We start from the raw sequence: 266,015 nt of genomic DNA, 5'->3' as shown, positions 1-266,015 counted from the left end.
GGTTTTTTTTGTTTTTTGTTCTTTTTGGACGTATGGTAGTTGCATGTGTGTGTGTGTGTCTTCAAAACATTCGAGTCGCTCAGTTTATTAAGGATATTTTTTTTGTGACAGCAGTGAATGTGAGAGAGACTAGATTTGTTTTGGCTCCCATCACAATTTAGTGCATAATAATTCTTGAGTTAATTCGGATCAAAATCTAAAACTGTTGTGGCTGCTATTAAAGAGAGACATTTATATTGCTTTCCTTTTATCTTAGACATACTGTATTTGTTTATTTCTTTCACAATTTCACAAACACAGACAGTTAAAGAAATCATCTGACATTTTGGGAGCTACACATATTCGCTTTCTTAAAGAGTTAGATGAGAAGATGGACACCACTCTGATATCTGTCCAGGCTAGTAGCCGGTTAGCTTAGCCTAGCATAAAGATTAGAAGCGGTCAGAAACAGCTAGCCTGGTATTGTTAGGTTTTTGGGGGGTTTTTTCTACCAGCACCTCACTAAGTATTCCAGGAAATGGCCAAGATATGATAAACACTTTTACACTTTCACTTTTACTTTTTTTGAAAGGGGAGGGGTTCTCAATTGGTTGCAATCTGCAACCTCACCACTAGATGCCACTAAATCCAACACACTGGTCCTTTAAGCGCACACACATAAGAGTGACACATCAATCTTCTCATTTACCTCTCAGCAAGAAAGCCAATACGCCTATTTCCCAAAATGTTGAACTATTCAATAGACTTTTTTGCTTTTTTTTTTCCTTCATGACTTTCTTGCCCACATTATTTTACCTCATAAAGACAAGAATGACTTTTAAGATGCTGTATGTGTGCTTGAATTTTTCTTAGTTTAGAACATTTCTGTTTACTTCATATCAGTAGGGGTGTAGGTTTTAACTCCTTAACTATGAAATGATTTTGATTCCACTTCCAAGCCTGTTTATTAACTTTATATTTACTGTATGCTGGCAGTTTTTAAGCAACCTTTCAGGCAGCATCAATGTCCTGAAGCTGAATCTGTCATTCTTTTAACACTCAGTTGCAGTTTGTAACCACTGGTGGTCGCTGTTTCCACATGTAATTCAATGTGTGTGTGTGTGCTCTACAAGCAGCCCTTCCATCTGTTCAGCCACCCAGGGGGCGTCCCTGTTGTGTAACCAGACATAAGAGTATGTCTGCATTGTTTGCAGCTGTTTTCGCTGTTGTTTATTGTTTACTTGAAAGTGCTCCTATGCAGCAGACCAGCATTGCTCTGCAGGGACAATCACTCCAGAGATAAAGCAATGGATACTGTAAGATTGTGCTTGTGACATTCATCAGTGCCTGACGTGAGGACAGGAAGCATGATGATAATTCAAACGTCCAAACGTACAATAGGAATCACTGGAGGAAGCATCAGCTGTAACTGGGTTATTTTAATCATCTGTAATACACCACACAAGCATGCCGTGCTGTCTTTATCTCTCACAGTCTCTCTCCCCTGACAAACACAGATCATCATCCTTCCATTATGTGAATGCTTTGCAGGCCGTATGTTTAACTGGTCTTTTGTCCATCCCAATGCTGCTACTGTGTGCTGTCCATAATGCTTCTTCTACCTGAAGACAACATTCCCATTGCCTCCTCCAGCTGGTGGTTTAATAAAGAAGTGAATGATTAACAGAAAGACCGTTGGTGGCTGAATGTTCTCAATCTAAAGCGTTGACTCTTGAGATCTGTTACTTCTTAACATTTTCTAATTAGAAAAGCTTTAGCAATAAAAACAGCAGGTTGAATTTCTTCTTAATTATATTTGCACATTTTTTTATCACACAAGAGTAGTGCAACAATAGCAGTTAAAGCAAGACTATGTGACTTTTGAATGGAAAAAAAGCTTCTCTATCTCTCTCTTACATGGTGTCTGGTATGACCAGTAGCTTATGGTGGCTTTAACTTCAAATAGAAATTGCTGTGTAACTGATATTACTCAGTCAGTTTGCTGACTTCATGACTCTTCACTGCTTGTGCTACTGATAATATAATTATCTAATTATATATCTAATTATCCCATAATTGTCACTTATGGCCACAGCAGCTGCTGTTGAGCTAAAGATGCTAAAGTGTAGTATTACTGTAAACCAACAGAAATGCAACAACCTTGCCCAGTTAGTCATGTCAAAAAAGAGGCAACTGATAGGTCAGGCAACATAGATTAAAAAAATATTGTGTGTTATTAATGAATATTCATTTATACATTCATACAATATAAAAATATATGAATATGTTCAGTGTTTGTTGGTCATCTGCAAATGCTGAGTCAAGAAATGCTGCTGCAGTACACACTGGCTCCTGATGTGTGAAGATGGCCTGTACTGTGACTGTGTGTGTGTGTGTGTGTTAAACCATTACATAATATTCAACTCTTACCGCAGTGAATTAATAGAACGGACGTGTAATTAAAGTTTTTGAGCCAAGGAGGTCGTTTACTTTCATTATGACTCGCTCCTAACACTCCCACCCACATATTGTGCCGCTCATGTTTTAATCACAACGATTTGTCACTGTTATCCTCGAATTCAGCATGAGATGCATCATTAGCATCAGTTATTACACAAGTCTTAGGACAATGAAAACATCAACTTTTACAAGTATCCACAGCCTCTTTGTCTTTCTGTTTGGTCAACATGATCCGTGGTTGCAGGGCCAGATTAACCTATAGGGGCCAGTGCGTATGTATTGGTTAGTAATTATCAATTTGTTTGGGTTAATGCAATTTAACATACTGCATATTTACATAGGAATGTTCATCATGTAAGCGCAATATAAAGTATATTTAGCTTTAGTATATACTTAGCCTAAAGTATAAAGCCTTAAAAAGAAATTATAACTCGGGGCCCTCTACAAAATGGGACTTTACGATTAGGCAATAATGCAGGTGAGGCCCCTATCATTTGTGTTTCATTATTAATAAACAAATTTGCAATTAATTGAATTACCACAAACTTACTGCCCCAAAGGTGAATCTTGAGGGTCAGGAGCCCTGCAGCAGCTGCACACTTTGGTCTTTCTCAATGAAAACAGGACAAGAAAAGTATGAAAAACTATCTTTATTCTACATTTTTATGTAATTTACCTCAATGTACAGTCTGTAGGATAAATTCTGGAAACAAATAAAACACTGTTCAGAAGAACACGAATTGATATGCATAACACAAAAGATTACCATAGTTTAGAAAATGAAAGGTGACTGGTTTTGGCACCTGTTGTTAGAGTGGATGCATTGTGGGCATCACGACAATTACAAAAAAAAAAAAAAAGAAAAGAAAAAAAAAAATCTTCTAAAGCACTGTAACCTGTTCACCAGACTTTAGTAAGTCCAACGTCTGAGTGACAGACCTCTGTGATACTGTAGAAAAGTTAACGAAAAAATGTTATTTGGAAAAAAAATATATAATAAGGAAAGGAAATGGAAAGGTCTATTTACAGTTGTGTAAACCAAGACCATTTAAAAACACTAGCTTAGAAAAATAAAAATAACCCCATGGTGTTGATTACAAGTAACATTTTAGTACTGAACATGCCATTCACATTTCCCTTCATTGTAAGTTTTCTTTTTTTTTTTTTTACAGGTTTACAGTTTTTTCTTCCTGTGTAAACTACAATGACAAAAGTCCAAAAAGCTTTTCCAAAAAAAAAAAAAAAAAAAAAAAAGATGCAGTCAACATAGAAGCAAAACCAATGCTACCATCACCACCTCAGCAGAACAGATATGCTTGTTATTTCCACATGCATACGCATATTATGCAAAGAAAAAAAAACAGTTGACCATTTCTTAGTAGCGATGCAGCTGCCTCATGTAGCAAATCCAGTCATCCTATGTTCAAGACACAAATCAAAATTGAGAATACAAATATTTCATTTGTAAAAAAAAAAAGAAAAAGAAAAAGATAATATGTTTCTAAATTTTCTTACTTGAATTGAGACATAAAGTGAAACACAACTTCCTCCACGTCACAACAAGCCAAACTGAAATGATGCTAAAAAAAAAAAAAAAGAGTTGACGGCATGTTCCTTCCCTTTTCTGGCCAACATCAAAGGGCCGATCCCACACGAACACGACTGATACAACATGTCATGACTAAATATAAGATGAAAGTAACATTTACGTACATGATACACAAGACGTTAAAAAAAAAAAAAGGAAAGAGTACAAAGATCAGGTCACATTGATTGAACTTGAGCTCCTGGCAGCTCTCTTGGAGAAGTTCTGACAAAGTTTGAAACAGTTTTGGTTATTTCACATGAAAGATTTCTGGTTTTTTCGCTGTGCTCTTCTCGCTGGTTTTAAAATGGGCGGGGCTCAGTAGGAAAAGAGGTCACGTACTTCTGTGATTCTGATTTAGTAACATCTGTATCAGAGTGTGATGACACTTGGTGGGTCGTTTGGTCACTTTCAATGAAATCAAACCAAACTTGAGAGTCATTAATATATAAAACTCAGAGATCTACTAGTAACAGCTACAGTAGAAGCAACACTATAATAAAAACGGTCAATTCACAGCGTTGAGGCGCCCGACAGACGAGTGTTGTACACATACGCCTCCTCCGCACAGCCTCGCGCACGATGTGATCGACCGGGATGAAGCAGACATCTCCTCAGCAGATGAAAACACAGAAGTGAAGGCAGCTAAGCTAATCACAGTTTGAAGCCAGTTAGACCGAACGAACTGAGCTTCACGCATCCTAAAAAAGCCTCATTTCCTTGCATACGGAGGCCACTTGCACACTGCTAGTACATGACAAAAATCACTTCACACATCTTGAGATCTCAAAGCAACTTGAACTGGACAAAGCTGTCTTGTATTGTATATCCCCTGTATCAAAACCAACCCCTCTTGAAATACAATAATCAAGTTTCTTGTTTAACCGAGTTGAAAAATACTGCATGTTAGCTGCTCGTGGCGTTAAACCATGAACCATGATGGCTATTTACAGAAGCACTACTTTAGGGTTGTCATAGAGACTATTGGCATGTAATACAGTTACAGTACTATGTCCTCATTGTTGCTTGGTAACCAAATATCAGTTCAACAAAGCCGTGTGCCACATGTTCTCTCAACCAAACTTCAAACAAAAAAAAAAAAAAAGAAGAAAAAAAAAGAAAAAGCATCTGGTTCTTGATCGGTTTAAACGCCGGCTTGTGCTTCAGTTTAGCTCACCGTCACTCAGGATGCTACTTGTCCGAGTGAGTCTACTTTGGCAGATACACACACACAGATTCACAAACACACACACACACACCCTTGCATACTTGGACAAGTTAGAACAAGTACCCCTCTATAATGACGAGACAAAATGAAACAAAACTAATCGAATGTTGTTCCCATGTTGCATTTAAAAAAAAAAAAAAAAAAAAAAGTCTGTTGTAATGTTTGCATCTTCTTTCGGCTCCGGAACTTAAAAAGTGTTTTTCGGGTCGGTCTTAAGTGAATACTGTGTCAGCAAGGCTAGTTTACAGTCTACAGTCAGTCCAAAACTAGGTCTTCAAAGACAGCTTATAAAAAAACATCATGAAATATAGTGTGTTTACTCGAGTGTGTGTTTGACTGGAAAAAAATAATACAGAAATCAAATCAATTACAAAACCATGAATGTTTCTTTCTTTTTTTTTCTATAAATGAAGCTAGGAAAAGTTGGGTTTTAGCAGACCAATCATGCATACAGTCTTCTGACAGTCATATGATCTGTCTCGCTACTGGTCCTTTATACTTTTCTCAGAAACCTCCAGTATATATGTATGTATGTGTATGTATGTGTATGTGTGTGTGTGGTTTACTTAAAGGTGCAGTGTGTAGAATTTAGTGGCATCTAGCTGGTTGGACTCGGCAGAAATGGAATATAATATTCAGAAGTATGTTTTGATTAGTTTATAATCACCTGAAAATAAGAATTGTGTTTTTGTTACCTTAGAATGAGCCCTTTATATCTACACAGGAAGCGGGTCCTCTTCAATGGAGCCCGCCATGTTGCACCACCATGTTTCTACGGTAGCCCAGAACAGACAAACCAAATGCTGGCTCTAGAGAGGGCCTTTTGTGTTTTTTGCGGCCACCGTAGGTTCTCCTACACGCTTGGAAGGGGAGGGTGAGGGCGAGGTATTCAGTTGGTTGCAGTCTGCAACCTCACTGCTAGATGCCACTAAATCCTACACACTGGTCCTTTAAATCACTTTTGGGGTATTTACATAGACTTACATTCATTTTCTGGAGACCTACCCTAACCTTAACCACTGACCCAAAAATCAGCGTTTTACCAACTGGGGACACAGCTTTTGTCCCCAGTTGCACAAACTGACACCAATTAACTGGTCTTAAGTCTGGTGTATGTCCCTGAAAGTGACTTACATCATACACACACACACACACACACACACACACACACACACACACACACAGAGGAGAGGTTTTTCCTCCCTGCCTCACTTTGAGAGAGATCACTACCCAACTCTACAGGGAAACATACAGTAAGGCGGCAGGAACAGGAGCGTGGCTCTCTTCTTTAAGCGTGCAGTTTATTACTCTTCTTCTTCCTCCTCCTCCTCTTCTTCCTCCTCCTCCTCCTCTTCTTCTTCCTCATCGTCGTCCTCGTCGTGGCAGTGAGTGATCTCCTGTGGAGTCTGGGGGAACAGGTTGGGAGGTTTGATCTCGCTGAAGGAGCGGGTCAACTGGTTGCGTTTGCACTCCAGGTCTTTGCAGTCGCTGCAGTGGGTGCGGTTGCGTGTGGCCAGCGGTGACTCGGTGTCGATGTCCACGTGGGTGTGCTCTACTGTTGACTCATGAGGCATCTGGGGAGGACAAGATGGGTGGCCAACCATTAGTACAGTTTATCTGACTGTCTGATGCTGATAAGTTGTACTTTGCTATCATCTAAGTTGATGGTGAGTTGAGGAGGGATGTTTGAGAATTTCTCATGTTTTCACAGAAAGAAACAGATGTTGAGAAGGATCTTGCAGCATAAAACTTTCTCCATAAAGAATATTTGAAATGAAACATTTGAAGAAGTCATTGTTTGGTTGATCGTGGCAAACTGTGGAGGCTAAATTAAAATCTAGACTTCTATTATTCCTGCAAAATGTCATTTGTAGTAATAAAAAAAACTAGTATATATTGGTTTCTGTCAGAGGTATAATACACAAATAAACTGTATGATGAGAACTGTTCTCTATAGAGCTTCTGCTGACTGGAATCTGCTCCCCACAGACATGAGACACACCAAAAAGTCACTAAAACAAAAATTGATGAATCTCACGTAGATGTTTCAATTATTGTGGTTTTGAAACCTTATTGATTATTTTTACTTTCCATCTTGACAATTTAGTTTTTGTTTTTATTGTCTACCTTTCCATATATATCACTTCTTTTCTGGTATTTGTTTCTCTTGTTTTATTGATCAATGCCATTTAAAAAATTGTTATTTGTTTTCTTGTAGCTCTTTTTATGTGGACCCCAGGAAAGCTAGTGACCACTTTCGGAAGCGAATGGGGATCCAAATAAAGAAGGAACTCATGTCCAAAAAAAAAAGCCATAACCTATGATGAGGAAGGGCCACACACCAAAAAAACCCCACAAATGAGTCTGGTTTACAGTCTTGGTATGAAACAAGACATTGAGATATTCACTCAGATGCTCACCAGCACGTGTGCGGCTCTGAAGAGGTAGCTGAATGGATAGTACAGCAGGTTGATGAAGGAGGCTGCGTACAGGTCGGCGTAGCGCATCACTTGGGAGGCAAACAGGGTCTGTCTGGAGCCGCTGCGGAAAAGGCTACCCATCATGCCGTAGCACATATCCATGTCGTGTGTTACTTTCTAAAAGGAAAGAAGGAAAAGAGGAAGACACCGGTGAGCCTGATGATGATGTTTGGAGCCAAAGGAATTCAGCTTGTCCTTGATTTTTGATTTCAAAATAATGCCAATAACAGTAGATATATCAAACTACTTCCACTAGTTACTAATCTAACTCTAAACAGTATAGTATCTAAAATTGGGGCGTTGGTGTGGTTATTCATTAATATGACAGCACTGAGGGAGAACAATCTTTCTATTGTTCTGTTCCGACATCAAACAGCGACTTTCCCTGCAGCCGTGTGGACAGGTCTCTTGTTGTCATAGCAATGGAGGTGATTAAGGCCGTACCTTGACTCTTCTCTGAATAGTGCTGATGTCTGGCCTCTCGTTACTGCTGCTGTCCAGATGTCTGAGGAAGGACAGGGAGAAAGACGGAGAAGACAAGAGAGTGTGTGGGGGAGGGTGAGGGTGGAGGGATATTGATATCACTCTGCTGAAAGGTAATGTGTCAAAAACGATGGTGCAACAGCGAGCTGCGCCAGGCTATAAATAACGTCAGTGCACCCGGTTATCAGCTCCTTTAGACTTTACCCTATTGAGCCTGTTCTCTCTCAAACACACGCTCACATGCATGCAAACAAAAAGCAAAGAATAGCTGAATTGGGGCAAGGGATGGTGATGAGGAGGGAGGTGGGATATAGTGAGGTGAGGGGGGAAAAAAAAGCAGCTTAAGGTCATAGTACTTACTTGTAGAGTTCTGCCAAGAAAATGTCCAGGCCTTGCAGTTCTTCGAATAATGCTGGAAAACACAAAAAGGAAGTGAATCTCTGTCTGCTCACTAATATTTATAGTACTTATACAGTGTTCTGGCTTTCGTTAGCCAGAATCATTCATGATTCTGTGAATGTGAGATGTGTGAGTGTAACTATCAAGTGTCAGTTTTGACTTTGCACTTACTGATTATACAGAATCATCTGTATCACATTTTGCTAATATGCGACTCATGCTTTTTCTCAAACTCGCAGGTTTGACATTGCAGCTGCTGTTCTAGGTCGGGTCCCTGTTGAGACTGTTTTCTAATGCCGGTGGGACTGCAGTACTTGGGATAGAATAAGGCTAACTGGCTGCACTAGTGTATGAGTGAATGCACTTCGAATTTATCACTATGTCACTGTGTTTGTGTATTTCCGTGCGTCTGCGTGTGCAGACTCACAGCTCTTGTCGGTCCACACGTGCAGCTCCTGGGCCAGCTCGGGTATGACCAGGAAGGTCCTCCAGCCTTGACGTTTCTTGGACTTGAGGATGTCTCCGAAGATATGGTCCCCGATGTACACGATGTCCTTCCCCTTGGCCCCCAGCAAGTCGCACACGATGTCTGAAGAACCTACGGGACAATGACTTGACATTACACATCGCGTGTAATGGAAAAATCTATTCAGTTCCACCAACAGACGACTAAACTATGAGATACAGGAAAAGAAACTGTATCAGTCTTACCTCCAGAGTAGACTATACCATGCTGCAGAGGTCCTGTGTAGGTTCCTATCTTTAGACGCCCTGTTGTCTGAAATGAAGAGAAAATACATGTAACATGGTACAAGAAGGCATGTAAAGCAATAATGGAAGCACTTTCCAATCTGACAGATGGTTATAAGTGATTTTGTTGCTAACCTGCATAAATACCAGTCTTTCACAACAGAGAATTTTTTTTTTTCAAATTTACATCATCTCCACTCTGGATTGGATCAGAAATCAGAAACAGCAGCATATTTAGAAAATCTATAGGACTGAACAGCTGCTGTGTACATAAACTGTATACATGCTTATAAATGCATAAATCAGAATAAAATAAGGACTGGCAGCAGTTTAAAATGCTGACATGCAATAGGGCTTCAATTCTGGATATGCCAGCGTTCAGATGCAGTGCAGTTATTAGTAACATGTTCTCTGTCCCAGCTGTGTGTCTGCTCACCGTGTCGACTTGTCTGAGCACCGTACCCTCAGCGAAAAACAGAGGCTTCCTGGCGTCCACCAGGATCAGATCAAAGTAGGACTGCCAGGGCCGGTGGGAGGTCCCGGGCTGTGGGGGATAGAAACACACACACATACACACACACACAATGCAAATATGAACATAAAAACACTTCTTTTATCTTCACAAGCATACAGTACTCGACGAATTTAGAGTGTGATCAAAGGGAAAGGAAAAATAATACCTATCTTACCTTGGGGCCATGGGGGAAGTCAAACAGGTAAGTCATGATTTTCTGTGAGAACACAACACACAGTCAAATGAAACTCAGCAGTGTTGTGACCTAATACATGTTAGTGCTGCCAACAGTCTTGCAGCAATTCCAAGAAATGCATGTGCATGTTTTTCCCCCCGAGGAGTTTATTCAAGAGATACTTATTTATTCATCATACCTGTATTACCACTTCAACTCTTAACTGCCCTAATTACGGTTTTCCCCTGAGAAGTGAAGCTTGCGAGCGCATTACTTACATCAGTGTATTTGTAGTCACTGTTGGTAGCCAAGAAAACCTTGGCTACTTCATTCATTCTGCTGAGGAGAAGAGGCAGCTTTCCCTGGTGGGAACAGAGAGGAAAAAAAAGAAAGAAAAAGACTGAAGCGCCGAGAATCTTTACAAATCAGTCTCTTCAGAGATTAAAACAAGAATGTGTGACACTAAGTGTGTGTGTGTGTGTGTGTGTGTGTGTGTTCTCTTTCACAGTGCACTTGTAGCATCCTTGATGAATACAAACTACTTACATCTTTCACCACATACTTATCCAAGTTCTCAACCGTCTTCTCCTTCAGAGTACCCTGAAATGTAAGACGAGGAGAAATCAATCCATTCAGTAACAATCAGTGAGCTGAGTCAAAGGCCCCGCATCTTCCTCTAAACACTACTTGTTTTGCCATGAAGGATTTCTCAGTGTATCATTGTCGAACATCGAATCAAAATGATGAGACTAAAAAGAAATCTTTGCTCTTCAGTTCAATGGATCTGACAGCAAAACCTGATGTCTATCAACAATGCTTTAGAAGGCTATTTTTTCTATATCAGTGTCTTGTTGTCTAACGTTGCCCAGAAAGATACAAACCAAACCACAAACTGGTAGCATAGAAAGAATGTACAGTGAGTTTTTGCCTCTAGGTAGGGCCTACAGATGACAAACGTAGGTCAGTCAGTCCATCTAACACCTGCTAGCCACCTTGGTTCACTTTAATTGAACTCTGGTATATTTTCCCGTTTAGTTCAGTTCATTGAGGCTTGTGTGAAAGATGTCGATCACACCCTGGTGTGGACTAAACATCTGGACTGAGACTGCCTGAAAAAGACTGCCTGTTTCTTGATGTGAAAGCAAAGCAGACAACCATGGTAATTTATTTTAAACATGTTAAAATAAAATATATTGGCAATGAAACAAAAACAGAAAATAACAGCAAAGCCACACAAATAATGACCTTTCAATGTTCCAAAAGGCCCTTTTTTTTAATTTTTTAAGTTTCTTTTTTACTTCATGTGGTAACATGTGTGAGTCACCATATGAGTGAAGGGATTTTCCTTGATACATCAGAAAGTGAAAATGAGTTAAACCAGTGGTGTACATGTGTCCTACTCCATATATTTTAGCAGTTCCCCAACAAAAAATTGAGAGAAAGGTGGCTAGTGACTATCAATAACTATCTCCATCATTCAACTGTCCCTTTCTCTGGTGTCGTCACTATTTGGTCCAGTGTGATCTATTAGATCCAGTTGCAGTCTTTACTAATTATGGTCAGTTATTTCCTCGTGAGAGGACACCAGAGAACATGAACAAACACACAAGAAGCAATAAAGTGCAGCATGACTTGCTGTCAGTCACTGGAATTAGATTTCCTCACGTGGGTCAGTGATCCCTGATGATGTAAGCATGACCCCTGCCACAACTGTCCAGTAAATGATTTACCTGTCAGTCTTTATGACCTCAAGCTTACAGCTCTTCATCATTTGTAAAAAGCCAGTGCAAACACAAACTGGGCTACCCTGAAAGTTTTCCACTTGTGCGAGGTGTATCAAAATCTAAAGGGCAGTTTGCCACAAGCTCTGAGCATATTATTATATACATGTCTAGGAGACGGGAGCACGAGCAGCACCTAGGTATAAGTGTGAACGGCTATATGTATATGAAGCACACACATAGTGTTAAAACCACAACCGTCAAAGACGTCTTACCTTGAAGTGGACCCAGTCGACGGCGTCGCGGACGTCCTGGAACATGCTCTTATAGGACATGAAGAGGTCGCCGTCCTTGAAGCCAGTTTCACAGCTGGGGGAGAGGAGCAGAGACACACACGTACACAGCCGTCGCACAGGCCACATCTTTACAGAACGTTTTCAAAAACATGACATTTGTTTTTTGTTTGCTTTTAAATGGGATAGCCTTCCCTTGTTGGAGGGGTCCCCAGCCAAACAGGAAAGCATTCTCCCCCTAAAAGACCAACAACCAGGTTTCAGAGGACAAAGGACATGCAGCCATTCCAGATTACATTCTCAACAAATTTACAGGCCATTGTATCTTCACCTTATAGTAACATTTAATAAATTACCTCATAGCTATATCAATATGTCATTCTCTAGAAATAGTTAGTAAAAAAACGTTTTTCATTTCTGTCTCATTCTGATAAGAATCCATGCTCTTGTATAATTAGTAGTGGCAGAGATTAATAAATCACTGTTACAGGAAAAGTAAAGTAGACGGATTCTTTGACTGAGCTGCCGTTTGATTTTTTCATTTTTACAAAATTAGCTGAGATTAGCAATTGAGGCACCTGGACCCTCCCATGCTGTAGGGCTTGTTCTTGACCCAGATTGGCTTGCAACTGTCTTTGTGTCACCATGCGGTGCCCAGAAACTTGTTGCATGACAGATAGTGTGACTAACAATTGCTTACCTTGTGTATCTGTCACAATTGGAGAAGAAATCCACTAGGCAGGCAAAGAGGTAGGTCTCTTTAAAGAAGACGGGAAAAAATGGAGAGCAGGAGTCAGTATTGAAGCAGCTTGATCAAACTTGTCTTCAACCTTTTAAGCCTCCCTCAGAGTAATAGCCAGCATTTAATCTGCTAAAAAGCCCTGCGTTACAGATTTAATTTCTCTTAAATTGTCCCACAGTATTCTCTTTCATCTTCAAAAAGACCTCACCTGGCAGGTTGAAGAGTGTGTTAAGGATATAAAAACGCTCTGTATCATCCCTCTGGATGAACTTGTTTGGGTACCGCTCTCGGATCTCAGGGCTGAGGAGACAGAGAACGCTTTCAGATGATCTTGGTGGTCTCTCTTTTGCTCACACACACGTGTAATAACAATTAAAAAACATGGCAAATTGTATTGTGTGAAATCTGTCTCGAAGATACATCAATAGCAGAAGAATGCTGGAAACACTCACCCTCTGAGGAAGTTGAATCCATGGACACACACCAGTATATTACCGTAGGCATCAACCTTCAACAGGTTTCCATACATGGTGTCAAACACAAGGCCCCTGAAAGTAGGAAGAAGAAGAATTAAAAAAACATTTCTAACTTATTTCATGATCATGATTTTCTTCATTTTAACTGCTAATCAGAATAGACCAAAAAATCAAATTTAGACTGGAGCTGAACTTTGAGCAGTTCCCTTATACTAGCTATATCCACTGAGGCTAAAAGGTTAAAGGGACTAAAATCAGAAGAGATGAGGTGATGGAAGCAGCAGTTGGCCTTTAACGTGATTGTCATCGTCACCATCATCATGTCTGTGTAGCGGGATGTGATTGGTCTGACCTGGTGGGAAAGGATGGATCGTAGACAAAGCTCAGCAGCTCCTGGGGGTAACCGATGGAAACCAGTCGTTCCACTGTGAGCTCAAAACCTAGTGACTCGTACTCTGGTGACTTGTACACTGGAAATGAAAAACACACACACACAAAATTAGTTTACCAAAATTTACCGACTGAACCGCAGCATTCCCCATCATAACAATCACACATACAGTATAATGCAAAAATCATGTTGGGCTCTGGAAACCTGAGATGAGAATTTGGAGTCTTTTTAAACATGATATGAAAAATGAAACAACAAATAAATGAACATTACACAACAGTTGCAGCGTGGGCTACTCAGCACTAAACACAAACAGATGAAAATGTGGGAATGTCATCATTTAGAAGGTATTGATCATAAACCAAAGTATTGGAAAAAAATTAAAGTTTTGACCTGAGGTTTGAACAAAGTTACTACAATTCAAATCAACAACTGACTGACATTTGGTCCTTCAAGTCAAAACCGTTATCATGGCTAAAAATTTAAGGTGAAATTTTAGTTATATACAGTTATAATGAATAGGTGCACAGATTCTCATCAATTATACTGGTATCTGTGTTTGTGTGGAGGTCGCAGAGCACATGGCAAACATGTCAAATTTACATAAACACTGTAGGATGTGTACACCTGAGGAGCGTGACCTGTGGGTGAAGCTGTAATTACACAGCAAACAAACTTTGATTAGAGGTGACACACACCCGGTGGACCTCACTCATGTTACACAACATGTACGTGTGACTTTTTCCAAGGCTACCTCATCCACTTAAGACTCTGTGGTGTTGTCTCAGTATTTTGATAACAACATGTTCTAACTCTCCTGTGAACCCTCTCCCTCCTCACACACACACAGACACACACACACACACACACACACACAGACACACACACACACACACGCCCCCACTGCCCTTCTCTTCCCTCAACAACGGCCTGGATGTTCCGCACGCAAATCCACAAAGAAACTGGATCAGGCGTGAAAATGAAAAATCACTCAACTTTCAGCAGCAGCTCTAATGAGCCCTGCTGAGACCAACGAGCCCGCACCCTGTCACCGCCAGAGCCGGATATTTACCCCCGGAGCCATACCAAAACCTAAGCGGGGGTGAGCTTTGAAAATAAGAACGCAGATTGATGCTAGGCTCCGAAACAACTGGCGGAGGATTAAAATGCTATCTGACACTGGGAAAAGAGTATGTCAGATGTTATAAATACAAAACGGAGAATGCACTTGTGTTGTTGCCTGCTTTCTACACTCCCAGTGGGGCTGTGTGAGGCCCCTGGAGGGGAAGAAATATTGGCTGATGTTGCTTGAATAGAGGACAGTTGGTGGGGGAACAGCACTGCAGGACAAACAGGAAAACATCTGTGTCCTACTCTGTTAAAGTGCAGCAAAAAGTGTGTGTGCTTTAGTGATACATTCTGCTTATACACAGAAGCATAATAAATATGCACATACATGTAAATCTTGAGTTCAGTAAAGACCTGTTGCTGAAACCGCTACTCCGTAAGCCTGAGCTTGTTTCTGCATTATAATCACGTAACCTCTTGCAGTTCAGCCCCTCCTCCCTCGCTCTCCTCCCCCCCCCCCCCCGTCGTGTTCTCCCAGCAAACTGAGGAGAGTTTGGGCCTTCTGCCCAGAGCAGTAGCGTACACCAACTAAATTGCCCCCCCCACCCCCTCTTCCCCTCCTCCTCCTCCTCCTCCTCGCTCACTTGTCATATTCCTCTTCCAGCTCTGAGGCGCTACAAAGAAACCTATTTTGAGAGCCGTTTCCCCTCCGTCACCTTTGCTATCATCACTCTCTCTTTCTTTCGTTCACTTTGAAGCTCTGTTCATGTGGTGACCTTAGGGCAGTGTGGGACGTCCCCCCCCCCACCCACACAAACACACACACAAACACACACACACACACACAACTTAGGACACATAAAAGCCCATCTTATTCTAGGTTATATAAAAAGGTGAGTTAGACTGCTTATTTAGGAACAGGAAGTTGTTTTGTGACATAATAAATATGGGAGATTATTGTCAGGCTTTATTGGCACAGTTAAGACACTAACACTACTAAAAAGTGTGGAATCAAACATCCTTAGTGAGTATTTATTAAGACTTTAACACTCAAAAACTGAGCTAATCTGCTTCACCAGGACTGTGCAGGTGAGGTTCAAGCTGAGTTGATTGACAGTGTTGGCGACAGAAGTTAACTAATTTGGATTCAAATAATACTAAATCCTGATTGGTGCACAGAAAATATGTGACATCACCTTTTTTTCCAACTGAGCCCCACCCACTTCAAACCAACAACAAAAGACACAAAATACAGAAAACTCTCATGTGAACCATCAAAACTGTTCAAAAAGTTTTAAGGTCATGAATCATCACGAATGACTTCACTGTTTCCTGTTTTTATTTTGTTCACAGAGGTGAGTTAAATGACATCACAACCACTTCATTATGAAAAACCTGAACAACAAGCCCTCCCTTTTAAAAACATCACTCAGACACATGACACGCTTGGCCTACAGTGTATGCTTTTCACTAGTAATGCTAGACACCTCTCACTATTTCAGATGTTAGACCGCTTGACAGTGGTCTGCGGAGTGACTTACAGATCTGTTCCGACATGAAAGCAACGCATGAGGTTACGGGTCATGGAAAGTTGCGTATTTTAGTAATAAATGTTGTCAACAGATGTCATTGAAAACTCGTGTTTACAGCGTTTCTGTGCAGAGCGGAAATTGTGTGATTGTTACTTAAAATGTCCTTGACTCCCTTGTGTTTCTGTTTTATGGGAGTCCTTGCTCTCCTGCTGTAAGCTCTTCCTCACATTTCTCACGCTGTCATAATGTCCATGTACACACACACATAACACACACGGCCATCTATTTAGAGCTGAGGCGAGAAATGGCCTTAGTTTCAGGGATCTGTTACCTTGTATCCCTGATGAGATTGTTGCCAGATAATTATACTCCCACCGCTCCGATTGCTGAGGTGTGTGTGTGTGTGTGGTGTCTCCACAGAGTTTATAGACCAGGTCACCTAAGGTCAACATGTAATGTACACCCCTCACACACAAGATAAACAACCACGCACACCCTTCTACTAATAGACTACCAAATCCAAATCATATTAAGCGTCCCACACAGAGACTCTATCTGAACCATGTCACATAGCTATCTATATTAGAGGCCAACATCTTAATCGTCTTAATTTATCTGTAGCCACTAATATGCAAATGTAGGTCTTTGTCACAGATTTGTGTGACATTAACAAACACGCTGTGGAAAAATGAGAAAACTTGAGCACAGCCTCGGGGACCTACATTCCAGCCAAAAGTCTGTTGGAAAACTGGGACAAAACTGTGTGTATCTCTCAGTGCAATCTGGTCCTAAATGTGTGTGTTTGAGCAAGATTTTCTGCAGGCTATTATGTGCTCCCTTTTGGAGCACAAAGAACAGATGAGGCAATACTGTCTCATGCAATGTTGATCTAGTTCACAAAATCTTACAAAATCTTATGTGACGTCTGTGATTGTGATAGTAGTGAATGCTCAGCATTAGAGACGTTCAATCAAGAAGCCTTTGGGTGATTTATAAAGATCAATAATTTTATCCTGAGTGCCTCACAGCATCATGAAACAACGGGAGTGAACTGACAGTGTCCAGGCAGTGCTCTATCCACTACGTCTTATCTTGTCCATTATACTATTAATGCTGAAGTTTTAGAGTTTTTTTGCAGCACCATTATAGTGTAATATGTGATATCAGTATGTGTCATTATTTAGTAAATGAAATCTTAAAATATATATTTGTTAATGGATAACAAGACAGAGTAATGTCTGTTCTTGACTAATGCAACTCAAGTTAAATACCCATAAATCATAGTACATCATCACGTTGCACAAAATGATTCATAACACTCAGATTTTAAAAGGCCATGAAAACATATTTTCTCTTTCAGTTTCTTCACTGGTTTGAAGTGAGGCGAAGCTCAGTTAGTTAGTGATGTCACTTTCTGCTGTAAACTAATCAGGATTTAGAAATATTTGAACCAGAATGTAAATCACAGTTGAGGGGTCGTTTGCTTCGGTTTTCAGCGCTGCCAATCAAACGTGACGGAACCACACGGTCAGGGTGAAGCGGGTTATCTGTTGCAGAGTGTGTTTTTTTTTTTTACCTGAACTTAAACTTTGATTTGAACTAATTTAGTCATAAATATTTAATGTTATGGAGAAAAACTTAAGATTTGAAACCAAGCTTTGAGGCGTTTTTTTAAAGGAGTAGTTACCCAACTGATGATAAAACGATTTTACAGTGTATATTGTAATATTACCCAACACAACCAAATGTTCAATATGCCTACATATACTGAGGGAGAATAATAGAAGAGGCACAACTATATCAAATATCTTCATGCTTGTACCATGACTTAGCAAAAGAAACAACAACAAAAAAACCAAGTCTTAACTTCTTTTAGCTAAAATGATACTTATTTTTGGTTAAAAATGTAGCAAATCGAACCCTTACATAAGTATGAACATAGTATCAAGTATTAATCATACAGTTTAGTATGGGCGAGGCTACCATGAGCATGGATTCAGAAGGGGGATTTAACTGTTGACAGGAAGTATGTTTAAGGGGTCCTGATAGACGACCTAAAAGGACTCCTGCCAGCCAATCAGAAATCCGACCTCACAAAACTTTTCGAAACACACATTTCCTGCTTGTGTTTTCTAGTACTTTCTATACTTAGTAACAGTGCTTTTACAGTGCATTTCATAATGACGTCATATTTTGTCCAGATAGTCCCAAGAAAAACTTTTATAGAAAAGCACATACTCTAAACACCATTAACACCTCATAAAAACAAATATGGCATTAGACCAACGCGCTGTGGTCAAGCAGCGTCCGTTCTACGAAACTAGCAGCTCTCTGGAGTTGATGAAGCGCCTCAGTGGTCAAAACCTGAACACCCTCCAAAGATACATGATAGCCACACTTCCAGCAAACATTAACACTTGGTTATGAGCGCCCATAAAGAGTCATGTCAACAGCTGAGCGTCCGTAAAAATCTCCTCTGCACTCTGGACGGGGATACGGCCCTCACGGACAGAGAGAGGGACTTCGAGTGATCCCGGTCCTCTAGGGAGCTGTCACTAGTGAACTCAACAAACAAACGTGACCCGCTTCTCAAAGTCACGAAGATTTATTTTTAGAGACGGAGACCAAAAACTGGAGCTGAGTCACAGAACAAAGTGGCATAAAAAAACATGAGGATAATTTTGGCCCAGTTACTGGTCAGTGGGAAAGAGAACGTCTCCATGAAACCAACTTTGTGTACCAGAGTAATGCTATGCTTAACATTTTGCTATTCTAGTGTTACAGTGTGCTCAATGTGTCACTGGCATTGACCTAAATAATATTTTGGTAGACAACAAGCTGCAGTTCAGAGGGGATGATAGTGACAAATACAGAGTTTCAAAAGAGGGGATACTGTAGATTTTAATATCTACACCAGACACATGAGGTCAAAGGACGTTCAGCAAATACAGATTTGTTTTTTTAACTCCAAAAGGTGAAAAATCACAAAATAAATTACATTTACAAAATCCTTTTTTTCCTGTTTCTGATCAGAAAACCCTTCCATGGATACATTTATACTTCTTATCTCTTTTCTTTTTTTCCAGTCTGGATTTAAGTGACATGTTTATTAGAACTAGTCTACATTATTAATATGGCAACAGAAAGGACAGTCAATTCAAGAATGTATTGTTTAGGATGTCAAACATTGTTAAAAGTTGCCAGAGCCCATAGTGATGTCATACAAGATATTCAATTAAGCAGCAGTTAGTATTTAAAAAGCATTTAAATACTAACATTTAAGCCACCTTAATCAGCAAATGTTTCATATTTCTCCTCAATCCCAATTTTCATATAATTTCTGTGGATCCAGGAATGATTAGTCAGCTGTTTTGTCTCAGCGACGGTGAATAGTTCAGTGAATGTGTACCGGACTCACCTGCTAAAGTGTAATCCATATCAAAGCCGAAGCACTTAATCTTCTCCATTGCCAAGCTTCTGTTGACGAACACTCTAGAGAAAACAAGATAAGTACATGTTTTAGTTGCAATACATACTTACAACAATAACATCAGCATTTATTCCGGCAGACTCAAGAGAAGACACTGTTCTCTGGTCAAAAAAAAATATTCACTTGCTTTTTCACAAACTGAATAGACCGACTATAAACCCAGAAAGTTGGATATAGTGGCTCCATTCAGTAGCAACAATGGGCTGATAATGTGAAAATGTACCAATAAGTGAATGACCAAAAGAGCGACACACGGACTGTTTCTGATTTTGAGTGTGCGACGCACAAATAAGGTTTACACAGGATTGAGCGATCTTGTTTTGCTGCCTATAGAATATTTGGCAAAAATGTGTGTTCACATGGAGGTTATAAGCAGTCATTTGCGTTTAACTTTGGGTATTACTGTTGACTTTAGGAGCCTTTATCAAGAATTCATCCGTGTCAGCAGGTCACTGCATGACTTCTAAAATTAAACAGTGGCCATCAAAGAAAGAGAGTCCAGTAAACTTTAGTACTACTGTTAATGAAAAGACACGAGGTACCGAGAAGAGTGAACACATAGTAGAAGGTTTCATTTAGCAAAGGATAGCCTTTGAAATCAACTGTGAAACGCTACACATTTTTCTGAAACTACTATTTCACAAGTAAACTTGGCATGTTGTTGAGTCTGCCCATTTCATTGGTAACTGGAAGTTACAGAGTGCTTGCTTATCTAGAAACTGACATTTTAGAACATTTCCTCTTCTTGCCAGCCTGGTTTTTAAAAAGAAAGATGTTTGGTTTGAGCTTTTGAATGGCTTGATAAATGAAATGATATATACTGTCAATTGTGAATATATCTTCATTCAGTATTTTTCATAGACCTCCCACGGGCGATAAAGTACTGATTATGATAATTAAGTGCTACCCTCTGTGAATTAGAATTGATATTTTAAACTAAATGTTTAATTTAGTGATATATCATTAATTAATTACAGATTACACAATTCTGCAGCCCTAGAATGAATTTAAGAAACATGAAGTTAAAACTAGATTTTCAGTCATTTAAAAGCGCAAAAGGTCTTCAGTCTGGTGATTGGTAACGTCACAGGAAGCTCTAAAGCTGGTGATGGTAAACCCGACAGACTTAGCCCTGATTGTGACAATCTTCCAGGAAACGGCTCCACTGTCCTGCCTCATAAATCAGTCAGGAGGCTGGAGGTCCACACCGGCCACAGTGATAGACATTGTTTACATAGCCTCGCTGACACGGCTTTCACAGAAAAGACAAGTCACACACTGCTAGCTTAACTTCGACTGCTGGCACAGACCTACAAAGCTTATCTTAACCATCTGTGACTGTGCTGAATGTGTAGCTGTGTTCCCTGATATTTCGACACAAATCAATATTTAGTTATGCTAGAAATAAGACCTAAATCAACTAAACGGTTATCAAAAAGGTCAGACTGAAATAAAAACCAAATTCGGGTCGACCCTTGACTAAACGCAGATGTCTCACAATGACACTCCAAGACAACTAATCCTGTCATTAATCTGTGACAATGACCGCTTCATCTTCACCAATCTCTAAAACATTTGTGAAATACCTTGCTGCAGATCCATAGTGGACGAGTTCCCATTTAGATCTTTGTCCAGAGGAGGACTGGCGATGCATTCTGTGCGAAATTAAACCTCAGTTTGACTCTCCGTTGGTCTGACCTGCTCCAGCAACACAGGGCAGCAGCTCTGGCCCACAAACAATACTCGCCCCCCCCCCCCCTCTCTCTCTTTGCTTTCTTGCCATTCAGAAATTTTCTGACTTGTTGCAAAAATGATTGTGGCTATTCCGCGTCATTCTCTGTTGTTGTGTGCTGTCAGTTAGGGTTGTTGTTGTGCAGCATGATGTTTGTGGGCCCTCAAAGACATCCAGAACAATCACAAGTCAGGTAGAATCAAGCAAGCCCCAGTCCTAAGCTATAGCTGCTTACATTACTGAGATATTACTGGTTGACAGTACAGCTCACAGGGGCAGCAAATTTGACCTTTTATTATACATAAATGTATCATGTGGAAGCAGAGGAAAGCAATTAAATACATGAGTGTGAATTTTAATCACTACAAAATACCCATTTGTTGGAATGTAAATTAGACTGAATTAATGGCATTTAATATTTAACTGTTTTAAGGTTCATAAATCAAGAAAATTCAAGTGTCCAACTTCCCCAAAAAATATATTAAAGATTTCTAGATATGGAAAAATGTTCAGATCTTAAAATTCAAGTCAAGTCGAATCAAGATAATTAAATTGCATTGGTTAACTAACTAACTTAAGGGTAACCAAAGCCTGAGATACATTCAAATAAGGGCCTTTAAACCTCAACACTTTTTTTTAATCTGTGTTTGTGAACTTGAAAAAGAAAAATCAAGTTTTTGAAAAGGAAAAACTTCACTGACAAAATATTTCATTGCTATCTGTTCAGTAGCATTTAATATTGAAGTATTGAGACTTTACGGTCAGGATTTCTCTGCATTTGGTGAGCCTAAGCCTTTACCAGTGAGAGAATTAAATCTAAATCTTTTCTATTTTGTTGACATGACATGTGTTGCTTGTGGGAGTGGATGTAAAGGACGGCCATAAATGATAACTTAAGTAAGCTGGTGCCTCTCCTATGGTCACCTGTATTGACAAAGGGTCGGGTGTAGGGGTGGGTGTAGGGGGTGGGGGTGACTCGATTACTGAATTCAGCCTCGACTTTGGTCCCGCTGACAACAGTATTGCCTAAAATAGCTCACATGGGACACACCACACCTACAAGAGAATCCCTTAACAACTTTTACTTCATCTGAGCGCAGCTGTGCAACAATCTGACAGATTTTTTCCACTGCTGTCTAATCTCATGTAGACAGTGATTCCACTCCATGTGATACAAAGTTTATCTGCGCCGGGCAAAGTCGTCACTCCTCTGCTATGTGATACACAGTTCTCGCTATCAGGCTGCATTGTTTCAGCTGGGCTCTTACCTTGAAGGAATGGTCTGTGTCTGTGAGATAAACAAAAGGTCATCTTTAATGGTCTCTTAAATTTAAAAAAAAAAAGATTAAAATGATCAAACAGCCTCTGTGAATTTAATTAAACAGAACTGCTGTCAAAAATGCACAAATGCATTGTTTCAGCAGGCCCTACACCAACTCTGTATCTGTGTGTGTGTGTGTGTGCAGCTCACAGATAAGTGACAGTTGCATAAACCCTGTGAACATGGCATGTTATATAATGGTATGGAACAACAGCAGAGCCCAGTGGACATACATGTCTTACGCTGAGTTAAACATTGAACAACGCACGTTTTATCTGGCTGCCAGCCAGCATGGCCACAGGGTGTTTCCAGTCAACAGGTAGAGACACAAGTGTGTCTGTATACGGCAAAGCCCCCCCAATCGTGCCATTTAATAAAGCAACTTAAGTGTCAAAACAGTGTAATCTCTATAAATGTGGAGAGCATCATCTCGCCTTTAAGGGGAATCCGAGCTAAACGTGCTTCAGATCCATGCACTCGCTCCTGGGATCTCAACAGTGTGGTGACATTTTGCCACGAGGCGGACAGGAATTTTGCATAACAGCCAGAGAACCACACCCAAGACAGAATGAACTGTCTGTGAAATCAAAGCTAGCAAAAACTGCTTTACAGTATATCATTGCTCAAACTCACTAAGTTAAATGACATGGCTGATTGGGTTTTTTGCAACAGTACATGAGAGGAAATGTGTAATACAGGATGGCAACTACATGAATAAATACATAGTACACAATAATAGGGACACTTAATAATGAATGATTATCAGGTACCTTGCCTTTAGAGCAGTGAGACAGTCTATAATGTTGGGTCAGTGCCAGGAGAGTAAATAATATAGTCTCAATAAGTGGTTGTGCAGTTAGTCAGTGGCATCTTCCTTTGTTAAAGCGAGGAAGGAAGTGAGACAATGTAGAAAATGCACCCACTAGATGTTGCGCAATCGGTGTGGCAGGGAATTCAGTAGGGAATGTGAAATTTGAAAGTTACAGATATTAGCTGAAATATTCTGGTCTTAATGGGAGCTTTTTGAATAAATTTGACTTTTCTGATTGAGTGAAAAAAATTCAGTGAATGCTTCTAATAGCACAGCCATTCATAGTCCATTTGACCCCATTTCTCAAACTGTTCAATGATTAAAGAAACCACAGAACGTATTGGATCAGACTCCATCCAGGCATTAATAACTGAGGTTTAACAGTTTTCTGATGACTAGTGTCTGCACCACAAAATGACCCTTTCTTTTTTGTGTGGTTACCCTACATACAGTCCCTATGCAAATGATTCATTAAAACTCCATTATGAATACAAATTCTGCTGAACAAACGGAAACAGTAATATTACAGTAGGAAATACCGAGGTTCATATTTTGTTATGCATTTTTTTTGTCTTGCCCTCGGGTAAAATCAATCTGTGGGTGGCTGTTGTATCATAAACACGTCTTTATGAAGTTTTGTTGAGACGGTGTTGCAGAGGAAAGGATTCACTCACATAGTTATCTTTGAAGCCACAGATGTTGAGCAAATACTTTGTTTAGAGTCTGTCAAACCTTATCAGTGACCCTTCAGCAAACCTTCTCACTGCTGATGCAGTTGATTCATGTTTGATATTCGCCATCTTAATTTAGGAAATTGCTGCACGTGTTTGTCATTGTTATGACTAATCCATCTGCAAGTTGGGAACCAGTTTAGGCAATGACTGGAATATTTTCATCATGTCGCTTTGACGCTAACAGAATAAAGAGGTGATTGTCAAACCTTTCAGAACATTAGGATTTTTAAATTCCTGCATAGTTACAATCTGGATGTTTTTGCTATTTAAACCACAGTTGTGTTTCACTGTGGAAAGGCTACATTTTTTGCCTCGCTGCACATTTCATATCATAAAATGTTCATGCATCCTATCTAAACATAGTTTCAGGTAATTAGAAAGGTGCCGTTCCTGCCCTCGGACCTCCACGTGTTTCTTACCTGTGATATGGCTCTCTCCTGTATTTTTTCATCGTCAAGCCGTCCATGTTGGCAGGCAAGTCTGCATAGTTCTGCAGTCTGTCACTCCATGAAGTGGTCATCTTTAAAATCTTTCAGTGTCTGCAGAGAAGGGAAGCAGCAAATATGGAGGGGGTTGACATTAAAATGACAGGTCACACAAAAACGGCAGCACAATGCTACAACTTAAAAAAATACTTTTACTTAATACAAAAAAAGACACTTTGATAAATAAATACAACACCAAAACTACCAGTTAAAATTAGAGTGGCAAACTGATTAATCGATTAGTTGATTGACAGAAAATTAATCAGCAACTATTTTGATAATCAATTAATCTTTGTAGTCATTTTTTTTAAGCAAAAATGCCAAAAGACTGAGGTTTTCAACTACTTAAATGTGATGATTTCATGCTTTGCTTTGTCCTACATCATCGTAAGCTGCATATCTTTGGGTTTTAGACTGTTGGTCAGACATAACAAGACATGTGAAGACGTCACCTTTGACTCTGAGAAATTGTAACGTTTTACTATTTTCTGCTATTTTATAGACCAAACAATTAATCAATGAAATAATTGACAGATGTTGCAGCCCTAGTTAAAATAGGGAGGGTACAGTAGTGTATTTTCACGTCATCTTTATTTACCATAGTGATAATTTGGGAAACAAGATAACCTGAATGACAAACACAGTTTCAATCTATCTAATCTGTAACCTTAAAGAAGTTACAACTGTTATTTAAATATATGTGCTGTGCTCAGCATTGCCAGTAAGAAGATAAAAACCGCTGATAAAAATCACAATAGATCCTAAAGGCTTAACTATCACCAGTCAGTTAGGGATTTTCCTGTGATGTTCTTAAACTGCAAATAGAAGTCATGCTGCAGCAGAGGAGGATGGGGCACTGGAGGCATATAAAAACGGTGAGGCCAGTGAGGTCAGTGGGGTTGTTTAAAAAAGACAGAGCAAATATCTGACACTCAACTCTAGTCTGTCTTATGAACAGTGTTACGCTAGTACAGCCTGGCACAAAACAACCCCTCTCCGTTAAATGGCAAAGTCAAAGAACAAAGCCATGAGCGAGACTGAATCAAAATCCCGTGAAAAGATTTAACACAGGGCCGTACTTGCAGTCTATATTTATGACAAGAAAATATAGTGAAGTACTTGTGTGGGTAATTCATCGGCTCAAACATACACGTTGTTCTGCCCTACAGGAATGTAAACCTAGTCTTCCGCTTGTCTTGTTAATGACTTAAGTTGTGTGTTTTTTCTTCCATGCTGATACTATCAGTCTCCTAATGTCACTGGAGAGGCTGGGCTGCAGGGAAGCAAAGACAGAGGTCAGCCTTCTGGCTATAAAGTGCCAACACAAATGCAAATGAGATTCACATGTTGAGACAGAGGAGAACTGTCAACAGGGCCAGAAACACTGCATCTGAGCAATAGATTTACAGGATTGTGAAAGGTATACGAAGACTTCAACATGTTAGATTTTTACATCCTGACGTCTAATGTACAACAGGAATATCTGCTAGAAGTGACACAGCTACCTGATTGCAGTCTTTTCACTGCATTATGTCTTTATAGTTAATTATAGTTTAGCTAATGTCTTTATGACACCTTGGCCCACAGTATGAACTTGGTCCTGTGGGGTCTGAGGGGAGCTCTGGGTCTGGGAAGATTCACAGCTAAGCAGTCAGCAAACCTGCAAACAACTGCGACTGTTAAAAAAAAAAAAAAAAAAAAAAAAAGCAAAACATAACTTGTAACAGGCTTTGTTGCCTCACGTCGACGTTTGCTGCAACAAGACTGCACGTACTGTTCACTCATGTTTAAGATGCTATCTTTGACTATACAGCTTAAATATCAAGAGTTTTAACGACACAGACGGTGAACGCAGAGAGGTTAGCTGAAGCTACTGTCAAAGTGTCTTTACAAGCTAACAGCAAAGAAAAAAAAAACCTTCTTCGCGCGGTGACCGAACAGTTATTTGCTCAACTGTAAAAGCTAGCTAATATCCCGCTAAAACAGCCTCTGTCCTGCTCTGGTTGTCTGACATTGTTGAGAAGGACAGCGCAAAAAGTGATCCGGACAAAGCTAACGGGGTAGCTGGCTTTGATGCAGAAAAAAACAAAAGCCACAAAGTGTCGGTGCAGATTTGACTGCGTTTAGCTGCTACTGGCGTTACTGTACTCACCTCTGAGTTCCTGAATAAAACCACTGCACCGTCAGTTAGTCTGAGCATGCGCCTTGAGCAGTGTGAAAGTCGGAGGAAAGCGCTAATGTGTACAGTAGTCTATATTTCTACAGAAAGCTGCAGTCAGAGCCGTGATGTCTTCACTGTAAAACCAGGCAGCAGATAAGTGTCCCTCCTCTCTCTTTCTCCCAGCTGTTGTTATGAGACATTCAGGGGGCGGTGTTTACTCCTGTCTGTCACGAGGAGGCGGGACTATCTGTAGTCGTGGCATAGACACGTGACCTCTTGCATCTGTTATCAGGAAGGTAACTATTTACTCAAGTACTGTGGCCTACTTAAGTACTATCTTCAGGTATTTGTACTTTACTTGAGTATTTCTGTGTTATGCTACTTTATATTTCCACTCCACTACATTTCAGAGGGAGATATTTTACTTTCTACTCCACTACATTTATTTGACAGCTTTTGTTACTTTTCAGATGAAGATTTGACACATTGGATAATATAACGTCTTACAAAAAGCAGTGTGTAGTCGGGGTCACGTTTCAGATGCTTATGAGTTGTTAACAGCTCCACCAAATAGTGATTTTTCCCTCTAAACGTCTCACATGGTTTCATTTCAATAAATGTTCAAATGATCCAAGATTTCATCAAAAAATCAAAGATTAGAGAAAAAGTCCCAAAACTGAAAACAAATTTAGGTTGGGAACCACTGGACTAAACTACCTAACTGTATATAAATTAGTTATAACTAGCTCCACCTCCATCAGCTACAACAGTAACATGCTGCTCTAACACTGATGCTTCAGTATTAATAATCTAATTATGACATATATAATAATATATCAGTCAGAGGGACCAAATCACTACTTTTACTGCAATAATTAATACGTATGTACTTTTACTTCAGCAGGACATGCAGGACTTTTACTTGTAATGGAATACTTTTACACTGATGTGGTACTTAAACTTAAGTAAGGATCTGAATATCTTCCACCACTAACTGAATCCATTTTTCTTGTTGCAAGAATTAATGTTTTTAGTAGACCTGCAGTATCTTTTCAGGTCAGTGCTATATCTCTGACATTACCTGAGGCCAAAAAATGCAAATCCAAAAAATCTTTCATTTAAAATGACTCAAAAGGCCAAAAGGACAATTTTGTTCATGTGCAAGTCCACAAAGTAAAGATTCATGTTTGCTGGCTGCATATTACATACTCACAACCGTCCATGTGCAGATCATATGACAAGATGTATTCTATTGATATTGTATGGTGACAGCCACTTGAGTGAGAGTATTTAGAGTAATTGGATAATGACACATTCTTTGTTGTGGTTCTGAAATGAAAGAATAACTCTGAGGTTAAAGTGGTGACTTTTGAGGCTGTTTGCATCCTCATTCAGTAAACAGCGTAGAAATTGTCACTGTCATGCAGAACTGCTCTGAAAAAAGAGGCTATGACTGTTAATGGATTTAAACAACCTCAAACACCTTAAAGCTAAAAGTGAGTATACTCACTTATTGTTTTATTTTAGATACATTCTGTTGGAGTACAGAGCCTAAATAAGACAAAATGTTTCACTGTCCAAATGCACTTTAAGTAAAACTAGGGATTTTGAAAAACACTCCAAAAACTAGTTCAAAGGTAACCCACATCTGAGAAGAATCATACAGTTTTACACAAAGTCAAAACTGCATTTCTCTTGATAAGTTTGGGAATAAAAGCTTTTCTATTAACAGTGACTTTATGTAATTTCATGCCTCCTCTGACACAACTTCCTCTCAATTCCTCTCACACATTTGACACACATCTTGATTTGGTCCATTAAGGCTCAGTTGTACTGAATATACTGCAGTGTTTTGATAGAGACAACAAATGAATTGTCTATGTTGCCCCATACAGCCTTATGTATGTACAGCTTGTATGATTAAAGTATCATACAGCAGCCTACAGGGCTGCATTCATTATTATAATTCCATGTACTTTGTATAATGTTGTTGTCTCAGCTGCAGCTGCTTACATTTGGTAGCATGACGCCAAGTGGTCCTCACCTTCCTTTTAAATAGTCATGTTTGCTTGCAGTGTGCTGCATTTTTACAACAGAGGGCAGCAAAGGTCTGTCACTGGGAAGCTCTTTTAGGGGTCTTGAATGAAACTTAATGTACACAGAAAAAGTAACAAACCACTAAAAGTAACTTTAAATATCATATAGGATGAATATAATATCATTTTCCTCTTTAGTCTTTAAAATTTTAATTCTTAAAGATCAACTTGACCATAAATAAAATGTTCTCATCAGATTTGGTACAAGAAGCAATTTTGTATACACATGTACAAATTCATCTTCAAATTGAAAGTCCTCATTTAATATTCTGTTGACTTTTGTCAGCACGTGCACAAATCTAAAAATGCATATATGAAGCTCGTGGCTCTCCCCTTTGCCTGTCAGCTGACATGGATATTTTCAGTGTCTATTTTCATAAGTGTTTTTGGTCTCAACCTCACTTTAAACCTTTGAGAAGAAGAGTACAAAACCTCCTGATCACATTATTTCGGAACAGTAAACTACTTATGGATAATATACAGTACAGTACTGTACAGTTGAGGAAATACAGGGGTCATATTTTTTATTTTTCACCAGAAAAATACTTATATAGCTGAAAATTGTTGAATTCAGTTGCAGACAAAGTTTTGTGGACCATGAACGTAAAGTCGTACGTAAATCAATATTCTTTAAAAAAACAAACAAACAAACAAAAACTACTGTTCACATATAGAGTTGATGTAAATTTGTATTTAGGTGGAATTCCTTTGGGAACTTTTAAGACTTTGAGTGAGCATATAGTATTTTTATTTAACTTGATGTCAGATGTTTAGAATTATCTTTGCTACATTTGGCTTTGCAATGTTTATTCTTAGGTATAAAGAAACATTTCAAAAGAGCAAAGGATGTCTTGATATTAATAACTCAAACATTTGCTATTAGAGAGATATTGCTATTTTTGTTTTGTTTGGTAAGTGCAACAAATATGCAACAAGCACTTAGACACTGACGCATAGCCACTGCGCCAAAAAAGGACAGTTCCATCTGCTGCACACAAAGAAAAGTGTCAACTGCGCACATCTGGACTAATGTCAGGATTAATGTAATCTAATTCTGACCAAAGGAATTTCATCTGTAGCAAAATATTTTGTGTGGATTTGCACATTCACTGGACTACCTGACACATCTGGAACGAATCAGTCCGGATGTTACCAGCGGGCATTAATTAGTGATTGGGCTGGTCCCCCTATAAAAAGGAGACGCACCCTCTGCTCTGCTCTGTCTCCATACCAGCCAAGATGAGCTACGGATCTGAAGTCTTTTCCGCCTCCTCCTACCGAAGGATTTTCGGGGAAAGTCCCCGTTATGCATCCTCTCCATCGCGGATCAACGTGTCTTCGCGGGGAGGTTATCGGTCCGCCTCTCTATCCCGAAGCAACATTTCATCCCTGGGTTCGTACAGCAGAAAGTCCGGGCGCTCCTTCTCGCCTATGCCGCTGGAGACCTTCGACCTGACACAGAGCAACGTCGTCAACAATGAGTTCAAAATTATTCGCACCAATGAAAAGGAACAAATGCAAGGTCTTAACGACCGTTTTGCAATGTTCATCGAGAAGGTGCGCAACTTGGAGCAGCATAACAAAGTGCTGGAGACGGAGTTGGTCGCTCTGCGCCAGAAGCAGGCCGAGCCGTCCCGCTTGGCTGAGCTTTACCAACAAGAGATCCGCGAACTGCGCTCCCAGCTCGATGAACTCAACGGGGAAAAGTCCCAGTTGATGATCGAGAGGGATAATGTTGAAGACGACCTCCAGAAACTCAGAGGAAAATACGAAGAGGAGTTCCGTGCCAGGGAGGAGGCGGAGGCCAGCCTCAAGGCTTTTAAGAAAGATGTGGACGACGCCACCATGGTGCGCCTGGACCTGGAGAAGAAGGTGGAATCTCTCCTGGACGAGATCAACTTCCTTAGGAAGGTGCACGAAGAGGAGGTGGTCGAGTTGACGGATATGATCCAGGCTGCCCAGGTGTCTGTGGAGATGGAGGTGGCCAAGCCGGATCTCACCTCCGCCCTCAAAGAGATTCGCGGCCAGTACGAGTCCATGGCGTCCAAGAACCTCCAGTCCGCCGAGGAGTGGTACAAGTCCAAGTTCGCCGATCTTTCCGAGCAAGCTACCCGGAGTAACGATGCCATCCGCGCCAGCAGGGAGGAAGTGAACGAGTTCAGGAGGCAGCTGCAGTCCAAGACCATCGAGATAGAGAGTCTGAGGGGCACAAACGAGTCTCTGGACAAGCAACTGCGGGAGATGGAGGACAGGCACAATATGGAGATTGGAAACTACCAGGTAATCACATATTTATGACGTGTTAACCGCTTAGCACAAGGAAAATAAGGACATGGAAAGTGTCTTAAAAGTTTATTTACATTTGAATGAATCCATTGAATAGTAAATGTCAGAGCAAAACTAAAAGCAGGAGCAGCTGCGGTCTGTCGGGCTCTGTCCGTGGTGCTGAAACTCATTCCCTTGGGACAGCGCGCCCAGCAGCTGCATCAGACAACGCCCACCGAGTCCTGCTGCTGTAAATGAATAATTTCATACACGTTTTTGATTCAGCACTCCCATGCTTACAGGACCAATATTTTGCTCATAATCTGCTCCAATTTCATTCGATTATAAAAAGCTCAGGTTAACAATAGGTCTTTGTATGTAGACAGAGAAATTATTCCTTTGCCAGCCGTGACCTCTAAATGCTACCTCTATTAATAAGATTTGGGAAAAACCCATCTGTTAGCAATCTGTTAACCTGTGATCTATTTTCCTTTTTTTTTTTTTTTTAGGAGAGCATGGCAGAGCTGGAGAATGACCTGAGGGCCACTAAGAGTGAGATGGCCCGTCACCTGAGGGAGTACCAGGATCTGCTGAATGTCAAGATGGCACTGGATATTGAAATTGCAGCTTACAGGTAGGTTCTTTTCTAAAAAGACAACTCACTTATTATCAATTACAATAATGTTAATGTGGAAGTGAAAGGGCACAATTTAAAACATCAAGATACACTTTTGGTGGAGGGAGAATTCTTGTTAATTTCCTCCTCCTTCATTTCCTTTCTCTACCTTATTGTCTTTTCTCTCTAAACCCTCCTCTGCATCATCCTCTCTGCAGGAAGCTGCTGGAAGGTGAGGAAACCCGCATAGGGACAGGGATCACCTATCCCAGCCCCTCCATAAGCACCGGTGGTGGGCAGAGCTACAACTACCAGACCCGCATGTACACCAGCTCCGGCAAGGTCTCCAAGAAGGAAGGCAAGGAGGAGGAGCAGCAGCAGAGCAAGGCTGGAGCCAAGGTCTCCCAGCGTGAAGTTTACGAGGAGACGGTCACCACCAAGAAGATGGAGAACCAGCAAGTCTCCGGCGATATTCCCACCAATCAGAAAAACTAAGAGCCTACTGTAAGCCTGTTCTTGACCCCCAAAAACCTCCCTTTATCCTGCAAACCCCTCTCCTCTGTCTTCATCTCTCATCCTAAAATGAACCCTGAGCCTTTACACTTAAAACACTTGTGGAGATCTAAGATGGTGCCTCTGGTTTGCCTTCTTAGAAACACAGTAAGATTGTTTTGTAACATCTGAAATATCATGTGTTGGATGTCCACAAGTGAGCAGAGTGAAGGATCTAGAGGTTTGTTTTATGTTGGCTTCCCCCTCTGTCCCCCACGGATGTTCCCCAAAGGAAATTGATTGTAACTCTACTGTAACAATCACTATTACAAACCACAGTTCTCTCTCGTTCTCCTTCACACACTCAACGTCTATAACAATAAAAGCACTTAGGTAGCACATCTTACAGAACTACGGTCTATCACAGTACAATAATCAACTGCTCTTTCACATTTTGAGCTAATGTTGCAACAATAATCAAAAAATCATACCAAAAGAAAAGATAATAACTCTGGTCATACACTAATACCACAAGCTGTGAGTTACTCTCAACACATTCCAAGGGAAGCATGTGTATGTGAGTGTTACTGTGCGCACTTAAAGGACAAAAGATTCAAAACACATCAGCTGGTGTGGGTTGCTTTTTTTGAATCCACTTATACAATACAAATTCAATTATTCCTGACATAATACCGACAGTCCAGTAAGGAAGCACACCGTTTACAATGGAAAGAAACCAGCTAGAATAATATGTGATAGCATTTTACTGAGCCGTTTACTAGAAATCGTGGCTAACACCGATACTGTTGAATATTTTCAGTCTCTTAAGTAAAAACAGAGTTGTTAAACTGCTTTAATCTCTTCTTGCACAATTTTCCCGATCACAGTCATAGCACCAGTTGTTCGACTGTGGTCTAATCAGCTCTGCATGACAACAGTTTGGATGAGGATGAACAACCTCAGTCGAGCACTGACCCTCGTTACGTCTCAGTGATGTCATTATCAAAAGTTGAGCATTGTAGCTATTTAAATTAGAGTAAGACTTGAAGCAAACAAGAAAACGAGTGTATTAATCAAACATAATTTGCATGGTGTATGTAGATATCATGCTTGCATGGAATCCATCAACTCCATCATTCAAATATAAAGGAAGGTCCACGCCTTCCTTTTCACCATTAGACCATGCTGAGCATCATCATGCACAACACTCATTTATGACTGTAATACAGATGTGCTTGTTAGCCTGTAGGCTAGATTTGAGACTACTGTTATAACTCGTAGGATGTGACTTAGATAGGCTGCAGATCTCTACTGTCGATGCTGTTAAGATAAGGAGGAAAGATTGTCTTTATGGCACTTATATAGGAATGTCAAAACTACCTAATTTGGTAACGATGAACAGTTTGCACAATGTGCTACAGAGGGATTCAGGGAAAAAGGATGGTTAAGCAAGAATGTTGTAGAGAAGGCAAAATGCAGCTAGAGATTTGTCTCTTGATACAGTTAGTCAGTTAGAGACTGTGTGTATCCCATGTGCCATCAACGACGCTTGAAGTGCATTTGAGTCCCAGAATCCACAACCATAGCACTCAGTGTGAAAAAAAAACATGCCGACAACACTCAAAAATACATCAGAAGTTCAGTCGAACCTACCACTTGACCTCTCTCTTCTTAAGTGTGGCCATGACTGAATAAAATGTCTGTTGTAGTATGACCTCACCACTAGAAATCCTTCTGTATGAGAGACTTGTAGCTACTTTCTCTGCTTGTGCACTGCCAGCTTTAACACAGCTATCTTATTCTTCTGCTGCTTGCCATGGTGACCCACGCCTTGACAAGCTGCGCTTACACTACGACTGAAAACAAACAAAAAAAAACCTACTGATTGTACGGCAGACTGTTTTGGATCGGGTTGTTTTACTTGAGGCTTGTGATAAGTATCTTAGTACTGTAGCAAGTGTGTTTGTATCTCTACACAGTGGCCTATCATAACTGGAATATTTTTGGGAGTGAGTCAGCAAATCTGACACTTGAGCAGGCATTTTTGGTTTATGGAGGCATCCAGTTTAAAGCAGAAGGAAAATAACAGATGCACAAATACGTATACATGTACGCATGCAGCATTTATACAGCTATAATAATGGATAAATGGTTCATGGTTGCAAAGGTCAGGCCTTTATCTTCACACTGTAAACCAAAAGAGTTTTCATGGGTGTCTGAAAAAAAAATGTCACTACTACAATTCCTTCTACAGCACTGCCAAACTTTTCTAAGTGCACATGCAACATCACTTCATGGACAAGATTTTTTTTCGACAATATGGTGCATCACAAATCCAAAAATCAACAATCAAGACTTAGCCATAGAGCAAATACTGTAGGATGTAAAATGCCTTAAAACACCAGCAGCTTCTTTTCTGGCCATGGCTGTGATGTGTATGATTCTGTTCAGTGGGGTGTTTAATCATTATTATATCTTTATTAGCGTTTAACTAGAGCTACCATGACTACAAAAGCTTAGGGATTGAATGTAGTTGACATGCTATTCTCTTTACTGTTATAACTATTTATGTATTGCTGTATGGCACCATATCAATAAAGACTTGACATTATCGAGGCTGCATATGATTTTACTGTGTTTATTTCTGTACACCTGGAACTGATTCTTATTATATTTGCTTGATTGGTAATAACTGATAATGAGACAGTATGATTTGTAATAGGATGAATAAGAGAGGATTCACAGACTTCTTTAGTAGTACATGACAATACATTATTATGACATGCTATTTTTCTGCTGCATGATCTATGATAACTGAAAGAGTTTCAGTATAGTAGATCTTTAAGTAGGGGGTCATCCTTTTACTGCATTCTTGCAAAGGTACAGAAAACAAAGGAATGTCTGTAGCTAAAGAAAAACAAATCCTGTGAGGTTCCTTGTTAAGTGTGAATATTGCAATATTTTAAAAATTCAACCGTATTTTCAGGCAGGAGAAAAATTATTTCATGATTACGCTGATTTGATTTATCTGTAAAAGTAAATATTGCTTTGGACCAAGAGCATGTCACCTTGACCTCCTTCTTGGAGAGATATATTTTTTTCTCTTGCTTCTCAGGGCCACACTGCAGATGTGTATGACAGAGATATGATGGATTACCTGCTGCTGAACTGTATTCTGACCTGCCGCTGCTCCCCACACTTACACACACACACACACTGAGTCTTAGACCGTGAGCCCTTGAGCTTCATGGACTGTCTGTGATTAGCGCATCACTTCTTGCTCACCAACTGGGTGGGACAGCCTCGGTGCTTGGTGTGCATGTGTGACGCAACTTGCAGTTCTTCAAAGATTTATACCCCTGCAATGCTGCTAAGTAGAAGGTGTGGTGCAGGCCATACAATGACATGCCACCATAAAAGCCCTGTTATGAAACAGCCCTCCCTCTTTTTCTTTTTTTGCTTCAAACTTGTAGAGTGCTTCAATTTTCTATTCTAAGTCTCACCTTAGCCTCCATGCCCCTTCTTCATAAGCATAGACAACACAAGTATATCAAGGCTATAAAAACATATGAGACATCGCCTCCTATAAGAAACTCTGTCCAATCTGGGATTCATTTGGGATTTACAGCAGCTAGCAGAGCATGTTTTGCCGTCAGTCCCAATGCAATCAACATATATTGCAGTTAGATGATTTCTCAGGTGCATCATTCTATAATTATTGCATGCATGCTTGTCTTAAAATACTTGTAAAAAGTGTTTGTCCTGCTAAAGTGAAGCCAGGGCTCAATGTTTTTTATGGCTGCACCATTCCATCAAATGGAAATATTATAGATGTACTGTGTATCATTTTTATAAACATTTCCCTAAAATGTAGCCAGTCATATTTGTTTGTTGTTCTAAAGTTTGAAACTTTAGAATTCAATATGAGGTATGTTTGAATGCACAGCATGAGTTTAATGACTGGCCATTCAGTGGAACTTTAGAGGTTAAGAAATATCATCCGCACATTCACATTCATACACACATCACTGACTGTGGTAATCTTTCCTTTGCAAATCTTAGCCTTTGCTATCTTCAGGGATAAATGAGACTGAGTTGAGGGAGAAGCATGTTTTATGTTCTGTCTGGTGATAAGTGCCTGTGCGGGGCTGTGATGGTGGTGGGGAATGAGACTGGGGCTATGGAGCGGGGAGCCTTGGTTGTAAATTTCTCCTGTTTGTCATCGTCTCTGGATCAAAGCCATTCCTCTTTGCTGGACTGAGGTGTCGACTCTGCAGACATATTAAAGAGTGAATATGTGTGACCTCACACGCGCGCGCGCACACACACACACACACACACACACACACACACACACACACACACACACACACACACACACACACACACAGGTAGTTTAAAGATCCCCCCCAGACATGTTTTAAGACGTATAAAAAATACTCTGTTCTGAATAATAATTTGTGTCTGATATGTTTTTTTTCCATACAATTTTTTAAAATGACTTAACTTGGTTAGAAATTTTTGAAATACTCCTCTCCCTCTCAAACACAGGTATCAGTGGGAAACAGCTAGCCTGTGCCAAAAGAGAAAAAAATACTCATTCCAACAACTTCAATTAATAATAATAATAATAATAATAATAATAATAATAATAATAATAATAATAAATTTAATTTGTTCCGCACTTTTCATCCATAATGAAACTCAAAGTGCTACAATATTAATAACATAGAACACACAACATAAAGAAAACAGTAATAAGAGTTAAGATGAAAAAGCCTTTCTGAATAGAAAGATTTTTAGGCCTCAGGGTCTGTGCTGCCCTCAGATGGTTAGGGAGGCTGTTCCACAAGCGTGGTGCAGCAGAGCCAAAGGCTCGACCCCCCATGGTGTGGAGCTTGGTACTGGGGGCCCGGAGGAGCACGCTGCTGGCAGATCTGAGGGTGCAGGTGGAGGTTTGTGGTTTGATCAGTTCCTGTAGGTAGGGAGGCGCGTGTCCTTTGATGGATTTGTATGTGAGTAGCAGGACTTCGTAGTAAATCCTGAAGGGGACAGGGAGCCAGTGCAATGAAAACTGAATTTGTGTTATTTGTTCATGTTTTCACACTCTCATCAGGATCCTGGCAGCGCTGTTCTGAATGTACTGGAGATTCTGGATGCTCCTGCCAGGGATCCCTGTGAAGAGCATATTGCAATAGTCCAGTCTTGAGGAGATAAAGACATGGACAAGTTTCTCTGCATCTGACAGGGTTAGAGAGGGGCAGGGTTTAGAAATGTTTTTGAGATGGTAGAAAAGGTTTTTGCATAGATGTCTTATATGGTCATCAAAAGTCAGCTGAGGGTCAAACCTAACACCCAGATTAGTGACTGAGGAGGAAAAAGGGATGTCCTGGCTGTCAAAGGTGAGATGAGGTATGGGGGATGACTGAATCTGGTGTGGAGTGCCAATAAGGAGAGCTTCAGTTTTGCTTATTCAATTGCCTTACTTACATGTTAAATAGCCACAAAACCATTCAATAATCACCTGGGTTTTTGTTTTAAAAGTTTAAAAGTGAGACAAATGTGCAATTTCACCTTGCGAACAGCACCTCTGAGGTGCTACACGCAGTCATGGGGCTCTGTTGTTGGTCAGTAAAAAATGTGTAGCTAACTGCTTGTTAAACACGTCTTGTTTTCCATGCTACAAAAGATACAGCTTATAAATATGACAGCTTTGGAGTTGTTGGCAGGCACTTTAAAAATAAGTCTGTGTGCTAAACTAGGCTGGACACTGCACTGACACTGATGTTGAACAAAATGTCAGAATATTTCTTTAAATACACATATAACAGCAGACATTTTGTCAATGTAATGCTTGTATGAATTATTCCACCATTTGACAGCAAGACAGGTGGTTATGCAAATCTCTGTGTTTTGTACCTGTAAACAAAGTGTTAATTTGGGAGTTGCTACCGTTGCCTTGGAATCTGTTGCTACCATCCTGCTTTGCCCTAGCAGCCATGGGGGATGACGGCTCTCAGAGAGACCGAGAGGTCTGAAGAGAGGCATGTACACAGAAACAGAAGCAAGGCAAAAAGATGAATGAGAGAGCAACAGAGGGATAAATAATTGAAGAGAGCAGTTTTTCATGTTATTTAAGATAATGGAACAAGCATGTTAACGTAAATAGTGTGAGCCTAAAATCTGTGGCAGCAACAACTAAGAATAGCTTGTTTTAAAACCACTTACTGTTCTGTTGGGGGAAAATTGCTCTTAATGGAGTTTGCATGAAATTACCTTGTCAAACTGTTTCCTTTGCCTGGTATAAAAGTGCTGAATCATTCTGAGGTAGGCCTTGTGACGCGGTGTTCACCCTGTTAACCAAGCCATCACTGTGTTTTTTTTCTCAGTGCTAATAATAGCAGAGACAAAGGCAGCAGAGCCAGACAGGCAGACAGACAAACTGGAGGAAGATGTTATCCCCTGAACAAAAGGGAAGGTCGCATCTCTATTCTTGACCTCCATCTTAGCTTCTCTGAGGATGGATGGAGTGATGTTGCAGGTATTCAACTAGAAAAATACAATTATATTAGAAAGTCCATCACACTAATCAGAAAATGGATCAGGCACGGTCACTGCTGTTCTTCAAATATGTCTAATATTGTGGAGAATTAGATTTAGGTGTGAAGATTCAATTTAGAGAGTGAAGGTTAACTGACTTAATAGAGATATATAGATGGATGTTTTTCTTTCTCTTTGTTCTCTTGTCCAAGAATCATTTGAACTAGATGTGACACTTGAGTAACATAAAATTCTATATTTCACATTTATATTTTGACAGATTCATGAAATTTTGGCTTCAATAGTAAATGCAAACTTTGTATTGTTGTATTGTTGTATTGTTGTATCTTGAAGAGGCTAAAGGCAGAGCCAAACCTTTGCATCTTTTAAGGGACAGTAGTGGGAAAGGAGTACTTACTTGTCAGTAGGTAAACAGATAATTATACGCCAAAACACAAGAGTACATCCATAAATTCCACATGTAAGGAATGTAAAGCTTTTTTTCAAACTTTACTGTCAGGTACCAATGCTGACATTAAGGGTGAGAGTCTTTGGGAATCTCACAATCCGATTTGATTCTGATTCTTGGGTGTCTGATTCAATTTAGAATCGATTCTCAATTTAAAACCAATTCTCAATTAAATGAATAGAGAAGGGGGCACACAGTATACAGTGTGCTTAGCCAATCCTCTGGTGTTCTTAGTCCACTGAAATACAATATGAAACATAACTGGCAGATAAGATAAATGGTCCACAGCTTTTTTTTATTTTTAAAAGCTAATTGCATTAATTAAGGAATCAAACCATTTGAAATAATAAATAATAATAATAAAGTTTATTTGTATAGCACTTATCAAAACCAGCGTTACAAAGTGCTTTATAATGAACACATAAAACACAACAATAAAATACACAGTCATGTATGAATAAACAGACAGGCATAAGGAATACAAGAAGAAAACTTAATAAAATAAAAGCAATGGATAATTAAAATCCACAAATAAAACAGCAAGGATAAAATATATGGGTGAATTAAAACTTAAAATAGAGCAGTGCAAGACTTAAGTGCAATGTCAAAAATAAATAGTTGCAAAAACAATAGTTGCAAGTAAAGATAAACATAAAATAAAAGAACATTTATAAGAAAGCATTTCGATAAAAATACGTTTTCAAAAGTGATTTAAAATAAGATACTGATGTGGCAAGCCAGAGTTCATCAGGCAGGTCGTTCCACAGCCGAGGAGAACTAACAGCAAACGCTCGGTCCCGGTTAGTCTTTAAGTGCAAACAGTCAGCAGGTTCCTGCCTTAGGATCTCACGTAAAATCTTAAAAGGAATCCTAAAATAAATGGATTGAAAGCATCTTACAGTCTCCTGCCTGTATGAGAATAACAAAATGAGGGGGAGGCGGAGTGCTCCGCTGTATTGTTATTAAAGGGGACCTATTATGCTTTTTCTTTTTTTTTCAAATAATGAGGTAAACATATGTAGAAATAATGCCTGTGAGCAAAAAGCACCGGCTTCAGACTGCTCTGAACACTCGGTTTCCAATGGTTTTTTCTATTTTCAGCTCGAGCTGACGTCAGCTTATGTGGATTTCTTTATATGGTCATTTGCTCTGCTCCGCTAACATTAGAGCATTTTGCCATTGTTTTGGGGGTAGTCACGCCGAGCCATGACTCCATTACACAGCACAGCAAAGTAAAATAAGTCGTTTACCTGTTGGAGATGTGCTGGTTGTCTGCAGCTCTTCATCAAATATCATCATTGCTGTGGCTGTTTCTGCTTGTACTGATCTGCTGAACAAAGAGCATCAAATATCTCCATATGTTGTTGTGTCGACCGATTCTTAGCACCACTAACAAAGCTACGCTAATTCAGTGAGGAGAGGAACATGTTTAATTTCTTCTCCTTCTTCTTCTCCTGTAAATTCTTCATAATAAATGTCTCCTGTTATTTAGTCATTTAAAAGCTTTTAATTTGATGCAGGAAAGCAGGAAATGTTGGGTTTGTATCAGCGGCAACTTAACACAACAACAGGAGGGGGGCCTTAAAGAGACAGGAGCTCAGACTGCCTGTTAGAGACAGAGGCTGAACTGAAGGGATGCATAAAGGGCAAGTATAAGATAAGGAGTTTTTGAACTGTGAATCATGAAAAGCTACTATACTGGTGCACATACTATATAGGTGCCCCTCAGCTCTGGCAAACGATTTATTGCTGGTTGATATAAAACACATCACTACTGGTGCGGCAGTGCAGGAGTATTGCCACAGAAACTCTGTAAATAGTCTGTATACTGTGAAATACAGAGAGATTTATCTGTCGATTATAGGCTTAATCTGCATTGTGTGAACTCATTTGGCAAGGGCTTGAATGTAGGGTCAGAGGGCTTTAACGTCATTTCTCCAGCAGTGGAGAGCAGCCTTTTGCTGCACCATTAGCTCTGGGGAAAGCCATCACTGTCCAAGATGCTGAGTGGGCGCAGGGTTTTTGAGGTGACAGACTGAGCATCGAGTTATTTTCTTCACCTGAGAGTTGGTTAAAGTTGTTTAATGCTGAAGTAGGTGTTCGTGCTGCTCTGCTCCCCTAATGTTAGTCTCTGGGTGATTGCATAGAAACTTCACAATATACTCCACGTTTGTCTTGGAAAGGTGATTATTTAGTCATTAAATCAAAAAATGCTTGCAAACACTGCCATTTTTGAAGATGAACTACAAGATAACTCTAGCATGTGCGTGCTGTTGACTGTCCAGGTGCTGCACTGCCTCACAGGAGAGTTCTACCTTTTTCATTCCATCAACATCACGTTGACTAACATTTAGAAAATCATTTAGTGACATTTGTGAATCGATTCAGAATCTATTTCACATCTGTAGCGCAATGCATCTCAGAATCAAGAAATTTCCACACCTCTAGCTGCTCAATAGCTCTAACTACAACATTGTTTCACTTCACAATTAGCAGACTGACAGTGATGTTATACATACTATATTTAAAACTCATCACCAGTAACTCCTTTTTGGGTGAAATCTCTTTCCTCTTTCCTCAGGTGTGAAAAAGTATAATTCATACTTCCACCAGTGATTAAGATGTGATTAAAAAAACACACTGCTATACATGGAGACATCTGATAAAATGTTAAAAGGTAGGTATTTATAGGTTTCAGCTGGGTGTATCAAAAGCTAGGGAAGTAGGAGGGTAGATAGAGACAGAGTGCTGTTTTTTGTCTGGAGTAGCAGAACTGAAACTCTGCGGCTGTGAGATGCTTCACTGGATGCACTGAAGGCACAAAGTGTTACTGTAGAGATATACCTAGTAAAATTTGCATGTCTTTCAGAAATTTTCAAACCACTTGGGAATATTTTGGAATATCTTTTTTGTTTGCTTCCTCAGGCCTTCTGTCAGAATTCAGATAAAACTAGAATTCTTCTTTTTTTTGCAGCTGTAATGTTTAGAAGATAACTCCTTCAACTCCTTTAACATCAGCAGTCCAACAATGTGCATTGTAATTCCCTGATATTAATTTATGTTGCTTATCAGTAATACATTAACTGTATGTCTGTCAAATTTTTGCAAAGGCGCAGTCACTGAATTAAAGAAGCTCTTCTGTCAGGTTCCTATTCAGATGGGACTCATTATTTTGGAGGAGGCCAGGGAGGGCGCAGGACTGCAGCATAACAACTTCAACCAACAGGGATGTGTCCTTAAGTTAACCTTGTGCCGCAGTGTGTTAGTGTTGACAGTATTCAAAGATTCATTTTGGTGTCACATTAAGATATTCATTTTGCTGATGACATTCTGGTTTATTAGTCTATAACAAGGCAATGACCTCATAAGCCCCCAGCTAATTTCAGAAATGTCATTCATATCAGCAGTGTCAGCTCGAGGTTGGTTTTTTGACATCTATATTCCGTAACAAGAAAAGGGCAGTAACTGAGTGGGGAAGATTGTATTGATTATTTGCATCTGCATCATCTCCTGTCATCTTTAGAGCATTCTTGATACATAGTAGAAGATAACATAAAAGTGCATTCAAAAAATCTGACAACTATTTTTAGTGTGTATCTAAGGAGAGGTGTGTGCTCTCACAGTGTACCATTGTGTCCTAAATCGTTCCTTCAGCCCTTTGGGGGAGGGAGAGGTGTGTGCTGTCGCTGCCTAATCCATAATAGAGCAGCTGAGCCCATCCAGTGCTTTCTATTCAACATCCAGCCTGCAGACTATGACACAGCATTATGAGACAGAGAAGAAAAGAAAACTGAAAGTATGAAAATTTAACAAAGCTGAACTCAATCTTCATGGCATCATGAGGGATTATGACCAGAAGTTAAGCATAGCAAGGACAGAAAAAGTATACGAATATGTCAAATGGAATAGTTAATGTTCAAAAGCTCAAAGCTTACAAAGAGTGGTGCCTCTGATCAGTTTTAGATGATTCTCTTTCAACGATTGGTGTTAAGAATTCCCTTTCTTAAACGTGTTATAGCCTTAATGACAGACATGGTCTGATCAGTTGAAAGATTAAAGATAAGCTTTTTGTCAAGAATTTATTCTGGGCTGCTTTTTCTTTGATAAAATGTGATGAAATATTAAAATGACTTCATCACTGTCTTGCTTTTAAATACCTGCTGCTGCCTTAGATTTGGTGCAGAGATTTGCAGTAAAGTTGTGATGATACACACAGTATCTTTTCTCTATGATGTTATCAAGTGATATATTGAATCCAATATTTTATTATTAGCTTCTGTTTAGCAAAATTAGGCCACATCATCGTGTCTATTAATTTCCTTTGCCTCTGAACAGGTGTGAAACTGGGCGAGGTCAGACAGAGTAAGCTTCTGTCATTAATCTTCAGGCCCTGTGGACATGGCTAAAGGCGATGCACCTTTACAAAATACACTAAAGAGTAAATTATGATGTTATATGTTTATTACATAGTGATGTCAATTTCTCAATGCAAAGTTAGCATTGTTGTGCGACTGGGTAAGTTAATGGTTAAGACATTTTTCTCTGGAGCCAAATACATGCATGTTAGAGATTATCAGTTAGCGTTTTTCTCCTTTTATTGAAGCAGAGGTGCAAGAGAAATGAACCCAGTGGCACACTACACTATACCGAGGCTAATAATAACCCTGTTTGGCCATGATGACTGATTTTCAAGATCATGGAGAGCCTGCACTTGCTCTTGCACAATATAGCAGGTGACCTTGGACAGATGACTGTAATGTTTGAGATGAAATCTTCTCACAGTTTGGCAGAATTTTAAACCTCCATGAATTATTTTTTTTTACCACTTGGGAGCAAACTGTAAACAAAACACTGACATATTAACACCTTAAAGGTTTTTATGAACATGTTGCTTTTACACATCCAGCCAGATACAGAGCAACATTAGCATTCATTTTGAGTCATGTTTCTGTCCACTTTGTGAATATAAGTCCAATATTCACTCTTCTTTTAGTTCTAATTTTGTATCCACTGACTCCTGAGAAAACTCCTGCAGTTTGGTGTTAGGCAGCGGGTTATTAGAGCTTTTTCCAAACAGGTTTTTCCATACAATTGCCTGCTATGTTAGGAAATGACAATGAGAATGGTAAAAGTGAAGCAAAACAGTAAAGTTTTGGGCTGAAAAACCAAAACAATAAGCTGAAAGATGCTGTAAAGCCCTGCAGAGCTGAGAAGAACTGCAGAGTTGTGTGATCATCACAACAAGCATCTCACTTTACAATATACATATCATGTCATTTGACATTCAACGAAATTGCATTCTCAGTTATGTTGCTTTGGCAAACATAATCGCTGCCTGGATTATGTTCACAGGGAACTTTTTTTTTTGAATGAATGGAGCGCTACAGTTATATATCGCTCTGAAGTCTCAGGGAGGAGGTCAGGGTGGATGGAGGGCACACAAGATGCAGGACCCTGACAACAGAGACCCGGGTTTGCATCCTGTGTCCTGCATTTTGGGATGAGGCAACAAAAGCACTTTGGTTAAGGTTAGTGAAAGATCCTGGTTTCACTTTGATGTTAATAAATATGTTGTGCTTCAAGTCACTGTGGATCTTAATCAACCTTAACCAAGTGTTGTCAGTGCCTAAACATAACCATAAAAAGTTTATGGTAGTCAATTAGTTTTTGTCTCTGACCATTTCACTCATACATTCAGGATCATTAATATTATTATTATTAGTCTTTATTAAACAAGTAGCAGGCATAACAAAAAAACATTCATCTCAAAATGAGAAGAGATGATTTATGCCAGATTTAGCTATTAGCTAATTTCCATTTGCAGTCCCTGGGCAGGTACACAGAACAATTACCAGATAATAAAAACATTAATTTACATGCAACACCATTACATAGTCTCTATCACACTAACGATCCTACAAACAAATCTAAAAGCACACATCAACATATAAAGACCAGCACATTCATCCAGTACAACTATACAATTCATTACAATTTAACATCTGAATCACTGTAAAATTAATGTTCACATGACTGGTTGCTCAATATCCATTTTATCAACATTTTTGCAACTTGACAAATAGGTTAATTAACAACATTTTCTCATTATGTTGAGAGAAAACGTAATTCTGCCAGCATTATGTTTCTAGCTAAACATATTTGCTGTTGGAATATAGTTGTATATGAACGTTATTTCTATGAGGCAGGGTTGCATTTGACAATATGAAAATATTGATTAGAGCAGTTTTACAGAAATCTTGTTTTGAGCAGAAGAGATGCTTGCCCTGGAAGTTCTCTTGTTATATTGTGCGTTACAAATGATGTAGGCGAGATTACTGCATGAGATATAAATTAATCCCTCCACTGCCTCAGTAGTCCCCTACCAATGTGCAGCAGAGGATGTAAAAAGTGGAAAAGGACACAGAGGGACACTCCCATCCCCACACAAAGCACTGCAGGCTGTCAGGCTGGAGGAATAAAGATTACCTGCCTCCAGAGGCCAACTTATTGACAAATCTCCCGTGCTCCACACACTATATAGACTTCAAACATCCAGACGTGTATAAGGCTGCAGGCTGGAGGAGGGAGGGGCTGATTGAAGGGGGAGGTGCTGTCCATACTCCCCTAATCCCCTCTGTGTTTCATCCATCCTGAGGTGCAGCAACAGTACTAACATACACCTAATGAGACATAAAGGTGGGATGTTGTTCTCTGCCGATGCATGCAAGTGTTTGACTGATTACCATTCAGCACTAATCCATCACTGGCAGTGATTGATTAACACGCTTACATGTACACAGATTTGTGGAATAATTTGGAGGAGACATGATGGTGACTCTGCAGCACTTCCCGTTGTGTAACTGCCCCACCTTCTCCCAATCCTTTTCTTTTTTTTGTCAACACCTTATTACCCACAGGTCATCTCTTCCTCTCTCCTCATTTGCTGAAAGGCTGTAACAACTAATGGAGAAACCCTGTATCAAGTCTGAGTCTGTTAGACTTTACAACATCTATCATTGCATGGGAAGTCCATCAAAATGCAAAGCACACTCTCAGCTGTTAAAAGGATGAAGGTCGTTCATGTTTGAACATGTCCTCTTCGTAAAGAAAATGACAAATAGAAAATTGCTTTAGAAGAAGTTGAAATATGTGTGTGTGAAGACAGTGCTGTACATATTGAATAAAGATTCAAGAAAACAAGTCACCTTATTAGAGAGGAAGAAATCATTGTGCATAAGGGTTTCTCAAAGGGAATGCAAATTACACTAAATAATTATAATAATAATTTTATTTGTATAGTACGAGGTATAGTTACAAAGTGCTTCGCCGAAAGCATTAATAAAATGTAGGATAAAATAAAAATGACCTGATTAAAAGCACTGGGCACAAGTTTAAACTCTCAGTTAAGAAATTATGTGGCTACATTCATTGTAAATTCACATTAATCATTTAAAGTGTGACAGTTTTACATCAAAGTCTGCAGAGATTCTAAATATAAAATAACCAGCAGCAGCCTCAATAAATGAAGTTTCATTTAGTGTCATGACTAATGCCTTTTGATGGTTAATACATCATTTATTAATCTTTTATAGATCTGTTAAAATCCCATTAAAAAGAACAACTTTTGCATTGCAACATTGTGAAAAATCCCTTTTGCTTCATTGATATGTTGTGTCTTTATTTGTCTTTTTATCTAACTTTTTAATTCACCAGTAAAACCTTCTAATGGGAAAGATCTGCAGAACCTCCATAAATCCATTTATCAAAAAGGTAGCCATTAATACAGCAATTTATTGCATCTTATATATGCTTAATAAGGTGTTCCTTGTTGGAAAGTGATATCATTTTTTGTCTGTTTAATTATTTTAAGGTTGGTTTAGCTGTGAAGTGGCTTGCAGGTTTTATATTGCCACTTGCTCTCTTTCAGCCTCCAACCACTGACTGTGTCTTTGTAGGTGATGTGTGGTGTGTGGGTAGTCAGGTAGGTGGGTAGTGCTAAAATATCAAACACTACCGTCATCACCTTGCCCCCCTGCGCCCACTTGAGTAGCAATATCTATTTCAACCTTGAAGCTTGGAGAAATGACATTAAGATTAGCGATGGACTGCTGCTGAGTGTTTCCCCTGGAAGTGAGTCATTCAGTCTAACCTGCTAGGCATGGGTGAGTGCAGAGTAATTACAAGGCATCATTCAAGCAAAGAATGACTTCATGATGTTATCATTTCATGGAGAAGAAATGGCTGGCTGAAGTTAACGGAGCGATTGTTCTCTAAATAACAACAGAGACAGCTATGAAAACATATCACTCTAATGATTTGATTAATAAAATGGTGTCATTGATCAAAGGCTTCACTGAGCACCGCTGAGTGAGAGAAGCCTTTGGGCAGATGTTACTAACATCATTGTTTGAATTTGTTATGGTGCACAGATGTGGTACACAGGCATGACAAAGTAAAAGACAATTGCGCTTGACAGGCCATGGGTGACAACAAACTTAAGCAACATTTTTTTATTGTGAGCGCTTTTATTGCACTTATCTCATGTGCCTTGTCACAAGCTTGACACCGTATATACATTATGTGTGATGGATGGGTTGAACATCTATCTCTGAGGTACCATGAGCATCTTTATCCTTTGTCCCCTCTCCGTCTCAACTGTGCTGCATTTTGAAGCCCAGATCCATCAGATAGATTTCAAATCTACTCTGCGTTGAGTGCCTGCAACCGTGGCTCCACCCTCTTTGCTGCACTACATCAGCGCGGCAAATACATGCAGTCCCAAGGTATCCCATCTCCAGGCCTACAGTTTGTGTGTGTGTGTGAGTGTGTTTGCCCCTCCCCTCTCCTCCCAGCCATCTCCCTAAGTGCTGACTCGAGTTATTCCCCACCTGCTGGCAGTCGGCCCAGAAGCTGATATACTGTGTCACTGTACACACATAAACAGCTATTGATCAGGTAGAAAACACCAAAAGCATTCCATTATCTCGATGTGACCATAATTGAGAATGTCAACAGATTTTTTTTTGGCCCGTGGGATGGAGGCCAAAGGCTCGTTTAGGCGACATCTCTGACTGGTAAACTGTTAAAATATTTACCTCCCCCAATGAAGTGGACACAGTAAAACGTCTGGCTGAGTGGTGTGGACGTATGCCTGTGTGTGTGTGTGTGTACGGTATTTGTGTGCAGATGCTTGTGTGTGGCTGCTTTCGTGGATGTGGCTGAGGGTGGGTATCACAAAGGCAGCTGATCTATAGTCAGCTAACGCCCCATAATTAGAGAGCGGATCGATGGAGCAGGATCAGCTATTAATTAAAAGGCAGTTTAAAGGCTTGTACGGTCAGCTTTTGTGCAGAGTGAGCGGTCATATATCACTCGTCCACATATCTGTGTAACTTAAAAGCTTGTCCACACATTAGTTTATCTGGTGTTCTGGTGATGTGTTAACTATAAAATGATAGATGGAGGTGATTTACAGCTTTTGTTTCAGTCATTATGATTCTATTTTTAGGAGTGCAGAGAGCTGTGAGAATGAGTTCTCTCAGCGTACTGTGAGGTTATAGGATCTGAAACCCAACAGATGTCTGGATGAGACTTTTATCTGATTGACTCTTCAACTGGTGTTCACTGTGCTTGTCCTTTTTCATCAAATAGCATAATTATAGGCCCTCAGATGGTGAAGACACTATTGCTCATGGGGATGGAAATGTCATGTTAATCACATAGAATAATTTACTTTCCAAATCTGAGCCCCCTCTCTCTCTCTCACACACACACATTGTGGTAAGGTTGCCTTTTGGGGGCATTTTATTGTTTGTTTGTTTTTTTGAGAGAGAGCCAAATCACTTATTTTGGGCTTGTTTCCATAGACCAGGTTGCTAGGGGCTAGACTCAGTAAATTGAGATTCCATTGGATATATATATGAATTAAACAACTAACTAGTTTCTCTGCTTCATACTCTAAGGGCAAATTAAGATATTGCTAAAAAAAAAAGTAACATTAATATTTAATTTTATCCCCTTTGGGAAATGATTTAATCATGAAATATGATAATCTAATCACCAAATTTCTTTTTCGAAGTCTTCCCAACAACTAAATTATATTTGCCGAAATGTGTATTTGTTTTTAGCTTAATACTTAATCTGCAAACAAGTCCACCTGTGGACCTAGTTAAAATGAAAATAAAAGATCACCACATTAAGTCATTTATATTCTTTAGCCTCTCCTCAGGTGTATCTTATAGTTAAAGGATAAGGCTGGAGATTTTCTATATTACTCTTATTCAACAAATCTCATGTACAGAGCCAAACCAAACAATAAACTCATCCTACTTACAAGTATCCTGTGTATCCAAAGCCTGATATACAGTACTGTGCAAAAGTTTTAGGCACCCTAGATGTTTAGATTCTTATCCATTATGCAATACCATCAGGGAGGTGTCTGATCGGTCCCAAATGTATTCATGACATGACAATGATCCCAAGCATACAGCTAGAGTCATAAGGAACTATTTTCAGCAACATAAAGAATGATGAGTCTTGCAACAGATGGTATGATTTGGCCCCCACAAAGCCCTGATCTCAACATCATGGAGTCGGCCTAAATAATAAATCCACAGAAGAACATTCTTTCTCCAGGATGGTTACAACAACCTACCTGCAAGTTACCATGAAAAACTGTGTTAAAGTGTACAGAGGAGAACTGGTGCTGTTTTAAAAGCAAAGCTGCTCACAGTAAATATTGATTTCATTTAGGTTTCTGCTGTTTACTCAACTTTGTAAGAGGTTAATTGATAAATTAAATCAATTTATAGCAATATTTTTGTAAGCATTCTCACTTTACTTTTAGTGCCTAAAACTTTTGCACAATACTACATCTTTTAAAGCTCTGTGCTGTAGACATCCGTTGTTGTCCAAAAACTTTTAAAACCAAGTCAATGAGCCACACTGTTGCACTGGCTCACATGTACCTTCACCCCAAAGGCAATGGTTATTGTAGTTTGTTAAGAAATGGCTCTAAAGACTAATAACAGCAATAAGATCGTAACAGCAGACACCACTGCGCATGTGTGGGAATGCTTTGCTAGCTTGTTATGCTACATATCACAACATCTTGACTTTATACTGAAGTTCTTTGAGAAATTTACAATTTAGCACAAAGTTAAGAGGTTGTGATTTGTAGCACAACAAACAAGAATAGCTCTATATATGGAACCGTTCACACTCATGCGCAGTGGCATCTGCCTTACACGGAACAATTCTCCAGAGACTGAAAACGTCATCACTTTTATTACTCTTTGGACCCGTTTCTAAACAAACTAACGTGACCATAGTAATTGTGGTGCAGCAGTGTGGCTCACTGCCATGTTTTTAATAGCTTTTGGACAACAACTGAGGAACGATATATCAGGTTTTGGATACACACACAATAAGTAGGATCAATTTATTGTTGGTTTGGCTCTGCACATAAGACTTGTTGACAATAAGAAAAATATAGAAAATCACCCACCATAGCCTATAAAGTGAAATACAGGGATTTTTAAGCCATTCTGAAGATGTGTTTTAATAGCTTAGCATGTCATAAGTCTGTTGTCTAAAATTGGGTGTGAAGGTTTGCATTTGTGTGTGAAATCTGTGTATTCCTATCTTTTCATATGTGTATACCACGCTGTCCATGTGCCATCACACGTCCATCTGTCATTGTGTGTACACAGGTCAGTCAGTCCCCAAGGACATTCCCAGCATCGTGTCCACCCTCCCCTCCTCTGGTGACATCAAAAGGTTGTAACAAAGGAAAACCTGGTCCACCCCCATCACTTATTTTGTGCATCTGTTATGAGGATATTATTGTAGCTAATTATTTGCAAATGTGTTTGGAGAGTTGTGTAACTGTATCTCAAACCATAGGTATTGAGACCATAAACTCATAAGGAAGCTGTTTAGTGAGGTAATAAATCAAGTGAGAAGCAAGGTCATTTTCTCATAGACTTCCATACAATTGGACTTCTTTTTGCAACTAGTGGAGTCGCCCCCCTGATGACCATTACAAAGAATGTAGGCTTCAGACAAATATGATTACACCCACATGATACAATTACACAACTCTCCACACACATTTGCAAACAATTTAGCTACAATAATATCCCCATACATCTGCCTGTTTGTTATGTCTGTCATATATGTTTTAATGCTAAAGAGAGACTGATTGGTTCCATTTTGGCCACGCAGTATCCCTTGTCCTTCACCTCCATGATGACAGGCAACTGAATGAAAATCAATGTATCCTTTCTAATGAATTAACTGATAACCAACAATGGAACAGTAGTCCTAAACTCTTTGGCATACAGAGCGGATAAGGATGTAATTCAGGTGCCATTGACAGATCTCAGGACTTTACCAAAGCTCTCTGTCTGCATGGAAGGGATCTTTATCAGCCAGTCTATTGTCCTCGATGTCCTACTAGAGGATTTCCTGCCAATGTGACACACGCTAGGTGGGAGAGGTGTGATATCCCTCGAGAAATGATTCAGATTTATGGAGGGATCCAGCACCTCGTCCATGGAGGAAGGTAATATGGATGGAAAGAAGTGATAACACAATCATTTCACTTATATCAAGTGTTTTTGTGTTATTCATTCATGTATCCAAAAAAACTGAATTGCCTTAATTGTAAAACATCAATTTCAAATGCGTATATAGATCAAATTATGTTAACTATTTGCGTCTAAAATGTTTATATTGCCATTGGTTGCAAATTGTAATTATTGATTGAAGATTTTCCTACAGACAGGTTTTAAGTACCGGGGCTCTGACCTTTAGCAAATTGGAGGCCAACCCTTTATCTTACCCTCTCAGAAGCTGTCAGTCAGTGTGTGTGTGTGTGTGTGTGTGTGTGCGCACATGCGCGTGTGTGATAATCTTTAGACATGCTCATCAGACCGCAGAGAAGGCTAATTTGGTGGGGAAGCTATCTGAAGAGGTTTGGATTGTAGGGAACAAAGGACATTCATGCAGTGGATTGTCTCTTGTACAAAGCTGCCTTCTGTAACAACACCATGTGGTTCAACAACAAGCAACAATGAATTATAATATGTAATATATGATATAGAGATACACAGTTTTGTGTTCATTAAATAATGAGTTGAATGAAAACGCTTCAATAGACTGCATGTTTCTCAGTGAGTTTGTCATGTTGCCTTACTGTGCCGAGCTGCCTTATTAGTTTTAGATGGGGCCTGCATTATTTATTGTGATAAAAAACTGTGGTGCACAACATTGTGTCGTGGAGGACCTGCAGTTGGGGGGCTGCCTAAGTGCCTCGTTAGATCTCTACTGACAGAAAGTGCGTGGGAGGGAACACAGAGAAACAGCAAGCAGAGAGGGCATGAGACGGGGGAGAGACTGTACTGAGAGCAAAAACAACTTCTTAATATAAAATGACAGTTTTAAAATAAGATCATTAAGATCATGTACACCACTCCATACATGTTTGGTAATAGACATATAAAGGAAGTCCCTATCAGATAATGAGATCTCCAGCACCAGCTGTGAGAATGTGACAAAATACATCCATCTATTTTTATGCAGTAATGTAATCTCTGCTTAACTCTTGCATTGCACATTCCCCCAGGGTTATAAACACACACACACACAACCTGATACACTGCAAAAAATATCCATCTTTGCAAGTTACACATTAAAGTATAATTTTGCTTCATATACAACTTCAGTGTTATTTAAAGTTGCAACAAACAAACAGGTTAGCCATTTTTTTGTAAGGATGGCAATGGCGCCGGCAAATGTTTGCATGCTAACAGATATGATGTTTACGCATGGTAAACATCATATCTGCTAAACATAGATATGTTAGCAACTTTTTAGTTCAGCTTTGACCTGCTGTACTTACTATAGCCGCACATACAGTTTTCCTGTGCAATGAGGAATTAATACCAATATTTTGGTATGCTCATCTTTGGTTTTACGTCCAATATACAGTAATCTGGCCAAACTACTGGCTTATTCACAACCTGTCTGATCTGAGTGCTCATGTTTCTTTCTCACTGACATCATTTTAGCAAATTGTTGGCAGATCTGAGCAATTAACATGGTAATAGACCCATTTCACGATAGACATTTTGACTCTTTGTCAAAGCAGGAAAAGCACAGGTGGAATTAAAAACATTAATAATGGCTGCAGTCTAATCAGTTGAGCCAGTCGGTCACATTGCCGTTTGACCAGACAGGCTTCACTAGATAAAACTTAAGTTTTTTGGGCCTGGTTGGGTTTCTGTTGGACTCTGTGTTGTGCTGGGTTCCAGTTGTTTGTTGATGTTAGCGGACTCCATTTCTAAGCTAACGTTAGCTAGTATTGCTGTAGGGGGGCAGGAGAGAGGCAAGGCACTTGAGAGCGTCCATAAACATCACAATCTGTGGATTTTCCTGCCAAAACTGTCCCAGGTCCTCTTCATAGAAATCATTTCACAGGCTGTTATAGGCAACCAAGCAATGTGGGGAAGTTCTCATTTTATTATTTCTTCACATTCTGTTGAAAATTTTTGTGAAAAACTGAAATTCTTACATAATTCTTACATATTGCACCTTTAATGGCACAAAGCTATCATTCATGTGATTGTTTACACCTGTGCTTTTCCTACTTACAAGTCAAAATGTCTGCCGTGAAAATTCTCTAGTACCATAACTGATAGAGATGAAGGCAGCTAAGCTAAGTTGGTTCACTTAGCTTGCTCTAGAGCTCACTGATTAACATCTTATATCTTGTTTGTATTATCTGTACAAAAACTAAGCTAACCAGCTGCTAGCAGTAGCTTCATATTTACCATATAGGCATAGCCTATGAGTGTGGTATTAACCTCCTCATCTAACTCTCTGCCAGAAAGCAATAAATACATAAATAGAATATTTTTTGTTTTAAGAAACTACCACAAGCTTGTATTGAGTATATAAGGATTAAATCCCTAGTTTATGGGCACTTTGACAAAGTAAAGAGCATATTTCATTTACTCACCCCAAAGTTTTCCCAGCCATTTAAACAAGCTTGCCTCTATCAGGCTTCCACCGGCCCTCCATAAGGCCAGCGGAGCAGACAACTGCGTGCAGGATCTAGCTCTCCAGTTAGGTCAGTATTGAATAATGCAGGCACCCCACATTTCACCCCCCAAAATGGAGATCTCTAGTGCCACTGCTCTGCCTTCACACCCATTATTCTGCTTGGATGGGCAAAAGGCTCTAAGATGCATTCATGCACGCACGCACACAAGTGCACGCACCATCGCTTACACTCACACCTCACATAAGCCAAAGACAGAGATTGACAGGATAAAAACTGACAAGAAATAACTTGAGAGGACTGAGTAGGTTACCGTAAGGTAAAGATTTCGGGGCAACTGGTTTTTGTGATATAACCGATGTTAAGTCAGGTACCAGCCTGTCATCAAAAACACTGCAGCTCTGTTTTGTTGCGTCACCTCAGTTTGTGATTAAACTGGATGAAGATGTGATTTCTCTTTGTTGCTGAAAAAAGAATTCTCATCTTTCCTTTTCCAATTTTCACTCACTTCTTACATCATTGTGAGAAATCTGCTTTACTGTCAGCTCTATTCATTTGCTGTTTTACGTCATCCTTCACATGTTTCACGTCTCCCTTTACACCTGCTTCTCACCGTTATATCACCTCTAACATTCACAGTGTCTTTCTAGCTTCCCCCCCCCCCCCCCCCCCCCCGCCTCTCTATCAACTATACATCCTCTGAGTTTAATGTACAATCCTCTCTGTCTTGTTACTGCTCCCCCTGTGCTGCCCCACCCCTCCTGTTCCCTGACCCACCCACCATGCAGCCTTCCCCCTCCACCCTCCTTTTCTCCTTTCTTTCCCTTCATCCTCCCTCTCTCCCTCCCTCTTTGCTTCTCTTAGGGCATTTTCTACTTCTTCTGAGAGTCACACCTCATGAATTATTTACTTGTGCATCTCAGTGGGGGATTTTTTGCTGCGTTTCCTGACCGTTTACTGCTCAAAGGCAGACAGGCAGTATTTTCCGGGAGGCACAAACTCATGTCTCCTCCAAATGTGCAGGTAAGCATAACAGAGCCTCTGCTTCACATGCTGACACTCTCTGGCCGGCTGCTGAGTACTCCTGCCTGGAAACAATAAGACCATCATAACAAACTGAGGAAGGACAAACATAGAAAGATGAGGAAGCTTCATCTGAGTGTTGAGAAGACATCCAAGGCTGAGTTGAATAAAAAAGAGTGAATCAAGTCATGTTCTCGACAATTTTTATGGCAATATGAATAAATGATAATATCTTCAATGATCTCTCAAAAGATGACATCATCATGAGGAAGGCGATTTGATTTAAAATGACCATTTTGCAGCATGCAGCAGACACAGCTCGACTGCATTATTTCTCAAAGCTGTTGAAAAGCCACCATACACATGCTTGCATTAGGAATCAAACATAACTGAAAGTGAAAGACTGCTACGCCCTACTCTGCTCTCCCAGGACTACATCTCTCTCTGCTGCCTTACACACAAACACACACATACACACTTTTTCTGCAAAGTAAATCTACTAACAATAGCTTTTGCCATTAATCTTTTCGTCAGACGGAGGTAAAAGTGATATCAAAGTCACATCAATTATTAGTACCTGCTCATTTTTTTTTTCTATCTTGGGTTGGTGCCACTGACACCAATTAGCACATCTGCTATAAAGCTTCCCTCCATCATCAGAGGACATTTTTATTAGCACATAAGCAGCTTGAGGGGACATCCATAGCAACACATCTCTTCCTGATTCACATTAACCATGTAAACACAGCAATAGCCTTTTAATTCAGACCGGTAGTGCATGTCAGTGTGTGGCATCAGCTGGACTCGAGTGTTTAATACAAAATGACTGACTGGTTTTATAACAAATGCAGAAAACTACAGCAATCAACATGACAGTATCATAAAGCATCAATAGTATGGTACGGCTCGGCGGCGATACTGATTTCAAGCATGTACAGTGTATGCGAAACAGTTTCTTTTTCTTTCAGCGCCTGTGTGCTTCTACAAAGCTGTCTCTGCTGGGTACAGCCACACCCTGCTGCCTCCTGACAGAGAGAGCAAGCAAGAGAGAGAGAGACATAGAGCGAGAGAGAGAGAGAGAGAGAGAGAGAGAGAGAGAGCAACATAGCAAAGTCATCACTGAGGTGTGAAAAGAAGATACGACTGAACATGCGTCTCTCCCCGCCTCACTCACCCATTTCATTATTTTTATGAAGAGCATGTGAGCAGCTTTACATAGAAAATATAAGACCGCTAGGTCAATCTGGGCCAGAAGAAGACAAAAGGTGAGAGAGCTGTGTGGTTTAATGGTTTAATTCCCACAAGCATCTGGGAAAGGTGAACAATCACAATAACAATGAATAACATTCTCTCTTTCCCAATAAGATATCTAAGGTTGAAGAGGAACACTTATCAGTGTGAATAAGGTGGAACTGAAAAAGCAAAACCCTCCTTTTGGACAATTAAGTCCCCAAAAAGGAAAACAAGAGCAGACATTTTGCTTGAGATATATTAATATGTAGTCTGGCCAAGCAGTAGAACTGTACTCAACTGAAAGCAGCAATATAACAATACAAAAATAAAACACAATTATAGTATGGTGCCTTATTAAGCAGTATTATAAAGTTAGGTGATCCAAGTGCATGGCACTGAATGCATCATATATTATGAGTTTATCTGCAAATGTAATTTGAATCAGTCATCAGATAAAAAAAGTACAATATTTCCCTTAGAAATGGAGTGAAGTAAAAATATAATGTAAAGTATAAAGTGTCAGTACCTCAAAATGTTTCTTGAGTCGTATTTAATGAAATCCTTGTGGTCTCTTCTCACTTACACAAATCAATCCAACTGTAGTTGACTGCTGCATGTAATCATGCAGTTTTATTTCAGATCAATGTCAACACTACTGTGCTGCCATGAACTGTTAAAGCAGCTGTGGAGGAGATCGCCTATAGTTTAATTTAAAAATAAAAACACTAGTAAATCTTAAATCAGTGACCTTCACTCCTGTTTTATCTGCATATCTACTAGGTAAGGAATACAACAAGAGATATGTCGACCATGCACAGTGCAGAATTGCTGATCTGAGTGTTTTATATATCACATACATTGTCAATGTCATACAGTGTGTAACACTTAAAGTAGGCATGTGTCTTCCATTCTTAAATAGCAGCTATACACTGATCTTGCACAGATGACATGTGTGTCTCCCACACCCACCAACCAACCAACCAACCAACCAACACAACCCCAACCCTCCTCCACACGGAGAAAAGCCTCTGCAATGTTATACAACGCCCTGCTGCTTCTGCTGTGAACTCCTCTTTTGTCCCACAGTCTGCAGGTTAAGCCTGCCGCAGAGTTATCACTGTCATGCTGTCCAGTGTGGAAGAGCTGCGACAGGACAGAGGATGAGCTGCTACAAGTGCAATTGTACTTGAAATAAGCTATAATTAATAATAAGCAAGTTTACTATGTATGAGGTTTAGAGGTCTAAAGAGGTTTTGTAAGAAAATACTTATATGGGTAAATAAAAAGTAATTACACCTAATTCTGCCATCTAATTTACATTCCAGTTATAAGGTTATGGTAAAGTAAGTACAGAGTGCTGTTTAGGGGGTACTTGCAACATTTGAAATTCAAGAGAAGCACTGCCAGACTGAGTAAAATATGGCTCCTGCACTATTTTAGAATAAAATTAAATACTATAAAGTTCTGATTTTCTGTTAACATTCTCCTACAGATGAAAACAGATGCTGTGCTGACCCAGAAGATGCACAGTCAGCAGTATTTGTGTGTCTCTGACAGGGAGTTCAGAGGAGAAGAAGGTGTGTTATTGTGTATAGGCAGAAATCCACCTTCAGCAGTATGCTAATTCTGTCTGTCATGTCAAGTTAATTTGTATATCTATATCTTTGCGTACACAACATTAAATTAAGTGATTAGTGAGACTATAAGGCTGAGCAGAACTGTAATTTGTGTTTAGTAAAACCTGCATGGATGGATGGATGGATCACAGCTGTAAGGTATATCTATTATATAGAGGGGAAGATGGTGCAAATGTCTGAAAATCATATTAGAATGTGGAAATTACAAATAGCTTCAGTAACATGAAGGAAGAAGAGCAAAGGAGGATGAACAAACCTCCTTGACTGAGTTGACAGGGTGGAAATATTCTCTTTCTTGTGGGTGTATCTGGCAGCATGCTCTTTATTGTTTCTTTTGCATTTGACTGATGACATCAGCAATGCATTGCCAAGGAAGGTCATCAGGGCAGGTGTTGTGTGTGTGACCAAACTGCCACCATCTGGTATAAAATGGTATCTAATCATAAATAAAAGCATCCAGTTATGAAATAGAGGGTAGAGGGCATAGATAAATGGGATATCCTACTTCTTAAAAAATTATAACTTCTGCACAAATTCATTTATTTTTTAAAAATTTTGTTTCTGGAAATGTATTTTATCTTATTCCCTTATTCAATTTGGGTAAATCTGTCTTTGTGTGGTTGGTTCTGGTTGTTTCTCTGTTGCATTTTCATTTTGTCCTTGTAAAACACTTTGTAATCTGTAGTTTTGATAAATGCTATATAAATAAACTTTATTATTATTTATTATTATGACTGAGTCTAAACAGAATGTATTTGATTTATTTAAGGATATGCAAAACATAATACTCTAAGGGGAAACATGGAGAAGTGAGAACAGTAACTTCCAACATGCTACCCGACATAAAACATGTAACATAAAAATTAAATGATATAACTTTAAAACCAAAACTACGTCAGAGCAAACTTAACCAAAAATACATATAAATACACCTAAACACAACAAAAAGAGATTACTAGTTTAAGTTAAATGTCATTTTTAACATGCTGTCTAACTCCATAAATAAGCTTCTGGCTTGACCTCTACAAGTCCGTCTTGTTTTTGTCCACTTGTTATTTAATTACAGGCTATTAAAAAGAGCTTTTGATTACATTATGTACTTGAGGCACTATACATGAACACACACTGGCCCTGGAGCTACAGCCAAGTTGAGTATGGAGCATTTCTATCTGCGAACACAAATACTCAGGAGCATGTCCAATCATAGCCTGATATTGAACATGATGCAGCTAATGTTGTTCTACTCTGAGTTGTACAGGCAGCAGTCCCACACTAAAAAAACATTAAAACTTCACATTCAGTCAGTAAATATCAAATAATGTTATTTTGGATCACCTGTAATTTGTTAAGATGTATATAAAGTGATCTACTTTGAATCATAATTTGTGTGTGATATGGTTTTTCCACAAAAAAGTTCAATTATCTTGTTAAAATCCTTAAAGTCTCCCTCCACTCAAAAATATGTTTTCTTCTTGTTCCTTCAGTTGGATGATTAAGCTTCTCTGTGCAGAGTGATGTATGTGCAGAGTTTGTTTTTACATTCATCTATTTCTCTGTACTCATTGAAAATCTGATTTTAAGGGTTGGGCCTACACAAGCATGATTTGTAACATCACAAATAGTTTGGAAGCCAATTCTGATCCGATATTCACCTTACACAAGTGTGAAGTGGAAACTTGAAGCCTCCAATGCACAAACACTGAGAATTAACTTAACAATGAAGTAAGAGACATCTTATGTCCCGCAGAAAACCATTAGAAATCAACAGTATTCACATATGCTTGATTTTTCAATGAAGGAGAAGGAGCAGAAGCCATTTTAAGGACTATAATGTGGTGATTATACTTTTTTTGGTGGAAAAAACATATAAGACACACATCATTGTTCCAAGCAGAGGATTTTCATATGTCTTAATACATTTCTGGTGGGGATCTTTAAAATTACATCTACTCCTTCCTCATTAAAAATGTCAGAATCTATGAATCTGCAAACATATTTCATTTCAGAGGTTTCACAGCTGGACACAAGATGTCTCCTACTTCACTGTGATATTGGACCAGAAGTGGCATCCTAATCAGTTGTGATGTCACAAATCATGCACATAGGCCCACCCCTTAAAATACTGGCCTGGTAGATATTACATATAGTTTACTTGTGGACTATGAGAGTCTAGTTGAGTTGAACCTGTTGGCCATGAAACAGTTAGATATAAATCCAGACTTTCCACCAGTTGAGTGGATGGTAAGGGACAGGAGGCGGGACCTCTCCTCTGACGTACGTCAGTAAGCACCAATCAAAGGACCTGATCTTGCACGGTAGACGGTTTGCTTTTGTTAAACCTCGCACATGCGCACTTCATTTCAAAAATGGCGGCCATACAAGGTGGTATGGTCGACGCAGATGAAGAAAAAGACATAAAAACAGAACCATCAAATGATGGCTTTGGAAACAACAATGCAAACGACGGACGAATCCTCTCTACGTCCCCCGGGTCCAGTGCTCCGGCTGCAGCTAACAAACCTGCGGCGGGAGCCCCGGAGGACCAGCAGACGCTGCTCGCAGTCTTGCAATTCCTCAGAAAGAACAAACTGACCGAATCTGTCGAAATTTTGCGTCGTGAAGCGGGATTACCGGAGGATTCATTGGATCTGAAGGGGGCTGATGCCCTCGGGGCAGGCTCGGGAGGTGCTGCGGGAGGTGTGGATGTAGAAGGCGGGGATGCGAGTTCTCTTCTCAGTCGAGTGACCGTCTCATCCTCCGCCGTAGTCCAGGCGCCAACGAAAGGTCCGACTCACACACGGCTGCTGTTGTTTTTATGTGTAAAACACTGTTGCAAATGTTTCCTGATAGTATTACACCACCTAAAAGTTAGACACAAGTTTCTACATTGATAACTTATTATCTGGTGTACAGTTTCTGTCGTGTTTACTCATTTTCCTATGGCCCATTCATATCGGCTGACAGAAAACATACCTATCTTAAGTTCAGAAAATACTTTTAACTTGGGGTCCACATACTTTCAAAGTGTTCGACCACATCTCACGGTCTTCATCAGCAGATGGAGTGAGCTAGGTTGACATAGAGTTGGCTTAGTTGTTATCAAGTGTTAAAGCATTATTCTGTAGCTAAACTGACAGTTGAGGTGATGTTTAAAAAGACCATTTTTCACCATCAGTAAAGACATCTGTTATAAGAATTAGATTGGACCAGTAGTGTTGTTATTAAAGCTGTTATTGGACTAAACCAATGGTACGCTGTTCTAACTGGACATCTCACTTGGATTTCTTTCTCAGTAGCACCTGGGGAGGACCAGCCAGATGTCAATGTGGTTCTGTCTGCTTACAGCCAGCAGGGAGACCCAGCTCTGTACCAGGTTTACTACAGCGGCTTGAAAAGGTTCATAGAAACAGTTTTGGACTGTCACCGAGCAGAGCTGTCCCAGGTTTTCTACCCACTGTTTGTACACATGTATCTGGAACTGGTGTACAACAACCATGAAAATGAGGCCAAGGCCTTTTTTGAAAAGTGAGTTCCCTTCACATGTTGTATGTTCTCCCAAATTTAAAACAGAGCTTACTGGACTTTTTTAATTCATAGCATTAAATCCCACCCCTCAATAACTCCACTTCTTCTGTTTCGTACTCTCTCAGGTTCAGCGGGGATCAAGAGTGCTATTATAAAGACGACCTCAACATTTTGTCCAGCCTGACAAAGAAGGAGCACATGAGAGGCAATGAGACACTGTTGGACTTCCGCACCAGCAAATTTGTCCTGCGCATCTCCCGCGACTCTTACCAGCTGCTGAAGAGGCACCTGCAGGAGCGTCAGAACAACCAGATCTGGAACATCATCCAGGAGCACCTCTACATTGACATCTTCGATGGCATGCCACGCAGCAAGAGTCAGATCGATGCCATGTCTGGCAGCTTGGCTGGAGAGGCCAAGAGAGAGGCCAATAAGGCTAAGGTTGGCATTATACACACACACACACACACACACACACACACACACACACACACACACACACACACACACAATGGGATCTGTTTTTCCTTTCTCCTCTTTGACAACCATGTTAAAATAATTACATGTCCTGGTTGCATTATCATTCGCTTTCCTGTAGGTTTACTATGGATTGCTGAAGGAACCGGAAATTGAACTGCCTCTTGATGATGAGGATGAGGAGGCGGAGAATGAGGAGGGTAAACCCAAGAAGAAGAAACCCAAAAAGGACAGTATGGGCTCCAAGAGCAAGAAGCAGGATCCTAATGCACCTTCACAGACCAGGTATGGATTTTTCACACAACAGTATTCTGAATAGCTCTGCTTTTGCACTATTGGTTCATATACTGTCGATTCTCATCTCTTACCTCTATCAACTGACTTAGCTACAGTATTGTGGTACATACTGTACCTGTTGACAACCCCAGTTCATTATCAGAACAACAAGTCTCAATTGGATCCTTACTCATCCTTTCAGCATCCCTCAGTTATTTACTTTTTCGGTTATTTACTTGATAACTTTTTTTTTTGAAAATTCTGTTTCTGAGCTCACTAGTCAGTGACTGATGGAAAAAAATGTGTGTGTCCTGTTATTCAGGATACCTCTTCCAGAACTGAAGGATTCAGACAAGCTGGACAAGATCATGTACATGAAAGAGTCCACCAAGAAGATCCGCCTGGGACCAGAAACTCTCCCCTCCATCTGCTTCTACTCTTTCCTCAATGCGTACCAGGTAAAACACAACTATTCATTGTGTCTTTAAAGGGACCCTGTGGAATTTTTGAACACTAATAGTACTGTTGGGCAATGTTTTATGAATGTATTTCTTGTTGTATCCTGCCTTTAGTTTCATGCTTTTTCTCTGATGGACAGTCGGTGGCGGTAAAGTGCCAAGAAACATAGCAATGCAACAATAAATGGAGGGAAGAAGACTTATAGCTAGCAAACATGTTTGTAAGCAATGCACCATTTAAAAATATAAAAAAATGGTGTTGAAAATGTTTTCTGTAGAAGGACATGCACTCACCATGTTTGTTAGACTTCAAGAATGCACACAATGTGTTCTGGTGAGAAATACTAAATATGGCAAAAAGTCCACAGGTCCCCTTTAACATGCGTTCACATTTAAGCAACTGGTAGACTGGACAGTTCATTGTAAACTACAGTGGAAGTCATTTCTAATTATTCCCATCTTTTGCCCCGCAGGGTCTGACTGCAGTCGACTTCACAGACGACTCCAGTCTGATCGCAGGAGGCTTCGCTGACTCTACTGTGCGGGTGTGGAGTGTCACACCCAAAAAGCTCCGTAAAGTCAAGTCTGCAGCAGGTACAGTGTATGACAGTGACTAACGATGAATGACTGCGACCGCCACCACTTTCTTATCCCGCAGTGTGCCATAACAATGAAGGTATCTACTTCTATTACAATTAGAAAATAATGAAGTCCTTTTCCATCTTTCCCCTTTTCTTTTACTCAAGACTTGAATATGATTGACAAAGAGTCAGACGACGTGCTGGAGAGGATCATGGATGAAAAGACGGCCAGCGAGTCTAAGATCCTCCATGGACACAGCGGCCCGGTGTATGGCATCAGCTTCAGCCCAGACAGGTGAGGGAAATAGAAAGATAGATATAGAAAAGGAAAAAAGCGATGGTGTGTAGGGAACAGACTCCCACAACCCATTTCCTATGTGAGTCCGAACAAAATTTCCTTTCAAGGTAATTATTGTTGACCTACTCTTCTTGCCTTCCAGAAACTACCTCTTGTCAAGCTCTGAAGATGGCACAGTCAGGCTGTGGAGTCTCCAAACGTTTACATGTCTTGTGGGCTACAAAGGCCACAACTACCCCGTATGGGACACCCAGTTTTCCCCCCACGGGTACTATTTTATTTCCGGGGGACATGACCGAGTCGCCCGGTAAGAAACTGCAGATGTCATTTGATGAACTTGTGAAACAATACTTTCACACACATTCTGTCCGATAACATATTACAGCAACTCTGTCTACTGGTGACTTTCAGTGGTGTGTGTTCTGCTTTCTCCAACAGTCTGTGGGCAACAGATCACTACCAGCCTCTACGAATGTTTGCCGGTCACCTAGCTGACATCACTTGCACCCGCTTCCACCCCAACTCCAATTATGTGGCCACTGGGTCATCTGATCGCACCATCCGCCTCTGGGACGTCCTGACCGGAAACTGCGTCCGCATCTTCACTGGTCATAAGGTCAGACGGGTCACCAGAGCTGTAACCTTCCAATTTGGCTAAAAAATCCATTAGGGCATTTTTTAATACACATTGTCAGTTGGGTCATATTATGATAGCCAAATCTGTTGTCTTATTGTATGTTTTCTGTACACCCCCACGTAAAGATACTTTAGACTCACACATTTTAGCACAGCTGGCAGAATTTAGTGCTGCAGAGACAAGCACAGAGCCAATTTTTTAAATTTATATCCTTCAGGGTCCTATCCATGCACTGGCTTTCTCTCCAAATGGGAAGTTCTTGGCTTCAGGAGCCACTGATGGCAGAGTTCTTCTGTGGGACATTGGTCATGGACTCATGTTTGGAGAGCTCAAAGGCCACACAGATACCATCTACTCCCTCAGGTTCAGCAGGGATGGCGAGATCCTTGCCTCCGGTGGGTGCTCCACAATGTCTCTTAATATTTTAGATCAGTTGAAGACATATTCACATCAACTGTTGAACTAAATGGATTTGTCATACTGAACTTATTTAACTCCATAGCCCTTAAGTTTCTTATCTGTTGATTTCATCGTATTCACCTGCAGATACTGGTTTTTCTGAAATCAAAGCTGCAGGGGACCATGTTTCCATCTAGTGGTCAAACATTTAAAGCATCTTGTGTCTTCTAGGCTCTATGGACAACACTGTTCGCCTGTGGGATGCCATGAAAGCATTTGATGATTTAGAGACTGATGACTTCACAGCAGCAACAGGACACATCCATTTACAAGAAAACTCACAGGAGCTTCTGCTGGGCACCTACATGACTAAATCCACACCTGTCATACACCTTCACTTCACCCGGAGGAACCTGCTGTTGGCCGCTGGGGCCTACAATCCATAAAACTGAATTATGAGAAAATAGTCTATGGAAGTTTAAAATGAAGCAAACCTCTGGTCCCTAAAGTCCACAAATGGGGCAGTGGGAATACAAGCAAAACTGTATTATCATCAGGTCACCTCTAGTGATCTAGCTGTGAATGAAAATTATTGGTTAGCCAACTCCTGGCCCTTGGTCTGACAGATGTAGGCCCCGCATCAAGCTGATCTATTGCAGATATCCTCCTCGCCAGAGAAAAGTGCCATTGTTGATCAAGAACTGTTTTGAAAATCACTGCCATGAGTACAGCTTTGCTCACTATGTGGCTGACATTTCTGTATCATAGTCTTTTATACTGGTGTAAATAAATAAAAAGTGTTTTCTATGTTTTGGGCATAAATGTTCTTTATTAACATAAGCAAACCAAACAGTCATATTTTATTACAAGCACGTCCAGCTGCTTTCTCCACTCCCAGCTGTTAGAAATGATGGTCAAAATGGACATCTGTAAAGACGAGATGTGGAACATAAATTAATATATCAATAATTTGCAATGGATGTGGAAATTAACGGGATGAAGAGGCTTCAATACACTTACATTATCACTTTGCTGTGACAGCGGCCTTCTTGGGCTTCAATTTGAAGAAGAGGAAGATGCCTGCTATAGTGGCATATGTGGCCAGAACGCACTGGGGGGGAAAAAAAGGGAGAAAAACATGAGGAATACATACATAGAGATGCTGCATGTATGCAAATGCAGTTTATAGGGAAGTTGCAGACAACTACTGCCAACTCACATTCCTCCTTCCTACGATTGTGTATGCGTTGAAGTACTTGGCGATCCCAGTGAACTGGTGCTGGGTTCCGGCGTCGTGTCCTCCCATGATGGATTGTTAATGGTCCTACCACAACAACAATAGCGAATAACTGATTAATTGTGCAGGATTATACATATTACATGTTCAGAGTTGTGACAGGAGCAATGGTGGGAAATCTTGCGCATATTGACTACATTTCATAAAAAGAAAAGGCGTTATTATAGCCTGCCGCACACACACTCTCATACTGTAACTATTACGTAAGAATCTGCAACTTAAAAGGTGGTTGGCTCGGCGTGTCACTTCGATAGACGACGCTGAAGTTTGCCTCCGATTCGTGGTTAAGGGAAAGGTTAAAAGAAACAAATAATGATGTTCAGCGGCTGATTCTCCGTTTTTTCCACCATCCAGACCACATTTGACCAGATCCAGATCAAAGAACACTATCCTTAGACTTGTCAAATCTTAGTAATAATAATCTAGTCCAGATTTAATAAATTTAGGTAAAGTGGTTTTAAATCTGGGCCTTGTTTAATGAGGTCTGGATGGAGGAAAAAAAGCAATGAATTCGCCCTTTTTCTCTGTTTTCACAAATGGCATTAAGGTTTAAACAAATCTGAAACTGTGTTCTAATGACTCTCTGGAGTTTCCTTGTTAATCTAGTCCAGATTTGATGAGTCTAAGTATAGTGGTTATTGACCTGGACCTGGTCTAATGTGGTCTGCATGGGGGGAAAAAAGCAGTGAAATCTGAATTTTTTTGCAGGTTTCATACGCAAATAAAGGTCTCACATATCTGAAGCTGTGTTTAAACAGAGTTAGGCTTTTGTTACGATGTCTAACACTTTTTCACAGACGTAAGTTGTGAAAAATGGAGAATTAGCAGCTAAATGTCATTATTTATATTTCGCTTAACCTTCCCCTTAACTGCGAGTCAGAAGCTAACTTCAGCGTCGTCTTCCACAGACTACTAATGTCAAGAGGCAGAAAACATGTTTTAGTAAAACACCCCAGGATAACGTTTTCACCCAATGTCTCCACACTTTTATTTAGTCACGTTACGCTGTGGGTGACAAGTTCATTAGCGCATATTTCATTCAGTCTGACTTTGACCGGTCGATAACTGCTGGTTAGCTCTCAGTATGTTAACGTTAGCTTGGTAAGCTAGCATGCTAGTCACTACATTTTTAAGCTGTTGGTAAAATGCTACACGGTTACAGAGACGTTTAAAAGATTAAATAGGTACCATTCACTATTGCTAAAACAAAAGCGTGCAGCCAGATATAGTTCACAAGGCATATTGTCTTACCTTTACCGCACGACCCCTTAGCAGACTGTTTGAGACAAGTGCCCTTCAGCAGAGGCCGTAAAGCTAAAATTGCTAGGAAATCCCGCCCAGTCGTAACAATTTAAGTGTGTCACTATTGGTCCAAAATAATGTCACTCAAAAGGAGGAATGAAACCGACCATTGAATGGCCGAGGGAAATGTCAATCACTCTTACTTCTTTGTGATTGGACAAAAAATGAAACGCCCGTGTGAGTTTTTCATCCGGGTCGCGATCATGGCGTGCTGAACAACATGTGAGTTTTGAGACCCACAAGCCGGAGATTTTAATGTAAGAAAACGTTCTATTATCAATACTAACAATATATTTTAATTTGTGTTTAATTAAAAATCGAGTTTGTTTCATTCTGAAGAGGCTCTTTGTCTACTGGCAAAACCAATATAGTGGTTAGCGTGAACGCTAAAATATGTTAAAGTTAGCTAACGTTACAGAATCTCATGCATGTTTTCAATGTTAACCTTATAGTCAGCAGCAGCAATAAAACTAACCCAAATAGATTTTGTGAGATTTTAACAGGTAGATGTGCATGAGAAAACAAAGCCCAAGTTCAGTTTTTGCCCCTCATGCAATCATTGTTTTCATATTTGAGATGTAACAGTCGAATATAACAGAAACAGCAGAAGTCTCAGATGTAAAAAACTACGATAAAGTTACATGAGAGGCACAAACTAGCACTTGGCTGCATCCAGAACCTAACTTTTTGTATCAGCAGCAGTTCAGAGGTTAGATAATGTCCGTTCATTGATTGTGACTTTGGTTTTGGTAGACATCTGAAACAACAGCAAACATGGCATCAGTGGAGGAGGACTTCCCTCGAGGGGGGACAACCAAGAAGCCCACTGAGAGTAAAATAGTGAGTCAGCGGACTGAAGTGGACAACCTGTTCCAGGTAGAGTTCAACTCTTTTCCCACATCCTGTATCCACACTACTACTAAGACTTAACCTTGTCTGGACACAGTACAGTTTGTAGTTAGTAGTGTTATATGACTATCCCCAGAAAGAAGATTATGCATTCTTCTGATTCACATCAACACATTGAGATTGTTCTTTCTCATCAGCTGTTCTCAATCTCCCTTCAAATTCATTTTCTGTCACACACTTTGTATCAAGTTTGAATTATGAATAGGGATACAACTAAAGATTATTTTCATTCTCAATTAATCTGCTGATTATTTTCTCAATGAATCGTTTAGTCTATAAAATGTTCAAAAATAGCGGGAACATGCCATATACAACTTCTCTAAGCTCACAATGACATCTTCAATATGCTTGTTTTATCTGACCAACAGTCTGAAACCTAAAGATACTGAACTTATTGTCATATAGGAGAAAGAAAAGCAGCAGCAGATCCTCACATTTGAGAATCTGATATCTGAATAGTTGCTGATTAATTTTCTATTGATCAATGAATCTATTAATCATTGCCGCCCCAATTATGAGCTGTATACTTAGTCTCACCCTAGATAGTATCAGTAAAATGCCCTCAATAGTTAACAATAGTTTGATTTTCTCTCTCAGTCAAACGAACAAGCAGAAACTAAGAAAAGGAAGGGGGCCAAAGATGACAGCAAGAAACTCAAGAAGCAAAAGACTGGTAAAGAGAAAGAAGATGGTCTGACTCTCAACGCGGCAGCCAAGTGTGTGGAAATTCTACATACCAAGGTAACAGATTTGCTGAAAACCAACACACATTTATAATTTTTTAAATGTGTTATGCGGATTTCTTTCCCGGGAATTAAAACATTATTCAGCACAGCATCTGACTCAATATTTGTTTTCTCTTCCCAGAATTTGAAGGAGGGTATGCTGATGCTGGGCTGTGTGAAGGAGGTAACAGACTTTGAGGTGACAGTCAGTCTGCCTTGTGGCCTGCAAGGCTTCCTCAGCATCAAGAACATCTGTGACTCGTACACCAAGCTGCTCAGCGAACAGCTGGATTCGGTGGACACAGAGGTAGGCCTGTGAAGTGCGGAAGGTGCCACTTTGGCTTTTACAGCCAGATTTTTGTGTTTTCTGTTTATTTATTAGATCTGTGGAGTCTAGTGGCTTATTCACACACATATTCCAGAATTTGTAATATCTAAGACATCAATCTCGTACCTTTTACTTCACAGGAGATCTACTCTCTGCCACACTTCTTCTACCCTGGCATGGTGTTCAGGTGTGTGATTGCCAAGCTGGATGTAGCCAAGGGAGGCTCCATCAGCATCCAGCTGTCAGTCAATCCAAAGCTGGTCAACAAGGCTCTCACTTCAAGCACTGTGAAAGCTGGCATGGTGAGACAAAAATGAGCATCAGTTAACCAAACATTCGGTTTAAAATTTTAAACATTCATCAAGAAAAAAAAAAGATTGAATTGTTGATACTGTGTGTTGATTCAGGTCTTGAGTGGATGTGTGGAGAGCGTAGAGGATCATGGATACATCGTTGACATCGGCATCAACGGAACCAAAGCCTTCCTCCCCAAGAAAACAGTAAAAGAGAGACAAAACAATCCTGAAGGTATGACAAAGCAAATCACATCACTATTCATTCCCTGAAGAAAATCAGTTTTGGAGAATGATCTCCATCTCTGAGCAGGGTTTTGCTCCATCTGGACCTTTTTCCAAACCTTATCAAACATATTACAAAAGTGATGCATTGTTGTGACGTGTCAGTATCTCTCAGGTGATTATTTCTTTGTTCTCATGTGTCCAGAGCTGAAAGTGGGTCAGTATGTGACTGCTCAAGTAGAGGAAGTGAAGAACGATGGACGTGTGGTCCGGCTTTCTTTCAGCCCCCCGACCGTCGCCCAGGCCTGCGCTGAATCCCAGCAGGGCTGGAACCTCACTAACCTTCTGCCTGGTCTTCAGGTCAAAGCTACGATCAAAAAGGTAGAGACAGCTTTTATCTTTGTAATGTCATTTATTTGTTTTTTTAAAACCATAATACTATCGAGTACATCTTCTGTTAATGTATATGAGGAGAATTCTGTAGTGGTCTCATATCCTGTTTTACTTTGTTGTGTTTGTATCACAGGTGACCAAACACGGCCTGTTCCTGGACTTCCTGTCCTCATTTAGTGGCCAGGTGGACTTTCTCCACATGGATCCAGAACAGACATCCAGCTACACTGAGGGAGGCGAGGTAAAGCTGATCTAACACAGGGATCCTTTTGCCGTGTACAACAGAGCATCCCTATTACTTTTAAATTTCTCATAACACAAAGTCACTCTCATTGATGTTCTTGATTGAAATGCACCTCATTAAAACTGCCTTTAAAGTATAACATGTTACCACTTAATGTTTTTGTGCCACATGCTGATATTAGAGTATAAACCTAACAGCCTAAACTTATTATCAATCTTTACAGGTACGAGCCTGCGTGCTGTATGTGGAGCCATCCACCCGTCTGGTGGGTTTGAGTCTGCGCAGCTACCTCGTTCAGCCCGGGATCAGAGTTGACCCCGCTCCTGCTGGCGGCGACCGCATCGGTGAGGTGGTGAAAGGCTGCAAGATGACCTCTATGCACCACATGTCTGGAGCCATGTTGGAACTGCCTGACAAAACAGTGGCCTTCGTACATGTGAGTCACAGTGATGTTTTGAATATTTTAAGAAGACTTTCTGTAGGCGTTCTGCCAGCTCAGCCTTGGGTTAATATCATTTTATTGTCCTTCTTGACAGAGGAACCACCTGAAGGAGTCTAGTGAGCCAGCTAATGAAAACAAAGTGCAGGCCATGCCCGAACACACCTGCAGGATCCTGGACTTCAGCGCCATCGACCAAGTTCATTTTGTTAGTCTGCGCAAGTATGTGGCTTGACATTTATGTTACTTATCTCATAGTGTTGAACTCAGCATTCCAGTTTGATATAATACAACTTTTTCTTGTTTTCTTGTTTCCAGGAGTGTGATAAACAAGCCTTTCTATAGATACCATGATATTCAGGCTGGTCAGGTTGTAGAGGTAAAACTCTGTCACAACTGTAACAAAATAAAAATCACTTGCATTCAACAAGACGAGATTAAATTTTGGGTTACATGCTGTCTTTTTTTTCTCATGTGTCTTTTCCTCTAAGGGGACAGTGTCAGTCCTGCTGAATCATGGGATGGTGGTGCATTTGTCTGGCCACATTAAAGGTCTGGTGCCCCGGACCCACCTGTCTGACATCGTCCTAAAGAACCCAGAGAAGAAGTACATGGAGGGCATGAAGGTCAAATGTCGGGTCAGTTCAGTCCTCCGCTTCGTTTTAAAGTCGTCACACTTAAAAATCTGACACATGAAGCATCAACTGTCCTGCAGATTCGATTGTCATCTTTCGTAAGTCTGTTTTATTTTATCTTGTGTGTGTGTGTGTTTCTTCAGGTGCTGTCAGTAGATCCGGAGAATAAGAAGCTGTACCTGACCAGAAAGAAGGCCCTGGTTGAAAGCTCCCTGCCGTTGTTTCTCAGCTATGCCGATGCCCGTCCCGGCCGCGTGTCCCACGGCTACATCGTCTGTGTCAAAGACTTTGGCTGCATTGTTCGTTTCTACAACAGCGTCAAGGGCCTGGTGCCGCTCAGCGAGCTCAGCTCTGAGCCAATCACCAGTCCCGAAGAAGTCTTTTATGTTGGTCAGGTGAGGAGATCAGAGAATCACGTCTGTTTTTAATGATGTGGTTGGAAGTGGCTGGCGTTTCAGTAAGTATTATAAGACTGCTGTTTTTGTTGATGGTGTAGGTGTTAAAGGCAAAGGTACTTCAGTGCGACACAGACAAGGCAAAGATGGTGCTGTCGTTTAAAGCTGCAGTGGGAGACACGGAGGAAGTTCCCAAGCCCCAGTTTGACTGTGAGGTGGGAAAGGTAAGATAAAAAGACCTGGTACTTCCAGTATATCAAGTTTCGACCTTAGAACCTTGCTCATCTTAATATCTGCTCTGTGTATGTAATGTAGAAGCTGGAGGCCAAGGTGCTAAAAAAGACACTTAACGGTCTGGAGGTGTCCATCCTTCCCGAAGAGATCCGTGCAGTACTACCCACCGTGCACCTCTCGGATCACATGTCCAACTGCCCTCTGCTGTGGGAGAGCTTGCGGGAGGGAGACACCATCTCCAACCTTGTCTGCTTGAACAAGAACAAACAGAGCATTGTATCCTATCTTTTAACAGTCTGTGGTTTTTATGTGAATATGATCCCGACTGAAAAGCTAACCTGAACCCTACTTTGATTGATTTTGATTTCTCAGAAAGTAAATTCACTCATCTCTTAAATATGAAAAGCAGAGTTGTCTTCGTTTTCCTTAGCTGTTCCTCTTTTAAAGACTCTCACCAAGAAACCTACAGTGAGATGGTCACTGGAGGAAGGAGTGGTTGCTAAGGATTTCTCAGAGATCACCGTTGGAATGCAGCTGATTGGCTGGATCAAGAACATCATGTCCTACGGCGTCTTTGTAGAGTTCCCATATGGCCTTGTTGGTCTCTCACCCAAGTCGGTGAGTAATGGGCCGTTACCTGCAGAGATTCTGTCTTTCCTACTTCTTCATACTTTAGCCAAAGCTCAACATCTTTCTCTATCTCTGTGTCCCAGGCCATGACCGACAAGTTCCTCAGTGATACAACAATCGCCTTCCAGATGGGCCAGACAGTCATCGCTAAGGTGACCAACCTGGATGAGGAGAAGAAGCGTTTCTTGGTCACACTGAAAATTTCAGAGGTCATAACCCCAGAGGGGGACGCCCAGACCAGACTCATTAATGGTCTGCAGGAGAGAAGAGCTGTGACTGAAATGTTGGCTATGAGAGGTATGTCTGTTAGTTTGTCTCTGTCTCCCTGAAGTAAATTTAGATTTAAAAATAAACAGTTTGAATAAAAAAAAATTGATGTTTTGATTTGTTAATTCTTCATTTGAAGTCTGGGTTTAGTTTCTAAAATCTTGTTATCTCCGTCATTACTCAGATAACAGTGATCTTCGCCAGCAGCTGACTGCTCTGACTGTTGGCCAGAAGCTGAAGCTGACTGTGGATAGTGTGAAGGACAGCGGTGCTGTCTTTAAGTCTGATGATTTGGTTGGTGCTACTATACAGGCCACCAAGCACCATGTCATGGGTATGTATTAAACCAGAATTATAGTAAATTCTTATAAAATGATGTAGTAATTAACGGTTTAGTTGTCAGATTATTTTAATCTGCCATTAAGGTGATGATAGTCTACCTGTTGGCATGGTATGTCTACATCAACCAAAGTATTGTGTTAATGATATAAATGTTGAAACATTGTTATCATTAAACTTTTGTGGCTTGGAATAAGTGTGCAGGCGTTGTCTTCTGATAGCCTTGCACCTACATGATGTGTGTATCATTACTCTCCTTCAGATGATACAGTGTCGACTTTGTTTACATAAAAGCTCCACAGGATAGCCAATTCAGTCATATTGACATAATCAAGCTTTTCACCAAATTAAAACCAATGTGTGCACTGATGAAAGCTCCAAATTGACTGCAGAAAAAAGAACAGTGGATTTAGTGTATCTCTGTTATCTGGCACATTTTGCATGCTGACCTTTAACATATTTAACTTTTCATTTTGGAAAATCCCATTTTGTAAGTGATTATTTCCTGTTGACTGTGTGTTTTTCAGGTGTTAGCTTGACCTCAGGACAGAAAGTAACTGCAGTTATCCTCCATGTTGACATCCTGTCCTCTTGTGTCCATGTGTCCATCCTTTCCAAGCTAGTGGTGAAAAAGAAATCTGTGAGTATTAAACTCCTAATACCGTTTGCGAACTTGTTTTATACTTTTATACATTAAATGATACAGCTGGCTAAGTCATTTCCTTTAACAGCTGAGGACTGTAGTTTTTAGCAAAAGTAACTCAAACAGGAGTAAATATTGCCTTTGAGGATTATTTTCAACTGTGGCTTTGGCTACACAATCAATACTAGGTAGTATAATCAATGAATTGTTTTCAGGGGATTTGTTGACGATAAAAAAAATACAGAATATTACCAGACTTGTTCTCTAACGCACAATTTGATCTTAATCAATGTGAATGTAAATATCCATTGTTGTGTTTTCATGTGTATTTTTACAGTTAACTGAAGAGTCAAAGTACACAGCGATAGTGCAGCACATTGACAAAGACTTTGCCATCATCTCACTGGATGACACAGCTCAGCTGACAGTGATCCAAACTAGCAGCCACCTGAACGAGGTATTCCTGTCCGAGTCAGAGAAGCTGAAGGCGGGGATGTGTTTGGCCACGGAGGTCATAGAACCCAGCTGTCAAGAACTGCAAGGGCTCCCCCTAGTGTCATGGCAGCGCACTGCACCAAAACGACAGCGCACCATTTCAGAAAACCAAACCAGCTCCAAGGGTCACTGCTTCGGTGAAATCCTGCAGGGTAAAGTGCGGACAGTGAAGCCCACCTGCGTTCAGGTCACACTAGAGGACGGAAGCATCGGTAGCGTGCATGTGTCCGAGGTGGTGGAGCCTGCAGAGGTGCGTGAGGGATCCTTCCCCACATCCTCGGTTAAAGTGGGCAGCGTGGTCACCGCCAGGGTCATCGGAGGACGAGAGGCCTCCAGTCACAGGTAAACATGGCTGTAGTGTCTCATTGTACATGGCGGTGCCTTTTCCAGACTAATGCTGCAGCTGTAGTTGACACACAAGCTCCTACTTTTTCATGTCTTTTTTTTTGTGTAGTTTCATGGAACTAAAAATGATCTCAACTCTTTCTTTTTCTAGATTCTTGCCCTTTTCCCATCCCAAGTTTACATACACCATTCCTGAGCTCACACTTATACCCAGGTAATTGTATGGTGAAATTAATTTCTTAGCACAACGATAATGGACAACTTTATCAATATAGACTGAAAAACTTGAATATTATTTTAATGCTACAGTAAAATTATTACTGATTGTAAACAAGTCATCTGGAGAAACCAGTTGTTATCCAGACATTGTTGTTTGCATAGTTTTTTTTGTAATAAAATATTGCACAGAGACTAAAAAAAGATCATTAGCATTATATATATATTTTTTAATGTTTCTCCTTGTGCTCTCCGCAGCAAACTGGACCAGAGTGTAGATTTCAAAACAGTTACAGCGAAAGAAAAACTGAGCAGCTATAAGGTCGGAGAAGATATTACATGCTTTGTATCAAAGGTAAGTCGAGGACATCATATTGCTTTATTTCTTCTTAGCAAGTCCATCAAAGTTTTCCTCTTGATCCAAAGTGGAAAAAATGGATAAAAACACATTTCAAATACAGAAAGTAGAAGTTTTAGGAACAGAAGCTTGAAATGTCAGTCTGTTCTGTAGTCGTTCAGTGTGTTTATATTTCTGTCCACAGTTTAATCCAGAGAGGAAGTGTTTGGAGGTCACCACTGATCCTTGTGTTACTGGAACAGTTGAACTTCTGGCCATGATCACTTACCCTAAAGTAAGTTTAAACTTGTTCCCACTTTCCGCTCATTTTCAGGGGCTGAAAATGAGCGGAGTCTAAGGTTAAGACTAGATTAGTTGAACCTTAAATTCACTGTAAATGTACAGTTAGCAAATGTTTAAAATGCATGTATTTTTTAGGATGCCAGCCACCCAGAGAAACTCTACAAGCTTGGCCAAGCTGTCCACGCCAAAGTGGTGGAAGTGACCTCCAAACCTCAGCGCCTTGCACTTTCAGTCACAGGTAAGAGGAGCTCAGACTGCTTTGATTTTATTGTTTACTCCTTTTCCTCATCAGTTTAAAAAGAAAACTGTTGTCTGTTCTACTTCGGTGATCTGTGCCTCTCTACATATCAATTCCTTTTGTTTTCCAGGTGCCTATAAACTGGAGAAAGGCGGTGTGACTTTGGGGATGGTGACAAATATTCAGCCACAAGTTGGCCTCCTGGTCAAGCTTCCCTTTGGTGGCATGGGGGCTGTTGCTGTCACTGACCTGGCTGACGCCTACAAGCCAAACCCCTTGGAGGTGTACAGCAAGGATCAACTGCTCAGGTCAGTAGATGCAGCAGCTGCCTCTGGCTTTGACGGCCCAGGACAGTCTCACTGATCGAACCGCTTTTGCCGACTTATGCTTTCAATGCGTGTCAGCAGCTACAGTCCAACAGAATACACTTGTTTATCCTCTCTCTGTTTTTTTTTTTTTTTTTTACCACAGGTGTTACCTTCTGGGAAATGAAAACGGCAAGTGGCAGTTGTCTCTACGTCCATCAAGGTATGAGACGATGTCATTTGTAAAAGTCAGAAAAACAAATCAGAGCTTTATAGAACAATTAATCTTATTGCATTGTATGATTGATTATTCTCCTCCAGGTTGAACCCAGAGCAGACCAAGCCGGTGAAGGACCCAGAAGTTTTGTCTGTAAAAAAACTGAAGACAGGCCAGATCATCAGAGGCTACGTCAAGTCTGTGGGAGAGCAAGGGGTCTTCATCAGGTACGCCAGTAATTCATCCTGCTCTGTGCTGAGATTAGTGCTAAAATAGAACCTTAGAACAAAAGCAGAAGAGATGACAGGAGGGTGATCAAGTGTTATATTCATCCTCCTTCCACATGTTTGTGTTCCAGGTTGTCAACAAGCATCACAGGAAGAGCCCAGCTTCAGCAGTCCACCCAGTACTTTGTTAACAACCACAAAGTTCTCTCTGAGCACCTGCCTCCAAACACCCTGCTCACTACAAAGATCCTCAGGTAAAAAAAAAAAAACAACATTTTAGACTTAATTGGCAATGAGATAAATGTCCAGAGCTGTATTGCATGCTTCAGGGCTAAAAAGCATAAGACACATAAATGTAGAGTGTTTTTGGATTTGAATCAATGGGAAGGTGTGGCTTTCTTTTTTGTATCAATATAACTTTTGCCTGGTGTAGCTTTATGTTACAGCCAGAATCAATTTTGTCATGTCATTTTTTTTGTTGTTGCCATTTTTAGTCTGTAGCTCTGTCTATGCTTGTCCTCAGTATCGACAAAAAAGAGGCGTTGGTCAACCTCTCCCTGCTCCCTGCGGACACCGGGAAGCCAGACATCCTCCCAGAATCTCTCGGTCTGCCATTGCGTCTGATCGGAGAGGAGAAGAAGAAACACGACTCCAAAAAGAAAAAGCGCACACTATCCGAGAGCGAGCAGGTAACAAAACAACCTACATCTTCTTTCTACTTCGCACCAAACTTTCTTTCCTGTTTCCCATTAAATAGTAAATAAAGTACAACCACCTCCACATAGATCAGTGTCCTCTTCATTTATCATTCATTCTTTATTATTATTATTATTATTATCATCGGGTAATAACTACTGCATCGATTTAGGCCTCAGTCTGTCTGCATACTCTGAAACTTCAAATGCATGTATATGTACGTATTGTGGTTTATTGTCCATTTGCCAGAAACAAGCAGAGTCCCCAGTCCCAAAGAAAAAGAAGAAGAAGAAAACAAAGACTGAGGACAATGACAGTGGAGTGGAGGTGTACTTCAGGGAAGAGGAGGATAAGGAGGATGAGGAAGAACCCAAACCTGATCCTGTAAAAGTGAGCAAATTCACTGCTGCTTTAATTTTCCATTCCTACAAATCTACATATATTTGGTACAGTGATATTATTATGCAGAACCTGAATAATAAATATTCCGCTGCTTTCTCTCAGCAGGTGACAGCAAGCTCAGCAGGTCCATCCAGACTGCAGGTGGCAGCAGGTTTCTCCTGGGACATGGGACTGAACTCCCTGAAGCCTGCTGCTGCAGCGAAGGATCCAGACTCCAGCGATGGAGAGGACCAAGAGGGAAGCAGCAAGGTGAGGCAACAAGGAGCGTGTGTAATGTTAGAATTATTTAGGGAATACTAAATTCTGTCATTGTGCTCTGTGTGCAGCTCAAATATCATCTAAGTCTTTGTATTTTCTATGTTTCTTCTGCTACATCTGACCATTTTCTGCCATTTATTTCACCACTTATCATCTTTACTTGTGCTGCACCAGCCCCAGAAAAAGTCTCGACACGAGCTGGAGCAGGAGAAAAAGGCAGCGGAGAAGGCCCTGGTGCAGCGGGAGACCGAGCTGATGGACCCCAACCTGAGGCCCCAGGACACTGCTGCCTTCGAGCGTCTGCTCCTGGCTTCGCCCAACAGCTCGCTCCTTTGGCTCCAGTACATGGCTCACCATCTGCAGGCCACCCAGATCGAGCAGGCCCGTGCTGTGGCCGAGAGGGCGCTTAAAACAATCTCCTTCAGGTGACTGGATTATAAATGTCCTTTTTTTTTTTGTTATTCATCAGGGATAGTCTTATTAAGATCATAAATTTATTTTCAAGAGAGAAGGCAGCAGGAAGGTAAACAAAAATGTAGACAGATTTTATTGACAGATGGTTGTATTGTTTGTAAAACGCCACTCTGTTCTGGTTCAGAGAGGAGCAGGAGAAGCTTAATGTGTGGGTGGCCCTGCTGAACCTGGAGAACATGTACGGCACAGAGGAGAGTCTCAAGAAGGTGTTTGAGCGGGCGCTGCAGTTCTGTGAGCCCATGCCCGTCTACCAGCAGCTGGCTGACATCTACGCCAAGTCTGACAAGACCAAGGTATTACCTACTGAGCGGTTTCACATTATATTCACCTGAGCAGAGATGAGAGCTCGGTTTTCTGAAGCTGATGCTCAAATATTTTTTCTGTAGCCACTAATGTCTGCATGTGTCTCTTTCTGTGTTGTGTGCTCTGTCTTGTGTTTGTATCCAGGACGCTGAGGGCCTGTACAAGACGATGGTGAAGCGTTTCCGTCAGAATAAGGCGGTGTGGCTGAGCTATGGCACCTTCCTGCTCCAGCAGGGTGAGAGTGACTCTGCTAGTGCTCTCCTGCAGAGGGCGCTGAAGAGTCTGCCCTCCAAAGAAAGTAAGATGGCCTGTCTAAACAGTGAAGATGTAACCTCACGAAAGTTAGATGTATATGTGTATATCTACCTGTACATGCATGAAAACATTTTTGGAAAATCCCTAGAGGTACAAGTTTGGTGAAAAGTACCTGCACTCAAAGCATTACAATATTTTACACAGTTTAGTGTCAGCGGATGGTAATTTTATGCTTCATTTATTAGATGTGAGTGAGTGCAGTTATGTCAGTGCACAGCGTGTGTAACCATTCAGATTCTGTTTCCCTGTCCCAGCTGTGTATCACTGCAGGTTTTAACCTTTATGCATTGTCATCCTCCGTCTCAGGTGTGGATGTGATCGCAAAGTTCGCCCAGCTGGAGTTCCGTTACGGCGATGCAGAGAAAGGTCGCACCATGTTTGACAAAGTCCTGACAAGCTACCCAAAACGCACAGACCTCTGGTCCGTCTTCATTGACCTCATGGTCAAACATGGATCACAGAAGGATGTCAGGTGAGGGCGAGCACTTTTGCCACTTTTTTATTTTTTGCATTCTGACTCCACTTTTCAAATTTATCACATTTTATTCCATTCCTTGTAGCCTTTCTGTTCATAAATCCCATATTAAGTAATCAATGGCTTATATGATTAAAAAGATGTTGTGGGCCTCTTTCTTCTGCAGGGCGCTCTTTGATCGTGTGATTCACCTCAGTGTTTCTGTAAAGAAGATCAAGTTCTTCTTCAAGCGCTACCTGGAGTATGAGAAGAAACATGGCACTCCACAGAGCATCCAGACAGTCAAAGAGAAGGCCATGGAGTTTGTGGAGGCCAAAGGCACCGAGGCTGCCAACTAAAGACCAAATACACACAACCGTTCACATATTCTGTATATGCGTGGACTGCAGTGGGTCTGCTCTATGTACCGTTGGAAACAAGTTTATGGCTGCAGATGTTCATACAGATTCCTGCTCAAAATTATCAACTTTTTTTTATTGTCATGGACTGGAGACTTTTGAACCCGAATATCAGGGTTTGATGCTGTAATGTCGCAGAACACAACAAACCTTCACAAAGGGGGTTGCAATCACCTATAAATGTTTGAAACTAATATTTAAAACTTCATCAACTTACAATTTTAATCAATTTTGTATGTGAGTGAGTCTGAGCTATGAGAGTATTGAATGTTTAGATTACTGCTTTTTTGAATGGATTTATAAAAAGGTTCCTTAACACATTTGTGGGAGCATTTCTACTACTCTTGATTGGTCAATAAATCCACCACCCTTACAATACATTACGTGACGTTTTATTTAAAAGCAACAAATACAAAATAACAATATATAGGGACACGTTTACATACAATACATACAGGCAAGACTAGTTTGCTATCAGTCTCTTTTTAAAAGGAAAGGTCCTGGGACACAATCTGTAACAATATTGTCTACTTAAGTCGTTATGGTTGTAATCCCGCTGGTCTTAGTTTCAGCCAGAGGTTGTGGCGACCTCTGATCGCTAGAGCATTTCACCTACATTGGCAGTATTGAAGATGCATGTGTGGCACAGGGTTATAGGGTGACTGACATGGTTTGTGCTGGCTGTATTGGTAACACCCCTGAGATATTAGAGGTATCCATACTGATCCTGTATTCTGATGTCCTGCTGAATGCCTGTAGTGTTATTTGTCTCTGGCAGTGCTGCATTAGTCGTCCAGTGACAGTGGCAATGATATCCTGCTCTCTAAGGTGGCTCCTTTTTCCTGTCATGTTTTTGGTGAACAGTGCAATATGGAAGTAGAACTAGGATGATTTTTTAAATTTTTTTATGAAAAGATCCTATTCATCCACCCCTCTCCCTGTCTGTCTGATCTGACCAAATCATTTTGGTGCTGTCATTATCCAATTCCCACCAAGGCATATTGCTCAAAGGTCAGCAGCAAGGCGGCCACTTGGGGATCATTATCAACATTTCCTGTGAGATGTCTTTAAGATGACCGCTGTCCATCATCCCTAGTGTATTTAATGTGTATGTTTTCTTTAAGGAGAGTCCGGTTTCCTCTTTCTCAGCTTCCTCACACTTCCTCAGGGTCCATTGGACCCTCCGCACCCTGGGGGGCGTCTGTGTGGAGCCGGAGGATGGGTTTGTTACACATTGGGCACACGCTGCGGATCTCCAGCCACTTAAGCAGGCACCTGTCAAGACAAAGACAGCAACTGTCAGCCTAAAACAATATTGATTCATGACAACAGAGTCTGGTTTACCGGGAGCATTTTAGATCTTTATCTTATCTGATCTTTTTCCTGTAATGCTGTTAATATTTTAACTCTATGCTTGGTTAGTTAACCCAGCAAAGGCTATAAATTATAAATAATAAAACAGAATCAGCACACTAACACCCTGATGCATGTGTTAGTACTTAATGCAGCACTAATAAAAAGGAAGTTATCCCTAATTTTATGGCAGTTTAGTCAAGAATAGTTTGACATTTTTGGGAAACACATTAATTAGGGCTGGGTATCGGTACTTGATACCTTTTTAAGGTATCAGCTGAAATAACCCAGTACCAAGAAGCATCGAAACTTCTCCAGTCAAACGAAGTCTGAATTCTTTCTTTTTTGTCCCCAGATCTAGAAAACAATGACTATTTGCTCGCAGCCAACCACAGCAGGCGTTCTTCGATTTAATACGACGTGTGATTGGTCCACTATACCACAACAACAACAACACAGTTTGTAGTGATAATACTTCATTGTACAGTTATTTGGTGAACGTTTCAATAATGTGAACACTTTCAAAATGTATTCGTGTAAAAATCATTTGGATGGGGAGGAATGGTGGCATTTTACGCAACTAAATGTTTCCATTCATATGATGGGTATCTAATGAAGTAGGAAAAAAGGTATTGAATGAAGTAAATTGATCAGTTGGTATCGGTATAACTTTAAGGGTACTGGTATTATTTTTTAAGATACCTAGCCCTAGCGGTTCGCTTTCTTGCTGAGAGTTAGATGAGTATTGAAACCACTCAGGTCTGAAAGCTAAATATGAAGCTACTGCAGTGCCAGCAGCTGCTCAGTTTAGTTTAGCATAAAGACCGGAAACATAAGGAAACAGCTTGCCTGGCTGTCTCCAAAGGTAAGAAAATCCATCCATCAGTACTTCTAAAACTGGCTAAATAACACCTTATTTGTCGTTTGTTTAATACTTACAAAAACCGAGGTTTTGTGATTTTACAGTGGTTATGTGCTGGATTATTTATTGATTGGAGCAGTGACTTCATGAAGTCTTGTCCTCATGTTAGGTTGCCAGGCAACAAGCATAGACTTTCCCCCGTTGTGCTAAGCTAAGCTAAGTAGCTCCTGGCATTAGCTTCATATTGAACAAACACAGGAGTATTATCAGTCTTCTCATCTGACTTTCGGCAAGAAAGCGAGTAAGCCCAACTGTTCTCTTAAATCTTTATCATTTCCAGTTTAATAACACTCACTTCTTGTGAAATGCATGTGAGCATGGGCACACTCCCAATTCATCTCTGGTCCTGAATTCTTCCAGACACACCGCACAGGTTTGCTGCAAGAACAAAAATAACATTGAGGTTAGTTTGTGTGTAATTAAATTTTTTTCTCCTCCGTCTCTATTCAACAACAGGCCTGTATCTCGCCACAGCCAAGAACATTGCATTTAGTACATTCGAGTGGTAAATTAATTTAATTTACCTAGATTTCATAACATAACACAAGTATAAGCTCAGTGTTTTAAAGCAGTGCTTTTATCTTAATTATGTTTTCAAATAACAAGAACATTGTAATCTCCTTGGCGCAAAAACATAGATTGGATATTGAAATGGCCCTTAACCACCACCACTGCCTTGGAAAATGGAAATAACTTAGAAAAGCAATCTTTATAGGAATCACAAGAGACCGAGAAGAGATCTTTTTATAATGCATTTTGAATGAGTGCAGTTATTCTTGGAGTCCTAAATTCTGCTGCAAGTGGAGAGCCAAGCAGGCACTCGGACTATTTTTCTTTTACTGGCTGCATTTGAGATACAAGATATTTTCAGGCTACCTCCAGTGTGTGTGCAGCATGCTAATCACATCTGAGAAGAGAAATTGAGTTAACTAATCGACCGCTCCTCATCCAAACCCTCCCAGCTCATGAATATCTATTATGATATATCTATCATGAGATGGCATGTAAATGGTGTTGATAACATGAAATTTGTGCAGCTGCAGTTTCTAACGTATATATGTTTGGCACAAGTGACATGTAAAAGGTTTTGCAGAAAGTGTGACTTACTCCTAGGAGGCTCAGTTTCTTGCTGGCTCCCTTCAGCACCACCTACAGTAGGAAAAGAGAGGGAGAGAAGCATTGTGTCATGTGAATAATGTGTCAGCACTATTATTATTGTGTAAAACAAACACTTAAGATGGGTTCAATGTCCCGATGATACTGACTTAAAAATATCCATAAGAGTGATGTGCACTCATTTGTTTGTTGTGTAGTTAATAAAAAATGATCAAATCCTGAATTCAGATGATAGGCAGTTGCAGCTGGAGTTCAACCTTCCCCGAGGCTGAATACATAGTCCCCAGCTGTCACTACACCTACCACACCACAGTGTGTCACACCCTGCTACCTGCACAATATATCAGGCCTGTTAACACTGCAGCTGGATTAACACATGGATGTAGTCAAGGTCATTTATAAAGGGTAGTGTTAGGTTTCACAGTTAATGATAACAGTGTGAAATGCTGTAGTAGTATTTATAACTTCCCTCAGAAGCTGGTGTTACATGTTCAACCACAGTGAGACACTGCAGTGACATACCTCATTGTAGCTGAACTGCTCCCTCGTTCCTTGTTGTTTCAACCTGAAAGAGACAGAGACATAACAACATCTGTACGGTAGAAATATCACAACTGAAACTTAGGTCATGCATCTTATTCATGCATTATCAGTCACATATATTTCCAGAATTGCCACAAAGCAGTATTGTTCATTAATTTGCATTAATGCCCCACCACAGCATAAACAGTATGCCTCAATCTGTGATGATAGAGAAATTTATATAATTTTACAGTATATATCATCATATCACCAAACCCAACTGTCACCAGTGTAGATTTATAGAAAAAACATGTTTTAAATGTATTATTACAATTATAATTAATTATATTTTTTTAATGATAATGATATCATTGTGTATCATCATCTTCATCGTTTATTTATTTCAAACCTCAGAGGCAATAGTGGCGAGGTACAGACATATAATAAATGCAGACACAACTAAATTTAAATACCAATAAAAGAAGAATACGTGGCTGTATCAATTAAAAACAAGGTAAAATTAACGATGCTAAAAAGTAGAAGTATAGGAATTGACAATGAGACAAATAAATAAATAAAACAATAATAATAAGAACATTTTTTTTTTTTTTAAATGAAAGCAGTGACAGTTACAATCAGTACAATTAGCAATTAAACCTTGGAATTGACTCAATGGTATTAATGAGGTCAACCTGAAGTTTTTTTTGAAGCATATCTCAAGTTTGTGGGGCACAGTAACAGAAAGCAGCTCTTCTTAACTCTGTTTCTGAATTTTTGGTATTTGCAGAGTGAGTCATGTCTGTGAGAAGGTACAAAATAAATAAATATAAAATAGCTTTATAAATAAATAAAAACAAATGCTGATCCCTCCTGACTAATAGAGCAGGCAGACCAGTTTTTTGATATAGTACACAAGGGTGTGTCCCACATCTCTAGTGATGAATCTGAATGTGGAGTGATATACTGCATATAAAGATCTGAGAGTGGAACTGGCCGCCCGCCCATAAATAACATCCTCGTAGTTCAATAAAGAGAGGAAAACTGCTACAACAATTCTTTTTCTCATAAATAAAGGAAACAAGATTTATTTCTAAAAAGAAAGCCCGATTTCAATCTCAGCTTTGATAACAACATGTCAATATGGACTTTTAAGTTTTTCATTGACCCAAATGCCTAGATATTTATAGTACTGCGCTCTCTCTATCATGGTGTTATTAAAAGAACAAATTTCAAAACTACCATAGTCAATATTTCTTGCATTGGAAAACTGAATCAATTTTGTCTTTGGACAGTTTAGAACCAGTTTCAAATTATGAAGTTGTTTTTGAAGGAGGTTAAATGATAGCTGTGGATTTTGAGTGGCAGACTGTGCCATCTGTATATAGATGGAAGTTACAAGTGTACAATGAAGAGGTAATACTGTTTATATAGATAGTGAATAAAACTGGTCCAAGGACAGAATGGGGAGAAAAGAGGACTGAATATTACCTATCTTGACACACAGCTAGCATTGTCAAAACCATTGTAAAAGCAGCCCATGTAGCTTATTTGTAATTTGGTATTGAAACCTGCATTAACACATTTTTGGCTATTTGAGGGCAGCACACCAAGCTCTTAACAACACTGACCCACCTTATAAAGTTGATATGGTGAACATGTTTGCAAACACTTCCCTATTTACACATCTAGTGAATACAGAGCAACATTAGCATTTTTTTGGAGTTGTTTTTCTGGCCACTTGAATGTATGTAAGTCTGCTATTTACTCTACCTTATCTCTGTTTTGTTCTCCACCAACTCCTCAGGTAAATATCTGGCTCTCTTGCTGCTAAGTGCACCACTATGTTTACCAGCTAGTCGCTAACTTTGCCTCTCTGCAGTTTAGTACAGTACAGTTTTTAGAACCTTTTCACTGAAAACAACTCTTGATTTATTTCACAGATAAGCCAGCGTATCTTCCGCCGTAAACCCCCTCCACCTACCTGAAAAGGTAGCAGCAGAAGATGAGGCTGAGCATGAAGACGAAGAGGCCGATGCCCAGCACAATGACATACACATTGAGTGGGAGGTGATAGATGTCAGACGTCATGCTGCAGTACTGTTCAGAGCGCTGAGAACCCAAACCACACAGGCATCCTGCCAGGAAGAGTTTGCACAAACAAAATACACATTTAAAAACATTATACCTACAATAGTAATTGTCACTGTACATAGGGTTAAGTGTCCAACAGGTTAGCTCAGGTAAGTTCAAGAAATCTTGTGTTTAGATGTTTTAAGAGAGTAATCATTCTGTTTTTGCACTATCTTGATAAGTAACCTCAAATCCTCTTTTATAGGTTCCTCTATTTTAAGTGTGTTTACAGCCTTAGTGTTTTTAAACTCCATTTCCCTCCTCAAATAGAGCTACTGAAAAAAAAGAAAATCCAGTCTTACAACTTCATTGTTTACCTTCCCATTATAATGACCTATCTTGAAAGGTTGTGTCAATATCTGTACAGAATACAGTTGTCAACTTTGACAGTGACTAAATTGGTTGCATAAACATTAGACGCTGCAATTTGAACAGGCAATTCCACTGTTACGAGTTTAGAGAGCAGTTAAGCTCTTGAGATCTGTGAGATCACTTGTATTTGTTAAGAAAAAAAGTGAGCCATGATTATTATTTGCTACTGTAAAAAACATATTTGAAATGGACAGAGAAAAGAAAGAGGAATCATAGAAGAAGTAGGAAATTGTTGATCATTAACTAGAATATGAACCTATACAACAACACCACAAGGCCTTGAGTCTCTGGATACTTTTAGATATTAAACTTGACTATATGTTTGCTTGACAATGGCTCTAGAGTATGTGGCACTTTGACTCATCTCCACAGTATTTTTAAAAGAGTTTTACTGACAGTATAAAATATTTAGTGAGGAGTTTATTCTAATGGCTGATGTTTTGAGGCAGGTGTTGTCCGGGGAGCTGCAACTGGCACTGTGGTGGCAACTGAGGCGCTCGTCAGGCTGCGTGTTAATTGGCTGTGAACAAAACAAACATGGAGGACAGACACCACTTCCGCCACACCACCATCTGTTCCACAGACTCTATAGAGGTGACTGGTAGAGTGTGTGTGCATGTGTGCGACAGCACCGGGGGATGGAAGGGTAGGAGTGTCTTAGTGTCTGTCTGCCTGTATTTCTAAGACAGAAACGCGTGTGTGTTGCAGGTGGCAGGGGGTGGGGGGTGGGGTATATTAAACAGAAAAAAACTCTGGGGACTAAAGGACCATTTGGTAAAACAATAGCAGAGGAAGCCCCACTTCCACAGGCCACATGTGTTCCTATTAATTTGCAGCAAGGATGCTCTTTGCCAGCCTCTAAATGTCCATGTGTCTCTCTTTAGAGTGAATGAATGGGTACAGCTTGCACACTGTGGGGGGTATGGGTTGGATAATTTGACATGGCTGGGGGTTGGGGGATTTACAAGGGGGGGCGGGGGGGGGTATATTGTAGGGAAGTCCAAGGGTAACATAATGAGAGATACAATGATGAACCAAGTGTTGATGCAAACAAACAAACAATAATATGGAATAAGGTGAAAGAATAACATAAATTCAGTTAGTTGTAGCACTCAAAATACAAACATGACCTTGAATGTGGCTTATTTTAAGTGCTCTGTCACCCTCCTTAAAACACAAACCCCAAATCTCTGTGATTTGCTGTTCCACAAACACATCCATTATACGGATCCCATTAGCTAGCAGCCTGCAACTAAGTAACTGGGTTATGAGATACAAGTGAGTACATGTGCTACCACCTCTTGTGTATTTAGCACAAAGCAAAGAAGTCCACTCACTTACCGTTACACCATTGGAATGGTTGCATGAAATTTGACTCCCAGAGCAGCAGCAGTAAATTTAGGCCCTGTCAGGAGAAGGCTGAGCCTGGATAAGAGCCAAACTCGTGGGCCGGAGCTCCTGGACACTGAATCTGTTTAGAGCCTGGAATCAGTCACCCTGCGCTGAGTTAGCTCCTCCAAAAACAACCATCAAGTTCCTCAGATTTGCTCAGATTCCATAAATCCTTGAGAGGTGCGGTTTTGTTGGCTCAGCAGTCTGTGCTGCCCAGCATTCCCAAATCTGGATTAACTGCTCCGTGTTAAGATTGGGAGATTTGGGACTGGGGTTTGGACTGGGACTGAAGACCTCATGTGTTCCTGGATCCCAGTGAGAATGATGTCATCATACGAGAGATAGAAGAAGAGACAAAGAAATCTATGTTGAGTAGATTTGATTGATTGTCAGTTGCCTTATAGCATGTGCTGTTCAGGAGTTGTTATTGTCAAAAGCTTAATCTCACTCAGTCACGTCATAAACACAGACTGCTTTGTAACAGGAAATACTTACATTTCCAGCGGAAAAGGCCCTCTTTGACTTCACTTTCGGCAGTATTGTCCCCACACCAGTTTCAATGACATCCGCTGTTCAAAATGACAGTCCTCGTCCAATGAAGGTAATTATCTGGCATTAGTCTGTGCTTTGTCTTCCCCCCAAAGCTGCTTTTTTAACAGAGGATTTTCACAAGTCTCATCCCCCTCTGCTCTCCTCTGTTGTCTCCTTCAATCCTCTGATCTTACAGGGGGTGTTCCTCCTCAGTATACAAGCCAGAGATGTGCTTCCCTCAAAGCCCAAACAAAGTGAGGACAGCTCCATGCAATCAACAACAGTCCTCGAGCTGGGTTCGGTATTTTGCTGGTGTGTGTGTGTGTTTGTCAGTCAGTGTGTGTGTTTGCGTAGGGGGGGGATCCTACTCTCCCTCTAACCATCTGTTCCTTCAATTGAGAAAAAAAAAAAATCAGAGACAAAGACGGTGTGTGTGCAAGAGTGTGTCTGCGTGTGTCGTATTCAGTCTCTCCCACCTCCAGCTGGCTTTGTCATGGCAGGCTTCCCTTCTTCCTATTTCAATCCATAATGGTGCTCAGAGAGAGCCTGCAATTCGCCTTTCCCTTCCTCTCCTTGCTCTGCTCTGCCTTGGGTTTGTAAACAGATCTCTGCTCATGTGACCAGCCGTTTTGCCTCGCAACTCTCCTCTCCCTCAGCCCTCCCTCGTTACCTCTGTCCTCCAATCTGTAGGCAGAAGGAAGGCAGAATGAGCCAGACACTGACGAATAGGGCGCCTGCAAGCATGCTGATGTGTGTGTGTCTGTGTGCGCACGCCCCTGTGCGTGTATATATGTGAGAGGGAGACAAGAGAGGCACTTGCAGCAAAGTCAAGGGAGGCCCTAGTCAGTAACATGCGCATGGCTGATGTCCTGACAACCAAAACAAAGCCATTTCTCTGAAGTGGAGGTCAACAAAGGCAGAGATGATGCAACCTCATTCACCCTTTCCCTTCCTTAACACGTACACACATTGTATTTTTAGAGCTAGAGCAAGCGCTGAGTACTTTTTAGATGTGCTTTGTTTGAGCTATATATAAACACCATGTCACTCTTTTGCAGCGGAACAACAAAGCAGTAAGAGCAGAGATGAGAGGAGGAGGTGTTTCTGCAGATAGAGGGAACACAGAAGGAAGTAAGATATGAAGGGAAATCATATCAAGAAAGAGAGAGGGACACACAGAGAGAAAAATCACAGCCTGGACAAAGACGTTGCATGCACGTCCACCCCCACACCAGCGGCCCCGGCTGCCAATTCGCTGAGGGAGAGAACAGCTGCTGGGCTACTGGGTGAGCTGTGAGAGAGTCAAGGGGAGTGCTGCTCCACCAATCCCCAGGGGGAGGGGAGGGATGGAGGGAGAGAAGCTTCAATGGGATCCATGCCATTTTCATTCACCCCCTCCTCCTCCTCTAGTAATGTCATTACTTCTGAATACTGAGGAACAGCTGGCTTGACTGCACAGATGCATGAGCATAAATATAGCCCTTAATACACTGCATGCATTGTCGTGTTTTTACACGTTTCAGAATCAAAGATAATGCGTGTTGTTATTGTTGGCATGTGAGGGATAGTGGTTTTGGTAACAGCACGCCCTCTTGTGATATTTGATGAAAAGACCATTGTATCAACAGCTTCCTGGAGAAGTATAGCATATGAACGTTTTCATCTGAACGAAGGTTTTTCAAACAAGAAGAAGAAGAATTCCCCAGTGTCTCATTGTGAAAGGCTTTTATTGGGGAGTGACTGACTAAACTGGGAATAGAGCAACATAATAAGGGAGCGAGAGAGATGCAAATGTTGACATTGTTTTCTCAGAGGCATGTAAATAGTTTAGGCTGTCACAACCTTTTGTTTTTGCATAAATCAAAGGTTTGCCTGATTGGAAATACACTAGCAGTGTAGGATTATCAGCTCATGCCAAGGTTTAAATGTGTTTAGTGTTAAAGTTAAAGTGTTAATGGCCAAGTTGAAATCTTTAAAGGACTGGTAACTTTGGATACTTGTTAACATGGCCCAGCGTAGAACCTAAAGATATTCAACAATGACTCCTAAAGTGTTTGTCTGAAAGTGTATCTCTAATAGCGTTTTTTCCCCATCTGTCATATGACCCATGTTATCAGCTTATGTTTCGTGCCCTGGGAGTATTTATGGCAGCTCTGCACTTGAGAGCAACACAAACATTTAGCATTATCAATGAGAACTCTCCAGTGTGTTGTAATAATGCTTTACTATCCGCCTGATACAACAGCTCTATTTCTGCAGCCTACAATATACAGAGACGTCAGATTATTGCCAAGATCAGTCCCTCAGAGAGCAGCAGCAGAATGTGAACAGTAATTAATGCCTTATAGATAAAACATAGCTGTGACAACAGTAAAAACAACATGTTTTGGACTACATCCAATACCAGACATCTTCTGAGTAAACTGAACTGTATGTGAACCAGAAATATGTTGACACTTTGTGGGTTTTATGCTCAAGTATTGTACCATAAGTCAAATTACATATTGCACCAAATATTCTATGCATTAAGTACAAATCTGATTCAACTGAACCATATTGTATTTCTAACATTTAAACAGATTCTAAAGATAAAGTTGTCCCCTGGTTGTAGAAATAAAATAATTCCTGTACCAATACAGTTATGTGAAAGCTAAAGACAACCCAGCTGTAGCATTACTTTTTCCTGTTTGAACTCTTCAGACCTTACTATAATACACCGCCCATTCCTTTTTCTCTATGTCATGGGTGTGCCCCTTTACAAACCCATTTACTGCTCCATTGGCTTCTCCATTCAGTCTGCCATTGTTTTCACCATTTATCTGGTCCTTTCTCAGAGCCAGAGCTGGTTTACAGGTGTGCCAATTCCACAAAACTTTATTCATATCATCCTGGGCCCTGATACCCAGAAGCCTGTCTTCATCGCTTCTCTTCTTGTCTTCGTCTTCATCGAAGCTGTCGTCCTTGCTGGAGTGATGGTGGTAGAAGTTCTCTCCGCTGATGTTCTCAAAGTACTGGTGGATGCAAACCTTGGCAAAGCTCTTGGCGTGCTCTTTACAGGTCTCATCAAACATCTTGCGCTCAATGTCAATGTAATGAGACCAGTATTTGGTCTTGAGGAAGGCGGCCTGGGTAAAGCATGGTCGAATAGCCCGGATCAGGAAGGCCGTGACGGTCATCATGAGCAGAAACATCCATCCGCATGCCTGTGATATATAAACATGTATTAACATATTGATATAGCAAGCTAAGCTAGAGCATCTAGCTCTTATGTTACTATTATAAATAGTCAAAAGGTGATGGAAAAAATCCATCAAGCAGCTCCCCAACTGTTTCATAGTTCATTAACAGAATCATTATCCCCTGTATATCAATAGACATTTTGGAGACATGTTACTTTAAAGCTTGTATAATTGCCCTTTGGCTGATCAAAGATCTTAATCATAGTGTGGGTGTTTTTGGGTGGATGGAAATCAGTCCCAGTTCCTTGAATAATAAATTTAGAGGCTTATCTATTCCTTTAATAAGCAATCAAGAAAGCCTCATTGAACTCAAAGGGAGCGAGAGTCGGGTGGGGAGACTTAAGTTAACTACAGTTTTTGAGAAATAAATCACATCTTGTGATGAAGTTGAAAAACTGCCTGCTGAAAGTGTTCCCAACTTTTGGCAAAAAACAAAGACCGTCTATTTAAATTGATTGACTGATCTAACAATCAGAGATTAAAATATTTATCTCCCCAAATGCTGGAAACACAAGAATTAATAGGTTACAACAATACTTCTTTTGTGCTGCTGCATAAGGTTTCACAGGTTTTATTTGATTAATAATGCATTGCTCTCATTGAATGATTACACATTCAATTGCTAAAAAGTATGTGGAAACAGTCTCAGTGGCTATTATTAACTGGCATTTGAGTTAAATGGAGTAATAAAATGTAAAAAAAAAAAAAAAAAAAAAGTTAAATGTTAAAAAGTAGTCAGGAGGAGGCTCAGAAATGACAATCAGACATGTATTATAGAGATATTAGAGATTGAGGTCATGGGTCCCTGCAGATGACTCCCTGACTTTTTAAAAATGTATTTTAATTTGATTTGATTTCCCAATGATTTCTATTATTTTTATTTTATTTGCCAACATGAATGTCTAGATACTCTTTCAAAGCCATTCCAAATATAGTAAATACTGGAATCACTCAACTACCATTGGTACATTTTAATTGTAGCTTTTAAATTCCTGCAGGTTGTTAAATCTACCAAATACAAAGGATATAACCTTAGTTTCCTCAATGGTAGCTATATAAAGTGCTCTGGCTATAGTTTAACCATGTTATTGCTGTTTGTTACTTAGCCTAAAGTTCCACACAGCCTTGTTAGCTAAACTATCAGCAGTAACCATTTCAATTTAGATTTATTTTGTTGACATTTTGACCACATTTCTTCCTGTGTTATTCTGTTTTTCATTTGGTTTTTGAACTTTTGTTCTAAAAAATTGTGTTGTTGTCTCCTTCCATTATTTCTGTTTACTCTACAGCTCTGCCTCTCCAAAAAGTTTCCACCTAATGACCTTTCAGAATAAAACTGTTCATAGCAATATGAAGTAAACAATCAACAGGCTACCTGTGATATACACTTGATGTATCGTGATGCTGCCACTCTTATTTCCTGATGCTCAAACAGGTCTTTGCATGGAATCTTTGCCAGAAGTTTTATCTTCTCCGTCTCTGACATCCCCTTTACCAGACTGTAATTCCCAAACTTTTCAATATCCAAGTTGACACTGAAAGCACACAAAAAGCTCTTCCCATCCATGAGAGTGACAGACACCCACACCGCAGGTGCTATCAAGGATCTCTGCGTGATTGAACAAAACATGTAGCGAAGGACTGAGGGATCCTTCCTCCGTCTCCCTGTGGGTCTCTTCCACTCCTCGGCAAGCACTGACACATTATTGTTCAATACAAAACCTAACATAAAGAACCATAGAGGGGGAATAATAAGCAATCCGATCCCATAGGTGTAGTTGTATTCTGGCATACAGGGGCAGCTGAACTCAAAGGCAGAGTACATCTGTGCGCTAGCTAGTGCCATGATACCACAGATCCCATTCATAAAAGATTCCTGGTTGGACTGGAGAAACTGGAACATCATACGAAACTTATCCATCTTGGGGGATGTGTTGGGTCAAAGTAATTAAATCTGTGAAAAGAAGTAAAGCAGGAAGTCAAGTTCCAGTACTTTTTAAATAAGTGGAAAAAAAATTAAACCTTTTTCCTATTGTGTTAATTGAAGGTTTAGAAGGAATGTGGTGCCACTTTCTGACAGGTCATCCTTTTAAAAGAATTTACAAGTTGTAACTAATGGCTTTATTAATAATTTCATAAATTAACTACTGTTTTAAAGATCAGTAATAGACCAGTAATAAAATTAACTTTTGGACTGCCAGGTTATGAAACATCTCTGGCTGCTGATTCATTAATAAAGTCAAGACAATAATAGTCATTAATAAAAGGTAATAAATGCCAAGTCTATAGTTATGAATGTTATTCAGTCATTAATAAAGTAATAAGCCTGCAGCAAAGTTTATCTCTAATTTCACTTAATAAACACTTAATAAAGGGTGCTTACAAAGTCTGCAGTGGTAAATGTTACTGAGTTGCTAATAAATACATTTTGGTCCATATGCTCTGCACCTCTTTTCCTGAAGATTGGAGGCTCAACAGCCAGAGAGATTTTTCACAACACATCAATCCAAACGTTGCTCTTAATGGTTTATAACTGTTCTATAAAGAAATAGTACATTATTTATTAACCAATAACTAAGCCATTAGTTAAAACATATAAATGCTCTATAAAGGGTCTCTTATTAGAAAGTGGTACCAGAATCTCATATGTTCTCAGTGAACCATGACTCCAACCATGACTTATTCTAAACCCTGTCTTATGTATAATAATACAAAGTCAGGCATCTATAGATATTGATCAGAAAGTAACAAGCCACACATAGACTTACCTGTTTTCTTAAGAGTGGATGAACAAAAGCAGAGGAAAAAATTCACACAGTAACAATGTCCATCATAAGTAAGCTGCTGTTCTTTATATGCCTATTAAACATTGTATCTCAGACTGACTGAAAAGTGTATCTCGAACTCTCTATGGTGATGTTCAAAGCCTACCACATCATCTGTCATCATGCCCCTCCCTTCACAGGCACCTGTGTTTAGTGTGATGTAACAAAAACGATTCTCATTCAACCCACTCTTTCGCAAAAGTCAACCTGTTATAAGCTTCAGAAAAAACACTTACGTAGTTTCCAGTCAGTCATTTCACAATTCACACATGAATGTTTTTTCCCACTTAGATGAATGCAGTATGTAGAAGTGTTAACTTATGGTACAGTACCTGAGCCTCAGGGATTCAGTGTTGTTCAGCTTTAGCCGTACCAATTGAGACATGCAAAAAAGGTCTTGAACCATTCAAATATCTCTGGCTTTGGCTGGAAAATTTGGTTGTTGTCTAAGAGGTGAAAGGTTAATATGTTTCCACTTGCTTGAACCAAACAGATCAAGAGACTATAGCTGCAATGCAAGATGTGATAGTTATTAAATCACCAAGGGATTTGTTAATTTATTTCACATTAGACCTTTGAACTCCCGCTGAATGAAGCAGAGCTCGACAAACCAGTTAGAAGCCCACAGGTGAATAAAAGGTAGAGGCTTACACACAAACCATTATCCACACGTAGTTTTTGTTTGTGTTATACTACGTGGCCTAATACTTTCATATCATAGTATACTATCCTGTCATCAAAACTGTTTGAGGTTAAGGTAGTGACTCAGACTTCAGACTCTTCTGCATGTGCTGTTAAACTTACAGGAAGTCTGTGCTGTCAGTTTTTTCAGTGTGTTGCACAGGAAAATGTCACAGCATAACACATGGGCAGGGTGTGCAGGAAATAAGTCACGAAAGACAACCTACATCTGAAAAATAGGAAGAGACTGTCGAGCTTGTGCCTGTGCAAGGTTAGTCTCCTGCTTCCTCCTTTGACCTATTTACACATTACCACAACGTTGCAAGATTAAGATAATCAATCATTATTTCTTGTGGTGCGTATTCTTTTTCTTCTCATATTATGTTATGTGCTGTAGTAAATAGTGTTTTATATCAAATGTAATCACAGAAATTAGTAAAGAGGATGCTTCTAGGCCATCAAGGAAGTACCTTCTTTCTCTCTGACTTTGCATCACCGTCAACTTTGGCAAGATGAACATTTCTCATAAAGTATTTTTATCTATCATTACCACAACTTTCATTCAATGCTTTGTTTTTACATGTTTAGACAAACTCATGCATTTTTCAAAAGTGCTGAAATATTTGTAACTATTTTTTATGCTGTTTGATCCATTCAGAGACAGTGCTGACAATGCAAGATACTCTGCTCCGAGTGTTTGTGGTCACTCTGAGTCTCATGCGTCTCTGGGATGACCCCGGGATTGAGGAGGGGGACAATATCATCTTGCAAAAGCAGGAAGAGTGGCTGCTGAGGGAAAGGGAGAAACTGGACCAGGAAATAGCACCTGTCAATCAGGAAATGACACACACTGATGATAAAGGGCCTCTGGATGATGTAATAAATGTCAACAAAGAACAAAATGAGGCTTCAGTCTCAAAAGAGTTTGACCAACGTGTTACTGAAAAAGATAAAATGCCAGATGTGACTGACACCAACCAAGATTCAGAGGAAGATGATGAACATTTTATGGATAACAACAATTCAAGTCTGCCAGAAAAGTCCAAAACTGACACTGATCAAAAAGATATTCTCCAAGTAGAGGGCAGTTTACAACTGGACATGAACAATGACGTGTTCAGCTCCAAGCAACAAGAAGCACCTCTGTCCCACCACACCAAGACGTCAGACAATGAAACTTCAGAGAATGCGCTTTCTGACTGGGAGAAGGATTACCTCTGGTACATATGGAACACACTTTCCATTATTTCCTTGATCCGCTTCTTCAGGAAATGCCTGAGGAGAAATCCTCAAATGAAACAAGAAGATGCCAGGAACTTCCCAGTGCCGCTACCAGACAGCAACACTCTACAGCGTTTCTATTCTAAATGTATTCAAGTCTCACTCGATGAGAAGTGCAGAGAGGGTGAATTTTTAGAGGGGTTTGTAGCAGACCTGCTGGAATCGATGAGGAGCATCTGTGATAGAAATGGCGGTATGCTGATGGAGGACTTTCAGATGGTGGATGTGTGTGATATCATTGTCACCTTCACCCCACCAGAGCCGTACAGCTTTCAGTGTCTGCTCAGTAACAACCAGGCTACTGACCTGCTGCCAGATAGGCAAGTCTGTGGCCAAATAAAGCTGGTGGAAAATAAAAAAATCCCAAATGGCTGCCCCTGTCAGTCTTCAGATGCAGACGATGATATGGTTTGCCTGCTGCACTGCGAGAATGAGAGGGTAAAGACAAAAATCATGGATGTTTGTGATGGTCCTCTTTGCATGAAGAACTCCCCATTCCTGTCAAAATCCCAGGTTACCAGATGGTTTCAGAGCACTATAAGACAAGCATGGACACTGATTTCACACAAGTATGAGTTTGAGCTCAACATTCGCTACATCGATGCTCCTGGCGCTCTGGTAGTTCGATTCAGATCTGGCAAGAGGATTTGCTTCAGTTTAAACCCTGTAGTTAAATTCAACTCTGATGCTCATTTTTATATTACCCCTTACCTCCCTTCCAGCTTGGATACATTCTGGACACTCTCTCTGACCATCTATGAAGATCGCTTCTTAGAACACATCTCTAAACGGCTTCCTGAAAACTCATGTCACATTCAAACTCTTGACATTGCACGTTTCCTTCACAAGAGACAAACAGCACTGTCAGGAAGTAGCTCTCTGAAGGATTTTCATTTCAAAACTGCACTAATGCACCTGCTTTTGACCAAGGACCCATCACACTGGAAACCAGATAATGTGGCTTGCACGCTACAAGACTTACTGGCCTTCATACAGAGAAGCCTTGAGAAAAGGCTGCTGCACCACGTTCTTATTGGGAACCCTTTAAATCAAAGGGTAATTCAACTCCCTACTGAGTTGACTCATGTAAAGCCAGTGAATCTCTTCCATCCCCTTGTGGTACACAACTGCATCTACAAAAATGCTGTAATGCATTTCCAGGAGACTCTTAGAAATGCAGACATGCTGATACATGATTATGTTAAGTGTATTGACAGGGCTAATTGTGCAATTTGATTTTTTTTTAAAGTTCAGTTTAAATGTTTTTCTCTTGAGTTATTCTTTATACCAGACAAAATTAATGAGTTTTGTCTGTTCATGGAGTAATGCAATATTGAACACAAAACTAAAATATTGATCAATTTTATTCAACATTGTGGTCACTTCCACATGACGAATTTCAGTAGTCATGGTCCCAGTAGTTTAGGAAGTCTTTGTGCTCTGCCATATCAGGGTCCTCCAAGCTGAATGTGTCTGTGTCAAGGGATTTCATCCGCGGGTAAAACTCCACAGGTCCATCCTTCCTGCTCAAGTCGACCGTCCAAGAGGGACCGGAAACCATATTTCTAGAAGCTGTTGGAATAGGATGCATTAAAACATTCAAGTAGCTGTTGTGAACTGTTCAAAGTTTCATTCCAGTGTGTTATTAAAGCTCATTGATGTGACAAAAGCTTGAGAAAGTAATCTTACAGCTTGTAAAACATAATGGTTTTGATTAAGTGTTTTTTTTCCCCTCTCATTGCCTATACATGACAGCAAGATACTTTGTGGCTGATGCTTGTGTTAAGCTCTGTGTTGAATCATTGCAGAGGTGCTATATTCTATACAGACAGGTTTGTAAAGAATCCTTTTCCATAATGTGCAAACAAATATGGAGACTTACCCCTAGGCTGTGATGATGAGCAGGATGATTCACAACAGGCGCACACAGAGTCATCACCGTATAGCTCCTTCCACCTGAAACCATTAACAGGGTTATATCAGGTCCCGAAAATGTAGAAGATTGACAAGCTTGGTGTTAAAACCGTTAAAAAAAAAAAAAAAAATCCACTACAAAACAAGCAGCAATACAACAGGGGTTTAATAAAAGTTTTAACTTCGGCTTAACAAGCAAAGCATCCTGCAAGACATTCAAAGCAAGTCAACCCCACCTGTGGGTGTTTCAACTCTTGCCAGAGTCAAAGTTAACTCACTTTTTGGTAGCTGGATCATAACTGCAAGCCTTCGAACTTGGAGTTGGAGTAAGTTTCCCCAAAGAGATGTCACAGTGCATGTAGAGTTGCTGAAAGAAGGATTTCAGAGTCAAAGATTACATATTTCTATTTGACAGTTTACATCTTTGTACCAGTTACTCTCGACATACCTGTGTTGAAGAGGAACTGGAAGCCGTGTCCTTGAAAATGAAGGCACCCACGCTGAACCTCTGGGTCATCTTTGAGGAACCAGTGAGGAACTTTGACTGCGCATTCAGCTTACCATCAATCATACAACTGCAATAAGAGAATATGCATGTTTACGTCTAACCATGAGTAATGTCCATCTTATTCTGAAGCATAATTTAAGTTTTACCCTTGATTATCAATGATTGCATATTTAGGACTGGAGTTGGGGTCTTGGGAGGCTGTCATGAAGCACTTGTTGATGTACATCCTTTGATCTCCAGAGCTTGCAGTGTTGTCAGGTCGCTTGGCCTCAAAGTACATCAGCTGTCCCAAGGTGTAGGTTTTAGCCCCAGTGATTTCATTCCCTGATGCTGAGGCAAAGTGAGGGAAGTCAGTCACTGGACAATTTTAGATACAAAATTAGGAGAGCTGTCATATATGTTGTGATTGGGTAACAAAAATCTTAAGCCTGCAAAGTGTTTGTGGGGAAATATTTGATCTGATCTTTTAGCGGTCCAAATATGCTGTGATGAATGCCTGAGAATATTTTTAGGACATGCTTCAGCATTGTGTACTTTAGTATATTTAGTGCACCTTCAGATCTGTAACATAGCTATTCCTGCAAGAAAATGCAAATAAAAAGTGTGAACTAAAGAGTTTGTCCAGCTGTGAGTTAATGTTGAATGCAACTCTTCAATTACACATGTGTTTAGTCTGTCTTTGTCAATTTCCTTTGTCACTGCCCAGGAGCTTTGAATGTTAAGGGGAATGCTTATGCATGTGAACAGGAATCAATTCACATTATAAAAAGGCAACATACCATCTTGAGAAGTGAGCATGAAACTACTTTTTGGTTGGAGTGCTTTGTAAACTGTGCCGCCTTTAAGTATGGGATAGAAGCCAACTTTATAGGAGTGAAACAACCTGCAGCAGTCAAGAGAAAACACAAGTTAATACAAAATTGGACAACTGAAAGTAGTCTTAACAGTGTGCTGTGTAGCCAAACTGTTTCTGGCATCCTCAATCCACAAAATTTAGAAATCATCAAATGCTACTAAGATGATAAAATCAGTTATGACCAAAACCTAAAATTCTTGCACAATATGGCACAGCATTGACTAACAGAACAGTGAGTTTATTTCACTAGCCACAGCTACTCTCAGCTCAGATTGAGTTAACTACTATACAAAATCTTACCTGGGATATTTACACTGCAGGGGAATGTTAAAGGGCATTTCTCTTAAAATGGGACCAGTTGGATTGTAGCGGAGAACATTGCTGATGGACAGATAATCTGCATTACTCTGGAACAGACAAACATTTGTGTTAGTGGTATTTGACAAAATGAAGCAGAAAACTTATATGGTGAAAATAGAGACAAAGAGTAAGAAAATGGCCTTTACCAACCTCTCTCTTGTATCCACAGTCATTTCTCAGAAGGTACAGAAGGTAGTAATGAGCTTTCGTACCTTGGTTCACAGGACAGGTGCCTAGTTTCAAATATTTGTATGCATCCGTGGTCTTAAAGACCTCCCTCCTGATTCTTACATACATTCTGTCGACATGGCACAAGATTTCAACCAACTTTCGTCGGGTTGTTTGTCCACCTTCAGTTTCAGGAGCAGCAGTCACAAGCAACATAGACTGGACTGAGTTAGGGAGGGGCCTGGAACCCTTTTCTGGCTTGAAAAGTGCTTTCTGGTCCTTTGAGGTTGAGACAATCCGGTACTGAGGAACCTTCTTGGCTTCAGGTAACGCATCTTTGAATTGGGCTCTGGGTGCAGGGGCTTGGGTTCTTTCTTCATCTATCACTGTCTCCATTCTCGCCCACTCTAATTCAGGATCTTGCACAAAGGGGCCATACCCAGCCCCACTGCTAAATGCATAGCGATAGGCAGAACAACACAGTAGGAATAAAAGCCCAGCATGTACCAGCCCCATTTTCTCTCTGGTGGCTACCGCCCACTGAAGCTGACCCCTCACCTAAACAGGTTGTGCATGAGAGAAGAGTTTTCACCTGGCTTTTATCTTCTGCAATCAGGAAGAATTTCCACAGCTGCTGCAAATGTCAATCAAGAACAACCAGTGCGATCTGAACAATGATAATCACCTTATATACCTTTCTCTTTATCTGTCAAACACCAGTGTGGGATAGAACAAAGGGGACAGAATCAATACATTACATCACTTTTATTAAACATGAAAAATACTCACTGTCAGTTCCAATGTTTTCTAAATGCATATTTAGAGGATCTGGATTTATGGTCATGGTTATATTTGCCATTTAAAATCAACAAGCCAACAATACTTTGTATTTTCTGGTTCATATTTTCATACATACACAGACGTTCATGGAATTCTTTTATTTTTTTAAAATCATATCGGAAATTACGTAACTCGTGATGTCAATACCAGGAAGTTCCAACACTGTCCACTTTAGTCGTTGTGCTCCGTAGCTGAAAAATCCGCATTGGCATTTTTCTCTTATAAACAAAGTGGAAAAAACTCCAACTGGTTTGGTAGGGTATCGACTTATGTATGAGTGAACAACCTCATTTCTACTTTATATCTTTTATTTGTGCTAGAATGCGTAATAATCGTTAGTTTTAGCTGGCTAGCTAGCAAGCTAACAGCTAGGGTTGTTTTGGTTATTTATGTGAACGTTAACGTTACATCGACAGCGTCTGGGCTCAGCTGCCCGGTGCTAAAACACTTGAACGTTTGTTTCAGTGGAGTCAGGAAATTATTTGATGTATTAGAAGAAGCTAAGAAGGAAAAGATGGTGTTCATGTAAATCGGACGTAGTGCACCAGTTAGCTGACTAGCTTACGTTAACGTCAAACGGCGGTCGCCCAGCTTTCGATTACCACCGCTGGGGACCGTCTGGCTCGTCCCTCGCCCCGAACAGAGGACGTCTGGTGAGCTCAAAAAAGCTCTTCGTGAACCGGATCCAATGCGTGGGATAATGGGGGCCCAGAGTAGTCCTGTCAAGAGTTACGATTATCTATTGAAATTTCTTTTGGTGGGAGACAGCGATGTTGGAAAGGGAGAAATCTTGGACAGTTTACAAGACGGATCAGTGGAGTCTCCCTATGCCTACAGCAGCGGTGAGTAGCAGTCTATGTCTTTGTTTAAGCTGGTTTGAAGTTACGTTCACAATAACTAACAATGACTCAATCTGGACCGTGTGAAATTTTAGGGATCGATTACAAGACGACCACAATCCTGCTGGATGGGAGACGAGTGAAATTAGAGTTATGGTAAGCATTTTTACACAGTTCGATATCAACAGAGGCCATAATAATCAAAGCTACAATATGTTGGTCTAATAATATATGTGTGTTTTCTACAGGGACACATCAGGGCAGGGGAGATTCTGCACCATCTTCAGGTCTTACTCCCGAGGGGCACAGGTGAGGACTATAGAGCAACTTTGGTGCCCCCCCTCCCTCCCAATTGTTTAAATCTCTAAATATGTCAACTTGTTTGGCTTTCATCCCAAAGGGCATCCTGCTTGTATATGACATCACTAACGGCTGGTCGTTTGATGGTATTGACCGCTGGATCCGGGAAATTGATGAGGTAAACACAATTTCTGGTTGACTTAGAAATATAGGAAACGCATGTAGACGGGGTAATATCGTGTGTTTGTATCTTTCCGGCCCTGAGAAAGACCATTTTCTGTCTGTCTGTGTTTAAGAGATACATTATAATTCAAAAACATTATCTAAATGTTGTCACAATATCATTTTATTTCCATCAGCATGCCCCAGGTGTTCCCAGGATCCTGGTGGGCAACCGGCTTCACTTGGCTTTCAAGCGGCAGGTTCCAACAGAGCAGGCGAGGGCTTATGCAGAAAAAAACAGCATGACTTTCTTTGAGGTCAGCCCCCTTTGCAACTTCAATGTCATCGAATCCTTCACAGAGCTCTCACGCATCGTGCTGATGAGGCATGGGATGGAGAAATTCTGGAGGCCCAACAGAGGTGAGTTTGTTAATCATTTTGTCCGATCAAATCTGTCAGATTAGCAATGTATGTTTGTTTCTATCGTAGATAAAGGGTCAGAACATATTTTTGCACCCCCAATGCAGTCGGTATGAATGGAATTTCATTTGTACTTAATCAGATTTACATTGGGAAAACTCAAAATTATTGTAAATTCCTAGAAGCAGTGTAAAAGTTATTCTAGATAATCCACTGTTCTCCCTGTCAACAGTTCTCATTGGTATTATTTCTTTGATATAAAGTAGTTTCAGTGAAATCCATTTACTGCAAAGTCTGTGGATTATCCAGAGTAACCTGGACATCTCTAGACAAGCACACTGACGTTGTTGAGTGTAATGAAATGTGTATATCAGTTATTTTATTACAGTCTCAAGGTATTTCACAAAGCAAATTTTTATGAAGAAGCCCTTGAGAACCCATTTCTCACTCACACTGTCATTTCCAAAAATAGGAATAAAATTTCATCTTGAAGAGGAAATTTAGTTAAATTAGCCTCTGTAAAGTAACTTCTGACAAAATGGCATGAAAATGTATCAACATATGAGTGCAGCAAAAATAGTATTTGTCACACAGTGGAACTACCATATCATTGCCAAAATCTAGTTATTATCTCCTTTGGCAAATGGCCCTCTGTCCATCAGTCTAATGAAAGTTATTTAAAGTCTATACATTATTCTTCTAGATATCTTAACTTTGTTGTTGGGAGACCTTTAGAAGGGGCTTAAAAAAGTAATTGCTTTTTCTGAAAAAGAAAAAGAAAGTGCAAAGAATGAACAAATAGTAGTGTAGAGACATCTGAGTTTATTTTACATGACATACAATCTTAACAACCTTATCCCTCTTCTTGCTCTCCAGTCTTCAGCCTCCAAGATCTGTGCTGCCGTTCGATTGTCTCCTGCACACCGGTGCACCTCATTGACAAACTGCCTCTCCCTGTCGCCATCAAGTCCCACCTCAAGTCTTTCTCCATGGCCAACGGCATGAATGCAGTCATGATGCACGGACGCTCTTACTCAGTGGCCAACAGCGCAGCCTCAGGCGGCAGCAGCAGCGGTGGAAGCAAAGCCAACAGTCTCAAACGCTCAAAATCCTTTAGGCCTCCACAGAGTCCTCCAAAGAACTCGTCGTCGTCCTCCAAGGGGAACTGTAAGATCTCATAGTGAAGGGGCGGACTAATGGTTGCCTCCATGGGACCGGTGTTAATCGTGTTGTTGCTCCAAGAGGTCGTAAGACCGGAGAAGAGCATGTAGAGCTACCAGCAGAAGCGGATATAGCTGTGAACTCACATTGACCTTTGGGAACTGACTCGGATGGTTGGATTGGATCTGTTCTCTTAGTGCTTGCTGGTGCTTCACCTTGTGGATGTCTGTTTACCTGCACTCTTTATGAAAGAGGCTCACTGTGATCAAGTAGAACAAGATTTCCCTGGGACCAACAGATGTGAATCAAGGATTGTCACTCACCTGGTAACACTACAAATGAGTGGAGGAACATTAGGTAGCTTTTATTTGGAAAAAGGATTGTTTATTGGTATTTAAGTTGGATTTGAAGTTGTAAATATCCTGTATGCGTTCGCTGTTTCGGTGATTGTTCTTTGGAGGGGAGCTCCTTATGCTTGTTTTGTCTTGATTGTTGCGGGAAACCCGCCTTGATTTCCAACATATTTGTGTGTCTTGTACCCTTCGTCCAGAGTTCAAAATCTCTTTTGCAACCTCAACCTTATTTAAAAATGAGATTAGTTAAGTTTTAAACAAAACTGATTTAAATTGAATGTCATGAGAAAAGCAGGGCCTGTTTCCCCAGATTCCTAGATTACAGCAAAGTTGAGTAAGTTATCCATTGAAAAACATTCTTTGTCTGGCACGACTTGCTGTGATACTTCTAGACTTCAGCCCAAATTAATTTACCCTCCATCTCCATCAGTCATCAGTTTAGATATCTGTCAACTCTCTCAGACCATTTTACGCCTCTAAATCTCATCCATAGTTGGGTTTAACTGATTTTAATCCATCAACAGTAATTTTATTCTATTAATTCTTGGGGCAATTCAGAGGTTGCTTGGTGCTGATGAGGAAACCTTGTAAAAACTCAGATTTCAAGATTATGTAATCAGTCGCGGCGTTTTGCCTTAAGAAAGTTTTGCAATTGGTTCACAACAGGAATTTGTAACCTCACAGGACGTTGATGAAAGGAATATTTTTAATTTTGCATTTTTTTGGATATTTTCTGTATATGCTATGTATTTATGAATGTAAAACAATATTCATCTTCTACTTTTCTGTGGATTTATGGTGATATGTGGGACTGTAAAAATCAGAGGTGGAATGTAATTGGGTACTGTAATATTATTTAGTGTTGTTGCTGATTTTCTGAGAATTTGAGTAGTTTTGCGGCTTCAATTAATTCTTATATTCCAACATTCTTAAAAATTTGTGCATAGCAAGAGGGATTACAGTTGTCATTTACAGTCAAACTTTCAGTCTGGACATTTGGTTACTGATGATGAAATTATTTACAAGAAACATGTGATGTCAGATTAATTTGAAGACCTCAGAAAGGGTGCAAAGTCTTTTAATCAGAACTAACCAATGAAAACTTCCTAGTGTCTCTTTTTAAAATAATTGAATAATCTGCACAAATACTGTAATTCCCAATCATCTTTCCACCTCTGATTAACATGTGCTGTATTTCCACTTCAACATTCCCAGTGCCATGACTATATGTATAAGATAAAGTCACTGAGGGGATAAAAATTGGTGCATGTTTCCCACTGACACCTGTTTTATGTGCATTGAGACCAGTACAACAGGCTCCAACAGAACTGGAGTGAACATTTAAAGCACTATATGTAAACAGTTGTTGTTGTCAGAGCTGCGCCTCAAGGTTTGGATGCGGGATTCATTATGATTTTGTCTCCATGGGCATTGAAAACAAAGCCACCCATCAAAATAAAGGGTAAAACTACAGTTATCGCTTTGTGTTTTCATCCACTTGTGCAATGATTTTTTTCTAAATAGATATAAATAATTTATTCCATTGTGGGAATAGATTTTTCTCCCTTTGTCTAGCCTGGGGCCTGTCGGTAATAAAACCGATGGGGGTGCTGAATTGATTAGCGGCTCTCTCGGTATTGGCCAGTTTTGGATAACCGGGACTTCGATGCAGCGCATGAATGCAGCGCGGTCATAAGTCAGCCAAAGGTTGCAGGGTCAGTGCCGATGAAAAGATGAGGGGAGCAGCTTCTCATCGCCTCGGGGCCGCGCCCGGACAAAGATGAGTCGCACACTATTGAAAATGTGGCGCTTTACGTCTTCCCACCTGACCGTGGCATCTCTGAGCTCCGTGTGAATGAGGGACAGTGCTAAATTGACCGACGTCTAGACAAGAAGGACGTAAACAACATGTTTTGCAAGACATGATGCGACACGCCCCGTGTTTAGTTTTCACGCGGACCGCCTCGCGCTCCAGACGAGTTTTTGTACAATTTCCCCTTTGATTTGTGCAAGAAAATTAGTACTTAGATAAGTTTGTACTGCGTAAAACAGCTGGAAAGATATAATTATAACAGAAAATGTCATTCTAACCAACAACTACATCAGTTCTCAGCGATCAAAACAGCCTATTATCTTATTTATGAATGACACCTCTATAAATTCTGTCTGGACACATTTAACTTTGGGTTTCTCACCGGAATGTTTGGCTCCGTGTGCACGGTTGTTGGGACAGCTTGCCACCGCGGCACCACGTTTTCTTTGATGTTTTTACAATGTTTGTCCAGTTGCTTAGCGCATGGTGCTGCTTCATAAAAGTTTCAGACACTGGACGACCACGGGGGCGGTCAGAGGGGCTGCCCTTTCCACCTCCATTCACACTCTGAAAGGCTGATGTTGCGTCTTTTCTTTCTCATTGTGCAGTTTCGTTCGCTTATTCTGCTGCTCTGGGAAATCGAGAATTGAATTCAATTTTGCCCATTGTTGCAAGAATTTTGTTTTAATATCAAGACAAAACATTCCTGCGACCCAGATGCGTTTTTAAACTCATGTCTGGCTTATATTTTGTTCACTAAATGTCCAGCGCAAGGGAACTCGTCTTGATCGTTGGGAATATTACAACTCTCCTCTCTGCGCACGACAAACTGACTCTTGTTTCCACAATGTTTACGTACGGAAGGGACGACCACCTTTGAAAATCGACTACAACCTACTTCCTTATTTGCAGACCTGAAGGAGTTATGGAATTACTCGGGGGGCGACTCATGCAAAAGAACAACAATGTATAAAATCCCTCTTCAACTCTTGGAGCAGAGATGCAAAAAGGATACAAGTTGGCCTGATGCGCCAAACTCAAATAAACTAGGATTAGGATGGATACGTGCGTATTTGTTGGTGCTCTTGGTTTGCGAATTACCCGAACTTTCTTTGTGTGCAAGTGTGGCAGGATCCAAAGTTGAACACGAGGGACTTTGTCCTAACAAGTTGAATTCAAATCTCTGGGTTGATGCGCAAAGCACCTGCGAGAGAGACTGCAAAGTTGATGAGGTGATGTAATTTATATTTTCCCTACAGAATAACAGAATGATCAGTTTTTTGCACCTGTATCTTACTCTTGTTTATTTTTTTGTATTTAATTCGCTTTCATATCTGCTGTTTTGTGCATCGTGTCTGTGCAGGACTGTGCTGACTTTGAGAAATGCTGCACCAACGTGTGTGGCCTCAACAGCTGTGTAGCTGCGCGTTTCTCTGATGGCACCTCTGCCCAGCCAGATGGGCAGGGTGGAGGTAAGGGAAGTGCTGCCCCCACAGTTACCTGTGACGGCTTTATCTGCAGCCAGCAGGGAGCGACCTGTGACATCTGGGACGGCCAACCCATCTGCAAGTGCCAGGACCGATGTGAGAAAGAGCCCAACTTCACCTGTGCCTCAGATGGCCTCACATATTTCAACCGCTGCTACATGGATGCAGAGGCCTGCATCCGGGGGGTGTCTTTAACTGTAGTCACCTGCCGCTTCTACCTCGCCGGACCCCACACCAGCCCCCTGCCTCAGGACACTACGGCTCACCCCACCCCAACATCCTCCCAGGATGACCCCATGCCCCCCACACTGTACTCCAACCCTCACCATCAGTCCATCTATGTTGGAGGCACAGTCAGCTTCCACTGTGATGTTATAGGAGTCCCCAGACCTGATGTAACATGGGAGAAACAGAGTGAACGGCGTGAGCGGCTTGTCATGAGACCCGATCAGATGTATGGCAACGTGGTTATCACCAACATTGGACAGCTTGTCATTTACAATGCCCAGGTTTGGGATACAGGCATCTACACCTGCATCGCACGCAATTCTGCAGGAGTTCTGCGTGCAGACTACCCGCTGTCTGTCATACGCCGGGCTGATGATGATTTCTCTGAAGACCCTGAGATGCCCATGGGGCGGCCATTTTCACCAGCAGACTGTCTGGCTGAACTAGACCTGAGAGTGTGCAGTGGTGAGCGCCATGTGGATTGGTATTATGACAGCAAGCTGGGCTCCTGCATGGCCTTCAGCAACGGTGGATGTGACGACAGCCGCAACCGATTTGAGACCTACGAGGAGTGCAAGGCCTCCTGTCAGAGAGAGGGGATGGGTATCTGCTCCCTGCCTGCCGTTCAGGGTCCCTGCAAAGCTTGGGAGGTGCGTTGGGCCTGGAACTCCCTCATGAAACTGTGCCAAGCGTTTGCCTACGGGGGCTGCCATGGGAACGCCAACAGCTTCCGCACCCAAAAGGAGTGTGAGGCAAACTGTCCGCAACCCAAAAGGAAATCCTGTAAGACCTGTCGGGTGAAGGGGAAAATGGTGCCCAGCTTGTGCCGCAGTGACTTTGCCATCGTGGGACGACTGACAGAGCTGATTGAGGATCTGGACTCTGGTTTAGCCCGCTTCAGCTTGGAAGAGGTTCTCAGAGATGAAAAGATGGGTTTGACCTTCTTTAATACAAAGCACCTAGAGGTGACTATTGCTAAGATAGACTGGAGCTGCCCCTGCCCCAACATCACCATGGAGGAAAACCCTTTGCTGGTGATGGGTGTTGTGCAGGATGGCATGGCCATCATCCAATCAGACAGTTACGTCAGAGCCATAACTGAACGCAGACTCAAGAAACTACGTGAGGTTCTGGGGAAAAAGGCCTGTGGGACATTTTGAAACTTAGGACTTAAGACTTGTCATCCCAGATGTTTAAACTAATAAATGGGCCTGTGGTCATCTGAACCTTTAGCACTGAAGCTGATATTTAATACTTTTTTAATCAAATGTTATCTATGTTCATAAAGTTATGGAAGCTATTTTTGTATGTATGATATATATTCATTGCAACACAGGTTGTACTACATTCCAGATGTGTTGTGAGGCCTTACTAATGCTGAAATGCTTGGTTTTAAATAACTATAAAATAGACTTTTTTCTTTGATTCTTCTTCGTTTTGACATGTATTTTGTGTGTTATTATTCTGAAAAATGAGATAGTAGCCAGAATAGCAGCCACACAAGCTGACCAACCTAACTTTTGATGCTAAAAAAATAGTTACAGTGTATTGCCTCTATATTGTGTTTTTCTGTTTTATTGTATTATGTTTATTAGTTATCTTTATATTAGTTGTTTACATTGGTGTTCCCTTCTGTTGTTATGTATGCTTTCAAGATCTAATGTGCAGCACATTCCCTCTTTAATATCTATCTCTACAAAGCACTTCTCCTAAGTTAGTTTTACTGATGTTTCTGCAAACTGAAATAAAAAATAAAAAGAGTAGGTAGCTGTATGGAGGCAAATACAGACACAGGCCACGTAAAGCTGTGAGCTTCATTCATTTTACTCAAGTCTGCAATACAGAATGTAGTGTATAATAGATTGCAATATAACAATTCTGCTCAATTTATTTCATCTACTGTCAGTGTGTATTAGAATAAGGGGAAACATGATTTGTTTACAGTTCAGAAAAATTTGGCAATGTATCTGAGCTTCAAGTGTAAGTTAAGGCGCTTTGACCCTCCTGCTCCGATACTGGTCTGCATCCAGAAAAAGAAACAATGGGACACTTCACACCAGACTCTCCTTCCTGAACAGAAGACACTTGTTGTTGGCTGGCATGTCCACCTAACAAAGAAAACATTTAAATCATACATTAGTTCAACCAGTACTCCCATAATTGCATTGTTTATGTTGTCATCTTTTTTTGAAAGATAAAAAGTATGTTGATTACTTACTATTTTCTCCAGGAATAAACCATTTCTTTGTGCTATTGAAGTGAGGAATGCGATATCTCTGAGGCCCCACTCTGGGTTCCTGTGAGATAAAGCGGTAAATCTTAAAACAAACTTACATTTGGTTTCACACACAAATAAGTTTGGTACTGTGTGACCATTTCATTCATAATTATATTGAGTTCCATGAAACACTGCAGATTCATAAAATACACTTCACCTCTGCCGTAAGCTGTAGTCAAAGTCAATGTTGCTCTGTGGGGTGATCTGACCATTCACTGCATAGGGCTGAGTGTCAAAAGCAAAGGATGTGATATAACATTTACCATCACACTTTCATATTTAGATTTGTTAATATTAGTGTGGCATGAATGTGTTAAGTGCATGTTTATAACACCATGAAACGGTTTTTCACTCACCCCATATGTCAATAATAGGCCTTGTGGCTTCAACACTGCTCCAGCCCCCTTGAATAAACCCTAGAAGAAGAAAAGGGATGTCTTCAGGCACTAACATCACATCATGCGTGCAGAGTGTGAGTGGCAGGAGGGGCAACTACTTCAGTCTTTTTTAAAGGATTGAAAGACCTGAGGCAGAAACTGTGAAGGGGCATTGATTACAGTAATCACCAAGAGTCGAAAGGCTTATGCTGTATATAGACACTCTTGATGGTATGTATTGCAGTATTTCCACTTTATAGCTATTCAAACTTTAACAATGTTAAAAAATGCTGTAATCCTCAAAGCACTGGGGAATTTTAGATACAACCAAGGCTGGATAAATCCACTAGGGGGCCTCATAGTAAAAATGAGCAATGGGGCCACAGCAGCATCAAAAACACACACACACACACACACACACACACACACACACACACACATACACACACACATACACACACACACGAACCTGTGTGCAAGCTATTGGAGAAATGTGGATCATGTTGATGTTGACTACCAGATCGAGGCTCTCTGGCTGGATCCCTCCCCAGTACTCATGGGGCAGAGAAACATCCAGGTGGATAGCAGGCTTCACATTATGCAACTGATAGTGGGCTCTGTACGCTTCTATACTGAGAATAGAAACAAAAGATATTATTGTTATTGCGGACACTCTCCAACAAAACACGCGTATACCAGCAGAGTACGCCTGCATCACTCGTACTTCTCATGCTTGGTGCGCAACTACTGTACTACCTGCGTAGGACGACCAATGCCTTGTATTACTCAGCGATTCATCTTCAATTCAGCACCGCAATTACGTACGTTTATAAGCTGCTCTTTAAATGTAAAAACTGTTACCTGGCCAGAGACTGACGGTCATACTCGGAGGGCTGCCAGGTTATGTTTCGCAGGGCCTGAGCGAAGTGTGTGACGTGCTGCCCGGTACCGGAGGAGATCTCCAGTGCCTGCAGGGGTCTCCCGGTGTTCACGCTCTCCCCGAGCACCGCCAGGATGGGGTCCTTGTTCCTCTCCGCGGCGGCAGCGTTCAGCATTGTGCCAAACTCTGGGTATAACTGTCGAGTTATACGATACAGCTTACGGAGCCACTCCAGCGGACCCGACTAGGTTACACCACGCAGAGTAACTCAACACCTGCCCACGAATGTTTTGTTTTTTCGACTAAAATGGTCCACTTCCGCGTTGCGTCCGGTGACAGGGCTGACATCCAATAGGAATACTGGGCGGGCACAAGTTCTCCGCACCGTTATAAAAGCATGACTGTGCGCTTCTGTAAATTTTAATAGAGGGTTTCTTTTATTTAAGGGGAAAAAAAGCAACCAGGTTCACATCGTATTTTACAAGATTTACACATTATCTCACAATCTGAACATCACATTTCCCCCTACGATCAAATTCAAATCTAAGAGACAGAAATCAAAGTATAATAAGTTAAAAGTACTGCCTGAGCATGAGGACATAAAAAGAAATAATACAATGACGAGTATGTTTTGGCAAACACAAATATACATAACAAAGGATTGTCAGTGTGGTAAAGTAAAGCTAAACATGCTTGAGACACAACAACAACCTAATTATTAACAGGCAAAAGAAGATCTATACATAGGCCTACTGAATTTAGTATATTATGCAGAACCTGTGCAAACAAATCTGAACAGAAACTGTGAATTGCTTTATCTGTTACTCAGGTATATTGTATAAGAAGTAAAAGCTGGTAATGTTACTATAGCAGTGTGATAGAAATCAGAACCAAAAGCACCTAAACATCTTTTTACTGAATGCACCATGTAATATTACTGTGTTCTCAGGTAAACAGTGGAATAAACTGCAAAGATACAAAATTACAGTAACTAAAATTGTGTGCTTGTGCTGATGTGATGAGAACTGGCTTGCAGCTACCTGCTTTATTTGAATAACGCAACATACAAAACGATTTGACAGTTGCTATCATGCAATTGTGAGCGGTTTGTCCTTCTCTTCCAGCCCAGCTGCATGTTCTGCATTTTCATTCTGCTCATTTTCCACCTTAAGCAGTGTTTGCGACGTGTTATGAGCAGACTCTTGGCTCACAAGTGGGCAGTTTTGCACCAGAGACGAATTCAGACAGAGGAAGGTTTGGTTGTTCTCAAGTGCATCCAGACTCTTCGTGCTAGTCACCACAGAATCACTGAAGATGGTATTAGAGAAGACAGAATTGAAAGTGAATGAGGAGCCAAAAAGTGGCTCCTGTACAGGGGATCTGGGGCGGTCTGTGGCAACAACGATCTCTGGGTCTCTGGGGGGTTTGACCGGAGGAGCAGACTCAAGTTCTTTGTCTTTAGTGTCTGGTTGTTGATTCTGATTAACTGTTTCCTGCTGCTCCTGATGACTGCTCTCCTCTGAGACCGGGGCGGGGAGCGGCTCAGCCTTGACTGCAACCCTGCAGTCGCTGTTGACGCTGGAGCGACGTGACGAGCCCTCGGCTGTGGAAATGACACTGCTGGCACGAGGGAGACTTTTAGGGGACCTGGGCCCCTTTAGTCGCACCTCTTTCCCCAGAGGAGTGGAGAAGCAGTTGAGGCAGCCAGACATTGAGGATGACTTACCCTGAACATACAACACTGTAATCGGTGAACAAATTGAGGCTCGGTGGGTTTCAGCTTTGCTAGGGCTCGATTTTGAATGAATCCCATTGAACACTGGGCTCATTCTGACCGTGCCCCCTGAATCTGATGAGCGACGTGTTACTTTCCCTCTTGATCCCCTCCTGATGCTCTTTGTACCCCTCATAAGCCAGAAGTCCTGAGCTGGCCCAGGTTCTTTCTTTTTTGGTGTGGCCTGGAGATCTGAATTCTGGCTCTTGGTAATGGGCATGGTAGACGCTTTCTCCTTGTGTATAGCAGAAGAGCTTGTGTGCTGTTGTTTCTGTGTGTGCTGGGGGGTGGAGGTATCACAGGGTGGCTGGTAGGAGGAGGAGGAGCGGCGTGACTGGGGCTGTTGGACAGGGCTGCTGCCATTCGACCAGGGCTCGTTATCCAGGCTCAAGCTGAACTCACCACTGCTCTCACTTTGGGCTCGACTCTGGACCACGTTGAGCCCTGGAAAGGAAGTACATAAACAAAATAATTATCTCTATAGGATTACATGTCCATTTTATATCATGCGTATCAACATAGTATTCTTCATGACCAACAGGGGGCAGCAGAATCAAGTCTCCCTGGTAGTTGCTGAACTCTGCGGTCAGCATACAGATTAATATGAAACAAGGTCATGATTGCGATTTGATGGATTTACTCTAATTCCTGAGCTGGTAATACATCTGTATGCTTGCTGAATCCTCTAAACGAGTATCCACAGGGCTTTACCGTGGTTTTGCAGCTCATCGTTGTCCTCAAATCCAGATGGCACAGCACTATCGTTTGAATCCTTGTCTGTGGGACATAAAATATAAATAAAATGAGAAATCACTGAACGGGTACAGGTGAAGTTTTTCATGTCACTCTTTTCAATAGCTTCATCACATAAAAGCACAAGCATGTGTTGCTCTACTCTTTACAAATGTAGATGACGTCAAATGAAACAATGGCTCATGGATGGCTCTACCTGTCACCCACAGCTCAGAAACATCTGGGACAGTCTCAGTAGTGTCAGTGGCTGTGATTTGGAGATGGCCAGATGGCGGAGTGGTGGGATGAAGGTGGAGGATGGACAAGATGGATGTGGTAAGGGATGAGGTCAATGCGTCTTTCCTGTCCTCTTCCAGCTGCTCTGAGCTGTGTGCCCACTGCTTGTCCTCGAACGGGGCCGAGGGGTACGCCAAGCTGCTCAGGGCTGCATTGTTGGATCGAGGAGTGGAACAAGTGGGAGGTGGATGAGGGAAGGGGTAGACAGGTGAACTGGTCATGGAGATAATGAGTTTTTTTTTTTCTGTGGTGTGGAAAACATGGATGGTTTGCTTTCTCCATAGACCATACAATAGCGCATAATTTTTGTACTAGACTCTTTCCCTACAGTGCAGTGGACTCCTGGTAGGACAGTGCTCATGTGACATCAGTGTCCTCCTGCAATGCAGCATTTCTTTGACCTCTGTTGTTAGATTACAATATCCCAGATTGTCTTCCAATGAGGCTACTTTGCAGGAAAGTGACTGCTGTAGATGCTTAAATCTGTAATATCATATCAAATTATTATCATCAAGTTATTGTGGTTAAATGGTGTTGGCATGAATGGACAAATTACTGACACATGACCACTGGTTTTATAAGTGCTGGGAAGCATCCTTGTTGACAATAATGAACTCAAACTGGAGTTACTTTAGCATTATGGCATGTAGTAGATGATGAAAATCATAAAGAAAAGGCACGGCTAGTATTACTGAGTTAGCAGCGAAATAAAAGGCTTCAGTCAAGATGGGGTCAAACACTGGACCGCAGTTTTTCTTACACATGGAACGGCGGAAGAGGGACTTGACTTTGTCTCTGTCCTTCAGCCTGTTCCTCATACGGGGAAACATTTTCAGTGTGGCTATTTAACAGCAAGTGCAGCCACATGGGAGGTAGAGGAGAGGTGACGGATGCAAGCAGAGAGAGAGAGAGAGAGGGGAGTAGGGAAAGAGGGAGGTATGTAGGAAGGGAGGGAAAATACAAGGGAAGGAGGGATGGAAGGAGTGAAGAAATACATTAACACACGAGAAAGACACAGGGGAGACAAATTGTGGACTGCTGAGGAAAGTTCACACACATCATGCATCAGGAAGAATGACACAACATATGCTTGCTTTTTTAACACACTGAATTCAATCATCATTAACTTTTGAATGACTAAGATCTTATTCTTCATGTATGAGGGTTTATAAAAGGTTGAGTCATGCACATCTCAAGCAATTGTTAAAAATGTTTCAAACCGATTAAAAACATTTTGTTCAGGACACAATGTGTGACAGTTGTGTGACATAACAAAGAAGAGCACACGAACACTATGCTTAAACAGATTTTACTTAAAAATCCTTTGAGTTTTTGTGTCTCCTTGAAAAATGTTGAGGTGGAGGGGGTAATTTTGTCAGATTTGGGGAAGATATCCGTCCTTCAAATGAAGCTACATCTGTAGATCTGTCTCTCTGTCCACTGGCTGTGTGCTGGGCTTTACATGAACACTCTCCTGAACAATCTTTATGCCCTGCCTCTGACAGTGGTGGTCGCCTCAGTGGGAGACAAGGCTTGACTCTTACTTCCTGGTCTATGGCTGAAGTGATGATGATGGGACTTTGGTCCTTTAATGAGATTGGTTCTGCCAAGTCTATGGGAGATGATCTGGTGGATTCAAGAAGCTCATACTCACTGCTGTTACGTTGGGGTGAGATGGCATCACCTGCTGAAGTGCCTCCAGAGCCATCTGAGCTGATGAAGGAGCTGTTGTCGTGACAGGAAATGTGTGGCTCAGTAACACCTGAGTGTGTTGGTGTGGGTGGACGCTCTGGTCCATGCTCGCGGCTGCTGGATTTGATCAACTTCTTCAGCTTTAGAGTGATCCAGTTCCCACGCCTGTGGAAGAGCAGATATACAAGAGGAATGAATGAGAGGCAAATAACCTCAGTCCTGTCATATCTACCACCCAATATTTCATTTATTCACTTGCATATTTCTATTGTGGAAAAGGTCTTGTGTACATGTCATTTGGCCAATCATCTCAGGTACATTTACTTCTAGGTTTCAAGGTTGCCAGTTACCACTTTAGGGCTGCATCTAGCGATTATTTTCATTATTGCTTAATCTGCCAATTATTTTCTCAATTATTTGTTTTGTCTATAAAATGTTAGAAAATAGTGAAAAATTTATAATTTCTTAGAGCTCATGGTGGCATCTTCAAATGTCTTATTTTTTCTGATCAACAGTCCAAAATCTAAAGATATTAAAGTTTACAATCATGTATAGCACAGAAAAGTTTTAAATCCTTACTACCGAGAAGCTGCAATCAGCAAACTTTTGTTGTTTTTGCTTGAACAATGACTAAAATGACTGATTTTCTGTCGATCCATTAAAATTAGCTACACCACTCTAACCCACATGACTGATGTGTTATGAAGAGCACAGAAAAGCGTTGGTCAACAGTCAGTCAAGCACTGCTAATCATAAAGAGTTGAACTAAACTAGCAAACAGTGGGCTCACATGAGTGTTTTCCTCTTTCAGATTAAAAAATAGATACTTATAAGAAGTTCTGCCAGCCAGCTAGCATGCTGACAAACATGTCCTGCTGTAAAGATCAGGAAAACTATTCATCTCAATGTATAAGTGAGTACACAATGAATGCAGAGAGTCATATCACTCTTGTAATGGTTTAAAAAAGTAGTTACCTGCGAGGAGGTGAGGGCTCATAGAACTTGTACTGGTCCATTATCTTCTCCTCTAGTTTCTCCTTCTGCCTCCTCAAGTCATTAAGCTTGTCACTGAACAGAGACAACAGAGAGAGAAGATTAATATATCTTCAATTATAATCATAGTATATAATACTTTGGTGTTTTTGGGCTGTATCAAACACTGAGCACTAATGTAACAACTCATTAACAAAATATTGTAAATCAACTCTTCTGTAAATCAACTTTCTCCCCAGTACCTGTGTATCTTCAGCACAAATGATCACATCATGGTAAAATATGGTATGTTTTGGTAATGTCTGCTTACATATACTGTCGCTCCTCAACGTGAAACAGATCCTTGCTCTCCATAGTCTGTTCCAATAAGGTTCGGTTCTGCAGCATCAGGGTCTCGATCTGGGTGAGCAGATGGCGATTTTCTTCCTCCAGGTTGCCTTTCAACTGGCTCAGCAACTAAACATCACATAGACAAGCAGGTGTATATGCATACCTGTGAGCATGTATTGTTTGTCACACAATTATTAAAATGAAATTTTGCAACACAACGCATTAAGCCAGCTAATTGAGCCTATGTAGCCCTGACAAAGTCAGTGATAAAGAGACTGTAATGAGGTCAAGAGGCAATTACAAGGGACAATACCACACCAGATCAGCTTTCTGCATGTTCATACCTCACACTGATTAGTGAGCTTTGTGGAGGTGATGTCCAGCTGCTGATACTCCTTTTTGAGCTTGGAGAAGTCAGCCTCCAGCCAGGTGTGCTCCAGCTTGGCCTCATTCAGCTGGCTCTTGAGCTGCTTGTGATCCACTGTGAGCAACTCATTGTCGTTAAGAAGCTGACGGTACGTCTGGTTCAGCCTGAAAAATATGGACAATGTGAGAAAGTGTGTGCGTGGGCTTTTGTTTATGTGCAGGTGAAAGTGAATGTCAATTAATGTGACAGATTTGTGCATTAGTGTGTATGCGCTTGTGCCTCCTTACCAGTCCTTCTCATCGCGGAGCCTGCAACATTCAGCAGCGGTGGTGCTGTGCTGTTCCTTCTCAAGAGCCATCCTCATCTGCTCCTCCTTCAGAGCTTTCTCCAGGTCTTCTAGCTTGGTACGCTGCTGCAACAGGCTGTTGTACCTAAATATGTGAAGGTAATTTTTAAATGCACTTTTGCCAGCCAATTACGTCTTACATTGATCTGATAAAGCAGGAGAAAAAATTAGACTTGAGGCCTCATTTTGCTTCAATTACATCGAAGCAAAATGTGTTTTTAATCAATCATTCCTAGTGACTCAATGAAAACTAATGTGCTGTTAGAAACACTGCAATTAATTAGTTAAGCAGAAAATATTATGTCATATACTCATATATTCTCATATTCTCTCTCTTAACCTCAGCTTCCCTGTCTCTTCTCTGCCTCACCTGTCCTGCAGTGTGCGATGCTCCAGCTCCAGAGTGCGGTGGGCATTTTTCAGACAGCCATGCTTGCCCATCAGGGTCTCATACTCCATGGCTTGCCGCTCATGCAGAGCCGCCAGCCGCTCGTGATCACGTAATAGCTGCTCATGGGCACCACGCAGCTCTTCACGTTCACGTATGGCGCTGTCTCGCTCACCTTCTGTCCCTGACTGCTGATGCTGCAGCTGAACGTTCTGGGCCATGAGGGAGGCACTCTGTGAGTTCAGTGTGGATTTCTCAACCTGGAGAAGAAAGAGGGCCAGTTTTGGGGTTAATGCTGCTGCAAAGGCTTGATAGAGAATCTTGTAGGACTATATCAGGATTATATGAGTGGGCTGTTATGTAATGTTCACTACAGAGAATAGAGTGTGCTGTATTGGTACCTGCAGGTTAGCATTGTGCGTCTGCAAGGCCGTGTTGTTCTCCTGCAGTGAGGCAGCCTGCCTCTGCAGGGCAAGAATCTGAGCCTGTTGGCTGTCAGACTGGCTCTCCAACTGCTTCAGCTGGGACTGCATAGCCTGGCGCTCTGCCTCCAGTGTCGCATTCTGTATGTGAGAGGAGAGGAGAGGGTAGGAGAGGGGAGGGGAGGAGAGGGGAGGGGAGAAGAGGAGATAAGAGGTGATGAGAGGAGAGAAGAGAGGGGAAGTTAGTTATTCTGACTACAGTGACTTCATGCGAATGCAACAGTACTGTCTGCAGGAGGAACAACATAACAACCAGTAGTGTAATATTAGCTTTAGAACAATGTCTCTTCTATTAACAACGTTAAGTCGGCATCAAAAGGGAATTCTGTTGTGTAAGGGAATCTGTCATTTAATGTAATCCCATAAGGGCCTTGAGACCAATGAAGAATAAAGTTTTGCAGCCACTTACATTCCTCTCTACTTCAATCAGGCGATCTTTGAGCTTCAGCAGCTCCTTCGTGGCTTCCTGGCTTTCGCGTAGCCATTCGCTCATCACCTTGCCAGTCTCTCTTGGAGGGGTGGAGCTTGCTGCTGTCCACTCCTCCTCCTGTCTCTGCTGCAGGGCCTCATAGCTCAGCCTCACCTGTGTGATGGAGAGATGTCGAACCCTTGAATCTGGAAAAGAACTAACAGGCCTGCAAAGGTGAACTTTACTGACATGACTTACATTCTTGAGCTCTTGGCGCAGCTGCTGGTTGAGGGTGGAGGATTCCTGCAGACGAGCCTCTAGGGCGGCCATTTTGTCCTCTTTAATCTGAAGAGACTTTTTCAGGGACGACTCCAGTTCTGACTCCAGCATCTTGAACCTGCTGCTCGGAGAATGATTTCATTTTGTAACACATTTTGAAACAATCATTTCAAGAGTTCCATAATTTCAATAATCTAAATTATATAAATTCCAAGCTGTATGTATGTCTGCACCTGTTGTCTGGTGCATCTTGTTCCGCTTGCTGTGTACTCTCCTGGTTCAGGATCTTCATCTCCTGCTCATGGGCCAGCCTTTCTAGTTCATTATCTCTCTGCTGGGTCTTCAGCTTCTCGCTCACCAGTTCCTGGAGAGACATCATTTTAATGTTTAGCAGATGCTTTGATGTTCTTGTGAGAGATTTTGTTCATATTAAGACAAAAAATTAAATAACATTTTTTTTAAAAACCTTTTTTTGCCAAGTTAGGGTATTTAAAGCTGCACTAATCAATACCTCTATACTAACAATTAATTAAATGACTACATTTTAATTTAAAAAATTAATGTTCAGTTACTTGTTTTGGATTATACATTACGGATCATGTATGAGTTTGTAAGTGTGCGTCTATCAAATCCAGTCAAAACTAAAGCTGATGTCTATGGGGAATACACGTCAAAGCTGCTGTACAAATTCCCAGGGGAAACATTATCAGTGGAATTTCAGGGTAGGTCAGGGCAGATTATTTATCCAGTCAGCGTAAGCCGGGCAGCCCAGACTTCCTCCCCTCACCTCTCTGAGGGTGGCCAGGGTCCTTTGGTCGATAGCAGTTTGCTTGGTCAGTTCTCTGTTGTCTCTCTCCAGGCCTTTGACCCTCTCAGCAGTCTCCCTTAACCCCTCCACCTCCTTGACTACAAAGCGCATCTCCCTTTCCAGGCTTGCCATACAGACGTTACTGCTGTCCAAATTGGCTTCCTGGATTTCAGTCTGAAACAGAAGAAGGTAGAACAGTGGTCTTTTTATTCAACCATGACATTATCCTACCTGCACCTAGTAAACAGGCCTACTGTACCTACCTGCTGGCGGAGTCGTCGATTCTCTTTCTCCAGCTGCCTCTTTTCCTTCTCCAGAGCTGTGGTTTCTTGCTCCAGGCTCTGCTTCTCTGTCTCCAGTTGTTCCAGGCGTCGCGCAGAGATCCGAAGTTCCTCCAAGCTGGCCTGTAGACTCTGGTTCTCTGCCTCCAGCTCCTGAACCTCTGCCTCCAAACGCTGGACTTTTCGGTCTAAAGAGATAGAAGAGGTAAAAAAATAAACTATGTGGAGTGTGTAAGGGGGTTAATCATTGTTTGATTACAACATTATAATGTATAGCACCTACCAGTGTTGTCAAGGGAAGTCTGTAGATGTTGATTAACTGTGTCCAGGGCCCTGCACTTGGCCTCCAGCCGCTGTGTGTGCTTGCTGGCATAGGAGGAGCGTGTTGGCAGACCTGTGAAGATGCTGTCGTGGCAGGGGCTGCTGTTCTTCGAGCCAGGGGAGTGATCACGTGATCCAACAAAACAATGGCGCCTATTGTGATGGTTTTCTAATACTTCCAGATCAGACATCAGTTCTTTGAGATGGTCTCCTCTGTCTCCGTCCTCTAGCTGTCCTTTTTCCTGAATATGAAGGTGTGAATTATCTGTGAGGAGGATCTCACTCTGGATGTCCTCCAGATCTTCTGCTTGGTGGCATTCTGAAACTCCATTGGACGTCTGCTCTGTTACTGTACTGAGCTGGAATACATTAGTGTGGTTTTCTATATTTGAGCAGTAGGTCTGTAACTCTGTGGGGTCGTCTGTTGATGAGGTACAGTTGTTGGTGTTACAGACCACCTGGCAGACATGGTCATACTCATGACGGAGGCTGTGTTTGGGCTGTGTGCTGTTATTAAGAGAGGCATCTCTGAGATCCTCTATGGTCCTCAGGAGACTTCGGTTCTCCTTCTCCAGCTTCAGCATGCGACTGCGGGTCCTCTCACTCACCTCCTCACTCAGAGTCTGCTGGCCTTTAGACAAACACATCATGACAATTAACTTTGGGTCCAAAGAAGGTGAGAACTCAAGATTGACAATGAAAAACTGATAAACATTTAAAGTGGTAGTTTGGTTAGGGGGAATTTTCCTACTGATGCAGAGTCAGACATACTTGGGGATCATTTAAAAAAAGTCTCTATGCTATTTACATGTCTTATGAATCTATCTAAACTCATTTAGTCTGATAAATTAGCGATATAAGATGAGTAGGAGCTCCACTCAAATGTAGGGAAATACTCTCTATCTTTTGTTGAGCCTGAGTGCCGAAAAGTGCAAATTCTGTGTGCATGTAAATAAAAGAGGATACAGTAATCTAACTTCTCCAATAATCCTTAAATTAGAAAATGTAATAAATTAATAAATAAAATTGGTAAATTAGTACTTAGACCAGCCATGGGAGAAGGTTTAACGTGTTTTTGTTGATTTGAGTTGAACTGCTCCACATCCAGTAATGGAGCTAAATGCATGCACACCCTTCAGTAATTTACATAACCATCTCCTTAATTATCTGCTCTACCTATCCAACCATTAACATCTATCACTTCATCTGAACACCAGCCTTTACCCTGAGAGTCCCCAGTGGTCTTGGAGAGCTGCTCTAACTCCCAACCCAGGTGCTGGGACTCCTCCATGCTCCTCCTCTGTGCCAAACACAGAGCCAGGTTCTCTTCTTGCAGCTCCTCAATGCGTTTCCGATCAGCCTCCCTCTCCTGAAGGGGAGACACAAAGTTATCAGTGAGCACGGTTTCTGTCCAAGCTGCTAAAAGTACAAGATGACCATTGAGAGTCAAAGAGGACTTGTTGATCTAATGTTCAGTTCTTGATGTTTTTGAGTTATACGCTACTGGTCTGTGTTGTCATTTGTAGAGGAGGCTTAACACAAGACATCTCCCTGTGTGCAGAGGTCTGACCTGTTCCATGTCGTGGATCCGGGCCTTCAGCAACAGGCTGTGCTTCTCCAGCTGGTGGATTTTATCTGAGCGTGCCCTCCAGCCTGCCAACTGATCCTCCAGCACCTCTTTGGTCTCCTGTAGCACCCTGTTATCCTCCTTTAGCTCCTGAGATACAAAAACACACACAACTGTTATATTTCTCTTAATCTCCATCTTTCGCATTTACATGTGCATATGTAAGGAAAACTCTACTACACATCTTACTCCTTACATGTTATCATCCAAAAAATCATTTTAAAATTCGTTAATATGTGATTGGCACATCAGACTAACCATATATGATCAAAATTAATGTCTCAAAATTCACTGGTGAAATATTTATACTGCATCAACCTCCACTTTGGCCTTGTAGAACTCCATCTTGTGCAGTTGCTCTCTGTAGCGTCCCACTTCACTCTCCAGCTTGTCCGCCTTGATGGCTCTCTCTCTCAGGGCGTCCAGCTCGTCACGGTAGGTGCGGGCTGCGCGGGCGTCCACAAGCAACTGGGAGTTCTGGTGAAGGTTCAGACAGAGTTATGATTTATAGCAAAAACTTTAAATAAATGTAGATCTGCGCCATTTTTTCTCAGCTAGTCTTTACTGCAGAAAACCTTTTTGGCCAAGTTGGTTTATTTAAAGCTGCACTAATCAATACTTTTATATTAAGAATTAATCAAATGACTACATGTATGTGAAAAGGGGTTGTATGTAGTGATGAACCCACAGAGATTTATGAGATTTATGGCCCAGCACTAAACAGCAGACAAAGTTAGCGACTAGTTAGCGAACATGGTGGAGCGTTTAGCAGCAAAAGAGCCAGATTTTTTTCTCAGGAGTTTGTGGAAACCACCGGCTAACATGAGAGTAAATATTGGTCAGAAATACAAATCCAAATAACAGCGTCTCCATGTCTGCTGGAAGTGAAAACAAGTAACTGTTTGCTAACACGTCCAGTATATCAACTTTATCAATGCTGCTTTAAATTCCAGTCATTGTTGGAAACATATGAACCATGCTAACTATTGTAGCCAACCTAAGCCAAAAGGCTTTAAAGGCATACTATGTCGGATTTGTCAGTTGCTGTTTGTAAATACAACATTTTATAGTTGACCCCTCCTCCTCGGTTCAACGACACCAGAGCGAGAGCGAGAGAGAGAGAGAGAGAGAGAGAGAGAGCAGTGGTATTCGAGCGAGCTAGAGAGCGAATAAAGAGGGGGAGCGGCGGTAGCGAGAACAAAGCAGTGAATCACAGAAAAATAATGTTATTTTCTGCTTGTTTCATGGCAGTTATGTTGCAAAGCACAAATAAACACGCCCACACCTCTGCACATATCAACACAACCCCGTGGGAAGGTGCCGCATTGTCGGGTTTGTTGTGAATGCAGCCAAAGGGCACGCTTCATCCTGTCCACTGTGGCCTCTCTGCTCTGTGTGTGTGTTTGTGTGTCTGTGCGTGTGTGTGTGTGGAGCTAAGCCTCTCACTTGGTCATACAGACACAGACCTGTTCTCTTTATACATCCATGACACAGACAGAGAGCAGAGAAGAGAGACAGAGAAGTAAATATCCCATTTCAACAGCGACAATAGCATTTAAGGGAAACACTGAAGCACATTAAAAAACACAGTGCTGTAACCTGGTCGCTATGTTTTTAAAGAATCTCAACCTCACACCTTGTGTGCTGTTATTGGCTAGGGGCAACACACCCACTGACCAAAGGTTTACGCCCAGCAAAGTTCTGAACATAGCAAAATAATAAGAAAATACAGGCAGAGGGCAGAGTCTCTGTGGATACATACACCGCCACACACTTCTAGCGGGTCATAAGTGATGATTGAGAGGGATTACTTTTGTGTGAGTCTACATATTGTTGTTTTAGGAAAATCCTACATAGTATGCCTTTAACAGAGAATATGAATTGGGATCTCCTGTTCAGATAAATCCACAAAGGCTTTAGCTGTGTCTTTGAGTCAGAGTTCGGAGATTTAAATTTGGTGTCATTAAGCACTGCTCTGCAGCAAAGTATGGTGTGCATTAATCTGTATAATCTGCAGAGCGGTCAGAAGGTTACTGTGTGTCACTATTAGAAGGAGCTGTAATTTATTCTTTGTCTTCTTTGACTTCAAACCTCCTGCTGGATCCTCTTCAGCTCTGCCTCCATGTTCTCCAGCTCGTGTCTGCAGTCCAGCGTCTGTTCACTCTTCTCCTCTCTGTAGGGTTGGGTGAACAGTGCAGGCGGGTAGGTTAGTGTGCACTACTTACTATTTTTCTGCAATAACTTTGTATATATTCAAATACTTTAAATGAACATAGAGTGAGCATGTATACATACACACATTCCACATTTTAATCATCATTGCAAGGAAACAATGTATCAAATGCTGAATGGTAAATTTAAAATGGTGCATAGGCCCTTATTATTGTTGCTACAACTTACATCTTTTAAATCTACACATAAAGGATTACAACACAATATTTTCCCTATACCTGAACCTCATTTTACCTATATGTTGTTTTTTTTTTTTTAAATAAATTCTACATGTATTATTTTGTTGGTTGTTGCAAATGCCTGTTCAGATGCATACAGTATATGTATAAAGAAGGCCAAGGCAAGTCAAGTCAAGCCATACTTGACGGCTCTATGTGACATTGTGTTTGCTCAGAGGGAACAGTATGTTAATCTGAGCATCCCAACAAGAGAGGACAATACACTGGAGAAGACGGGGACAGAGTGCAGAGATGGAACTGGGATCTTGATCGGATCAGGGTTAGTGTGTGTGTATGCAGTATCTGCAGAAACGGAGAGCCGATGTGGGTCAGTGGCAGTGCACAGCCATGGAACTTGCCAGGCAGGCATTAATGTGGGCCAAACTCCCCCGGGGCATCTCCTATCCTGTAGTATCTCTCTTTCTCTCATTCACTCATTATTGGGAGTTCCCCAGAGAGGAGGCTACCTCAGCTTCCTTACCAACAACCCACTTATAACATGCTAAGAGATTATATAATAAATTATCTACTTTGGGAAATTACAACCTTTAGCCAGGATGATACAGCTCTTTTTCTGTTTTCTTATTCATTAGCATATTTGCTGTGCGATGCTTTTTTGACTGTAAAATTGTAAAAGCTGCTGTATAAAGTGAAAATGATCTGCTCTCCTGATTGTGTAAATTATATATATTTTTTAGCATAAATATTTTATCCATATTTTTCATCCTCTCATGTTAAACTGCATTGTATTTTTTCATTTTTATAAATGAACAATAAACTATTTTTTTGGTGACACAGCTAGCTAGTGGTGTGACCTGAACTCTATCCACGCAGTACTCACAGCTCTTGTCTAAGTCGTCTGATCTTAGCCTTAGAGTCGGCCAGCTCCACCGCCAAGTGTTGCTGTGTCCCGGCCTGCTGCTGCTGCTGCATGATGGGAGGGTAGCTGGCAGACTGCGGGCTGGAGGGGCTACTGAGCAAGCTAACCACACCTTCCTTTTCTTGTGTTAGCTCTGCTATAGTCTGCAAAAAAGGAAGGGATAGAGGAATGCAACAAGTTACAGATGACAATTTTACCCTCAATACCCAATTTCCTCTCAACATCTGTGCACTAGAAGCATAGCTTGTTGACTGAAACGGTTTCACTGTGATGATCAAGTATGTCCACGGTGATTTTATGTTTCATATGGACAATTTGTAGCCATTTACTTCATAGCCAAATTACAACTGCGTGTGCAGAATATGTTTCGAGGGTTCAGATAAGTTGCAAAATTCACAGAAAAATCCAGGTAATATATTAGTTCATCTTAAACAATTATAATTAGTGATGGAAAAACAAACATGAGCACCTCCAGATGGGTGTCCCTCTGATCCAGCAAGTGTCGGAGGTGCATGGCCATGTTTCTCGCCATGGCCTCCAGCTCATCTGGGTTCACTTCACTGGACTCCAACCACTGCAGATCTAGCACGTTCTCTTGACTGTGAGTCAACTGGAAAATATTGGAAAGGGACAATCAGGGTAACAGAGGATAGAGCAATATAATATGCATGAACACATAATAACATAATGATAATCTTGATGCAGCTATGAATTTCACAGGCAATCACTGCTTTCAGTTCTGAATAAATTCTTGGTTTTGAATAACTTGAGCAAGCGCCATAACATCGAGGTAACTTGTAGATGACAGTATATTGATCGTGTTATTGGAAAAGGTTGTGATATGAGTGTTTTTATCCTCAGAACTATTCCTATAATCTGTACGTTTCTTATGTTATATGTCATATTCAGCTAACATGGCTCATTTGACCTTCTTTTTTCATTTGTCCCAAGAAGAAGAAGAAATCAGATACCTCCTGAATGTGAACAGCTATGGCTGCTTTTGTGTCAAAGTCAAGTGTCTGGATCCTCTCGATGTACTCCTCTTTCTTCTCACACTGAAAATGAGAATAAAAAAATGAATTAGCTCATGCAGCCTGGTTCTGGGGTAGAGAAAGTGGTTATTCTGCATACATTGGACTCAAACTTCAAACAGTCAGTGTGTTTACCTGGACTGCACATCCCAGTAGTAACAGCAAAAGCTTCTTCATCTCCTCCAAACTTTGTTCTGTGGTGGTGGAGGGGCAAGTAACAAAAAGTTAATTATCTGAGATGAAACTTATCAGATGAAAGCACTGAGGGCTGCTGGCATGGATTGAAGTGGAATAGAGCGCTGGCTGGTGAATTTGGGTCATCAGTTACCAAAGCCTTAACATCACATGCCAGTGTTGTTATCAGACTGATAGAGTGAAATTGAATTAAAATGGTATAGGACTGAGCCAAGACAGACTGTGTGTGAATATCTGAACCAATTATTTGGGGATAAAATGCTGAATAATGGTCATTGTTCAATATTTAAACACAAAGATGATCACTTGAACTGCACTGATACTGCTGTATCATTTAATTTTACTGTCAGGGTTGTTGTAACTTTTCTTTCAAATGATGGATATCTCATTTTTTAAATTAAACTCTTCATTTTCTCTTAGATCTGTTAATTTGACCGATTTTACAAGCAGCCAGCAAATGAGCCAGGTCCATACTACAAATATCTTACTCTGCATTGAAAAATCAATGCAGTGTGTATTGAGTATCAGCAAACAGACTAATCGGGCTTCCAACCGTATACTGACTTAGCAGCTCCACTTGAGAAGAGAGAGGAAGAACACTTTTAAAAGAGCATACCACAGTAAGGAGTCCTTCCAAGCAGCAACACGTTTGGCAAAGGAGTCATTATCAATTGTCTCAGATTATCCTGTGAAAAAAAAAGAGAAACAGAGAGGGAAGAGGGAGAAAAAGGAAGATAAGCACATTTCAGCCAAACTGAGGCGAGAACAGAATAAAACCTTTCTTGCGGTCTAGCCAAAGTGCCTGAATGGACGGGGACGTATGTATGTACAGCACATAGCAGCTGCTTAGACGCATGTATAGAAACTCAGCCAACAAACGGGCGAGTGCTCTGAATGGGTAGATGACAGAGCCAGTTTCCCCGGTGCGGTGGTGAAATCCCCCAAAACTGCAGCCTTGTTTTTAGCTATAAGTGGTTCGTGTTCACGAGTGCATGTACAGTATGTGTGTAAATACTAGTGTGTGTGTGTGGTTTAATAGTGATTGTTAATAGCTCCTCATGGAACAGTGACTCTGTAAACTTCAGGAAACTATTAGTGATTCCCCTGTGAGAGGAAACCTACAGTACAGTTGACTGGAATCATTTAGTCTTTGATGCAGTACAGCGAGACTACACCAACAGTCGCATTTTCCAGCGACTGCCACCCTGACCGTTTGGGAAAGTTCAACTGACTGGTTATGGCTCTCCCATCATCCTCTCCTTTCCACATTTATGTGTGATTATGGAGTGTGGAGCTCAGATTAAGTCTCGAATGTTTGGCACTATTAGAATATTCGGATCAGGATATTTGATTTGAGGATGAATCAGTGTGCAAATCTAAATATGTCAGGGATACACGGCACTGCAGCATCTTACTGTATTAATTTGTTTGACTAGATATACAAGTATAATACACACCAGTTGCAGCTTAATTATGTCTCTGTCAGTTCTTCTAACTCAAAATATCATACATTTTTTTCCAAAAGTCAATAAGTAAAGCCCTCCAGCTGACCTTACAGAATAAAAATAGCCCAAATTACACTGGAACGGATGTGGTTTCACACGACAGCAGGAGTTTAAAGATGCAAAAGCTATATCGACTTTTTCTGCAACGGAGTCTGAAACAAATTAACGTTCTTCATGATTTTCTCTTAGCAAGAAGTAGACGTTATTGATCTCTGCCATTTTTATTTCCTCCAGAATTAAGTGCTAGGGTGGAAAGCTGTGTTGAGAGACATCAGAGTGAACTCTGACTGACACCAAAATGTAAGAAGAAACCAAACTTTATGTTCACCAAGAGCAATTTCAGTAGAAACAATAATTCGACATGATGTTGAAAATAACGCTGTTCATCTGTGGTGACAAAAATAATAAAAAGCCATCATTCCTTTACTGTACGTACCTAAAGAACTTGATTGTTCCATCTCCAGTGAAATTACTTTTTTTGTGATCTCAACAGATCTTAACAGATGACAGCTTAGCTCCAATTGTACTTAATTATTCTGACATAGACAGAAAATCCAAGATTCACCAGCCGTGCTGTCTGCCGCTGCAGTGTCTCGTGCTTCAAATGTGTCACTCTAAAGCTCTGTGACCGCAGCTTTACTGTGGCCCGCTGCTGCGCTCTAACCTCGCTACTGTGCTGATTACACAGATGTTGACATGACTGATATTTAGGGCACGCATCTTAGGAAGAACCAGATGAGCTGCTGGGACACAAGTGCTACCAACTATCAGGTTTGTGTGATCCAGTGTGTGTGTGTGTGTGTGTGTGTGCCTGCACGATGCAAAGTTGAGGTGGAGTAGAAAAATCCACATCAAACATTCATATATCATAATCCGATGTCGAGAGAGATGTAGAGTTAAGCAGCCTGTAGCTTGGATGCATTATATAACATATTACATGGCTAAGAAACATCCCACACTCACCAGATAATACGTCTTGATTTGCTGGACAAGGAAGTTCAGGTTGCGGATCCTCTGACTTGGATCCCTGTTCACCTTTTTTGCACCCTGAGGTGTAGGCGGGGGATTTCTGAAGATGGGAAACAACATAAAGGCATTTTACCAAACATTTCTACTGTTCCCCAACAAATAAGCAGCTATCACTGGGGTGGGATGAAAGGAAGCTGGTAAAAGTTTTGGCTTTAGGAGCGCCATGAAAACATGTATGAGGTCTCTATTCATTTCTAACTTTAGCCTGTGTGACGTCATTCCTTTCAGCCACCAAACTGGACTGTTTTCCAGCCAAATGGGGTGGCGTTAGACTTTCCACCCCAAAGAAAACCTTTAGTTGGATTCTTGAGCTGCTGGTACGGGCCTACTGTAGCGACTAACTGTCACATAATATGCTGTTATCGTTCACAGGCCCCAGTGCAGAAATGTAGGTCAGTCTGCATCCTTTCTTGTTGCCCAAGAAAAGATACCTTTGTGAAATAAAACACTAATTGTGTCTGTTGGGTGCAGAGTACAATAGTTTTTTCAAAGGTGCTGGCGAACAAACAGAAACAAGTGATGGACCAAACTATAAAGTTTGATCTTGCTTCTTGTATCCCAGCAAAGGGACAGAGGGACAGACAGACAGACATCCTAAAAGACACCTAGAGAAAGACAGACACTACCTAACTGTCCTGCGCATCACGTTGTTGGTCATCCTGTCTCTCTCTCTCTGTCCTGTTTGTCCTGTTTCTGTCTCTTCCTCCCCTCCCTTCCATCTGTGTCCCAGTACCATAAACACCAACAACAAGGCCCTAATCCCAGAGGGTCTCCCAATCCAAGAGATTATCCCGCCTCCTCCCCTCCCCTCAGTGCAGCATTGTTTTGCATTTAGAGCTGGTTATTGTGACCCTGGGGGATAAGTGGGATGAATGGATACTGTAGACTTGGGGTGGCTAGACAGCATTATCCACAAGTGCATTGGGTCATCATTTTTTTTTTTGACCTTTTCTTTCCAACTCTTTGATTTCAGATTCTACCTTCAGTGTCTGGAGCATCAGTGGATCCTAACAGGGAAACTAAAACCAGCGTCTTGCTGCTTATTAACTCATAGTAGTTTTTGACACAACTGTAAACTGCCAGTGGACCATCAGTTTGAGTTTATTATGGGTGAGGGTAATTCCCTCAGAACATACGGCCCTCAAATCATAATCTCTTAAGTAGCATCTTGACAGTATCTATGATGCCCCTCATGTCTTGGCAGATCTGGCACACTTCTAGTCTTCAAACTGATGTCCCTCAGTGTAGGTCGTGTATCTATAGCTTTAATGCTAATTCTAACATTTTTGGGGAGACCCTAACCTGTAAGTCATGCGGAAGTTGCATTTAAAGACTGCTGCAGACTACAAAGATCCCTTTTATTACTGCAGAGCGACAAAGCCAGCACTGTTAGTGCCTGGATAAGAATGTTAGCAGACACTTGGTGCTCTATCAGTCCCTGCTGTAGATGACATGAGGGAAAAGATAACTACAGTAATTCTCAAAAAAAGACTTATGTTTGATTTGGATGATTCTGCTTGATACAGGTCATACTGTCATTTCATCAAAACTTTACAGTCAATCATAAATGAATGACAGATGCTATATATAGTCTAGGATGGAACATCGCTTTAAAACACAGGCTACTCATCTGAATGTCAATCTGGACACTGTTCAAAACCTAAATTTGAAATGTGACAAATGAAATATAAAGTGACCCACAGAAACTAAGCCACAACTTACATTTGGCTCATTATGTCATTCAAAAAGACTCCATCCAGTAATTCAGAAAAGTCCAAGTGCACACCTCCATCATTTGGCACAAATGTCGTCACCTAGATAACACAGAGAGTACAGGATGAGTTGTAATATCAGTCTCTGGCAGGAAAATCGAAGCCTTCTGCATTACTTACCCAAGTGACCAGTGGACTCAGCATGAATTGATCCAGACAGGGCAGAAAAACCCCACTTTCCATCGTGAATCAAGGTTGTGAGAGATTAATCTCAACAGAATATCCCAGCTGTTTCTTTCAGGGAAAGGCTGATGGCTGCCTTGCAACTACATTTTCCTCAGAAGTCATCCTGTCTTGCAAAAATAAGTGCATCATTCAAGTCGTCTGAGATCCCGTTCCATCCATCTCCTTTAAACTAGTTGACAATGTGCTCTTAGCGTTTTCACTCCCAGACACCTCTTGAAACTACATCCATGAGATCTGACAGTTTCATCGACGTCAAGTCCGTGTTGAAACGCGATCCCATCCGCATTTTGTCCCGCAACACCTCACACATCCTCCATGGTCCTCTGCTGCAAAGGCATCTGCCGTCAATTCCCCCCCCACCCCCTACCCCTCCTCCTCCTCCTCCTCCTCCTCCCAGCTTCCCTACTCACACAGAAAGAGTTAGCAATGATGTATTAGTGTGATTTTTAAAAAAAGAATAATCAATAAAAAGTGACAATTCAGCCCAACATGCTACTCCTTGAAAAACCCTCAAATCTAGACACAACAAAATGAATGGTTCCCTCCCCTTAAGGATTCATAGTTTAAACCCACTGCAGCAGAAGTGCTAATAGAGCGATCCGAAATATCTTTGCCTTTAATCTGTTACCATGGCGACCGCTCCCACACCCCTCCCCATCAGCAGCAGCCTCTTTCACACGACAACAAAAGCAACACTGCTGCTACACACCCACCTCACCGTTTAGCCACTTCACTGCAGATGACATTTTTTTTAATGTGAGAAACTATTAAGAGACATGATAAAAATATTTAGGAACATTCAGCAAGGCGACTCTTATTAACCTTTAATAACAAATCATAAAGACAAAGTTTTTGGTAGTGCAACTTCATTTTTGATTTTCAAGAACATTTCTTCAACCTTAATCATAAAATATCCCTATTATGTAGCCTGATACACTCAGTAATTTGGCTATTTCAGGGAGATTGAGATGCAGTAAAAAGCAGAGGAGGATATCCATGTGTGGGATGAGGAAATGTTCTCCTTCCCACTGAATACAAAACATCAACTCATGCCAAACTTTGGCAGCCAGAGATCAGTAACGGTGCCACAACACCACCTAGTGTTTAAGACTGGAACCAAACTGTCACTGATACAAATAAACACTGTAATACCGAGATGTGACTTTACAGTAATAACATCATAATCACAATTACTACATGATTTATTCAGATAATTATAATCTATATTTTTTAATTGAATCAATTCACTCACAGAGAATATACGTTAAAAGCATCTATGTATGCTACATTTAAAAATACATTATATTTTACAATTGGCTTTGAATGCACTCCTTTAATAATAGTATAATGTAAATAATCAGAATGTCTATATAATTTCTTGTAAATAATACACTTTCAAAACTTCATACTTTAATTAATCTGAATGACAGATGTGAGATGTTTCCCTTCTGTCAACAACCAAATACACAGTATATACTCCACTTATATTATTTGTGATAATAACATTTAATTCAAGTATTCAGTTTTAATATGTTATTACTGATGGTTTTCTTCACTGTCAACTCACATATTTGTCTGTCAGCTTGTTTTGGAGTTTGTCTGCCCTCCAGTGGCCGAATATGGTACATGCAGCATTAAAAGTTGGACGCTTTTGTTGATGCTTTTGTCTAGATCTTGAGTATAACTCCAAATCAAAATGAATTCATGTTTTGATCTATTTCTAGTGTAGAAAAGTTTTTTGTTATATTACTAATTTTGTTACATTCTGAGGGATTTTGGGAAGATTATGTTATAGATACACGTTGACCTCATTAGATACACCCGCACACATGCATATACATTTTCTTCTAATGACATCAAAACTAAAATCCTTTATTGAAATACTACAGCTGATTCTCTGACTGTCCTTATGTTTCGAATCTGTTTTTCCATTTTAGTCGCCTCACAAGAGGCTCTCTTGAGTTACAGCTTGCAAGTGGGTCAGATAAAATGAAAAAATAAAAATGATTGAGCAGCACTGCAGGAATCGGTGACATCCTACTATTATTTTTGAGGAACCTGACCTTGTTTTGCTGGAATATGTGTGTAAGTGTTGGACACTCAATGCTTCCCATCTTGAAATGAACACAATGACAAGTAGGAAAAAAAGGAAATTTAATGAGGGCGAAAGTTTTCAATGAGATGATAAACAGCTGTGTGTGCATCTCAATCAAGAAACTGCAGACAAATACATGCAGTAGCATTACAAATCGTAAATGGTATGCAAATCCAAAGATAGTAAAAAAGTTTATAAAATACATATTAAAACTCTAAACAAAAATAGTGCATCATCATTAAATAATAAATGTAATTTGTTATGGTGAGTTTGATGAGAAACTTCTATGGATTTAAATAAATAAATAGATATATAAATAGATTAAATAGACCATATTGATTCATCCTATTGCTTATCTTAGAAGTATATAATTTGAATTTGAATATTGCTTTGAATATTCATGCAGCGGTACATGCTCATATAACAGTCAACAATTGATTAAATAGCTACATACTGTTACTGTGACTTTCAACTTCAACATTGTCTTTGTTGGCTGTAAGTGAATCTGTTAAATTTAATATAATCACATAATCAAAGTCAGGTCTAATAGTGTAGGTTTCATTCTTATATTGTGTACAAGTTTTGTAAAATGTAGCATATTCAGGCATATTGAGGCTGTAGGATATAGAGAGATATTCTGTGCTTATAAAGATAAAGGGTTGTTTTCCTCCTTAATCTCCATTTGAATCTTCGCCTGCTGCAGGTTTCTGTATTTGCTTTCTTGATTTTTGCTTCCTTGTAGGCTCTTGGCGTAACGTGACCTCCAGTCTCTTTCAAAAGCAGCTTTGACTTGTTCCAAGATCGACAATCTGCTGTCTGTAAGATTATTTTTCATCTTGACCATCAGTCCAACTCCTGCATTAATGGCAAAGTCGCTCCCCACCCAGTCATGGTTCCCTGCGGAGAAAAAGAAAACTGTATCTGTAACAGCTTTTATCTCAAGAAAATAATGACTTTGAGTTCCAATAGCCTACTGTTGTTTTTCTCTTGATGTCTGTGTGTGCAAATCTATACATAGTTTGGTGTTGACATCTTGGGAAATATGCTTGCTTGCTTTCTTGCTGAGGATTAGATGAGAAGATTGACTCATATAAAGAAGTGGCATCAATCTTGTCATCTAATGCTCAGCAAGTAAGTGAATAAGCATATTTCCCCAGCTGTTCCTTTAAAGAAAAGTACTGTCATTGTTTAAAATGACAATAAAATCATGACATATTTAGTTATCTTGAGACATATGTAAATGTAAATGTAATTCCATAAAATAAGTTTACATGTAAATTGAATTCATTACAAACAAATGATGCGTTGCCTACCAACGTAAAGCGCACTGTCGGTCACCACATACTTGTTGTGGTTCAGTCCATGTTGAACATCGTCCTTTTGCTCCTTGTTGTGACTAAAAAACTTCTGTAAACCATATTATTGAACAAAATCAATACATGAAGATACATCATAAATTCTTAACACATTAAATAGATGCATACATGCATTTAATATTTGCAATATCAATCAGGAACATTTTGTACTATAGTTTAATGTAAACACCAAACTACAGACATATTTGGAGACAATTATGTTAATTCACGTACCACCTCCAGGGAACAGTTGTGCAGATGCATGCACAGCGACTTGAGGGAGGTCACAAAGTTAAAGGTGAGCGGATGAGTCTTCTTCCAAAAGCTTATCAGCAGGCGAACTCTGACTCCTCTCACAACCACAGCCTCCCTGATCACCTCATCAATAGGTGACCAGTACCTAATGATGGATCCTTTGTTATTAGACAAATGCTTATACATATACACATACAGTGTGTTCATATGTGTTGCGCATATAAATATGAACTGAACTCATAAATACTGTTACAAAAACACATGTTTGAATGTCAACGCTCTTGAACATACAGTGTTTTGATGTTAAACTCTGTACCTTGTGACCGAGGTTCCTCTGAAACTCCTGCTCACCAGAGGGAGGTAGTCCGTCACAGATATGAAGATGAATGTTTTTGCACTCTGGATGACTTGAGAGATGGCGTCCACATCTCTGGTGCGATCTTTAGTGCAGAAGAGTTCAGGAGAGGTCTGCAGAGAGAATACATCACTCAAGTTTGCAACCAAAATGTATATAAAGATCACAAAAAAACCCAAAGAACTGAAAGTGGATGAAAAAAGTGGTTGAAATATCTTTAACCTCCAGTTTTGCGAAATATCTCACAGCTTCAGACTACACTCTTGAAAGAATAAAAGGCAAGAAAAACAACAAGGCAAATTTCCTCAACTATTTGTCATTATAAGAAGAAGTGAGGCACAAGAGCAGGTTGGAGTTGCCAGCAGCCTGTAACAGCATGGCTTCATTAGTTCCTATAGGATGATAAATGTCTTAAATGCAACTGATAAGCGTCCTGTCGCTTAGAGGGTAACAAGATTCATTACTGTCAAATTAGGCTGAGGTACTGACTCAAGATGCTCCTCAGCATGATATTAACATGATTAATAACCCCCTGTGTGTGCCTGTTATTAGTTGGTAATGAAACTTTTATAAAGGCCTCCACCATCTAGCCCAGAATCAGGAAATGAGTGCCTTAAGAGGGATGTAAAACAGTCACAGAGTTTATTACAGACACGACCTGTGGTTTGTGCTTTTTGACTAGTGTGTTTCTTTACTTCTGGCATTATACTGTAACAGAACAGATTCATCCCTCACAGACACATAGGCAGTGGCCCAGGTAGCGTTGAGTTGTAGCTCCAGGGCGTTGTGTTTTCCATAGAGGGCTGTAACTCTCTTCGACCAGATGGAGGGGATGTAGTCCCTGTCATGGAGCTGCCAGTAGAAGGAAAAGACTCGGTGGAGGTCCAGACCCAGACAGCTGCAGTTATACACCATCACCCCCAGTTCTTTCCTCTGCAGGTTTGTCAGAAAGGAGCACACAGGGAGAGGTGATGCAGCAGACGAGTTTCAGGTGTGTTGGCTGTATAGACATGCTTTATACATGTGATAGAGGATGTGGAGTCAGATAAAAGGCTAAACAAGTGACGGTAAGGGTTTTTTTTTAGCAAGCACTGATAGAGTGAGAATAGTAACACTCTAAATAGTCTAATAATACTGTAGCAATTTTAAGAGTAGAAGAGGATCAGGTTGTTTCTGAAAAGCAAAAACAAGATAATTGTTCTAAATATACTCTAGCGTGGTCATTAACTACACAGCAGACATTTGTTTTATGTTTATTCTCTTTTAGTGTGTGACCCAGAAGGAAGCATGCAGAGGTTTCAGTCCATTGTGTTACCATGTATGGTGAATTTAGGACAGACTCTGCTTTTCTCCCTTTTTGCGTCTCTTCTTCCCTGCCTGTCTGTCATTTATTCTCTCTTTCTCTCTCTCTCTATGTACATACACCACACACACCCACCCACACACACCCACACACACACACACACACACACATATATTCATGTACTGTATGTGTCCAGTCCTACTTGATTACACTCAACAGTAGTTCTTCCTCCAGCTAGCGTTGAAGCATGAAAAGTGCCAAGTAATCACTTCAAGTTAAAGTATGCTAATACTCTCTGGCTCCTCCTCCATTTTGAATTACATACCAAATGCAAAGTGAGATGCTTCTTGTCTCTCTGGCCTTCCTCAGACAGCAATCTTAAATAATCCTTCATATCTATTAAGAGATGCTGGAGTAACTGCATAAAAAGGTACAGGTGTACAGCATGTTGACGTCCCTATTAGGTGCAAAGATGATCATTTAATTAAATTTGTGCATGTCTAGATAGACCAAAAGCTACTGTAGCCATGTTGAAGTCAGAGATAAATTGCAGACCTGGCAACACTCATTTATCCCCTCTTCTGATGTCATGCTGCACACTTTTGGCGTTGCTGGTGTTTGTTATTACCTTGGAGAGTGACCTCCAGTCCATAGCAGCGCTCCCGATGTAAATGTGTTTCCGATCCACTATCCAGAATGAAGAATGCAGTCCTCCTCTGGTAAAAGCTGTCATATTAACAAAATGAACCTCTGCATCTGGGCAGCGAGAAACAGACAAAGAGCGGTGAGAATATGAAAAGTTTGAGAGAATGAGATGGGGAGAATCGTGGAAAATTGCCAGTTGGCCTTGGACTGCCTGATGGATATGTGGGCAAAGCAGGCAGGCAGTCTGAGAGGTAAAGGCTTTGACAGGAAACTGGTCAGGTACATTTGCACATTCATGATTGTTTGACCTTGATTGTGAAGTTTGGCAGACAAAGGCTAATAAAGGTGATGGCTGTATGACCTGTGCTGTGGGGCTGCATGGGGTAAATGAATCTGCATCTGTTTTCCTTGAGACACCTCAGTGATGCTGTTCGCAATATGTAAAATATAGTGTTACTGGCTTAAACAGGGGACCAAAAGTGACTAAATTTGTAATTGAATACAGTGGAATCTTCTTTAAAAGGATTTTTTTACACAGGAAATGTCAGGGGAATAGTGTCAGAAGATATAAATCTTCATTCCTTTTTGCTACAGTGGTATAACAAATTGCTTTTATAAAATATAAATATGACAGCCACTCACTGTGTGCTGCCAAGGTCTTCAGTTCAGCAGAGTTAGTCACACTGCTGGAAATCTTCAGCTTAACCCCACGAGATTTCAGGCTGAGCAGACGCTGGAACAAAAGCTGACCCTGAAGAAGAGAGTGATGTTCTGTATCGCTGTAGCTGAACGTTTGTGAATTGTATCTACTTATACAGTAGTGTGGCTATTTGCGGATGTGTCTTAAAAGGGCAATACTTATATCTCAGCAGGACTAAGCTAATTAACATCGACATATAATCTTTACTAGAAAATAATTGTATTTTCTCTTGCAGAGAACCAGGGAAAAGCATTTGGTTCATGTTCTGCAGGAGTGTTGGGGGTCGTATTCAGACTGCCTGGCAAGAATTTGTACCTGTTTGGCAGTGCTCGCCATTGTTTCCAGGTCCCAAGAGTTTAAGTCCCAGACAGGTGACACCACCTCCACCGAGTGCTTTGCCTGGTCCAGCAGGGTGTGAAAGCCAACAGAGAGAGGGAAGTGGTGTCTGCCATCCACGAGGAGAGAGAGGTCATCTGGAATGTTCTCCACAAGTACGATGCTGAAAGTAAAACATGCCGGAGACTTAAGCGTGTGTAGAAATATGGCACTATGCCTTTTTTTCTTGCTTTCATGTCATACCTGTAGAACATCTTACCGGCAGTCATTGCTGCAGTTCTCCTCTGTGATACCATCCTCATCGTCCCCCCAAACGTCCACGGATGAAAAGATCAGCACCATCAGCACGGCAAAGCAGCACATCAGGGCAAAGATGGCAATGCACTTCTGCTGAGTCTGGAAGATGAGTGACACACATGTACAATATATTAACAAAAGTCAGGTGTATCATTTTATCGTTGGAGTGTTTGCGAGGGACGAATGATCGGCAGCATCTTAGAGCTCAACTCTTCCTCATGTTGTCACACAGCAGGTTAACATCTTGCAGTTAACCATGCAGATGACACTGACATGGCGATTCGTTTTGGGTGGTGTACAAAAGGGAAATGACCAGCCTTTAAATGCTAATGTCCTCAGTCAATACCATTGATTGGAAGATAGGATTCATGATCAATAAAACAACAACTGTACATCTTCTTTCGACAGTAGAAACTCTCGATTTGACAACCAGGCTGCTGAGGATTTACATACTCTGGAGGAAAAATCCCCCAGATTCCCAAATCTCACTTCATGCCACTCTCCAACACTCTCCAACTAAAGGCAAATTGATACGCACTAACACCCAACGATAAGGAAGATTGGAAAGCTCTGGTTTATGCTTTTCTGTATACATTTCTCTATATCGCCTGCTTTGTTGTTCAAGCGATTCCCAGCAGAAAAGGATTTTATGACCTCTGTGCCAGGACGGATACAGCCAACGCGGCATTCATGACACGCAATAACAAAGCCTATATTTGTGTGTATATGTTTGTGCAGTATATGGTATATTCTGGTTGTAATAAGGGTGGACTGACAGTCAGAGTGGTCAGCGGTTATAATGCAGCAGCCTTATTGTCTTGAACCAGCCTGAGGAGCCTTGATTTTCACAGTTTTAAAAGTGCAGTTAGGCACTTCTGTTTTGCTTACAACTACAGATTTTCACCATCCCTGCCTTGTTTGGCTTTGTCAGTTTTGTGAGCTGTCAACATGGCATTAGATATTCTCTTTTGTTGTCTTTGATCAATCAAATGAATTGGATCCCGCTGATGTTTTTTGTAGAGTAAGCAGTAGTTTATTTCTCAGGAAAATGACTCCAAGCTAAAACTTTTGATTATTAAACAAAACAAAAACACTATTCAGCACCGTGTCATAGAGAAAATGGGTGTTGTGCGATGTTTTGCGAAGCCATCTCCCACTCCTCTCTGCACTGTCTGCCTCAGTCAATGAGGCTGAAAGACCTGGTGCCAGCCGGATGCACCTTACACTCCTCTGTTGTCCACTGAGACCTCTGAGCTCGTCATTACATTTATCGGAGTCAAGGACCATGCTTGACTTGTGGATGTGTACATGCCTGCGAGGAAATAAAGCCTCATGATACAGAACAGGACTGACAGTGTGAGACAGGTCAGTGCTAGATGAGCTACTGATACAGTAAGATACATTACATACATAAAAAACACAATAATAGTAGATAAACTTGTATCCACAGCTGTTTTCGATGCAAAATAACGTACACAGCTAGCACTAAATTAAGAACTGAAACAATGAATTGATTATTTGATTGTAAGAGATTAAGTTTGTAAAAATTTGATAATGATAATGATCGTTTATGTCATTTATCAAGCAAAAATGCCATACTGCAGCTGGCTCTAGCTTATTAAATGTGAGAACTTTCTTCATATCATTGTAAAATGAATGTATTTGGGTTTTGAACTGTTTTTGTTGGACAAATCAAGCAATCTGAAGACGTCCCCTTGAGTTCCAGGATATTGTAATAGTCATTTTTTCACTATGTCTGACAAAATGAATTAAAAAACCCCAATAAATTAATCAGTAATGAAAATAATTGTTAGTTGCAGCCTGAGTTTACATACAGTTTGTACACATCTCTGTTTTTTTCTTGAGAACAGTGTCCAAATAAATTAATGTAATGATTTTAAGGCTTCATCGAAATTAATCAATTACTGAATAAGACTATAATGTAATGGAAGGCAGCCAGAAAAGCAAATTGTGGCAAACATGCACTAAAAATTCCACCGACAGACAAAATGAAAATAACATCACATATTAAGATAGATGCACAATGAAGCATGTGTAGTTGGAGGCTGTAAACGTCACCTTCAAAGGTTCCTGTGTGGTTGGTCCCGCCATGAGAGCAGCACTCCTTCAAACTTCTATGACAGGTGAGAAACAGCAGCTCAGTCACAACATATCTTCGTCTATCAGTCTGTCTTTCTGCCAGCCCTCACTACCCAGCAGACCACTCCACTGTCTTCACACTCTGCAGCTGGCTTCATCTTGCTGGTGCCTCACTGTCCTGGAAGGTATGTGTGTGCACCTCAGGTCCTGATCCGCCCCGCGTCCTGACATGTTTCCTCCAACCTCGGACTGTGTGTGTGTGTGTGTGTGTTTCTGTGTGTGTGTGTGTGTATGTGTGAGCAGTATGTGTGCTCCTCAGTCTCTCCTTCTCCACACTGACACTGTAGAGGCAGTAGGAGAGATAGAGACAGACCAACCCCTCTCGCACAAACGACCAATACAGAGCTGTAGATCCAAGCTCCAGCAATCCCCCCCCTCCCTCCTCTTCGTCCTTCCTTCTCCTCTCTCCTCTGTATCTTCCTCTTTTATACACTTTGTGAACAAAACTCATTTGGCAGAAAGCACTTGGGCTTGGCTTAGAGGGGAGGGATGCTGAAACATGCTGTTGGTGATCCACTGTGTGTGACGGATGCTGCAAAATTCCACGTTGTTATCAAATCATTAGATGGGACATAACATGACACACACATACACACACGCACACACACTCATACACACACATACACACACACTCACACACACTCACACTCATACACACACACAAACACACACACACACACACACACACACACACACACACACACACACAGCTCTGCCCAGAGAAGACAAAAGAATTTAAAATAGCCCTATACCTCCCATTAATAACTTCAACTGATGACAGAGTTGAATAAGTCAGCAATATTGTCTGCTTTAATCCCAGCTGTCTTTAAATCATTTTAATAAATGTGCTTTTCAGTAATTCACAGAATCCAGAGCTCTCATTTGTTTTTCACCTCCACTGTGCATAGCTTCACATCTAAAGCTCTACCTCTCACTGTTGTTCAGAAGCATATTAAAGGGCCTCGGTTAGGAAAAAAAATGATATATGCAAACACTTTCTCACACCCTTTTATTCACCCTAGCCCTTCTCTCACAGATGAGTATAGCGTTGCCTAATAGCAGGAAACAGCATATGCTGTTGACTGCAGGCAAGCTGCTGCTCCGTTTATGAGTCCAGGAATGACCTAATGGGGGGTGAGAGAGTAATGAAAGGCGGAGAGAGGTGCAGAGAGAGGCAGGGTGCAAGAATATCTTAAAAGTGTATTAAATTATAAGCTATATCTTATTCTCTTTAAAGCCTCATGAATAGGATTGTAATTGTGTCAATGACACAGCTGATGATTGATTATTGTAACTCCCAGAGTATGCAGGGTAAGTCTGAGTTTTAATTATTAAGACTGGTGGGGCACTGTGACATCCCAGAGAGATATTGGAATAAAATGTAACAAAGTCACAGCAGTGAAACCTGCTGTGTGTGTCTGGGGCAGGTGACCTCTGCACGTCACCCTGTGTGTGAAAGAGAGAAACAGAGGGGACAGAAAGGTTTGAGTCACTTCCCAGGAGAGGTGATTGTTTCTAAAGCTGTACACATGGGGTCAAACAAACACACTTTTAAACAGGAAGAGGAACAAAGTGACCAGAGAAGGATCCTCAGTCGGTGTCAACAGTGAGACAGAAGCACAGGGCAATTTTTAGCTGAAGATGCTATGATATGCCGAGCCAACAGTCAGCGCCGGTCATGAAACTGTTGACATAAACAATTTACCAAGTGCACAGTCACTGCTATGATGTTAAATTTAATTTTAACCATTTGTACGAATGCAACATTGAATGGTCTCGTATAAAACGCCTACCAGTCCCTTTTCCTGTCTTCTTTTGAACAGCTGTAGAAGCTTTCCTTGATCTGTACACTTTTCAAGCACTGCTGTTTGCAGGAGAGCAGGTCGAAGGTCACAGCAGCCTTTACCGTTCATCCCTACTCCCTCTGGACCGTCTGTACAGAACATCACTGCCTGATAATGTAAAGCACAGTTCTCCAACAAGAGGAACTAATTATACATAAATAGACACACTTCAAGGCTCTTTCACACTTTGCACAAAAATGAAGCAAATCATCATACTACACCGGGCCTACATGGCTTGCATGTGCAAAATGTGTACGTATGTGTGTGTGCGTGTGTGTGTGTGTGCGTGTGTGTGTGTGTATGACAAAAATATGGTAGTGTAAGAAGCTTGGGGTCTATATTTTTTTCAACTAGTCTTGGTCAGTTATTACTTTTTTACTGCAAGAATGGGAACTGGATCCCTGGATCCATCATGTTTTTGACGTCCCAGTAAGGTTTGATTAGGTTATTTCAACAGCATTCCACTGATGTATTTCAGTATACTTAGGTTCTATTACATGCTGAAATATATTAATTAACATGCCATGATAATAACAATTATATGTGACCAAGACATGCAAAAGACTTCCACTTTTCAACCCAATTTAACTTAATGTTTTGTTACCTAAACTATGCTTACAGGCGTACATTTATAATTATGCAACATGACATATTGTCACAATTTAGTTACGCATGAATTATGCCAACCCCCCCCCCATCCAATCACACTACTATGAAGGACATCTCAATGTAGGTGTTTCACCTTCACACCAAAAGCTCAGCACCAGGTTTCCATGCGTGCACAGGATGTGGTGTTTTCTTTTTTATGTTGCCATAGCTTCAGAGTCAGGGTGATATGTGCTGAGTGAAGGCTGACTGGGCACAACGCCATGGGAGACAGCTGGGCCACATGCCAAAGGCACTGTGGATAGGGTGCAGATTGGGATCCAGCAGTGAAAAATGATCCTGTAAGGCTGTCTCATTCAGAAAGCTCCATCAGTTTGAGTGTCTGTCCATAGCAGAGCACTGGATCTACTTCTTTGGCCTCTACAGCTAGCCCACCACCACCACTGCAGTTCAAAGATATGTGATGGAGGATGATATGTATGTTTGTTGAAAAACTGATACTGGTACTGATACTGATACTGATACTAATCAAAAATAACACTGAGATTTCTAAGACTAGACTGTACAGCTGAAGAAAGGGACCCAATACACTTAGCAACCTTGGAAGCTAAGCTATCAGAAGCAATGGTAAGGACTTAAGTCTTATCTGTGTTTAGATGTAAAAAAAACTGTTTGCCATCCAGTCCTTAATGGCAGTCAGACAATTGTGCAAAACAGTCAGTTTGTCAGTCTCATCAGGCTTAAAAGAGACTGGAGTTGGATATCATCAGTGTAACAGTGATATAGGATACCTTTAAATTTGCTAATAATATGTCCTAAGGGAAGCATATACAAAGCAAATTATATAGAACCCAAGACAGAACCCTGAGGCACACCACACAAAAGAGCAGCAGTTTCAGACATGTAGGGACCACTCACTGCCTAAGCCTTTCAGTCTGTGATCTGCAGTATCAAAAGCTACGCTAAGATCCAGAAGCGCCAAAACAGAGCATTCACTCACATCAGAGACTCTGAGAAGAGCTGTTTCAGTGGATTGCTTCTGTTGGAAACCAGATTGGAATTTATCTAAAATGTTATGTGCAATCAAGACAGCAGTGAGCTGTTTGGCAACAACTTTCTCTAAGACTTTTGAAATAAAAGGCAGCTTGGATAAAGGCCTGTGTTTTTTGGGAAGGGATGGAAGCATAGACATACTGCATTTGTTGATTAATTTTTGCCTCATTAGGAGGAGGTGGGTTGGGTGGCTAGATAGCTAGATGGCAAAAAGTGGACTTTGCTGCAGGAGACTGCTGTTCACCTCCTGTTTGTAACAGTCTTGGAAAGTGGCATATTGTATGGATGGCAGAAACGTAACCAAAACTAACTATAACCATAGGTTGTTTTTTGCCAGCTGAATTTTAGACCTATACTGTTGTTTAATTATGAGGATGTGTTGGTAAATGTGGTTGCAAATGCCTTAAGAATTACAGCAGTTCATGTCAGCCAGGCCACATGTAGAAGAATGTGCAAACACATTATGGGAAAACTGCATAGCGAAGCATTTCAGCTGCAGTGTTGTGATGTTGTTATTTGGCACTTAAAACTGTTAAAAATAGTCAAAGGTAGGTGGTGCTATCTGCAGGAAAAAACGAATGCCCATGGCATCGTTTTCCACCATATTTGACTGAAAATAAACATGTGAACAGTCATGTTGAAAAAAAACAAACATAAAAAAGCTACAAATTAAGCTAACTTGTTGCAAGTGGATACACGTCTCTTTAGGCGGCTCTTGTTCCCCTTTACTTATTTTTTTAGTTGTCTCCCTTCTTGAAAATAATCAGCATGTAGTTCTACAGACAAAGCATAAACATTACAAGCTCCCACAATCATATCAGCAGCATTGCATACATTTATCATCAGCCCTGGTAAGCAATTTTGGTTATACTCCACCTCCTCCTCCATCATACACGCCTGTGTTACTCTGCTCTGATATAATGAAGAATAACAACGTTATTGCACCATCCAGAAATCAAACCTGACCCACATTTGTGGCAGGTAAAGACTTTGTTATTGATCTGCTGTTAACAAACCCTCATGTAAGTAAATAAAGTGGAAAGGTATTTAATCTATATTTTATGTATTTAATTGTGTCAGATCTGTGGAGAGGTGTGTGGTAATGGTATGGTGTACATATTGGCATGGCGCTGCGTTGTGACTGAATTTATTTTTCGAGAAAAATAATGTAGCCCAGTGTAGTAAGATATGAATTTACTGCTAAAATCTACCGGATCCTGAAGTAAAGTTGAAGGATTACACACTGAGTCTCAGACATATTGAAAACAGGAAAATAAAAGAAACAGTTCTGGTGATTAAGAAGTTAGGATCCTTCAATAGGTAGCATGCGTCTTTTTGTAGTGTGTGTGTTTGTGTCTGTGTTATGTGTGTGTGTGTGGCAGCAGTGAAGAAAGTGGTAATCAATTCTCATCTGAGGCAAAAGAGCTCAGTTGCACACTTCTCCCTATGCTGAGGCTGATGCACCACAGGCATGCAGAATGAATGCGTTTCCAGTAGATGAAACTAACTTTCCCTGGTTCACAGGATGCCATATTGCATATTAGACAATGTGGCTGTTAGATTGCTTCTTCTGGGTATGGTTTTACACGCTTTAGATCCTTCTATATACAATTAGATGCTTGGCTGACTGGGATTTATTGTCACATACCACCTTTTGATTTGTTGGATGTAAAACTACAATTTAAGATTCAGAGTTTGAATATAGGTCACCAAGATTCAACTCCACCTCTTCATTTTCTCAAAAGCAGATGTACAGTTAAATGAATTATGTTGTCATGAGGTTTGAGAGTTACTTGACACTGTGCTCACCTGTTCCAGCTTGTCTTTGCATCGGAGAAAGATGGATGCAGAGTAAGCCTGCTGCTGGACAGTACTGTAGCTGCTGCTCTTCATTTCGGACAGACGGGGCAGGGGAGCCTCCTCTTGCCCCCTCGACCATGGATCATTTGACAGCTCCATTGATGACCTGTGTGCTGCTGTCTGCTGGGGCACAGGCACAGTCTGAAGTCACCACACACACACACACACACACAGAGACTCACAGCAGATGCTGTCACTCCCCTCTTTTCTTTTCTATCTACCACTCAGTAGCTGAATCAGCCACTATTGCTCTCTAAACCTTATAACTCTGAGCTACAGTCTCCACCCTGTTTGGTCTGTTTATGGCCAGAGCACCAATGCCTCCTCACACTCCCACAGACCTGTTGGGGAGGGTGTGGGTCTTTTGCGTGTGTAGTTGGTCTCCAGTGCAGACGGGATAGGAGGGGCGTGCAGTGGGCTTCTAGATTGGATGGAGGTGCAACAGGAGCTGCTGCAGAAAGCAGCAGCAGCGAGCGAAAGAGAGTAATCTGATTGAGAAAAGTGTGAGGAGACTTTCAGACATGAAGACACACACACACACATACACACATGCGCAACCGTATGAAATCTAATTTCTCCCATTTGCGCCTCACATACAGAATACTGATACGCAGAGACAGAATGTCCTGAGCTACCTTCACCTGAAGAAAACTTTTGCATCGGTCGAGAAAGGCGACATATGCCTCACACACAAATACACACACACACATACATACACACTAACAAGATGACTGCAGGTTTTTATAGCCTGCGCAATTTACGTTATGGATACAAAAAGGTGCTGGTGTAAGAAAAATTGACTTTGCGGTGGCCACTGTGTCAATACTAGCAGAATTACTGTAAGTAGTGTTTCAGATTCATTAATTCAGTTCCTGTGGGGCATTTTAAAATAAGGACATGATAGTTGTCATTATTTTTGTAAAGCAATAGTCTAATGTTAAGGGGAAGGTGCTTATTTGCTTTCTTGCCAAGAGTTACATGAGAAAAATGATACCACTCTCAATTGATTTACCTATATCGTATTTTGAGGTCAATCAGCCATTACTTTTGCTAGACTGTACCTTCCTAACAACACTTGTGCACCAATTCTGCAATATGCACCAGTGGATGTGAATACCCATTTTGCTGACAAATTATTTTTTTTTTTTGCATTTATCTGTTGTTCTCCTCCCCACTGCCCATAGCAATGATGGTCCATCAATGAGGAGGTGCAGAATATGTAAATGCCTCCAGTATCCTGCACACACCCAGCATAGCATCATACATCTTATTCACTCTGTGGCCGCATAGGTGCTAAATCATCAGTGGCAGCTCAAATTACACTGAATAGTGCATAGGGCACATGCTGTGCATCACCTGGCAACTATTTTATATTCATGTTAATGTTTAAAATGTTTACATGAGTAAATAGACACATAATTCTTATTTTAAGGAGGTCCAGATCGACACCTCGGTGCTAAAGCTGCAGTGATATGAATATTTTATTCTCATACAATAAATGCCTACGGCATGAGTGCAGTAAAGAAGCCTACAGGGAAGCTGAACTTAATAAAACTAAGTGGGAACAATCCAGCAAAACTCTTCCCACTTAGATGAATACCTGCAGATGCGTTGAAGTGCACTAGCAGCCTTGGTGAATGTTGTCCGCAAGGGAGAAAAACCCTGACACAGCTTTTAGGATTAAGGAAGTGGAGCAGAATATCTGGAGACATACAATTAGTAGTGCAGTGACTCTGGCAGTGAGGCCTCTAAAACCTCATTTGTCGTGTGTGTCTGCCTATGCAAAGCGTGAGAGAGGCCAGACACTGACAGGGAAGGAGACTGGACTGCTTGTGGAGGAAGGATCTGGAAGGTTGTAATGGCAACCCAGAGGAGTTTCTGTGGCAAAGAGAAGGAAGATGTGGAAACGTTAATGAAGTAATTCACTTTTTGTAGAGAAGGGCTTGAAATAATCATTTTCTCTGGAATATATGATCAAAAATTAGTGGTGGAAGGCCGTATTCAGACCAAATCAGGCTGTGCGGTGTTTAGCCGCAGGGTCAATGGAGGTATGGGGGGTTTTGGGCGTGTTTGTTTGTGCTCTAGAAGGAACTGCTGTGAAACAATCAGAAAATAACGTTTTATTGCTCTGATTCACCGGCTTTCTCGCTGCCAGTGCTCCCTCTCTTCATTCACTCTCTAGCTCGCTCGACCACAGCTCTCTGTCTCTCTCTTTTTATCTCGTCTTTTTTAAAACGAGTTGGGAAGCCAACAGCAAAGTCTAACTTTACTTTTAACGTTATCAAGTGAAGAGAAATGTCCTCCCCTCATCCTAGTAGCGTCTTTGTTCTCCCTCATGGCAGAGTTTAAAACGCTGATCAGTTTGATCTCCGGCTGTGATTGGTCACCGCAGCCTTCAGCCGCAGTGACGTCTGATTGCATTTCTCCAAAAGTTGACTCTGGCTCAACTTTCCGGCCGCAGTCCGGTGCGGCGCCGCAGCGGCCAAAACGGCCGCGGCCGAACCGCACTACCCCCATTCAAATGAATGAGAGGACTGGCGTTTTCGCCGCACCGCCTGATTTGGTCTGAATACGGCCGAAGAAGTACTGAGGTACTTTTGACTAAAAATACGCTATCACAAGTAAAAGTTCTACATTCAAAATGTTATTTGAGTAAAAGTACAGAAGGAGTATCAGCAAAATGCACTTTAAGTATCAAAGTAAAATCATTAATAATGCAGAATGACCTTTTTAGACTGTTACTGTATTATATTATTATTATCATAAATGTAAGAAGCATTTTAATGTTATAGCTGATCGTGGTGGAGAACATTTTTTAACTATTTTATATATTGCTGGGTCATTTAACCTAACAATGCTTCATATTTTATAAACTTAAATGTTTTGCAAATTGGTAACTACAGCTGCCATATAAATGTACTGAAATAAAAAGTACAATATTTCCCTCTGAAATGTAGTAGAGGTAGCATGAAGAGGAATAAAATGACAGTATTCAAGTAAAGTACATGTACCTCAAAACTGTACTGAGTACAGTAATTGAATAAATGCACTCTTATTACCTTTGTTGCTTTTCATGACTATCAAAAATAATTTTAGTGCCATTTTTATCAAAACTGCACAATTGTACTGGAATTTATGTAAAAAAAACAAAACAAAACAAAAGATAGCTCATGATTATCATGCATTTTATTGGAAATGAGACAAACAATACACAGGTATTGCAAGGTCAACATGGAACCTAACATCATTACAAAGAAAAAAAGAACTTCATACAAAACATCCAAACAAAAATTCCCCAAAATGCTCAAACAGAATTAAGGACAAAGCACAGTAGGTGCTGAGCACAAAATGCAATTATTCATCTTTATTAAAGTTGTTTTGGCTAAAATCTTTTTCAACAGTTCTGATCAGGTTACATTCATGTGTAAACATTGATATGAGGCAAGACATTGGAAAACCTACAGTCATTACACTGTCCATCCTTCCATTGCATCGTTATCGATAAATTGCAGCTGCAGGACTCGGAGGTAGCCCCTGTCTATGCTGGTTCAAACACAACACTTTGTTTGTGATCAGAAAATAATTTGACAAAACACTCCTCTACAGGCAGCTGGCTGTCAACCCTGCTTTGTTTTTGGTCACGGACATCGACATGATAAAGGAGCGTCATAGGGGCACATGATGTCCTGGTCCCTCAGAGATGAATATTAACATATATTAGCTTTGAAATGTGCAAAGAAACATTTTTACTTCCCCCTCTACTATAAACTGTAACATCTCTGCTTTCCGATGGTAATGATTGTTTAATCCAGGGCACTTGTGACAAAATACATTTGGAAGAGGAAAACCTTTCTGGGAGCTACATTTGGATTTTATAGTATCTATTAACACACATTGTCTATCTTTGATACACTGGTTTCAAATTACATCGCCACAAGAAAAAAAAGGCATGGATTGGAGTTTTTGATTTAACTATGATAAACATTATTAACATACACAGGTACATATTGTACATAACCAGTTCTTTCCCCAGCTAGTAAGCAACACAGCCTTTTCTGATGGAAACTCATTACTGAGACAGGCTTGGGAATTGCAATTGCAACAGGTTGACAATATATTTATTTTTTATAAGTTAGTCTATGGCAGGATAGAAGAACACTTTTCACACACACCTCTGCTGAAGGGTTTTTTGACACCATTGCACCTTCCTACTTTGGGTCTCTGCACTGGCATCAAGTCAGCTGACTGACAAGCTTATGATTCGGATACAAGGATTTCAAGGCTCATAATATAAAGGAAAGAATTAGTTTCACTTTTTTTTTTGTAAAAGTTAGAGATGCTCTGATTTAGAACAAAATCTAGTAAAAGAATCCAAACAGGAATTAGGAAAAATTACCTCATTCTGTCCTGTGATCTTTAACATCTGTTCTTTTTTCACGTCTTTAAGGATAATGGATAATAAGAATGCGCTGCAACACAAAAACACAGATGAGTTACTGTATATTAGTCATAGCTTCTTCATCAGCCAACCAAATAATACTTTAATGTTTTCATACTGTATATTTGACATCCCAAAAACTGTTATTTTAAAAGTGTTGGACTTTTACAAAGTCCCATCATGAATCAGTTTGATTGATAGATCAGGAAGTCAGGCATTCAAATGGAACAGGCATCGCTCTCCTTCTTTCACCTCATCTGAAACCAAATACTTCAAAATCTTTTAACTTCGCACTGAGGTTTTCTTCTGAGGGCTTCAGGATAAGTCCCACATAAAGGATGCATTTTAAACTAGTCCTCAGTTATAAGATCTCGAAGTAGGTTTTGGCCCTGGGTCTCGCTCTGCCACCTGCGCATGGTCTGACTGTCCCTGCGGTTCAGCAGTGGTTCCTTCTTGCTTGGAGGCTGAGAGTGTGCTGGAGGAAGCTTCTGCTCCAGGATGCAGCACTGACGCCCCCTGCTGGGTCCCAGGACTGATCTTCTGGTCGGTCAGAGGGCTGGTCAGGCCCAAGCTGGACAGGGCATCCAGGGTGCCATCTGGATCCACCATCATATCAATAGCTGTTAGATTGGAGCAGAACAAACATTCAAAATAAGTGCTCTTCAATTTAACATGCTTCCAAACTGCAAAAAATACACTTGTACACTTAGTACACATAGTTCACTAAAAACTTGCAATAACATTTTGGCCAACAAACTGTGAATACAACATTGACATATTATCAGCAAGTTAGTTTAAGTTTAACTTGTTAGCATCTAGCAGATAAGGAGCAACATTAGCATTCATTTGAAGTTGTGTTTGTGCCCGAATGATGAATGTAAGAATGTAAAAATGCAAAACATTCACTCTCCTTCTAGCTCTGTTTTTCATGTCAACTAACTCCTGAGGGACATATCTGGCTGCAACATGCTATGCTATGCTCACCAGCTAGTTGCTAAGTCAGCCATTTGGATGCTGAGCGGGTAGTGTTCAGTGGGTTTTTAGAGATTTTTCGCTGAACACAGGTACCTGCTGCAGCCAGAAATTATGCTATGAGAGCCATGAAAATGAACCAAAACAGTAAAACTGCGGATGGGAAACCAAAACTAAAGCACTGGGCTGAAAGAAGCTAGAACAATCTGTGGGGTTCAGGACGACAGCAGAGTCGGATGATAATTCTGTGGTTTCATCATTATGAGTGACATCCTTCACATGACACATAGTCATTTGATCCATTGTTATTGTAAAAAATATTGATTGTAGCAGCTTTAAGAGAAGCATCTGATCCATACCAAGCAGTTGTCTTTCCACTCTCTTCAGGTCTTGAATAATAGTTGAAATCTCCTATTAAGAGAACATAAATTAAAAAAAAATAAGAGCTCGTCCAGGAAGTGAGGAAGTGAAAGTTCATACACAAAATAAATCAACTCAAGTCATCTCCTCGTTGCTGCAGAAATAAGTTTGGAGCGGAGCCGCAGACACTCAGTAATGCTTTATGAGCCCTGTGACAGCGCAGTGGATAGACATATCTCTTCAGGGGTTCACACAAGGCCAGACTGGGTTAAAGGCAGGATTTATGACCCTGCCCCTGGAGAGAGGCAGTAGTTCTTAGGACTCTAACTTTTTGCACCTGCAACAACAGCTCATAAGTCTTTTCTCTCCATCAAATCAACCATATCTGGTGTTCTCTCTTCTCCAAAATAGGAATTTAGCATGGTAATCTTAATGGCATGTGCAACTGACTAAAGTATCTTTGATTTGATCCCCCAGACAGCTGTAATACTTTCAGCACTCACTATGATTGCTTCAGTAAGTAATCAGATATTTTGTGATTTGCACAACTACAAAGAAAGAGAGTGGATTTGATACTGTATGGCATTAATCCCATTCAGTGGAAAGCTAATGGATTACTGACGTGAATAAATTCTAAGGCAAAATATTTAATTACTGTAGCCATAACGAATTGCCTTTCACTCTCTGTCTTTTTGTGTTAATTCATTTAAAGTAATGCCAAAAAGCAAACATTACACTGATTAGACTTCCTTGAATAACCTGTGTCTGATCATTGTTCCTTCACAGCTGTCAAGTACACATCTTTACACTTGCAAAAATTATGACTGTCCATAGGGCTGGGCAATATGACCAAAATCTCATATCCCGATAATGTTACCTATCCTGATATAGCACATTTTAATTCAATGCATAAATAGTTGGTCCATGCACCCCCCTCTGGTGTCTGTCCATCCTTTGCATGGATTAAATTACTCTCATTGGCTTTTTACTACCGAAGCTTTTATCGCACTTACAGTTACGTAATGAGTGTAGTTGTCGTCAACTAGAGCTCCACCCACAGTGAACCATAGACATCAGAGGGGAGTAGCGCAACCATAAATGACTGCAAAACGCATGCACACTTTCAATTTTTTCACTGTGACCTTTTTTCTTTAGAGCTGCTGCCAGCCATGATTAATAACACAGGATTATTATGAACAGAGGTTTTTACTTTTTAAAAACACAACATGCCTTAAGCTTTTAGTGCAATCCTTTGGTAGCCTTTAGCAGATAAAAAATGAAAACAGTGTAAAAAGGAGAAAGATTCGTCACCTTGTTGGAGCTCTTGAGTAGTAAGGAGTCATGCTCTGCCTGCAGTTTGTTCTCAATCTCTTCCCATTTCCGTTCTTTATCCTTGAAAAGGATCCTGGAGACCAGGTTGAAGCAAAAATAGATTAAAGTAAAATACATGAAAATATGTTCAATGTAGCTCTTGATAGATGAAGTATTAAGTGACTGAAAAATTTATTTCATTTTTGGGTGGTGAGCATATTGTAGGAATGAAAAAAAGGCCTTTGAGTTGTCATCCTGTGTGTGATCATGAGTAAGATATGTAGCTGGATGTCAGTGTAAACCTTTGTGATGTGCCACTCAAACTGTGCTAGTTGGCCTAGTTTCAACATAAAAAACAAAATAACAATATACAGTATATTCCTATTTATAATTCTACCCTACCATTTTCTGAGTATTGCATGTATCAAATACACAACAAATTAGCATGACATCACATCCCTTCAAGGAGCAATGTCCCTGTAATATGACCATGATTTAGCATGATGCTCACCTGATTTTGCAGGTTGTTTTGTCGACAGTCTGACGTATCCTAGTTGACAGTTGATTCACAGATGCTAGTAGTAAACTATCTAGCACCGCCTGATGGATAATGTAAAGAAACACTCAGTGTCATTTTTATTAAGTAGAATCATTTGAGTTAGCATGGTTAGCATGTAAGGAGCTCCCTCTAGTGGCAAACTGTGGTACATAGTGACGTGTTGATCTTATGATATACTATAATGTGTTCTAACAGTAAATTATCAACACCATCAACTAAACAGTTGAGGTAGAAACTGAGGTGGAGAAAACTTTGACATTAATTGTGATAATAATTTAGATTTACATAATATTGTTTTAATACACAGTGTCATTAAAACCTTTGGACACACTTTCTCATTCCAGTGAATGGGAAGGTGTGTCCAAATTTTGATCATCCATAATAATCATGATGATGTGTCACTCTCTTCTTGCCCTTGTTTGGAAATGGCACATCTATTATGACAAAGATAATTTGTAGAAGAGTCAAGACTAACTTTGTGTGTCATACATTTTAAGACTTTAATTTCAGTGGAGTGACTACATTTTACATATTACACACAGTAAAGTATATATACTGTAACTTCACAGGGTTCTTGCTTTGTTCATATTTATAAGACCTGATGACGAAAAACATCTGTGTTTTACAACTAGAATACCCCCATGGCATGCCAAGAGCCTATGTGCATTTTGAGGACTCAATGATTTTTAATATTGAAAGAGGGTCTCACATCATCTCTGTTCCATGTCTGTCGGCGGATGGAGCGGGACCCGTGTCCACTAGAGACCCTGGGTCGGAGCTCAACAGTCCGCCCATTGGTTGCCAGACTGCTGCTTTGATCTGTGGTGGGACCACCCAGGTCCAAGTTGTCATCAAAGACACGCTCCTCCAACTAAAACAGAATTAAAATGCATACAAAAGGAATGTTACTTTATCAGATTATATTTTTGCACTGTTCTTTCTACATAATTTGTAAATCCCTGTTTTGTTAAGAACAGTTTTAATCTAGGTAGCAGCAAATAAATGAGAACCATGATAGAGAAACAATGTTTTGCTGTACTGTATAATGTTTTGACGATACCAGAGCTCCAGGGTCAGTGGCTGCAGGACTGACTGAGTCGATCTCTCCAGCTACATCATGAATCTCTCGGGCAAGCATGGCTAGGTCTTTGGCTAGGTCTTGGCTAATTCTGTTGAAGAAACACAAATATGAAAAGACCATCAATCATATATGTGCAACCAATCTTTTTTCTTTGATCTTCATTTCATTAACTTTATACAATAGTTGATAACCATCAAAAATCATTTCCAACAAGACTGGCTTGTGGCCAGTGGCTCTATGAGGCTGTATCTGATGAGATGATGCTTTGAGCAAAATGTTAACTTCAGCATGCTAACAAGTTTACCATGTTCACCATCTTATTCTACTACTTGTTAGTTAGCACTGAACACAAAGTACAGCTAAGGCTGATGGGAATGCCATTAGTTTTGCAGGTATTTGGTCATCATTTGGTCAACCAGATTAAAATTTTGACTTGGTGATGGAAAGTTAAGGGATAACCAAAGTTGTTGCAATTCATCCTGGGGAGAACATGAATGTCTGCACCAAATGTAATTGTGATCCATTGCCGATTTCACTGAAAACTGCAAATGCCAACCTCTTGTTGGCTTTAGGGGCAAAGCAGGAATCACCAATGTTAGGATACATTGACTGGGAACCATTAATGTCTGTAAAAGGTTTGCGGAAATCCATCAAGTGGATGCTGAGATATTTCACTAAAGTCAGTAGGATTTATCCTCCAACAAAATTTCATGACAATCTACCCAAAACAGCCCAACAATGCCTAGCCTACAGATAGCATATTTAACAATTTAATAAGGGCCTTAAACCTGTTATCATGACTCATCACTGCTCTCCAACTGCACTGCAGTACCTCTCACCTACGTACCTGGCTATTTCCTCACTGTGTGCTGTCCAGTCTCTCATATATTCGTCCTGTTCCCTGGAATTCTGCTTCAAGGCAGCCAGTCCTGTAGGACTAGGAGTAGCTGGGGCTGAACCTCCGAGCTGGGCTACTCGAGTAGAGGGGAATGGCCGTGTGTGGCCCTGTTTGGATGTGTGGCGGTTTGAGCCATACTCGTCCTCTGAGGTGGAGGCATATTCCATGGGTACACGGCGCCACCGTGTGCCAGCTAAGGAAAAAATGGAAGGTAAGTTTAGATGGCGCTTGAAATGTGTAGCAAAGTTTTTGGCTGATTTTTAAGAGACTGTTAGTTGTACAAGCAGGGTTTTTTTTTATAGGTAATTTTATAATATTTTTGCAGTGAAAATGACCATTGAAACATTGACATCAGAGCATGTTGTTTACTGCTGAAAACAATACTTACATGCAGGTGTGACATTTCCATATGAGGAGGTGCCTTTATTTTTGTCAGGCAGCTTGGAGGCACTGTTAGCCCTGGCTCTGGGTCCAGACATAGAGGTCATATTGGACCCTCTTAGACCTTGTCTGATGGCATAATCACCTGCAGCACTCCGGGCCCCCAGACCTCTACTCCTTGTCACAGTGGCCTCTGAGTCACTCTGGGCAGATGGGGAGCCTACTCTTGGCCTCCTTGGCTGCGCCAGAGCCTCTATTCTGGACATTCCCCTTCTTGCCATTCCTGTCCTGGATGTAGAACTAGCGGTGGAGGCCTCAGAGGCCACTGACATCCGGTCAAGATCAGCAGGTTCAGTGTCAGATGAGTCCCCCAGCCGGGCTCTCCTCAGCAGGGATGCCCTGGTGGGCCTGGGCTTGGGGACACTGGTGGCTTTACTGGCTGCAGAGGAGGCAGGTGCCTGGGTGATCTTAGCCCTACTAGATTTGGTGCTGGCCCCCACTGTTGTGCTCCCTGTCTGGGATCTGGCATGAGAGCCTCTGGATTCCTGTGTGGAGGTGGGCTGGGAGTCAGAGAAGAGTGAGTTGGAGTTGATGTCATCATCAGTGAGGTCCAGAGATGTCCAGGGACGGCTGGGCTGCTGAGGAGCAGATGTTCTAGTCTTGACCCTCCTGTCTTGGGTCTCTCGGCCAACAGTGGAGCTTTTGCTGGATGAGCACACTACGGTTTTCTCCTTCTGCTGTCCTGCAAGAGTCCGGCGTTTGTGGACAACTTTCCTTGCTCCGTCAGCCTGGCTTACTGTGCTGGTTGTGTCCACGTCTGACTCTGGTGACATGGAGCCTTCAATGGACTGACTTATCGGATCACCTTGGTCTGATACAGTGGTCTCTAAAAAGGCGGCAACAGCCTCGGAGTCTTTCTGCAGTGTCGCACTGTCGATGCCAGCCTCCTTACTCTGAGTTCTGCTACCTGTGAGCCCATCAATACGTGGTATGAGCTCAATGGGCACGTTGGAGCTTGGTTTCTCCACAGTAAAACTCTCCTGCCTCAACAATGGTTTTCCACAACTTTCCCTGGCCTTCTCCTCTTCCTTTTTCCTCCTCCGTGCCTCCTCCATTCTCTTCTCCCCGCTGGTCATTGGACGAGGAGGGAGCTTGGCCAATACACCTGGCTGGCCTGTTTTCCCACCACCACTATCCTGCGACTTGGCTGGGGAGGAGCGACTAGGGCTGCCCACACCCCCTGTGCTGTGACCAGGCCGATTCTTCCCCCTGGTCATCTTCTCCCCCTGGTTCTCCTTCTCTTGTAGCTCTGTGTCCTGTTTCTCCATATCTGAACGCAGGCCTGAACCTGGGGTCCTCCTCCCTAGGGCAACCTCCTCACCAGGCAGCTGGGGAAGAGTTCTCCTCTTACGCTCTGTGTAGCCAGATGAGGCAAAGGAGTGGCTAGACTCACTTATTTCAGCTGAAATAAGAGAAAAATTATTAGCAAAGTGAGTTCTGAGATGAAGGTGTATTAATGGTATACTACTAGAATTGGTGCACTGGTAGCAATCTGTGCTGTGGTTTTAATACAGCAAATCTCTTTCTATCGGATGAACCATGAGATGTAATTATGTTCTTAATACTTAAATGTATTGTGAAGCAGTCATTTTTACTGGTGCTAAAAATGTGTGTAGGGATCCCTTGGAGAAAGCCCCTATGTGAATTTGTTCATTAAAGCATAGACATGAAGCTTGAGGGGGAAAAACATTAATAGCTGTATGTCAGAAACTCTGACAAAAGGAAAGTCAACAGATCAAAGATAAAGAAGAGACTATCAAAGGGATTCTCAGTAATGACTCAGTAATATCAGTTACACAGCAATCTCTCTAAAGTTTGCTAACATTAGCTAACATTAGCCACTACAAGCTACTGGCCATACCAGACTAAGTGAGGCTGTACCTTCAGAATCCCTGAGTGTATTGAATTATGCAAGGGTACATTTTTTTCTTACAAGTTCACTTTTTCATTTCTAGGTGAAATATTTTCTTTTCTTTCAAAAGGTATATAGTGTGGCTTCAAATTTTAAAAAACATCCTGAAGTTATTGCAATATTTATCTGAATCCTAGGAAAGGAATACTCTCTCCTGTTTGATGACAGTTTACACATGTACCTCTGTCCTCTGTGACCATGACATGACTCTCGCCACCTGATCCCTCAGGGTCTGTCCTAATGTGGCTGGCAGCTAGAGTAGCCCACTGCGAGACCCAGCGAGGACCACCCACCACCAATTCCTCAGACAGGACCTGGACAAAGATAGAAGGAAGGATACAAGGGAGAAGTATTGGGTAAACATTGCTAAAGATGAGACATTTTAGATTGCTAATCTTCAGCCATCAGTCACCAGACAGTTCTTTAACTAGACTTTGGAAGAATGCTTTCAGTTTTTGCACCTCTGTCTCCATGCGCCCTGGCTTTCCTCTGTCTCTGGTACCAGACCTCTGGGTGGGGAGCCTCTCTCTTTGGTCAGTACTCCCCAGCCTGGACACACACACAGCCTCCTGCTCATCCACACCAAACACCTGAACCATACACACATACACACAAGTGAAGTATACACATACATGTATAAGATGATTCTTTTATGATGAAATTAGAATCCGTTTACAGAAAAAGAAAAGAAAAAGACAGAAAAGAAAAGAAAAGAGATACATTATAAGTTTCTTCTTCCCCACCTTGTCAATCATTTTCCTGGCCTCTTCTTCTTCATGATCTCCATTCTCCAGCTCAATGGTGTAGGTCCCTCTGTCACTATAGTCATCTCCATGGTGATAGCATTCATCACGACCACTCTGCTGATGTGGTGCCGAACCACGTCGCCTCTCCACAAATCCACTTGCCACTTTGGAAGTCGAAGACTTGCGACGGCGTGCAGGACTGTCTTCCTCTGCAAAGAGCCCCTCTGGTACGTTAGCACGGCCCTCTCTGATCTTCATCCCTGTACCGCCCCAAAGTCCCCATGAGCGCTCCTCAAGAGCTGCAGCCCTGCGCTGCTCCCCAAGTGCGTTCTCTGAGTCACTCTGTGTGCCATCCTCATGTTTACTGTCTGGCATGGGAGAGGCATAGACGGAGGTAATGAGTCAGAATGAAAAGAAAGAGGCAAGACGCAATACAAGCAATACACACATCTTATGTTAAATACAGATGCACACACCTTTAAGACTCCTCAGTTGCACAGGTACATCGCTCTTCACACTTTCTCCATCATCCTCTGCAACCGTCTCTTTGAGAGCCAGTGGCAGCTCATTCTGGGCCAACCAATCTGCAACTTTTACCTCCGCCGCTACCATGGCTGTCTGAAGTGGACTCAGCTCCTCCCCCACACCCCTTTTAGGACGTGGCCTGGTCTCTGGGCCCACCTTAGCCACTCGATCTTTGACCGTCACTTTACCTGCCCCAGGGTCAAACTCAATAGTGAAAGAAGCATGGCCATGGACGGGCTCTGCAGCAGAAGCACCAGCCTCTTGTTCTCGAGAGGGGGCCTCACCACTCACTTTACCTGCTGAGGGAGTATCCTTGGTTGGGATCTCAAAGTAGCTCGGCTCTTGATTGGAGGGTGTTTGCAGGGCAGACTTTTGGATCTCTGTGTTTTTCTTGGTGTCTGTCAGAATTAGCGCAATTACGCATAAGGGAAGTAGTATTACAGTATTTATCAAAACTGATCATCTTCATAGCTAATAGCCAAGTAGCAAAAATTGAGATATTAATTATTACTACTTAATAACATACAGTAGTATCTTTCACGTAACATGTATGCAGAATAGTAAATACCTGTTTCAGCTTTTTCTCTCTTCCGGTCTGCGTTCTTTTCTTCGGGCCTCCCAGAGTGCTGGTGATCAGTGTCTCCATCTCCCCACCAAGCAGGCTGGCCATAGAGGGGTGTACCCCTATGCAACAGTGCTATATCCCCTGAAAAAAACAGACCTTTCACTTAGTTTTACATGGGAATAGCAAGTAAATCTACTAAAACTTTAAGATTCAAAACTGCTTAAGAAGTGTAGACTGACATAAATCCATCAGTTGCTTAATTTTGGCCAATGGCTGTCGTTTGACTTTACTAACTACTTTAGGACTGCAATATTGTTAATTTTAATCATGATTTGTCCAGCAAACAGATATGCCTAAGATATGCAGCATACAAAGATATAAAAAAGAGAAAAGCAGCAGATCAGTTATTTTAATTATCAATTAATCTGCTGATTATTTTCTGGATTAATCGTTTAGTGTATGAGTTGTGTGTTATAACTCCCAAAGCTCAGGGAGATGTATTAAAATGTGCAACCAACAGTCAAAATCCCAAAGATATTCAGTTTACCGTCATATATGACACATAAAAGCTGAAAATATTCATCGACTAATCATTGCAGCTCTATAGCCAATCATCAATATATTATCCCGAAGCTCCTGGTTGGACTGCTGCATATGCATGAATTACAGCTGCAGAGTCAGTGACATGCTCAAACAGTATTGTAACCTGTGTCTCATGCACAGTATCCTGGTTTATTCTTCTCACCTGGCGTCTTTTCCTCCACCCTGCTGGCCTCGGAGGGCTTGGCCGTGGCTCCCTCGCACACTGGTGCTGCTGCTGCCTCAGAGGGTTTAGATGACTCCCCCTCTGTAGGCCTCTTCTGGTTCAGCTGAAGCTGGCTGCTGAACTTCTCATGCTGATCGACGAGACAACAGCAGCAAAGAGAGTTTAGAGTAGCGGAGGCCAAGCAGGACGTTCAAGCTAGTGATCATGTAGAAATACATGCAGATTTTGTTTGAGCATTCAGTGCCTCAAAAAGTTATAGTGCATAAATCCAGGATATGCATTTCTGTCTTTTTCTGATCTCAGTCATAGTATATAAATAAAAAGACATTCTGGATAATACTGCTGGACTTTCATCTACTTCATTAAGATGAATCCTATCTTTTCTAAAGCTACCTGGTCAGATTCATCTTGAAAAGTGTATTTCACCTAGTTCAGCAGAACTCTTTTCTCGCCTTGACTAAACTCCAGTTGTCTCAGTTGTTTTTTACAAACTGATGAAAAAATACATGAAATTTCTGGCTGCACTGTTTTGAGCAGGCACATTTACCCCATCTGTAAACACATGAACTGTGGCTACAAGTTTTCTCACTACATGCACAAAGTGCTGTCTAACCTTGAGGGCTTCCTCTGGAATATGTAGCTCTCCTCGCACCACAGTGAACAGGTTGGTATGTGAGGCAGGTTAAGGTAAAAGACAGTGAGCTCTTTGCAGGGGTAAGAACCATGCACTGATAGCCTTATCTATTATGCAGCAGGCAGAGTGCAATGAGCAAAGCTATTTAAGAACAGATACAGTTACAGTGTTGTCCATGTTCACTGACCTTGTGCTGTGTGTCATTGGGCTTGACAGATAATACGAGACAATATTCAAAGGATATCGTATCCAAACCTCAGTTTGTCATCAATTTTCAGCGTGACATACATTTGCTCCTGTATTCTGACATCATTGACAAATGTCTGCAAACAAAAAGAGAATGCGTTTAAGAACATGTGAGAGCTTTGTTCACAAATAAGATTATCTGCTGTTTGTGCACCAAATCCTGAAAACTGTCAGTCATCAAATGTTTGGACCGAATGTTTGGTCAGAATCCTAGTCTTGTTTTTGACCAGATTTTGATCATAATTTTGTTATTTTTACACTGTTTTATCTGTGATAAGACAATATTAAAATTGTTTTCAAGTTTTGCTTTTTTGTCATAAATTGTAAAATAAAAATAGATTTGTAGAAAAATGTGTTTATTCTCATGAAAACAAGGTATCAAAAAAGTATCATTTTGTGATCACTACCAAGTATCAAACTGGCATCAGTACTGAAAATGAAGCCTTTTTTACTCCTGAACAAGTGACAGCCTTAGAAATGAAAAAAAATCACAGATAGAGGACATCTTAGTGCTTGATGATTACACCAATAACATTATCTATAGTTTAGAGATGTTCAGAGATGCTGAATCATGAAGCAAACAGCAAACAACAGAAGCAAACAATCTGAAAAACAGACTTATTCGGTTTTGAAATCAAACTCTTAAAATTACATAACGACATGAGTATAAATGTATAAAGAATCAAATTATAAAGCAGCAACTCACCCCATTTAAACTGCCCAGGTCCTTCACTTTATGTTCGTCTGTATTCGGCTCATAGTTGATGACAGCGTGCTGTTTGTCCACACTGCGGGACTAAATCACACAAAATCCAGTCAATCACTGTAATCCATTCTAATCTCAGTGCTTCAGATAATAATCCAGCCACAGGAAGAATGACTGTTGATGAATGTATACCTGCAGCATAAGCTCACAGTCGTCCCTTCCCACAAAGATCATCTCCCTGGGGAGACGATGACGCGTCCCCCCTCCGCTCACCAGGAACCAGGAAGTCAGACTCATCTCAATAGCTCACCTTTGACCCTTAATACACTCTGCTGAAAACAGCAACATAGTTAGACGAGTCTATATGAGTCATGCTTAGATCAGTAAAAAGAAATGTTCTTACAGTGCTAACAGGCGTGAATGAGGCATGCTACTTAATACAATTACAGTAAGCAAATTACTTAAACATCTGTGTGAGTGTCATATGTGCAAGATCTATTTTAGGTATCACCCGAAGGCACTGACATGCTTCTTTCTGACTTTAGCGCAGCTAACAACATGAAAGAAAAACTAACTATAAGTGTAATAAATCGACTAGCAGCTTACAGAATTCCAGTCATCCTTCTTTAAACTCTCAAACTGAGTTATACTCTGCAGAGTCGCCTGCCCCGTCACCAAATCCAGTGCCACACCACTGAGGAAGAAGAGGAGGAGGAGTCAGATATTTCTACAAAGAGATGGATGACTTAGGATAAAATGTGAAACATGACATCCAGAAATACAGAGATACATGTGCATTAGGACAGTTAATTAAGTTGGATGCTGTGCAGGAAGTCAGACAGAGCACACATGCACACACGCACGCACACATGCAAACACACACACACACACTAGCACACAGGGGGCCAGACAGAGGCAGGAAGGCAGAGAGCAGTAATTTTTTTCCTTGAAACCTCACATCTCTGGTCCCCATGATGCTCTCATATGATCTCCATGCAGTTGTCAGAATTCCCATGATGCACATGGAACAGCACAACAGCTCTTTTCACTGAAACAAGGAGCCCGTCCTCCCTCTGCAGGAGTATCAGGCCTTGCTGACTCACGCTCTGAAGAAGCCATAGATGAATTAGTGGGATTTAATTACGCACACTTTGTCATATCTGGGGCTCCTGTTTGTGCATCATCTCAACCCGAACGGGATATGACAGCCTCCCTCTCCCATTCTGAGGGATGGACGGGTTAACCCTTTCAGTAGGCTGGCTTCTAGTGGCCCAGATTTCCACTTTAGACGCTTGACCACGCACGGCACCATCCACTCAGATTTAAATGTCCTCTGGAGATGACAACACATCAACTGTACTTACAAGCGACGGCAGCCGATGGGTTATAGTCGGCCAATGACAGAGCATGAAAATTAGCCCAGTTAGGCCATGTCTACATCCAGCGATTATCATAGAGTCATATAATAAATCTGTAGAGGAATATCCAATCACAATAACCTAATCTTTTACGGTGATCATGCACCTTATAGTGTATATACATGTGAAGCTACTGTGTATATACATGTGAGGCTACAATGTACCTGCCGTGGGTGTTTATTACAGACTTGTCATCTGTAGACAGCGTATTGATCCTTTATCCCTAATCACTTACGCACGCTCTTTAATCCAAACAGAGGCTAATTTAGACAAACTAACAATTATCACGTGTTTTAAAACACACCAGATCAGGTTATGGAGGCTGTCTGCTGATGTGCAGCCAAGGCTCTCCCATTATGGACGACATATAGGTTTGTCGCGCAAACACAGAGATGCTCATTTTCACCGTCTCCATCTCCAGAGCTGAGGAAGGAGCGGGAGACATCGGGGACAGCCTGATATAAAAAACACGCTGAGGAATATAAATCTCACTTACCAGGTGCTCTATTGCTAATCAGCATCCGATATGTAGAGGCTTTATGAACAGCGATGCTTCAGCTGCTTCTGCTTCTGCAAGCCCGCTGCCGCCCAGCCCTGCTGCTCCTGATACGTTACTGTGTCTTGGCCTCACGGTGGCGCTACGTGCTCATATAGGAAGAGCACGTAAGGTTATGTAATACATTACTGACAGCAGCAGATGGGTAACTGTGGACAACTATCCGTAGTATATACATTTATTATTTATTTAAAAACACTGTAAATATGACATGATATGATGGTATAGCATTGCATGAAAATTATGATACAAAAATATTTGAGGGTGTAGGCCTATTTGATGTATGTATGTATGTATGTATGTATGTATGTATGTATGTATGTATGTACAGCATGTATGTACAGTATGTATGTACAGTATGTATGTATGTATGTATGTATGTATGTATGTATGTACGTATGTATGTGTGTGTGTGTGTGTGTGTATGTATGTATGTATGTATGTATGTATGTATGTATGTATGTGTGTGTGTGTGTGTGTGTGTATGTATGTATGTATGTATGTATGTATGTATGTATGTATGTATGTACGTACGTATGTATGTACAGCATGTATGTACAGTATGTATGTACAGTATGTATGTATGTATGTCTGTACAGTATGTATGTATGTACAGTATGTATGTATGTATGTATGTATGTATGTATGTATGTATGTATGTACAGCATGTATGTACAGTATGTATGTATGTATGTATGTATGTATGTATGTATGTATGTATGTACAGCATGTATGTACAGTATGTATATACATTATGTATGTATGTATGTCTGTACAGTATGTATGTATGTACAGTATGTATGTATGTATGTATGTATGTACAGCATGTATGTACAGTATGTATGTATGTATGTATGTATGTATGTATGTATGTATGTATGTATGTATGTACAGTATGTATGTATGTATGTATGTATGTATGTATGTATGTATGTATGTATGTACAGTATGTATCTATTCTGTTCTATATTCATTGTGAATCAGACAATAGAAATAAAAATAGCCCAGCTCAATGCTGTATGATTAAATTTTGTCTTTATAGTTGCAGTGATTTGAATTTAGAATTGATCTCGAGTTGAAACACTAGATGGCGTCAAAGTATTGCGCTTTGATGTGGATGAAGGCTTCGGCGCAGTTGTTAAACCTGATCAATTATGAGGCTTCTATGCTACCAACAGAATTATTAACGCTAACACAATACATCATAACAATAATATATAAAATAAAATCAAACCTAAACAAAGTCAGTCAGTTCAGAATTTTCTCTTCAAAAGGCTACATTAAATATGCGTTATGTGAAATATCTCTCAATAATTTCCGTCTGGTAGCTGATTGTTGCGCATTGGCCTTAGTCTGTCTATCAAGGTAGAGAGGGAAATTTTATAGCCTATATATATAATAACTTCATTCAGTTTGATTGAGATGTGAATCCAAACTTTGATTATTTTTGATCTGTAGTAAATTAAAATTGGACCCAGGTGAGGAGACTCTACTGCACACATTCATAACAGACCGGCATTCCTTTGGCTGGATACCCCTTTGCAGGTGCATTATGATGATAACAATTAGCCTGTTGTTTTTCATTGATGTACGGATCCTCACTGGTGTTTGCTCACGTGCCCCTTAAACCTTTTTATAAACACTTTTATGAAATATTTGCATTATGCTTTGTAGCTTCAGCCACAACTAAACCAATCAGTTAGGAGGAAATGCAACAGTCTGTCAAAATATAAACAATATTATCACAGTGATTTAACTATTTTGATAAATAATTTGATATTTTTGCTGAATCAGATAATTTGCCTGGATGCACCTGATCGCATCTTCAGATAACTTTACTGTTTGTTGCTCCGCTGTCACATCTTTGTCGTCCTGTGCAGTAAAATTATAAAATCACAATGAAACAACTCAGTGGAGACGCTTTATATGTCCTATGAATAGGTAATAACAATAATATCACACAATATTTTAATGAACTAACTTTTTATTTCTAAGCTTTTATTTCTGTTATCTCAAATGTTTAGCCTTTCTGTTATAGAAATGTCTATGCTTTATCTCTCACATTGACTACCTGTCAGAGGAAAACATTAAGATAAGCTGAGAAGACAAATCACCGTTTCACTTGATAGCTTATAGACTACATTTGACTTGAATAGTGCAGACTCAGGTGATTTCCACGCATGGATAATTGACTTCACACATTTAACATGCTGATTTGATGTAGTGTCCAATGAAATTACGTTGTAGCCCAAATCAAAAGACATTGTATTCTATATTTAAAGTATATTTTTTAAGGTTTTTTTCTGTATAATTTCTGAAACAAACTCCAAAGTCTGCACCCCAATATCATTTTAACTCCCGTGCATTTCATAGAAGAAGTGGAGAGTTGAGCGCGTACCTCCATATTTAAACTTGTCTTTGTCTATAATTCAATGTGCCATAATCTCAGCCAGTGAGCATGTGATGTATTACTTTATCTTTAGCCTATATTGAAATTAATTTGGTTTCCTTAGCCCACTCTCTTACATTTAGATTACATTTGCATTACCCTCTCCAGAATTTGGACAAAACCCAAAGTAAGAACTGAACCAGTCAAAAGTTTGGACACATTTTCCCATTCACTTGAATGAGAAAGTGTGTCCAAACCTATGACTGGTACCCTAGATACAATTTTTAGAAATGTGAAAGCTTAAAAAAAAGCTCTTCCTCAATGGTCCCTTTCAGAAATCAGCCTCACCGTGATGTGATGTGATGTGATGTGATGCAACTAAACATTAAGAAGTAAATACATATGGAATATTCCTGTCATGACAATAAAATAACATTATTTATTTCATTAAATCATCCACTTTATCCCATGTGTAAATATGCAACCACAGGCCTCTAATCTAAACTGTAAATTTACATAATCACTGCATATTCATATCAGGCTGAAAATAAACACACCCCTGCTGTATGCGCTCTTTGGTTCACGCGCTTTCTGCTCCTCCACTTCCTTGGACAACTCAAGTCTCTCTCTCTCTCTCTCTCTCTCTCTCTCTCTCTCTCTCTCTCTCTCTCTCTCTCTCTCTCTCTTAGCCCAGCCCCCTTGATCCCCTCTGTCCATTGGTGTCCTCAGGGTCTCTCTTCTCTTTTTTTCCCCTCCTTCCATAGGTAGTCCATAATGAGTGTCCATTGGTTTTTACTATGGCTTGTCCCCCTCCCACTGGCCGGCTTCGCCCTGCCCATGTTTTGCCTGTCTCAGTCCGTCCATCTCCTGACGTTCAAGTTCGCAGGAACGTCACGTCCGCACTTGAACTTGCAGCTCAGGGGGGGCTTCGCCGTACCCCCATCACTCTCTCTTTGCGAAAAAGTCATGAAGAGCTCCGCACAGCCCGTAGCGCGCTACGCTTCACCCTCTGTATGATCTGCAGTTCACTTTTGTTTTTTCTCTCTTTTGGATGTCAGACGCCTCAATGAAGATATTTCAATTTGGAGTCTACCTTGTAGGAACGGATTTCCCAATGTGAACTCAGCTGAAAAGCCGCCACTAAACCAACATGTCTCGCCGCAAGCAAGGCAAACCCCAGCACTTGAGCAAACGGGAGTTTTCGCGTAAGTGGACATAAATCGCATTTTGACTTAATTTTGCTCCTTCCCCCTCCGAACATGCTACCTCTTGTGTTTTTTCGTATAGGGCAACTTCCTTGGGGGATTTCAATAGGTAGGTTACGGCCACGTACAGACCCACCGCTGTCCTGAGTGAAAGTACAAATCGCATAACCAAGACTACAGGTTATAATGATTCTGGGATGTGCTGGTGAAAGTTTTAAAACAACGTGACAGAGAGCTTCAACTTGTGTTGGTTAATGTGTTGTATAACGTAGCCTTCAAGGTTTCTTTCGCCATTAAAGGGCATGCATGGGCTTTATGGCCAGAGACCTTTGCCTATATGAAGGCAGCCCGAGTCTTCTGCTGCCATTCGCTGAGAAGTTTTCAGGTGTATCCTGTAAAGCTATTCTACCACAACAGCCAACATTCTTCATTTTGCTGTAAAAATTTATTTACACAGCTTTGAGCTGGTTTGGTCACAGGGAAGTGGTGTTTACATACCCACTTGTCCACAGCGCAGAGACCTCGTGTGCGTTACCTAGAAGGGATAGTTTCTGTGCCACAAATTCCTCAAAGCTGCTTTTTAAACACCGCATATTAAACGTGAGATGGGTTATGCAGTGTCATTAACAGAGACATTTGCATGAATCCACAGGAATCTCCGTGCGCGATACTCTGCTTCGCGACGGGAGAGAAAAGGAGGAAAGTCGTTTTACGCGCGTGTGTGTGATAAAATTGCAGGGCATTGATTCAGATTGAATGACAGGGGTTTTCGCGCAGTCGAGATGCATTTATGTTTGCAGGATCTTTTTTTTTTCCAACGTTCGTCTTATGGCAGCAGGATCTGCTTTATCAATGCACTCTTACGCGCGTCAAAGAACATGGATACGCCTCCAAATATACAGATATCATGATTTAAGTTTTAGGTGGAGATCAGGAGCTCGTGTCATTTCTTCTGTTCTTAAAGGTTTTTGACGTAAATGTGATTCTGCTGCTCCCATTTCGGTTGAAACCAATTATGCTCTCGCAACATGTATGCCTTCATTTGTGGGATTATTGTCAATGGGTTTGCCAGTGGGGGGCGCAATATGATTGTACTCCTGTGAGCCACTTATGAACTTGAACTTGATCCACTTTAGACAGCTTTATACCATTTAAAAAACATTTCCAAACTTAGGAGCTTCCTGTCCCACTCTGACTCAGAAAAAAAATGGTCCATGCTTTCATCTCTAGCAGATTAGATTACTTTAATGCCCTTTTTGCAGGACTTCCCAAAAAGACAATAGGGAGGCTCCAGCTCATTTAGAATGCTGCAGCCAGAGTGCTAACTGGGACTAGGAAAATATAACACATTACACCTGTACTGAAAACACTTCACTGGCTGTCGGTACAGTATAGAATTGATTTCAGAGTATTACTGCTTGTTTACAAGGCCCGAATGGTATGGCCCCTAAATATATATCTGACCTGCTCACTGGCTGTAGCCCAATCAGATTCCTCAGATCATCAAGCATGTGTCTCCTGACTGTACCAAGAATTAAATATAAATCAAGTGAAGGTGCATTTAGTCACTAGAGTGGTTTTCTCTGGAACAAACTGCCTGATGACTTGAGATCTGCTGCAACTGTATCTCCTTTTAAAAGCAGACTTAAAACATTGCTTTTCTCAGGTTTTTGGTAGTGTGTGTGTGTGTGTGTATGTGTGTGTGTGCATGTACGTGTGTGTGAACAGTGTGTGTGCCTTTGTGTGCGTTGTAGTCCATGTGCGAGTGCTGTAGTAAGAATAGGACAGGGGTTGTAAATAACTATATTTTATGTACTGTATGTGTGTGTGTGTTGTATGGGTGGCTGAAAGGTTATTTTATTTATGTGGAGTACTTTATATATGTGTTTTCTATCTAATTTGTTTAATGTTTTTAATGTTTTAGTGCAAAGCATATTGAGCTTACCTATGTATGAAATGTGCTATGCAACTAAAATTGACTCGACTCTGTTCTTTCGCTGCCTGACCAGGCGCATGCAGAGGATCGCTTAAGTAGAAATTAATGCCTAAATATTAGAGAAGAAAAGTGTTTTAAAGACAAACAGTTTAAGGCCTGTTTGTGTGGAACTGTTTACAGAAAATATCTACATTTTCTTTTATGTTTTTGAACACTAGAAGAGGTTTCATTTATCATATAATTTCTAGTTTGGGCTCTGATTGAGAACATTTGAGTTGTAATTACATTTATTTTTGCATAATAATTCTATTTGTTTAAATTCTCATTAATTATTTGTACAACAAAAATATTTAAGACTGCATAATCACACTTTGCATAATTTTTTGGGGGGGCTTGTGATGAGCTGTTTTCTAGCAAAGGAACACTTGTCCTTTAAAAACACTTAATTACATTTTTATACAGGCAGAGAGGAAATCAGCTTATATGCTTGATACATTTAAATTACATATATTTATTGTTCTAGTAAAATGAAAGTAATATAGGCCTGCTTTTCCTTTTACCTCATGCAATTTTTCAGAGAGTGAGTTTGGATGAAATTATTGATCCGCAGTGAGTCATAATAGCCTAAAATGGCAAACAAAGAGGCCTAATGATTTTCCTGTTGGTAAAACAGACCCACTTCTGTAGCCCAGTGGGAAACACTGGCCTAAACTACTTTGAATTCTGGTGCAGTCATTATGTCTGGAAAAAAAAGGATTATATTTTAGTTTTCAAAGTTATTCACATCACTCTTGCTTGGCATCAAAATGAGATTATTTGGTTTGAAGAAAATCTTTCCACCTAACCCAGCTTCACACACCTCGCCTATGTCCATGGCATAAGCTGGTTAAGATAAGCTCCTGTAAAATAGCGGCGAATTCCCTCATCTTTAATGCAGTTGAACATACAGGTAACACGGCCTATCTTGCATAGTCCCTCGCCACCTTCTCGTCTGACCCGACATGGAATTAAAGATTGAACCGGCGGCAAGAATTCATCACATCTTATCTCAACATCCCAGTCGGGGCGCCCAATGTCGTTTACCATGTGGCTAGATTACTTCTTTTAAAATGCTCTCTCTCCTTTCTCTCCTCTCTTCTCGCTCTCCCTCACTCTGTCGGTACTTCAGGGACCTACTCCACATCCAACCCCTCAATGTCTAACCTTGGTTCACGAGATCCCAGCACTTTTAACGAAATGGGGTCCAATCATCTTGAACTCAAATTAGAATCTATTTTTTGATTCTCAGAGGTGTTAGGTTCATTAAAAAAGCGAGATTGGCAGCACAATAAAGAGGGTCAAGCAACTTAATCGTTTGGCTGCTGCCTGCGAGCTGAACATGTCAGTCCTTATCGAAGTAGTCTGTGTGCTCTTTCTTTCTTTCATTCTTTCTAAAAATATTTTGTACACATTCTACAACCTGACCTTATTCCTGTAGGTGTCTTCATGTGTTGCAGCAATGTGAGACTCAGTAATTTGCCTTTCCACTGCCTCTCTATATAACTGGCACATTTGTTTATAAGCTCTACAGAATCACTACTGCTCACTGAACTGTATCTCACATTCCTCTTTCTTGTCTGCCCATCCAGCTGAGCCGCTGTCAGGTGTTTTACCAGAAGAAGACACTCAGGACTCTCCCAGGCTGGGAGTGGCTCAAGGCGAGCCCCTAAAAGGGGACCAGGACCTGCTGACCTGTGGCCAGTGCCACTCTCGCTTCCCCCTGGCTGACATCCTGCTGTTCATTGAACACAAACGGAGGCAGTGCCACGGGAGCCTCTGTATGGACAAACCTCTGGACAGGCCACCGTCCTCCCCTCTCGCCTCGCCACTCTCCACGTCCTCCTCACACTCGCGGACCCACCATCAGCACCCGAGGAGGGTGTGTCACCCCGTAGAGGTAGCTGTTCAGGTGTCGCCGCAGGATGAGGATTGTTTATCTGCACCCTTGCAAGGAATAATCCCCAAGCAGGAGAATATCACAGGTAAACATACTGGGAGATTAAAATGGCTGCCATGCAAGAGTAAACAGATGAGGCAGGGAAAAGAAAATGTGGGAAGTGAGTCTTTTGTCATGTGACTTAAGAGCTAAAGGCGTGGAGTGGGTCACACTTTCAAAGGTTCATAGAGAGTCCATTTCAAACAGGAACAATTGCTTTCTCAGATTTCCATGGTTTTGCTTCTAGTAGTGGGGATGTATCTAATCTGCATAACCAGGTGTGAAATATCTGCTGCTGCATTTAAGACCGGTGAATCTCCTTCAGTTGAGCCATGAACCCACATGAAGACCAGCCGTCCTGAAAATGATTGTGAGAAAAGGAAACATTTGCAGACAGTAAAAAAAGACACACATAGAGACAGACAAAGAAACAGATTATGAAAAAAGAAAGAAAAACAGTTTCTTGTGGTTTGTTGCTGCATCACAGATGTGCTCAGATCCTGTGGCCTCCAACATTCTCTCTCATGTGGTGGTGAGAGATGTATCTCTATCCCTCACTGGCTTATTACACCGCCATATCTCTTGTTCCCTCAAATATGCGCCTGCAAAGGCTCACTTTGATGCTAAAATTAAAAAGAGATAGAAAAGAATGTAATTATGCTCAACTGTCAAGGAAGAAGCGTTTATTTGAAGAATCCTACAGCCACTAATTGTCAGTGTTTTTCTTGATTTGAGTAATTAAGGACTTCTTAAGGCGGCTGGTCGGTTTGTTGGTTGTCCACTGGGGCTAAATGAGGCTGTAGTGAAAACATGAGTCGCTGTGCAAACAAGCGTGGGTCCCTTATGACTGGTTTTACAGAGTGGGGTTTGATTTCGACCAGCATAACCTATTTGAATGTTTATTCATTTCCTTTCACAGATCCAATATCATGTGCCAGATTGGGCTGATTGTCTGGGCAGTTGTGATTTAATTTGAAGCCAATTCAGTCTAAATGCATGGAGAGAAGCGCTCAACAATGTGCACTACTGTACTGTATTAGTCAGCGCTGCAGCTTTGCAGATGGCATTTTAAAGGCACTACTGTTATCTGTTGTTAGCTAGTTAGCCCTCTGTCATACTGAATGACCACTGTTCATTAGTGTGCAGTTTGTTAAACATCTGCCCTCTGTATGAGCACACACACACACGCACACGGGCATGTACACACACATCCACACACACATACAAATCCGACATGCCTCTTGGCCTTGTCAGCTGTTCGAACATGCTTTTCTTTGCTCATTTAGATCATCATGCAGTGGAGTTCACATGATATCATAAGGTCACTAGCATTGTGAGCGGGGCTTTATTTATAGGCCTTATGTCTCTGGACATTGTGGAACAGAGACTTTGCATAGCTTAAAATAAATAAATTAATTTGGTTGTACGTGGAGTGAGGCTGCATCTTAATGTGACACCTCCTCTGATCGTGTTATAATCCTGCCCTAACATTTCCTCGGGTTTAAAACCTCTCTGTGTGAGGTGAGAAAGAAAACATGACTCTATGATAGTGGGATAGCAGATAACAAGAGATTTTTGCAGCCACTGTGCAAAATAGACCACACATCAGTCACATGTGTGTAAAAGCCAGCGCTCCCCAAACCTCTGTTTTCGGTATCCAAGACTGATGGATCCAGACTGGCAGTGCCAGCGCGCCACCCCATACCCCATATGCTAGCTGCCATGTTCTCTCACCCCGCTCAGTTAGAGGCTGACATGGGTATGAGGCATCTCAATGCATACTGTCCCTACACACTATATCTCTGCCACACTGGATTCATGTCCAGTTTATTCTAGGAGAGTGTATTACATGTTACACTCTTATAGATTTACTGTATCCTGCCGCCCTGCATACACTCAAATGAATGTGACCCCTCCACTCCCCACCCGTCTCTTGAAATGTCATTTGACGCTGATGCATAGCAGCTTATACAGGCAGCGGCTGGCGCTAGGTTTAGGAAAGAAGCTGCTGGACGTAAGGGAGCTGACGCCCAGGATGGTTGAACTTGGAGGTGGGGGGGGGGGGCAGCGAGGGGGGGGGAGTGTTGTTGTCTGTAATACACCGAGAGCTGGAGATGAAGCTGTGCCTCTCTGTCACCGTCTATGGGACAGCTGAGGCCGTCTGGGAGTCTCATGGCTGCAGCTGGGGCTGGGGTCTGCAGTCTGGAGCCCAGGGCCGTTAGGAGAGGGCAGAGCAGCCTGCGTGCCATCATTTGCATGATAAACAATTTAAGATATGCATAGGGACAACCTAGCTTGTCTCCAGATTATGGATGGCCCAGAAAAAGAGCAGATGACGGTTTCTCACACAAACTATGTGGCTTCAGTGTAGTGTAAAAGTGGATTTATTTCACAAGATATGATCACTATTAAACAGGCAGACTAGTGATGTAGATTCATGTTTTTTATTTACATTCACATTCATTGTTCCATGAACTAAATGCGACTGTTATCAGTGTGATGAAGGATTGCTTGGTCTTTCTACACTGAGTAATTGGAGTAAGATGCTTTTCATTGTTATGATTTAGGATGCGTAACCACACAACTGTATACAGGCTTTATCATGTCCTATATACCATAATTAGTATTTTTACATATCGTTTCTCTTCAAAACATTTCATGAGTGTGGTGTCACATTCTTATGCTCATATTGCTACATTACTGTAGCCTGTATTTATTCATCCCAGCATTAGCACCTCTTGCATTCTCACCAGCGTAGCCATGTGTGTTAATGAGGCCATTGTAGCCGCTCAAATCGACCACCATCTCACACTTCTGCCTCTTTCCAGCGCTCTGCCTCCATTGTAACCTGGACTCTGAATCGATACTGAGTTAATTACGGCAGCCACCTTTCCCCTTTTTCTCTATGAGGAGGAAAACATTCAAACAACGGAGCGGTATTTCTTGAGGCTGTAGTGTGTCTTCCTGCAGCAGCTTGCCTGTCCTGTTTGTCCCTGTGTGTTGTGGAGACAAAGGTATTTAGCAGGCTCTGTATTGGCACCGTGCCACCTTTCTCCAAACCACCAGCCCCCCCCCACCCCACTCCCTCCCTTCCTCCCTCATAAGCATACACATATACACACTGGGTATCTGTCAGGCAGAACTGGGGGGCTGGGCAGTGCCTGGAGAGTGTGTGAGTGGTGGGGGGCGAGAGGCTCCTTGGTAGTGATATCTTTTTCCTGTGGTCAATGTGTGTGTACGCGCGCGTGCATATGGGTCGCTTTGAAAGTTCACATGCGGTGTGTGCCTTTGTTTCGGTGATCACTTTAATTGATACTGAAAAGGCACAGATGCATGCCATTATAATTATCGGACACCAGCTAATATTTTCAACATACACACTCCATTGTCTGAAAAAACGGACTCTAATTTGATCCTACAGTTGCCCTGGGCTCTGATAAAATTGGTCCTATTTTTGGCTGTGGGCTCCACTAAGTTTTAATGAAGGTGAACGGGAATGGTTTTTAGGATGAATTTTTCATAGAGGACATTTTTGTATTCCGAAGCCAAGCTCTAAACACCCACAAATGTTGTCAGTGGAGATTCGTCAGCCTTTGTTGTTGGATTGAGTGCTAGTGGCTCTGGCTGCATTCAAGTGCTGAAGTGTAGTGGATGTTTACATCTCGAGTGCGGACACGGCGTTAAGCTAATGTATGTGCATATGTGTGCACGTGTGTGTATGAGTGTGGTTTTGACCACTTAAACTGTTTATAGCTTTCTGTGTGTGAGACAGAGTGTGTGTGTGTATGTGTGTGTGTGTGTGTCTGTGTGTGTATGTGTCGGGCTGTTTGTTAAAGCTTTACTACCCTGGGCGTGCAGGCTGAACATGAAAGGGTCTTTGACTTGGCAAGCCTCGCCTGAGGACACCCCTCTGTGGACCATGCCAGGCCAGACTTGGCACAGAGCGCTGGCCCTGAGGGACGGGCTGGGCCTAAACGTGTGTGTGTGTGTGTAAGAGGGAGGTAGAGGAGGTGTATATGTGTGTTAAAGTGATGTTTTGTGGGTTCAGGAAGCAGAACTTATGGTGAGGTGGTGGGTACGTGTGTGACAGACAGCGGGAGTGTGTGTACATAAGGTTAGGTATGCAGTAGAGTGTGTGTGTGTGTGTGTGTGTGCTGTCCTCGGGGCTCCTGGCTTGGGCTTCCTGTGTCTCTGTTTGTCTTCTAACAACCCTGGTACCACAGCCTCAGGCCATTCAGGTGGAGGCTAGTTGAAGTATGCATGCACACACACAGACACACACAAATACAAACATGCACACAAAAAGAGGCACACACAAACGCATGCACCCACCCACAAATGTACACAGACACACACCTGTTTTATGAACACAACACTGTGCCCCCCCCCGCCACCCCTTTACAGATGCACGCACACACACACACACACACACTGTCACACACACATGTACAGTGTAAACCCCCTCCTGAGAACCTGTGTTTTGTCTGTAATAAATGTGTTGTGGCAGAGGCCCCATGATGTGTTGTGAGTTGATGAGATCTGTCAGAAACATATGATCCTTATTTCAGCCCCCTCCCTCCCTCCCTCTCTCTCTCTCCTCTCCTTTCCTCTCTGTCTCTCTATCTCTTTCTCTCCCTCTCTCACTCACTCTCTCTCTCCACGCATCGCTCCAGTAGTTTGTCTCAAGGGACTGGAAACTCAAAGTTTTGGCTACATTAGCGTGTCTGCACCTCTTAAAGGCTTCCAACATCCACTCTAGAGCTCATTCTCACTCTCCCAGATTTGGCTGCAGAGCCAGCCAGAAGACACACACACACACACACACACACACACACACATGAACACAAACACACACGCACACATACACACACAGCCTCTCTCTCTATCCCCTCTACCTACTGTCAAACGAAGCTATACGACAGAAACAACCTTGTTTGTCCACAGCCACGTCACGCGGAATGAAAAAGTATCCTCAGAAATAAGCGTGTCCTGCCGCTGTCCTGTCAATAGCGTGGCAGGCAGTCACATCTCAGGGTCAGGGGTCATTTGACAGCGTCAGGGCCTGTCATGCCAGCCGCCGGCTTCACCACCTGCAGGTTAATGACTTTATTTTTAGACAGAACAGAAACAGAGAAGAAAAAGTGTCTTTGATACAGCTGTAGCTCAGGAAGTGGCAGATGAGAGCGAGAAGGAGAGAGGCGGTATTTTAGGAAGTAGGCAGGTTAGTTTTGGGGTTATGATGGGAACAGAGATTTTGACAAGATAATTTTCATTGTAAATAAAAAGGTCATTTAGGTCACTGACTGATACTGATCCAGAAAATTATTTTAAGTCTCTGAGAGTCTGCATTGCATTATCACATCCTGTATCACTACTTAGCATGTCAGCTCAACCTCTGCTGTTCATATTGTGACTGTAGGGTTTAAGGCTGTGGAGCTACAGGACTATTGCTTTGTCTTTCTCACATCCATGACGATAATGCTGAGGCCATGGGAGAGCCACAGTGACGAGGGCGTCATGTTAGTCTGAACCCACTGATCCTGTCCACTATCTGTCTCTCTAGTGTTTCTTCCTCCACTATCTGTCTCGCTGCAAGTCCCAGCACTGGGCTTGGTCTGTCTGACCGTGTGTGTTTGTGGGTGTGTGTGATAATGTATACATGTGTGTGTGTGAGTCTATTTGTACCTTTTGTATGTGGGTGGGTGGTCATCTACAGCTGTGTCTCGCCAGTCTTATCTGCACCAGAGAGATACAGGACAGAGAGGCCCCCTGTCTGTGACGTTACACTTGTGAAAACTCACAGCCCACTGTTTGTGTGTGTGTGTGTGTGTGTGTGAGAGAGAGTCTTAGAGTGCTTTAGCATGTACATGTGCATGCAAACCATGTCTGCCGCTGCACCATTTCGTAAATGTATACTAATAGGTTGCTGTATTCCTCAGGGGGTATTGTGTTCAAAAGCTCATTGCCTCCTAATAGCTCAAGTTAACTGTACATTTGATCTTAGATTCAAATCCCACGACTTTTAAATGATGATCAGAAGATAGGGCCTTCATTCATTTTTAAGAGAGTGTTAATTTGGTTATTAGAATCACTTTAGGCTATATGGTGGTGTACAGTAGTTTGCTTTTGTTCATGCACAAAAGCTTGCAGGCACGAGCTGGCACACCAGTGAGTCCAACACACACACACACACACTCTATGACCACTAATGCATGGATGCGCACACACACACACACATACTTCCACCTCCACTCCATTCTCCACACCAAACTGACCCCCAACCTTCATCGCACACAGACACACACACATACACACGCTCATAAATGCACACTCCTGTCCCAGGCACCCTTTACTTTTGCAGGCTGAATCTCACTGATAACATGCTGGCGCCCTCATTTAAATTTGAAGCGCTTCTTTAATCTTCAAAGGCCTGATTGCTTTATGAATATGCATGGTCTGAGCTGACTCTCAGTTCATTACCTTGTTGTAAATTCTAATGACCATTAGGGCCCCGCGCGGTAATTGCCAATTGTTTTGCATTTTTGATTAGCCCATTACCGGAGCGCATTCTGAACATGTCTGCCCTGCCTGCCTGCCAGGCCACGGCAAGAAGCAGAGAGAGGGAGGGAGAGATGAGGAGGGGAGAAAAAAAGAGAGAGCGTGCAGAGGAAGCTAGTTTGAGAGGTAGTGAAACACGGTTTAGGCAGTGTAAATTTTGATGCTTGGCCCAAAATGTTTGCTTTGTTCAGGGAGGAAACAGGGATAAAAGACACAAGGCAAAGAATTGTAGAACTGGATGTTCCTTAAACAAGCTCCGTCTAGCTTGTTTCTGCAGAGCTTGAGTGCAAGAGCGTGTACCTGGCTGCATTTATGTCAGCATGTGTATTTGTTGACTGTGTGTGTGGATGTCCACCTGACTGTGTGTACATGTCCGTGTTTGCGTGCAATCCAGCGAGTTGGATGGGGTTAGTGGTGTACTGGGAGTGGTAGGGAGGTTCTGGTAGTGCATCCCAATGCACACCGTGCCTGGGACTTATGAAAGATTGATGGCTCCTAGCAGAATGGCATCGCCCTGCTACAACTTGATAACATCTAATGGATAATTTAGCGCTCTAAAACCGGCAGGCCGGTCCCCCTCTCTAGAAGGCTGCAGAGGACAGCAGCTGCTGGGCTTTTGGGGCTGCCGCTGTGGCAAAGAGCTGTAAGGACTAGGAGCAAGAGGAGGAAGAGAGGGAGTGAAAGAGGTAGAACAAGAGAAAGAAAATGTGTTTGCGTGACCATGACGTGACTGCTAGTCCCTCTCCCATGCCTGGAGTGAACTTGTGGTGTCAAGAGGTGATTAGCCAGCTCTTGTCACAATTATTAGCCAGGAAAAACTCTCTCTTTGGCCCTTTGACTACATACACTTTAACTTGTGAATATTCCGGCAATAGTCCTTGTCAGAGTTATGTGGGAACAGGAGCTGGAGTTGTTTTTCCATGTAAGACTACAGTAATGATTGAAGTTATTTACCTGTAAATTACATGTTACATTTAGTCTACACTCACTGATATATAAATGGGGTGGACAAATTATCAGAAACACATCTCTAACACATTACAGTTCAGCAACACCACAAGCTACAGCCTCCAGACTAACCATAAAGTTTAATCTGAACATCGGCCATCCCTAATTAGCAGAAAACTAATGGATGGAATACCACATCATGTGGGAAAAGACCTGCCACAGAATATTTCCATATAGCAGCCCTGTGTTTGAAAGATGGAAAATGCTGTCTAGACCATTGAACTCATAGATTTTGCAGGATCCTTGTGTGAACAGGCCTTTTCTCTTCTTTCTTCTCTCTCTCTCTCTCACGTGTACCATTCATAATCTCCATAGTGTTTATACACAGCTCCTAGGTCTACTGTCAGTCTCTTATTCCCAGACTATTAAGCTGTTGACAGTTTGGTTAATCGTCCCACAGTTTGACTTCAGGGGAATCGTAGAGGGGTCAGTGGAGTCAGTCTCTGAGGTGTGGAGAGAAAGTGCATCTACGTGTGCGTGCTGTTCTTCGCTCCATGGCGTGCCTTCGTGCCGTGAGTTTGTCTCGTTTTAACAGGAGAGGGGGTGCACTGGCAAAAGGGGTGGGGTGGGGGGCCTGTCTTTGCTCTGGTCTTGGAGGGGCCAGGAGGGGCCAGAAACACAATGGGGTAATTGTCCAGCTCGGGATCAGCTAGAACAAGTAGTTAGCCAATGTTAGTGGGCTAGCTGGCTGGTCTGCATCCAGCCAGTGTGTGTTCACACTCACACACACATACAGATTTAGAGAGAGACATAGCAGCAGCAGCAGCAGCAGCAGCAGCAGAGCCCGGTATGGCCAAAGGAGTCTCAGGCAGACAGCATGATAGATGGCTTTGTTAAAGGGTCCCAGGGTGTCCCCTGAACTTGAAGCACTCTGTTTATCTTGAATAGGAGAAGCACAGAGTGTTTGGGGGGCAGTGAGGAGGAGGAGGAGGAGGAGGAGGAGGAGAGGGAGAAAGGGAATGATATAGCTGTCAGGGGATGGGAGAGAAAGGGAGTGGAGGAGGAGTGAGAGGGAGAGTGAGGGCCTGTATCTGGGCAGGCCTGGCTGGGGGTTGGGGAGGTTAAGGGGGGGTCGTGAGCAGGCATGGCTGCTGGAGAGACAGAGAGGAGGGAAAGAGGGGGATGGGGCAGCTCTCCTAGTAGCTGTCCATTAACAGATGAACTTGGCAATGGTCCAGGCCTCAAAGGTCTTGGGAGACAGGCGCACACACACACACACACGCACTCGCTCACACACACACGTACACTTCCCTGGTACCTGCTGACTGTGGATGGAATGCCACCGTGGTTCCTTTTTGTCCAGAGGCGAAAAAGGACACGTCTCTGGTTCACCTATGTCAGAACCAGTTCAGACCGGTTAGCCAGCCAGGCCGAAGGAGGCAGACGGACAGGCCTGGTTGCCTGGCCCTCCTCTCTCTCTGCTCTCTCCTCTCGTCCTCTTCTGTTTTTCAGGCTTAGAGGAGGAAACAGAGAGAACCTCTAACCTGAGGGCACAGGACAATGCAGAGGAGAGAAAAAAGAAGCGAGGGAGCGTGGGAACAAAGTGAGAGACGAATGGATCCGGTCGTAAACAGGGTGGGAAGAGGAGGGAAAAGTGTTTGGTTGTTGTTGGTGCTTTCCTCTTGATGGGGCAACATGAGCTTAACACCGCTGCTGCTATTGTGTACTGAAAACATTACAGCAAACATGAGAGCGGTAAAAACTGAGGGGAGAATTTGATATGGAAGATGTACATAATGGACTGTTGTGCTGCGTCGGCGAGAAACCTTCTATGTGTGTCAGCTTCACATGCATGAATATATCCATGGATCCATATATATATATATGAATACATGTGGCAGTAATGGAAATCATGTCTATGAATGTGTTTGTCTCTGTGTATGCCATAAAATATAGACGCAGCTCCTCTCCTAATTACGACTCGGATGTGTCCCTTGAGTTTTGAGAGCAGGCTGTTCACTATTCCACTTCAAATGCTTTCAGCTCTTACACAAACCCTGCCTCAAGATGGCAGATCTGAAAGCTCTGTCATGAACATCTAAGGAATTCAAGGGACCAAGAGTTTATCTCCGTAGGACTGTAGCATTTCTTAATTTGCATTCACTTTTCCTTGTCTGTCGTCTTGACTGAACTGCATTGTTGATTGATTTTAATGCTGACAGTTGTGGACGCATACAGTTAAAACATCAAATAAAAATCCCAGATTTTAGCAGGAAATTGTGACACTTAAATGCAACGCTGAGGTGAGAAAAGTGATTTGTTGAAAAGTGTGAAACTTTGTGTGTGGAGCTATGATGAGGTGGTTTACGTAAGAATAGGAGTGGATTAGGTGTCGCTTTTCAGCAGACAGGTGCTGCAGGTGTCTGTCTTTCTCTTTTTCTGTCTTTTTCTCTGCCTTGCTCTTGTCTTTTTCTGTCCTTGCTCAGGGCCTTGTGGTCTTTGATTATGACTAATGGACACTAGACAAAAGACTTCAAGTTCAAGTGCAGCTGCGTAGAAGCTGATTCAACTCGTATCAAATATCTTCAATTCATTAATTTTCTTTGAATTTTGTCATGAATCAAAGTATGATTATCTAAAAGTGTCAAGCATCAAAACTCGGCAGTAAATGCTTTTTCAGGAAACGTTCCTAACTTTAGATTGTCTTATTTGGGGAAAGTTCTTTATTTAACACTAATGTATTAAGCAATTTTGCATAATTATCAAATGAAAAAAACGTAAAAGCATTTTTACATCCCCCAAACTAAGGTATTGAAGTCCGGTGCGTCATGGTGATTGTCTGTGAGGACTTCCTGCCTACATGTGATGTTAAATCTAAGGACGGTTGTGATACATCTCATGTCAAGAGTCGCCACTGACTGATTTGAGTGAGTTTTTATGTATAAATTCATCACATGCGTGCTGCAGGGCAAACATGGATAATGTATGTTTACGTGTCTGTGTGTGCATGTGTTTATGTGTGTGTCCATGTAAATGCATGCAATCCCATTTGCATGTATTTCACACATGCTCACATTAATTTGTTATTTATAAAGAAGGTTCTTCTTTTCATCTTCCCTCTTCTTTGCTCTTTTCTTCCAGCCTTCCAGCTCTTGCTCTATTTCTCAGAAACATGTTTTCTTTTCCAAAACTCTTGGCACTGAAGCCAACTAAATATCTTGTGTGTGTGTGTGTGTGTGTGTGGGGTGTGTGTGTGTGTGTGTATGTGTGTGTGTGTGTGTGTGTGATGATAGCTGTTTTTATAATGCCCCCCTGCAAATTTGCATATGTATATGCGCAGATTGTATGAGAAGAGCTCTCACACTTAGAGCAGTTGGATAGGGAGGGCGACGGGGGCCGTTGCAAGGGTTGTGTGTATGGTTTATGTGTGTGTGTGTGTGCGTGTGTGTGTGTGTGTGTGTGTGTGTGTTGAAGGGGGGTCGTGTTGGCGCTTTCACCCCCCCAGACAAAGCCGGCCACTACTCCCAGATGGTAGTCTGCTCTCTTCGGCCATGTGTCTGGTGTGTATGTGTGTGCGTGTTTATGGACAGAGACAGATACAAAGACGGAGAGAGTGAGGGAGAAATTTACAAGTGAGAGTTTGTGAGCATGAGGTGCAGAGAGAGGACACTGATGCTGAAAGAGAGAGTGTGTGTGTGTGTGTGTGTGTGTGTGTGTGCATGAACATGGGCGTTTAAGTGAAGAGTGTGGGACTTTGTGGACTTACACACTTCCATGTAGCATTCCTTGGATGGGTTTGCATAATGTGACTAAAAGCGACCCAATGTGGTCTGCTAAGTTGCTTGTGCCTTGTTCTAGATGCATTATAATACATAATGCAAGACAGACGGACAAAGGCAGAGAAAGACAGCAAAGGAGAAGGTGTGGATTGAGAGCTGGACTGACAGAGAGACAAAAGGGGGAAGGGGAGTATGAGAAGAACAGAGGTAGGGACTGATGATTCTTTGTCTTAGTGGTGATGACCTAGAGATGTCCATGAATGTCTGGCTAATGGGGTCAGCATTAAAGACCAGGCGTCAAGATTATGTTTACACCAACTGCCTGCTGGACAGTGACACAATAAATGAGACGTTTGTCGTTAAGTGGAGAGAACATGGCATGAAATGGGTTTGGAGATATGTATGTGCGAAGACAGATTTTCAGGAGGTGGTATTTCAGATCAGATCTTTTACTGATGTCAATTGTGCTCGTCTCTCAGATGTGTGGTGAAAAGTCTTCATCTTGGGAAATAGCTGTGAGATTTTAAGGGTCCTGATATTCAATAAGAAATCCTGCCTTAGGGTTCTGTCTAAATCTTGGTGTCCTCCTGGGGCCATATGTTAAAACAGGCCTGCAGCCCTGTTAAGAAGGGGCTATCTATCGCTTGGACAGACTCCAGCTTCTCTGACCTTGATGTTTGTTTTCCTTGTATCCCCAGACATAAACATGGCTCTCGCATCCAGACACACAGACAGACAGGAAGTTATCCTCTCTGATGTCTTTCTCTTGCATCTGGCTCCTTGGTGAACACCGGGCAGATGTACTGGGTTTGAAAATGGGTGTGTGCAAGTGCATGAGTACAAATTCATGTGGACCCAAATAGTGTGTGAATTGTGTGTGCGTTTCTTCACCTCCACACCTCCCTCTCTGGCCGTTCTCCTCTCTCATACCTGTCAGACTGGTTCTCTCTGTCTTTCATTAAAGCAAAGCCCTTCTCCTTTTTCTTGACCAGGTAGTATTTTGTTATCAGACAAGAAACCAGACTCCCTTATGACAAGCCTTTACCCTATAGTTCAAAGTGCCAAGATAACCATTCTCTATTTATACCTTTATTGAGGCAAGCCCTTCTCTGCCAATGAGCGGTCTGGCAGGGAGTGCTTTCCATGCTGGACATGCCCTGTTCTCCCCAGGCTCTGGTACTGCTGTGGTCTGCCAAGTTGCAGGGCCAGATTGCCTGTAATAGGCCTGCCATTTCCCTCTCATCATCTGTCAGCACTCTGGATTCAACTGCAGGGTCCAAAGAGGGCTACCACTCTCCAATTAAAAAGGTTAATTTGCCCTCGCCCATCTCTTCCGCCCCCCTCTCCCCAGCTTGCTATGCCTTCATTAGCACTCATTTGTGTCTCTGTCTTGCTTTTCCTTTGAATGTTTCTTTTTCTCCTTTTTTTTTTCTTCAGTTAGTTGCTTTTGTAAACACTGTTCTACATGGAAAAGGTAAGACTTTATGTCCATTAGAATTTTTCCCCCTAGCCAGCATGTTTATTAAGTTGTTCTCAACGAATTCAAAGTGCTCTTTTGTATAACCTCCTCTGAGCAATTCAAGTTAAAATCGGCTCAAATTTTCTGCACGCTGCTCTCTATTTTTGTTACTTTAAAAGAACTGACCAGAAGCACAAGAATAAAGGAAAAGTTTTGACATTGTGAAAAATAAACTTATTTTCTTTATTGCTGTTAGTTAAATGAGAAGATTGATACAACTCTAATGTCTGTGCTTCAAATATGAAGCTACAGCCAGCAGCTAGTTTCTCTTAGCTTAGCATAAAGATTTAAAAGATGGTACTGTTGTCTCTGTGAGGCTGCCAGGCAACCAGTGGAGACTCCAGGAAGTCACTGCGCCTGGCCAAGATATAGTCCACTACATAACTGCTCCAATGTGTCGGTTTAAGTCTTTGGTTTTTGACTGGATTAAACAAATGATATACAATGTGGACAACTTTTGGACAGAGCCAGGCTAGCTTTTTCGCCGTTACCAGTCTTTATGCTAAGCTAAGCTAACTGACTGCTGGCCATAGCTTCATATTTACCATCTAACACAGACTAAGCAAGAGAGTGAAAAAGTGTATTTACCAAAATGAACTATTCTTTTAAAGTTAGTTGACGTCATTCAATTTTTCTTAACCGCAGAGTTACCAGTGTAAGCACCAATATTATATAGTCAAACTCTAAGGTCCCATCACCTCTCAGCACTTTTTTGCTTTGCACAGACGCCACTAACTCAACATGGTCAACAAGAAGCAAAAAGGCATTAGAATTACAATAATTGCATTAGAATTACAATAATTCTTAGAATTGTGTGACAGTGAAGAGAAAAACCTGCCCATCTTACTCGACTAGGAGAAAAGTTGTTGACTGCTTCCATTTATGTGGTGGTCATACTTCATTGTTATTATCCTCACATAGAAGTGTCAGTCTCTTAAGCCTAAGCCAAACCTGAGAGGATGAGCTGTGTGCAAGTGAGACCTGCTCCTGTGGGATATAGAATCGCTAGCTTACTTTTGTTATCTGGGATGTGCTCCATGTGAACTGAAGGAGAGCAGATCTGGTCCGGACGGGGTGTTATAACTTCCTCTGTCTCTCTATCTCTGCTTGGTGCTTTGGCCTTTTCCTGACTCTTCTCAGTTACCCCTTCCTCCCCCGTCCAATCCTGCCATCATATTATCTTAGTAGTCGAAGGAAAGGGGCCCCTTGCGTCTCTTCCTCCTCTTCCTCTTGCCTTAAGCTACAGCATTGGCATCACTTGCCAAAGTAGTCCCATCTCCATGTATGTGGACATATGTGGACATGTCTCTTTGTAAAACCCAAAGCCCAGGAAGGAAGCTGCCCTTAACCGCTGCCTGTACTGCTGCTTTCTGTCAGTTACCACTGCTGTCAAAACTCCATCCCTGTGTCAGGCTAACACAGCCAGCAAAATGTTGTGGGGCTTTTTTGTGTTTACTTTTGGGTATCTGGGTCTTTAGGAGAAGGATGTTGAGTAAGCAGTTGACATATAGCATTTGTTTTTATAGGATAATGCTGGCATTTCCATTTTTTAGCTCATTTTGTTGTCAAGTTGCTGGTTAAAGTAATTTGTCCAGAATTTGCAGAGTTAACTTATAAAGCATATTTGAACATGGTGCAGTTGTCTGACGATTGGAAAAATGTATGAGGATTGAATTTTTATCTCATCAGACACTGTACGTGTCAAAGTCTGAGGATATGGACAAGTAATACAAATTAGCACAAAATATAGGCTCAGTCATACAATTATTTTATCTTAATAAATCAGTTGTAGCAGCTGTGTCATCATCTGGTGTTAAGTATAGTGGCATACTAAATGAAATTGGGGGTCACTCTTGGTAGTTTTAGCGATTAACATAAGCTAATGACTTGGAAGGATGAACAGGAGGTGGAGATAAAGGGGGAGAGAAAGAGGGAAGAAGGGGGACGTTGTCTGGCTCTCTCACCCGCCATTAAGGGCCTGCCCCTGGACTGCAGAGTGGGCCAGTTTCCCATGCACCGGCGGCACAGGCAAGCCCTCTTTGGTTACACAAAATGTCTGCCTGTATGGCCATGGAGAGAGATATTATTAGCGTTATTTTGCCTCAGTTATCTGAGAGCATGGTGCTTTTAGGCCCCCTTGTTTGAGTGGCTGACAGACACTTGAGTTTCTGCACCAGATTAAATGAAATTTTAGCAGCTTTTTCTTGGGGCCAGGCCATAAAACCACACAAAGGAAGCAGCTGCCACTAATGTAATCTAGAATGGGGTGCTGCAGTGTAAAGTTGTCCACCACTCTTTTGTTTTTCTCTTCTCCTCCTCTCCACAGCTTTTACGCCATTCTTGACACCCTTCAACTACACCCCTTCCTCTTCAGATAATATTCTTGTTCTTTCACTGCTTTTAACTCCTCTTTTCATCAGCTACCCCTCTGTGCACTGCAAAGGTGATGAAACCGGACGAGAGCAATAAAGGCCATGTTTTTTTAAAAGCAAACATATATTTTTATGTCTTTATATTTCTCTTCACGGCAGTGTCAAAGGTAAACAAGATAGCCATCGGGTCGTCCAGAAAGCGATCTCAGGCACTTTCCCCTCCCTGGATTTTCTGTAGGCCCACACCATATCAGCTGGACATGTATGGAATGAGCACATATGATCTTTACAGTTAGACCTTATGCAAACCTACAAAGTTCATTTCTCGGAATGCAATACAAGCAGTCCACTGGGGTCAATGCCCCAGTGACCCCTGCATCAGTCAGGGGTTGTCTACCCCTCTCAAAATGACAGGGTGGATCTTGAGAACCTGAGTTCATGTTGGCAGGGAGTTGAGTTACATTCCTGTGAGAGAGAGAGAGAGAAAGAGAGAGAAAGAAAAAGAGGGAGGGAAAGAGAGAGAGAAACTGCAGGGTTGCACAAGAATTCCCAATAATGAAAGCCGTTTGTGAATTACATATTTAAATGATTTGAAATTTGCATAGACGCAGCGAAATTTCAGCTGGTTGGTGACGCTTTACATTGAGACTGTTGCCTTCTGTAAATGAAGTTTTATAGTCCGTCAGAGAAGCAATGGCACAAACATCTGGTCCATAAATCTCAGGTGGTGCTGCAGAGTGCAGTCTGAGAAACTGGCTTTACCCATCCCCTGATCAGCCATTAATCCAAATTTCCACACTTCCACACTGACTTATTTATATAGGCCTACGGTTTGTTACCTGGTAAGCTGTCCAGGAGTGCACTCATAGTATTGTAAAGTACTGCTGTACTATTTAATGCAAATGAAACTACAGTGCAGTTCAACACATTGCTTTAGTTCTGACCTCTTTGTGTGGCTACGTAGTATGTTCTTATGAGTGTAAATGTGTGTGTGCTTGTATCATGCCCATGCATCGGCTCTACTTGTCGTGTGTGTGTAAGCGTGTCTTGCCACTGCCTGTTGTGGAATGTCTGAGTTCACGGACCCTTTCTGTGCAGAAACTATGGCTTTTAGATGGACTCAACCAGTCAAACAGTCAGCCAGCCAGTCAGTCTGTACATGCGTGTGTCCTGTCCTGCAGCTGTCTGTGAATAAATCCTTCTGTCACCAAAGGCACACAGGCTTTCTTCAAATATCCTGCTCATCAACTCTTTCCGAGGTCTAAAGCTTTCTCTATGACATGTATTAACTATGTCATGAGCGAGAGAAAAGGAATTTATTGTTGCTTTTTTGCTGATAATTTCTGTAGCTGACCCACTGGAGAGGTTTCTACTTGTTACTGCTGTCCTCCTTCTCTGTCTTCAGTCTTTATCTCCTCCAAACTCTATCTATCTTATTATTTTTTCTCATTAAAACAGAGGAGAATAAGTTGTGGTGCAGCACATACTGTATACATGCATGCAACACACATGCATACTTTCCCACTTCCACACCAACAACACACGTTTACTTAAACCTGATGACCCAATAGAAATAGCTCTTGCCCCCCTTTTGCCACCCTCCTTTTTTTGCTCCTCTGCTCAGCACACCCTCCTCTCTTCCCCAGGGTAGGTCGCTATAGCCCCCCTTATAAACATAGTGATCTATAGGAGCCCTAGACCCAGACAGATTTTTGGCATGGCTGTGCAGGTAGCATTCCAGCACGGTTTGAGATCTTAGGGCCTTAGCCTCGTTAAAAGCCTGATTTATGCTCTACAGCTGGGCACAAAGGAACCTACAGGTTGGCTACCTTAATTAATATCACGCTCGCTACTGCTTGGACCTATGCATGTTCCTGACACACCTCTAGGGAGAATAAGCGGAAGGGTCCACATGCTGTATTTTTAACAGTGATGGTGTGGGTGTGCACAGGATGTAACTGAAAAGACACAGTTAGCTGTGTTAAAAATGATCACAAGTGATTTTTTATATGTACTTACAGTGCCACAATGTTAAACGTATCACTGATATAAATGCAGAATTTGCCTGCTGTTAAACACAGAGCAAAAGGCTTCCGATGTTAATTTTCTGGGCCGCACTAGGTCCTGTTGTCCACCATTTTACTCGCCTCTCTTGCATTACTATAGAGGCTGATCATACCACATGTCTTCAATTAGTAAGCAGGAATCTGGTACGGCGAGCCTTGGAGATGAAGAATTGTGTGGAGCGTGGCCTGCCATTGCCAAGCATATGGCCCATCCATCTTACAGAATGTTATTGATGGTAAACGTTACATGTAGGTATTAACTTGCTGCCTTCACCCGGTTCTAACCAAATGGTCCTTTCACTGGCTTGTACAGTACAAACTCATTTGACAGAACTCAATTAGTTTGCTAAAAAATGTGCTTGGGACAACAGCACACACAGTTAAGGTGTGGCCCTGTTTGGTATCAAGCCTCTAGGCTAGTCATAGCAGTATTAGTGTCAGTTCTAGCATTGAGCAGAGGAGTACTGAAGGAAACATTTGTAGGTCACTTTGGATATGTGACCACTTCCACATTCTGCCAAGTCTCTTCCTGCTTCTGTCAGAATGTCTTGAAGGGGTTGAATTAGGGCTGAACAGGAGGCCATTTTGCAATTTTAATCAGGATTTGGAAAGCGTATGGGTTGAGAAGTGGCCCGACACTGTTTTCTCCCTGATTAATTAATAATGGAATGGAAAAGGGTTGGTTGGATGAATGGATGGTGGTGGGTTGGGGCACTGAGGTCTCACTGCTATTCCATTATGACATGCAGTGAATTTAACTTTTAAAAAATACACTGAACTTGTGATAGAGTCACTTGTCATCCAAAGTCCAAACTTCAGTTATGCGGTCACCAAATGTACAAGCATATCTCTCTTGACTTCCCACTTTTCTATTTGTAAAGAAAATGGATTTGCGAGCTACTTCTGACCCTGAGATACCCCTCAATCTAAAGAGTCCAGCTATTGATACTTCCTTAACCACTCGACCACCGTGTGCACAGTCACACACACCAGATGGGACGCGTGTTAAACCCTCAGCCTCCACAGCTCCGGGCCACGGGACACTCCAACACACTGGCCCTCTTGTTTTAAAGTGCCATGTCCCTCCACAATGCCTTGAGGCTCGTATGCATAACGAGCTGCTATGGTTGGCCCGAGCTCACATGCCCTGGTCCTCTCACCCTGAGGTGGTAGGACAGGGTGAAAAATAACTGCATGTTTAAAACAGCCCTTGTTCAGTGGTATCTAAATGATGGCCCATGCTTGAGAGCTTCTGGGGCCACTGCAAGCGTGTTCAGGAACAAACAACTGGGGTCAACATTAGTGGTAACTTTGTGTTTTCTAACAGTTCCCTACTTCCGCTTCAGGACCAGGACATGACAATGTGGTATGTGTGTGGCAAACCTTCCACATAGTCCCTCAAACCCCTTCAGTGGCGTCCTACAGCTGTTTAGATAATGATGAGCACCTTTGTGTGTTTCCTTGCCTTTTCTATGTGTCTCATTTTCTTTAGAAATATTATTTACAGTGATGGGGAACCTGAGGCAAATGTAGGAGAAAAGTACCTGTACACACTTGCCTGATGGATGGATTTTGAGGCACTTTAACCTCTCTCAGTGCTGTCATCAGAGCGTGTTAAGGAAGTAGCGTGATGGAAGAAGCAGTAACGAAGGAGCATGCAGGCTGCATGAGGGAGAGAGAGCAAGAGGGAGAGGGAATGACTATATCCTCCAGACAGGCTGAAGTGTTTACTCAGTCCAGACAGATTCAGTGTGTGTGTGTGTGTGTGTGTGTGTGTGTGTGTGAGCTCAGAGATACCGTGACTGCAGGTCTGTGCCTGTAGATCAGGCAAAGTCTCTAACCCTCACTGCCCACTCTTCCTCTTCAACTTTTCTTCACTCTCTCTCTTTGCCTCACTCCTTTGCCTTGTCTTTGTGTCTATCGTGCTGGCTCACTCTCACACTACCCTCCACTCTTTCAACAGTGCCTCACTCATTCAACACAATGGGCTCATGAGTGCCACCTAACTTCATTTTTTATTTTTTATTTTTTAAAAGATTGTTTTTATTTTGGCTGTTTGAGTGTGGGTGTGTGTACATGTTTGCGCAAGACAATCAAGGTGCACACTGCATGTGTGAATCTCGAGTGACACGTACTGTAGTTCTGCACCTTTTGGCCGGTCATTGAACATTGAGTTAGTCCACTACTTGTACTAACTTAGTATGGGACTAAAGGCACAGAGGGTGGACAAATAACAGTAACACCAACATTATCTGGAAAGGTCTTTGCTTTTCATAGGATCGCTTCATGCAGTTGGCAGCAGAGTGACCATTTCTAAGGAAGGAAAGGCTCTTGTTCCTTAAACATTACAGGATGTGAAAATTTGTATCACACTTCACAGTCCAGAGTGTCCCATAGAAGTTCGATAATGTTTACAAGAAATGAGAGCGGAGGAAGTGTCTTTGAGCAAGTCCTGCTAAACATCAGTCTCATTGCTGTCTGTAGGATTTATTTTGTGATTTCTGTTCCTTATTGCCATTTCAGTTTGCTTTGATATATGTTATAGTTGTTAGTTTTCTGCCTCATGTAGCTCAGAACATTCACAAGTAAAGCTAACTTGACTAACAGCTTTTTTGTTTGCTGTCTTGTAATGCTGCTGAAATGTGTTCACTTCAAATCTTCATAGTCTTTTTCCATGTGGTGTTTGTGCTGTTCTGTCCATCTCCCTGCATGTCGGTGAAGACTGAAGAGGGGGAAAGCGGGGAGGTCAGATACAGGGCCCTGTATGCTCCGGTGAAGCCGAATCGCGTACTGGCAAATGGTATGCAGGCTCATAACGCGCTCCACTCGTCCAATAGCTGGAGACAAAACAGTTTTGACAGTGTCGAATGCCCTGCCCTGGGGGCCTTATCATCCTCCGCTGCTTGCCTCCCTCCCTCCCCTGTTTCTCCTCTCCTGATACTATCTATCTGGAGATTTATGCAGAAATGTGCAGCTAGTCGACCTCCCTGGTCCCCCTCCATCCTTTCTGCAGGGACGCCAGCCTGTCATAAGCTGAGCTATGCAGAGATAGTGAAGCTCAGGCTGCTGGCCTCATGTCTTATGGAGGCTATCTTGTCTGTGCACTTCAAACAGGGATGATGCTTGTAAGGAAAGACAGCATATGCTCTCATCTGAATGTTGCAGCCTCTATTTTGAAAGAAAAGAAGGCAAATTCTGTGTATTGTATTGTTTTCCATTGAATGAATTATTATATTCTGTTATATTCCACATTGGCCTATTTTGTTTTATTCTCCTCCCCTAAGCTGGAGTTATTGAGACATGCGTATCTTTTCTATGACAGAACACTTCACATTTCTCCTCTGATGTGCTAAGAGACTTCTTGCCCATCTGGGATATTGCCCGAGTCCAAAAATACTCCTGCTTGATTAAGTCTTCTTATGTACCTGGATATGTGTGCTTAAACTGACAATTGGCAGTTTGCAGTTTCTTTGATTCCACTCCTTTATTTAATACCTACTCCATTGAGCGTTGACTTTTGTTGACGGCAGTTTGATCCTGTGAAGCGCATCCCAACTCAATAAATAATCTCTGCGGATGCTTACATAAGCGATAGTCCATTTAATTAGACTGGTTAAGCTTAGAAGCCCAGAGGTCTTTTCACTGTACCATTAGAGCTAGGATGAGAAACAACAGCGTGCGGCCTCCCACCGTCGTTGGTAAGCAGAGAGCAAATAATGATCTGCATCAGAGACACGGCTGGCCCAGACTATTATAAGGTCTGCCGGACCGAGCCGCACCCAAGCACGAAGCTGCCCAGCTGGGCTTAGTCTGAATGAATGGATAGATGGAAGGATAGAGAGATGGACGGACGGACGGATAGATGGGTGGGTGGATGGTCAGTTCAAACACAGTTCAACCGAGGAAAGATCAAAGGGAGTAAGGTTACACAGGGAAACAGACAGCATAGGGTGATGCTAATTTTAAAATGATTGTGGCAAGTGTATTACATACAAATGTCCACATACACACACACACATAAATGCACGGATACATGGACACAGTCATGTGGTCATCCTCACTAACAATGAGCATGCACGGCCATTAAAGAAACACTCACACACATGCAAAAGCACATGCATATGAAAAATATGCAGACTTCCTCACACACACACACACACACACACACACACATTGCTTGTCTATTGTGTATGGTGCATGCATTCATTGGCCCCTGTGTGGGTGCCATCTGTCCATAAAGGTTTCTTAGTTGCTCAGAGAGACGCCTCAGTTCCACTGTTGCTCTTATCAACTTTCAGGAGAAGGAGAAGGGGAAAGGAAAGGTAAGAAGTGTGAAAGTCTGATTGGAGACAAAGCCACAGCCAGCAGATTACTTTATACTGGGCACAGGCCCTCAAAGACCACCATGCATCTTTATCTGGAGATCTGCCTCCCCCCTCTTGCTTGTTCATGCCAGCTAGGCTTTTCTTCTCCCAGTCTACCTCTCTCTTTCCCCCGCTTTTTCTCTCTCAGGTCTCCATTCTCTTTTTCTCACTGCCTCTTTCTATATTCTTTTTTTCTTTCTTTCAGCGTGTGTAGTGGTTAGTGGTTAGTTTCTCCCATTTGTGTAATGTGTGACTTCAACACCAGCCAGCGTTGCAGGGCTCGGTCCACATCAGACTTGTAAAAGGCTGGGATTTAGGCCTGCTCCATTCCCTGGCTGGTGTTCTGTTTAGTAAACCGTATTTCCTGCATCCGGCTTTGTCTCAGGAACAAGTGTTGGTCAAACAAGCCTTTTGTCTGTGGCCAGTGGCTCAGCGCACCACAACGAGTCTGGCCCATGACAAAGAAGTGAGTGTATGAGCACGGGTGTGTGTGTGGCTGTGGCAGGGAAACACCGACAAACAGAGAGAGCTAGAGAAATAAGGAAAAAGGTCAAGGCCAGACAGCTGCTCTAGCAGGTATTTTCACAGATACAAACGGATGCAGAGATAGATAAAACATCTGTGGGCCACGAAGAACACCCAGGTATGAAAGATGCTCTCACACTGATGAATGATTATAGTTCATATGTCAACATTTTTTTCCACCCTGGCCTTCATCAGCCAAGTCATTTGAAAGTCATACAGAAGAGAGTGAATTTAGAAAATGCAGGACACTGAGGAAGAGCTCTAATGGGAGCCTCCCTTACTTCACCACCTTCTTCCTCAACCTCTCCTCTCCTGTTTCACCCTTCACCCCTGTCCAATCCCTGACTGTGAATACCCTAATGACATAAACAGAGTAGTAATCACATTAACGGCAGTTACGGCTGAGGCATTCTTAAGAGGCACTGTATTGACAACCCTCCGTCTTCCCAAGGCACTCACTCCAACACCTATAAACACTTATGAATATTGGCAAAGACTTGCTATTAGCATAATCACTTTTCAGGTGTGTGTGAGTGCTCCCCGAGCCCAGGCGACTGATAACTTTGGGAAATGGCGGTGACATGCTGCGTCCCCCGTGCCTCTTGTCTCTGTGCCTTCCTCCTCCTCCTTCTCCTTTTGGAAGGCCTGCGAGCTAATCCTGTTAGCTCGTTCCTCCATTAGCTAAATGACCAATATCAGTGAGAGCTGCGTGGTCACACCAGGACGGCCTGAGCCCACTATCAGGGTTGGTGAAGGACAAAACAAAAAATGGAGGTCAAGCCAAGTATAACTTTTGGATGTATGGCTAGAAAGTTTGAGGGGCGGGGGTAGATGGATGATAGGTTTTATTAAGAGATGAAGCAAGGAAGCTGATGACAGTTTTTTTTTCGTAACATATCATTGACCTGCCAACTCCAGGTCAAGGTCGTGGTTGTCTTGGCGTCCGTTGTTTGTGTTTGTGTTTGGGCTGATGGGATAAAAGGAAAGGGGGTGGTATGGTTGCGCTGTGTGTGTGGTGGTTGAGAGAGAGTGTGTGTGTGTGTGTGAGACTGGGTTTGGGGGTTGGGTCACCAACAATAGAGCAATCTGCATAAGCAAAGTGTACATGATGCCTCAGCCTCCTAGACTGCTTGTGTGTGTGTGTGTGTTGCTTTGTCTGGTCAACACTGTGTCTGGGACAGTGGTGTGAATATGGCGTCAGCAGCTACAGGCGACCGTATCTGCTGTTTAAGGCTCCATAATTTCCCTTCTGCCCTTGCGTCAGGCCTTGTGCTTTTTGCATGAGCCATGGATCATATTCTCTGCCTGATAGCAGTTCACTGTTTCTGTTAGACACCATTATAGCCTTCCCCTGCTTTGTGTTGCAATGTGCTGAAATGGCTTTGAAGGAGTTGTAAACCCCCCCTTTCTCTTCTTTTGACTGTTCTACGTCTCTTCTCTGTTCTCTGCCTCTTTAGTTCTTTATATTTCTCTCTTTTCTGATTATCGTTCTTCTACTTTTCTGCTCCTTATCCCCTTCCTTCTCTCCTTCTCCCTCTTTACTTCTCCTATAGGCTTTCTGTCTTTTTCTCCCCCAAAGTCCCCTCTTTCAGCCCTTGCCATGAAATGGCAGCTAAGGGGTTGTCAGTGTGGTTTCTCCTTTCTGCTGATCCTATTTCAAAGGGACCTGGAGATCCAGCATTAGCCCCAGCTCTCCTGCTCTCCAGCCCTAACTCACCACAGACTTAGAGTTACTGGAAGGAGAGAAACAGACAGAGAGAGCGAGATGGAGCTCTCTTTTATTCCATTAGAGGACAGACTCGTTTATAAGATCATCCTTCCTCCCTCGCACATTTCTCTGCTCTTCTATAGTAGAAAAAAACCCTTCAAGGCCATCAAACGCCTTGTCAGAATGCCTTTTCTTCTTTTGAAAAACTGTCCTTCCATCCCTTTGAGGACAGCTATTAAGGACAATAGTGGGCTTATTTAGATATCTTCTATGCTGTTGTTGTGAATCTGGGCATGCGTTGGTCTGGTTTGTTGATGCCCATCAATGTGTCCACTGCCTGGATGGGAATAACAATTATCGTCACTGCTTGTGGTATGAGCACAGTTTGTCTAATGTCCATAGATGGGCTTGTGATTGCATAGCACAAGACATGCTGTTTTCGATAAATAAGAAAATGAATTGACTACCAGCTTTGAAGTGCTATGTTGTGGCCCTGGTGTCCTTCAGAAATGTGGTGGGTTGTTATTAGGAATGTCCCCTTCACGCCACACTTCTCTCCCTCTTCTGCTCCCTTCCTTTCTCCCTGCCTCCTTCCTTCACTCCTATGATCCTTCCATGCTTTCTTTCCTCTGACAGACGCGGCTGTGTCTCAGAGGAGAAGACGACATTCGAGCCAACCCCCCCCCCATCTCCTTCTCTCTCGTCCTTCACAATAACAGAAAAAAAAAATCATCTATTTTCCTCCTCATGCATGTACGCTCTCTGTTCACACATTAAGACGGGGTTGAGGAAGTGCGTTTAGGCTGCAAATCAAAGCAGAGTGAACAGGAGAGGCCAGGTTATTGCAACCGTTTTACGAGGGATGTAGGGCTTTCTATTTAAAGCCATAAAAACACACACATAACCAGGAAACATACATATAGTCAAAGCCAATGTAATGGGCACATTTTATTTGTGCTTATGAGAGAGGGAGCAAAAACGTGTATGGGCAAATGGCTTTTTTATGATGGAAAAATTCCATGGTGGGTCAAAGCCCCTTGCAGGTGGCAGCAATTAACTGTAATTTTTGCAGATTGTAATGATCCATAATTTACCAGTATACCCCCCTTCCAACTCTTTTCAGCCAAGAGAAAAAGGTTTGCGTGGAGGTTTGATTGGGTGCACATTTTATGCCGTGTTCTGGTCTTTAAGTGAGATTGTTCGGAGGGGGCCACTGTGGCCGTGGACACATGAGATAGAAAGGAGACCCACAAAACACTAATCTGTTCCCTCTATTGCTCATCCACAACATCCTTCTTTTCTCTCAGCAGCCGTCTTCTCTTACTGCCCCTTCTTCAACCCTTTGTCTCTTAGCCACAGCAGGCTTAAAACATGCAAGCCTGTCCATCCACCATCTTAGGGATCGTTCATAGTTGCAATCACACAAACGGACACACACACACGCACACACTCTCGGCCTATCTTACTGTCTCCCTCTTCCTTGTTCTCAGTCTCTACCAATAGTATGGCCATGGTTTTGGATTCAGTGTCTGCAAATGACTTCAGAAAAATGCCCTCCAGTGAAAAAAAGAAAAAAAGAGAAGAAAGGATAAGAAAGCCAAAAGATGAAAGAGGGAGCACATTTGCAAGTGGCGGATGCTTCTTATTTTGCATATCTCTCACTTCTGCTTTCCCCTTCTTCTCCTTTTCTATTCACCTGAGAGGATTTAAATAAATCCATAAAGCATGAAATATCAGAAATAGAAAAGTAATGCATGAAATGCATTTTCATAGGAGCCTCCCCACCCACACAAACACACATACACAATTTTCCCCTTTGCTTCTTTTTGCTGCGAATGTGTGTTTTTGTGATAAACGCTGGTACAATTTATTAACGTGTGACCTCTTATTTGTATTCAGCATTAATATGCAGCATCAGATACATGTCCCACTTTAGCCTTGCTAATTCTGTAAACAAGGCATTGGAGGGGAGATGAGTGTGTTTAACGAGATTAGACGTGCATTGTCAGGCAAATCTCAGGTCAGCGTGCAAGTACTATTGAAAGTCAATTATTGTTTGAAATATTCCTATGCTTTCCCAACTGTGTAAACTGTCTATTTGCTGCCTGAGATATCTCTCAATATTGTGTTTTATTTATTCCTTTGTCAGGTGTACGCCCACAGGAAGTAAAAAATGATAAAATGCATATTTAATCTTTCACATATGTTATAGTTCAGGATCTCAGATTTATAATAACAATTTTCAAAATGCATCGTGCAGTGTGGTAATGAATGATCACAATTGTAAAAAGAGATTCATTTCTGTATTATCAAGATTATACTTAGCACAGCAATTTCAAGATTTTTAAAATCTTTTTTTAAAGCTTCTATGTAATCACAGTAATTTAGGCCAGAAAAAAATTGGTAATGTAATCCACAGTAGATCATATTTTTAAAATAATAAAAAGAAATGAACTCTTGGTTCAAAATGAAATGCTGCTGAATTCTACTATATTCTCTCTCTTTTTTTTATTTCCAAATTGGACATTTTGTCATCTATTTTTAAAACCTCACTTTCATCACTGGAGTGTTCATAAAGCTTGATCAGGTAGTCATTCATCAGTAAGTTGTTAATTAAGTCCTATTATCATTTTTACAGGTCAAATAACATTTCGTTTCTTTCTGTGTCTCTTTTTGTTAGATAAAGATGAGCCCAGCAGTTACACCTGTACAACGTGCAAGCAGCCCTTCACCAGTGCCTGGTTCCTGCTCCAGCATGCCCAGAACACACACGGCTTCCGCATCTATCTGGAGAGTGAGCCTGGCAGCCCCCTCACCCCCCGCGTGGCTGCTGCTCCTGGAATGGGGGGTGACTGTGCCTCCTCCCAGCCGCCCCTCCATGCTGTCCATTTGGCTGATGGGAGTCCTTACAGCCTGCTGAGGATGCCGGGCTCTGGGTCTGGCAGGGAGTCAGCGTCCACACCTCGTGAGGGTCGTTATCCTCAAACCCCACCGCTGTTTAGCCCGCCACCACGCCACCACCTCAGCCCTGATGACCTGGCCCTGGCAACCCACCATCCCAGCGCCTTTGACAGGGTGATGAGGCTCAACTCAGTGCCACTAGATCCCCCTCCAAGCATGGACTTCTCCAGACGGTTACGTGAGCTGGCTGGAAATGCCACGGGCGCCTCCCCACCTCTGTCCCCTAACAGGCCCAGCCCTATGCAACGGCTGCTACAGCCATTCCAGCCAGGTTCCAAGGCTCCATTTTCAGCGACGCCTCCCCTCTCCACCTCTCAGTCACCTTCTGGCTCACGTTCCACCCCCAATCCTGTATCCAATGCAGCCCAACCAGGCACACCTCTCAAGGCAAAGTCTTGCGAGTTCTGTGGGAAGACCTTCAAGTTCCAGAGTAATCTAATTGTTCACCGGCGTAGCCACACGGGGGAAAAGCCATTCAAGTGTCACCTGTGTAACCATGCCTGCACACAGGCCAGCAAACTGAAACGACACATGAAGACGCACTGTCAGAGCAAGTCTTCGGTACTTAATGCCAAGTCAGACGACGGTCTCTCAACTGCCAGCTCCCCTGAGCCTGGTACTAGTGAGCGGATGGGCAGTGCCACAGATGCTCTTAAGTCAGTGGTGGCCAAGTTCAAGAGTGAGAACAATGGTCTGATGCCTGAAAATGGAGAAGAAGAGGAGGAAGATGAGGAGGAGGAGGAAGAGGAAGAAGAGGAGGAGGAAGAGGAGGAGGAAGAAGAAGAGGAGGAGGGGGAGGAGGAGGAAATCGAGGGTAAGCCTGTAATTGGAGAAGAAGAGGAAAGGAATGACTATCGTTTCAGCCTGCGGCTAGAAGGGGCCCGCCACCACCAGAACAGTGACGCCCTGCACCCACACCGCCGGAGCTCTTCCCGGGAGCCCGGTGACGAGGACTCGGCCATGGAGTCAGACAGGGCAGACAATGGGACCACAACTACCATCAATGGCCTGGGACCTCTATCCACAGACAGCCTGTCCAGGAAGCTGTTGGGAGGAGGGGTCAGCCCTGGCTCGCTCAGTCCCCTGTCCAAGCGCATCAAGGTGGAGAAGGACCTTGACCCTCCCACGCCCACCATCCCAAACACAGAGAACGTCTACTCCCAGTGGCTAGCTGGCTACGCTGCCTCACGACAACTCAAGGACCCTTTCCTCAACTTTACAGGTGGGGACTCCAGACAATCGCCCTTCGCCTCCTCATCTGAGCACTCGTCAGAGAACGGCAGCTTGCGCTTCTCCACTCCACCTGGCGAGCTGGACGGGGAACGGGCTGCTTCAGGACGTAGCGGCACTGGTAGTGGGGCCAGCACTCCCCACGGTGGCAGCGGGAATGGCAGGCCGAGCTCCAAGGATGGCCGCCGCAGTGACACCTGTGAGTTTTGCGGCAAGGTGTTCAAGAACTGCAGCAACTTGACAGTGCACCGACGCAGTCACACTGGAGAGCGGCCCTACAAGTGTGAGCTGTGCAGCTATGCCTGCGCCCAGAGCTCTAAGCTCACCCGCCACATGAAGACCCACGGACAGATGGGCAAGGACGTTTACAAATGTGAAATCTGCCACATGCCTTTCAGTGTATACAGCACTCTGGAAAAACACATGAAGAAGTGGCACAGCGACCGCCCTCTTGCTAATGACATTAAGACTGAGTAGGCCAAGAGCAGCATGCTGGCAGCTCTCTCTCTCAGCTCCCCTGGCTAAAAAGCGACCCTGGCTGACTAGCCGATAAGTGAGGGGAAAGGACAACAGGGTTAGACACCAGTACACAGTACAGCCCTGTTATCATCCCAGACTGATCAAAAAGCTGAATGCATGATCCACCACTGGGGCAATACTATTGCATCAAACGCAAAACTTTTTGAGCCTTTCTATTGTGCAATAATTTACACGTTTTGTATTTTTTGTAACTGGACAGCATGCTCGGTGTGTTTTGGCTACTTAGAGAGAAAATTGTCCTCGGCTGGTGGGGTTTGGTTGTACTTGTGTTGCTGTTGATACTTTTGATTTCTTCAACATAAAAAAAAGTTAGTTATGAGAACCCATGCTGCATACAGTACATACTGTTTTACATATCATGTACAGTTTTGTGTTCAAACATAGTGGACAGTGTCATATTATCAAAACATCAAGACAAGCAGGGTCACACTTAAAACTGATCTTTGTGAAAGATTTTCCATGCAAGATTGAGATAAGATATATATATATATATATATATAAATTGGGCTGCCTATGAAATGCTAGGCACTAGCACCATTAAATATTTCTTTTACAAACAGCAATGAAATTAACAATATGGTGTGAAATGACAACAAAGAGTGCCTTGGATATTTTACCTGCATTAGTTAATCCTCCTTTTTGCTATAAGCTCGGAGTTTCAGCTATAGAAGATTACAGGACATTTTTGTGCACATATGGAATAAGCAGGTCCTTGCATCAAGCACCTGTACGACCCCGTCGTGTTGTGACTTAGCAGAGCATAAGGAACCAGCTGAAACAAAAACGAAAAAAAAAAAAAGATTATGTGTATCTCTGGTAAATCATTTATCTGCCTGACTCATGTATATTGTTATTCTCCAGATTATGATTCTGTTTACTGGCATGTTACATGCTAAAAAGGAGTAGGAGTTTGGTGTGTAGAATTTTGGTTTAGGTGTTTATGTTTTCCGGTACATGTGTACCATACTGAGAGGGTACTCTGACAAGTCGTTTTAACCAACGTAAAGCTCTTAATTTTCCAGAGTGTTTATTTTCTTTGAAAATTAAAAGTTTGCAGGTTTTTTTGTAAGTAGCACAGAATTATGTTTCTTCGGTGTCAGCCAGGCAGGCAGTGTAGCCAGCAGTAACTTGAAGACCACAGAGTGGGTTTTAGTTGTTCTAAGCCAGACAGATTTTGGTTGGGGTGAGGGCGGGTGAGAGGTTTGGGTGGGTGTAGAAGGGTATGGTTGGGTGAGGGTCAGGGTAACGGGTGGGGAGTGGGTTGAGCAGGTGTCTCTACAATTCAAATGTTTATGTCCTTATAGCTCTTATTCTCTTTACCACATTAGATCTTAGAAATCCTTAAGTAATCTGAAACCTTTTTTTAATAACATTGGAAATGATCTTAAATGGAAATCCAACATCAAGAATCTGAATTTAGTAAAAACATTTCTTTGAAAAAATTGTCCCCACCACACAACTTAAGTAAAATGTTCTTTTGAGTGAATATGCTCAAGACCTCATTACGGTAGTATTTTTTTTAATCTCCATCCCCCATCATTGTTGATGATATAGCACTTGTCACTCTGCCTTGGATTCTGTATCTGTCTCTCTAATCGGAGGTACAGTTGGTTGAGTATAAAATGAGGACCGGATATCCGATCTGGGACTACCTACGTGCACTGTTCAATTTTCCCAGTTTACAGTTGAACGCTCAAGGGAAAACTTGTTCTTATGCTGACAGATTACTGTGGTGTCATTGCTTTGCATTAAACACAAAAAAGAAAAAAAGAAAAAAAAAAAGTGAACTAGAAACTGTGGCCAGCCATGTTTCCTCCTGAGAATTAAACATCCGTTTTGGTCGTGGGGGGTATCAAAGCAGGAACCGCCATAGAAATATCCTGCTATGTACCAACTATAGAAATATACTGCTCAGTACAGAAAGATAAAAATTCTACAAATTTGATTTAAAAAAGATAAGTAAATTGTGTTGTTGATTTTTTAAAGTAACACGTCAATATCTTTAGGGGAGAACCTTATTTAAATTTTGTTTAATTTTTTTTTTTTTTATTGTTTATTGTTGTTTCTCTTTTCTGTCTTGGTGACACCCAGGACTTGATCACTATGTAACAAATTGTAATGAACATGTCTCTCATCTTTTTTGCCTTTACTATTCACAAGTCTTCAGGTTGAACAAAAATTTGCATTGGGGAGAGATTTATGATATATAAATATATAGAGAGAACTTAAACACATAGGAAAATGCACACTCATGTAAGTTCCTATGTTCAAAACACATTTATGGTCTACTTTTTTCCTGTATTTAGAATGGTATTTGAAATTAATGTTCACTTAGTGTAGGCACTTATAGTATTTATGTTGGAGCCTGTATTTTTAACTGTTTTGCCTGTACTCTTTAAAGGTTTCAATGTACCCTTTTTTTCTGTAGTGAAAAAAATCCCAACAAGCTGCCACCGTATATTTTCTTAATTTGGCAGGATAATATAGTGTGAATAATTTGTATGCTTGAAAATAAGTATGTTTTTGAAAAATAAAATGTTGTGGCGTTCCTCAAGGGTGAGAGGTCATATAATGGCCTTTTCAGGCAGTCCCGCTGGAGTGACCACAATGAGGTAAAAACAGGTGGTTGTACATATCTTTTAGTTTGTTTTATATATTTTTCTCTCCTGCCATTTTATATGCAGTAATACAAGCTATTGTTGGGTTTTCTCGGTAGCCAACTTTTTACTGTCCTTGAACATGTACCACCTGACAACATTCCAGCCGTTTTTGAAAAAGACCTTTTGTCATATGCAATCAATCCAACATCAATCTGAAAAAGCTTTTTTTTTTTTGCTGCAGTTTGTTTTTGTTATTTTGAATTTAGTTTTTTTTTTTTCATTGCCAAAAGAACCATGGTGCTTTATAATTTAAATATGGTACATCTCATATGCAAGGCATATTCTAAATATAACTGAAATCATAGAAATAAAAAAAAGTTTGGTACATGTTATCATTGCTGATGGTATTGAGGTACATTTAAGTTTTCAGCCTGATTTCATCCTGTGTTCTGTATTTACTCTCAAGCTATTTGTTCTGAACTGAACTTGAAGTTGACCTACGGCATACGTCGACATTATTTATTATGACTATATACACACATACGCTCTGTTCAGAACAGAGTCACTGCAAAACAAATCAGTTAATGTTTCTCCCTCCTGATTAATTCTGATGGCTTAATTTCTCTGTTTGATGACCAAAGGTCATTGACCAACATTTATGAGTTCTTGCTCAACTTACAGACTTTTGTTGTTATTTTTCAGTTACGGAGATGCCACTCTATTTTCAGCTGTTGTCTGCATTATTCTCTTCACTCAGCCATTTTGTCTTGGAAAAAATAAAATGTATTACATACATGTCTGAATTTGGTGCGTTTCTTTTTATTGTGGTCTGCCAAAGCTCAATGAGTATGGATGCATATTCGTTATCACATGAGATAAACAATACACAGTTTTCTTTAATTAAAAACACTCACTCATAAGCACATAGACAATTAAATATATGCTACAGTGTACTTACATGCACTGTGAGTATATTTGTTTGGATGAATGGCGCCCAGGTGTGTTTACATGGCCCGCTCATAGGGGTGGAAGTTCACCACCATGTCTCTGGTCTGTGGCCTTGTCAGGTCATCTACTCATCTGTGTTATATCTCCCAACAACCCTACCATCTCCTCCTGTATCTTGCCCTGTCTTGACTCTTTTTTTCCCCTACCACACCCCTCTCTCAGCCCTGTTGTGTCTCCTTTACTACTTTGTGTCTTTTTTCACTATTCTGCATCTAACTTAAATATCCTCCAACGTCCCAATCTCTCTCTTTTCTTCCGACTTCACGCTTCCCTGTTTCCTCTTCTCCCTGCTGAAGCACTGGAGGGCAACTTGACAGACTAATCGCTCTCCTTGTCCAAGCCTGGCGCTGTTTGCCTAGCAGGGCCAGATTAAAGTTCACAGATAGAGAGAGGTTCCTGCTAAGGCCAGGTGTTGACAGTTAAGATAAAGCAGAGTCGCAAGGAAGTGGGGGTGGTTGGGTGGGTGTTGGGAGAGAGGAATTGTTAGCCTGTGTATGTTCTCGCGCATATACACACGCTTATAATGTTCAGGAGGTTGGTATCCCCCCCACCCTCCCCCATCTTAGATCTCCCAAGTTCAATGTCAAGAGAGCAACAATGCACTGGTCCACAAATCCTGCCACCAAACAACCCATACATAGCAGACATACTTCTCCCATAGCAGATTCTTGGCCCTTGCCTACCATCCCCTGCCCCCTCTTCATCTTCCTCCTTGTGTAGACATATGTCCTTAACTCGTAAAGGCAACAGTCACAACTCTCTGACTAAAGTTTGTCATGCAGGGAATAATCGCCTACAGTCCTGTTTGAATAGTTTCCTTCAACAAACATTTTTTTTAATTCGTAGAACAAGTTGTTGGAGAAAATGAAAAGTGTTATTTTTGTCCTTCTCATTTCTGGCAAGTCTTAGGGGGATACACTGGTTCTCTGTTGAAGGGCAAGAATTTATTAGTTCATTATGCAAATCGAAACTGGTTCACAAACACTCTTGAACAGATAAAGATTCCCTCCCTCTTCTGCTTTCCCTTCCTCTCCCACTTCACCTCTCTCTCTCTCTGTCCTGACTTGCCTGTGTGTTTAAAGTAGGGGAGGCCTCCCAGGCATAGCTGGGGAAATCCTGTCCAGGAGAGACTTGAAGCGTTGAATCGACTCTCTAATCCTCCTAATATGCCACTTCTCCCTGTTCACTGCTCTCCCTCTATTTCTCTGCCTTCTTCCTTCTCCCTGTCATTTCTGTCTCCTTCTTGCGTCAATTGTCAGTGGATCATCCCTCTTTATCTCTCCAATCCGTCCTTTTCTTCGTTCCCTGTATTATATGCACTCTGTCATGCACAGTTTTTTGTCCATTCCTCTTCCTCTAGTTCTTGCTTCTGTTTCAGGCTCATTTTTTCTTGGGCCTGAGCCCGCCTCACGAGTGTCAGTGAGTAGAGGAAGGCTGAGGAGCAGCGATGGAGAGGCAGACTGCAGCTGTGCTGTGGTGCAGTGAAGAGGGGGCCTCGTCCGGGCTCCTTGGAACAATATAAAAGCACTAATCACCCAGGACAGCTGACACCCAGTGCCTCACACACACACACACACACACACACACACACACACACACACACACACACACACAAAGATCTGAGGATTGCCAGTGTAGGGTGGAAGGAGAGGAGCTCTGCCCAGACAAGACTTACAGGTCTGGCCCGGCTAGAAAACAAAGTCTGTGTTTTGTCTATGGGCAGCAATGCTTTGGGGCTGAAAGTGCTTTCACACAAACATGCACACACACACATACACACACACACACACACACACACACTCATACCTACTGTAAAACACACATGCATGCATGCACAAATGATTGCCAAAACTTAAAAGGCAGTTAATCACACAGGAATATACAGGCAAACTTCCCTTCGTGCACGTCCGTACGCAGGCACAGAATCAAACACACATGCTGATGCTGGAGTACAAACCACATAATGGATTGGGTGCATGCACACTCACACACACATACACACACACGTGCATACACAAAAGTGTCTTTGGGAATGTGACCTTTTCCCAAAAGCCTCCCTTTCCTGCCCCGGCTCCCCTCCCCCTCTGGCTGTGTGAAGACTGAAGGGGTCAAGGGTCAGGTTTTGGGGGGCTGGAGATTAGGTTTCACATGACTGAGCACCTTTGTTGGGGCAGGCCGGCAGAAAGGAAACGTCCAGGAGGGTAGCTGTGTCTGTCTGAGGAGGGAGAGAGAGAGAGAGAGAGAGAGAGAGGGGGGAAGGGAGAAATGAGGGACAGAGGGATGGATGGAGGGACGAGGCTCAAGTTGAAGTTTGGTCAGGCTGAAGTTGAAGTGCAATAGCGAAGAGGAAGTGTTTGAGAGGCACGAGGGAGAGGTAGAAGAGACGGGGCACGGAGAGTGAGAATATGTGAGAACATAAAAGAGAAAACCAGAATAACCTCACCCACATTCTTCACACTACAGCTCTGCTCTCCTTTCTCCTTACACCTCTCCCTCTCTTAACTCCGTCTCCTTCTCTTTCTCTCTCTTTGGCCATGTGGCTTCTGTGTCGGGCTGCGGCCAGCCAGTGTCCTCAGTGCCTGCTGGCTGTGCCGATCTCCCCCATGACCACACAGCAAGAAGAAAGCCCCAGCCAAAATAGTAAACTGGATCACAGCAGAATCGCCCCCCGCCCCACTCCTCCTTCTCCTCCTCCTCCCCCTTCACAACATCTGAGTCGTAGTCTGCCTGCTAGACAATATGTGCTGTAACTGGCAGTGAAAATCTTGGCAGAGACCCGGATTACCTCGCTTGTGAAGTATTGCTTTAAATGTCTGTGTGTGTGTGTGAGAGAGAGAGTGTGTGTGTGTTTTTTCCCTACTTCCCAGTACTGAAGAGAAGGATTTTAACGACGTGCAACAGTTTCAACTAAATGAGTCACAGAGGTGGGACTGGTACTGCTGATGGCTTCCAGATAAGGTGAAAACTTTGACCCCGGAGTGAAAAAGAAGGACAGGGGGCAAGGGGTGAGGGGGTAGGAATGTCTTGAATACGGTGCTGATCATAATTGACTGGACTCTTTTGGTTTGGTCTACTCTATATCACTCATTTCAGTCACTCATGAGTGTTCATCCAGTGTCATGAGTGTTTGTGCTGATTTGTGTGTGTGTGTGCATGTGTACAGTGTGTGCGCTGATACATAAGGGCCAGTCTTGTACAGGTCAGCACTCTTTCAGTGAAAGCTGTACTGTACGGTATCAGTATGTGGTTGGTCTATCACTGAAGGGGTTTCCTTTGGCACACTGCAGGGGTGGCTCATTCCAGAGCATGGGTGGTTGGAGGAGAGGGGAGGGTCAGGGGGTGAGGGAGGTGGAGCTGGGCTGGGGCAGTAGATTCCAGAGACCGACTGATCTGACCTTGAACCGCGGGGCGTGGAGCTCAGAGTGGCACCATGTACTATGTACATACTGTTAAAGCCTTCATGCTCCGCTACCACGGCCAAAAACTGTACGTTCACGCTTGTGTGTCATGCTCTGTTACATTTGGATGTGTGGCACAGATAAATGTACACATATGGGTGTGCATGCTTACATGCATTTGTCTGCATATGGCTGGGTTTTTGTATGCTTATGGTCATATTTGCGTGTAGGTGGGTGTGTGTGTTCTCCAGGTGCAACGCTGCTGGCAGAATTTATACGACCAGTAAAACAGGGTCATATTATCAGTACCCTCTGACTCGTGTGTGCTTTTTGGTGCACCTGCATGTGTGTCTATGTGTGAGCTATATGCTGTGTGTGCAGTGGGAGACAGTAGGGCGCCTGTTTACTGTCCTGTGAATAAAGAAGCAAAGTTCATCCTCTGGCCTCTTTATGCCACTATATTTCAGTGTCAGTTAAGGCTGGACAGTAATTCAGCAAATACATGATTTATAGCCTGTAAACTATGTTGTCCATGACAGTTTGGATTCTCAGAGTGATTGAATTTGGCTGATGTGTAACTAAAACATACAGGAACTATACAGGAACTACCTTTTTTCTGTATGTTTGACATGTTGTGTCCAAGACTGTAGCTACCACTGAGGACACTAGGTCATGTCCTTTGTTCTTTTTTTAAAAGGTTGATTCTTTCTTTCTTTTAAATATCTTTAAAGAAATAGTTTGACCTTTTACGAAATACGTTTATTTGCCTTCTTGCCAAGAATTACATGAAAAGATCAAAACCGAACCACTCTCATACCCGTCCGGTAAGTATAAGACTACAGCCACAGCTGGTTAGCTTACCTCACAGTGACAACAAGACAATGTTTACGGTATTTGTAGCTGTATACAGCTAGCATGAGAGTGGTATCGATCTTCTCATCTAAGTCTTGGCAAGAAAGTGAATAAGAGTATTTTCCCAAATGTTCTTAAACTATTTCAAGACAGAAACTAAACAGTTTTTAGGCAATAAAATAAAATAAAATAAAATAGGATTCAGTTCTCCATCATAATTATATTCCTAGCAGTGTGGACAGGGCTTTGAAACACTTTTAGACCATCGCCAAGGGAGATAAAATTTTATGAAAATATAATTGCACAATTAAATTAATAAAAGAAAGTGTAAAAAATTTAAACAACCATATTGTTTATGGCTAATCCAAAATGTCTTTGGAGGTGGGGTTAGGGTTAAACTGGCTGAATTTGGATTTATGACCTTGGCAGCCCACTATCCTTAGGAATTACATCCATAATAGAGGAATCTTCACCTCACAATGTCTGCCATGTGTGCCATGGCAGGAGGTAGTATACCCGAAAAAGTACATAGTGAGGTGAAATTATAGGATGTTGTTGTGGGAAGGCATGTAGTTGAAGGCTTTTTTTTACCACTACTTTCTCTGACCTTTAACATACAGTCATTGCCATTTTAGGCAGTGAGCATTTTAAAAACATTGTCATTGTACCTAAAAAACATTGTAATTGAATGTATTCCAGGGTCTGGCAGAACTGTCCCATATTGACATTCTTGTCTGGCCACAGGGATGGACTTCAACATTTCTAAAATCCTGATTACAAGCCCTGGTTGTATCCTGTTCACATGTTCTTTTGTGTTTACATATGTTTACTTACCTTATCCTTTCTCATCTATATTTGCGTAATATGTATTATCGTGTGTGTCCCCCTCTGTGTCTGTGTGCATTAAAGGTGTATATGGGTGTAGTTGGCCTCCCTGTGGGGCCAGCAGAGCTCTTTGAGCCACTCCAGCTGCTGCAGGGGTGACAGAGGCTAAGACCAGCCGAGGTTGAGGGGTGAGAGGTTCTCTGGAAGTTTCTGAGAATTGCCGCGCCACTCCTGGTTCACTCCTGGTTCATTCCTGAGGCCCAGGGGTCAAAGAGAGCGGGACGTGGGGAGGGAGGAGCGGGGGAGGAAGAGGGGCTGCAGGGCCACGGTCACATGCTTGACCTGCCAGACTGACCTTATTACACCCTGCACATACCTCCCTCTCCCTGCAGTAGTTACAGTTTTTCTGTGAGCATATATGTTTTTTTTAACTTACCTCTGAGTAATGTCAAGATCTAAGAGTGTGTGTTTCTGTGTGTGTGTGTGCGACAGAGGGAGGAGTTTTTGTCACTTCCGTATTCACTATTTTATAGACTCTCTCTTAGCTGTTCCTTTTATATCTTACTCTATTTCAGACATACACACATGTCAATTTTCAAAATACACTTTTTCACCCTTAGCCACACCTTTCCTTTCCTGTTTTAGTCTTTAATTAGTCTGTGCAGTTAACATTTCACTTGCACATTTTTAGAGCCTTTGCCCAGATATCACCATCCTGCAGGGTGGAGCTTACAGTTGTCCAAACTACTCCAGGGGGTCGCAGGAGTGCAGTCGACTCTCTTGGACCAGGCAGCCTCTAATATTCTGGTCTTTATGGGGCCAACCGGTGGTCTTTAGTGGGGACACATTCATTGTGGGCCTCCTGTCCTACAAAGCGCTTGTCAGTCATTGTGCTAAACTTGTGTTGTTTCTATGCAGCGCTCGGCAGCACAGCTGTCGTCAAAAGACCCAAGGCTACTCTACCCTCGCCTGAAAGAAACAAACAAACAAAGCCGTAAAACAAGAAAATGAAAGACAAAAAAGGGTCACAAATAATGAGTGTACAAAAACCATCTTGTCAAATTGCACCTTGGGAGCCTGTCTTCAGGAAGAGTGAGGGGTAAGAAGCTTCTGAGTGGACCAGGGGCACAAAGGGACTTGGCCCCTCCTGTGTTACTGTTAGCCAGGCCCTTTGGATGAACTTGTCTCCATTCAGCTGACGCTCTTATGCCCAGGTGTGTCCTTGTCTGTGTGTGTGTATCCACAGCACTGACATCTCTTTGGCCCCAAGTGCTCCATTGAAAATAAGACGGAGAGCGCAGCGAATGAAAAGAGATAAAGTGCAAAACAAGGATGAGAGGAGGAATAAAAGAAGAGTGGCTTCCTTGCTTTTCAGGGCAAGGACAATGTTCAGGCCTTTCTCCCACGCTCTGTACAACTCTGTCTCTGCTCCCGTGGTCTACTTAGTGTCCACGAACATCAGTTTATATTTGAATTTATTGAAAGGCATTCAGTAATTTCATGTTCAGTGAGCAGCTTTCTAGAAAACATTTAAAGGAGAGATATATATACTTTCAAATGTGTCTGAAGGGAGAATTAAAATGAATTGCTTGCTGAATTTATTAAAGTCCACACCTCACATTATTGCGTTATCCACACAATACAGATTAAATCTGAATCACTTTATGAATATCACCTTTTTTTCAATGTTCATCACAAATATTCTGTCCATACTTTTCCAATATTGCAATCTCGATATAGATCTCTTGGGTTGAGTAGCCAGCTAGCCAGCCAAGCAGCCATCCAGACAGGCCAGTGAATGGCTCGATGCCAAGGCCAATTGAGAGGTGCTGCTGTGGTGGAGAGCCAGAGGGGAGATGGTCATCCATTATTCATCACTAAGCCAAATAATCCCCTACAGAATTGGTCTGGTCTTGTCTGGCCCAACGGTTGGGGAATGGATGGGATGGTCCGGGGGGCAAGAGGGGAGGGTTTCTGGGGCTGGGGGATGGCAGGTTTGAGAGTTTTTTCGGGGGAGGTTTTATAGGATCTTTTCGGGGGGCCGAAAGGGGGTAGTGGGCTCTCTCTAAGGGGTGGGAGGGGGGTTCTTTGAGGATTAGATGCAAATATGTCTTTGATAGCTTTCACAGTCTGGGAGTCCCATTCTGTTTATGGATATTCATATTAAGTCTAATCTTTGGAAACAATCCCGGGCACGGAGGAGTGAGAGGCTGCTGGGATGGGGATGGAGCACAGAAGCAGCAGGGGGTTCTGGGGGATGGAATGGACCTGAATGGGGTCTCCCCTGACCCAGATCAGGGGCAGGACGAGCAGAGTGTGTGTGTGTGTTTGTGTGTACGTGTGTGTAAACCACCTAGTGGACCAAGGACCATGTGAACGATGACCCTTTGACGTGTAAAAATGTAAACATAAACATACTCACACACATGACAAACACACAGACACAAAGTGATGACCCTCCATCAGTGTCACGGACAACCAGCGTATTCAGACATAATACAGCCTTCACCTTCCCTCTCATTCTGATTTTCTTTCATTGTGACTTATCTGTGTATTTTGTCCTTGACATGGGTCCCCGCTGCACTGTTTTGTCTGTACGTCTCTCCCTCCAGGCAGCTGCTTTCAGCATGGAGATCACAGTGAAGAAGACGATGAAGACAACCAGCAGTGCTTCTCTGCTACAGCAGCACACACAAATTTCTGTAATGATGTCTATGTTTATGTAAAAAAAAAGCTTGAGCACAAATACTGGTTTTCTTTCAACAGCCATGACCTTTCTTTCTGCCAGTGTCCTCTGCATTTCAACAGGAGATCAGGTGAGGATGACCTGCCTTCCTCATTACTGCATTACCTGGTAACCAAGGTTGATGGGCTGTTTAGAAATTCCTCCAGCTGATTTTTAACTGACTATTTTATCAGTCTGCTCATTTTTATCTCTTATGGTATATTAGAAAGTATAGTGTAGCATACAATGTCATCCTCTATTTCACCATCTCCTCATATGTGCCCCACAGCAAAAATATGTAATTGAAATTTAAAATTAATATATGCTCCTTATCTATTATTATGCTTCTAAAATTGACACCTTGCTCATCAGTTTATCATTACCTTGGAGTCAATTCATAATAACAAATACTGTGCAACAAATATCTGTAAATACAGATGCATACACATACATATGTTCAGTGTGTGAACAAATTGTCAGTAAGTACATCTGTTTAGGTGGAATCATTTGATCGACAGTGCAGAGTTTTTTAGTTGCAGTGATGTGATGTGAAAAATTAGTCTAAGCACTTGTATAGCGTTACTTTTTCTTATGGTCTACTCACCTTACTCACCTTTGGACCCTTCTGTAAATATATATATATGTATGTATATATATGTATGTGTGTGTGTGTGTCATTATGTGTTTAAATAACAGTGAATAGCTAATGCACTGCCCTACTGTATGTGTACCTTATTTATGACAGCTACGTGCATAGGTGTCATCAAAAATGTAATGAATTGTGATTGGTCAGCATGGGCTGCTTGTGTGTTCTCCAAGTTTCTGATGGAGGTGGAGACTGTGAAGATAACATGAAACAAGTTGAAAACAGGCTCAGTTATCTGTTTTTTCATCTCCTTTTCAGTAACACATATCTGGCAAAGCCATCTCTACTGCAAAGCTACGTGACCCCTGCTCTCTATGAAAGTGAATGAAACAACTTAAATGCAGCATCTATTGGAATAGTCGAATATTCAGTAATAAGGGAAGGTAGACCTTGTATCATGGAGTGCAATACAGCATGATCATATATGATACACCTGTTTAGTGTGAAATGTGGTGAAATCTGACACTGAACTATAAATCTATATTTCTATGGGATCTATGTCGAGACTCCTATAAACTCCTCATGTCAAACATTTAGGGTCATGTCACCATTTCTTATTATGATACAACAAATCAGAGTTGAGTTGAGTTGAGTTGAGCAAAATGAACAAGTATGGCTTCAAGAAACGCTGTTCCTGCCCTTGCAAAGTGCTTGACAACTCACCCACAGCCATGCACTGGACCAGACATTGCCAGTCCTCCTCCTCGCAGCAGGTCAGAGAGCAGAGGGTGAGGTGAGGGAGAAAAGGGAGGAGGGGAGGTTTTATTCTCCTCCCCCACCCCAGCTGGGCCCACAGTCTCTCCCCTCCACACAACCTTCCTTCCCCCATCTCCCCCTCTTTACCTCCCTGTCCTGGTAGGCTCTATAGAGCTCCAGGTCAGAAGGTTCATGAAGGATATAGAGGGTTTCCCTCTCTATCGTAGACTTTGTGTGTCTACAATCCTGTGTGTGTGTGTGTTTGTGTGTGTGTGTGCATGGGGCAGTGTCTCAGGGGCATCAGGGTTAAAGGAAGAGAACCAGACAGCAGATCATCTCACTACACACCCAAACATGCACACACACATACGCGTGTAGACACACATGTGTGCATATATACTTTATTCTAAGCTACTACTCTATTGCATAGATTATACAGTATATTATTAGATACACATTCAGGCATATATACGCGCATTCGCTGTGATGTTGCAAAAGTCTAACTAAAGAAAGTCACATGACAGTTGATGACATCACTGACAGTGACTGCGTTGTTATCTACCATTGCTACAATTGCGCAGCTCTGTTTACTGGCCAGTGTAGCTATTTACATCGTGAGGAGACAAAACATTGGTCACAATGGACTATGTTTTCCATTTGAATGTGTTCACTCTCTTCTTTCACTAAAGTCTGGGGGTGAAGAAGTAGGCTGGAGTAACAGGGGTTGGGGGGGTACACTGTCTGAGGGGGGCCCTCAGCTGATGCTGACCAACACACATAAATCTCTTTCAGACCCTCAATTCACCCTAACTGAAGGCACTTCACTGTGTAAGTATTTTATCTTTCAGTGTGTACAGTATTGATGAATTATGACACATTTACATAAAAAAGAATGGACATGTATGTGTGTGTGTGTGTGTGTGTGTGTGTGTATGTGTGTATGAGTGTGTGTGGAATGGAGGGGTTTGGGGATCCTGGGACCCCCTTTCCCAGACATGCACTGACCTTTCCAACCAGACAGGGATAAAGGGACAAGGAGGGAGGGCTGGGGGCATGAGGGCACTGGAGTGTGTGTGTGTGTGTGTGTGTGTGTGTGTGTGTGCACATGTGTGCTTATTTTCCATGTGTGTGTGAGCAAATCTGTGGCTGTATCCATGTATGTGTGTGTATTAGCTGATACTGTGGACCCTTGAACCAGCTAGTTCTCCCTGTCCTGCTGAGTTTGGCCTGGTGCAACCAACCCCCACCCGCAAACACCCACCACCCATACAAACCTCCCCCTCTCTCCCTCTCTCTCTCTCTCACTCTCTCCTCATCCCTCTCTCCTCTCGTCTTTTGTTGGACCGAGTCATTGTGCTATCCCTGCAGCGCTCTGTATGCAAAAAAGGTGGTGCTCTGAGGGCTCGCCAGCTCCGGACCCTTGCAAATCAATTTGTCTGTGGAAGGGGTGAGGGCAAGGAGGTGGGATGGGGGATTGTGGAGCACCGAGGACGACTCTGTGAAAAGCCTGAGGTATGCAACTCTCCCTCCTGAAAACAATGTCATAGTCTCTTCCCCTTTGCATTATTTGTTTCAAATGAGGAGGCTCTCAGTAAGGCCAATTAGCAGCTGTGATTTTGTGTCAGCATATTTTGAGCATCACCAAAGTCCAAATAAGAGCTACTTCAGTGTCAAAGACTTTTTTCTATTCTAAGAAAGAATTTTTGCAACATTTTTTCATTGTTGTCCCTTTTTTGACTGAGAACATAAAAAAACATGAATATTGACGTTTTGATGTTTTGTTCGTTTACTGACATATCTTATTTTACTGCTGTCAGTCAGAAAAAAAAGGGAGGTAAATCCAGACTGACCCTGCTGCTCAGAGAGGAGGATCAGACATTGATTGTGGTTGTCCCTCTCTCCCTCTCCCTCCCTAGATGGAGAAAGGGCTCTCCCCAAAGCACACAAGCTTGAGAGGGTCTTTGCTTGACTGAAACAACGATGATCAATACCTGTCACTTCTGTCTCGTCTGGCCAGAGCCCTGCTCCCCTGCCCCCCAGCACACAGTGGGAGGGCTTGATGATGCACACACACACACACACACACACAGAGAGAGACACAGACATACACAGATATGCTCATACGTGCGTGCACACATGCAAATAGTTAAATATAAATGCCCCACCCGCATGCACGCATGGGCATAAGAGGATGCATGCATGCAAAAATGCACAGAAAGACATATGCACAAATATACAGAGCATGCATAGATATACACACAAAGCATCCTGTCAGATGGATGAACACACTCACACCAACTGAACACACACACACACACACACACACACACACACACACACACACACACACACACAGGCTGTGACAGTGAGGTCAGACAGGGCATTCAGACCCAGACACCAGTCTCTTCTCTGGGGTCAGACCACAAGGCCAAGGTCTACTCCCTAACCCCAATGGCCCTTCAGACACACACACACACACACATACACACACACACACACACACAAACCCACTGACCAGCCGGGACAAGTGAGGGGGACACTGAGGAGGGGTGATAGGCAGTGAAAGAATGGGATAATGGGGGAGGGCTGAAGGAAAAAGGAATGGCTTTGAATAGAAGCATGGAGTCGCTGGTAAATTAAATACGTGAGTTAATATTTGAGTTTGAGCAAATATGTATTAAATTGCCAGATAAGTTAATAAAGAGTAACTTTTCTATGATTATAGTGTGAATAAAAAAAGTGAATAAAAAGTTTCTGACGTTGTGCAAGGGTGAGAATAAAAAGAAAATATATTGTGCATGTTGTTACAGAAGAGAAGGGAGGGTAGGAAGTCATAAGTAAAACCTGCTTCCTTTCAGCAACTTGCCCATTCATTTGCTTGAGGTCTCGATTTTTCTTATTTTCAACTCTCTCTCTCTCTCTCTTCCTCCTCCTTCTGTCCTCCCTGTCTTCTTACTCAAGAGACCCTTGCTCTGCCCAGCCAGAGAGATAAGGAAGTGGAGGGGCCAAGTTTACCACTGCAGATAAGCTGTAATTGCAGGGTAATAAAAAGATTGAAAAAAAAAAAGAAAATGGAGGAAGAGAGGAAGAAAGAACAGACACAAAGGGTTGAATTGAACAGCCAGAGGAATGATTGATGTAACCGGTGACACTCTGGTTCACTGACAGTTATCAGCGAGGGCAACCTTTTGCTCATTACAGTCATCTACGTGCAGCAGAGGACCAGTGGCTGCACTCAAACAATAACTGCCAGCCTTGACCCCTCTGATAAACAGCAACTGCAAACTAACTAGCTGAACAATCACTTCTCTGTTCTGCGACATCGCTCAGTCATTGCTCCTGTAAACGCTCGTAATTAACATGGATATTGTGTTCACGCACATAAAACCAGCTGTTCCAGTTTTGTACATTTTTTTTTGTTGATGTCATAAAACTAGTAAGTCATTCAAAAGGCTGTTATTGTTTGCTGTGACTGAACAGAGTAAACTGTCACATTTACCTTATAAAATCAATAGTTGAAGCTATAAAATGCATAAAGAGGTTAAAATGACATATGAGGATTATGGCTGTGTGTAGGCTGTGTTTTTCAAGAACATTACTTTTATAAGTTAGTTAGATATTTTATTTATTGTAAAAAAAAAAAGTTCACTGGATTTTAATTCCCAAGAAATCAATTTAACTGAAAAAGGCAACATTTCCACTATTTGCCTGATGAAATAAAAATGGAAATAAAAATGACATTTTAGGGAGCTAATGTCCTTTGCACAGATATTTCTCTTTCATTGAACCTGCACCTGGCCTGAATATAGGACAGGGTGTGCACACAACTGCCTCTTTGTTTACTTTATTTATTGTGTCATGATGCACGTATAAGTCACCAGCCTACATGGACTTATAAGACTTAAAAATAGCGTTTCAGTGGTGAAACAGTGAAACAATATAACTTCTTACATGTAACATTTCATCCCAAAACCATAACTTAACTGTCTCGTATCTTAAACTCTACAGTTAAAATCAATGACAAAAATGTTTTGCTTCCTAAAACACAACTTTTTTATAATCATTGAACCAGAAGAAGTGTTCAGAAACACATTTTACTAAAAAGTATAACCCTTAAATCATCATATAATGATCAATAAAATCATGAAATGGACTTTTGAATCCCATCTAAATCACATAATAACAAATGCAGCCTTTTCTCTTTAGCAATGAAACCGAGCTGTTTTTATATGTACCTGAACATAAATGTGCACAGAGAGAGATCTTTAAACTTTCGGTTGAATTCTACTTCACTTTACACATCTTTCTTTCCTTTTGCGCTGAGCATCATGAATATTAAACTGTAACGTGTTTTGAAAACTAAAAACTACATAAATCATTCAAAATAAAGATTCTACTGTGCAGGCATGTCCTTGCAAGAATCTCCCGGTTAGGGATCATTCTAGTGAGTCACTGTCTGTTGTACAATGCTGGATCATGTCATATTTATGTCTGATATTCAGAAGTTTCCATCACTGATGGCAAAACACAGAAGTACATATTTTATCATTTGATATTTGCATTATATATAGTTCTGTTCCTGTTACGTCTACTGTTAAATCTCAAAAATGAGTCAAAATGAGCCAAATGTGAATCATTGTCAAACTACAGATATTTTGGCTAGCCTTCAGTGTGTCCCTGCCTGGTTTATGTGTCATAGACTTAACATTTCTGACACAGATAGAAATGGAAAAGTTATTTACTTTTGTTGCTGACCTCTATTGCTTCTGAGGTAAGGCAAGTTTATTTGTATAGCACATTTCAACAACAAGGTAATTCAAAGTGCTTTACATGAAAGACAAACATAAAATGCATCAAGACAGAATGTAATAGCAACACAAGGCAATGTAAACGATGAGGAAAATTAAAAAGGAAATTGGAAATAAAAATAATATAATAGAATAAGACAGATAAAACAGGATAATAAGTTACAGTGCGGTCTAAGACATTAATCAAAAGCCTCAAATTTGGTGCAATAAAAGGCAGCAGAGTCTTGATTTAAAAGAACTGAGAGTTGCAGCAGACCTGCAGTTTTCTGGGAGTTTATTCCAGATATGTGGAGCATAAAAACTGAAACTTGCTTCTCCATGTTTAGTTTTGACTCTGGGGACAGAAAGCAGACCTGTCCCAGATGATCTGAGAGGTCTGGATGCTTCAAAATATAGCAGCAGATCAGACATTTTGGCCCTAAACCACTGAGGGATTTATAAACCAACAGCAGTATTTTGAAATCAATTCATTGACAGACAGGAAGCCAGAGTAAAGATCTGAGAACTGGAGTGATATGATCCATTTTCTTAGTCTTAGTGAGGAGCAGCAGCAGCAGCAGCGTTCTGATTCAGCTGATTGATTTTTTAGGGAGACCTGTAAAGACACCGTAACAGTAGACGAGTCTACTGAAGATAAATACATGGACAAGTTTTTCCAAATCCTGCCGGGACATAAGCCCTTTAATTTTTTGACATATTCTTCAGGTGACAGTAGGCTGACTTTGTAATTGTCTTAATGTGGCTGTTGAAATTCAGGTCTGACTCCATGACTACGCCAAGATTTCTGACTTGGTTTTTATTGATCGAATCCGGGCGCTGACTTTTAATCGTTCTTCCTTGTAATAGTAAATTTTAAGGTTTAAGGAGGTTTACCTTTTATCATTGGACTGTAGCTCTTCAGGTCTTTATTAATGGAGTGCTAAAACCTTGCCACCTTTTACCCAAAACTGGAATGTGTGTTCCATCCACATACAGAAAACCATCTTAACAAAATCCTTCAAAATTGTAGTCAATCTCGAATAATGTCTTTTGGAAAGCAAAAATGTTCTGTGTACACTCTATTAAAAAAAAAAAGAATGAAAGAAAGAGCATTGAATAGTTTTTTAAGTTTTCTCATCAAAGTTTAAAAGCCAGGCTGTAGACTACTGCATTGTAGATGACTTTTCACCATGATGAATAGAACTAGTTTGTGCTAAAACAGGATAAAAACTCATTAACTCCATGTATTTCATTACAAATGCTATTCATTTTGGAGGTTACATTAGTGAAAGGAGACGTCAACTTGTAGTGTGTGACAGGCAGGTTTACCGTTGGTGTGCTGTGTGACCACCAGCCCTTACTTCCTTCCTCTCTGCTGGCCTGGGGAAGAGTGTGTGTCCTGTTGCTGTGTTCCTCTGGGGCTTGTTCATGAGTGTGTGTGTTTAATGTGTGTGTGTGTGTGTGTGTGTGTGTATACATGTGTGTGTTTTCGGTCACACTCCAGCACTCACGGGAGGTCAGGTGAGATTGGGCCTGGTTCCTGATTCCTGGAAGAGTGGACAGCTGCAATATCTCATACAAAATGCCATGACGTAAGAGAGAGAGACACACACACACATACACATACACACACACACACAGTGAAACACACAAAGAGATTATCTTCTTCTCTCTCTCTCTCTTGTAAGTCTCATCTCATAAGTATGAGAGGTTTTTATATTGTAAGTAGTATAAGTATTGAAAACTGTCAAGTAATTAGTGTCAAATGTCTGGCCAGATTCATAATCTTTCTTACATATTCTTTGATCCAATACTTCTAGATTTAGAGCAAAATTTAGTTTTTGTATCGCTGATTTAAGAATTAACATCAGAGAACTTTGGCTTCTTTTGTTAAATAAAAAAATGGTTTTGCAGCAGAATAGTAATGCATCAAACTAAGAGTACCAGCTCCAAAAACTCAGGTATCCTATCAGCACTTGTATCATACCTAGCCCTACTAGAGAGGCACTTCTCCATATGCATGCATGTGCTGACTGGCAGCAGTATGGAACATATTATATTCCAGCGTCTGACCACCTTTTTTAATCTAATCATGCGTTATCTGTCCACCTCTCTCTTGTACACAGACTTATCTTAGGAGCTATTATAGCAGCTTCTCCCTGTACTCCTATCTTCACAGACAGTGATAAGATACCTGGGAGGGAGGCAGACCGGAGAAAGGTCCAGGTTGTCTGCGTAGTATCAGAGACGTGGCTCTGCTGTGATGCACTGGAGGAGCCGCAGTCTCCTGCTCTCTTAGCTCTGTGTAAATACACCGCTCATTGTTTATACAGCGCGGTGTGGCTTCAGGTTCCAGGGACCATCACTCTGGGTCTGGGTCAGATCGCCAGAAACACACACACACACACACACACACACACCCACACACACACACACGCACACACACACACACACACACACACATTCATCCTAATGCAAACCAGACTCTCTCTCTCTCTCCCTCTTTCAGTAGTAGGGAGACCGCACAGCGTTGGATCTCGGCCAAATGGACCAGCGGAGCTTGTTTGGAAAGCTTTCAGTCAGAAAGCCACTTTTTGGCAGGGGCCCTGTGAGTGCTGCTGAGCCCTCTGAAGCGGGCTGGAGCTGCTAAAATAAATAATGGTTAGGGCCGAGGGGGTAAGAGTGGCGTTGGGGGGGCACAGGGGTAGCAAGAGGAAAAAGAGGGGGTGGTGGGGTGGGGGGAGTTGAAGGAGGGAGGAAGGGAGAGACGAGGGAGGGGGAGGAAGGGGGGAGGTTTTAGAGACCGCTCCTGTAATTATATCTGTCAGTCGACACCAAGGCACTTGGACCGCCAACGCTCACGTTTCCCCCCTCGCTCTCTTGCTGTCACCAGTTAGAGGGAGACACAGAGAGAGAAGGGGAGAGAGAGCATATGTAGGACTGTGTCTGAATTTGTCAGACTGCATACACATTTTTATGTGAGCATCAGCATGTGTCTGAACAGTCTTGCAAGCTCCTGGGTGGTGTGTGTGTGTATGTGTGTGTGTGTGTGTGTGTGTGTGAATGTTGGTGGGCCTGCAGGGAAACAAACCTGGTCATTCTGGGAGAGGGAGATAAGGAGGTGTTTCACATGAGAGTATGTTGGTCTTTCAGCAGGGAGCAAAGTAGTGGCCCCTCTGTACACTGGCTTGCAACAAAATAGCCAAGAACAGCTTTTCACACATTAGCTGAGCGGGGCATGTGCACTAAATACTTGAACGTGCACTTGAACATGTTTATTTTACATGTGACAATCACAGGTAATTAATCTGTTGATTCTCTACATTATATGCTGCATGCCTGCTGTGGGTGTGGTGTGTAATGTGATCTATTTAGTTAGCTTATCTATGAACACCGCTCTTTGTTACTGTTGAGGGTTGTTTACTGGGTCTCCTTTTCTGGTTTTTGGGCATCATTTCTATCGGTTATGATGACATTGTCCTCATCCAAAGAAACTGTTGAGATCTGGATCTCAAGATCTTGTGGCAAGAAAAGCGCCTTGATACCTTTCCTGGAAAAATTATCTATTCATTTTGGTGAGATAAGGCTTCTGTAATTTGCCCATTGTATTGAATAAAGCTGTGATTTCTTCCCAGAAGATCAGATAAACACATTTCTATGCTAGAGAAGTGCATGGATTGAAAGGAAAACATTTTATTACGGTAATGGTTTAGCCAGGTGACTTAACCACTTTATTTGGGGTTAAAACTAAAAGCGTGCACAACCAAAACGCTACTATTAACCCCTCATTGCACAGGAAAATCACAGTAAGTGCACTATAGATCAACCAGGAAGTGGGTCTGTAAAGAGAGAGAAAGACATTTTGAGAATAATATTTTTTTTCCCCCATTTCCAGTTTGTCTAACCTGGGGGGTATGTTTAAAACCTGCATTATAGCCTGACTGATTATGTTTCTTGCTCCGTCTGACTTCTTTTTATGTATGTCAACACGTTTCCACATCTAACCTATTAACTTTGTGAGTATAATCTTGTCATCACTGAAAGGATGAAAAAAAAAAAAACCAATTCGTAATAAACTGAAATAATGCTTTAAGTTTACAGGTTATTAGTCTGTTGCTGCTGTGGCTAACGCTGTATGTTGTGCGATCTATCCAGTTATTGTTGCTGTTAACACTTATTGTATCTGACCTTTATAACAAGGGCGTAGGTTTTTAAAAAATAGTTGTGTATGTGCACTTGCATTCTATCTCTCTTTTCTCTTTCATATAAACACACGTGCACACATATAAAGAGCCTGACTGCAAAATGTTGATTTTATTGAATATGAATTTGCTGACTTGCCTGAAACCAGACCTGTATCATGACTTTTTCACTGATTTTTATATTTTATTTTATTGATATAAATCTGAGACCAAAATTAATATTTAAAACTGACATTTCATAGACCATCACAGTAAAAGTGACATAGTAAATGTATAAAAGCCTGCAGGTAATGTGTTAATCTGTTTGAACCAACTGTCTGCTGTAAGGTTTTCAGACCTCACCTGAGAGTCCGCAGCTCTGTGCTTCTTTCAGTTTGTTGATCGAAAAATCTTTGAATCATCTCCAAAACTCCTACTTGTATTATTTATTTTTCATTCATCTCTTAGACTCACGGCTACATCTTTCACTCTGACATCAGAGCTCACCTGTCTGTGTGTCTCTGTGTTGCTCAGGCTGCTGCTGACAGGATTTTCATAAAATGATGCCTGACAGTCACAAACAAATCAGTCGGACAAACTGTAGCCAATTTAGCTCATGAATCATGTTCATTTCTTAATGACACATATGCAATAATAACTCTGCTCCAGATCCACTCTTTGAAAAGAGAGGGATGGCATTAAATAGTTAATAACTCTCCCACTAATTCAAAAGAAGATTAATGTTTGGATTAAATACAGAACAATTTTATTAGCTGAGCTTAGCTGTCAGTGACACTCTGGTCCCTCTTTAAAAAGGACCTGAATTTGCTCTGAGAGGCATTTTCACCAACAGTAATTGAGATGTTTAATTGAATGGCATATCTGAGTAATGATCATAAGTTAACTAATATCTAACGCCTAAAATTTAAACATATTATCAACTGACTGATCTTAGTTTTGCTCGGTGAAGTTGTTTTCAATCTGTGAAATACTAACCGCTTCAGATTCACCATCGTTCATTGACTCCACTGCTGCTGCTGCTGCTGGGCTGCATAACACAATTTGGAACTGAGGGTTGCCAGGTAATCAAGTTGAGTATCCCCATCCATCTTTTCACTCTATATCATAATAACTTGCTTTTTGCAGAAAACACACAAACCTGGTAACTCTGCACAGGTCTTACTGTTAAGATTATGCAGAGTTAAAATGGCAAGATGGTTCTAGATCAGTAAAAATATTGGTACGGACAGTTCAGCAACACCTTGACATTGTTAGAGACATGTCCCTACTGTCAATACCCAAATCTAAACCAAAAAATAAACGTGTACATGCATTGATTCACTCGGACAATGACACCGACCTACATATGAGTGTGAACACATATAGCTTTCTCTTTCTCTTGCTATCTTTCACTTTCTTCTTCTGCTTTGTAGTTATCTGCCTCGCTCTCTGATCTCAGCCAGGATCAGGTCCAAGGATCTCACCCCAGAGACACAATTACCACACCGGGCTAAATGTGCCGCCCACTAGCTATAGTACCCATCAAAGGCCTTCTATACTCTCACCTCAACTCTCTTTTCCTCTGATGCTTTCAATCTTTCTCTCTCCATTATTACTATATCTCATTCACACACTGTGCTTGCTCACTCTTCTTCCAGTCTTTTACTTCTCTCTTGAACACAGTCTTTATTTTCTATCATGTTGCTCTGAATGAGGTGAGATGAAAACTTTCAGGGAAGATGATGAAACAGATGCTGTTCATTGTCAGGAAAGGACCACATGTTGTACCTTGAAGTGGCATATGTCCATTAGGCATTGAGACAGATTGTATCCTGATACCAACATGGATATTGAAATAAAGTGCACTAATGCTGTTTTCAACCGAAATACTTCCAAGATAGACAGTCAGACAGAGCAGCGGACAGTCAGCAGTGGTGGTCCAAATAGCTCGGAGTGTGTGAGAGGTGTTGATTTAGCTGTAGGAAGGAGGATTAAATGGCTCATTGGTGGGGCTAGGAGGGGAGAAGGTGTGAAGCGATCAACCCTCCCTCTCTCCTGGTTTCTTTTTCTCTCCCTCTCTCCCTCTCTCTCTCTCTCTCTCAGCCGGGAGAAAAGGCCATTGGGGCTGAACAAACAAATCACATGGCCATCAAACACTACTCACCACTGCTGCACTGGGACTTCATTCAGACAGCATTTTACTGGTCTCTGCAGTGTGCTCATACCCGCATCCAAAGACGCACACGCACTCCAAACACACACGCTGCTGAGCCCCCCCATCAACATGACAGTGGTTTTACAAGTCCCCATAGTGTGAGGTCTCTTATTCCCTGAGTAGCACTAGAACAACATCAGCAGTACGAGCAGAGGAAAAACAGGGAAGAGGGACAATTCAGCTATTGAACTGCTGCGGCTCCGTGCTGCAGGGAGAGTTGTCAATAAAGCTCATAAAAACGGTTGTGAAAGTCGTAACTGTTTTGTAATGGGAAGTTGGTGTCAAGTCCCTTTAAAGTTATGGCCCATTTAAAGAGAAGTGTGCTTAAATGTGACGAGGATGCACCTTGCAGGACATTTAGATTGATGGGGAAAACTGAAAACGCTTGTTACGTCTGGAGCTGCAGTTGTGTGTGTGTGTGCGCGTGCACAAATGTGCGGTTTGGGAGGGTGTGTGTGGTGCGACAACCTGCCTGTAACAGAAACCTTAGGCTGGCATTTTCTTTTTAAAAACGAAACTTTCACTTTCATGTTCTCTCCCTCGCCCCTCGGTTAGCCACTAAATGTCACTCTCCCCTCTTTAAAACAAACAAAGGCAGTTGAGTCTAGCATTAGCCGCTATTTGAAATGGCTCCGAGCCCTCAGAAGGAGCCCCTGCAATCCCTTAAAAAGTGTATCATACAGAAAACATGCACCAACACCCCATTAGTTTTAAAAATCAGATGGAAAATATCAGAGAAAATCTCTGACTTGACTGGATAATCACAGCCGTTGGATATTAAAGGGCTACCGTGGCATTATGGAGGGATGTGGGAGAGGCTGAGAGAGACACAGATAGAGGCAGAGAGGGATAGACACACAGAGGGAGAGAGAGACAGAGAGAAAAGGGCACAGACTTTGGTTTTGAGCTACGCTAAATACCAGCTACCTCAAAACCACACGACATAGAGCTATCGCCAAAGATAAGTCTTCAGTGTCATAACTATCATAACATAATCACACAGAGCTTAAAGTCCATGTAAAGGAAAATCAGAGATTTCTTTTTAAACACGTTATACATGTTAGATAATAACTGCTGAGAACATGTGAAAAGACTGTGAACTATGTAGTACTGAATTGTGGAGTTTGAGCTGTATTTCACCATTTCTGTGTTCAGGCTGGGAGGTCCTCAGCCAGAGGGAAAGCATTTACCGGGTATCACTTCACCAAAAAGCACGGCGTGAGAGGCTTTTGCTCCAAAGGTGATGGCCACAATGAAGCTGCCGAGGACTTTTCAGCAGAGAAATGAGTAAGGTTAAGTGCACCAAATTCCCTTGAAAAAACAACAATTTAACATAACAATGATTGGTGATGGATCACTTGTTAACTAGTCATTTATGTCACATTTTTTACTGTAACAAGTCCACATTTACCCACAAAATAGGCGCTGAATTAAACGGCACTTAATTTTTGAAAATATCATCCATGTTGCTTGCCTTACACCTACAAACGAGGCCATTTTAAATTGTGTATTTTTATAGAGGTTTTTGGTATAAGTGTGGTTAACTCAGGGGCTGTTCGGTTGGGCCATGCTTTCAGCGCCTTCAGCGGACACACCCCCAGCATTTCAGAGCAGAGAATACTGCTTATTTTTACTTGATTTTGAAACCTAATTTTATGTACTTAGCGCTTTTTTAAAAAAATCATTTGGATGGGTGGTTAATTACACATTTTTCTGTGGTGTGACAAACTCAGAACACATATTTATTATTGCTTTACACAGACTTTAAATGAGCTCTGTTGCCAATGTTGTTTTATGAAAACATATCATATCAAAATTAGGACTCTTGGGAGGTCTCCATCAGCTCAATACATTAACATTAAAAAGCTGTAATTTCTCTTAAGTTTGTAACATTTCTCTGTTGGTTTCCTTCCAGGCCAACGTTTGTAATTTGTCTTGGGTTTGATGGAATCCTGGAATCTCGTCTTGCTCCGTGAGAGATTCTTGTGGCACTATCCCGATCTTTCCTGGTTGTCACTGAATCTCCAGTAGTCTGCAGATATGGTTTGAGAATATTGGCACAAAAGAAAGGTGCCAAAACTGCATACTGATCTGCTAAACCGCAGCTAGTTGGACATTTGCACCAAATAAACAGCAGGGGAAAACAACTTGGAAGTGATTTGAGATTCTAGCTCATGTGAGGTATAAATTCATATTTATTTTTATATCCCATACAAGATATTTGCCACATATTTACATATTATATTACATTTACATATTGCGTAGCTTTGATGTGTTGCACAGTGCATTTCAAATTCAACCTAAACAGTTTAAAAAGTTTTTAATTTTTTAAATTTTTTATATGTTCTAATAATGTAGGTCTCTCCCCTTATGCATGAAAACAAATGAGGAAGATAAAGATTATGATTAATTACTGTGTGCATGTCTAATGTACTAAATACCTGGGGCAGAACTGTCATTCTGATGACAAGATCTAGCTGAACACTACAAAAGTGAATTTTGCACCATTGTTCTCTCAGGGTTCAAGGTGTTTGTCAAATCTCTGTCTCTGTCGGGATGCAGTCTGACATCTGTAATGCATTTTTCTGTTCTTTTTGCATGATTAAGCAAACTTGGCATGCAGGTGCTACCCAGTGGACTGCACCAGTACAACAATATTCCCAGAACAAATTAAAGTAGCTGTCGTATGGATCAGTCTCTCTCTCTCTCTCTGTTTCTCTCTCTTTCTCTCTCTCTCTCTCTCTCACACACACACTCACACACACACACACACACACACACAAATACAGGGAAAAAAAAGACAAAACCAATCCAAAAACAAACTAATGACACGGCCAATCTCAAATCACAAGAGAGTGGCAGAAATCAAACAAGCCGAGATTCGTGAAACAACAAATTTCTCAAACTTGAATGGATGTGTGTAGAGAGAGCCTTGGTTTCATTGTGTAATATCTGCCATCTGCTCTGATGTTGGTATATCAGCACCATGAGTCCACTCACTACAGTAACGGCTAAAGTGAGGCGGTGCCACAAATTCTCTAACCCAAATCCACTGCTTCCTGCTCTAAGAGTAATGATGAAGGGGCCTCGAGTGACATCACTAATGCGCTAACTAGTTTCAGTCCTCCACAGTCTCATCACTTATTCAGATGAACCCGGAGAGCGCAAGACAGAGAGAGAGAGAGAGAGAGACAGATATAGAGAGAGGCAGAGAGAGAGGGGACAAGCACTTCACACTCTCAATTACGCAGTGGAGCTCATCACTTGGCAATCTGTCCCGATCGCTTTAATTGGCTTGTAATATTGCCTCTGATCTTGTCGCCCAATTAACAGGCCTGTCTGGCAGTAGGACTGGGAAGCCGGCGAGCATGCGATGCCTCCCGATCTGTGCCATATGGAACAGTATCACTGATAAGACACCGCTTTGCCCCTCTCATACCAAGCCACTGTATGAAGGGAGGGTGTATGTCCCTGCATGTCTGTGTGTGTGTGTGTGTGTGTGTGTGATATGGGGCAAATTACATTTTATGTGGATAAGGATGATTCAGTTTTACAGTTTTGGGATAGGAAATGGTTAAGCTCATCTAAAGGGGCAGCTTTTAATGATCAACTTCGTATAGTCGGTCAAACATGATAAGACGTTCTCTCAGTCTGATGGTTCCAGTGACACATAGAAACAAACACATTTACACAATTTCACCCCAGTTATTTCTTGATCTTGTGCTCAAGTGCATGATTTTTAAATTGAATTCTCAAAAGTTACTTATGAGTTTGCATTGCCATTCGGAGATAGAGAATATAGTTCAAGGTACATTGTAAAGTTTTCCTGCATTACTTAGGGAGACAGAAAGGTTGAAAAGAAAAAGCTCCATCCTTTTGTGTTTAGACCTAAGCCCAGCTTTTGACACATTAGACCATTCCTTCCTCATCCAGGGGCAGTGATCTGTGTCTCTGCCTCAAACTGGTTTTCAAAGTTATTTGACAGACACCTTTGATTTTTACATCTTCCATGTATCTCTTGGCAACTTCTCTTCTATACCAACCAATAATGGAATGATACCAATAATGACTTTTGTAAGTTTAATGATATACAGCATGGACTGATGATAATTTTAAAAACATGATAAGGATCCCTTTAAGGAATGTTGACCAAGTGGGACATTTTACAGCTGTAAAAGAAATCTGTGAGTGCACTCTGCAAGGGAAACACTGTTTCTACATTACCTCAAGCATATCTTTGGCATTTCTCTTCTGCAATTTCTTGTTACTTAGATATACGATAAGACATACAGTGGCAGTTCCCCTATATTCTTTCAACAGCGGTGCCAGTAAATGATGAATGCCACTGCTGAAATTACACATAACCCTAACCTCCCTCCATTACTCTTACTCTTAAAGAGCATCGTGATTGTACCTGTGCAAAGTTCTGCTCTGGATCATAACTGTTTAGACTGTTGTCAAGTTGAGCTGAGAAAGATGTTTTGTGCGTTGACCTACTAAACAGTAAGGCAGATAATTTATTATTTTGAGATGCTATAGTATTACATGCCTCTAGCTGACTGCCATGTGTGTATTGCCACTAAACCTATGGCTGATTAACTATTAATAGTTATATAGGTTTTGTGCTGGTTGGCTGCCTTTCCATATTTTGTGTTGGTCTACCAGTTGGTCTACTGGTCTATTATTTTTTTATGTGTGAGAAAATCCTAAAAAAAAGCATATAATTTGTCTTTGAAGTAGAAATAACAACAATACTGTATAGCCTCAGGTCTTGAGTCAGGTACGGGTCTTAAATTCGGCACTATCATGCAACCTCAGTCTGGTTGGGTCTGGGTTTTAGCTCTGTGCCAAACTCTAGTTGTGAGGCATCAGGAATACCTATGGTGCATTTTGGTGAACATAAGTGTTTGTTTACAGGAAAACTCCACAGGGTAGCTTTAACAGCATATCACAACATACAGCTCATTATTTTGTATACCTTGTAAAGGCATCTCAGCAACCCAGCCATCTGCAGTTGAACTATCCGTTGGTCCTTCCATGGTGAGAATTCTCAGACTAAGAGAGGGAGAGAGAGAGAGAGGAATCCAGTGCACTCTGTCATTAAGCATGGTGACGGCTGAGGGCCCTCAAATGAGAAGCAGATCCCTTTAAACTCTGACCCACTTCAGGCTAAAGCCCAAAGGAGGCAGACAGACAGAGCTTCAGAGGAACAGAGGTTGAGAAGATGAGAAAAAGAGAGTCACAGAAATATTAGCATTCGGTGTTGCATAAGCACTACCATACAAAAGCACAATCAATCGGTTACACAGCCAACCAGCGAGTTAGCCAAAACCACACACCAGAAACATTGCACCTTCACTCAGCTCTCACTTTCTTTCAGGTCAGTTTTAAATTCCCTGCAGTGATCTAACTATCCTGTGGCTAAAACTGTCTCTTCTTCAGAAAAAAAAGCGGCAGCAGGATACAATATCTCACATCCTATAATCTCTCTCCATTCCTCCTTCTTCCCCTCAGGACTCGGTGACATAACATTCTGCAAAGATCGCACATGTCAAATCACTGCAATGCCTTTGATTTCACAGTCCAAGGTGTTTAACTTTCAACTGCACTGCCAGTTGACCAGAGAATGAGCTACAGAGGCCTGGGACCCGGCCAGTGTGCCAGTGCCAGGCGAGTATCCCTGGATGCTGAATGCTTGGCAGGGAACCTCACTCAACAGTACATGGCATAAAACCCAGTCTGGTCTTGCAAAGCTCCACCTGAGAAGAGGAGACAGGTAAGAAAGGGCAGGCGAGATGAAGTGGCAAGGGGAGAAATGGTGTGGTAGTGTTGGAGAGGAAAGGGGAAAATCAGAGGAGGAAAAGGAGCAGAAAGGGAGAAGATGGGCTCATGAGCAAGCCTGTCTGGCCTTGTCTTTGTGTCCACTTTTTTTCCCCTCTTTTCAAGTGGCTGCGGGGCCATCCCAGTGCTGCTGTTTCCCCATTAACACAGCCCCACATCTGTTTCTCTCATTCCAGCCGCGTTTTAAGGTCCCTGAAGGTGCAGTTAAATTAGAGCCAGCACAGGTTTATAAATGTAAAAGCCTCCAATAATCTGGAGCTGACATGACCCCTAATCTTCTTGCTCTAGTCAGCGGGGCAGACAGTGCTAACTAACGCTTTCGCAGGATCAACATGTGTTTTGGCCACCCGACTTTTAAGAAGAGGGTGCAGACAAAGAGGATTTTATGGGGGAACAACTTCTCGTTTGTGTCTTCAGCATGGTTGAGGCATGTAGGTGGGTAAGCAGGTATGTGTTTGTGGTGTTTTATTGCTGTTTTGACAAATAATTTTAAGAATACAGCTTATTTATAGTGAATAATTAGTGTCCTGGATGTTTAACTACACTTAGAAAAAGAATTTTTGTGCAGACATGATGATATTTTTCCAAAATAAATTTCCCTTCTGCCTCTATTTACAATACTTGAATCAACAATGGATCTTTCGAGATCACAACCGAAGCCTGTGCAGATAGAAACAGCATATAAAGGACAGCGTGAAGAAAAGAAGACTGAAAACCCATGTCTCTTAGCTCCAGAGGAGGGGGTTTCACTAAACTAGCCTGTCTAATGCAATTAATCTAATTGGTGCCGGCGTAAAGTGACAAATTACTACCTTTCACACCAGGGACTAAGAGGGAACCTCTAGAGATGGATGTAGGAAAGGATACCTAGGTAGTTAATGTTATATCTTTTAATTCCATCTTAAATGGCAGAAAAAACAGCCCATTAGATAAAAATCATTTGCCATTATCCATGGTGCTGTGTTCAGAGCATGTGTTCAAGCATGTGTTAATTTTGATTACATTGTGTTCCTAGTTAACAGTTTATTATTTCTGGTTTTGGGCTACAAAAACAAGCAGATGATCTTTCTAACATCTAATTTTTTATATGACATTTATGTCTTGATAACAAATGATTAGTATAATAATTGGTTTTTGGGAGATGTTAAATATTAAACATTAGTCATTCTTTGTTTTGCATTCACTGAGTGATTATTTACTGAAGTCATATACCTCACTGAGCCTTCCAGTCATGGTATCAATATCAGTTGCTCTGCCCTGTTTGCTAGGATCTGCATGCATTTACACTTGACATTTGAGTTTTTGATTTAATCTCGGAACATATGCACATGAACTCTGCATATTTCAGTGAAATTGTGTTAATGCGTGCCCTTTTTTATAACCTTGATTACTTGCTGTGGTATCAAAAAACCTTTTTGCGGACATTGATTTCTGCCTAGGGCCATGCTACTGAACCTCAGCGGATATAATGAACTTAAAGAAAGCTAGCTATTACCGAAACCTCTGACATTTTGACATTATCAAGTGCCTTGGTTAAAACGCACGTATGGAACAAAAATACAGCATGATATACATATGATTTGCATGCCATTTTCATAAGTGATGGGAAGCTACACATCTTTTCCACTGATTTGCAAGTGTTGATCACGATGATTTTGTAAAAGTTTTTAATTGGATTTTATAGATGGTTATGTCAAGTGCTATTAAAGTATTTATGTAAAGTGGAAATCATCCACTTTCAAGAGTTTTTTTTTTTTTTTTTTTTTTAGAAATATTTGTTATGGGCTGTGAAATTCCCCGTTTGTGTGATTCCACTTACCCACGATAACCATGAACTTTGACCCCAATAATTGTTCTAAACTGTGACCCTTGAACCTTTGAGCTCGTGAAAAAACAGAGAAGGAGGAATCCAGAGGTGGAATGCGGTGCCGTTTCTCTCCCAGGGCAGGTACTAACATGCTCCGAGTGAGAACCTCAATGACCCAAAAATGCATCTCATGCTCCGAGTGTGAGTCCACCTAAATCCCCCTTCTTCATTTCCCTTTCCTAGACCTTGTTTTTTCCTCTCCCTCTTTCTTCAGTGTTTTCACTTTCTGTCTTAACCTTTTTTCATCATTCTCCTCTTTAGTCTCCCAAAGTCCATCCCCCTCTGTCACCTTCACTCCAACCTCCGTCCCCCTCCCTCTCTTTCTCTCTCTGTCTGGAGAGGAAACGGTGGCCATTAAACGTGTCTGCTGGGGTCTGGGGGTCTGGAGAACAACCGTCACATTGTGTGACCCCGCCTTGGACCCCAGACGGACTAATGAATAAGGGTAACCCCACCCCCCTCCGCCCCCCACCTCTTTCTCCATCCCCCCCCCTCCTCCCTTCATGCCAGACCCCTGGTAGGTAATTCCCCCACTTCTTTCACAGGGTCCCAGACATCTCCCGCGGCCTTTGACTGAGGGCTTATCTTTTCAGAGGGAAATGTGTGTCATTTGGGGTTTAAGGAAAAAGCAAAACAAAAACATTGTCACTACCATACAGTTCGACCCCCTCCCTGAAACCCACTTCTTTCCCTTCTCTTCCAAAACTTGCAGAGTCTGGACTCAGGCTTAAGGAAATAGTGGGAGACATCTACAGTGTCTCCAATTATCTTGAGGAATATGTAAATAGGTGAAGAGACAGTGGTGGGATTATTTGTAACTGGCAACGGCTCATGACATGAAGTGGACAAAAGGCTCGGTGGAAAATGGGATTATTCTAACACAGAGGGGCCAATACTTCTACCGAGACTTTTGGAACTTCATATAATACCACTGTACAAACTATGCAAATATATTAAACACATCAGAAAGAAACATGTGACAAATACTGCTAGAATGCACCTAAAATTATATGAGATTCACGTGATGATTTTGAAAAGATAACACATGTGACATGTCATTTTACATGCTGTACATCTTATCATTTGAAAAACAAAATCCACAGCCATGAAAAAAGAAAATGGTCCATCTTTTTGTTCTGAGACACCCACGCAGTAGACTCTTCAATAACCACATGAATAACACAAAGCACTGGGGCTCCTCTGAAAGGCAACCATGTATCCCTAGGAGATTTAACAATGGTGACATGTGTAAGCTCAATGCATACAAAATATCTCTCCTTTGCGCTGTCTCTTTCTCTGTTCTCTCTCTCTCCCTTTCTTCTTATTCTGTCATGTTTGTCTTACATGGCGCCTGCCCACAGCACATCTGAGCATCATTTCACAACACTCAGCAATTCAGAGTGGTCTCATTATTAGTATTTCTTCAGTAGCTTTGTAGCTAAAGTACTTGCACTTATGTCTAATGTATTCTGCACACACCAAGACTGACTGCTGCTATCAAAGGACTTGCCTGAACGGCGGTAATAACTGGAAAATTATTTCTGATAGCCTGAAACAATCTTCCAAATCATCACAGAACTTTATTAAAATAATATCAAATCAAATTAGTCAGCGTCCCCCTGTAATGAATTAAGTAAAGGGTTATGCCAGCATTAATCCCATCATGCTCGGAGGCATGGGGGCGGTGGGAGCGTTTAATAAACCAGTCAGTCCCTTCAAGCAGCAGGGCCAGCTTCGGATCCACTATCCACCCTGATGCCCGCTCTGGAGAGTGAAACACATCAAAAGACTTCCTCTCGCCTCGTTTTCTCTCTACCAGTCGTCCCCTCCAACCCTCCTCCTTCCATCTCCCTTTATTCTCTCTGTTCCACAACTCTCTCTCTCTCTCTCTTGTCTCCCCCTTTTTCCTCATTCTCTTGCTTTCTCATTCCCCTTCAAACTATCCCCAACCCTCCCTGTGTCTTTCTAAATAATCTGTCCCCCCCCACGCCTCCCCCCTTCCAATGCGCCATTGTGCCTGTGGGTGAGATTATTCATAAGGGGGTGAATCTTGGTGGAATCTCAGAAGGCTGGTGATAAGTGGTAGAGCCCGTCGGGATGGCTTGGCCTGTCCTCCCAGTGCAGTCTCTTCTTCCAAGCTGGTGCACAGAGAGAGGAATGAGACGAAATTAAATAGACCTCTCTTTAGCCATGGAAAGATAGACGTATTTTGGATGTAACTGTGGCAACATATTTCTGAATAGCTCAGAAGAGATTAGGGCTGTCACTTTTCATTTGAAATTTCTAACTACTGTAAATGTAACATCCGATCTGTAATAATCTATTTGAATTCAAAGTTCTACGTTTATACGCACAACAGGTGATTCCCTTTTAGTCCAGCAGGAAACGTTCATAAAGTGCGCTGTGCAAAACGGAGAAAGGTAGCGAGCTGTGCTGACACAAAACTATCTCGGATGAAAATGTGAGGAAGCATTTTGGTTTCATCACCAAAATTGTGGATAAAGGTAAAGGTAAAGGTGCAGCTGCCTTACAGTAACTTTAGCTTGTCACTCAACCTTAAGCTACAGAGGCAAGTTGTTCCACAAGTGAACAGAAAAACCTTCATTCTACAATGTTAATTTAGACAAATTATGTGCTAATTCAAATTCATTCAAACTTGATCTTTTGTTAAAGTGACAGCCCTAAAGGAGATTTGTAGAATTAGCATTTTATTGAAGTGTAATTCAAGTTTTCTTGGTTTTAACCATCATTCTTATTGGTGATAATAAGATTGTATGACCAAGTTAATTGCTGATATATAAGAACATGTTAACACTACAGACTGATCTTCTGTTTCTGCTTTGACTTACTGTATTTATTGTAGTTGCATGCTCATAGTTTTGACCAATGAGTGATTGCTTAGTTCCACTGTACTTCTGTCGCTGTGTTTCCAGATCTGCCAGAGGAGTTGCTGCTGAGTTATCCTTTAAGCCTGAATCACGAAGTAGCAAGTTATGGAACTGTTTCACAACCATCATATACATGCCATGTGCCATGAAGGTGCTTTGATTAATATGGCCACCACCAGCAACAACAATATGCTTCAGCTCTTCTAATTTCACCCACATTCATTCCTGAACTTCCTATCTCCTCTATCTCTTCCTCTGTCCCTGAACCACCTCCACTTCTTATGAACGTTTTTGGACGGGAATCATAGGTCCTGTTGCTGCATGGTACAGGTCTGGAGGCGGGTCACCATGAACCATGCAGGTGGAGGTGAGATAGCATTTTCACGTAGCAGGGCACGGATGGCAGACAAAGTGAGGGCAGCTAATGTTTGATGTAGGGCACTGTCCGTGACGCAGTGCAGCGGGCCCACAGGCTAGCCACATTTTTGAAGGGCTATTCAAATTCTTCCCCTGCCTCAGAATATGTCAAGGCATGTCTTGATATCACTGCATCTTGAGTTAGACACTGCATAGCTTGTGTGTGTGTGTATGCTTTGATGGGCATCACTGATAACCTCATCTCCCTCCCCCCCACCTCTGTTTCCATGTGTCTTCAATGTGTGAGAAAGTATGGGTGAGAGAGGGAGGGGTCATCACGCTGTTTCCCCTCAGGAGGGTTTGTCCTGTGCCATCTGGCACCTCAGAAGCATGGGCACAGGAGCAGGAGGGGGCCTCTGTGTGTGTGTGTGCGGTTGTGGTTGTGGTTGGGTGTGTGTGTGTGGGGGGGGTAATCTTGATATACCGCCGCTATTTGCCTTGTACATCCCATTTGCTCCAACCCCACTTCTTCCTACCTCCCCTCAATCCCAGCACCTTAACATCCCGTACCCATGTTTTCTTTTATTCACATTGTTTTTTCTTTCTTTCTCTACCCCCTCCCCTTTCCGCAAACTCTAAACTGTGATGGGAAAGAAGTACATTTTTTTGCGCATGGATGACCCCTCCTTCCATTCCTGCTTTTTACTTTCTCTAATCACTTTCTCACATATTCTTCTCTTTAACTTCGTTTCTACCTTCGCTGACTGATTGTTGTTGCTCTTTTACCCTCATTTCCCACTTCTTACATCCTCCCATATTACCTATTTCTTTCTTTCACATCACACTCTTCTTCTCTCTCTTATGTACGTGATGCATGGGAACAGCTCGGCCAGCTGATGAGGGTCAGTTAGAGATAACACCCAACCTTGACACATGCAGCTGCACTCCACACACACACACACACACACACACACACACACACACACACACACACACACACACACACACACACACACACACACACACACAGAGGGGGCGAAGGATTGGGGGCATAGCGCTATGTAAAATAATCACAATGCATTTACATTCATTGTGGTGTGGATTTGTTGCTATAATAAGGCTGGAGAAATCATGAATATTCACACACACTTTAAGCAATTATGATAATCGGCATTATTCCTAGCCTCACTGCTATCTGTCAGAAGAGGCAGCAGCAGAGGCGAGAAAAGTAGGTTGGGATAGTCTGCAGTTTTGCACTGCTGAAATTATATTACATTTTTCTTTCTTCTCCTCTCCTGCTCATCCACTATCCCTCTCTCCTTCTTTGTTCGCCTCACTCTGCTCCTTTGTATCTTTGTTTCTCTGTTCTTCCTCCGTCTGCTTCTCCATCTCCTTCTCTTCTCATATTTTACTCTCTTCTTCTTCTCGGCTTGTTCTGTGCTAAAGTCCATTGTGCTGTTTGAAGAGGAGGGGTAGAATCCCGGAGTGAGAATGGCCCCTGGGTGCTACAGAGCTGGCAGCAGTGTTGGTCTAATCTTCCGGGTCAGGCCTGGCGCTTTCATCTTCTCTCACTTGGAGCCCCTTGTGTTTGATGTGAACTTAGCCCAGGAATAACCGTTCCTTTCTTCTCTGCTAACCTGGCCCTGGAGTAGGGGAAAGCACTTTGTTGTTATCCTAGGAGCCAAACAATGCTGGAAGGAGTGCAGAAAACCTTAATGAAAGGCTTTTGATCCACAGTGATATTAAAGCGAGAACCTTGAGAAGAGAGAGTGTGAGGGAGCAAAATAATAAAAAAAATAAAAGAAATGTGCAGAAATCGCAGAAATCAAAATGCAAATTGCATCGGAATGGATAGATGGAATTTTTCTTTAATTCACACCCTTTGAAATTAATTATTTTAGATTCTCCTGCAATTGTTTCAAGTTTGAGGGAGAAAGAATAAAGGAGCATGATAATTTATTGTAGAAGTGGAATTTAAATTAGCACATGGAGCCTTGCAGGGTTTTAATGATTAATTTTCTCAGGTCTGCACCATGCAAAACAATTTCTCTGCTCACCACAATTAAAGCCAAGTGTATCTGTGCCACATGTGTTGAGGCTGAAGTATTTTCACATGTACAGTATGTGTATGAACATTACTGCTGCACCACTGAACCTCACAACAACTGGCCAGTTATCTTCCCTTGAACCCATCCGGTGAACTCAGCCCTTGACCCTCTGACCTTTCATTCATGTGCTGCAGGCCTCGACTGCAGGAAGAACAAATGTGCTGGTGTTTAAACGAGAACATGTGGATCTTACATGTGGGGTAATGTAATGCTCTCTGCTGGTCTGGACATGGGCAAGGTTTCCTCAATACTGGTTAAACAGCAGTTTCCCATTTAAAACATCATCTTTTCACCCTCAACTTACTCCAAAGTGTCAAAGTTAAACCTTTCAACCTACAATTTGAAAATGAAGTTGAACCCAAAGGCCAAAAAAACAAGTCACAAACAAACCTCTCTTTTAGAAGGAAGGAAATACACCTTGGTAATCGACATGCTTGCTGCCATGGTGATAGCCCAAACCTCTGTGCAACAGCAGCACATTAACCCCTCTTGACCCTCTATTCTCACCTGTGATAAAAGAGGAGGAAGGGAAGGAGGAGGTGCCCCCCTTTCCACTGCGCCGCACTTTCGAGTACCCGGGCACCAGCAGGCCCTTGAGAGCCCACGGTCATTAGGAGTGCTTTATTCTTGGAGAGGTAGAGAAAAGGAGAGAAGAGGAAAAAGAAGAGGAGGAAGAGGAGCATTGAGACTGAAAGATAATGTATGGTCAAGGCTGGAGACTTGTGGGCACTGGATGAAGAGAGGGTCGAGAGAGAGGCAGTGCTTTCATACAGAAGCACCAAGCAAGCCAGCTGCTTTTGGGTTTTTGTTTGTCTTTCATTCTGAGTAAAGAAAGGTAGGGGAAAGAGCTATGGATAATTGGTCCAGGGCACTGACTTACACACAGGGCTGTGGACACAGGATATAGAGTTTCAAACTCTTTGTTCCTCATCTTACCTATTGGCGCGCTCGTGTTTTGTCTGCTGAAGACGGAAGAAAAAAGCTTTTTCGTTGCTTGCCTGGCGTGCAGGAAGTTTGAATGAATGTGAAGAAAAAAAATATTAAGAATGCATTTATGATTTGAACATTATTTCTCCTGTCTTTGCATAAACACAAAGCCTCTAACCCACACATAAGAGGGTAGCGTGCAGTGACACTCTCCTAACAAAAAGGACTGGCTCCCTGCCATTGACCAGCGGCATTGGGGGGCTAACCTTAACTTTCACTTGGAGCTAATCCCTCTGATAATCAATAATAAAGATTAGCTTTCATCTCGGCTGGGGCCTTGATAAAGTTGAGAGGCCATGAATGATTGAATAGTGTGAATGTGTTCCGTGAGACCCTGAGAGGTAACGGAGGGAAAAAAAAAATAAAAATGCTGCTCCCTAAAAATAACTGGGCGCGGCTTATGCACATCTGATGATATGATGAAAATAAATGAATAATGCATTGGCTATCAATGAGGGAGCAGAAGACGCATTGCTTCAGGCCATGGTTAAGCCTCTATTCATAAAGAGGAGACAGACACAAAGGCCTAAGGACTGTGGGAGTCCACCATCGGGGAGGGAGGAATGAGGACACATTTTAAGAGGAAAACTGAGGGTTTTTTTTTCCCTCTTCGTGTGGTTTCTCTTATTCTGACATATTTTTAATAATTAGATGTGTTGCTAAGATTGTTGTTTGTTTACAGTTGGATTAGCTTTAAGAAGCCAGGATGTGGGAGTGAAGCTCCGGGATTACGGTGGCAAACACATGTTTTGTGTGCTCCTCCTATTGTTGTTCTCATTCCCTATCTGCAATTTCCAATTGCTCCTTTCACCCCAGTTGGTTTTTAAAAATGATTTATGTCCTATTCCTAATGAAAAGCGCCATGTCAAAGAGTATATCTTGAGTTTACATAAGTATATTTTGCTTTTTGTGTGTCTTTTAAAACAAATTAGAATTGTTGTTGCTTCTAATCCATTAGGTGTCATGATCTCCGCTCACCCGGTGCAGCATATGTTCATAAAAACACATACACACACAAAAGACACTCCCCATAAAGAAGGGCAACTTGAATACGGGCCAGATTAAGGAGGGGAGACAGGAATATCACTGTGCCTTGAAACACGCAGAGAGAGCAGAATAGGGGGCTCTGTTCTTTTTCCCCCTTTTGAACAGCATTTGAGCTGTCTGCGAATAAAGATGTCTGGGCCTGTTCGTTATTGATCGGCAAGTATTTGGAGAACAAAGAGTTAATCCTCATGAAGGCCCACACTGAGTGCCCTCTTAAGTTATTAAAGTTTGAAATGTCTTCTTTTATCAGTGAGAAGTAGTGGAAACCTTACTTCTCTCAGTTCATTTTTTTCCTTCATATTTCACCCTGAAGGATGAATATCTCAGTTGACTGTGTGACCCAAGACCAATTTACAATTCACCACGTCAGACCCATTTATCTGACATTGGGATGGTCAGCCTCTATTATTAGCTACTGTTAGTTTGTGAGTAATGCATGATGAAGGCTTTGATACTGACTAGAGTAGTTTCTACGTAGAATCTATTCATCAAAGTATTTAATTGTTTTCTTTTTTACAACAGCAACATCCTCCTGCTCAAGAAAATCTTTTTTTATGAGTATCCATTATTATCAAGTCATTTCAGTTTTAGACAAAGTCCGTGTGTTTATCTGCAATGCACTGACAACAGTTCCCAAAATGTTCCCAAATGTTACCTGTGACTAAAGAGAGAAATACCAATCAAATGACAAGAGAATGAGGTTGTAGGCACCGTGACGTCACCCATCGGTTTGTGGACTCCCATTTGAAGCCTCAAGTTTGCAGTTTGACCATTGCCATTTTGGATTTTTGGAGCCAGAGGTGACCGTATTTTGATAAGAACGTGGAGCTGACCCTAATGCTAGCTGCTAGCTTGGTTAGCACGGTGCATTTAGTGCATTTGCAGTCTATGGTTAACTGTGATAATGCTAATGCTAATGCTAATTCACTGGCAAAAAAACAGCCTTAAAACCACCAAAAATGTACTTACCAGAAAAACATCCGAGGGTCTTTTAGTAAAACCAAAAGACTTTTTTAGGCAACCAAAATAATACAATTAACTTTCATGATCTGAAAACACTGAAATAGTGACGGCTACGTAAATCTGGGGTTAAACCATGGTTACATTACCCAACCAATGTTGTAGCCATGGTAGTGACTTGCCTGTGACGGCACCCACCTGATAAGTGGCCATGCACAATTTTGCCTAACTTTAAGCCTTAATAAAATTTAAACGGGTGAATTATATAAAAATTCACCCCCATACAGTTGTCATGAATGGAGGAATTAGCTATAGAGACCGAAAACTGTTTTTTGTACCAGGCTGTTAACATGGGGTGGCCATGCAAGGAACTGCAGTGTTTGGCACTTCTGTGTTGGCTTCATTTTTCAGCCCTAGAGGTTGCTACTTGGGTTTTCCAGATGTGAAAAAGCAGGACACTCATCCTGAGAAAAATGGCTTTTAAGAGGAAAAACTTGTGTCTGTCCCTCTGAGATGAATTTATGAATTTGGTAGTGTTGGTCAATTTTTAAGGGACTGATATTTAGTGTTGATATGTCAACATATCAGATGGAAAGTTCATATTGAATGTATGTGTTCAACATGAACTACCAGTGTTTTTGATTGATTATTCCTTTAACGTCTGTGAGCAGCAGTTAAATTAAAGTATGGTTAATGTTAAGGTATGGTTAACATTAGGCAACTACAACCACTTGGTTAAGATTAGGGAAACGATGTGGTCATGGTTAAATAATAAAAAAATTCAGCTAGAAGAAAAACATACCAATAAAAGCAAAGCTTGTTTTTTTTTAACAGCATCTAAATGTTATCAGGTGGATTTCCTAGTGTATGGTGATAGTGTGTTGTATCAGTATAAACAACCCAGTCTCCTTCATTCATAATTCTGTTCATAATAGACTGTACTATTAATTTTGGCTGAACAAAATGCCAGCCATAAAGCATCAATGCATGCATCAAGTTGTGTGACATCTAACGAGCAGCAAAAACTAACAGTGCAGATGCTGGGGTTCTGATGTCAGACTAAACCAATAATTAATAGTGAATAGAACCCGTGTAGTGATACATTTCCTAGAAAACTTGATTGCTAATACAAAATATTTGCACATGACAGTAATTTGCCAGAGATACAATTGAATAAACATACCCATCCATGCCATTTCCTACTCCATGATGTGACTATTTTAATTCAAGATGACCTTTTTTTTCATTTGTGTGACTAATTTCTGGTGCTATACAGGAAAAATGTCAACATTTCCGCACCACTTTATGCTTTGTGGACTGGTGAAGAATGCAGCAGGGCCTTGAGGCCAAGGCTTGAACCTGCGTCTGTTTCTTGTCAAGTTAGATCTCTTGGTAGGGGGGTCTGGGGTACCATGGCATTTTCTCTTCTGAGGGGTTTTGTTTATATGGCCGAAGGACTCTGCTCAGTCTCATCAGCCCATAGCAACTAAACACATATAGGCCTCCATCACAAAGGCCCTGAAGATACAAGATTCCTTCTTTTCATTTTTCAGGAAAACTGAGCCAGGATTTGACACTTTTTTCATGATAGATTTATTATTATATAAATTATAAAATAAATTCTTGACCAAAACAGAAATTTATGTCAGCCAAGGGACATTTAGTCATCAGTGACATTTCAGCACTACGCCCCTCTAAATGTTTTGACATGTTATTACAGGGCATCTGATGGAAAGGGCAGTGACATACAGTGACCATTCCGCCACTGTTACAACGTGTTACTTCACCCAGGCTCCACACAAGTCATACGAACCAATGACACAACTCCTGCCAGGGCCCCAATGTCCTAATGTCACACACGTCCCAACAGTTTTACTTCAAACTTCTCCCTCTCTCGTCACCCCTCCTTCCTTTCACCCCCCTCGTTCCTTCCCTCTTTTCATGCACAGTCTCTCCATCCCTTTCAACATCCACTCTCCCCCCACCTCTCTGTTTCTTATTTCTCTCACCCGCACTCCTCCTCTGTCTGTCTGTCTGTCTGTCTGTCTGCTTGCCTGTCTGTCCATTTGTCATACTTATCATGCCTTGCATTACCCCTTTGCCTCCACGTCTACAACTCACCCCCTTGTCTCTCCCTGGTGCTTTGTCCCTGTGTAACATATGCTTAGATTGGCATCCCATCCCGGAGCTGCTGCAGGTCTTGTCCGCTTCATGTCGTGTGAGGATGGACGTTTGAAGAGTCCTCCAGGCATCTCTCTTTGTCACCAACGCTTAGCCTCAACACTGCCGTGAATACCGTCAGTACGGCTGGCACACTGGCCTCTACTGTGTGTGTATACTGCTGCAGAGCTAAATGAGAGGAGTGTGAGAAAATAAATTTGCGCATGCAGAGATATGCATGCCTAAGTGTACATGACTGCAGACATATGAAATCGCAGCTATATGCTTATGCCTTCATATGCTCACATTAGCCCTTCACCCCATGTTGGGCCTTACCTATTCCCCACCCGTCTATATGACCAGAGCATGTAGATTTCCTTCAGGGACAATGGTGGTTTTGTCTTGAGGTTGTGCTCTGACAGTTGTCACAGACTGATCCCTCCTGATATGTTAATTGGGTTGACAACCGACGAAGCCGTATTGGAAATTAAGAGTCCCTTTGTCCTATTTCGCTTAACAGCCTTTCAGACCTGCTATCCAAGGCAAAGCTATCCCACAGATTAGGTGGTTCCTCTGTCAGGCCACAAAAGCTGTAGAATATTTCCCACATATGTTATGCCACATATCCACCATCACCATGTCCAACGGTTTGTATGAATGCATCACAAAGACAATGGTATGAGGGGTCTGTGTGCTGGAATATGCTAATTATAATTAATAGCATTACACTCTTATACTTGCACTAAGTGTCCATAGCAATTTAACCTTGCTTTCTTCTACTTTCTGTGTTAATGTAGTATGCTACTTTAGTCAGTCAATGTGATGATTTTCAGCATAAATCAGAAGTAACACTTGAAAATATAATGCAGAGCAGATTTTTCCATCATCACTTCATCCCTCTGAGGAATCCTTGTGATACTAATCTGCCCACCTAGTCCAGCGCTTCTCCTGTCCAAGCTGCTTTTCTCCCTCTTGCCGTTTTAAGCCCTACAGTACAGCTTTGCTCACACCTCTTTCTCTGGGAGACTTAGTACAGCACGAATGGACTACAGTCAATTCGCCGCTCTGTGTTCCATTTTCAAAAAAGACAAAATAAGGATTCTGTGTTTTGGGGGCAAATCAACTTTCCTTTGGACCCACATAAACGACTCATCATCTCGGGATCAGCTGGCACAAAGAGAAGGCCGTTTTTAGCGAGCTGATCATTCACTGCCAGGAAAAAGACTATCATAGGACGAATAAGACTCTTTGAATCGGATTCAAACAGTGACTCTCAGTCTGCTTCTCATCTCAATAAAGACCCTTATATAGCAGTCAGGCAGTAGATGAGAAGGGAAAAGAGTATGTAGTAAAACAGAAATATTGCGCTGCTTGGTGTTGAACTTTGTCCAGTTCTGTAATGCCTGTAAATGTGTCTCATAGGTAAAGGGATCACAGCCTTGGCCAGAGAGGCACAATAAAACACCACAGTTTCTCTGACACAGAGTCTCATTGCAACAGAGACCATTTCCTTTTTATCCAAAAATGTTGAAAAGAAAAACAAACTACACATTTAAAAGGTATAGCTAAGAGTAAAGTTTAGGCTCATAGCAATTATTTTTAGAGAGGTTAAGATAAGTTGAGAAATCAGGTAATGGTACTGAAATGTTGAGACTATGGTAAAAATTTTGGTCATATAACAAATAAAACTATCGGAAAATATCTTGAAACAAGCTGTGAATTTTAAAGGATAATTTCAGCATCCCCGATTTATACTTTATGAGATATTTTATGTGCTGCAAAACAAATACTCTAAATAAACACTGTCTAAATTTAACAAGGCATTCACAGTAAATAAGAACAGTGACATTTTAAGATGCATTTGTGTAAAATAAAGCTTTTTCCCCACTTATTTATGGAGTGCTTTGGTTTTAGAGAAGTTGCTTTGTATGCCTTTTGGACTCGAATGGGTGTAAATGAGTTTGGGAGCTGTGGATAGAATAAAATAAAAATGTCTTTCATCATAGCAAACCAGTGTGAAATATTCACAATTTACAGTACATTAAAGGGATGGAAAAAATGTGCAAAAATATAAATCAAGTTGTAGCTGTCATTTAAGACATCAGGCTCACAAAATTTCACGAGACCACATTGCCTACACTGAGAAAACATGAAAGGAAAAGGAAATTGCCTGTGGCAGACTCAATAACAACCACCCTCTAAAACACCACGTCTGCTAACTTGGCACTTACAGTCTAGCTGCTGCTTATCATTCAGAGCAGATTTGAAGTCTCTCTCTTCGTCATTCTGAGGTCAAACCTACACTAGAGGTCAGTAATGTTGACCTCGTCACCACAACTACGATCTTATCCTTGCTCCTTTCATCTTGAGGTCAGCTAATTGCTAACGGCTAATCACCAATTCTCAGCTGCTCTTTGACACCACTCAGACACTTGTTAAGTGTACCATGAAACATTTTCAGCATGTTGCCTCAGAGTGTAAAAAAAAAAAACATGTGGAAGAAATGGATACATAAGGCAGCAAATGAAAGAAGAAGAAAAAAAAATCTCATGATTAGTTGCCCTAGATTCTTAAAATTATCTGCTGTTTTGGGCATTAAATAAAATAAGCATAGTGATGGTAGAGCATAATCAACTGGCCCCATTCCGGCAAGTTCTCCCATGTAGGGCAATTGAACAAAGTGCGTCTGAATTGAAATCAGGTCGTTCCTGGGGGCCACTGGTAATGAACTTGGCGAGGAGGCAGGGAGCGGAGAGGAGGAGTAGGGGAGGAGGGCCGAGAGTTGCAGTTGAGCTGACCTCAGTTGTAACGCTACAGCAGAGGAGCATGTGCTCAAACTTGGCTACACTAACCTTTTTCAGCTACTGACTGCAAAGTGCTGTAAGTAATGACTATAAGTGATGATCCTCACTGAAGGTGGCAAGTGAGCAGAGCTTTAAGAGCCACGTTGAAAGGAGGGCTGTCGTTGTGACATTTTCTGGGCTTCTGAATTACAGAGAGAGCAGGTGGACTAGCAAATGTCATCTGTTAGGCACACAGAAACTTGTGCATTTATGATCATTTGCTAGGCTTAGTTTCAACTGATTTTCATGGCCATAGATTTAAAGTTTAAATCCAAATATTGTAATATGATTCAAGCGTAAAGCTGGTGAATCTGGCCTCGTATGTTGAAAAAACTGTAACAGCAATAACTACACAGAAAGCAGCGAATATGCATTTGTGAATATATAGCAAAGATATGTTAGGCTTAAGATTGATCGTGAATTTGACCAGTATCCCTCATCTCAATCCCCTGTGCATACATAACTGCCTCATCTGCTCTTCTCTCTCTTCTCCTCTGCCTGTCCGGGGGCCTAATTTAGCCTTAGTAGGCTCTCCTGGTGCCTAAGAGAATTCTCCTTTATGCAAGCCAGGTAAAATAAGAGCGCAGCACGGATGAGACCCCTCTCCATCATGGTGGATGGGGGGAGTCACGGGTGACACCCCCTGATCAGGTGTGCATGCGTAATGGCCGTCCCAAAATAATCACTGCTTTGAATAATTTCCCCGCTCTGTCTCTCGTCCCATGATTCTTGCTGCTTCGACTCGTTTTGTGGCGGGCATCCCATAAATCCTTGCGGTAAATGTAAATCAGTGGGCCGGGTGCGTCTGACAGATGGGGGCTGCAAGGAGTCCTGGGAGATCTCTCCTCTCACCTTTCCCTTCAGCTGGAATGGATGAATCACTAGCCAGGCTAGCTAAATAGCATTAGTGTGTGTCCCTCACTTAAGAAAAGAGTGAGATAGGAAGCTAAGATATGAGCTGGTATGGTACAAATATGAGTGGGGGTCACTTTGATGAAGAGTGATGTAGGCAGGATGTGCATGTTGTGAAGACAGGGACAGTACTAGTAAAGAGAAATCCTCCTACCTTTGTTGTTGTTGTTATGACGGGGAAATGAGGTTGTGCAGGTGGAGGAGACGCAGGCTTGCGGATCTTTGAGCTGTCAGCTCCTTGGAGGATTGGAGATCTGAGGGGTGGAGGGGAGGAATGAGGAGGAGGCGGGGAGGGCCCTTCCTTGGTCCCCTTGGCTGTCTGTGGAGCAGAACCCATCTCTCATTAAGGGAGAGTGCTGAGGAGACACTTGAAAGTGACATTCACCCTCCCTCCATCCCCCTCCCTCCATTTTAGAGATGCTATGCATGACGGCCACTGCCACTCAGCCAGCAGGGTCACCTCTCTCTCCCTCTCTGTCTTTCTCCCTCTCTCTTCCTTTGCCTGGGGGAGAATATCAATGCTGTAGTGTTTTTTGGCAGATATACATACAACACCTACACCCTTCAATGAAATCCATCAATTACAGACCACTTACAGGGAGGAAGATGACAACAGTTGAGGAGCAAGGAAAGGAAAGGAAAGAGGAAGAAAGGATGGATACTCCTTATTAGAGATGAGGAGAACAGGGCGGATTCTGATAATATGCAAAGAGATGAAACAAAGTGTGTTCTTGATGTGGGGATGAAAAAAGGAGGAGAGGAATCAAAGGCTGCAGCCTGCTGTGGGGTCAGGGACTCGTGAGCTGGATCATCTCTGCTGTGGCAGTGTGTCGATTTTTGCCCCCACTTCTAACCTCAGGCCTTGACTCCTCCGCTCATATCCATCTCTTTAATCTTGGGAAGCTCCACCTAACGAGCTACATAGTTCATTGAGTCAAAGAACAATGGGTACCTCTGTACTCTGCGCATTGTCCCTCCATGACCATCAGGCATTGTTCTGTACGGTTTATGATCAGTGCTTTATCCCATTATCACCATATGTTTTTGGCACACAACATATTTTGTTGTTCTGTAGTTACTTGACAAAACATGATTATGGTCTTTGAAAACAACATTTCCTGTTGACTTCCCGGGCCACTCAATGTCTGTCCAGTGGTCACGTTTGCCCTGTAATCGCCATCGGCTGCTTGAACTCCACTTTCAGCCAATGAGGTTCCTCTACCCTGCCAACGCAGCCCATAAATAAATTACCAAAATGGCCCGTGGTGCTGTCATACTTCTTAACTGAGCAAAGCACTTGTAATTAAATTCACACAGATATGCTGAAATAAACCCACCCTGTCTAAGGATTCAAAACACCCCAGCCTGGGAGGTTGTTCTTACTATACGCAATTCATATCCAGCCATAAATCCTAACAAAACTATACACGATATAAATGGCTGCAGACACATATGTTCACAAGAAGCCAGAGTCCTGTAAGTAATTTGTCATGGAATCCTTTCATTTGCAAACTATCTGTTTGTCACTTGGCCTATTTTGGACGAGGTTTAAACACAGTTGGGTCAGTGGTGAGACCTCAGCTATGGGTGTTGATGAGAAGGGAACGAAGCGCAAATGTCCAAATGTGCCCAAGCCTGGACACTGTAAAGGAATCATCTGAGTGAATTATCTCAAGATGGCTGCCTGTGGTGTTGACTGTAATTATTGTACTCAAGCTAAACATTTCGTATTCAATATGGTCAAAACATTCAAAACAAAGTGTTCGAAATCCATTCTATGGAGATGCTTGTATCATCGTAATCTAATTTTTACTGTAAAATGCCACACAATTAGGGGAGTTCATTATTACTTTTTTTTTTTTCCAATTGCTTGCCATATTAACTATAAATCTGTACTTTCTGAATGAAACACAAACCTCTTTTTTTAGATTACACTTAAAGCAGATACAAAGTGCATATTCTTGGTTATTTTCTCTTTAGTGCAGTCCTCATCATACTGGCTGAGAGGGAGAATAGCCAGTGCCCGTGTGAGGGATAATTTGTACCTTCTCAATGAATGAGGAGGACAGGCAAATTACTGGCTGAATAAGGACTGCCTGTGGATCCCACTGTCAGAAAGAGAGAGGAGGGCAGAGAAGGAGAGTGTAATTATCAACTAGCAAAGTGCATTCATATCCTATCACAAAAGGATTGGGATGTGGGTGGAAGAGAGAAAGAGAGCAAGAGAGAGTGAAGGAGGTTGAAAAATAGAGAGAGATATGGAGAGGGGGAGGGACGCGGAGTGAAGGACTCCTGGCCAAATGGATGCAAGGCCGTAAACAGGGTTAAAAACAGCCTTCTATGGTGTGCCTCCATGAATGCAGACACATTAAGACCTTTTAGCCCAGCGCACAAGCACCTCTTTGGAGTTAAAGACGAGAAGAGCCGGGCAAGGAGATGGATGAAGATGAGGAGAGGCAGGCAGGCAGGAGGGTTGGGGGGTGGAGGGGGTTGTGGGCTTACAATCAAAAGCACCCATTTTTTAATTTGAATAGGCCCAGATACTTTATAAGGACGGTGAGTTAGAGGGAGATTTTTTTTCCCCTCATTTTTTCCTTTTTGGTAGCTGACATCACAGAACAAAGCTAGTCTATTAGTGACCCTGGACTTTATTGACAAGCCTGCCATTACCCATACTTCCCTGGGTCTGTGGGGTCAGGGGTCACAGACGGGCGGCTTGAGGGGGGCCTGGTGAAGGGTCTGGGGAACACATTTAGAGAGCAGGGACACCTGTAGGGTCGCATCCAGTTCAGAACGTGACCATGAACAACAGTAAAACCTTTTGAGAGGGAGCAGACAATGCAAGCCTAGTCTCTAACAACTCCCCCACCTCCCTCCTCCTCATCCCTCAAGCTTTCTTCCTCCTACCACACATGGCTCCGCAATGATGCACCGACTGCGGTTTACTGCCCACAGAGGTAGAAAATCTGTCTGCAATTTGAAATGTGTATGTGCAGGTTTGTGCATTTGTGTGTGTTTGCGTGTGAGAGATTGTTAAGAAGGTCATGGGTTTGTGAATTGGTATAAAGTTCTATAAAACGGCGGGAAATAAAATCCCAAGAAATGTCAGTTTGTGTTGAGGCAGAGCGGGGTGAGTGTCTGGTCACAGATAATCCCGAAAACATTTTCATTCACTCCGATTTTCACACAATCAATCATGGCATTATAGCGGACTGTCGTCAATCAAATATCAATCGGGGCACATAGCAGTGGATGAAACCAGATGCTCAACGCAAACACGTACACATGCGAGCACAGTAAGGCAGACAGGCAGGCAGGGTTCAAACTACTGAAGGCTAAGTGATAGCAGCATGCATTTGATATATGTGACACTGCAAATGGAGGGCATCAGTGCTGTTTGCTGGCACAGCATGGCAGCGTGTGGTGCACCGCGGGCGACTGGCACACCAGCCAAGCCTGGCATACACACTATCTCTGAATAAGGAAATTAATCCCCAGTGGGTTTACTCTGTAAGTCAGTGTGAGTGTGTTTGTGCATGTGTGTGCTGGATTGGGCGTAAGATTTGTGTAGCATGAGTGATGATGAGTAAAATATTCAATCATGTAAGATATGTAACTATTCTGTATTTAGTATAGGTGTGCAGGTATTCAGCCAAATTGTATGGATATATCATTATAATACATGCTACAGTATGTATGTGCATTGTTGTGTGTGTATGTGTGTGTGTGTGTGTGAGTGTGCCATGTGTGTGCTCTCTGGCAGCCAGGTCCATGGAGGTGGCACAGCAATCAGGTGTTGCTGCATATGTTCCTGGTGTCAGCTCCCTGTTTTCCCCAGCGGGCAGGCCAACTTATTGCCAGCCTCGTAATAGGAGGGCTGGGCAGGGGCCATGACTACCACTTGGCACACAGCATCGCCAATATGGCTGGCTTTTTGTTCTACCTCCCTCTGAAACTTAACCACTTCTGTGCCAAGATTGATTGCTTCAAATTTGCATAGCATCGTTACTGCTGCACGTGTCACCGCAGTTGTCGGAAATGTCCATCGTTATTGTGCCATTAATCACCAGACCACACAGAAAGATTTACAGTGATAGTAGCTAGGAATAGATATCAGCGGTATAGAGTAGAACACAAAATATACGACAATATAATGTAATGTATTACATTATATTATAACAACAGAGTCCTTCAAACAATAATAATATACACTTCTCATTGTAATATATAGCATAGATGACGAAGACTAAAATAAATTATTAAAATAGGAATAATTAGTTTTTTACTGTAAGATTGTCGTTAAATTCCATCAGTATCTTTAGCTCATCAGCATGAGATACACTTCAAGTGCTCATTCATAGCGCCATCCAGCTACATAATGCTTCCTGCCACAGTGATTGCAGCTTTAAGCTGATGCCTGTTTGCCATTAACTTTCTGTATGGATTGTTTTTAGATCTTTCCGCTCTGGACTAGTCAGTGAATACATCTGTGAATGAGCCTACACACACTTTATTCTGATCTATCTTCATTGGAGGAATATTACTACTAAATACATTTACTCAAGTACTGTAATGTACAATTTTGTGGTGCCTCTACTCGAGTACAGTTACAGAGAAATATTATACATTTTACTCTACTTGTTTTGCATTTATTTAACAGCTACATTTACTTACAGTTATAGTTACTTACCCTTTAAGATTGCACTTACAAAACATATGATTTTATAAATTATGAGGCTTTTAGCTTCCTAACAGCTTAGTTTAATCTCAACCAACTTCAAAAGGAAATGCTACTTACTCATTAAAAATTCTGTAATATCAATCCAATATATAATATATTAATATAAATCTTTTACTTTTGATATTCACAGTGTGATACTGCTACTTTGCTGTTCATGTTCACACATCTGTACAACTCTCTCCTTTCATTCACACTTATCTGATAGTCTCAAAGGCTTTTGTTCTCTATTTTACAATTTCTGACATCTGACAACTTTTTCTTTCTTTCTTTCTTTCTTTCTTTCTTTCTTTCTTTTTCATTTTCTTTCTTTCTTTCTTTCTTTCTTTCTTTCTTCTTCTTTTTAGCGTGCTTTTCCCCTCAGCACTGTAGAAGACATTGTGACCCAACACAATATCTGCAGATCAAAGAATAACACACCCACACACACACACACACAGACACACACACATGCAGACACACATATACACACACAAAGAGTTCATATCTTTCAACATTGTAGCATTCAGAAAGTTTTACAAGACAGTAACAGTAAAAGATATGTGAACTCTGTGTCCGTGTCTGTGTGTGTCTGTCTGTGTGTGTGTGTGTGTGTGTGTGTGTGTGTGTGTGTGTGTGTGTGTGTGTAAATGTACAGGCGCTGATCTAAATATGAGATCAATTAAGCACTACTTACTACTAAAGTCAGCACATAATTATCAGTACATGTATGGTAAAATCCCAATAAATGTTTGCTTACACACACACACACACACACACACACACAAGCATGCATGTGCGTGTGCACATAACAGTGACATGCTTCAGCCATGCGCCATATGGAGTGAAGCTACTTTTTTTTTCTCCTTCTTCCTTTGCTTGATTTCATTCCCTGTGTGAGCTGTGTCCGAGATATTCCACAGCCCTGAGGCCTTGCCTTTGACAAGGAGAGCACATTGTTTATTTTCCCCTGCTGGCCACACACACACACACACACACAGACACACACTCACATACACACACACACACACACACACACACACACACACTAATGCATGAACAGACAAGTATGCATATATTTTATGTGCACACTGAGCACGTGTACACACACAAATGAAAATAGGAAACTTTCTACACACATGCATGCACACGCTCTCACAGACACACGCACACATATATATACAGTACATGTACACACACACACACACACACACACACACACACACACACACACACACACGCCGTCCCTGGCCTGGCCAGAGCAGCCAGGGTCAGCGGCAGGGCAGCCTGTACTGCTGCACATCTCTGTTATTCATCCATGTCATTCAGGCCAGGATCACGAGGGAGGGGTGGAGTGGTGGATGGAAGGGAAGGAGAGGCTTGCATGGCTTACATTCAACCCCCACGCTGTTGCCCTCTGCTCACCCATTGCCTCTAGCAGAAGCCACCCCCCCCCCCCCCCCCCCCCCTTCCTCACACACACACACACACACACACACACTACTTCCCTCCTCTACCACCTCAGCCTCCGGGCCCCACTCCCTGCTCCTCCAGCATGGGTCAGTGCTAAAGAGGACACATGGCAAAGGACAGATAGACCCAAGGCTGCCTGGACCCCATCAGACCTAGCAGGGACAGAGGGAGGGAGGGAGGAAGACAAGGAAGCAGACGAGCAGGACCGGCGAATGTGTGGTTGTTAGCACACCTGATTTGACTGTTATCAGCCTATTGAATAGGCGTCATCATCACACATCTGTCTCAAATATATGGGCTAGTAGGGGCCCTACTAAATCTACTAATAGGTTCAGGCTGACTGGAGGACACTCCCAGAAGTATTTTCCTCACTGTCACCATGTTAAGGTTTTCTTTTAATGATATCTTTAACATTTCTCAACACAAAAATAAAAATTGTTGATAACTCAACAATATGATAGGTTAATGTTGAGGCCATCAGTTTTAATTATTTCTCTGTCGAATCAGAGAAATAAAGTTTTTTTGTCAGCTTTTGATTGCAGAAGGCTGATGAAGGGCATTGTTTTTTTGGGCGGATATGACACGTTTGACTATTGTTTTGGGTTGTCTGCCGTCAGTTGGCTTCATTCCATTTCAAATCGCCACTGGTCAGCCGCAACCGGAACCCAAATGCCACTGTCTCTGTTAAAAGGCATTTTATAGCCTGTGATTGTAAAATGTGAAGTTGATCGTTTAATTTTATATTTCCAAAAATATGTGACTGAGGATATTTAATATGAAATCATCTTTCTTAAAACAAAGTCTTCCTCAGTTAATATTGAGCCATGTCATCCAACAAAGCACTTCAATCAGTGTGTGTGTGTGTGCGTGTGTGTATGTGTGTGTGCGTGTGCGTGTGCACCAAATCTTGTACCATGGCCGTATAAACAGGATGAGGACGGGGTGCATTGCAATCAACCTCCACTGTTACATAATTTAATTATTTATGCACATCACATTTAATTGTTGCTCCTGTCACCTTCATATATTTCATACACTTCATTTCTTTGTCCAGAGCACAGTCCATATTTCCTTTATAAGGTCAATATTTCATTTCAAGTTTTATATCCCATTTCAAAACTATTACTATTCCATTCTCAAAATAGATTTTAAAATTTAAATTTAATTTTGATATTACTTTGTTTATTTCATCATCATCATCATCATTATTATTATTATTATTATTATTATTATTATTATTATTATTATTATTATTATTATTTCCTTACCTTTGTCTATTTTTATTCTCCTGTTTTTTGTTTTTTGGGGGCAAACACCAAGACACATTCTTCGTGTGTTTGCATTGGCTAATAAAACAGAATGGGCCAATGTATGTCATGCTGACATAAAATCGCCAAACCAAGAATCATAAAGATACAAAAAATCTCCAAGGATGTGTAAATAGTAGCCTTTGCATGCGTTGGTATCTGACAAACTGGGAATGAAAAGGGGTTTGGTCTTTTCAGCCCTAACCCAATCACTTCAGGCCTTCCTCCAAACCTGTAGTAATGTCCTAGATTGTCAGCAGTATTGTTATCTCTGAAGGTGATTCATTTTGGTCACTATTTCCACTAAAAAAGAAAAAACAAACAAACAAAAAGCTTCATTTTATATGATGGGCCTTCAAAGTGCTCTCCAAAACTGGCCCTGGGATGGCTTGTGTCTATGAAATGAGAAAATTAAAACTTTGTCGTAGAGCTAAATAAAATACATCTTTGGAAAAGTCTCAACCTGGAGAGTAACATATATCAGTATGAAGATTCTATATGGCTCCTGCTTTGAAATACTGACCTTTGAACCTTGACCTCAGTGCACGTTTGTAGGCTTATAAGTCAGCAACAAAAGGGGCTTCAGACATGGGACCAACTGTTACAGAGAGCTCTTAACCTCAGCTATCAGGTGAGTATAGTCAACAATGGTGCTATCAAATATGGGTAAAATGGTTAAAATTAATTTTTACCCATTTAACAATTAGATATTTAAAATCTGAGTAGACAAATGTATTTACCAACCCCTTAAACTCCTCAATGTACTCTCAATTCAGTATTTACAACTTTCAATTCTGGGAAAAAAACTAATATATTTTAAAAACTACAGTTCCCTAGAGCCGCAGCATGCAGCTTGATACACAGTTATAGTTCTTCCAGTTTCCAAAGTAGGGTTGTAAAAAGATGTACCTGCTGTAGATATCAAATATCTAGTACAGCTGAACTAGTACTTACACTGCATCTAGATGATCTATGTTAAGAAAAAGTAAAGATGTTGGTTTGTTTCAGGTATTTTAGATAGTATTCAAAAAATGGGGTTTTTCGTTGGTAGTTTTTCTGGTTTCCGGTTTGACAAAAAACTTTATTTCTCAGAATCAAAGGGGAAATAATTCATATCAATCATATTGTTGACTTATCAAGAACACTTTTATGTTTTTGTGTTGAGAAATGTCAAAGATATCATTAAAAGAAAACCTTAACATGGTGACAGTGAGGAAAATAATTTCGGGCAGGTCCTCCAGATCGCAAAGCTTCAAATTCTGGATTTCAAATTCAATTCATCCTTGGGGCACTCTAAAATCTATGTTTTTTATTGAAAGAACAGCATCAAACAGCTACATAAAATAACACAAATAACGTAAAAGCTCAGATAACTATACAACGCAAAGACAATTATTCAAACAACATGCAACTTCATTGTTTCAGTGATAGCGGCATCCATTCACATCCACTGACAAACTAAACATCATATGCATTCAATGAATGAAGATTATAAAAATAAAATGCACATTCCTCGCTAGAAATGTTATCAAAACACATTTTAATGATGAAACTTTCTTAAAATATTGCATTTTCCACTGAGAATTAAAGGAATGTCAGCCAGTTTGTTTGTTTTCACAAAGAAATGTCTGATAACATCACATGGCACAGGCCTTCTGCACCTCCTGGGCTCCACCAACATTGGTTCACAATAAATGGGTGATAACAGCCTCCTGAACCTACTAGTAGGTTTAGTAGGCCCCTACTAGCCCATATGTTTGATACAGATGTGTAATGATATTCAATAGGCTGATAACAGTCAAATTGGGTGGTTAGAAGTAATCTCAAGATTTGAAATTTGATTTATTTCAATTTTGAAGAATTTAACTGATCAGTGTCCAAGTTTACGAAACTTTTCATGATGCAGAAAGCACCACAGACGAAGGACTAAAACAAACATTTGATATACTACACAGACAAGACAAGATGTTTGTTGAACATAATAAGGGTTTAGAGTAAAAACCGTTTCCTGTCATAATATGTACAGAGTCTGATGAAATCCATCAACAGAACCCAACAAAGCAATTACTTCCACTGATATGGCAAACATATCTGTTGTGTGCCACTAGTCAAGTACTAATTGATGGAGAAACACATATAAATGTATGCACACACATTCACACAGTGTCTCTGGAGTGCGAAGATGAGCGCGTCATTAGGGGAGGCTCACATGCATTTCAGAGGAGTACCACTAATCCGGCATGAAATTCAATTTAAAACTTGGAGCGCGTCTCTTTCCCCTGCTTTGATACAGTGCCAGATACCAACAGAACACGGAGAGCCACGGCTACTGAGCGACTAGCGCGTGTTGGTGTGTCGGCGGTTGTAAACACTCAAGTACTTCAAGTAAACAAACACATGAAAAATATGTTGTGCTGTGGCAACTTGGTTTATTTTCTGTTTTGGTTGTACAGTATTACACAGAGGTCTGGAAATATTTCACAGCTGTTTTTATTATTTTTGCTCTGCTGCATTAAAAAAGATGCTAATCATTACCATTATAAGAGCAGACCGTAATAAATTAGGAAAATACTGCTCATGTTAAACAGAATGAACCTTTCTGAAACTCACCCTGGAGAAAACCTTGGCTACCTTTGTACTCTGAAAGGCATCGGATCATCACTTAACAATAACAAGCACATTGAAGCTACACTTTTCATGGTTGCCAAGGCGTTACTTTGCAAGATAAAATTGCTGTTTGAAAAAAAACAATGGGTGAAAAATGACCTGTCAGTCAGCAGCCCCCTCCAACAATACCGCTGCTGGCCCCGCCACTCTTTATGCTCAGGCAGAGTACGGGGCCCCCTTCTATCCCAGAGACTCAGGTTAAAGGTCAGCATGGACCTCTGGACATATCCTATGATAATACCCTGGGCTATGTCATGTGAGGTGGGAGGAGGGCGGGGGGATTTCTATACGAGACAGAGAGAAAAACAGACTGAATGATGAGAGAGAGATGAGAAGTAAAAAGCTTGCATTTAGGAAGGACTGGGAGGCACAGATCATGAGATCAGCATGCAGGTCATCTGTTTTGAAATCCATTTACACGATTCATGCCCTGGGTTGTCAGGTACATACCACTCCCTGCCGTCCCAGAAACCCTCCCCCCCCACCTCCCACCTCCCACCTCCATATCCCAACCCTTACAGTGTTTTCCTTCTCCACCGCAGCCCTTTCTGGCTTTCCATAATTAAAGAGGGTATTTTGACTGGGAGCTATACAAGAAAATGGCTGCCACATTTTATGGAAAGGGAGTATGATGGGCTACAGAGGATTTGTATCCCACAATGCTTGAACATGCAACAACCTCATCTTTATCTATATGAAACACTGCTCACACCTGGTCATTGACAGAACATGGTTGGTATTAGGGGTGGGCGATATGGCCCTAAAATAATATGACGATATTTCAGGGTATTTCTGCGATAATCATATTCTTGACTATACGACAAAATATTTGTTGCAGGATTTTTGGCTCTGCTTGTACTCAACTGAGTGTTTCTGCTTTAGATAGTGAAATAAGTTTGTTGTATTGCGCCCTTTTGTTGTTACAGTTTTCTTGCACTTCTTACATATTACTGTGGCTTATTGTACATCTAATCTTTTGTAACCAAACCACTTCCACACTACTGAAGTTTCCCCCCTTTTTGGAACTAACTTGTCCACCATTGAGCCGGTAGCACTGTTACTTTCACTTTTAGCCATTCTTGTTGTTGTTGCTGTGTGTGACAGTATAAGGATATTACGTCAACAAGTTGTAATATTGCCATTATCACAATATGATTTTTTTCTATCATATTAAAAGTTATACCGATATTATTGTGAATGATACAATATGGCACCCCCTAGTTGGTATCGGCTTTGAAGAGACATTTTCCAAGGAATACAGATACTATCCATGTTGAGGGGAAGAGATTTAAAAGGGTTACTCAGGTGACAAAAAACATATTTATCTCACTTACTTCTTGTGGTTTCTAGTCATACAGATATTAAGGGTGTAACAAAAAGCTATTAAATGTATCCGTTCATATCACAAAATATGTGTATTTGTATCTGTATTTGGATTCATACCAGCCAGGCCAATATAGGAAGCTGTTAAAATTTTTATAGATTGCTTCATTTATACATGTTTAAGTTTACCTGCCAACAAAATATACAAAACAGCATAATATTTTAACTATGTGACTTTAATTAATCAAATGAAAAAACATGATTTGTAATTGAATCCCACCTATTAAAGAAGAAAAAAAAAGTCTAAACTGAGTCTGTACAAAAGCTGTGTAACTGTTAATGGTGGAGGCAGAAATGAATAGTGTAAACAGAACAGTGAGGAGGTTTCAACAACAAGGAAATGTAAGTCAGAATTGTGATGTGCATATTGCATGATTTTTCTGGTGTGTATAATGGGGAGGCCCAGCTGAATGTGAAGTTGGACTCAAGTGTCTACAGCTCAAATGAGAGAGCTATTGAAAAATAAGAATGTGGTCATATTGCATAATTTAAAAAAATAGGAAAACAAATTTGCTAACAAATATGGGAAACGCTCTCTTGGTAATTTTGCAAGCAGTTTTGAGACAGTCCCTAACATCAGCACATCATCATACAGTCTGTTGTCAAGTCACCAAAGTGTCAGGCTCCATTGTCGGATAATGAGGTTTTTTACTGCATATTACTGAAAACATTTGGATGGTATCTGTATCTGTCTAGAGTGTATTATCTGTTCATATTTGAATAATTTATTTGTCTTAGTTTACATCCTTAGCAGATAGTAGCAACATTTCTTTCCAGAATCAATATTCTGATTACTCTGAATAATCTGCAGGACACATGGTGGTCAGTCTTCACTGAAACTACTCTCCAACACAAAATATACCTCATGAAAGCTATACAGCGAGGACACGGGGAAAGGGATGTAAAAAAATCTTTAATTATATGAACTCCACAAACAAAATTCCACTCATCTCCATCTGGGTGGTGACAGAAATGGACATATAAAACCACCAACTATCTGCATGACTAGATACCACTAAAAGTAAGAAAATGTGATTATTTGTAATGTCAGTGAACCCTTTGAGAAAACTGAGCCTCTTCTTATAATTCATTTTCATCCCCATCTAGGTAATTAGACAGGTTTTCTATGTTGGTCTCATATTACCAGCATAAAGATTGTGACAAATCCCTCATTGTATTCTTTCTCTTGGTCTGAATACCACCCCGTGTCTTCACTGCCTGGAGAGGTGATGGTGAACAATGGTCACACTAATAAATAAAAAAAGCAGGCTATCAACCGTCATTGCTCTCTATCATCACATGACCCACATGCTGGACAACATGTCACAGCTAGCGTGGCCTCATTTGCATAAGACAATCACCCCTTTCGGACGCAGGGCACAAATGTTGTCTAGACGACATGCATCAGACGGGTGAACCCCCAGACGCACACACACACACACACACACACACACATAGGATAGACACCATACTCTTTTCTTTAATTCCATGGGATAAAACAACCCTTCTTTGATTCAAAAGTAAGGAGATGAGTGAATTCCACAGAAACAATGCTGAGTGCCTCACCCAGGACCCACACGAACTGACTTCTTCGCCCAAGTAGGGGTCTGACAACATGACACTGACCAAAAGCTAAACACTCTGACAAAATGGATGTTAAACAGACCTCCTGAGAGGCCGTTTCTGACCAATAACGAAATTATGGCCTGAACTAAAAGCATAAATGACCTTTGGGGTTATTTGAACTGGACCACTCATGCAGACATGAAGAGAAAACTTATGTTATCTACCCAAACCAGAGTCATAAAATCCCAACTCACATTCTGAAAGACATTCATTGAGTCGTTCTGGTCAAATCTAATCATTATGTAAATCATGGAATGTTGTTTGTCATAAAAATGCATACATAATGATATAACTTTGACAACTATGCTATCATCTATTGAAGAGATATTAAATCTGATTTTATTACATTTTTACAACATGTGACAATACTGCCACCCATCGATTAGGATAGTAAAGTCTGTTAACACTAGAGAGAGAGTTGTTTGATGAACTGCATTCAAATTTTATGTTTAAGGTCACCTGAACTGTTAATCTTTCGTGCATTTATGCTAACTTAATAGACAACATATTTAATAGTTAAATTAGATAAGAAGTCCTATTGAAGTTACTGAAGTAATAAGAATGTATGTATATATGGTTGCTTTAACGTTATTTCATTCACTCTAGTATTAAACATTATATCCTTGACAGTCAAGTTAACCAGAAATGTTAATGTGGAAGGATTGACTTTTATGAAATGAATGTATAATGCTAACTGTTTTTTGGATTGGTTTTACAATACATCATTATTTACAATGTGACACAAAGTATTCAGACATAGTGACTCAGAAGTATAAATTTTGTGTTTAAAACTCAAAACTTCAGTGTAGAAAAGTAATTTCCCATCTCAAGCAAAAGTATCAGCCACACCTTGAGGTCCCAGCGGACAAAGAAAATAAATATTCATCAGAGCTTTGGCACGAAACATTTAAAACACACCCAAAACTCTGCCTGTCTTGTCCAAGCTTACAGTATAAAACAAATGTCAGAGGGATCTCTCTTTGAGCTGGTCTCCAAAAGACACATGAGTGAAGACACAATTGTTCCATTAAGACGTCTCTCTTCCTTTATTTCTTTTTTGACCAAGAATATGCATATATTAATCTTTTATCAAAACAAGTAATTTTGTTTTTGTTTTATTTGTAACATTAAGTCTTGTGTTTTCATGTATAGTATTACACCTTTGAAGTAACGCCGACCCACGTGAAGTCTTGCCCCAGCCTAGATAAACGTTGAGTGTAGCCAGATTCATCTTTATTTGGCATTACACTAAGATGACAAGAAGCCAGCGAGAGCCTGAATCCTCCATTGAAACTGAAACGTCGCTGTGAAGAAGACGGCGATGCCTGAGCTGGACTTCGGCCCGCTTGCTTGCTGATAGCAGTACGGCCAAAATGACCAGCTATCACGCCACCTGCGGCTAACTCCAGCTCAACCCAAAACAACACCGGAGTTACCAAGAGGACGTCTCTGCAGCGACAAATCGTCAACACAATAGGCATAAAATGGCTTTTGTGGTCAAAGATTGATGTCGAATAACGTTAAAATTAAGAAGATAATTTCTTTAGAGAAGTACATTAGCTTTCCCTTAGCACTCCCCAATACGTTAGCCTCGAGTCACACACTCAGAGCCACTATTTCTATGTTTTTTTAATTTATTTTATTTCTATTATCATTTAAGGGCCTTATTGTTCTTTTTGTTTATTATTCTGTGCTTTATCATGTACTCTTAAGATGTTTAGCTATAAATAAATGTCTTCATGTATCCTAAGAAGTCATTGTTGGTTTCTTTGAGCACAACAGACAGAGGTCACCGTTTTGAAAAGAACTTACAGTTATGAGACTGATTCATTGATCAGACTGAGAATTGAATAAAGGTTAGTGCTTCCTTCTGGCTCTAACAAATCATAACCTTAAAGGGAGGTGGTGCCCTGATCAAACTAGGATTTTATATTACTAAAAGAATTAACCCTACACACACACACACACATTCACACGCATGCACCCACCCACACAGACACATGCATAAACATCTATATCTGTATCTATGTGCATCCATTCATATACGCAGACATACTCACGTCACTTCAAACACCCCAGACAGTGCCTCCAGCCAGGGTAAGACTATAAATCAGCACCAGGTCTGCCTCGGCTTGATTCACATGCTGTGGTATTATGGTGCGGTGGATCAGGCCTGAGAAAGTATTAAATACATCACACACATGCAAATCCCCACTGATGGAATGACAGGACGGCCCAGCCAGTCATTTGGATATGTATATCACTCCTTAGTTTGGAGATTATACGATTATTATGGTCTATGTGCCATGGAGGGTCAAAAGGACAATTCCTTTGATATGAGATATGTGTTGATGTGACAACAATGAGTGTTGACAGTGCGTGCAATTATGTGTATATAGCTGTGTGTGCATGCATATGTGTGTTAAATATGTAGCAGTTATGTGTGTGTCGGTATGGTGTTTGTTTGATGTATGTATTAGTCCAGCTGTAATGAATGTGGCAGCAGCAGGATGTGTCTCTGGAGAGCTGATTATATCTGTTTGTCATCTGTGGTGAGGGTGATCCTGTGACACCAGGTACAACTACATAGCCTCTCTCTTCTGATGTGGGCACCGGAAATGTATGCATGTGTGTGTGTGTGTGTGTGTGTATGTGTTTGTGTGTGATGGTGAGAAGAGTTTACTTGAAGTGCTTTGCATACAAGAGGGAGATACACACTCAGTGTGATGCAGCTGTCACCGTGCTGGTATACTAGTCTATAAATTTGCATGTGTGGCCTGTACTTCCTGTCCTGCGTTTCTTCTTTGCAAAAGTGGCACCAAACATCTGTCTGCTGTCACTGCGGTAACACTAATGGTGTGGGGCGTCAGCATTAGTGCAGAGGCAAAGGAGGAGAGAGAGAGAGAGAGAGAAAGAGAGATGGCCAGCAGGAAAATAGAACAAAATGAGAGAAGACAAGAGGAGAGATGGAGAGATGACCAGAGAAAACATGCGGGTCACTTCACCGCTGTCCAAAAGGGTCTCATTTATCGTCCCCCTCCTTCCCCACATGGCTGGAGGGCAAACTCCAGCTCTACAATAAGACAGCATCGCCTCTGTCAGGACAAGAGCAGAAGTGACTATGAGAGCTGTTGCTCTAAACAGAAGTTGGTTATTGTTGGCCGAAGGCGTACGCTATAACTCACCGCGGTGGGCCAGGCTTGTCTTGGCTACAGCGGCTACAACAGCACTAATCAACACCTTTCTATTCACACACTAAGCTAGCAGTCATTAACACATATCCTGGTTGTTTGCGTATCTGTCAGCACTTTGCAATAGAGCGGCTTCCTTTAGCAAATGAAAAATGGCTGGGCTCATACAGTTCGGTTTGCCAGAAGTAAAAATATCTGTATCACTTCAGCCTTCAAACACTTGAATGAGTGATGAAGGTGAGTTATTAATAAAAATACTGAAAACTGTTCATCCTTTAGATTCTCATCATATCAAGCCCAATTTTTGATACTATTAGCCTACTGTATATGGTCTTTTATGACTTATATGACATGTAATGATGTAACCCAGGAGAGCAGAGCAGTCAATCCCGAAGAGGAAACACATTTGTGCCTGTTGAAGTATAGATACACCAATTTATGAAGATGACAAGTTGCACAAGTTGTTTGTCTTCCTCTGTTGTGTTTCAGTTTGTATTTCCTGCTCGCAGTGATTGATAGTGTCATTTAAAACAGAACTGTGGGAGTTTTAGTTTTAAGATGTTCTCAGTGTTACCACCAGTAACCACAGCTGTCACCAAATTGAAACCGAAATCTTCAGATTATAACTTATGAAAAAAATATTTTCTCACTTACCTTTAGTGGTAACCAGCAATGCAGACAGTTTCCGTTTCAATTGGCAATGTTTAAATTTTTCCCTACAACCCAGTACAAGAGAGGTTAATGGACTTACATTTGTGGCCCTCCGGTGTTTATGTTTAAGTCTTTGCAGAAACAATTTACCAGACTAGATAATCCACAGATACCAAAAAATAATACCAAAACTCCAATATTTGCATGGCTAGTAATCTTTAGAGATATGTAAGAAAATATATTTTTTGTAATTTGGATGAACCAACACTTTAATAATCATTTATTTCTTTAAATTATAGCACTCTTTTGTTTGCTAGAAGTGCAAAATATGAGTAATGTCAAAATCAGTCAGACAAAAGCAGTGAAGGAAGCACTTGAGATGATATCAAACTGTTTAAAGTTCTTCTATTGTTAACATAAGAATTGTTAATAGCTTCCTTTTCTTCTTTTCTGCCACAAATTAAAATGTCGTCTCCACTTTTATTTGTAGTCTTCATACCTGAGCGCTCTTTCATTACAGACCCACACTTATAAAGCGGGTTACCAGGCTTTCCCTTTTTGTGTGTGAGTTCAAAAACATGCAGAGAGACTGTCTCCCCCAGGCTAAGGCTGTCCTATATTATGTGTGTCAAAATCTGTATTAAACATGTCACTGTCACTACATGAATACTACCAGCATGTTAAAGTATGGCGAATGGTTGTCTGGAAACATAGTGAAAGTGATGTGCAGAGGGAAATTGTTTTTTATCAGTCCGTGATGCTGTGACATATGGTGTTGACTGAATATCTAACTCATGACTCCTGCAGTGGGTAACCCTGGTCCTCCTCAGAGATACAGTACAACCTATTGGGGTGCAGGGTGTGATACAGAGCAGCATCCCTGGAGGTGGTTTGTTTTACTGTCTTATTTAAGGACTACAGTGATAACAGGGATATGGGCTTTAACCTATGTTTTTCAATTGAAACATCCACATCCACTACACCACCATGCTGCTCCAAACTGCCTATTCCTAGGGAACCTTTGGGTGGATACCGTTGATCCTGGATTAGCCTTCACACACGCACAAACACATGCACACTGACACATATCCATAAACCTGCATATGCACCACTAGTCTTGTTTTATCCTCGCCTTCAGTGAGAGAAACCACTCTTTAATCATTTCATAAGATCATTTGCCTGGCAGATACGCCTCAGGCTTTTCCCATTACCTCTGGCTGCCTTGACCTAGATATGTGTGTGTGTGTGTGTGTGTGTGTGTGTGTGTGTGTGTGATTGTGGTTGATGGAGAATTTAGAGACGACTATAAGTCCATGCATGGTTGTGTCCAGCAGTGTCTAAAATGCAAATGGACATACAGAGGAGCTGTTATACACACATGTTCACACACAGAAGCAAAATGGTACATTTTGCTGTGTTTTACTGTACCAACCATCTTCATTTTTTGAATGAATATTTGTGTGTTTATGATTTGACCTCTTGCATTTTAAGCAAAGTATCCTCAGATAAAATCAAATTTCTAATCTGCCCATTTGGTCAAAAAGTTGTGATTGATTTGCTAAGCAGAAATTGTATCTTGGGAAGAGGTAGGTTCTGAAGAGGTTATTTTTTCAAGTACTCATGCTGAACAGCAGATACACTACAATTTATTTAGAAGTATATGGCTGGTGAAAACAGCTCCAATGAAAAATCACAGGAGGTTTTGTGTATTTACCTTCCTTTGGATAATATATAGTATAATATTCAATTTACAACTGCCAAGCAAGTAAATAATGATTCCTGAAAAATACCTTGTTGTAGCTGAACCCATTAGCTAGCAGGCTTAGAGCAAAGCCACCACTACAAATGATAACATACTAGCCACTGACATCGTCTTTTGCTTAATATGTTAAGTAGTGTACAGACCATATGTCAGCTGTCCAGACACTTTTTGTTGCGGTTGGTTAAAAGCTTTGGATTCAAGGGATTTTAATGTTCTACCTTAGTTTCAGCACATGTTCATGTTCTGTAAGTGCTTAGCTGATGAAACCCCTTTAAAACCATCTGTGGAAACTTGAATACATGGTTTAAAGAGAAAAAAATAATAATTTTCTTACTAGTAGTTGCTGAAAGGCTGACTTCTGACAAATCAGTGTTTAGATGGC

The 266,015-nt window shown here is 41.5% G+C and overlaps 16 protein-coding genes across 33 annotated transcripts; 7 read left to right on the top strand and 9 right to left on the bottom strand.

Annotated features, from left to right (window-relative positions):
* Positions 1-6,373: 6,373 nt before the first annotated feature.
* Positions 6,374-27,245, bottom strand: nt5c2b (5'-nucleotidase, cytosolic IIb). Of its 4 annotated transcripts, XM_042395867.1 has the most exons (19): positions 26,425-26,518; positions 26,000-26,122; positions 24,784-24,903; positions 19,695-19,768; positions 13,638-13,755; positions 13,262-13,357; positions 13,018-13,109; positions 12,768-12,825; positions 12,050-12,143; positions 10,600-10,653; positions 10,332-10,415; positions 10,054-10,095; positions 9,801-9,908; positions 9,326-9,392; positions 9,042-9,212; positions 8,576-8,627; positions 8,177-8,237; positions 7,673-7,849; positions 6,374-6,826 (listed from the first exon to the last, which is right to left on the bottom strand). In XM_042395867.1, exons 3-19 carry the CDS (start codon positions 24,882-24,884, stop codon positions 6,557-6,559), a joined length of 1,719 nt encoding a protein of 572 aa, XP_042251801.1. In that variant the 5' UTR covers positions 24,885-24,903; positions 26,000-26,122; positions 26,425-26,518; the 3' UTR covers positions 6,374-6,556. The 4 variants fall into 4 exon arrangements, with proteins under 4 accessions (XP_042251801.1, XP_042251795.1, XP_042251816.1 ...); XM_042395861.1 differs by lacking the exons at positions 26,000-26,122; positions 26,425-26,518 and adding an exon at positions 27,002-27,245; XM_042395882.1 differs by lacking the exons at positions 26,000-26,122; positions 26,425-26,518 and adding an exon at positions 26,568-26,989.
* Positions 27,246-27,976: 731 nt separating this feature from the next.
* On the top strand, positions 27,977-35,101 carry inab (internexin neuronal intermediate filament protein, alpha b). Its single transcript, XM_042395898.1, has 3 exons — positions 27,977-31,386; positions 31,881-32,005; positions 32,206-35,101. Exons 1-3 carry the CDS (start codon positions 30,346-30,348, stop codon positions 32,480-32,482), a joined length of 1,443 nt encoding a protein of 480 aa, XP_042251832.1. The 5' UTR covers positions 27,977-30,345; the 3' UTR covers positions 32,483-35,101.
* Positions 35,102-60,746: 25,645 nt separating this feature from the next.
* taf5 (TAF5 RNA polymerase II, TATA box binding protein (TBP)-associated factor) lies at positions 60,747-65,905 on the top strand. 2 transcript variants are annotated; one of them, XM_042432633.1, is made up of 11 exons: positions 60,747-61,229; positions 61,742-61,970; positions 62,096-62,411; positions 62,569-62,732; positions 63,046-63,181; positions 63,655-63,775; positions 63,928-64,057; positions 64,203-64,367; positions 64,499-64,676; positions 64,915-65,092; positions 65,328-65,905. In XM_042432633.1, exons 1-11 carry the CDS (start codon positions 60,812-60,814, stop codon positions 65,540-65,542), a joined length of 2,250 nt encoding a protein of 749 aa, XP_042288567.1. In that variant the 5' UTR covers positions 60,747-60,811; the 3' UTR covers positions 65,543-65,905. The 2 variants fall into 2 exon arrangements, with proteins under 2 accessions (XP_042288567.1, XP_042288557.1); XM_042432623.1 differs by having other exon boundaries at positions 60,748-61,229; positions 61,739-61,970.
* On the bottom strand, positions 65,902-67,737 carry atp5md (ATP synthase membrane subunit k). The gene is made up of 4 exons (XM_042432760.1): positions 67,645-67,737; positions 66,316-66,420; positions 66,117-66,207; positions 65,902-66,023 (listed from the first exon to the last, which is right to left on the bottom strand). Exons 2-3 carry the CDS (start codon positions 66,400-66,402, stop codon positions 66,121-66,123), a joined length of 174 nt encoding a protein of 57 aa, XP_042288694.1. The 5' UTR covers positions 66,403-66,420; positions 67,645-67,737; the 3' UTR covers positions 65,902-66,023; positions 66,117-66,120.
* Positions 67,738-67,833: 96 nt separating this feature from the next.
* pdcd11 (programmed cell death 11) lies at positions 67,834-80,778 on the top strand. 3 transcript variants are annotated; one of them, XM_042432607.1, is made up of 36 exons: positions 67,834-67,917; positions 68,449-68,571; positions 69,202-69,345; positions 69,472-69,636; positions 69,798-69,959; positions 70,065-70,185; positions 70,381-70,556; positions 70,702-70,809; positions 71,036-71,248; positions 71,349-71,473; positions 71,570-71,630; positions 71,743-71,889; positions 72,030-72,281; positions 72,383-72,505; positions 72,597-72,791; positions 72,963-73,133; positions 73,229-73,442; positions 73,597-73,746; positions 74,279-74,391; positions 74,732-75,231; positions 75,386-75,448; positions 75,709-75,805; positions 75,993-76,082; positions 76,226-76,328; positions 76,459-76,636; positions 76,800-76,856; positions 76,955-77,077; positions 77,209-77,331; positions 77,601-77,766; positions 78,023-78,163; positions 78,278-78,424; positions 78,608-78,858; positions 79,032-79,200; positions 79,355-79,508; positions 79,832-79,997; positions 80,167-80,778. In XM_042432607.1, exons 2-36 carry the CDS (start codon positions 68,470-68,472, stop codon positions 80,336-80,338), a joined length of 5,442 nt encoding a protein of 1,813 aa, XP_042288541.1. In that variant the 5' UTR covers positions 67,834-67,917; positions 68,449-68,469; the 3' UTR covers positions 80,339-80,778. The 3 variants fall into 3 exon arrangements, with proteins under 3 accessions (XP_042288541.1, XP_042288547.1, XP_042288538.1); XM_042432613.1 differs by having other exon boundaries at positions 67,834-67,952; positions 78,281-78,424; XM_042432604.1 differs by having other exon boundaries at positions 67,834-67,952.
* A 497-nt stretch (positions 80,779-81,275) lies between these two features.
* Positions 81,276-88,242, bottom strand: zgc:175214 (uncharacterized protein LOC557610 homolog). Of its 2 annotated transcripts, XM_042432748.1 has the most exons (6): positions 88,155-88,242; positions 86,293-86,446; positions 84,312-84,354; positions 83,781-83,822; positions 82,969-83,051; positions 81,276-81,673 (listed from the first exon to the last, which is right to left on the bottom strand). In XM_042432748.1, the coding sequence occupies exons 1-6, from the start codon at positions 88,177-88,179 to the stop codon at positions 81,553-81,555; spliced, it is 468 nt and encodes a 155-aa protein (XP_042288682.1). In that variant the 5' UTR covers positions 88,180-88,242; the 3' UTR covers positions 81,276-81,552. The 2 variants fall into 2 exon arrangements, with proteins under 2 accessions (XP_042288682.1, XP_042288674.1); XM_042432740.1 differs by lacking the exon at positions 88,155-88,242 and having other exon boundaries at positions 86,293-86,522.
* LOC121911302 (inositol 1,4,5-trisphosphate receptor-interacting protein) lies at positions 87,344-98,006 on the top strand. 4 transcript variants are annotated; one of them, XM_042432645.1, is made up of 4 exons: positions 88,964-89,048; positions 89,795-90,022; positions 95,624-95,752; positions 96,140-98,006. In XM_042432645.1, exon 4 carries the CDS (start codon positions 96,154-96,156, stop codon positions 97,996-97,998), a length of 1,845 nt encoding a protein of 614 aa, XP_042288579.1. In that variant the 5' UTR covers positions 88,964-89,048; positions 89,795-90,022; positions 95,624-95,752; positions 96,140-96,153; the 3' UTR covers positions 97,999-98,006. The 4 variants fall into 4 exon arrangements, with proteins under 4 accessions (XP_042288596.1, XP_042288579.1, XP_042288587.1 ...); XM_042432662.1 differs by lacking the exons at positions 88,964-89,048; positions 89,795-90,022 and adding an exon at positions 87,344-87,407; XM_042432653.1 differs by lacking the exon at positions 89,795-90,022 and having other exon boundaries at positions 89,009-89,048.
* LOC121911333 (calcium homeostasis modulator protein 1) lies at positions 90,690-95,608 on the bottom strand. Its single transcript, XM_042432703.1, has 3 exons — positions 94,744-95,608; positions 93,351-93,929; positions 90,690-91,939 (listed from the first exon to the last, which is right to left on the bottom strand). The coding sequence occupies exons 2-3, from the start codon at positions 93,894-93,896 to the stop codon at positions 91,433-91,435; spliced, it is 1,053 nt and encodes a 350-aa protein (XP_042288637.1). The 5' UTR covers positions 93,897-93,929; positions 94,744-95,608; the 3' UTR covers positions 90,690-91,432.
* Positions 98,007-98,108: 102 nt separating the features above from the next.
* On the bottom strand, positions 98,109-101,152 carry zp3c (zona pellucida glycoprotein 3c). Its single transcript, XM_042432692.1, has 8 exons — positions 100,551-101,152; positions 100,341-100,447; positions 99,964-100,067; positions 99,331-99,514; positions 99,125-99,251; positions 98,955-99,043; positions 98,645-98,718; positions 98,109-98,334 (listed from the first exon to the last, which is right to left on the bottom strand). Exons 1-8 carry the CDS (start codon positions 101,082-101,084, stop codon positions 98,162-98,164), a joined length of 1,392 nt encoding a protein of 463 aa, XP_042288626.1. The 5' UTR covers positions 101,085-101,152; the 3' UTR covers positions 98,109-98,161.
* Positions 101,153-101,538: 386 nt separating this feature from the next.
* Positions 101,539-106,116, top strand: LOC121911343 (ras-related protein Rab-40C-like). Its single transcript, XM_042432715.1, has 6 exons — positions 101,539-102,250; positions 102,343-102,403; positions 102,496-102,556; positions 102,648-102,725; positions 102,907-103,129; positions 104,006-106,116. The coding sequence occupies exons 1-6, from the start codon at positions 102,097-102,099 to the stop codon at positions 104,308-104,310; spliced, it is 882 nt and encodes a 293-aa protein (XP_042288649.1). The 5' UTR covers positions 101,539-102,096; the 3' UTR covers positions 104,311-106,116.
* A 52-nt stretch (positions 106,117-106,168) lies between these two features.
* On the top strand, positions 106,169-109,596 carry wfikkn1 (WAP, follistatin/kazal, immunoglobulin, kunitz and netrin domain containing 1). Its single transcript, XM_042432681.1, has 2 exons — positions 106,169-107,688; positions 107,820-109,596. The coding sequence occupies exons 1-2, from the start codon at positions 107,422-107,424 to the stop codon at positions 109,329-109,331; spliced, it is 1,779 nt and encodes a 592-aa protein (XP_042288615.1). The 5' UTR covers positions 106,169-107,421; the 3' UTR covers positions 109,332-109,596.
* A 375-nt stretch (positions 109,597-109,971) lies between these two features.
* Positions 109,972-112,048, bottom strand: mettl26 (methyltransferase like 26). Its single transcript, XM_042432727.1, has 6 exons — positions 111,688-112,048; positions 111,296-111,458; positions 110,806-110,865; positions 110,607-110,674; positions 110,390-110,468; positions 109,972-110,279 (listed from the first exon to the last, which is right to left on the bottom strand). Exons 1-6 carry the CDS (start codon positions 111,879-111,881, stop codon positions 110,223-110,225), a joined length of 621 nt encoding a protein of 206 aa, XP_042288661.1. The 5' UTR covers positions 111,882-112,048; the 3' UTR covers positions 109,972-110,222.
* Positions 112,049-112,138: 90 nt separating this feature from the next.
* LOC121884980 (girdin-like) lies at positions 112,139-132,223 on the bottom strand. 3 transcript variants are annotated; one of them, XM_042394132.1, is made up of 29 exons: positions 131,815-132,223; positions 131,645-131,736; positions 129,857-129,962; positions 128,005-128,074; positions 127,329-127,387; positions 127,134-127,217; positions 126,632-126,772; positions 126,124-126,305; positions 124,924-125,005; positions 123,151-123,309; positions 122,776-122,922; positions 122,430-122,574; positions 121,168-121,836; positions 120,867-121,072; positions 120,583-120,777; positions 120,029-120,159; positions 119,775-119,916; positions 119,517-119,690; positions 119,027-119,188; positions 118,608-118,885; positions 118,179-118,322; positions 117,869-118,055; positions 117,505-117,650; positions 117,177-117,269; positions 116,164-116,366; positions 115,270-115,350; positions 114,430-114,657; positions 114,192-114,257; positions 112,139-113,924 (listed from the first exon to the last, which is right to left on the bottom strand). In XM_042394132.1, the coding sequence occupies exons 1-29, from the start codon at positions 131,875-131,877 to the stop codon at positions 112,795-112,797; spliced, it is 5,565 nt and encodes a 1,854-aa protein (XP_042250066.1). In that variant the 5' UTR covers positions 131,878-132,223; the 3' UTR covers positions 112,139-112,794. The 3 variants fall into 3 exon arrangements, with proteins under 3 accessions (XP_042250066.1, XP_042250073.1, XP_042250080.1); XM_042394139.1 differs by lacking the exon at positions 115,270-115,350; XM_042394146.1 differs by lacking the exons at positions 112,139-113,924; positions 114,192-114,257; positions 114,430-114,657 and adding an exon at positions 114,665-114,992.
* Positions 132,224-134,299: 2,076 nt separating this feature from the next.
* Positions 134,300-141,505, bottom strand: pld5 (phospholipase D family, member 5). Its single transcript, XM_042392993.1, has 10 exons — positions 141,301-141,505; positions 139,184-139,320; positions 138,904-139,087; positions 138,531-138,639; positions 137,872-137,999; positions 136,676-136,873; positions 135,902-136,053; positions 135,565-135,730; positions 135,289-135,382; positions 134,300-134,872 (listed from the first exon to the last, which is right to left on the bottom strand). Exons 1-10 carry the CDS (start codon positions 141,331-141,333, stop codon positions 134,619-134,621), a joined length of 1,455 nt encoding a protein of 484 aa, XP_042248927.1. The 5' UTR covers positions 141,334-141,505; the 3' UTR covers positions 134,300-134,618.
* An 8,407-nt stretch (positions 141,506-149,912) lies between these two features.
* On the bottom strand, positions 149,913-165,104 carry cep170ab (centrosomal protein 170Ab). 6 transcript variants are annotated; one of them, XR_006092963.1, is made up of 21 exons: positions 164,819-165,104; positions 163,511-163,598; positions 163,097-163,236; positions 162,905-162,994; positions 162,197-162,275; positions 161,932-161,990; positions 161,298-161,448; positions 160,556-160,693; positions 159,939-160,385; positions 159,460-159,830; positions 159,178-159,306; positions 158,898-159,030; positions 156,752-158,206; positions 156,313-156,556; positions 155,445-155,553; positions 155,094-155,255; positions 154,337-154,425; positions 153,826-153,919; positions 152,514-152,565; positions 151,141-151,802; positions 149,913-151,026 (listed from the first exon to the last, which is right to left on the bottom strand). XR_006092963.1 is itself a non-coding variant. In XM_042398136.1 (21 exons), exons 4-21 carry the CDS (start codon positions 163,199-163,201, stop codon positions 151,540-151,542), a joined length of 4,170 nt encoding a protein of 1,389 aa, XP_042254070.1. In that variant the 5' UTR covers positions 163,202-163,236; positions 163,511-163,598; positions 163,863-164,010; positions 164,819-165,104; the 3' UTR covers positions 149,913-151,539. The 6 variants fall into 6 exon arrangements, 5 of the variants coding, with proteins under 5 accessions (XP_042254070.1, XP_042254099.1, XP_042254062.1 ...); XM_042398136.1 differs by adding an exon at positions 163,863-164,010 and having other exon boundaries at positions 149,913-151,802; XM_042398165.1 differs by having other exon boundaries at positions 149,913-151,802; positions 159,939-160,175; positions 160,284-160,385.
* A 2,914-nt stretch (positions 165,105-168,018) lies between these two features.
* On the top strand, positions 168,019-202,132 carry LOC121904674 (B-cell lymphoma/leukemia 11A-like). The gene is made up of 3 exons (XM_042422525.1): positions 168,019-168,472; positions 172,037-172,429; positions 198,903-202,132. Exons 1-3 carry the CDS (start codon positions 168,418-168,420, stop codon positions 200,888-200,890), a joined length of 2,436 nt encoding a protein of 811 aa, XP_042278459.1. The 5' UTR covers positions 168,019-168,417; the 3' UTR covers positions 200,891-202,132.
* The last annotated feature ends 63,883 nt before the right edge of the window (positions 202,133-266,015 follow it).

Source organism: Thunnus maccoyii, chromosome 2 (genome assembly GCF_910596095.1).
Source record: "Thunnus maccoyii chromosome 2, fThuMac1.1, whole genome shotgun sequence".
NCBI lineage: Eukaryota > Metazoa > Chordata > Actinopteri > Scombriformes > Scombridae > Thunnus > Thunnus maccoyii.
Note: the sequence above shows the minus strand (reverse complement) of the source record. Positions and strands in the feature narration are given on the sequence as shown.

What these genes read in the sequence shown, in the direction of transcription:
- nt5c2b (XM_042395861.1), bottom strand. Translation starts at nt 24,884, where the DNA reads ATGACCACTTCATGGAGTGACAGACTGCAGAACTATGCAGACTTGCCT. An exon ending in CACACTCTTCAACCTGCCAG is followed by an intron (nt 12,826 to 13,017) that starts GTGAGGTCTTTT and finishes TCTTCTTTAAAG; the next exon opens with AGACCTACCTCTTTGCCTGC. An exon ending in GTGACTACAAATACACTGAT is followed by an intron (nt 10,096 to 10,331) that starts GTAAGTAATGCG and finishes GTGTTCTCACAG; the next exon opens with AAAATCATGACTTACCTGTT.
- inab (XM_042395898.1), top strand. Translation starts at nt 30,346, where the DNA reads ATGAGCTACGGATCTGAAGTCTTTTCCGCCTCCTCCTACCGAAGGATT. An exon ending in TGGAGATTGGAAACTACCAG is followed by an intron (nt 31,387 to 31,880) that starts GTAATCACATAT and finishes TTTTTTTTTTAG; the next exon opens with GAGAGCATGGCAGAGCTGGA. An exon ending in ATTGAAATTGCAGCTTACAG is followed by an intron (nt 32,006 to 32,205) that starts GTAGGTTCTTTT and finishes TCCTCTCTGCAG; the next exon opens with GAAGCTGCTGGAAGGTGAGG.
- taf5 (XM_042432623.1), top strand. Translation starts at nt 60,812, where the DNA reads ATGGCGGCCATACAAGGTGGTATGGTCGACGCAGATGAAGAAAAAGAC. An exon ending in CTTTCCTCAATGCGTACCAG is followed by an intron (nt 63,182 to 63,654) that starts GTAAAACACAAC and finishes TTTGCCCCGCAG; the next exon opens with GGTCTGACTGCAGTCGACTT. An exon ending in GCATCTTCACTGGTCATAAG is followed by an intron (nt 64,677 to 64,914) that starts GTCAGACGGGTC and finishes TATATCCTTCAG; the next exon opens with GGTCCTATCCATGCACTGGC.
- atp5md (XM_042432760.1), bottom strand. Translation starts at nt 66,402, where the DNA reads ATGGGAGGACACGACGCCGGAACCCAGCACCAGTTCACTGGGATCGCC. An exon ending in CAATCGTAGGAAGGAGGAAT is followed by an intron (nt 66,208 to 66,315) that starts GTGAGTTGGCAG and finishes TTTCCCCCCCAG; the next exon opens with TGCGTTCTGGCCACATATGC.
- pdcd11 (XM_042432607.1), top strand. Translation starts at nt 68,470, where the DNA reads ATGGCATCAGTGGAGGAGGACTTCCCTCGAGGGGGGACAACCAAGAAG. An exon ending in CATTTTGTTAGTCTGCGCAA is followed by an intron (nt 71,474 to 71,569) that starts GTATGTGGCTTG and finishes TCTTGTTTCCAG; the next exon opens with GAGTGTGATAAACAAGCCTT. An exon ending in GGATCACAGAAGGATGTCAG is followed by an intron (nt 79,998 to 80,166) that starts GTGAGGGCGAGC and finishes TTTCTTCTGCAG; the next exon opens with GGCGCTCTTTGATCGTGTGA.
- zgc:175214 (XM_042432740.1), bottom strand. Translation starts at nt 86,522, where the DNA reads ATGTACAGTGACAATTACTATTGTAGGTATAATGTTTTTAAATGTGTA. An exon ending in TTCTGCTGCTACCTTTTCAG is followed by an intron (nt 84,355 to 86,292) that starts GTAGGTGGAGGG and finishes TGTCTCTTTCAG; the next exon opens with GTTGAAACAACAAGGAACGA. An exon ending in TCACATGCATTTCACAAGAA is followed by an intron (nt 81,674 to 82,968) that starts GTGAGTGTTATT and finishes TTGTCTTGACAG; the next exon opens with GTGCCTGCTTAAGTGGCTGG.
- LOC121911333 (XM_042432703.1), bottom strand. Translation starts at nt 93,896, where the DNA reads ATGGATAAGTTTCGTATGATGTTCCAGTTTCTCCAGTCCAACCAGGAA. An exon ending in ACATCAAGTGTATATCACAG is followed by an intron (nt 91,940 to 93,350) that starts GTAGCCTGTTGA and finishes TATATATCACAG; the next exon opens with GCATGCGGATGGATGTTTCT.
- LOC121911302 (XM_042432662.1), top strand. Translation starts at nt 96,154, where the DNA reads ATGCAAGATACTCTGCTCCGAGTGTTTGTGGTCACTCTGAGTCTCATG.
- zp3c (XM_042432692.1), bottom strand. Translation starts at nt 101,084, where the DNA reads ATGGGGCTGGTACATGCTGGGCTTTTATTCCTACTGTGTTGTTCTGCC. An exon ending in CATGCTCACTTCTCAAGATG is followed by an intron (nt 99,515 to 99,963) that starts GTATGTTGCCTT and finishes ACTTTGCCTCAG; the next exon opens with CATCAGGGAATGAAATCACT. An exon ending in GCAATCATTGATAATCAAGG is followed by an intron (nt 99,252 to 99,330) that starts GTAAAACTTAAA and finishes CTCTTATTGCAG; the next exon opens with TTGTATGATTGATGGTAAGC.
- LOC121911343 (XM_042432715.1), top strand. Translation starts at nt 102,097, where the DNA reads ATGCGTGGGATAATGGGGGCCCAGAGTAGTCCTGTCAAGAGTTACGAT. An exon ending in CTTACTCCCGAGGGGCACAG is followed by an intron (nt 102,557 to 102,647) that starts GTGAGGACTATA and finishes TTCATCCCAAAG; the next exon opens with GGCATCCTGCTTGTATATGA. An exon ending in ATTCTGGAGGCCCAACAGAG is followed by an intron (nt 103,130 to 104,005) that starts GTGAGTTTGTTA and finishes CTTGCTCTCCAG; the next exon opens with TCTTCAGCCTCCAAGATCTG.
- wfikkn1 (XM_042432681.1), top strand. Translation starts at nt 107,422, where the DNA reads ATGTATAAAATCCCTCTTCAACTCTTGGAGCAGAGATGCAAAAAGGAT. An exon ending in GAGACTGCAAAGTTGATGAG is followed by an intron (nt 107,689 to 107,819) that starts GTGATGTAATTT and finishes GTGTCTGTGCAG; the next exon opens with GACTGTGCTGACTTTGAGAA.
- mettl26 (XM_042432727.1), bottom strand. Translation starts at nt 111,881, where the DNA reads ATGCTGAACGCTGCCGCCGCGGAGAGGAACAAGGACCCCATCCTGGCG. An exon ending in GCCTATTATTGACATATGGG is followed by an intron (nt 110,675 to 110,805) that starts GTGAGTGAAAAA and finishes TTTGACACTCAG; the next exon opens with CCCTATGCAGTGAATGGTCA. An exon ending in GTTTATTCCTGGAGAAAATA is followed by an intron (nt 110,280 to 110,389) that starts GTAAGTAATCAA and finishes TTTCTTTGTTAG; the next exon opens with GTGGACATGCCAGCCAACAA.
- LOC121884980 (XM_042394132.1), bottom strand. Translation starts at nt 131,877, where the DNA reads ATGGAAAGTGGGGTTTTTCTGCCCTGTCTGGATCAATTCATGCTGAGT. An exon ending in TCTACAAGGCCAAAGTGGAG is followed by an intron (nt 122,923 to 123,150) that starts GTTGATGCAGTA and finishes TTTGTATCTCAG; the next exon opens with GAGCTAAAGGAGGATAACAG. An exon ending in GACTTCCCTTGACAACACTG is followed by an intron (nt 121,073 to 121,167) that starts GTAGGTGCTATA and finishes CTATCTCTTTAG; the next exon opens with ACCGAAAAGTCCAGCGTTTG.
- pld5 (XM_042392993.1), bottom strand. Translation starts at nt 141,333, where the DNA reads ATGGCGGGACCAACCACACAGGAACCTTTGAAG. An exon ending in TGGCGAGCACTGCCAAACAG is followed by an intron (nt 138,640 to 138,903) that starts GTACAAATTCTT and finishes TCTCTTCTTCAG; the next exon opens with GGTCAGCTTTTGTTCCAGCG. An exon ending in CGACAGTGCGCTTTACGTTG is followed by an intron (nt 134,873 to 135,288) that starts GTAGGCAACGCA and finishes TTTTCTCCGCAG; the next exon opens with GGAACCATGACTGGGTGGGG.
- cep170ab (XM_042398136.1), bottom strand. Translation starts at nt 163,201, where the DNA reads ATGAGTCTGACTTCCTGGTTCCTGGTGAGCGGAGGGGGGACGCGTCAT. An exon ending in TTCCAGAGGAAGCCCTCAAG is followed by an intron (nt 161,449 to 161,931) that starts GTTAGACAGCAC and finishes CTCGTCGATCAG; the next exon opens with CATGAGAAGTTCAGCAGCCA. An exon ending in CATGGTCACAGAGGACAGAG is followed by an intron (nt 158,207 to 158,897) that starts GTACATGTGTAA and finishes CTCTTATTTCAG; the next exon opens with CTGAAATAAGTGAGTCTAGC.
- LOC121904674 (XM_042422525.1), top strand. Translation starts at nt 168,418, where the DNA reads ATGTCTCGCCGCAAGCAAGGCAAACCCCAGCACTTGAGCAAACGGGAG. An exon ending in GAGCAAACGGGAGTTTTCGC is followed by an intron (nt 168,473 to 172,036) that starts GTAAGTGGACAT and finishes CTGCCCATCCAG; the next exon opens with CTGAGCCGCTGTCAGGTGTT. An exon ending in CAAGCAGGAGAATATCACAG is followed by an intron (nt 172,430 to 198,902) that starts GTAAACATACTG and finishes TCTTTTTGTTAG; the next exon opens with ATAAAGATGAGCCCAGCAGT.